The sequence below is a fragment of the Ahaetulla prasina genome, chromosome 5 (assembly GCF_028640845.1).
Source record: "Ahaetulla prasina isolate Xishuangbanna chromosome 5, ASM2864084v1, whole genome shotgun sequence".
Classification (NCBI taxonomy): Eukaryota; Metazoa; Chordata; class Lepidosauria; order Squamata; family Colubridae; genus Ahaetulla; species Ahaetulla prasina.
In genome coordinates this window covers 1,173,902-1,451,557 of record NC_080543.1, presented here as the reverse complement: position 1 = coordinate 1,451,557, position 277,656 = coordinate 1,173,902, and the positions used below count along the sequence as shown (strand labels likewise).

At 48.1% G+C, this 277,656-nt stretch overlaps 23 protein-coding genes, 2 non-coding genes and 7 pseudogenes across 37 annotated transcripts; 13 read left to right on the top strand and 19 right to left on the bottom strand.

Moving 5' to 3' along the window:
- Positions 1–13,810: 13,810 nt before the first annotated feature.
- Positions 13,811–22,598, bottom strand: CNGA4 (cyclic nucleotide gated channel subunit alpha 4). The gene is made up of 5 exons (XM_058185042.1): positions 22,531–22,598; positions 19,348–19,461; positions 18,823–18,929; positions 15,785–16,780; positions 13,811–14,211 (listed from the first exon to the last, which is right to left on the bottom strand). The coding sequence occupies exons 1-5, from the start codon at positions 22,596–22,598 to the stop codon at positions 13,811–13,813; spliced, it is 1,686 nt and encodes a 561-aa protein (XP_058041025.1).
- A 2,341-nt stretch (positions 22,599–24,939) lies between these two features.
- On the top strand, positions 24,940–46,758 carry FHIP1B (FHF complex subunit HOOK interacting protein 1B). 5 transcript variants are annotated; one of them, XM_058186101.1, is made up of 13 exons: positions 24,940–25,000; positions 25,161–25,208; positions 39,112–39,394; positions 39,585–40,196; positions 42,055–42,213; positions 42,752–42,838; positions 43,101–43,268; positions 43,630–43,709; positions 44,074–44,243; positions 44,362–45,279; positions 45,673–45,851; positions 45,941–46,103; positions 46,322–46,758. In XM_058186101.1, exons 3-13 carry the CDS (start codon positions 39,254–39,256, stop codon positions 46,615–46,617), a joined length of 2,973 nt encoding a protein of 990 aa, XP_058042084.1. In that variant the 5' UTR covers positions 24,940–25,000; positions 25,161–25,208; positions 39,112–39,253; the 3' UTR covers positions 46,618–46,758. The 5 variants fall into 5 exon arrangements, with proteins under 5 accessions (XP_058042084.1, XP_058042086.1, XP_058042087.1 ...); XM_058186103.1 differs by lacking the exon at positions 25,161–25,208 and having other exon boundaries at positions 24,948–25,000; XM_058186104.1 differs by lacking the exon at positions 25,161–25,208 and having other exon boundaries at positions 24,987–25,115.
- A 298-nt stretch (positions 46,759–47,056) lies between these two features.
- On the bottom strand, positions 47,057–61,000 carry C5H11orf42 (chromosome 5 C11orf42 homolog). Its single transcript, XM_058185270.1, has 5 exons — positions 60,868–61,000; positions 60,022–60,178; positions 58,388–58,625; positions 48,748–49,453; positions 47,057–47,712 (listed from the first exon to the last, which is right to left on the bottom strand). The coding sequence occupies exons 3-5, from the start codon at positions 58,562–58,564 to the stop codon at positions 47,579–47,581; spliced, it is 1,017 nt and encodes a 338-aa protein (XP_058041253.1). The 5' UTR covers positions 58,565–58,625; positions 60,022–60,178; positions 60,868–61,000; the 3' UTR covers positions 47,057–47,578.
- LOC131199465 (ankyrin repeat domain-containing protein 50-like) lies at positions 54,207–58,388 on the bottom strand (annotated as a pseudogene).
- A 242-nt stretch (positions 61,001–61,242) lies between the features above and the next one.
- On the top strand, positions 61,243–102,760 carry LOC131199467 (uncharacterized). The gene is made up of 2 exons (XM_058185261.1): positions 61,243–62,080; positions 101,745–102,760. The coding sequence occupies exons 1-2, from the start codon at positions 61,249–61,251 to the stop codon at positions 102,758–102,760; spliced, it is 1,848 nt and encodes a 615-aa protein (XP_058041244.1). The 5' UTR covers positions 61,243–61,248.
- Positions 61,941–66,498, bottom strand: LOC131199496 (leukocyte cysteine proteinase inhibitor 1-like). The gene is made up of 3 exons (XM_058185320.1): positions 65,178–66,498; positions 64,187–64,288; positions 61,941–63,423 (listed from the first exon to the last, which is right to left on the bottom strand). The coding sequence occupies exons 1-3, from the start codon at positions 65,241–65,243 to the stop codon at positions 63,289–63,291; spliced, it is 303 nt and encodes a 100-aa protein (XP_058041303.1). The 5' UTR covers positions 65,244–66,498; the 3' UTR covers positions 61,941–63,288.
- On the top strand, positions 61,972–108,018 carry LOC131199346 (olfactory receptor 52K1-like; annotated as a pseudogene).
- Positions 83,691–84,632, bottom strand: LOC131199323 (olfactory receptor 52E4-like). Its single transcript, XM_058184996.1, is given in 3 exon segments — positions 83,691–84,100; positions 84,103–84,245; positions 84,247–84,632. Coding segments are annotated over 3 exon segments (939 nt in total).
- Positions 93,955–95,048, bottom strand: LOC131200228 (olfactory receptor 52P1-like). The gene has a single exon (XM_058186772.1). The coding sequence runs from the start codon at positions 94,906–94,908 to the stop codon at positions 93,955–93,957; it is 954 nt and encodes a 317-aa protein (XP_058042755.1). The 5' UTR covers positions 94,909–95,048.
- Positions 108,019–108,055: 37 nt separating the features above from the next.
- LOC131199498 (olfactory receptor 52P1-like) lies at positions 108,056–109,540 on the top strand (annotated as a pseudogene).
- Positions 109,541–114,095: 4,555 nt separating this feature from the next.
- On the bottom strand, positions 114,096–116,050 carry LOC131199343 (olfactory receptor 52L1-like; annotated as a pseudogene).
- A 3,986-nt stretch (positions 116,051–120,036) lies between these two features.
- LOC131199342 (olfactory receptor 51L1-like) lies at positions 120,037–122,940 on the top strand. Its single transcript, XM_058185019.1, has 4 exons — positions 120,037–120,073; positions 120,149–120,598; positions 121,382–121,525; positions 122,867–122,940. Exons 1-4 carry the CDS (start codon positions 120,037–120,039, stop codon positions 122,938–122,940), a joined length of 705 nt encoding a protein of 234 aa, XP_058041002.1.
- A 1,314-nt stretch (positions 122,941–124,254) lies between these two features.
- Positions 124,255–127,835, bottom strand: LOC131199481 (olfactory receptor 52B2-like). Its single transcript, XM_058185285.1, has 2 exons — positions 127,816–127,835; positions 124,255–125,297 (listed from the first exon to the last, which is right to left on the bottom strand). Exons 1-2 carry the CDS (start codon positions 127,833–127,835, stop codon positions 124,382–124,384), a joined length of 936 nt encoding a protein of 311 aa, XP_058041268.1. The 3' UTR covers positions 124,255–124,381.
- Positions 127,836–129,728: 1,893 nt separating this feature from the next.
- On the bottom strand, positions 129,729–135,878 carry CDCA8 (cell division cycle associated 8). Of its 3 annotated transcripts, none has more exons than XM_058185286.1 (10): positions 135,137–135,878; positions 134,931–135,059; positions 134,803–134,843; positions 134,614–134,689; positions 133,459–133,583; positions 132,298–132,377; positions 131,504–131,599; positions 131,269–131,395; positions 130,908–130,994; positions 129,729–130,232 (listed from the first exon to the last, which is right to left on the bottom strand). In XM_058185286.1, exons 1-10 carry the CDS (start codon positions 135,234–135,236, stop codon positions 130,188–130,190), a joined length of 906 nt encoding a protein of 301 aa, XP_058041269.1. In that variant the 5' UTR covers positions 135,237–135,878; the 3' UTR covers positions 129,729–130,187. The 3 variants fall into 3 exon arrangements, with proteins under 3 accessions (XP_058041269.1, XP_058041271.1, XP_058041270.1); XM_058185288.1 differs by having other exon boundaries at positions 131,504–131,602; positions 135,137–135,565; XM_058185287.1 differs by lacking the exon at positions 134,614–134,689 and having other exon boundaries at positions 131,504–131,602; positions 134,799–134,843.
- A 4,723-nt stretch (positions 135,879–140,601) lies between these two features.
- LOC131199495 (hemoglobin subunit beta-1) lies at positions 140,602–141,773 on the top strand. The gene is made up of 3 exons (XM_058185319.1): positions 140,602–140,759; positions 140,848–141,070; positions 141,543–141,773. Exons 1-3 carry the CDS (start codon positions 140,668–140,670, stop codon positions 141,669–141,671), a joined length of 444 nt encoding a protein of 147 aa, XP_058041302.1. The 5' UTR covers positions 140,602–140,667; the 3' UTR covers positions 141,672–141,773.
- Positions 141,774–151,482: 9,709 nt separating this feature from the next.
- On the top strand, positions 151,483–152,602 carry LOC131199494 (hemoglobin subunit beta-2). The gene is made up of 3 exons (XM_058185318.1): positions 151,483–151,641; positions 151,751–151,973; positions 152,378–152,602. The coding sequence occupies exons 1-3, from the start codon at positions 151,550–151,552 to the stop codon at positions 152,504–152,506; spliced, it is 444 nt and encodes a 147-aa protein (XP_058041301.1). The 5' UTR covers positions 151,483–151,549; the 3' UTR covers positions 152,507–152,602.
- A 13,970-nt stretch (positions 152,603–166,572) lies between these two features.
- On the bottom strand, positions 166,573–172,265 carry LOC131199341 (olfactory receptor 51E1-like; annotated as a pseudogene).
- A 1,344-nt stretch (positions 172,266–173,609) lies between these two features.
- On the top strand, positions 173,610–174,531 carry LOC131199480 (olfactory receptor 51G1-like). Its single transcript, XM_058185284.1, is given in 3 exon segments — positions 173,610–173,829; positions 173,832–173,927; positions 173,930–174,531. Coding segments are annotated over 3 exon segments (918 nt in total).
- An 8,361-nt stretch (positions 174,532–182,892) lies between these two features.
- LOC131199468 (ubiquilin-1-like) lies at positions 182,893–184,686 on the bottom strand. Its single transcript, XM_058185262.1, has one exon. The coding sequence runs from the start codon at positions 184,684–184,686 to the stop codon at positions 182,893–182,895; it is 1,794 nt and encodes a 597-aa protein (XP_058041245.1).
- Positions 184,687–187,146: 2,460 nt separating this feature from the next.
- Positions 187,147–188,610, bottom strand: LOC131199340 (ubiquilin-1-like). The gene is made up of 2 exons (XM_058185018.1): positions 188,566–188,610; positions 187,147–188,403 (listed from the first exon to the last, which is right to left on the bottom strand). The coding sequence occupies exons 1-2, from the start codon at positions 188,608–188,610 to the stop codon at positions 187,147–187,149; spliced, it is 1,302 nt and encodes a 433-aa protein (XP_058041001.1).
- Positions 188,611–188,991: 381 nt separating this feature from the next.
- On the bottom strand, positions 188,992–190,328 carry LOC131199339 (ubiquilin-2-like; annotated as a pseudogene).
- Positions 190,329–193,442: 3,114 nt separating this feature from the next.
- LOC131199469 (ubiquilin-1-like) lies at positions 193,443–196,779 on the bottom strand. The gene has a single exon (XM_058185263.1). The coding sequence runs from the start codon at positions 195,011–195,013 to the stop codon at positions 193,505–193,507; it is 1,509 nt and encodes a 502-aa protein (XP_058041246.1). The 5' UTR covers positions 195,014–196,779; the 3' UTR covers positions 193,443–193,504.
- Positions 196,780–196,928: 149 nt separating this feature from the next.
- On the bottom strand, positions 196,929–200,764 carry LOC131199484 (olfactory receptor 52B2-like). 2 transcript variants are annotated; one of them, XM_058185290.1, is made up of 2 exons: positions 200,659–200,764; positions 196,929–198,932 (listed from the first exon to the last, which is right to left on the bottom strand). In XM_058185290.1, exon 2 carries the CDS (start codon positions 198,896–198,898, stop codon positions 197,945–197,947), a length of 954 nt encoding a protein of 317 aa, XP_058041273.1. In that variant the 5' UTR covers positions 198,899–198,932; positions 200,659–200,764; the 3' UTR covers positions 196,929–197,944. The 2 variants fall into 2 exon arrangements, with proteins under 2 accessions (XP_058041273.1, XP_058041272.1); XM_058185289.1 differs by lacking the exon at positions 200,659–200,764 and adding an exon at positions 199,548–199,664 and having other exon boundaries at positions 196,929–198,738.
- A 2,103-nt stretch (positions 200,765–202,867) lies between these two features.
- Positions 202,868–206,104, top strand: LOC131199479 (olfactory receptor 52P1-like). Its single transcript, XM_058185283.1, is given in 3 exon segments — positions 202,868–205,140; positions 205,143–205,462; positions 205,464–206,104. Coding segments are annotated over 3 exon segments (948 nt in total). The 5' UTR covers positions 202,868–204,660; the 3' UTR covers positions 205,612–206,104.
- Positions 206,105–207,161: 1,057 nt separating this feature from the next.
- LOC131199338 (olfactory receptor 51B6-like) lies at positions 207,162–209,296 on the top strand. Its single transcript, XM_058185017.1, has one exon. The coding sequence runs from the start codon at positions 208,346–208,348 to the stop codon at positions 209,294–209,296; it is 951 nt and encodes a 316-aa protein (XP_058041000.1). The 5' UTR covers positions 207,162–208,345.
- A 4,744-nt stretch (positions 209,297–214,040) lies between these two features.
- On the bottom strand, positions 214,041–221,329 carry LOC131199470 (small ribosomal subunit protein uS17). 2 transcript variants are annotated; one of them, XM_058185264.1, is made up of 5 exons: positions 220,415–221,329; positions 217,533–217,619; positions 217,362–217,437; positions 216,537–216,666; positions 214,041–214,211 (listed from the first exon to the last, which is right to left on the bottom strand). In XM_058185264.1, exons 1-5 carry the CDS (start codon positions 221,327–221,329, stop codon positions 214,088–214,090), a joined length of 1,332 nt encoding a protein of 443 aa, XP_058041247.1. In that variant the 3' UTR covers positions 214,041–214,087. The 2 variants fall into 2 exon arrangements, with proteins under 2 accessions (XP_058041247.1, XP_058041248.1); XM_058185265.1 differs by lacking the exon at positions 220,415–221,329 and adding an exon at positions 217,769–217,912 and having other exon boundaries at positions 217,533–217,664.
- Positions 216,043–216,137, bottom strand: LOC131200314 (small nucleolar RNA SNORD35). Its single transcript, XR_009155581.1, has one exon. It is a non-coding gene; the product is annotated as a small nucleolar RNA SNORD35 (small nucleolar RNA).
- LOC131200315 (small nucleolar RNA SNORD35) lies at positions 216,770–216,856 on the bottom strand. The gene has a single exon (XR_009155582.1). It is a non-coding gene; the product is annotated as a small nucleolar RNA SNORD35 (small nucleolar RNA).
- A 13,615-nt stretch (positions 221,330–234,944) lies between the features above and the next one.
- LOC131199477 (olfactory receptor 51H1-like) lies at positions 234,945–239,149 on the top strand. Of its 5 annotated transcripts, XM_058185277.1 has the most exons (4): positions 234,967–235,083; positions 235,948–236,175; positions 237,029–237,202; positions 237,377–239,149. In XM_058185277.1, the coding sequence occupies exon 4, from the start codon at positions 237,417–237,419 to the stop codon at positions 238,389–238,391; it is 975 nt and encodes a 324-aa protein (XP_058041260.1). In that variant the 5' UTR covers positions 234,967–235,083; positions 235,948–236,175; positions 237,029–237,202; positions 237,377–237,416; the 3' UTR covers positions 238,392–239,149. The 5 variants fall into 5 exon arrangements, with proteins under 5 accessions (XP_058041261.1, XP_058041260.1, XP_058041263.1 ...); XM_058185278.1 differs by having other exon boundaries at positions 234,945–235,058; positions 236,089–236,175; positions 237,029–239,149; XM_058185280.1 differs by lacking the exon at positions 235,948–236,175 and having other exon boundaries at positions 234,984–235,058; positions 237,029–239,149.
- A 4,336-nt stretch (positions 239,150–243,485) lies between these two features.
- On the top strand, positions 243,486–248,706 carry LOC131199474 (olfactory receptor 51E2-like). The gene is made up of 2 exons (XM_058185271.1): positions 243,486–243,931; positions 246,295–248,706. Exons 1-2 carry the CDS (start codon positions 243,919–243,921, stop codon positions 247,290–247,292), a joined length of 1,011 nt encoding a protein of 336 aa, XP_058041254.1. The 5' UTR covers positions 243,486–243,918; the 3' UTR covers positions 247,293–248,706.
- Positions 248,707–252,561: 3,855 nt separating this feature from the next.
- On the top strand, positions 252,562–256,294 carry LOC131199483 (olfactory receptor 52D1-like; annotated as a pseudogene).
- Positions 256,295–257,078: 784 nt separating this feature from the next.
- On the bottom strand, positions 257,079–271,162 carry LOC131199337 (olfactory receptor 52K1-like). Its single transcript, XM_058185016.1, has 4 exons — positions 271,030–271,162; positions 270,850–270,919; positions 258,263–259,296; positions 257,079–257,245 (listed from the first exon to the last, which is right to left on the bottom strand). Exons 1-4 carry the CDS (start codon positions 271,160–271,162, stop codon positions 257,079–257,081), a joined length of 1,404 nt encoding a protein of 467 aa, XP_058040999.1.
- Between the last annotated feature and the right edge of the window lie 6,494 nt (positions 271,163–277,656).

Genomic DNA, 277,656 nt, shown 5'->3' with positions numbered 1-277,656 from the left:
AAACAAAAGGGGTGTGTGTGTGTGTGTGTCTGTGTGTGTGTGTGCTTGGAGTCCACCAGGATTGTGGGTCCTTCCATGACTGCCAGTGCCGTCACTGGATGGAATGGGTGAGGGTCTTCTCAAAGGGACTGAAAGGGAGTCAGGCATTGGGTGTTCCTGCCAGTTTTATTTTATAGGGAAATGAGCCTCCGGTCTCCCCAACATCTGATCACCCCCTCCCTCTCCCTCTCAGCACAATCTTTGCTTGCCCAACCCCCATTCTGGTGTGGGCACTCAGCCAAACCTGCTGGGTTCCTCTGGAAGGCTGGAGCCCGTTTCCCCTTGGCCCCGCAGGTGGGCACCCCAGGGGTCTCTACCAAAGAAACACAAACTCTCAGCTCCTCAAGAGAGACAGGTTGAGTGATCAACTCCAGAGAAAGTCTAAAGCTGCTTTGGCTGCAAGAACTGAATTTGGGAAATTAGGTCATGCTGTTCCTCCCGCTGCCCCTCCTCTTTCAAATTCAGTGAATTACGGGGGTGGGGTGGAGGGGTGCGGGGGGGGGGTGTTTCCATCAGAGCCACTTCTGAATGTTGTCTGCATGTTCTGGACATTAAGCAATATTTCCCCCTGGTTGCCTTGGCAACGGCGCTTGCATATCGCCACGCAGGTCATGGTCTGACTCTCTAAACAAACAGACAATGGAGAGAGCGGCTGAGGGGCTTCATCTGCGGAAGCCTCGACTCCCAGAAGCCGTCAGCCGAAGGAGCTTTTAGCCTAACCATTCAATTGGACTGCAGGCGGCCAATGCTGTCTCTGGCCAAAATCAGGATTGACATTTGTGTTTGTTTATACAGTTTAGAGGCTGCCTGGCTCCAGAGGGTGACGGCTGACGAGCACTTTTAAAAAAAGCAAGGAACGATACAGCAGAAAAACAAGCCAGGTGCCTCCTGATGAAAAGCCATCCCTGTCCAGCAGGACGCATCTGGGTGTGGCTCCTGCTCTGCCTCTGGTCTCCCTCAGTTCATTGGAGGCTCCATAAATTCCCGGACCTGGGAGCTCACAAACCTGGGGGATTTGCTATAGCTCAGAGGCCATGAACCTGAAACTGCACTTTTCAGGTGTCTCCTCCAAGCCACAGCCCTGCCACACGGTTGGCAACCCAGGCAATTTGCCGAATGCAAAGTCAAAGCGAGGGAGCAGCCTCGGAGAAGACACAGAAGGAGGTCGCTGCTTTCCTCCCTCTGGCAGGACTAAGAAAGGGGCTGATTTTGATGGCCAAATATGGCTCCAGGTTCTTGCCTCAATTTATTGGATCCCAGTTAAAATACTGGGACTTGTGCAGAGAACAGGAACAAAAATGATTAGGGGGCTGGAGACTAAAACATACGAAGAACAGTTATGGGGATTGGGGATGTCTGGTTTAGTGAAAAGAAGGACTAAGGGAGACAGGAAATCAGTGTTCCAATATTTGAGGGACTTCTACAAAAATGAGGGGTCAAACTATTTTCCAAAGCACCAGAAGGCAGGACAAGAAGCAACAGATGGAAACTAACCAAGGAGAGAAGCAACACAGAACTAAGAAGAAACTTCCTAACAGTGAGAACCAGTGGAACAGAAGTTGCCTCCAAAAGTTGTAAATGCTCCAACACTGGAGGCTTTTAAGAAGAGATTGGACAGCCAATTTTCTGGAAAGGTCTAGGTTCTTCTTACTTTTTTTTTTCCGGGCAAATTTTTTATTTTCCATAATAATTCCCACAATTTGACCAGTGTACAATACAATCACTTATCCAACAATCGATCCTATACTCAAATTATGCTCAATCAGGCCTGCTCGATCGCCACTCCCTCCCTTAATCCTTTCTACCCTTCTCATCCTTCTTCTACTTTCCCCACCATCCTTCTCCTCGCTTTCCTACTTCCCCTCCTCTTTCCCACTTCTCACTACCATCCTTTCTAACCCTCTATCTTCTCCTCCTTCTCCTCCTCCTATCCTTTCTTCTCCCTCCCTTCTTTCCTACCTACCTACCTGCATACCTACTTTCTTCCTTCTTTACTCCTCTTTCCTTACCCTTTCCCTTCGGGAGTGGTTACCGAGCAGTCCCGACTTTACACCATTCCAATTTGTTTAATTCTACCATTATTCCTGTACAATGGCAATCAATCAATTTATAATCTTCCCCTTCCCCGCCCCCCATTTCCCCTCTCCTCCCCCCCCACGAGACTTCCCAGAACAGAATACAGGGTATTGTAACTAACAAACATAATCTAAAATATAACATAAAACATATTCCATTTGGACTTCCATTGGCGCCACCTTCTTCGCTGAGTTCCTAATTAAGGGGCTCCGTACTGAACATCGTAAAAGCCAGGAAAAGCCGGCTTTAATCTCTTTCCCTGGATGAAACACTGGTGTGGTGGTAGATCTCCCCAGGGGCTTTGTTTTTTATTAAACAGAGCCCTGAGGGTCGAGTCCCATAAATCATCCTGCCATAAGCTCCGACTTCAGTGCGCTCCTGCAAAAGCAGGAAAAGAAGAAAGTGTCCATCTCTGCTAATTGTCTTATCTTTATGGATCTCTATAAGCAGACGGAATGAGCACAAGTGAACAACTATTGGATTGCAAGTATTTTTGATTTCCTGACTTCTACCCTTTTAAAAAGAGAAACTTTTTTTTCTTTGTTTCAACTGACTCTTTAAGATGGCGCCTGAAAGGGAGTGAAAGTAAAGAATGGAATTTTAAACAGCCTGTGTAACTAAGAAGATAAGAAACGTTATGTGTGGATTCTAATGAAGTGAAGTGAGCTCTCCTATACTTAAAGGGGAAAAGAGAAGTTTCTAGACTTATATTTTGTGACTCTTAAAAACTGAAATGGCTACTAAACCACCTAAGACTGGGGGTAGAAGGGGTTCTGAACCAGCTTTAGAAGATTTGATTAAAGAGCAAGGGAAAGTGTTTGAAGAAAGGTTTAAGGAGATTATGGATAATAATGAGAAAATAAGAGAAGAAATAAAAGAGAATAATAAAAAAATAAGAGAAGATATTTTGATGGCTTTTCAAGGTTTGGCAAAAAGACTGGAGGGGGTGGAGGAGGAGGTGCAAGAAATTGCTCAGTCAAATCAGCAAATAGAAAATAGAATGGGGGGAATGCAAATCAAATTGGACAAAAATGAAGATCAAGTGGTGGTGATGCAGTATAGAATGATGGAAGGAGCTCTGAGAATTAGGGGCTTGAATGAGGAGAAAGGGGAAGATTTAAAAAAAAATTTATCAGAAGCTCTGGCTGAACTTATTGAACTTGATCCACAAGAGGTTGCTTATCAAATTGACAAAATTTATAGAGTTAATTCCTGGATTGCTAGGCAGAAGAAACTTCCTAGAGACATTGTGGTTTATTTTTTGAAAAGAACAGTGAGGAATCAAATTTTGCAAGTTGCTTTTCAGAAAAACTTGAAAATAGGAGAACAGGAGCTGAAGGTTTTGAAAGAGATTCCTCCCAAGATGTTAAGGGATAGAAAGGACTTGACATTTTTTACACAAGAACTTAAGAAATACCAGATTCAATTTAGATGGGAGGTTCCAGTTGGTTTGACAGTGTATTATCAAGAAAGGAGATATCGTATTGATACAGTGCTTAAGGCCAAAGATTTTCTTTCTACCATGCTGAAACTTGAAGTAGAAATAATAGAAAAAAGAATTCAAGAGACTCAAATGGGTGTGGAAGCTGAGGTGATTCCAGTGATGTTACCATCTGAGGAACAACCACAAGAACAAAGACTGACGAGGGGAGCCCTTAAGCGTAAAGAAAAGGAGCAACAAACTCAAAGTAAAGTTCAGGATTCTGCTACAGAAGCGGTGGGAGGAGCACGGCCGAAGATACGGGAGGACGATCTTCAGCTGATCGCTCAAAAGCTTCAGCAGGCCAGTAATGGCAAATAAAATCTTGACCTGGAATGTCAATGGTTTGAATTCAGCTCAGAAGAGAAGAAAAATATTTCATTATTTGAAACAATTTAAAAATGATGTGATTTGCTTACAAGAAACGCATATTAAACTATCAGATCAAAAGTACTTAATAAACAAAGTTAGGTAAACATTTTGTTGCTTCAGCTTTGGAGAAAAAACATGGCATAGTGGTTTATTTGAGAAAAGATATACCAGCCAAGTTAATAGAGGCAGATATTCACGGAAGATATATTGCTATTGAACTTACAATAGAAACAAAAAGGACCCTCTTGTTTGGTATATATGCACCCAATCAGCAACAAGAAAAATTTTATAGAATGTTGTATGATAAGTTGATTCTATGGGATTATAAATCGTGTATTATATTGGGAGATTGGAATGGAGTAATAGATACACGAAAGGACAAGAGAATTTTTTCTAAGAAGATACCTGCACATGCAAAGCTGCCTAAATCCTTTTTTGACATGATAGAAGATTTCAAGTTGAGAGATGTATGGAGACTGCGGAATTTGGAGGAAAGAGACTATACTTTTTTCTCTGATAGGCATCAATCCTTCTCACGTATTGATTTTATTTTAATTTCTAATGATTTGCTTTTTAGGGTGAAGAAAACTAAGATATTTCCAAGATGTTTGTCTGATCATAGTCCTGTTTGGATGGAATTGCAATATGCAAAAGAAGGTAGAAGAACTTGGAGATTAAATGAAAATTTGTTTAGATATCAGGATAATGTAATTCAATGTAAAAAGCAGATGAAAGAATTTTTTGATTATAATTTGAATAACGAAACATCGATAGAAATGATTTGGGACGCTAGTAAAGCTTTTATGAGAGGTGTATTAATATATATTAATAATAGACAGAGAAATAAGCAACAAAGACAGCGTAGGTATCTAGAAGAGGAAATTTACAAGAAACAACAATTATTAATACATAACCCGCATGATCAAAAACTTAAAGATGCAATAAAGTTATTACAGAATCAATTTAATATGATAATGGCTGATCAGGTGGCAACAAATATACAATATGCCAAACATAATACTTTTTGTAATGCAAATAGACCTGGTAGGTGGTTAGCATACACCTTAAGGAAAAGACAAAAACAACGTACTATAGAAAAAATAGAATATAAAGGCAAAGAGAGATATCAACAGGATAAAATTAAAAAAGCTTTTTTAGAATATTATACAAATTTATATCTTAAAGATAATATATTGAACAGGGATATTGATAATTATTTGAAGGAATATAAGGTTAAAAATTTAACTTTAGAACAAACGGATGAACTGAATCGGCCTATAACCTCTGAAGAAATTATTTTGGTAATTAAACAATTAAAAATGGGGAAAACTCCTGGTACGGATGGGCTCACAGTTAGTTATTATAGGAATTTACAGGATGAGATGTTAGGTCCACTTAAGGAATTATTTAATCAGATACAATTAGGAGGGGGAATTCCCCCCTCATGGAGAACCTCTTTTATTTCATTGATACCAAAAGAGGAACAGGATTGTTCTAAACCTGGGAACTATAGGCCAATCTCACTTTTAAATAATGATTATAAGATTTTTGTTAAAATAATAGCTAATAGATTAATGTTGATTTTGCAGCGAAGAATTCATAATGATCAGTCTGGATTTATAAAAGTGAGACAGATGAGGAATAATGTTAGGCAGATTGTTAATTTACTGGAGTATTTAGAAAAGAAAATTTTTATTCCAGCAGCATTTATCTTTCTCGATGCAGAGAAAGCTTTTGATCGATTGCATTGGGATTTTTTATTTAAATTAATAGAAAAGATGCAATTTGGAGATGGTTTTACAAGAATAATTAGGGCAATTTATGGAGAGCAAACAGCACAGATTATAATCAATGGTAGTTTAACAGAACCTTTTAAGATTGCGAAAGGAACAAGGCAGGGATGTCCTTTATCACCATTATTGTTTATTTTAACTCTAGAACCATTATTGGATAAAATACGAGAAGTAAAGGAGATAGAGGGAATTAGAGTTAGGCAACATGAATATAAGCTAAGAGCTTTTGCAGATGACCTGGTGATTACTTTAACAAACCCTATAAATTCTAGTAAATCTTTGTTGGAAATAATTGATCAATATGGGAAGGTTTCAGGGTTTAAGGTAAATCAGAAAAGACAAAAGTGAAAATAAGAAAAATGGCCAGACAACAGAAAGAAAAACTAGAGGAAATAACAGGATTTGAAATTGTAAAGAAGGTTAAATACTTAGGGGTTTATATTACATCGTCAAATGTGAAATTGTATAAGAATAACTATGAGGTTTTATGGCAAAAAGTTCAGAAGGAGTTGATTGTTTGGGAAAAATTGCAATTATCTTTGCTGGGGAGAATTGCTGCTATTAAAATGAATGTTTTACCTAGATTTTTATTCCTCTTTCAGATGATACCAATAATTAAGAAAGATAAGAATCTTGAGGAATGGCAGAAGGGAATTAACAAATTTATATGGGAAGGTAAAAAAGCTAGGGTTAAAATGAAAATAATTCAAGATTCTCGAGAAAGGGGAGGTTTAAAAATGCCTAATTTTAAATTATATTATGAAGCAGCTGCTCTCTCTGCAATAAGTGATTGGTTTAATTTAACAGAGGACAGAATTTTGAATATAGAAGGTTATGATTTGCTATATGGATGGCATGCATATTTAATTTATGACAAAAAAGTGGATAAGGCCTTTAAAAATCATGTGCTAAGAACTGCTCTTCTGCGTGTTTGGAAAAAATACTCTTATAAACTAAATTATAAGGTTCCTATATGGGCAAGTCCTAGACATACAATAGAGAATATAAATATAGAACAGAATCAGGAAATGATTACATATAAAGATCTTTTGTATACTGAAAGAGGTAATTTGCAATTAAAATCTCTGCACGTATTAAAAGAGGAAGGGAAAAATTATACTTGGTTTCAATATGAGCAACTACGTGCTAGATGGAAGGAAGATCAGAAAATTGGTATAGAGCAGAACGAGGGAAATTTGGTAAAGCAAATTAGAAATCAGTCTCAGGAGCATATAAAGAGATTGTATAATGTGTTACTTGAAATAGATTCTGAAAGGGACTTGGTAAAGGACTGTATGATAAAGTGGGCACAAAATTTTCAGGAGCCAATATTATTGGAAACTTGGGAAAAAATTTGGGTTAGAAATGTTAAATTCACGCAGGCACAGAATTTGAGGGAAAATTTTTATAAAATGTTTTATAGATGGCATTTAGATCCTAAAAAATTATCGTGTATGTATCCAGATATGCAAGCAAAATGTTGGAGATGTAATTTATTTATTTATTTATTTATTTATTTAATCGTATTTATATACCGCCCTATCTCCCGAAGGACTCAGGGCGGTTTACAGGCACTTAAAAAACACATGAACACATAAATACAATATAAAAACAATTAAAAAACTTATTCTAAAGCCCCAAAAATTAAAATATAAAATAAAACCCAATTTAAAACCCATAAATTTAAAATCTAGCTCAGTCCTGCGCAATTAAATAAGTGTGTTTTAAGCCCGCGGCGGAAGGTCCGAAGGTCCGCAAGCTGACGAAGTCCGGGGGGTAGTTCGTTCCAGAGGGTGGGAGCCCCCACAGAGAAGGCCCTTCCCCTGGGCGTCGCCAGACGACATTGCCTCGCTGACGGCACCCTGAGGAGTCCCTCTCTATGAGAGCGCACAGGTCGGTGAGAGGTATTCGGTAGCAGTAGGCGGTCCCGTAAATAACCCGGCCCTATGCCATGGAGTAATTGTGATGACGCTACATATTTTCACATTTGGTGGACTTGTAAGGATATAAAGGCCTTTTGGATAAAAATTTGGTGGATCTTACAAAATGTTTTGAAAAAGAAGATAAAGTTCCTGCCGCAATTTTTTTTTGGGGGAATTATTACGGATTGTACAGTAATTGAGACTAAATTGATTTTAAATCTAATAACAGCAGCAAGATTACTAATAGGACAATACTGGAAGAAAAAAGAAGTACCTACAATAGAAGAATGGATATTGAAGGTTGCCAATTTGGCTGAGATGGCGAAGATATCAGCCTTTTTGAAAGACAATACGCAAGAAAGATACTTAAAGGAATGGAAAAAATGGATTGACTATATTCAACGTAGATATCAGACTAAGAGTTATCAGACTGTTTTTGAATGATTATGATGTATTATTTTGATTGTTTTGGGGAAGTTAGGAATTGATGATTGTAGGGTATAATTAAGTTGGGATGAAATTTTTAGCGTATGTTTGTTTTATTTTAACTATACCTTGTGTTCGTTCCAGGAAGTCGGGGCGCGGGGGAGGGGGTTGTGGAGGGAGGGGGAGAAGAGGGGAAGGGGGGGGGAAATTTTGTAAAACTTTTTGAATTAAAAAAAAAACATATTCCATTTCACACCATCACACTATCAATTCCCTTCTTTCTTAAACTCTAATACATAGCAATTCCTAACTTCACTCAAAAACTAATTGATATTTTTTAATCTGATACTTATTTTGAATATAATCAATCCACTTTCTCCATTCCAAAATATATTTTTCTTGTGTACAGTCTTTCAAGTAGGCAGAAATTTTTGCCATTTCTGCTAAATTTGATACTTTACTAATCCATTCTCCAATTGTAGGTAAGTCTTCTTTCTTCCAATATTGTGCAATCAATAGTCTTGCAGCAGTTATTAAATTCAAAATCAGTTTTGTCTCTATAACAGTGCAATCTGGAATTATTCCTAATAAAAAGAACTGTGGAACAAACTTGATCTTCTTTTTCAAAATGTTCTGCATAATCCACCATATTTTAATCCAAAAAGCTTTAACTTTTTTGCAAGTCCACCATATATGATAATAGGTAGCATCCTCACAATCACATCTCCAACATTTTGCTTTCACATTTGGATACATACATGACAGTTTTTTAGGATCTAAATGTCATCTATAAAACATTTTATAAAAATTTTCTCTTAAATTTTGTGCTTGCATAAATTTAACATTCCTCACCCAAATTTTCCCCCATGTTTCTAACATTATAGGTTGTTGAAAATTTTGTGCCCATTTTACCATACAATCTTTAACCAACTCCATTTCTGAATCAATTTCAACCAATACATTATATAATCTCTTTATATGCTGTTGACCTTGATCTTTTATTTGTTTTACCAAGTTATCATCACTTTGCCTTATACCAATTTTCTGATCTATTTTCCATCTAGATTGCAATTGCCAATCCTGGAACCATGTATAATTTCTCCCTTCATCCCTCAATTTCTCCCTAGATTTTAACTGTAATTCCCCTTTTTCCATAGTCAAAAGCTCTTTGTAAGTGATAACCTCCATTTTTTGTAATATATTTATATTCTCTATCATATGTCTGGGGATAGTCCATATTGGTATCTTTCCATCTAACTGATATTGATATTTTTTCCAAACCCTCAACAAAGCACTTCTGACCATATTATTTTTAAATATCTTATCAATTTTCTTGTCATATATTACATATGCATGCCATCCATATAACCATAACCTTCTATATTCAAAATCCTTTCCTCTGTTAAATTAATCCAATCAGAAATTAAAGCTAAAGCAACTGCATCATAGTACAATTTCAAGTTGGGCATTTTTAAACCCCCTCTTTCCCTAACGTCTTGCATTATTTTTAACTTTATTCTCGGTTTTTTACCCTTCCATACAAAATTACTAATCCTTTTTTGCCATTCTTGTAAATTTGCATCTTTCTTCAATATTGGAATCATTTGAAACAAAAATAAAAATCTAGGCAAAACATTCATTTTTGTAGCTGCCACTCTTCCCAACAATGATAATTGTAACTTCTTCCAATTCTCCATTTCTTTAATTACTTTTCCCCACAATACCTCATAATTATTTTTATATAACTTTACATTCAATGCTGTAATATATACTCCTAGGTATTTAACCTTTTTAACTACTTCATATCCAGTTATTCTTTCTAGTTCTTCCCTCTGATGTGTATTCATATTTTTAATTATCATTTTTGTCTTCTGTTGATTCACTTTAAGCCCAGATACCTTACTATACTGATCAATTGTCTCCTTTAGATATACAGCTGAATGTATTGGTTGAGATAAAGAAACAACCAGATCATCTGCAAACGCTCTTAATTTATAATCTTGATTTTTAATTCTAATTCCTTTTATTCGATCTAAACCACGTATATTACTCAATAATATTTCTAAAGTTAGAATGAATAATAATGGTGACAAGGGACATCCTTGTCTAGTCCCTTTCTCAATCTTGAAAGATTCTGTTAATCCACCATTTACTATTATTTGAGCTGTTTGCTTTTGATATATAGCCTTAATTGCTTGAATAAAATAATCCCCAAATTGCATTTTTTCTATTACTTTAAACAAAAACTGCCAATCCAATCTATCAAAAGCTTTTTCTGCATCCAAAAAGAAGAATGCTGCTGAGACCTGGCTATTTCTTTCCAAATATTCAAGTAAATTTACAATTTGTCTCATATTATATCTCATCTGTCTCCCCTTAATAAATCCTGTTTGATCATTATGAATTAATTGAGTCATCAGTGGCATCAATCTATTCGCTAATATCTTAGCAAATATCTTATAATCAGTATTTAAAAGCGATATTGGCCTATAATTTTCTGGTTTAACATCATCTCGATCTTCTTTAGGTATTAATGAAATAAAAGCTGTCCTCCATGAGGGAGGAGCTTCTCCTCCCCTTTGTATTCTGTTAAATAACTCCTTAAGTGGTACAATCATCTCAGCTCAGCTACATAAACCAGCTACAGGTACTGGAACAGACTTGTAAGTGGATCACAAGCTTCCTAACAAACAGGAAGCAGCAGGTGAAGCTAAGCAAGATCACATCAAATACCTGTACAATTAGCACAGGGGCCCCCCAAGGCTGTGTGCTCTCCCCACTTCTCTTCTCTCTGTATACCAATGACTGCATCTCCAATGATCCATTTGTTAAGCTACTGAAGTTCGCAGATGACACAACAGTGATTGGTCTCATTCGAGACAATGACGAATCCGCATATAGACGAGAGGTCGAACGACTAGCCTTGTGGTGCAACCAAAACAATCTGGAACTGAACACACTCAAAACCGTAGAAATGGTGGTAGATTTTAGGAAAAACCCTTCCATACTTCCACCTCTCACAATACTTGACAACACAGTATCAACAGTAGAAACCTTCAAATTTCTGGGTTCTATCATATCACAAGATCTCAAATGGACAGCTAACATCAAATACATCATTAAAAAAGGACAACAAAGAATGTTCTTTCTGCGCCAACTCAGTAAGCTCAAACTGCCCAAGGAGCTGCTGATCCAGTTCTACAGAGGAATTATTGAGTCTGTCATTTGCACCTCTATAACTGTCTGGTTCGGTTCTGCAACGCAACAAGAAAAACACAGACTTCAGAGGATAATTAGAACTGCAGAAAAAATAATTGCTACCAACTTGCCTTCCATTGAGGACCTGTATACTGCACGAATCAAGAAGAGAGCCGTGAAAATATTTGCAGATCCCTCGCATCCTGGACATAAACTGTTTCAACTCCTACCCTCAAAACGACGCTATAGAGCACTGCACACCAGAACAACTAGACACAAGAACAGTTTTTTCCCGAAGGCCATCACTCTGCTAAACAAATAATTCCCTCAACACTGTCAGACTATTTACTGAATCTGCACTACTATTAATCGTTTCATAGTTCCCATCACCAATCTCTTTCCACTTATGACTGTATGACTATAACTTGTTGCTGGCAATCCTTATGATTTATATTGATATATTGATCATCAATTGTGTTGTAAATGTTGTACCTTGATGAACGTATCTTTTCTTTTATGTACACTGAGAGCATATGCACCAAGACAAATTCCTTGTGTGTCCAATCACACTTGGCCAATAAAAAAAAATTCTATTCTATTCTATTCTATTTTGTAAATTTTTATAATAAGTAGTTGTCAAACCATCTGTACCTGGTGCTTTATTCGCTTTAAGCTGCTTAATTGCAAACACTATTTCCTCTGAAGAAATTAATTGATTCAACTCTTCCCTTTGATCTACTGTAATTTCTAAGATACCGTGGTCCTGTAAATATCTATTTATATCTTTATCATTAATCACATCTCTAGAATATAACTTAGTATAATATTCTAAAATATTCTAAAAAAACTAGGTTCTTCTTGAGCAGGGGGCTGGACTAGAAGACCTCCAAGGTCCCTTCCAACTCTATTATTCTATGTTCTATGACTTGAAGACCATTTAATTCATGATTTATTTGGAACCTTCCAAGAGAAAAAGAATTCCTTTTTATAAGAATTCCCTGTTATAACAGACAGAACCTGGAATATAGTTTGCATTTTTTTTTATAGTTTGGGCAACAAAAAAACTTCAAGGTAAAAGTTGATTGTATTAGGAAGAGTCATTTGTCCAGTTATATTATGAAAAACTAGACATCTAATAATATGAAAACATTAGAACTGACAAGAACGTTGTATTCTGAATAAAAGTAAAAGCACCACTTCCAAAGAAAAAAACACCGGAATAGGTAATTGGTAAAGATACATTCAACCCTGACTACTCTTTAGAAGGCCAGATCCTGAAGAGGCAACTCAAAATACTTTGGCCACCTAATGCGAAGGAAGGACTCACTGGAGAAGAGCCTAATGCTGGGAAAGATTGAGGGCAAAAGAAAAAGGGGACGACAGAGAAGGAGGTGGCTGGATGGAGTCACTGAAGCAGTCAGCGTGAGATTAAATGGAGTCCAGAGGATGGTAGAGGACAGGAAGGCCTGGAGGAATGTTGTCCATGGGGTTGTGATGGATCAGACACGACTTCCCGACCAACAACAACAAAAAAGATACATTTACAGTGCTTTGTTTGTTGAAGCTTGGAGACAGAAGAAAACAAAAGTATTTTATTTACTATGTACCAAACACTTTGGCCAAAGAAAAGGCTTTTTTACATTCTTCTTGAAAGTTAAAGCAAATTACTAGCTAAACACATGAAAAGGAAAGAGAAATAAGGCCAATTAAAGTATCAGAAAGCCGCCTGTCTTGGCCACGCCATCCACTCCAGCTCATCCCACCCTCACCTGCCCAGGGCTGCTGAGGTGCAGGGCCCGCAGGGGGCTCTCTGGACTCCTGACCTCCATCTTGCTTTGTCCCGAGCCCCCACAGGGGGGAGCAGGGAAAGTGACTAGGGCCCAGAAGGGCTGGAGACCTGGGGTGTGTGTGTGTGTGTGTATGTGTGAATATTTGAGGGCTGTCCTAGAGCGAATGGGAGGAATTCTTTGCAGTTGGCCCAGAAGACAAACAAATAATGACAGCTGATCACAGTCAGGGTGGTGGACAAGGCTGGCCCTGGGGTTGGTGGCCTCCCCTTTGAAGAGAAGCTGTCTATCGGGAATGTCACCTTCTAGCTGACCTCCAAGGCCCCTTGCAAGCCTTACATTACATGAGTCCACCAAATCCCTGAGGCTGCAGGCACCTTCATTGGCTGCCCCTCTTCAAAACCCCATACAGGAATCCTGGGGGTGACTCTGTCTCCCCCCCCCCTCAGGAAAACAGGGAGGGAGGGAGGGAGGGAGGGACGGAGGGAGGCAAGCAGGCAGGAGGGATGTGTTTGTTGGGTCAGGATCCCCGCCAGCAACATGCCCTGTACCCATGGAACATTGCTCTGGGTTCCTTTTCCAGCTAGCCTCTCTTCCTGCCCCCTGCATCTGAAGTGGAAGACCCCAGATCCAGAAGGGCTCTTCCCTAAAAACAGCTCATCCCCTGGCAGAAGCTGCAGCCCCAAGGCCAACTGGTGAAGGGGTGCAGGAGGACACCTAAGCCTCGGTCCCCTCCTCTGCACCATCCCCCTTCCCCTCCCCTTCCCCCCAAATCTGCACCTGCCACTCCAGGCGCTCCAGTCGCAAGGCGATCTTGAAGGCGCCAGACTCCAGCCCTGCCAGGACACGGGCCAATTTCGTCTGCAGGGCGTCCAGCCCCTCCTCCAGGGCCACCGTCCGTCGCTCCTCCTCCTCCTGCTTGGCGATCTCAGCTGCCTCAGCATTGACGTCCAGCTTGTTCATCTTGAGCAGGATCTCCCGGCCCTTGGCCTCCATCACTGCCTTGGCATTGGGGAACTCAGCCAGCACCTCCTTGAGGTCCTCCTTGGAGAGGCAGAAGAGGTCTGAGTAGCCAATGCTTTTGATGTTGGCCGTACGGCGGTTCCCGGACTGGTTCCCTGAGGGGCAGGGAAGCAGGAAGAGTCAGGAGAGGCTCCTGCACGTGCTAAGACTGTAGCCGATTGTACTGCATATACCTGAGCAACCTGGTGTATGCAGTAAAATGAAGTGAGCCACGTGATATCTTTACACTGGGGAAACAAAACAACCACTTCATAAACGCATGGCACAACATAGGAGAACAAACCCGTCAGGACAAGATTCAGCAGTCCATTTGCATTTAAGAGACAAAGGCCAGTCTTTTGAAGACAGCAAAGTCCACATTTTAGATAAAGAGGTTTGACAGAAGGGTCAAAGAGGCCATCTATGTCAACAGTGAATCGACAGAGGGGGAGGGATACAACATCATTTATCTTGATACAGATAAACCTCCAGGTGGCCTCAACGACTCTCTGAAAGAATGTGAATGACCAGCTGTCTGCTAGGAATGTAAATCCTTCCATTCCCAACCATCCAGTCAGAGTTGAAAGAAGCTTCTTGGATGAGAAGTGAAACCCTCTGGTGGCTCAACAGACTAATGCAGTCTGTTATTAACACAGCTGCTTGCAATTACTGCAAGTTCTAGTCCCACCAGGCCCAAGGTTGACTCAGCCTTCCATCCTTTATAAGGTAGGTAAAATGAGGACCCAGATGGTTGGGGGCAATAAGTTGACTTTGTATATAATATACAAATGGATGAGACTATTGCTTAACACAATGTAAGCCGCCCTGAGTCTTCGGAGAAGGGCGGGATATAAATTCAAATTTAAAAAAAAAATCTTCAAAAAACAAAAAACAAAAAAACACCAAGCAAGTCCATTTGCCTCTTGAAAAAAACATCTTTGGGACAACCAGGACCTGGGATGACTGAGAATCTCTACAGACACAGGAAGACTAGGACTAGAGTTTTAGAGAGGCAGTGGTAATTGAATCTTGCAGGCCTCTCTGTGCTTTACTTCCCCTTCCTTTTATGCCTGTGATGGACCACAGTAATGCAGGATGGTTTCCAGGCAGGAGGGGGGCATTTCAGGGAGGGAGGGGGGCAGGCAAGAGACAGCACAGTCTGGAGCTGGATGTGTGAAGAGGAAAGATTTAGGGCAGCCTAGGATTGCCCAAGATAAGAAACCGTTAAGAGTGAGAGTAGTAAGGATTGAGTCTGGCAAGATTCTGTCTACATGCAAATAATGGACCGAACTTTGGCTGGATTGTTTTACATCATTCTTGGACTAAGCCTGACAATACCCAATCAATCGGGGAGGGGTCTTTCTGAGTCACTTCCAAATGTTATCTTGTCTCCCAAAACTTAAGGAAAGTTTCAGCCCCCTTTGCTTATGCGATGGCTCTTACAAACTTCCCTCCAGGTCATCTCCCTGATTCTCAACTGTATGTCCTCAGTAGGCGCCTCCCCATCTGGTCAGTGAAAAGCAGCACTTGGAACCCCTGAACTGTTGAAGAACCCGAACAAAGAGATGCAACAGGTATGACGTTCAACCCCAAAAGGAGGGGACCCTCACAGTTCTCAACTGGGGGGTCTGCTCCTTTGCAGCTCAGGTGGTACCTTTGGGGGGATCCCTCCCCTTCCCCTCCCCTCACCTTTGATGCTGATGATGCTGATCTCTCCAAAGTACAGCCCTTCCCCCAGCACCGCATACTGGGTCACGCCATCATCCGCCACCACGGCCAGCTGCCCTTCGCGGATAAAGTACATCTCCCGGCCGATGTCCCCCTTCCGGCACACATACTCCCCGGGGCTGTAGACTTGTGGCTTCAGCTTGAGCACCAGCTCTTCCAGCAGGCTCTGCTCGCAATTCTGGAAGATCTGGACCTTGCGAAGAGTGGGCAGGTGGACACTGATGGCCACCTCAGCTCGCAGGCGCTCGGGCAGGTGCTGGAGGATCTGTAGCTCGTTGGTCATCTTCTTATTCATCTGCAGGTGTTGCTGCCAGTCGATCACCCGGTGTTGCAGCTGCCGGCTGATCTGCTGGGAGTGCAGGTAGTCCTTCACCAAGTCGTAGTTGGGGTAGAAGGACTTGTCGGCGTGGTTCATGTTGGAGATGACGGACGTCATGCTCCCCATGATGGTGGCAAAGCCCATGACGGCCAGGAGGAAGTCGATGGCCATGAAGAGGAACTCCTCCTCTCGCTGGGGCATGGGGGTGTCGCCCACCGTGGTCAGGATGAGGGTGGAGAAGTAGAAGCTGTAGAGGTACTGGCGAAGGAGCTGGTCGAAGCCAGGCAGGCTGCTATTGGGGTAGACCCACTCGTCTGTGCCGAAGCCGATGAAATTGGAGAGCGCAAAGTAGACGCAGCTGTTCCAGTGGATGGTGACGAAGACATAGAGCATCAACTTGGAGATGCGGAAGGAGTTGGGGTGCGCTGTACGGGTCTCGATGCGGTCAAAGGCCTCAAACAAGCGGGGGCTCCGCAGAAAGCGGTTGGCTCGGACTGCCGGACTGCCCAGCTCCACGTACAGGTAGAGGAGGTCAGTGGGCAGCACGGAAAGGAAGTCCCACAGGAAGGCCGAGGAGCACCGGTACCTTCGGGAGATCTGGGCACGGTCTTGAATCAGGGACCCTTCTTCCAGGAAGCCTGGCAGAGAAACGGGGGGCATCAGCAGGGATGGGGAATAGGAGAGGTGCTTGGCAAAAGGCAGGAGGAGCCACTCTGCTGCCCCACTTAAATGGCTCCCCTCCACAGTCATGGCTGCTACCTGTGAGCAGGTCCCTCAGAAGAAAGTCCCTGAGCAAACTGTTGTTGCCAGCAGCCTCTGGCAAGATTGCTTGGAGAAGCCCCCAGCTAGCTCCTCGGGGCATCAGTGTGTGCCTAGATAGGAGAAATGATCAGCTGTCTGAGGAAGGGAGAGTGACTGCCTGCCTTGATCCAGCTGGACTGAAGGACTCTCCCCAACCCAATCTAGTCTTTGGAGCGGGGAGGATTCTGGAGAAGGTGGTGGGGCTTCAGCTAAAGGAAGAGCTGGAGCTCTTGTGTGAAGTCACGGGACAGGAGCTGCCTTGGTCCCCGGCTAACTGCTCCCCAGCACATTGGGGGTGCATCACTCCTGGCCCTTTGTAGTAGGGCAGAACCACGTGATCATCTTGGTTGGCCACAAGCCCAGGTAGGATGATGTTCTCCTCCTTCCATAGTGGGCAGTGCCAGCCTGGACCCTCCCGCTGGGGTTCTGTGATTGAAGCTCGGCCTTGGCTGGTAGGGCAGCTGAGGGCCTTTGGGAAGTGTTCTGAGTTCAGTGCACAGCAACTACCACTGGATCATCCTGCAGGGCTTGGTGGCTGGTTCATGGTGAGGTCTCCTCTGGTAACCAGCCTAGACCCTTTGAACTCTGTCTCCCATCAGACCCAGGAAGCGCACCTCCTCTGCTGTGGCTCCTGTCCTTGGGAACATCACCCCACCAGAGATCCCATTGGTTCTCCCACTGGGGAAGTCCTTGAAGACCTAGACAGGGCTGATGGGTGGGGCTATTTTGTATGTTTTCTGGACATGCAGCCTTCTTGCTTCCTTTTTTTTTAACTGGCCTTGTATTTCTGGCCTGTTAAAGACCGCCCTCTGCTGGCAACAACAAATGATCATTTGCAAAGCAGCTGGAATCTAAGAAGCTTTTTTGGGGTGGGGTGGGGGGGATGACCTGAATGTTTATATAAGTGTGTGTTTGATATTCCTTTTATATGCAAATCTCCCAGAATCCTGAGGACTGTCAGCCTGGGCAGCCAAAAGGGTTCAGCGCTCCTGTGCAGGACAAAGAGGCTGTAATGCGTCACTCCAGGCAAAAATCTGAGCTGGGTGGTTTTCTTGCAGATGTTTCATTACCCAACTAGGTAACACCATCAGCGCGTTGATGTCGTTGCCTAGTTTGTATAATGAAATGTCTGCCAGGAAACCTCCCCAGGTCAGAGAGCACCAAGGACCCCTCATTTCAACCCTGAGCTGCAAATATTCTCCTGCATCGGTTTCCAGACTCTGCGCCCCACTCTTCCTCTTAGAGATCAGGAAGTCTAGGGTGCATTGCTTCTCTCCCACCCCAGAGAAAAGTGGGGTGGGAGGAGAGTGCTATTCCAGAGTCCCTTTGGGTTGGATCACATACATTAGTAAGCAAACCCATGGACCACACACACCCCGAATGCAGATTCCGCCTCCCTCCAAAGCCAGGGTCTCTTCCCAGAGGGATCACCCTGTGCCACACTCCTCAGCCTGGCATCCCAGAACTGAGTCACAACCCAGCACTTCAGATCTGCGATCCCGAAGTTCAGCCGGCTCAGGAGCCCTGGATTCCCCCCAGCCCTGGGCTGAGCTTTGGGGGTTGCAACCCCTGGCAACTCTATCCTGAGTATGTTCAGAGTTGCCAAACCTAGCTGCAAGGTTTTGGGGAAGGGGGCGGAGGAGGCACAGCCCACTTGGTGGGGAGATCAGTGACAACAAGAGGCAACCCTCCATGGGGGAGCAGGAAGGTCATCCCACCCCCTCCTCAGGCCCTCCACTTGGCCGTGGGGCAGCAGCATGTGATGGAGCCCTCCAAATTCTCTTCCCTCCAGATGGGCTCCCTACTCCTCCCCAACTTCTTCAAGGCCCGCAACTGGGCAGCTCTGGCCTCCTGGGGAATGTCATTCTTCCCCACTAACCTGTATGGAAATGCACCACAATGTCCAACAGGTAGAGCAGGTCGCAGAGGTAGTCCAAGGCCAGCCAGAGCAGCAGGTATCTCTGCTGCAATTCAGGGAAGCAGAACCTGGGAAGGACAGGAGACGCATGAAGGCCTCTGCACCCCCCCCCCACCACCACTCCAGCTCTGCCCCAACCCAAGGTAGGGAACTGGGCAGTGGCCACGCCCTCTCCATTCCGCAACCACCCCCACCCCCTGAGCCCCCACAAGGGCCCGTCCCCTGCTCTGCCTCCTTGGGCTGCCCCATACAAGGGTCCCCCTGCTCCGGACCAGCCACCCCTTCCTTTCTCCTCCCCTGGAAGGGTTTTTGACCTCTAATTTTTCTGACTGCTCCTGGCTTGGCTGATAAAAATGCCCACCTTTCATGGGGAGGAATTGAGTTGGGGTTTTCTTGGCCCTCTGCTGATTTTAGACGCGGTTCAGGAGCTCCTTTGCGCACGGCAGCTTGTGGCAGAGAGACCCCCTGCCCCATCCAGCGCCCTACCTGCAGATGAGGATGACCCAGTTGTAAAGGATGGGGGGCACCATCAGGATCAGCCAGTAGTAATATTTGTCTCCAGAGGGGTCCAGGATGCGAGTCCCACTGCCTAAGTCCTTGCTGCGGGGGGGCGGGGGGTGGCAGGGTGGAGGAGAGAAAGCAGAGAGCGAGAGAGTCTTTGCCAGTGCAACTCAAGGGGCTCGTAATCAGCCTCATGGCATGGGTCCAGGTTACTCGAGGGACCATCTCACCCCACTGGGATTGGCCCAGCCCACTCCTGATGGTGGAAGAGGCATTACGATGGATCCTGTCAGCCCAATTATTTATTTATTTATTTGTTTATTTGTTTATTTATTTATTTATTTTCTATACCGCCCTTCTCCCGAAGGACTCAGGGCGGTTTACAGCCAACATAAAACAGATTCATTAATAAATTAAAAATAATTTTAATAATCTAATTCAATTAGGCCAAATCCCGTTAAAACTATTAATAAAACGATAATAAAACCCAAGTTAAAAGCTATATTACAATTAGGCCAGCCCTGCGCGGTAAAACAGAAAGGTCTTGAGCTCTCGTCGGAAGGTCCGGAGGTCGGGGAGCAAACCCCAGAGGTAGCTCATTCCAGAGGGTAGGTGCCCCCACAGAGAAGGCTCTCCCCCTGGGGGTCGCCAGCCGACATTGTTTGGCTGACGGCATCCTGAGGAGACCCTCCCTATGGGAGCACACAGGGCGATGGGAGGCTATAGGTAGCAGCAGGCGGTCCTGTAGATATCCCGGTCCTATGCCATGGAGCGCCTTAAAGGTGGTAACCAACACCTTGAATTGCACCCGGAAGACCACCAGCAACCAGTGCAGCTTGCGCAGGAGAGGTGTTATATGGGAGCCATGAGTAGCTCCCTCTATTACCCGCGCAGCCGCATTCTGGATCAGTTGGAGCCTCCGGGTGCTCTTCAAGGGGAGCCCCATGTAGAGAGCGTTACAGTAGTCCAGGCAGGAAGTGACGAGGGCGTGAGTGACCGTGCATAAGGAATCCCGGTCTATGAAGGGACGCAACTGGCGAATCAGGCAGACCTGATAAAAGGCTCCCCTGGTGACGGCCGTCATATGTTCTTCTAACGACAGCCGAGCATCCAGGAGAACACCCAAGTTGCGGACCCTTTTCATAGGGGCCAATGACTCGCCTCCAACAGTCAGCGATGGAACCAGCTGACTGTACCGGGATGCTGGCATCCACAGCCACTCAGTCTTGGAGGGATTGAGTCGGAGCCTGCTGGTGGGGTCCAGGAGGAGGGGGGTCCTTCTCTCTTGTTGCCCTCTGTAACATCTTGCCCCCACTTGATGCGAGGTTGGCGAGGTTGGCCACAACCCTCCTATCTTTTCAGTAGGGCTTCAAGACGTGGCTGTGCCAATTGGCTTGGACACCCAGTGGGGGAACCGCGCAATGGAGGTGGTGGATCCAGTAACAGAAGATCCCACCTCCCCCAATCTGCCCCCCCACCTGCCCTCCTCTTGTGTCTTTGGTTTTAATGTTTGATCTTAAAATTCTGTTTTAACAGATGTACCTGTAAACCGCCCAGAATTATCTTATGGTAAGTTGAGCAGCCAATAAATTGTATAAATAAATAAATAAAAATAAAACTCTTAGGATCCACAATGGAAGAAGCATGGCTGGCAAAGGTCTCTGGTGGGAACCACTTCAGCAGGGGGCATCACAGACAGACATCCCCAAAGGGCAGTTATGACTCACATGCCCACACACACCCGGGATGTGGCCCTTGCTGCCGCCACAGCCTTTCCTTCCTTGCTTGCATCCCAGGCTCCTTTTTATGCCAGGCTCTTGTAAGGTTATGTTGCTGCCATCAGACCCAGGGGTGGGTTCCACTTACCTTTACTACCGATTCGCAACGGGATCGCAACGGGATCACACGCGTGTGCTTCGCTCGCGCTCATATGCGCAGATAGTCTATGACGACATCCGGCTAGGTGGGCGGAGCCTCCCTCCGGTTTTACTACCGGTTCGCAAGAACCGGATTGAACCAGGGACAACCCACCACTGATCAGACCCCACATCGAACCAGAGGCCGCCTTAACAGTGCCCAATTTAAAGAACCCTTCCTGCTGGTGGCCCACTCTGGTGATCCCGAGGCCCTGGGACCATCCCAGGCACGCCAGTCCCTTCCTCTGCTGGCCGGGTACCGTCTGAGGGCCCCTCTGCATCCTGCTCTTTTCAGATTGGTTCACTCTCTCCATCCCTGGCAGATGGGGGTGGGTGGGTGGGTGTCGGGTCCAGCCATCTCCACTCGGAGCCCCTGGCCTGCTTGGGGATGCTTTCCTACGAGCTGGGGTTTTGGTAGGAGGGGAGGAAACAAGGCTGGGGAAGCCCCCTTTCCTCACCTTTAACACATGCCATAAATTGGTTCAGCACCAACTGCTCATCCGGCACTGGGGTGAGGGAGGCATTGCCACGGGGCAGCAGATCTGATCAGCACAGGTCCTTTTCTGCCTGTGGGCAGCTGAGCCTCCAGAGACCACCCCTGAGGCTGGGGGAGGGGCTTGGCCAGTGTCAGGGGTGAGTAAAAAGGAGGTGCCCAGAAACTTCTGGGGGATATCATATTTTAAAGGGGGGAACACTGTGGCATTGCTCTGTGTGCCAGACTGCCCAGAGGTGTTGCAGGAGAAGGTCAGGACACCTTGCCATCTTCCGCAGAGGAAAGGCCTTGAGAAGACTGGCAGGATCTGAACTCCTCTTCCCGGGGAGTAACAGATGCCAGTCTTCATGCCACCCACACCCCAAAATGACGCAAGTTGCCCAATCTGCAGGTCAGGCAATAATTGACCGCCAATCCGAAGCAAAAACAGTCGGATGAAAACCTGCCACGGGGAGTAGGTAGAATGGTCGGCCTCGCCCTGACTCGGTGCCACAGATGTTGTGGGAATGCCACCATTCACGAAAGTGTCGGGCTCCCTCCGGGGACGGCAGCAGCCGCCGGTGGTTGCCCGCTCTAGGCACGCAGGTCGGAGGGTCTCAGTTGCGCCGCTGCAATTGAGTTGGCGCGCCTTTCCTGGGGAAGCCCACGGTCCCGCCAGAGACCCTGACTCGCCCTCAGCCCCTTCCGCGCGCCCTGCTCCCAGGTGTACGGCCAACACTGGCGGAGTACCCGCGCCCCATCCTCCCGCGCCCCGTTTACCGCGGGGCCTTGGGGTCGGCGGTCTCGGCCTTAGCCCCCCTCCGGGCTCGCTGAACCATCCCGTTCATGGCGCGATGCGGGCGTCTTCTGCGCCAGCGCCCCCACCCCCCAGTCCCTCGCGCACCAGGCAGCCCGTGGCAACGCGGCTCCCCCGGGTCCCCGCCGGCAGGTGCGACTCTAAACGGCCCAATCAGGGACGTGGAGGCGCCGGGATCCGGGGAGACCTGGAACGCGCAGGCCGGAGTAGGAGACCAAAGGGGCAGCCTTCCGCGGGGAGCCAGTGGCCTCCACCTTTCCCCCTGCTGGCTGTTGGGACCGAGCACGCCCGGCGCCCTGCAGCCCGAGCCGGGTTCCGCGCAATGGACCCCGCGGGCGATCCCTGCTCCATCCTAAGGGTTGTTCCTCGAGTTCAGTCATGCCATGGGTTGGCGCTTCGCACATGCGGACGCACAATCGGGCAGACGAAACCTGTTTTTGTATTCTCAGCAAGATCAGGGAACTGCGGCTACTACTCACAGAGTGAGATGGGCTGAGTACATACATATATACATACATAAATTATACATGTATGCACAGTCAGACATCCGGACTTGAACCCTCAGCCTGTATGCTGCCCCCCCCTTTCATCTGGGATCCAGTGGAGAGTCCTGGAATGAAGAGGTGGGGGTAGGGGTGGGCCCTCAGGGGGACCCCTTCCCATGTCCTTGAAGAAGCTCAAGGATGGTGTGACAGAGAAGTTGTGTTGTCTTTTCCGCAGCACATAGTAAAGCTGCCCTCTCCAACCAACAACCACATTGTGTGATGGGGGTTTTCTGCAACCTTTTCTCTACCAAATGCCACCCCCCCCCAATATAAATTTAGCAGAAGAGGGGAAGGGTGTGAATCCTCTTCCGGATCTGTTGTAAGAACAGAGAGGCTGCCCCCCCCCAACCCCCTCAGTGGTGCCTGTCAGGCCCCAGCCTCGACTTCAGCCCTGCCTTGACCAGGTGAAAGATCAAGGGGCACTTTGGACCTTTGGCTGCTTCCTGGGAGTTCTTGCTTTGCTGATCAGGATCAGACGGAGCCCCTTTTCTTAGGGCAGCCCCCTCTCCCCTGGGTCTTCCCTCAAGCCTTTTGCTGTGTCCAATCTGCCTCCAGTCTCCCAGGGAGCAGCCCCTCCCCCTTGCCTCTCCCTCCACAAAGGTCTTCAGACCACCCACCTTTTCTGGGTGATAGCTAGGAAGACCGTGGCCATTCCTGGACACATGGATGGGGGTGTCTGCCTTTGAACGTTTACCTAGAGTTGCCCCCTTCTCCTCTCCCCTGCATCAGGGCCCAGGGCCTGTCCCATGGATTCTACCTCAGGGCCTGGAGGTTGGGGAGGGGGTTCCTTTTTTATCTCTCTTCAGGAAGGCTGTAGATGTATCCCATGTGGCAGCTGCTTTTCGGGGTGTGTGTGTGTGTGTTGGTTCCATGGGGCTGTAACAAGAAATGGAAACAAGGAAGACTCAAGAAATCTCTTGATGAGGGTGCAAGAAGGTAGCCCCCAAAATTCCCCCTTAAGCAAAGCTGGAAGTCAACAGGCCAAAAGAGCAGTGCAGACTACATCTGTTTTTTGAGGGAGGTGGGGCTTCTTTTTGCCTGAGCAAAGCAGCTTTCCCAGATGCCAGTACAAGCCCCCCCTATTGACCATGGACATCTTGGCCCAGGTATGGGGGGGGCGCTTGCATCAGAAAGGCCTGAGGCTACTGCCATTTGGTCATCTTGGGGGAGGGTGGAGAAGTGGGTGTGATTCAGCCTTGAGGGCCACTTCCTTAGAGCACAGGATGTGATGCCATCTGCCGGGTGTGGGGGGTGCTGGTTCCACAGCCTTAGGAGGGAACTTCTGCAGAAAAAGGTTGCACAGTCAGGGCAACTGCTCGGCAACACATGGGTTGGCAAAGCACCAGGCCAACCGCTGTCTGTTGAGCTGGCAGGTGATCCCTGGGATCGACACCCACCCCTCGCGTGGAACCCCGTAACACACGCAGTTAAGAACGTCCCCCCAAGGCTGTGCAGATTCAGCTCCCTTGCCTTGCTTAAGAAAGCTGGGTTCCCTCGAGCGTCGTATCAGAGGGGGCTCTGCCACTCTCCAGAGCAACTGACTGCAGTAACTGGTGGAGCCCCCCCGCCCCCCACAACGAGGCACACAATCCACGCGGCACCCAAAGGCGGCCACAAAACCAGGCAACGGGGCTTCCCCGCTCGAAGGAGAGGCCGAGCGCTGCCTTCGGGTCCCGTAAAACCACCGCCTGGCCGGCTGAGTCGCGGAGGGGCGGCCGGCACTGTCCCGGGGCGCGTGCAGAGAGAGCCTCCGGCGCTGTGGGGGCGGGACCTGCAGGTGGGGGCGGACCGAGGTGGAGACTGCGGCGGGAGGGCTCCTCCCGGCGGGCGGGGCTTGGCCGGGCGGCGGCGCGGGGAAAATGGCGGCGGCGGCGGCGGCGGCAGCCAGGTAAGGCCGCCCAGTGCGGCCGGGGAGGGGCTTGGGGACCCCGGCCGCCCCTCTCCCCTCCCTCTCCGGGCTGGGCCTGCGAGCAGCGAGCCCGGCCAGCCTCCGCGCGGGCGAGGTGGGTTGCAAGCGGGAGACCAGCTGACCGGCCTCTCTCCCCCAGTTGCAGCGCGTGCGGGACAGGAGCTCCGTCGGGCGCCCCCCCGGATGGGTAAGCGGGCCCTGGGCCGGGGGCGCTGCTGCTCCTGGGGGAGCCCGCCGAGGGTCCCGGGGGGGCGGCGGGGCTGCAAACCGGGGTGGCACGGCTTCGCACATCCCGTTGCGCCGGGCTGGGCTGGAGGGGCCCGCCGTGTGTAAGCTGGCTTGCTGCGGCGATGGCAGCTCCCTCCGTCCTGCCGCAAAGGGGCAGCCCGGTCCTTTTGGGGGTCGCCTGCGGCTTGCTCGCCGCCCGATCGTGGCTGGACGGGGAGGCCGAGGGAAGACTGGACGGGCCGCCGGGACACAGAGGCTGCCTACGACCGAGAAAGGGGTCTTATCGGCGGCTGGGGGCGGCGGTGCGGGGCAGTCCGCGTTGGGGTCGGAGTTGCGAGGAAGGCGGCTGCTGCGGGTGCAGAGTGGGTCCCCGGGGGAGCGGGAGCCTCTGCATCCCGGCTCGGTTTTGGGTTGTCGGGCTTCCGCGATGGTCCCTTCTGGGCGAGGGTCTCCTGACCCCGCGGGTCCCTGCCGCTCTCGCTTCGGGGGACGGCTGACGCTGACCCGAAGGGCTGTGGTGGGCTCGGGCGCTCGGCAGGGCGGCATCTCTCTGCCAATGGGGCTCCCGAGGGGCTGCCGGCTCCGGTGGCGCTGAAGCTGCGCTCCTCGGGCTGCGATCAGGCGCCCGCTGCCAGGCAACTGCCGCTGCCCGGGTATCGCCCCTCTTGGGTGAGCCTATCTGGCCGCAGAGCCTTCCGCAGTCAGCCGGGCATCGTCTGGCCGGGCCGTCCTCCTCCCCTCAGAGGGAGCTTTCCGCCTGGGGAGGCCTCTGGTAGGCTGCCCTGCTTCTGCAAGGGGGGGGGGGAGAGGGTCCGGCCAGCGCTTGGGCTGCTGTGGCCAGCCTGCCTGGACATCCCCTGACTGGCCTCTCAGGTGAGAGGGGGAGACCTCCTCTACCTCCTTCCATGGGTGGCTGTGCTTGGGGAGGGGCTCAGGAGAGTTATGCCTTGCCCTCTTTTGGGAGGGGGTGGGGAAGCTGGAGAAAGCCTCTCCTGGAGGCCAAAAAGCAGCCAAGTGGGTTGGGGGTCTTCTCCAAATCAGAGGGTCAGAAACAGGATTGGGGAGGCAGCGTGGAGGCGGGGGTGGGGGTGGCGGCTGAGGTTGTGGTGGAAAACCCCCAGAGCGAAGGCCACCATCCCCGGACTGAAAGCTTCCTTTGAAGCAGTGCTCTCTTCCCCGCTTTTCCTGGGGGGATTGTCTGCTCCTGCCCCCACAGCCCCTCCAATACTGCCTCTGTTCCCCCGGCTGTTGCTTCTTCCAAGGTCAGCCGGCCCCTCCGGCAAGCGCCTTGCAAAAGCAGCTAAATTTAGCCCAGAGGCTGTGAAAATGCAGCTCCTCCTTGGCTCAGCCGGTGGGTGGATCCAGGACCGGAGTTGCTGTGCCCCCCCCCCCCCCGGGAAGAGGCTGGAGGTCAAGTTGCTCTCCCTGTCCTCCTTGGGGGCCCCTCCAGGCTGTGCGGAGGGCGCAGGCAGGACCCTGCTGAGGAGCCGAAGGGTGGCTGTCATTCCCTGCCCCTCCCACCCAAGCCCTCCTGGGACCTGTGGCTGCCCGCTCTGCTCTGCCCATCTGGTGCAAAGGGAGCCCAGGAGAGGAAGGAGGTGCCTGGAAGCCCCTGTCTGAGTGAAGCAGTGTGTGTGTGTGTGTGTGTGCCCAAGAAGTCCCTAGTTGCAGTCCAGTGAAGGACTTGCTCCACGACTGGGCTTCTCTCTTGCCCCCCCCCCCAACTTGTGGGGTTCCTCTTTCTTGGAGTCCTTGTATCACTAGGCGACCTGTGGATCACTTACCCTCTGAGTGGGGCCTTGGTAGACCTTCCCCTCTGCTCTCCTTCTGGCAAAGTCTATTTCTGGTTGAGGAGAAAGTTCTTTTTTTTTGTTGTAAAAAGTTTTTTTTATTTTTTATACAAATATACAATACATAGTCAATCGTTCAGTGTATCGTCTGAGTACATCTTTTGTGTTTTCTTTTTGCTCCTCCAATATTTATCATATCTTAACATTATCATTTATCTGTTAAATATTTCTCACACATTTCTTACATATTAATACATTTATATATATCTCTTCTCTAATAGAATTGCCCCCATACCTTAAAACATTCCATTTCCTCTTTTTTCTTTAATTGCCAAAGTTAATCTGTTCATTTCTGCACATTCCAATATTTTCCTAATTACTTCTCCCTCTGTAGGGATTTTCTCTGTTTTCCATTTTTGTGCAAAACTATCTTCGCTGCAGTTATAACATGTATAATCATATATATATATTTGTTTTCTGAGGTTTTCGCGGGTGTTTGTATGTAGGTCTTTGGTTATTCGGGTTTTCTCCCGTTTCTCCCGACAATTCCAATTTTACGCGGGAGAAAACCCGAATAACCAAAGACCTACATATATGTATGTATGTATGTATGTATGTATATATATATATATATATATATTTGTTTTCTGAGGTTTTCACGGGTGTTTGTATATAGGTCTTTGGTTGTTGGGTTTTCTCCGTGTAAAATTGGAAGTGTCTTGGCGACGTTTCGTGAAGTCTCATTCGTCATCTTCAGGCTTCAACCGTGCTTCTGGGAGCAATGTGTGATGCAGCTGTTTCTTCCTTTTAACTGCTAGTGGGGTTTGAACTGATTGGGTGGGAGCTTGGCTGTGCTCTGATTGGATGGGGGTTTTCTGTGCTCTGATTGGCTGGGGTGTGTCCTGTGTTGGTGGGGGCTTGGTTGTGCTCAGTCTAATCTGTGCTGCAGGGGATTTGAGCTGGTGAGCTGCACTGCTGCTGTTTGGCCGTGTTCGTGGTGGTGCTACATCTTCGTAGTGGGTGTCAGTCTGCTGCATGTATGGATTGGAGGGGTTTGAAGTGGCTAATGTTGCAGCTGCGGTCTGGCTTCTGGTCCTTGGTCGTGCTTCCTGATCAGTGTGGGTTTGGGTGTGCTTTCTGGGTGGATGTGTGGTGGTGACATCCTGTGTGGACCTCGTGAGTGTGGGTCTGGTGTCATTCCTCGTGTTAGGGACACGTTTGTCAATAAGGCAGGTTTCCAAATGGCTGGTAGGCGGGAGGTATCATCTCGTTTGTTCATGCTGTGTGGGCGTTTTCTATCTCGATGGCTTCTCTGATTATTCTGTTGTTAAAGTGTTCAGTTTTGGCGATAGTTCTGGTCTTTTAAAGTCAATATCGTGTCCTGTGACTTTAAAGTGTTGGACCAGGGAAGAAGTTAGTTCCTCTTTTTGAATGAGTTCTTGTGTTCTTCAATCGTGCACTTATTCTTCTGTTGGTTTGTCCAATGTATGTGGTGGGGCAGGCGGTGCATGGGATTTCATATACTCCTTGATTTTCTAACTCAATTTTGTCTTTGGGGTTTCTTAGGATGGTGGATATTTTTGGTTTGTGCAGAATGCTGTCTTGATGTTATGTTTGTGGAGGATCTTGCTGATTCTGTCTGTGGTGCCTTTTATATATGGGAGGAGGGCTGTGCCATTTTCTTGCTCTCTGTCTTGGGTTTTAGTGGGGGTTCTTTTGGATTAGTTTGGTAATCTTATTTCTCTGGAATCCATTGGATGTTAGTACGTTTGTGAGAGTGTGTAGTTCGGTTTTAGGTGTTGTTCGTCAGCTAAGCATTTTGTTCTAGAGATGAGTGTCTTGGCTACGGAGTTGATCTGTGCTGGGTGGTGGTGTGAGAGTGCATGCAGATAGCGGTTTGTGTGTGTTTTCTTCTGGTAGATGGTGTGTCCTAGGGAGCCATAGGGTTTCTTGTAGACTAAGACATCTAGGAAGGAAGTTGGTTGTTAACTTCTGTTTCCATGGTGAACTGTATTTTGGGGTGTAGGCTATTGAGGTGTGTGAGGAAGTTTTCAAGTTTTCTTTCCCGTGTGGCCAGATTATGAAGGTGTCGTCTACGTATCTGAGCCAGAGTTTGGGTTTGTGATCAGATTTTCTAGTGCTTGGGTTTCAAAGTGTTCCATGTAGAGGTTGGCAATGACAGGTGAGAGGGTGATCCCATGGGTGCGCCTTCTATTTGTTTGTATTTTGTCCGTTATAGATGAAGTATGTGTTGGATAGGCAGTGGTTGGTCAGATCTAGTATGTGCTTGGGGGTTATATTTGTTTTGGATAGCTGTCAAGGCTTCTTTGATTGGCACTTGGGTGAAGAGGATATGACATCAAAGCTCACGAGTAGGTCGCTGGGCTGTAAGTTTTGTTTCTTTATGATCTCTATGAACTGGAATGAGTTTTTACGTGTGAGCGATGGATTCTGCATAGGGCTGTAGTTGTTTGGCGAAATTTGGCTAGGTTTTGTAGAGGTGAGCCTATGGAGCTGACTATGGGTCTGAGTGGGGGTTCCTTCTTTGTGTATCTTGGGAGGCCGTGAGCTTAGGGCATCTGGATGATTTCTCTCTGGGAATGATTCTTTGTTGGATTTCTTCGCTGATGGGGAGGCTTTTATTTTGGATCTAGTGGTTTTCTAGGTAGGTGGTGGGGTCTGTTTTGGGGCTTGTATGCAGGGTCTTGGAGTAGGTTGGTTAATTTGGTTTGGTAGTCAGATGTGTTCATAACCACCGTGGCGTTGCCCTTGTCTGCTGGTAGGATTATTATGCTGGTATCTTTTTCAGGTTAAGTAGTGCTGTCTGTTCCTCTTTGGGTAAGTTGCTTTTGGGTGGCTTGCTGCTGCAGGATGTTGGTGATTTCGAGTCTGATTTTGTTAGCGTCATCGGGGTTGATTTTGGTCAGGCTGGTTTCAACTCCGCATATAATGGTCTCAGTGGGGATGTATTTTGGGAGTGACTGCAAAGTTGAATCCTTTGGAAGGACATCGGTTTCAGCTTTGGTGAGGATCCTATCTGAGATGTTACAAACAAACAGTGCATAACATCTCAGATGGGATCCTCCAAGCTTCAATCCAAAAGCAACTTACCCAAAGAGGAACAGACAGCACTACTTAACCTGAAAAAGATACCAGCATAATAATCCTACCAGCAGACAAGGGCAACGCCACGGTGGTTATGAACACATCTGACTACCAAACCAAATTAACCAACCTACTCCAAGACCCTGCATACAAGCCCCTAAAACAGACCCCACCACCTACCTAGAAAACCACTAGATCCAAAATAAAAGCCTCCCCATCAGCGAAGAAATCCAACAAAGAATCATTCCCAGAGAGAAATCATCCAGATGCCCTAAGCTCTACGGCCTCCCAAGATACACAAAGAAGGAACCCCACTCAGACCCATAGTCAGCTCCATAGGCTCACCTCTACAAAACCTAGCCAAATTTCTCGCCAAACAACTACAGCCCTATGCAGAATCCATCGCTCACACGAAAAACTCATTCCAGTTCATAGAGATCATAAAGAAACAAAACTTACAGCCCAGCGACCTACTCGTGAGCTTTGATGTCATATCCTCTTCACCCAAGTGCCAATCAAAGAAGCCTTGACAGCTATCCAAAACAAATATAACCCCCAAGCACATCCTAGATCTGACCAACCACTGCCTATCCAACACATACTTCATCTATAACGGACAAAATACAAACAAATAGAAGGCGCACCCATGGGATCACCCTCTCACCTGTCATTGCCAACCTCTACATGGAACACTTTGAAACCCAAGCACTAGAAAAATCTGATCACAAACCCAAACTCTGGCTCAGATAATGACTACACCTTCATAATCTGGCCACACGGGAAAGAAAACATTGAAAACTTCCTCACACACCTCAATAGCCTACACCCCAAAATACAGTTCACCATGGAAACAGAAGTTAACAACCAACTTCCCTTCCTAGATGTCTTAGTCTACAAGAAACCCAATGGCTCCCTAGGACACACCATCTACCAGAAGAAAACACACACAAACCGCTATCTGCATGCACTCTCACACCACCACCCAGCACAGATCAACTCCCTAGCCAAGACACCCATCTCTAGAACAAAATGCTTAACTAACGAACAACACCTAAAACCGAACTACACACTCTCACAAACGTACTAACATCCAATGGATTCCAGAGAAATAAGATTACGAACCCCCCACTAAAACCCAAGACAGAGAGCAAGAAAATGGCACAGCCCTCCTCCCATATATAAAAGGCACCACAGACAGAATCAGCAAGATCCTCCACAAACATAACATCAAGACAGCATTCTGCACAAACCAAAAAATATCCACCATCCTAAGAAACCCCAAAGACAAAATTGAGTTAGAAAATCAAGGAGTATATGAAATCCCATGCACCGCCTGCCCCACCACATACATTGGACAAACCAACAGAAGAATAAGTGCACGATTGAAGAACACAAGAACTCATTCAAAAAGAGGAACTAACTTCCCTGGCCCAACACTTTAAAGTCACAGGACACGATATTGACTTTAAAAAGACCAGAACTATCGCCAAAACTGAACACTTTAACAACAGAATAATCAGAGAAGCCATCGAGATAGAAAAACGCCCACACAGCATGAACAAACGAGATGATACCTCCGCCTACCAGCCATTTGAAACCTGCCCTTATTGACAAACGTGTCCCTAACACGAGGAATGACACCAGACCCACACTCACGAGGTCCACACAGGATGTCACCACCACACATCCTCCCAGAAAGCACACCCAAACCCACACTGATCAGGAAGCACGACCAAGGACCAGAAGCCAGACCGCAGCTGCAACATTAGCCACTTCAAACCCTCCAATCCATACATGCAGCAGACTGACACCCACTACGAAGATGTAGCACGACCACGAACACGGCCAAACAGCAGCAGTGCAGCTCACCAGCTCAAATCCCCTGCAGCACAGATTAGACTGAGCACAACCAAGCCCCCACCAACACAGGACACACCCCAGCCAATCAGAGCACAGAAAACCCCATCCAATCAGAGCACAGCCAAGCTCCCACCCAATCAGTTCAAACCCCACTAGCAGTTAAAAGGAAGAAACAGCTGCGATCACACATTGCTCCCAGAAGCACGGTTGAAGCCTGAAGATGACGAATGAGACTTCGTCGAAACGTCGCCAAGACACTTCCAATTTTACACGGGAGAAAACCCGAACAACCAAAGACCTATATATATATATATATATATATTTATATTTATATTTACTAAATTTCTCTGTAAGATACCCAATAGGAACAGTTCAGATTTTAAATCCATATGTTGTTGTATCATTTCTTCTAACCATGTTTTAATTTTAATCCAATAATTTCTCGCTTCTGGGCACGTCCACCACATATGATAATACAATCCTGGTGTCTGGTGGCATTTCCAACATTTAGCTGATTTATCTTTAAACATTTTTGCCAACTTTTCAGGAGGCATGTGCCATCTATAAAACATTTTATATTGGTTCTTGAGGAGAAGGTTTTTGAGTGGGGAGGCTCCTCCTGCAGAAGGGGTGCAGCTCTGAGTTTTCTCAGCCCCAACTTCTCCGCAGGCTGTGGGGCAGGAGCTGCTCCACTCCTAGGGACACCTACACGATTGGCACCACTTGGGCTGCTGGTTTGCAGGGAGGAAGTGTGGGGACAGATGGCCTCTAGGCTGTCCCCTCCCCCCCTAAATATGGGGAAGTGGGATCCCCTCTGCCTGTGCCTTCAGTTGGGACCCTTCATGCTGCTTCTACGACTCACACACAGATAGGGCTCCTCTGAGCACTTTGACTGGCAGCTTCTGCCAAGGGCATTCTACTTGGAGGGAGGGCAGCGGTTGCTGGAGGGGCAGATCAGCCCCCTGCTGAATGATAAGGGGTGATGCTCTTGTAGGAAGCTGCTCCTCTTCCTACCCCACAATCCTCAGCTTCTGCCTGGGGGAACCTGGGGTGACTTGCACCAAAGGGGGAACCCACAATTTTGGGAGAAGAGCTGCAACTGGCAGGAAGTATCCTACATGTGCAGTAGGGAGGGGGCTATCCTGGGGAGAGGGACAGCTGGACTGGGCCTGCTTACCTTCTGCTGGATCTTGGGGGAAGGAGAGCCCATTTGGCCGTGGGGGTAGTGGTCTGCTGCCAGTGTTTGCCTGGAGGAGAGCTTGTTCCCCCCCCCCGGGATTCTCTCTGCCCCCCCTTGCCCAGCCTTACGCATCTGGGTCAAGGGAGACAAGATGATGCCATCTTTTGTGTGTGTGCGCGCGCATGTTGCTACAGCCTCCAGGTGGGTCTGCCAGTAAGTCAGTGGGCCCTGGTGGGCAGCACCTACTGGCAGAAGCCCTGTCCCTGGGATCAGCCCGAGAGGGGTGGGGCTGTCCTGGAGAACAGCTGCCAACCAAGCTGACCTGGGGGATAGATTGTGTGTGTGTGTGCATCTTTTGTGCCCCAGAATTTGGCTGCTTCCAACAGATGAATTAATCTGGGGAAGTAACAGGAAGCCCACAAACACAAACTTGGCATAGTTCTGGCTGCCACATCCTGATGGGTGCCAGACTCTTCCAGCAAAATCCCATTTGAGAGACAGGAGTCATCTGGTGGGGGGCACACTTCCCTCACCCAAATCCCCAAGGAGGGATATTGGGGTGCTTTTAAGCACTCCTTCCTTTCCCCACTTTGCTTTGCATGGGGAAGGCTCCTGGCCTTGACGGTATCTTGGAGATCATCTAATCTGACCCCCATCAAACAGCACCCAAAAATGATGCTCATCCAGGCTCAGTTCAGGTGCTGACAGGGCAAGGCAGGCCAGCTCCCTCGTGTGAAATGGGCTTCCTTGAGCCTCCTGCTGAGGCTCCTTGGTCATTCGGCAGTCCTTTTGGAAGAGCAACCGGGCCTCCCCCTCTGCCCCGGGGCCTCCAGCTGACCTCTCACCTCTTCCTCCGTGGCCCTTATTGTCCTTCCTCCCTCCCTGAGGGGACCTCAGATTGCCAGGGTCCCTCCCCACATCTGGGACCCCCTTACAATTCTAGGTGGGGTCTGAGCTGCAGAAGAGAGAAAGGAACAAGGCTGCTCTTGGTGCGTTGTCGGATTGTATTGGCTTTGTTTGCAGCTGCATCACGTGGTTGGCTTAGCTCAGCTGGAAGTCACCAAAATGCCCAAGTCCTTTCCAGAGGAGCAGCTGCTGGTCCTGTATCCCTGCTTCCTGGAAACATAATTCACAACCCTGCTCCTTCCCACATAAACCCTGGGTTTTGTTGAGAATCGTCCAGCTCCTTTATCAATACGTTGAACAGCTCAGACACCGGAGGCGTCCTTCAAAGTCCAAGCGATTGGCTGAGAGCTTGGCATTCTGGAAAAGCAGCCACCATTTATTGGCTTGTTTCAGATTTCCTTTTTCTCTGGGGCACCACAAGGCACCTTGTGTAGCGTTTCCTCTTCCGGTGCCCCCCTACACAACAGCCCTGTGGAGTAGACTGGGCAGAGGGAGAGTGATCAGATCAATGTCACCCTGAACCCCGACTGCCAGGATCTGCTTCCTTAGCCAGGTCAAGGGATGGGTGCATTGAGTGAATTCCAGCCTCCAAACTAGTTTAGCTTCAACCCTGTGGGGTATTTCTTTGGCAACCCCCCTCCCCCTTTGCTCTGATGCCTGGGATCAAGGAAGGTATAGGGAGCCCCTGTGAAGATTGGCCTCCCCAGACATCATTATAAACCCGCCCTCCCCCCATGGGAAGAACTGCAGCCCTCACCCCCATCTGTGGTGGTGCAGACTCAGGTGTGGTTTTTCCTTGCCTTGCAATGGTGGGGGTGGGGTGGGGAGAACCAAAAGAGAGCAGCTGGAAGGGTAGAGAAGGGGGATGGCTGGGTCAGCCTTGGGAGGGGGGGTCTTTCTGCTGATTCTAGCTGGTCTCTGGAGCAGCTCCAAAGAAGGCATGAGCTGTGGTGGCCTTTAGTCTTTTCTGCCACCCAGGACAGCTGGCCCAGACAGGGCACTTTCTCACCAGCAGGAATGTGGGAATCACTTTGCATGGGGAGCAGGGGGAAACCCTCATTTAAGGGGGTGGGTGGGAAGGTGCCCGCCAAGACCACAAGCGAGGCCTCTGAGGACTCAGAGATGCCCATTTTGGAATGGACGGCTTTTAGGTGGCAGGGAACCCAGCCTCCATACTGTTTAACAATCACCTCATGTGCAGGTGAACATCACTAACTACCCTTCCTAGAAGCACAACCGAGGCAGCGGTGATGGGGCCAAGTGAAAAGAAGTGGGCACCACCAGGTACATTTTCCCATCCATTGAAACAAGGCTTCGGTTCAAAGCCCCAGTGTTGACTTGCCTTTCTGGCTGGGTGCTGATGTCGAGCAGGGCCGTCCTCCCTCCTCTCTGCCTGGGTTGGGCCCCCCTCTTGCCTGCCCTTGGCAAGAGCTCCCCGCCTGGATGGTTTGGACCGAGGCTCGGCTGGTGGTCTTCAATGGCTGGTGTTGGAAGGCCTTGTGCTTGTCTGGAGTTAAACAGAGATTGGCTTCTTTTGGGCTTTCCTTGGACCGGGCACTGTGGCTGGCTCAGCTGCAGTTTGCTGGGGCATCTCTGCAAGGCCAGAAAGCAGGTGCCCCTCCTGCTCTCTGGGTCCTGGCTAAGGACTTTCAGCACCTTCATGTCCAGTCAGATGGGGGGGGGGCTTTAAGGGAGGCCATTCTCCTGCCTCGATCTGCACTTGCCTCCTCGGGGCTCCTGGTAGTGCCCGCCTGGCTCCAGGAAGGGACAAAGTCCAAAGAGACGGCCAAGCAGCTGCTTCCGCCTTCTTGTCCTGGCAGCGGGTGAGTGTGCGTAGGGGACGCCTGCCCCATGTTGGGGATGGGGAGGTCTTAGTAAGGGTTCCAGTCGGCCACTTCTACAAGCCCCTGCTGGGGAGGGATGGAGTCTGTCCCGGGGTGGGAAAGCCGGTGACCCTGGAAGGAGGTTGGGGTGGGGGCAGGTCTGGCAGGAGGGCTGGGCATGTTGTGGCACCTTAAGGCAGAGCCCAGCTGTCGGGTGCTGGGGAGTCTCTCACGGGCTGGTGGCCCTGGGGTGTTGCTGCTGCCCCCACTCGGCAGATCTTGGCCCAGCCCCTGTTTCTCGTGGCCTGGGAAATTCTGGGATGGCTTTGTCCCTCAGTGCCCCACGGAGTGGAGGAGTGCCTCTCCCTGGCTCTCCAGGTGGCCTTGGCCAAGTGGCTGCTGTGGGCGAGCTCTGGGCCTTCCTGGGCCGCCCTACCCTTGCCCAGTGGAGAGGGTGCTTAGCTCCCACTGGCTATTGGATGTCTTGCTATGAGCAACCCCCCACCCCCCTTTCCTTCAGCCCTCAGATTGCAGTAGAAACTGACTTTGGTGTTAATGTCAGGGAAGGCTTGTGAATCCAGAGGGCTCGCCAGACCTCCCTCCCTCCCGTTGTGGTGGGGTGTGGTTTGGATCCGGCTCCTTGGGATAAAGGAGGGAGGTTTTCAAAACGGGGTTCTTTTAAGGTGTGGGGGGGTCTTTGGTGTTCTCAGCTTGAGCTTAGTTGAACTTCATATTCGTGGCTGTTTTGGTGCATGTGAGAAGCTTTCATGATCCATAGACCCAAGGTCAAGGGGCCCTTTCACGGATGTTCTGCGTGGGGGGTGGACACCTCTGCTTAAGGATTACCGTAAATGCTGGAACATGACTCCCACGAACAGTGTTTGCATCCCACTTCCATTTCAAGCTTGTGTTTCTACAGGTTTCCTTGAATGTTGCACCCTGCGTAAAAATACATCAGTGAGACTTAGTTATAATATCTACTTAGATGCTTTGCAACAGGACCTTTTTTTGAAAGTCACACTCCTGGGTCAGTTGAAATCATGCAGCTTTCTGGGCCTTACCTGGAGTTGAGAGGGGCAGCTGGTTGGTCTCGGCTCAAAGGGCATCTCCCTGCCAGCATCCTCGTGCCAATTGTTCCCCTCGCCCGATTGCTGAAGCCGGGATCCTGAGCTGCCCCCTATGCCTGGGCAGGCCAAGGAATTGAGATGTAAACAGGATCGGGGCCTGCAAGACGGGGGTCAGCTTCTCCCATAACTGGCACACTTGGACCGGGGCTGGCTGGTTGCAACGGGAGGACCTTTCGAGGGGGCCTTGCGGCAAGCCCATCCCTGGGGTGGGTGAGGGGAACTCAGGGAATCCCAAGCCGAGTGGAAGGTCCCAGCCTAAACGCCCTGTTTTGATGCCCCCTGCCTCTCCTCTTTTGGCACACTTGAAGGTGGCCCACGTGCTGCCTCAGCTTGAGCATCTAAGTAACATCATCAGTGGTTTATTAGAAGCCAAGTGAAACACAGGAGTGCAAATTTTTCCCCACTTAGACTCTTCCCATCACTGTTCCCCCACCATCCAATCAATTTCAAAGAAGATCCGTTGGAAACAGCCGCCCTGACTGGCTTGCATCCGCATTCCTCCCATCCCGGATTGGCCTTCAAATGCTGGAGTGGCCTTCAAATGCCATGTGGGGCAGGCAGCTCCACTTTCTAAACTTTCACTTTCCCCCCCCCCCAAGTGCTCCCCCTCCTCCTCCTCCCCCAAGGCAGACTGGTACGATTACAGAGTGCAGGGGTGAGGTTGCAGTTCTGACCCAGATCTGCAAGCGGATGCTGCATTTTTGCCATCCTTCTCGGCCCGTTGAGTGTGCCCCTGCCCTGCCTGTTCCTTGGCCTAGGCTGGTGGATGTGGGTCATGCCTCATGGCACCCTCTCGGTGGCACAACTCTGAAGGCTGTCCTGGTTTTTGGTGGTGGCAGAGCCAACCAGTTCCTCTTGCCGCATTAGCAGCTGGTGGTGCCTTTCTGTCCTGGGATGCACAGCCAGGCCTTCTCCCCATGCTCTCTGGCTTCCCACAACCTTGTGGGGAGAAGAGCTGAACTGGAGTCATGGCCATCCTGCTCACTTCCCCGCTGCAGCAGCTCAGGGCCGATGGGGCTAACCCCACATTGATCCTCTGCTGGCGATGGCTGCTGGTCCTTACCAACGGGCCATGCTAGACTTCAAAGGAGCCGAGACCATCTTCCTGGCAGGTCCAGCTGGCAGTTGATGAAGCAGCCGAGATCTCTGCCAGAGCAGTCACGGAGCTGCTGTTGGCTGGCAGATCAGGCGGTCCTCTTGGCTTAGGAAGCCCAGCTCTCCCTGAGCTTGGGGGCCTTCTGGCTCCTGGACATGGGGAGATCGGTCCCTCAACCTCTTTGTGTACGGGCTCCATTTCAGGTGTTGGGAGCAAATCACTCCTGCTTCTCTGGGGTGGTTTTTTGGGCATCGAGGGCATCTGCCTTGTCAGTAGGGACCAGCCTGTGGTGTGCCCTGAATGAGGAAAGGAGCCCTTCCAGCTGGTCTGAGAGGCCATTTCAAAGCTTGGCACTAACTGTCAATAAACTCTAGCACTGCCCGTTGGCAGAATGATGTTTAGGAAGTGGTTTCTGAGCCTCAGTTCAGCTTGTGATAACAGAACATGCAGAAGCATTGAATGGCAAAGACCCGGCATCTCCTCTTTGCTTATCACTGTGAACTTGGCAGCTGTGGTTCCTGTTCTGGGGCTACGATGCTGGATGCCCTGCTCCTTACGAACAGGCAGCCTTGGCAGTCCAAATGGCTTGGGGGGGATGGTGAGCATCTTGGGAGAGCCCTCTTCTGCCTGAGAAACTGGGCTTCCCCAGGGAGGAGAGTTGTAGCCTAGGAAGGCTGCTGTGACCATCTGTTCCCTCCCCCCACCCCGTGCAAGGGTCTCTTCTACTCTTCTGAAGGGTTAGGGTCAGCAAAGGCTTTGCAGGGCTTCCGTCCACTCTTGGGGTTGGAAGCAGCTGGTGCCCACCTGCAAAGGCGCCCAAATCATTTGCCTGCCAGCTGTATCTGCCCCCTTCCTTGCCTGGTGGGTCTGCTTTCTGGAGTTCTGATTCTCCAGCCCTGGAGGGCCTTCTGCACGAACAATTGGGGGTCCCCCTCTGCCCACTCACAGCCCGCTTTCTGTCTCTCGTGTTTGCAGCTTGGCACAGCGTTTGTAGCGACATGGATGCCCCAGCCAGGAGACTGGCGGCTTGCCCTCACCTGCTCTGCCTCACGTGAGGCCACCTTTGACCTGCCTGCAGCCCCCCACCCTGCTGTTCCGGTCTGGGAGGCCTCTCTCCATGGAGAAGATGAGCTGGCTGAGCAAACTGAACCCCCGAGCGGCAGCTGGGCCAAGGGCGAGCCGCGGCGCCAGCCTACAGGGCCCCGTGATGGCGGACCCCGAAACCTGCCTGATGGTCTTCAAGAACCACTGGGCTCAGGTGAGTGACTCAGGTGAGTGGCCCAGGTGAGTGTCTTTGGGTAGCCAGGGGCAGCGCGAAGGGGCAGTGGAGCACGGGACCTCAGCCAGTGTGTGTGCGGAGCAGACCGGATGAGTGTGCAAGAGATCCTCCTCAAGTCAGGGGACACAGCAGGAGAGGGAACAGCCTGACACCTTTCCTCTCCTGGTAGGTCCTGAGGATCCTGGAGAAGCGCGGGCCCCATGTGGCCCCAGGGGCCGCGGATGACCTGAGTGCTGTGCGCAACAACACCTACCAGATGGTGACCCTACTGGCAGAGGAGCGCCCACGTGCCGAGCCGGCGATGGGGCCCATCCTGGAGTTTGCGGTCTCGGAGAACGTCCTGGAGCACCTGCTGGGCTGGCACCTGCAGTGGGAGGTGCCCGAGGAGCGCAAGGTGGAGCTGCTGAAGCTGTTTGAGATGCTGATCAGCCAGGCCCACCAGCCATTGCTGCACCAGAAGGGCGTGGTGGCCCCCCTGCTGCGGCTGCTGGCCCTGTGCGCTGAGCCGGCCTCGCCCCTGCTGGAGACCAATCTGGTGCTGCTGCTGAACCAGCTATGTGTCTCTGTGGCCCGGGACCCCCCGCTGCTGGAGCTCTTCTTCCACAGCCCCTCCGAGCAGGGACCCCCCCACCTGCTGCTCTTCTCCCTCCTCATCCCCTACATCCACCACGAGGGGGTCGTGGGCCAGCAGGCGCGGGACGCACTGCTCCTGCTCATGGCTGTGTCATCCGGCAGCCGGACCGTCGCACGCTATATCACGGAACACTCCTACTTCTGCCCGGTAAGGCCACAGAAATCACCTTCGGCGTATTCTTTCCCTGCCAGCCCAGGGGAGGCGTCAACGCCTGTCGCTCTGCTGATTTGGTTGGCACTCAGCTGCCTTTCGGACCCTTTCTCGGCCCTTGCAAAGTAGCCTACAGCTTTCATTCCAAATTCAATGACCGCCTTGTGGCGGTGTTTAAATTATTATTTTTAACAGCTGTCCTAAAGTGGTTATGTTAATCCCATTATTTTTTCAGGCTTCTGCATTATTTTGAGTTGAGGTTTCGGTTATATTTGTACCTTGTTGTATTGAGTGGTGAGCCAGTTTTAGCAGCGAATGTGGGCACCCAGAATTGCAGGCTTTGGAGGGAGGAGAAGAGACTTGAAATGTCAGGCCAGAAATAGCAAAGACGCTGCTCGTTGTCTCTGGGCCGTGCTTCCTCCATGGGCTCATTTGGCAGACCCTCGTCTATGCCAGGAGTGGCAGGGTCGGTCAGCAGGCTTGGCGTGCCGACTCTGCACTTGCCTGGCTGTGCCCATCTGTCAGATGCTGCTCAGACTGTGGAGGTGCTTCCCGTAAGGGGGCCCAGAGGCTCCAGTAGTCAGCCCACACAGGCATTGGGGGGGGGCATTGACTGTCTGTTTGTCACCCCCAACTGGGGAAGGCCGTCTGCCTCCTCCCCTCTTCCAGATGAGGCTTGGCATGCTCTGCAGGGCCTTGGGCAGCTTCTTGTCCCTAGGCAGGCACCAGGACACGGGAACGCTTGAGCCGGGGTAGGGGGGCAGCTCTCATCAGCATCCTGGATGGAACAAGAGAGACTCTTTGTTGCCTGGGAAGTTTTAGGAATTGGAAGTCCAGGCGTCTTCCTCAGGTGACCAAGGGTGAGAAACATGCACGGGGCGGGGGGGAGATGTTCTGTCTCCCCATCCACCAGAGGGGCACATCAGGTAGGCAGGCAGGCAGGCAGCTGGTCCCACTCTGTCCGTCATCACACAGCCATGCGGACACTTTTTGCAGCGTTCTTCCCTGTGAAATGAAATGAAAGATCTGCTATAGTTTTAAAAGCCTGACCTGATTATGCCTCCCCCCCCCCGCATTATGACAGCATGGCTTAGGACCGGGATACCTACGGGACCGTCTACTGCCATCCTCTATCTCCCAGCGACCGGTGCGTTCTCACAGAGGGGGACTCCTTAGGGTGCTGTCAGCCAAGCATTGTCGACTGGCGGCCCCCAGGGGGAGGGCCTTCTCTGTGGGGGCTCCGACCCTGTGGAACAAACTTCCCCCTGGACTTCGACAAATACCTGACCTCAGGACCTTTCGCCGCGAACTTAAAACTTATTTATTCCGCCTTGCTGGACTGGCTTGAATTTTTAGAATTTTAACTTTTTTTTTATTTTTATTTTTTTTTATTTGCATTTATATCCCACCCTTCTCCGAAGACTCAGGGCGGCTTACACTATGTCAAGCAATAGTCTTCATCCATTTGTATATTATATACAAAGTCAACTTATTGCCCCCAACCATCTGGGTCCTCATTTTACCTACCTTATAAAGGATGGAAGGCTGAGTCAACCTTGGGCCTGGTGGGACTTGAACCTGCAGTAATTGCAAGCAGCTGTGTTAATAACAGACTGTCTTACCAGTCTGAGCCACCAGAGGCCCTTGATTTTACGGGTTTCAAATTTTTGTGATATTGTATTTTAAATTTTAAATTTGGCCAATTCAATATGTTTTTTAAGGGTTGTTCTTATTATTGTATGTGTTGTTTTTTGTATTTTATTCTGGCTGTGCACCGCCCTGAGTCCTTCGGGAGAAGGGCGGTATACAAATTAAAATATTATTATTATTATTATTATCTTCAATCCCCACCCAGGTTCTGGCTACAGGACTGAGCGCCCTCTACTCCTCACTACCCCGCAAACTTGAAGTCCGTGGGGATGACTGGCACTTCCTGCGCCGGGAGGACTGGATCGGGGTCCCGTCGCTGGTCCTCTTCATGAACTCCTTGGAGTTTTGCAATGCGGTCATCCAGGTAAGGCTGCTGTCCAGCAGGAGAGCTGGGGTGGGGGGAGGGGAGAGAAGGACATCCAAAAGCCACCTCAAACCCTGAGCAGATCTCGCCTAGAAGGTCTCGCCTGGAGAGCTGAGCAGAGTCCTGCGGTTCAGCTCTTGCGGAATCTGGAGGAATGTGGGAGCAGTAACACCCCCCCCAAGAGCAGCTCAGAGGGGTGCGGGGTGGGGTCTCTTGCTGTCCATGTGCAAACACGGCTAGGCACCGCCTCTGCCGGCGTGGCCTTCACTCATGTTGGTCGCTGTGGATCCTGCCCCTCCCACGTTTTACATAGGGCCCCTGTCCAGCTTCCTTGCTTCCCTCCCCCCGCAGGTAGGACATCAAGCCCTTCTTCCTATGAGTCCCCCTCCCTGATGTATTTGGGGGGGGGTGAGCTTGTGGGAGAGGCAACTGCCCTTCCTGAGGTATTTTGTGGGTCTTCCCCAGCAGCTCTGACTTGCTTCTCCTTCTCTTGGTGGTCCTGGGCACCCTTTCTGACTCCTGCCCCTTTTCCTTGTAGGTGGCCCACCCACTGGTCCAGAAGCAGCTGGTGGATTATATCCACAATGGATTCCTGGTGCCAGTTATGGGCCCGGCTTTGCACAAGGTGAGGATGAGGCTTCTCTCCCTTTCGAAAGAGGGCGGATGCCCCCTGGACAAACTGCCTCGCATGGGCTTTGATTCCTGGCAGCAGGAGGGCAGGGCACCTGGTGCTTTGTCTACGGGATGTGATGAGGCACCCAGAGATTCTGCCACAGAGGAGCCATCGTAGGGTGGTGGTGCTAGTGCCCGAGTGGAGATGGGCCTTGGGTCCTCCAGCTGCAGGCTTCAGGGGGGCGGTGCCTTTGCTGAGATCCCTCTGTCCACAGACGTCCATCGAAGAGATGATCGCCAGCACAGCCTACCTGGACCTCTTCCTGCGCAGCATCAGTGAGACGGCCCTACTAAAGACCTTCCTGTGCTTCCTGCTGCTCCACCACCATGACAGCAGCACCATCCTGGACACGCTGGTGGCACGGATCGCCAGTAATTCCCGGGTGAGGCGACCAACCTGGCATGGGCACTGGTAGTGGGGGGGGCATGCAGCTTCCACACGATGGAGGCTGGGAGGAACACAGGAAGGCTGAAAACAGACATTCCTCACCCCCAAGTCAGTCTCCAGAAGAGAGAGACCCCCTTCACCTCCCCAACACCCCTCGAGGAGCAGCAGCTCAGCTTACCAGAATGGCTTCATAGCTCAGGGTTGCAAGAAGGCCTGCAGTGACCAGGGTGGTGGTGGGAGCCTGGGGCCTTTACCTAGTTCAGTGTGTGTGTGTGTGGGGGGGGGGGAGAGGACCTCGGAAGGGAGGGCTGCTTCCTCTCTTCCTCTAATTCTGCCCCTTCCCCTTGTTCCCCCAGCTCTGCATGGTCTCCCTCAGCCTCTTCCGGACGCTGATCGGCCTGCACTGTGAGGATGTCCTGCTGCAGCTGGTGCTGAGGTACTGGGGGCTCCTTGCAGGGGAGAATCCCCCTTCGGGGGACACCTCCCCACCCCCGCCATGAAAGGGCTGCTTTACCCAGTAGGCAAGACCTGTTGCCCACCAAGGGTGGGGCAGAGAGGTCTTCTTTGTGTGGAAGGGGAAGTGAATGGCTTCCGGTCTTTTGCGGGGTCGGGGGTGGGGGTGGGGGGGTGGCGGGGGTGGGGGTGGGGGTGGGGGCGAAAAATTGCTCCCCTTAGGACAGTTGCCCAGGCACCCCTTCCTTTGCTTGGAATCTCTGGAAGAGGAGCTCCCCCTGGTGGGCCTCTAAGCATCCTGCAGGTTCTTAACCTACCAGCTGCTGTCCGCCCCCCCTCCCCCCCAGGTACCTGATCCCCTGCAGCCACGTCATGCTAAGCCAGAAGAGAGCGGTCAAGGAGCTGGACCTGTATGGCAAGGCTGCTGCCAAGTTCCTCTCGCTGATCCCTCGCTGTTGCTGCCCAGAGAGCCTGCCCATCCCTGAACAGGAGGAGGAACGGGCAGCCTGGTCCAAGGGTGAGGCTGGGCTGTGTCCGGAGGAGGCCGGGGGGTGGGTGGGGAGAGCCTCCCCAAAAGGGCTCCCTCCTGGACCAGCTTTGGGACCTTGGTTGACCCTCCTCCTCCATGTCCCCAGGCCAAGGCAGCCCCAGCGTGGACTCTTCCTCCGTGGTGACCGTCCCCAGGCCCTCCACGCCGTCTCGCATCTCCTTTTTCACCCGCCAGTCCAGCTTCAGCATGGAGGCCCCCAGTGCCACCCCCCACTCTCCAGGGACGCCTGTGGGTAGCCCTGGTCACCGTCCTGGCAGGTGGGAGGAGGTCTCGGAGCTGGAAGGGAACTACCTGGAATACCTACGGGATGCGCGGCTCAACATCGACCTCTGCGTCCGTGCCTGTCGCGTCTGGTCAGCCCCCTATGATGGGGAGGAGCCCAATGCTGTCAGCTTAGCTCTGCCTCCGGGTGCCTCCTCGGCAGCCAACGCATGCGTCCATCCCAGGGGGCCCCTGCCAGACCCTGCACCTGCCTCCCCTCGGACTAAAAAGCGGGGGGCAAGTTTAGAAGGGGCCCCTGATGGTTTGCCACCCAGCAATGCCCCACCTGCGGACACCAAAGATAAGCTCTCTCTGCTTAATGGGGCCCACATGGACGCCGGCATCAAGAAGGGCCGCTGGTGCCCCCCGGAGGGCCCCTTGAAGAATGGGTCAGTCCCGTCCCCCAATCTTTGGGAAGGTGCCTCCTGCCTGGACTTGCTTGCAGAGGAGGGGCTGAGCCAGGCCCCTCTGGAGAACGGGGGGCCGCTGACGGTTGAGGAGTTCCACCGGGAACTGTGTCAGCTGCAGGATGAGATGGCCAATGGGGGCCGAACTGAGGAAGACCCTGGCTTGGACTCCCCATCCGGACCTGAACCACTTTCCCGGGAGGAAGAGGAAGCCTACCACCGCTTTTCCTCCTGCCCTGAGGGCTTGGCCCCCGTCCTATCTGCTGACCCCCTGTCCCAGATCATCATCAGCCCCCCCCGGGCCTTGGGGCAGCCTCCTAGCCAGCCATTCACCGGTGAGTTTCTTTCCCCAGGACCCCCCAGGTGCGGTTTTTCTTACCCGCCTTGTAGTGTCCGTTGGCATCCCAGGAAAGACTCTTGCAAACCTTTGGGAAGTTCGTTTCTTCAATGGCCCTTGTAATGGAAGCTGCTGCCTGATTATTTGGCCAGGGAGCATGAAGTCTTCTGGGTTGCCATCAATGGGCAGCTTTATGGTAGTTCCAGGCCCGTGTGGGACAGCAAAGGGGAAGGGTCCTTCCCATCTCAGGCTGGCCCTCGGGTCCGGTATAGGCCAGCCAAGAGGCAGGATGAGTCCCCTTCCTACCCCTGGGCCTTCCTGTGCAGCAGCCCAGGGCCTGGGATGGGCCCATGTCTCAGTCCACCCACCTGACAGCCACCCATGTCTACAGGCCCCTTTCTGGCCATCCTGCTGGCCAAGCTGGAGAACATGCTACAGAACTCACTCTACGTCAACTTCCTGCTGACGGGGCTGCTGGCTCAGCTCGCCTGCTACCCGCAGCCCCTCCTGAGGTCCTTCCTGCTCAACACCAACATGGTCTTCCAGCCCAGCGTCAAGTCCCTCCTCCAGGTAGCCCTGCAGCCTGTGGGGAGGGGTGCCACCTGGCCCTCCCTGCGGAAGGTGGCTGAGGGCCTGGCTTCTTCTCCCCCCTCCTGCAGGTCCTGGGCTCTGTGAAGAACAAAATCGAGGGCTTCGCGGCCAGCCAAGAGGACTTCCCCTCGCTGCTCTTCAAGGCCAGGAAATACCTGATTGCCCGGGCCAGGCCGGACACCCCCGACGCCACCAACCCCCCGCCCCCTTTGCGCCGCCCCGAGGCCCTCGGTGAGCAACACTGGGCATGGCCGGGGATCTGCCCATGGGAACTCGGCAAGGGGGAGAAAGGGCACCTGGGGCTCGTTGGGTGTGGCTAGGGGGGGCTCCCCTGGGACAGCTGTCGTTGCTTGCTGGGGGGAGTCGGGGCCGGGGGCCTTGGGGAAGCTCAGCCTTTGTCCACTGGCCATAAGGCTGCCGGTCTTGACTCATGCTCACTCTCCCGCCAGTGAAGAGCCGGAAGCCCACCATCGGGGAGCTGATCATGCGCCACACCAACAGTCCCACACGGGCCCGCCAGGCCGCCCAGCTGGCCCTGCAGCACGTGCGTGAAGGCCAGGTGCTGCAGGCGCTCTCGGGCAGCTCCCTCTTCCGCGGCTCTGCTGAGAAGCAGAGCGAAGCGCTACGGGTGAAGAACGCTGTCTACTGCGCGGTCATCTTCAGCGAGTTCCTCAAGGAGCTGGCGGCCATTGCCCAGGCCCACGCTGTCACCTCGCCCTTCCTGCTGGAGCCCCCCACGGAGTGACGCCCTCACCACCTCTCCTGCCCAGTTGGGGTGGGACACCCACAGGGAGACCCCTCCCTTTTTAAAACTCCATACCAGGAAATGGACCTTTTTAATTTATTGGGAATGAATGTTTTTTTCTGGAAAATAATTGTTTGTTGATTATATATATATATATATATATATATATATAGGTCTTTGGTTGTTCGAGTTTTCTCCCGTGTAAAATTGGAAGTGTCTTGGCGACGTTTCGACGAAGTCTCATTCGTCATCTTCAGGCTTCAGCTTCGTGCTTCTGGGAGCAAGAATTTTGCTCCCAGAAGCCGCAAGCCTGAAGATGACGAATGAGACTGTCAAACGTCGCCAAGACACTTGCAATTTTACATGGGAGAAAACCCGAACAACCAAAGACCTATATACAAACACCCGTGAAAACCTCAGAAAACAAATATATATATATATATATATATATATATATATATATTTATATATATATAAAGAAGCTGCCTCTTCCCTCTGCGGTGTGTCTGAGGAGGGGCCGCCCCTGGCCCATTCAGATGTGGGCCTTGGGTGAGGAGGTCTCCATGGCCAGCACTCTCTCCGGCCCTTCTCCCTGTCTCTGCCTCCAGACCTCTGGGAGGGGCATCTTAAGCCAAGGCAGGGACCCTCTTGCTCCTTTGGGGGGACTCTTCATTTCCTAGTGGGGTGCACCTCAAGTTCCCCAACAAGGCTTTGGGCAGCCGTGCTGTGGAAGGCCCCTCCACTGCAATGCAGGTTGCCAAGGATCCATGATGGGACCCATCACAGGGCTGGGTTTCCTTGTCCTCTGGGAGCTGGAGAGGCCCCGCTGTCCCCCCTTGAAGAAAAAAACCCCTGCCTGTCTGGAGAACAGCCCCCTCCCCCCCACAGCCAGGCCAGAGTCTGGGCATTGCTACATGCGAAAAAAGGCAATTTATTGCTGGGGGGGGGGCTGCCATCCTGGTCACTCTTCCGTGTCGCTCTCGGCGGCCGCGATGCTCTGCAGGAGGGGCAGGGACATGCAGTGCCTCTCGGGATCAGCCAGGCTGCTGCAGGAGAACCCCATTTTGGGCCGTCGCTGCTTGAAGGGCCATTTCCCTGTGGGGACACAGAACAAGGAGGAGGGTCATGGAAGGAGTCCCCCAGGGAAAAACCGCCCTGAGTTTCCCCCCTCCTGAGAATCCCAAATCCTCCTCCAATCTGAATCTGGAGGTTATTTTCCCAAGCTTCCCCCTCCTCATCTCTCCTCTTTGTCCTCCCCTCTGCAAACCTAACACTGCCTTCTAGCACTGATAATATTCCCTAGTTGGGTCATGAAATATTTGCAAGAAAACAAGATCACCTACAATCCACAATCCTCCTCCTCTTCTACTACTAGTACTTGTACTACTACCACTACTACATGCAGTGGGGTAGGGATGGGCGTCTCTCCAGGGCAGGAAGGGAGTGAGCAAGGAGGTCTTGCTCTCTGGCCATGCTAGAAGAGGCCCTTTGGGCTCCAGAGAGACCACACAGTGGAGGGAAGGGGAGGTGTGGCCCTTTGCCCGGCACCCCAGAGGAGGAGAGCCAGCCGTGAAAGCTGGCTGAAGCCCTCCTAGCTTCTAAGAAAAAACAGGACCTCCTGGGTTTAGTTTTCTGGGGAACTGGGGGGAGGAAAGCCCAGTGACTCCATCCCTGCTTTGGGGGAGGAGGCAATGTCCCCCGGTTTATTTATTTTATTTATTTATTTTGTCAATCACATATAAGGTAATAGGTAAAAGTATACACATAATTTGGATACATGAAGAGTAAATAAAAAAAGGAATCTTAGGACAGGGACGATAGGCACACAAGTGCACTTATGCACGCCCCTTACAGACCTCTTAGGAATGGGGTGAGGTCAACAGTAGACAGTTTAAGCTTAAAGTTTTGGGGGTTTGGAGAAGAAACTACAGAGTCAGGTAGTGCATTCCAGGCATTGACCACTCTATTACTGAAGTCATATTTTCTGCAATCGAGTTTGGAACGGTTTACCTTGAGTTTGTATCTGTTATTTGCTTGTGTATTGTTGTGGTTGAAGCTGAAGTAGTCATTGACAGGTAGGACACTGTGGTAGATAATTTTATGTACTATGCTTAGGTCAAGTTTCCTCACCTGTCATTGTCCGCAGAGGCCTGCCCAAGGCCCTCCATCGCTTGCGCAGGGCCATGCTCTCTCTGGGCAGGGGGGCCTCCAGAGTCCTGGCTGGGGGAGAGGCCTCCAGCATGGCCATCCTCACCCAGGCTGCCCTGGCGGGCAAGCTGTGACCCATAGGTTTCTGGGAGCCCAGCACGCCTTTATGGCTGAGGGCGAACTTGAGGCAGGAGAAGGCCACAGGGAGGGGCTGCTCCTGGACGAAGTGCCGGTACTCAGCCTCCTGGGTGACAGCCAGTGAGAGGCTGCCAGCATAGAAGACCTCATGCACCACGTAGAGGCTGCTCTGGGAGCGCAGCCAGGGCAGGTCGGGGCGCAGGGCTACTGTCCCAGGACGCAGGGCCAAAAAGGCCACCTTCTTATGGACACCGACCATGCAAAGGCGGATGTGGCGCAGGGCACCGTCCACCAGCCGTGTCTCCTCGTAGCGGGACTCGCCCCTCACTCGGGCGCTGTACTCGCGGGTGCAGTGGGTCAGCTCCCTTGGGGCAGGCCCACCAGGCAGCAGGCTTTCCAGAGGCCCGATGGGCACCAGGCAGCTCTGCCTGCGCAGGAGGGTCTGCCCCAGCTGTGCCTTCTTGATCAGCACCGTCAGGAGGTCATAGGAGGCGGCGTCTTCCAGGAAAGGCACCGGCACCACGGTGGGCCCGAAGCGCTCCTCGATGACCTGCAGGGAGACAGAGGGGGAGGGCGTCACAGGGAGAGTGGCCCTCCCTGCCTTTGGGGAACAGAAGTGTTGCTCCACCTCTTCTGTGTGCACGCTGGAAGAGAAGGTCAAGGTACAGGCCCTGGACCCAGATGGGGAGGGAGGGGGCCAAAAAGGTTAGGGGTGTGAGGGGCAGTGGGTGGGTGGGGCAAGGGAAAGATGCCACCGCTCAGTCCGTTTCAAGAGAATATGTAATCTCTGGAGCCCAAACCATCTGGGGGAGCTGGTGGATTCCCTCCCCTATTTTTCAGCAGGAAAAGGGGTGCTGGGATTCTGCCTCTTCCTCTCCAGCTTGTGGCCTGTCTTCTGCGGAGTTGATGAACCTCACAGGCTGGCCAAGTGGGTTTTCCAACAGATGTTTGGGCTGTTGAGATCTCCCATGATTTCCCAAAAGCTGTATCATCTGCTCCAGCCGGGCGGCACTTTCCAGATCTCAACCACCTCCAGAAAGAGCCCTCTGGATTTTCCTCTCTTGCATCCTTATCCTGGTGCTCTTGCTTGGACCCATGTACCAAGAGGTTGACATACATGCTGGCCTTTCTGTGCCCTTGTATAGAAAGTTTGGCATCCCTGGGACACGCAACTGGACTCTTCTCGTCCTGTATTTACATGTCTGTCTCTGGGAGCCTCCAGCCCTGTCCCACCCCTCAAAACGCAGCCCCAGACTTGGTCTCCTGCTATTCTCCAGGCTCCCTTCTCCCTCCGCTACAGGATTCGGCTTAGGGCCTTCCTGGTTCCCACCATGCGCAACCCTTCCTTGCCAGTGCTGGGTCACATCCTTTGTATACCCCCCCACCGTATTTCCAGTCCTCCTCCTCCTGCCAGTCCTTCATTGCCCCTCACAGGGTCTCCAAGGCATGTTCCTTCCTGAGAGGATCAGCAGCAAAGGGTCTCTGTTGTGTTCAAAGGCCACTAGGAAGGCTCACATCTCACCTGATAGACCAGCGTTTCTCACCCTTGGAGATGTGTGGACTTCAATTCCCCGAGTTCTATAGGCAGCAGGAATTCTGGGAGTCAAAGTCCCCTCTTTTTCAATTGACAGAGCTTAACAAACACCTTGATAGGCTTTCTGGGTGATGTGCTGCCAGGAGACTCCAGTCCCGTCCCCCAAGCTCTCCTCCCTGCCTGCTTAGTGCCTGTGCAGAATCCTGATTTTGTCTTCAGAATGGAAAATGGCACATCGGCTGCAGGAGCGAAGAGTGGTTCCCTCCCTCGTCGCCACCTTCTTGGTAGCAGCAGCCGCCACGGGTGCACCTTGGAGCCCTGCCAAATCCCTCTGGTTTGCTCTTCCAGTTCAGTTGCTCATGCTACTTGTGGAGAGTCCATTTGCCAGTAAGTGACCTCTGTGTGTGCGTGCACTCGTGCGTGTGTCAACATCTCTTACCCAATCTGGCTTTAATGGTGCAAACACATCTACCCACTTTTCTTGGCAACAATTCCAGGCTGGAGGCGGCTTCCAATTATCTTATTCCAGGCATGATTTGGAGTTTTCCCTCTTGGGTGGATCATCATTCCTCACCACTGCAGAATCCACTCAGGTTTAAGGTTGAACTGCTGGCTGGGCTTGAAAGTCATCCGCTCTTGATCTGGGACCCCACTGATGATCAGGCAGGAGCAGCAGCCAGAAGATTAGCTTGAACAAAATTAGTTTGGCCTGGAGAAATGATCTTTCTGCAGGATCCAATCTGGGTCGGTCACCAGGACCAGAGGTTTAGTCTTCTGATCTTTCGGACTCTTGCTGGAGCCCATCCTTAACTTCTCTCCCTGAACTTCTCTCTAGCAGAGGATGTGCTTTGGGCTGTTCTATGCATTTATGTGGTACCTCGTTGTGTGTGGCTTTTTAGATGTTGATTGAAAAGCTACACACAAAAGACACCATATAAATACCATACACAGAATAGCCGAAAGCACACCATCTGCTAGAGAGAAGTTCCCTGGGGATGGGTTCCATCATGAGTCTGAAAGCTCGGAAGATTAAAACTCTGGTCCTGGTGACTGACCCGGATTGGATCCTGCAACATTATCCTGGGACATGTAGGTTCAATTTCATGAATTTGTGAATGATCTCTTCCTCCCAGGATCTCATTCATCTGGCTGCCATCGTTTCAGATTGCAAGTGCACCTCACTCACTCTCTCCCCCTCCCTCTTTCGAATTGATGGATTTTGGAGAGATGTCCATCAATCAAGAGAACCGTTAGCTCATCTATGACCAAATGGGCCCAGGTGCCCAGGGCTCCCCCTGGCGAGGGCTGCCCCTGGAACTGTCACTTGCAGCTGCTGAGTCCCTACCCATCCAGGCCAAGGGGATGCAGGGGTCCTGCTCTGCCCCAGCTGCTGCTGCCCCTGACCCACATCCCATAGCCCTCCAGGGCAATGCCTTTCCCAGTGCCAGCTCTGCTCTCTCACCTTGTCCCGGATCAGTTCCCAGTTGGCATCTGCCTCGCTGATCTTGAGATTCGGGGTCCCTCCGCTGTCCATCTTGCCTGCTGCGGGGCTGGCCCATAAGGGACCTGGGGTGTTTATGGGGGGGTGGGCCATAAGGGAAGCCAGGAGAGACAGGGGGGAGCCAGTTGGGGAGCTCCGGAGGAGGGTTTTCCCCCAGGGTCCTGGAGGCAGGAGCACCAGGGCAGCAGCACAGAAGCCCACCTGGCCTGTGAAGTCACAAAGAGTGCTCTGCTTGCATCATCTGGGTGGGAGGGGGAGGAGGAGGAAGAGGAAGCAGCGCCCTTCCTCTGCCCTGGGGTGTTTGTGTCTGTGGCCATAAAGTCTGGGAAATGATGCAGGGAGAGCCAGCCCTGCAAGGTAGGACAAATGAGAAAACCGACTCCCAAAGACCGGGTGAAACTCTATTGATTGACATCGGCTTCAGTAACAGAATTTCGAATGCCTGACTGCATTGGCCCTTCTGTGCCTCTTCGGTGGGGGGTGGGCAGGTTTCCTTGCAGCAGCCATACTTGACCATAAACAAGCAATATTTAACAACCTCCAGGAGGCAGCCGGTCAGATTCTATTGTAAGAACTGCAATGCCAAGGAATCCCAAGAGTGAATCACCCAAGGAATCCCTTTCAGTTCATCTCAGCTGGGAGTTCTGATCCCCTCCCTAAATCCCAGCAAATTCAGGGAAAAGGAGTGGCTTCCCCAGCCCCCCCCTCCCTTTCCCCTCCCCTCCCCCCTCTCTGTATGTGTGTGGCTATGAAAGAAAGAGAGAGCCGCAATCTGCTCAGCAAGCCTCCAAGATCCCTGTGGATGGTTCTCTTTAAGATGGGGAATCCTGAGGGATCCCCTCTTCCCAATGGCTGGGAAGAAACTTTTGGGAGCAGCCCCTTCTATAGGTATGGAGGTGCCAACCACGAGGCTCTAAATGTGACATCCAGAGCCAACAGAGCACCATTACAAGTGGCATCTCCGGGAATTGAGCCTTGCTTGACCAGCTGCCGCCCCAGAATGGTCTTCAAGGGCAGCCCCACCTAGAGTGCATTGCGCTAGTGTAGATCAGAGATAAGTAAGGCAGTGGTGCGTTTGGCCTGGTCAGGTTGACCAGTTGAATTGTGGCCATGCATACCCAGCGGAGCTGCCTATCCTCTCCTCAGGCAGGGCTGCATTCCCTTAGGCATCCTTCCTTAGCACACTAGGGGCCGCTCTGTGTGCTGGGATCAGCTGGCGCAGCTGCTGTAGGACTTGTGGGAGCTCAGCCTGCCCCACAGCTCCAGCAGGCTGCAAGGGGGGCATAAGGCGCACTGCTGCCACTCTTCTCTTTTCCGGTTGCACCTGCTGGCAGTCCTCAAAGCGTCTGTCGGCAGCCTCGGAGCCCCACTGCTGACAGGTCTGGCTCTGGAAACGGCTGTCCTGCTTGCCCCCAGATGGCCTGGGCTCCCCCGGGCCCTCAGTAGCACCAGCCTGGGAGGCTTTGGCTGAAGGAAGGGCTCCCCACCCTCTGTGTGCTGGCATTCAGCCCAGGGCCCAGAGGGAGGGAGGGAGGGAGGGAGGGACCTGGAGAGTAAGGCACACCCTTACTCTTCCCTTGAGGATGGTCTTTGTTTTGCACACACCTGTCGTTCATGGTTATCCTTGGTCACCTATGGAGATTCTCCATCGTGCATATCTGACCCAAAGGCACTTTTTCCAGAGGTGATTTTCTTTGTTTTTCCTGGAAGACATTTCGCTTCTCATTCAAGAAGCTTCTCCGGTTCAGTTCTTCTGAAGCAGCTTCTTGGATGAGAGGCGAAAACATCTCCCAGGAAAATTGCCTCTGGAAAAAGCACCTTTGGGATACTCCCGTTTGATTGCTCAGAGCCAGCGAGGGCAGAAACAGGCCAAGAACTGGTCACATTCAGCCTGCAATCACCAAAATCGCCCTCCGTCCACTCAAGCATGCATCCCAAGGGGCTGAAGTGGTTTAGGGGGTCCCAGGCAAAAGTGGGGTGGGGGAAAGGGACTCCCCCGGGCGGACTCTGTCCCACTGTGTAAACAGCTGCCAAGCTTCTAGACAGGAACACCAGTCGGCTGAACCTTTATTGAGGTCAGCTCATCTCTGGGCAGTAAAATGGCCCCTGCTGCTCCCCCGCCTCAGCCAAGCAGAGGGAGAAGGTCTCATTGGGATCAGCAGGCGGGGTGACCAAGAGCGCCCAAGGGCAGGGTCCTCCCTGGCAGTGCTGTTGCCAGGCTCTTCCGAAGTCACTCGGGCGCTGCTCTCCTGAAAGGAAAAGTGCAATTAGCATCCAGCCCAAGGAGGGGGCAGGTGGGACTCCACCCCGAGAGCAGCGGATGCTGTGGGGATGTCCTGGTTCTCTTTTGGGCTGCCAGCCCCGAAGGCTCTACTGCTGCCACAGAACCGGGCCTGGGCATGGACATAGGCAAGTTTGAGCACCCAGCATTTTCTTCCCCTTGGGGCACCCCATAATTTCCACCCAGCAGAGCCCCAAGTAGCCAACTCGGCTGTGGTGGGAGCTGCTTCCCCACATCTGGAGATTGCTTGGGCAGAAAGCATCAGCAGAAGCTTCACTCCCCCATCCGTTTCGGATCACTGCCCAACCCCTTGCAGGTAGTCAAGTTTAAGGGTCTCGGGAACAGAGAGCCCAGGGACACAGGTCTCTAGTTGGCTTGCTTTCCACCTGCTGGAGAAGGAATGCATCAGGGCCCTTCCTTCCTCCCTCCCTCCCTCCCTCCCTTCCTTCCCAGCAGATGTTCAAAGACACCCCAGGCCAAAGTCAGCAGTTCAATTCACATAAGGCCACAAATTAGTGTAAAAGGTCTGGGTGGTTTACGATCCAGCACATTGTGCGAACAAGGCCTTACAGGTCATCTTAACCCATAAGGGTGATTCTTTTGTGCATAGAGGTTGTGCGCATGCGGGCACTTTGTGGTGTGCCAGTTTTATGCTTAGCCTATGTGCAGAAAGCCAGAAAGCCCCCCTTCCTGGGGGAGGCTCTCAGCTGCCCAGAGGAAAATGACCCCCACATGGCCATGGAGCAGGTGATGCCTCTGAAACCACTTCTGTCCCCCCCCCTTACTGGATGGGGCCACCCTTTCCAAGCAGGTCTTGGGGTGGTCACTGGAGATCCTAAAGTGGACCTCCCTCAATATTCCAAGCCTTGAGTACCAAAGCACTCTGCGCTGAGGACTGCACCTCTTGCCAACCAGCCACACCAGCCTTGCCCTGGTGCCTGCAGAGACTGTCTCCCTCCCCAGATCAAAGGGGAGTTTCCTGCTTGTAGCTACAAGCAGCTACAAGTGGGGCCCTCGAATTGCAGCTTGATGGCTGCCTTCCGGTGCAGGTGGGGCGCCAGCATGTCAATGGGATCAGCCCACCCCCAGGTTCCTTGCTAGGCTTGTCCTGAGCTGGAAATGGCGGAAGGGCCACGGGGCTGGGACCGATGGGGTGGGGAATACTGCGGCATCTGCTGTGCCCCAGAGAGTGAGTCCAATGGAACTATTTGGGGGGCAGCAGCAAGGGAGTGAAAAATGGACATTGTGGCTGAAGAGCCACGGGAGGCCTGTGCATCATTGGTGGAGCCCAGCCAGGCTGCAGGAGACTTGCCTCCCCTGCCTTGGGGGACAAGGCTGCTGGGCGAGCTGCTAGAAGAGCCCAGCTGGGGAGAGGTCGGCCATGGCCAGGCCCCATAACCTTCCATTAGCCTCAGCACGGCCTGCTGGCCCTGCTTGGCTGCCAGCCACCTTGGGGAGCGGCTTGCCTTGTCCCGGACATCGGGGCTGGCCCCGTGCTCCAGCAAAACCCTCACCACATCAGCCCAGCCTTCCTGTGCAGCCACGCCGAGCAGTGGCCCCTTGGCTACAACTGTGCTTGGGTGCGCCCCACTCTCCAGCCACAGGTGTGTGATGCTCCCATGGCCCTGCCAGGCAGTCAGATGCAAGGCTCAGCGGCATTCCTTGTCGAGGGCATCCATACCTGCTCCGTAGCTCAGCAGCAGCTGGGTGGCCTCAACCTGCCCCTGCCAGCAGGTGACATGCAATGCAGTGAGGCCCTGGGTATCCCGCCCCTCCAGCCTGGCCCCATGCTCCAGTAACAATTTGGGCATCTCCACACAGCCCTCCAGCATCAGAAGGTACAGCATGGGCTGACCCTCAGACTCAGACCAGTTCACCTCTGCCCCCTTGCGCAGAAGCAGTTTAGCGATGCTGTGGTGTCCAGCCAGCACAGCCAGAGACAAGACCGAGAGCCTATCGTAACCTCGGTGGTCGATGGGAGAGCGGTGCTCGAGCAGGAGCTGCACAGCATCTGTGTGTCCTTCCTTGGCTGCCAGCATCAGTGGGACATGGCCATCCTGGTTTGGTTCGCCTACGTGGGCTCCAGCCTCATAAAGGGCTGCACATGTCCTGTGGTGGCCCTGCCAAGCTGCCAAGTGCAATGGGGCCCGGCCCAGGCCATCTGGGTGATTTTTATCCAAGCCCCGCTTTAGCAGAGACTGGACAACGGCTTGGCTGTTTTGTCCAGCTGCAACACCCAGAGCAGTCTGGCCTTCACTGTCTAGGATGTCAACGGCTGCCCCCAAAAGCATCAAAGTCTCTACTGCTGTCCAATGGCCATGGAGGAAGCAGCCAAGAGTGGGGTGCAGTCTCTGGAATCAGCCTGGTCCAATTCGTCCCCTGCTTCCAGCAAGAGCTCTACGACATCCACCTGGCCTTCATAGGCAGCTACCAGCAAGGGAGTCACATTGTCCCGGTCGGCATGTCCTGGAGAAGCACCGTGATCTAAGAAAAGCTCTACAACCTTGGCATAGCCATGGCTCACTGGAATGCACAAAGAGGCCACAGAAAGGGCCGTCTGCCCATCCATATCAGCGTGGTCAACACAAGCCCCATGGCTCAGCAATACAGCCACAATCCTCTGTGGCCCATGTAGGCAGCAGCAATCAGTGGTGTGCGCCCCTCAGAGTCAGCCCGGTTGACATCTGCTCCATGCTCCAACAGAGTGGCCACAATGTCCTCGTGGCCACCCCAGGCAGCGGCCCTCAGTGCCGTTCTCCCCTCAGTATCAGCGCAAACCACACTGGCGCCAGCTTGCAGCAGGACAACAGCTTCGCCCCAGGAAACTGCACGCAGTGCCATCCAACCTTTGTGATCTACACAATCAACCTTGGCACCATGGGCCAGCAGGCAAAGCAGGGCCTTTGTGTGTCCTTGGCGAGCAGCCACGGTCACGGGGGTCTGTCCATGGTGATCAGAGGCCTCTGGCAGCACACCTTGAGACAAGAGCAGCCCCACTACTTCATGGTTGCCGCTGTGGGTGGCACTTGCTAGCCACGTGCGCCCATCCATTTATTTTTATTTATTTTATTTATTTATTTGATTTTTATACCGCCCTTCTCCCGAAGGACTCAGGGCGGTGTACAGGCAAAAGTAAAAAAAAACAGACAATACAATATACAATTTAAAATGCAAGTTAAAAAACTTATTATAATTAGCCTAAAAACTTTAAAATATATAGAAAACTAAAACCCCATTTAAAATTAGTAATAAGAAATTTAAAATCGATAAAACTTAAGCCAGCCCCACGCGAATGAAAAGATGTGTCTTCAGTTCGCGGCGAAAGGTCCGAAGGTCAGGTATTTGGCGTAAACCCGGGGGAAGCTCGTTCCAGAGTGTGGGAGCCCTCACAGAGAAGGACCTTCCCCTGGGGGCCGCCAGCCGACATTGCTTGGCGGACGGCACCCTGAGAAGTCCCTCTCTGTGAGAGCGTACGGGTCGGTGGGAGGCATGCGGTAACAGCAGGCGGTTCCGTAAGTCCTGCTGGTTAACATTGGTGCCATTTTCTAGCCTCCTTTCCCTGGAGTGCCGGATTCTGTGGGCCGAGTTCAGGAGTGGCGCCAGTGGTCAAAGAGAGCAGGCAGGTGGCCGGGTGGGAATTCAGTGGCCTGCTTCAGAGCCCCAAGCCCCACGGAGCCGGCACGGGAGGCATGCAGGCCCGGGTGGAAGGCGGCCTTTTCTGAGGCATCCCCCTCCCCTCTTTGGATCACCCTGTAGTGGGGGGAAGGTCCTCTGCCTTTGCACAAACTGGGCGGGCATTTTTTACAGAGGATTGGTGTGGGGGGATGTACAGCCCTCCGGGATGAAGAGCAGGGCAAGAGAAGGCTCCGAGGTTCGGTTGGAGAGTCAGGCCAGATGGCGGAGGGAAACTCAAAGCATTGGGGGCTTCAGACAGGCAGAATGTGCTTCAGAATGTGCAGCTCCTGACTCTAACAGTGAGTGACGTCAAATTGGCCACGCCTACCAAGTCAAATGACCACCAAGCCACGCCCATAGAACTGGTAGCCAAAATTGTTAAGATTTCACCACTGCCTCCGTGGAAAGCTGTGCCTGGAAGGTGGACCAGGACAGCTGCAGCAGCTCTGTGGCAAGAGCCTCTCCACTCCCCCACCCCAAGGACCCTGCTCACCAGGAAAGAGGCGCAGCAACCTCTGGCTGTGAGAGCGGACGCTGCAGACCAGGAGCAGCCAGGGTGGAAGCAGCCGCAGGTGGCTTCCCAGAAGTTGGGTAGTGGACTTGCTGGGCCCTGCAGTGGGGCCCCTTTCCTCCTCTTCCTGGCAGTCTCTCTTGGCCGCATCCAACGCATCTACCACGATCAGCAGAGGCTTTGTGGGGGGTGGCAGGTCCAACAGGGCAGCAGCACCGTTCTGGGGAAGAAGGGAAACCATTGACAAGAGGGGAAGGGGAGCCCCCAGAGTTCTGCAACTGGGGCCAATAGGCCTAGGCCAGGCACCCCTCGCAGCTGCAGGTTGGATTATATTTTGTCTATAAATTTAAAGCTATCTGATGAAAGGAAACACCATTTGGACAGTCAACAAAGACAAGCAGCTTAAAAGCAGCATGTAGATCGAAAGGCAATTTAAAGCAAAGAAAGTAACTGGATAAAAGTTAAAGCATCCATAATTTATTGTGAGCACTGACTGATGTGCTTCAATCTGCCTTCTGACAAAGCCCTGCCAACAGGCCCCCTGTAGAACTGGGGGGCCAGAGTGGGGCCCCTGCATCAGGCCCCACAGGGCAAGCTAGTTCTGCAGCCCCTGGCAGCTTTCTTAAAGGGGCGGGCAGCCTCCATTGCTGGGGCCACAGACCCAGCCTGCCTCTTCCAGCATCCAACCCCTGCTTTGGCCACTGGCCCACGGGCCCCTTTTACGAACAGGTTTCCCACACGTGGGCAGAGTGCCTGGCGGACGCTGCTCTAAGCAGGCAGGAAAAGCACATTCGGCCCAGGAATGCGGGTGGAAACGGACGCAGGAAATGATGATGCGCCTGCATCATCGCTGCTCATCCAGGAAACCTAGCACCCGCATTGATCAGGCTGGGGTCTTTCAATGCTGGCAGCACAATCCCTCCTCCCAGCCAAAGTTTTAAGCCAAGCTATCCCACGCTGGTGGTGTTTCTGTTTCTAGGGATCGCCAATGGCACTGGCTGGCCTTGCTGTGTCAGGATCAAGGGTGAAATGCTCCCGGTTCGGACCAGCTCGCCCGATCCAATAGCGATGGCGGCGGGTGGTTTGGATGACCGGTAGCAAAAATCCCTGGCTCCACCTCTTGCCTCTGCTGAGCTGCACCATCAGCAGAGGGGTTTTTTTTTTAACTTTTAAAAGCAGTTTTTCTTCAGCCAAAAACATGCCTTTAAAAGTAAAAAACAAAAGTCTTTGAGGATCCTGCGGCTCAGTTGAGATTGGTAGAGCCTTTAAACTCTTTTTTTTAACAACCTCTTCGGCCAAGAGGTTGGGAAAAAAACGGCTTTAAAAGGCTCCTCTGGCGATCCCAGATGAGTTCCTCATCACCAGAACCTTTAAAAACATGTTTTCTACAAGCCCTTCAGCCGAAGAGCTTGTTAAAACAATTATTTTAAGAGGTTCTGGGCTGCTATGAGGGAACTTCAACTGAGTTCTTCAGTGGAGCCTTTTAAAATCTTTTTTTCCTCTGGCGATCCCAGATGAGTTGCCTGATCATCACAGGCTTTTAAAATCATTTTTTAACAACCCCCACTTACAAGAGCCCCCCCCCCATGCCCACCCAATGCCCCCTCCTCACTTACCTATAATTATTTCTCCTTTCGGGCCGTTTTACTTTACATGCTTTTCTTCAGCTACTGTAATCAGTTGCATCAGCTAGCGACTGACTCTGCCTGCTTTGCCGGAACTCTGGGAGTTGGTCCACAAACCTTAAAGTTACTAAGGTTGGAGACCCCTGATCTAAAAAATAAATAAAATAAAATAATAAAATAAAATATTTGTGCAGCTTTCTGAGATTTGGTGTGTTTTTGTAGTGTTTCACTCAAAAATGAAACACTACACAAACACACAAAATCTCACAAAGCTGTATATGGCATTTTGTGTGTGTGTGTGTGTGTGAGTTGTGTGTGTGGAAAGTGTGAAAGTTGGTTTTTGGTACCTCTTATTGTTTTCGATACTTTGTTTAGTATTTTTATTATTTATTGTTATTGGCCACACCCACCCAGTCATCTTACCACCAAGCCACGCCCACCAATTAAGCCACGCCCACAGAATCGGTAGGGAAAATTTTTAGATTTCACCCCTGGTCAGGATGAGCCCCGTTCCCTGAAACTGTCCACACACACCCCCCCCCCACCCCCAGCCATCCCCACAATTCCCAGACTGCAAGTAGGGCAATCCAGGAAGCGTCTGAAATCCAAGGCAGCCAAACTGTCTGGATGGCCGCATGTGCTTACAAAGCACCCCATCAAATGGGGGGTGGGGGGGATGGGACACCTATCCTCCGCCCCAATATGCCCGAGAAGGCCGGCAGGGACCTGGCGGGGAGCGGGCTGCATCTCCGCTCTCGGGGAGGGGCAGCGCAGGGACTTCGGGGCTGGCGAAGGCGACAAGCCTGTCCTGGGGCAGGGAAGCCGAGGGCCGCTTACCTGCTGAAGACCTCGTCCGGATCTTTCCACGCGGCCGCTTCCAGCTGCTCCGGGGCGCCAGCCCGACGGAGGCTCTGGCGAAAGGCGGCCAACAACGGGCAGCGTTCGACCTGCCGTATCAGCCGCAGCAGGAAGCCGCGCGGGGTGGAGGTGGCGTCGGCGTCTGGGAGAAGTGCCACGCCAAGGGGGCGTCGCCCAGCCCCACCCGCAAGCAGGGCGCGGAGGTGGGCCATAGCGCCTCGGTGCACAGCGCCGTCTTGCCGCTGCCGGGGCTGCCAGTGACCAGAACCCCCCCCCCCTTCTAAGCTCAGTGCCAGCCGGCCCAGCGCCCACTCGCGCCCGTAGAAGGGCTTGCCCCGCAGGTGGCTCCCGGAGGGCTCCATGCGGGCAGAAGAACCTCACCTGCGGCGAGCGGGGCTCCGCGCGACCCCCGGAGAAGCAACCCCGACCCCGACCCGCCTCCCCACGGCGCCAATCCGCGGCCCCCGGGCGCCCCTCGCCCGGCCGACCCGGCGCGGCTCAGGGAGGCGGCCAGGTGGGGCTCGCGGGGGGCGCGCCGAGCGAGCGACAGCGGATGCTGATTCATCCGCCCAGCCCCCGAGCTGGCCAGCTTCCCGGCGGGCCAGTAACCCCCTCCTGCCTGAAGGCCGCGCGATCCTCGCCCTGCGGGAGTCTTCGGGAGTGCAGCGACCGGGAGCCGGGCTTGCCCTGGGGCGGCGGCGGCGGCGGCCAGCGCATGGAGCCCGGCGTTGCTGGCCTCTCGCATGCCCAGAGCGCCGCGCCGCCCCGCCCCACGCCGCCAGCCAGGCGGGCGCGGACGGGAAGCCGGCGGGCGGCGGGCGGCGGGCAGGAAGCCGGCGGGCGGGAGAAGCAGCGCAGCCCGGGCATCTTCGGAAGGCGGCGCAGGAGCCCAGCGGCCGGCGAACTGCACGCCCAGCTCCGGGTCAGGATTGCCCCATCGCCGGGAGGCCGAAGGGCACGCGTCAGGGAGGCCGGCGTCCGGAGCTCGGGGCGGGGAGGGGGGGGCAACGCCTGGTGCCGACCCTGTCACACCTGCGCGGCGGCGGCGCGGCGTTCCCGGCTCAGCTCAGGCTGCGGCCGGACTTGGGTCCCTGCGGCGCTCCGGATCGCTGGCCGCCGAAAGAGACGCGGCCGCTCAGGCCGGAGGGTCTCCAAAGGGGAGCAAGGCGGCCTGATCGCGGCAGGACTTCAGGTAGTACCGCCCCCCAACCCCCGTGCTTCTGGGCATTTGCTAGGGTTCCTGGGTGTGGTTGTGGCCATGGGTCCCCTCTCGGCTCCGGGGAGAACCCCCCCATGATCAGAGGGTCATTTGTGGGTCAGTAGAGCAACTCTAAAGAGGTGGATCCCCTCTGTTGAATCTCTCCCATGTGGAACAAAGCTATCGCTGACTGCAGCCCCCACCCCAGCCTCCCTCCCATTCCTCTTGGCAAGTTTTAGTTCTTAATCAGCAGCTGGTTGCTTTTATGCATGCATTCATGGTTCCTGAAAGTAACTTGTAAGCCACAATTTCCCCCTTTCCCAGTATCTAACATTCATTTTGTCTGCCTTGTCCCAATAGAGCAGGGTTAGACGTCCCACAAGCCTAAAGACAGCTTTTTAAATCTGGATGTAGCAGACTGAAGTCTTTGGGGTAGCTTGTCTCGGCCCTGAGACAACCTTCCTTCCTCCTGCAGAGAAGAGGCCCTGCACCCACCTGAGAGGCTGCTGCCCCTCTTGGGTCTCTGGAGCGTCTGCTTTAGGGAAAGGCCATGGGGAGGGTCTCTGGGTTGCTGACCTGCCCATACCCAGCCCCCCCCCCCCCGCCTCCCCCCTCCCGGTTTTTCAGGGCTTGGAGAATCTGTGCTGAATCAGCAGAAGAGTTTCTAACTACAGGTAGTCTTCGACTTATAACCACAATTGAGCCCAATACTTCTATTGTTGAGATGGTTGTTAAGCAAATTTTCCCCCATTTTAAGACTTTTCCTGCCACCGTCGTTAAGTGAATCACTGCAGCTGTTATGCTAGTAACATGGTTGTTAAGTGAATCTGGCTTCCCCATTGACTTTGTTTGATAGGGGGTCGCGAAAGGGGATCATGTGACCCAAGAACACTGCAACCGTCATAAATACGAGTTGGTTGCCAAGCGTCTGAATTTTGATCATGTGACCATGGGGATCTTGCAACGGTCATAAGTGTGAAAAAATGATCCTAAGCCCCTTTTTTTCAGTGCCGTTGTAACTTTGAATGGTCGCTAATGAACTGTCATAAACAGAGGACTCCAATTCCAGCCAGCTCAGTTTGTACCAAAAGTGCATGAGCATTTTTGGGCAAATGTGTTTATTCTGGTCAGAAGCTTCCATGGCTCAGTGAACGCCTCGCTTCTCCCACGGCTTCCCTCCAAGCGGAGACGGACGGCTGTGCCTAGAAGTAGGTGATGGGGTCATCCTTGGTCTTGTCCACCTGGAAGCTGGAGAGTTCAACCTGTCCGCCTTGAACTGGCAGGGCCTGGAAGATCCTCAGGTGGACGTAATCCTTCTCTTTGTCACCGCATCGCATCTGTGGGGGGTGGGGGAGCAGCAGGACATGGACCTCAGGCGCATCGCCCCTTCAATCTGGGTGGGCTTCATCAGGACAAGGACAAGGGCCCAACAGGCAGTGTGACGGAGTAACTACAGCTACTTCTTGGGAGGGTTCCAGGAGCGAATTCTGGGTCAGACTAAGCAGCCACAGATCAGGCCTTCTTCTCCGGCCTGATTCCTCCAAAGGGTGAAGATCCCTCCCATCCTTTCCAATGCTGCCGAAGACCCCACTGGCTCCTGAGGTTCAGACAGGCCTTTCCCAGCCCAGCTGGCAGGGTTGGGTCAGAGATCTAATAGCCGATGTGGCTAAAATCCAAAGCAGAAGACCTTCCTCCTTGCAACTCTTCTAGCATTAAAGAACCTTTCCAAGCCAGAAGCTTTTGCAAAGAGGGGCTGCTGAGGGGAGAGAATGGCTTGGAGGAAGGTCATCGGCTCCAGCAGGTCCAGGAGGCCCTCAAGGAAAGACCAGAAGAGCCCAAGGCTGCTGCTATCCGAGTTGGCGCTGAAACCCCCCCCCAATGACTCAGTGGGGTGCGTTGGCAGAAGAGGTTAAAGAAAACAAGCAGACATTGGAGGGAAGCAAGGTGGGCAGGTGCAGGTGCCACATCAACAACTGGGGTGGTATCTTTTGAGGGCAGCCTTTGTGAAGCGGAGAGAAAAACCTCACAGATGGCCGGTAAGGGGCTGATTCCCCCCCTCCCCGCTTGGGATTGGGTGCATCCTGTGGTTCAGCCACTGACCTTGATAAAGTAATTCTTGCCAGCGACCACCTGGGCACAGTACAAAATGGCCTCGTAGGTGGCAAACCTCTTGTTCGTCGCATCCTCCAGCTTGTCTTTCACCTGGTGGCAGAAGGGACCCGGTCAAGGCAATGAGGCAGCAAGAGGGGCCCTTTGGGGGGATGCCAGGAGGGGCCGTGCCACCTCACAGCTTCTTCTTCTTTTTTTTTTTAGTAAAAAAGTTTTATTTCCATTTTCCAACAGCCTATTCAATATACAGTCTCTTATTCAACATTAGTCATTAACTTTCATTTGTTACTTATTCGGACCTGCCCAGCTACCACTTCCTTCCTTAACAAACCTTTCCTCCTCCCTTCTCTACTTTCTTCTACTTTCTTCATCCTTCCTCTCCTTCGCTTTTCTACTTCCTCTCCTCCTTCCCCACTCTTCTCTTCCACCCTTTCTAACCCTCTCTCTTTCCCCTTTCTTCTTCCTCTCCTTTCCCCCTCTTCTACCTCTCTCTTTCCTACCTATTTTCTTCCTTCACTCTCTCCTCTCCTTTCCATTCCTTCTGAAATGGCAGCTGAGCAGCCCGATTTCATTTCAAATTATTTCTATTTCTTAATTACATATCTTCAGTCATTCCTTTACATTGATCCTTCATCTCCCCCTCTCCCCTTCCTCCCTCCCCTCCCACCCCGAGACTTCCCAGAACAAAGTACAGGGTATAAGATTAACAATCATAAATTAAAATACAACATAAGTCATAATCCATAGTCACTCCTCTCTCTAAGACCTTAACTCCCCTTCCAGAAACCAAAAAGTACATTCTTCTTCCAGTCCATTATATATCAGTCCATTCCACTCACAGCTTCTTGCTGGCCTGGCCAGACGATGGGGACTTGAGGGGTGCTTTGGGGCTCCTCGATCAGGCTTCTGGGGCATCTCCTGGCAAAGCAGGGAAGGGAACCTGACGAAGTCCTTGGGATGAGTTATTGACTGGATGACCTACCTGGTTAGCAATGCCTTGGATTTCAGCAGTGGCTGGTTCCGGAGGAGAAAGTCCCCCAATATTCATGGTGCTCAAGTTCTTGGAGAAGCAGCTGGCAGACTGGGTGGGTATCCGACTGAGGAGCCTCTGGGGGCAGCCCAGACCTTGGGCAGTCTTTTATGGCTAGTCCAGGGAGCTGCCTGCTGCTGTCATGTGAGGCCATCCATGCATCTGGCCAGAGCAGTTCCATCCGTGGCCCTGCCCTCCTGGGTGACGGAAGGAGGAGAACCAGCCCAAGTCTGTCAGGACCCTTTCGCAATGGGGACGGGTGGGGCTGGGTGCTAGAGAGTGAGTCGGTGCCTGCCAGAGCAGAGGTTGACAGGAAAGCAGCTGATCTCTGGTGAAGTTGGGCTCCTGGAACCCCACCTGGCTCCTGTTCCATTTGCCATGGCCAAACCCTCCCTCCTGGTTCATCCTCAACTGGAGCAAAAATGTGGCTTCTCCCGCATCTCTCTCTGCTCCAGGCCTCCGTCTCCACCCCCACCCCCGTGGCAGCTGGTAGAGGCCTTTGGTGGCATCTTGCACCTCTCTGAGCTTAGATGTTTTCTTGCAGACATTTCATGACCCAACTAGGGAACACCATCAATGCTAGAAGGGAGGAGGCTTGCAGAGTGAAGGAGAAGGAGAAAAGGAGGAAGAGGAGAGGAGGAGGAGGACTGTGGGGTCCTTGGTTGTTTCTGAGTTTGATTGTTTTCTTGCAGATGTTTTATAACCCAACAAGGTAACATCATCAGTGCTAGAAAAGAGGGATTTGCTCTCATTTTATAAACAAGTGTGGGTGGGAATGGTTTTGGGGGTTCCTTGAGTAAGCTGTTGTTTACCGTTAGCTTGTTTGTCTGAGCTGGTAATTCCTTGATTGGTGTGTTGTTGGCTTATTGATTGTTGTTCTACTACTAATCTTGGTATTAAAAAGAGGGTGGTCTTCACAATTTTTCCTTTTGGGAATTATAACGGATTGTACAGGGATTGAGACTAAATTGATTTTGAATTTAATAACAGCAGCAAGACTGTTGATTGGACAATACTGGAAGAAAGAAGAGGTACCTACAATAGAAGAATGGATACTGAAAGTCATTAATTTGGCTGAGATGGCTAAAATCTCAGCTTTTTTAAAAGACAATACGCAGGAAAGATATTTAATTGAATGGAAAAAATGGATTGATTATCTACAAAACAGATATCAGATTAAGAAATATCAGATTGCCTTTGAATAATTAGAAAGTTATTTTATGTAATGGGGAGGGGGTTGGGAGATGAAAAGCTTTGGATGTGGTTATTTGGATTGGAAGGGAAAATTTTATTCTATGTTTGGTTTATGTATAACAATACCTTGTGATTGACCGGGAAGCCTGGGGGAAGGGTTTTGGGAGGGAGGGGGAAAAAAGGGGGAAAATGTTTTTGTTTTTTAAAACTCTTTCAATAAAAAATAAAAAAAAAGAGGGTGGTCTTTTTGCTTCCTTTTTTTTTTTTTTTGCTTTTTGATTGTCTCTTTTGAATGACCTGTAGCTGTTGTATATCTCTATGTGCCTGTTGATAGTAGATGTGTCTGAATGCCAGGCTTCGAGGAATTCTCTAGCTTGGTCTAGGATGCTCACAGTTTCCCAGTTGAAGCTATGTTCAGTCTGTCCATATGACCAAAACACCTCCTTACCAGCAATCAACAATATTGGCCTTAAGCACTGGATTAATGTCCAAACCGCTGACAGGTCAGTGCCTGGAGGATGAAAGAGGTTGGGTTTGTGCCGGGTCATTGAATTTTTTCATGGAAGACCGATGACTTATGTAGCGTGCTCTACACGGTTCCAAATCTTCCTGGATGTTCCAATGGCAGAAACTGAGATAAGGAGGGAGAGAAGAAGCTGAAAATGAGGGAAAGAGAGTTGAGAGGGACAAAATTAAGGAACTTCTTTCCTTTGTGTTTCTGTTTTTGGGTTTTGTAATATTTTGTAAATATTACTTTCACTTGTATATGTCATTAGATCATTTTGGTTTATTGGCAAAAGCGCATAAGTCTGCAGAATAAGCTCCCTCATGTATTGAAGTGCTGGCAGTGGATATGTCTGGATCAGGGGTGAAATGTAAATTTTTTTACTACCAGTTCTGTGGGCGTGGCTTGGTGGCGGGGGTAATGTGACTGGGTGGGCGTGGCCAACTGGTTTTTTTGAAACTTTTAAAAGCATTTTTAAAAAATGCTTGGAAAGGGTTCTGACGATCCCAGGTGAGTTGCCTGATCACCAGAACCCTTTAAAAGCTTTTTTTTACAGCCTCTTCAGCCGAAGAGCTTATAGAAAAGGTTCTGACAATTCCGGCTGAGCCGCGCGATCATCAGAGGCTTTTTTAAAAAGAAAAAAGCCAAAGAAAAAATGTTTTTAAAAGTAAAAAAAATAAAGCCTCTGATGATCGCGCGGCTCAGCTGGGCATGCAGGGAGGGGAAGGGGGGAAGGGATTTTTGGTACTGGTTCTCTGAACCACCCGCTGCCATCGCTACCGGATCGGGTGATCCAGTCCAAACCGGGAACATTTCACCCCTGGTGTGGATCTCTGCCTTTCCTGCCCCCCAAGTGCTCAGCCTGTGTTCAGAGAGCAGGGGTGTGTGTCCTCCTGAGGGCCCCTAGTTCTGAGCTGAATGGGTGGGTGATTCAAGGCAGCTTCTGCAGCAACAGCTGTCTGAGTCTTCATGGCTGATGCAAACCTAACTGCTGTCTTTGACGAAGTGACTAAATTAGTGGATCAGCAAAATTCTGTCGACATAGCAAACTTAGACTTCAGTGAAGCATTTGACAAAGTAGACCACAACTTCTTACTTTTTGGTAAGCTAGAAAAATGTGGGAAGACATCACCACCACCAGACGAGTTCATAACTGGCTTATGAACCATGTGTAGTCCTCAGTGAAGCGACATCTATATGGATGGAAATCAGGGGCACTTCAAGGGTCTGTTTTGGGCCCAGTGGTCTTCAACATCTTCATAAATGATTTAGATGAGGGAATGGGAGGCGAATTCATCAAATTTGCAGATGCCACCAAGCTGGTAGGAATAGTCAACATTCCAGAAGACAGGCTTAAGATACAGAAGGATCTTGACAGACTTGAACACTGGGCCTTATCCAACAAAATACAATTCAGTGGTGAAATGATGTCAATGTTCCAGAAAACCCTTCCTGCAGAAAAGACTCCAAAGCCAACATCTTTCAAAGTTCTTTTACTAGCATGGGAAAAGTGGCACAGTTGGATGAAAACCGAAACGGGGGATTCTGGTTCCTCCCTCAATAATACAAACCCCAAAATCTCCACCGTCATGACCGCTCTGCCGGTCACATGCTCCAATCCTCAACCGTCCCATGTCGAAGCATCACTCCAGCCACTCCTCCTCCAGATGCAAACCCAGCCTGACCTTGACTGCCAGGAAGAATGTTGTTTTGTCTAATCATCCCTTGTACTACCACCCTCCTCCCCTCTTTTCCCCCAGAGGAGAAAGTGGCAGCGTGTGGAAGCCTTCGGCCTAGTATGGCTTCCAAAGCTGACATAAAGTTTTACACCTAGGCAAGAAAAACGAAATGTATATGTGTAGAGTAGGTGGTACCTGGCTCAATAGTTTCCTGACTTCCAGTGGGCCCAGAAGGCCCGTTTTTTGCCCTCCCCAGGCTCCAGAGGCTTTCTTGGAGCCTGGGGAGAGCGAAAACGCCTCCCCCCCCCCGAGGCTCTCTGGTGGCCAAAAATGCCCTCCCAGAGTCTCTGCGCAAGCCCGGTACTTACCTGGCATCCAGAACAGGCCACGTGGAGACTCCTGGGAAGAGAGAGGTAGCTGAAAATGAGCTGGCTGGCACGCGCATGCGCGCTGCAGCTGAGCTAGGGCAATGGCTCACGTGCCCACAGATACGGCTCTGCAAGCCACCTGTGGCACGCCTCCCATAGGGTTGCCATCACAAGTATAGGCTCTTATGTACCGCTCCATAGTGCTTTACAGCACTCTTTGAGTGGTTTGCAAATGTCAGCCTGTTGCCCCCAACAACCTGGGTTCTCATTTGATCCAGGATGGAAGGATGGAAGGTTGAGTTAACCTTGAGCTGTTCAGGATCAAACTCCTGGCAATGGAAAGAGTTAGCCTGCAATATTGCATTTTAACCAGTGCACTACCATGCAACCATAGCTCCACAACTTCTGGAGGCAAACCAACTGGCTTGCCTCTACAGTAGAAGTTGTGGAGGTTTCATCACTGGAGGTTTTCAAGAAAAGACTGGACAGCCATTTGTCTGGAATGATATAGGGTCTCCTGCTTAAGGAGAGGACTGGTTTAGAAGGCCTCCAAGGTCTCTTCCAAATCTCTTATTCTGTTATGGCTGGGGTCCTGCAACTTCTCTGCAGCGATGGGTTTCCTCTTCATTTAGTCTTTTATTTCTATGAAGGGGGGGATTCACCATTTTACTTTCCTCCATTGCTGTGTTATATGGACTGCTGCCCGCCACAGCGTCCTTCTGCCTTTCTCTAGCAGTGCTGCTACTAAGAGGCTGGGGGCCTCTTTCTGCCGACGGCTCCTCCAGCTTTTCCCTTTTCCTCCTTCAGCCTGACTGGCAACCTGGGGCGGCAGGAGGATGGGGCAGACTCAGAAAAGAGCCCTCCTGCACACCTGTCACAGCGGGCCAAGTCTGCCAGTTGTAGCACCCACCGAACACCAGCCTGCCCCAGCCATGTGGGAACTGGGGCAAAGGGGGAGGATGGTCCAGCATGGCCCAGCCCTGGAGCCAAGGAAGCAACTGCGAAGGAAGAAGCAGGAGGAGGGCAGGTGGAGACACCTAGCATGCTGCAACCAAGAGGTGGCTCCCCACTCGAGAGTTTTTCCACAGGCCTCGAGACAAGGGGAGAGTTAGACCTTTTAATTCAGAAGTGTGAACACAATGCAGGTGGCATCCCTGAAGCTTGGGCTGCTCAGACCATCCCAGACACGTGTCAAAGCTTGCTTTGAAAAACTGCAGTGATGGCGCCTCGTAACTCCAGGAGGCAGGAGGTCCCACTGCTTGGTAGCTCTCACAGGATGTCCCTCCTTACTCCATATTTGGTTTCTTCTTCATAAATGTTCAACCATACTTCCTGTGGGAGCCCTACAGAGTAAATTTTCTTGCCTTCAGCATTGCTGGTTGGGGAATTCTGGAAGTTGCCAAGGTTGGACATCCCTGCTTTAGGTTCATCACCCACAATTCTTTTAACCATTCCTCCTGGGACTGAGTCTCCAAGCCCTCTGCCATCTTTGTCACGTCTTCCTGTACTGTGTACTCGGTACCTTTTTTCTACGGTGGTGAATAGAATTGGACACAGTAGTTCAGATGTGGCCTGAGCTAGTGCAGCATAGAGTGGACCTATCATTCTCTGTGAGTTCGGTACCATGTTGATGCAGCCCAGTCTATGGTCTATCAAGACACCCAGATCCTTTGTGCCAGTACTACTTTTTAAAAATAGTAATTAAAAAAAGTAGTGCTGGCAAGAAGGATCTGGGTCTTCTTTGAGACTTCTTGGGACCCAGAAATGGACTCCAGGATCAGCCAGGCCAGCTAAGCACAGGGGCAGCTGCATACTAGAGTGCTCCAACACAACATCTGCATACCTGCAGAGCTGTGTTCTCTCCTAGGCAATGGGAGTCCTGGATTCTGCACCAAAGGCATGTTAAATGCCTGGAAAAATCTTACAGGAACACGCTCTGCTCCATCCTCGACATCTTTTGGCAAGACCGTGCCAACAGTCTGGAGGTCTTGGATCACGTGGAGTCCACTGTCTGGTTATCAGAGGGCAGATAAGGTGGCGGGGGAGCTTATCAGAATGGACACAATTCCGCCTTGCCAGTTGCTCCATAGTGCAATGGAGTCTGGGAAGAGCTCAAGGTTGGGAAAGAAACCCTCGCTGCTGTGACCTTCAGCCAAGTGAGCCAGAAGATGTGGCTGCTGACAGAAGCTGCTGGTGAGCCCTATGGATTCCCCCCCCCCCCAGTGTCAGCAGAGGGAGCCCATTGCAGATTTTGGCTGGCAGGATCCAGGAGATGAGCCTTGTGTGCCGTGGCTCCCACCCTCCTGACGATTCATAAGAGCTGGTTCTGCCAGATGCCTTGGGGACCTAATTACCTAGAGATGGCTGGCTGATTAAAACCAAATCCCCACCACCACCACTCCTGTGTGTCCGGCTCCTTCCTTTGCCATCTTGTGTTAATGCTTTCATGTGTCTATGATTTTATCCGCTGTGTTCAATGATAGCTTTCATGTTTTTTGAAATGTTTTTGCGTTTTTATGCTGTAAGCTGCCCAGAATAGTTGGATAAGAGATGGGCGGGAAATAAATTTCCTGAATAAATAAATAAATAAATAAGCCTCCGTGGCTTTGAGGACAGTCTCCTCCAAAAACAAAGAAAACCGTGAATGGTGAGGCAGATTCGGTGCTCTGGGCAAAGCCACTTCCGTGTCTATTGATGGACTGTCCGGCAGCGCCTCTTCTTTGGACCCAGCTACTTATTTTTTTAAAATTAATTAATTAATTTAATTTGTCAAGCATGTATGAGAAAGCAAGTATAAGTATGAACAGGAATGGAGTGAGGTCCACGGTAGACAGTTTAAGGTTAAAGTTTTGTGGGTTTGAGGATGTAACAACAAAGTCAGTGTCGTGTCCCACTCCTCCGCTGACGGCCGGGTCAGGGAAATCCGAATCAGGCTTGCCTCTGCAGCTCTGCCCAAAGTCCTAGCAAAGTCCTCAGAGCAGGCAGGAGACCAGTAAGTGACTTCAGCAAGATAAGTTCGACTTTTGCCTGACTCAGAGACTGCCAGAAAGCAGATCCTTTATATAGGCCATGGGGTGTGGCTCCATGACTCAGCACTCATTAAGGCCTGCCCCTCCCTTCCTTCTGTTGCCTCCGCCTATCCAGTCTTCTGATGCGAGGGTCACTCCAATCAGCAGCTGTTGGAAATAAACCCTCCTCAGGCTCACCTGCTGTGGAGGAGGGGGAGGGGTCTAGCTGCTCCGTTTGCCTGGGCATGGAGTCAGGGCTGGGGCAGGGAGGTGCTCTTTCTTCTGCAGTTTGTGTGGGCATGGAGCCAGGACTTGGGCCGGGAGGCATACATTCCTCAGTGTTCGGGAGCAGGTAAGAAGGCCCCGGCTGCTCTGAGGGCGGGCAAGACACAACAGTCAGGTAATGAGTTCCAGGCGTTGACCACTCTGTTGCTGAAGTTGTATTTTCTCTAATCGAGTTTGGAGCGGTTTACTTTGAATTTGCATCTATTGTTTGTCTGTGTATTGTTGAGGTTGAAGCTGAAGTAGTCATTGACAGGCAGGACGTTGTAGCAGACAATTTTGTGTATTAAGCTTAGGTCAGACTGTGGGCGGCATAGTTCTAGGTTATCCAGGTCCAGAATTTCAAGCCTGGTGGCATGAAGTATTTTGTTGTGTGCAGAGGAGTGGAGGACTCTTCTCGTGAAATACCTCTGGACTCGCTCAATTGTATTAATGTCCGATATACAGTGTGGATTCCAGGCAGACGAGCTGTATCCGAGAACTGGTCTAGCAAAGGTTTTGTATAGGTTTTCTGGTTTGCAGTACAATGTTATCCGAGAAGAAGCTTTGCAAAATTAGGTTAACAACTCTTAATGCCTTTTTGGCAATGCTGTTACAGTGGCTCTGGGTCTTAGATCTTTTGAAATGAGTACTCCTAAGTCCTCGATAGAGTGAGGGTCATCTATGAGGTCGTATCCACCCAGTTTGTCTTTAGTGTTCTGATTTTGTTGCCAATGAGTAAGAGCATTTGCTGGTTGAGATTTGAAGTTGCCAATTGTTCAACCGTTCTGACACATAGTCAGAATGTCATACTTCCCTTTTCCTAGATCTCCTCCTAGTTCTGCTGTCCTTGGCATGGGATCTGCCATGAACTGTGAGGAGGTGAGGGATGAAGGGGTGAATGCTTTGGGAAATTAAGGGGCTGAACCTGGAGCCGCACACCAAACCACGCTTGGACTGACCGCTAGGAAAACATCCTGCCTGAACCTGACTGATTACACTGGGGGGAGCAATGAGAGGCAGTTAAGGGATGGGGAAGTATAACTTGGGATTTTGGTGCACCTCTTAGGAGTGAAGCACAAGCAGGCATAAAGTTTATGATAAAAATTAGCAATGATTTAATTTCCTCAGATCCACACAAAATATAACTTCTCCATCTGGTTTTGGGACCAAGATAATGGGCAGTGCCCTCAGTATAAGTTGGCTGTGTCCTTATTCAGCCAGCCGCCATTGCCTGCAGCTCTTGGTTTATTGCAGGTGACTCAGCACAAGACTAGGAAAGCCTCAGTGGTGAAGGGGGAAATTCTAGAATATTCTCCAGATGCTGCAGGTCCTGCTGCTGGAGAGGAGACCACCCGGTTAATATGGGGTGGAGTGGAGGCCCAACCAGCCTGTCAAGCCCAGAGACCCCAGCCCGGGATGTGGGGAGGGAAGGGTGGGGAGGGAAGGGAAGGGTGGGGAGGGAGCCCTGAGTGGCCTGTGAGAAATGCTGGGGAGGCCAAGGGGACAGACAGTTTTGGACCGAGGGAGATTCAGGTGCTGGACAGGGGAATCTTGAGAAGTCCAGTCTTCGTTTGGGAGAAAACATCCAGGTATTCCAGGTTGAGTGGTTGGGAGAAGGAGAGAAGAAGATGGAACAAAGCAGAAAGTGAAGGAAAGAGACGTGAGAGGGAGAAATTGAAGTAGAACTGAGAAGGAGCATGAAGATTTCTCAAACTATTTGCTTCTGTACATTTGAGGCTTTTGTAAATAATACTTTCACTTGTATATATCATTAGATCACACACTTCATTGGCAAAAGTATCTTAGTTCCCAGCATAAGGACCCCCATTTGTGCTGGCGGTATGTGTGTGTCAGGATCAGCCCCACACCGAAGGATGGGACTGACCTGTCTATGGAGCTTCTCACTCCTCCAAGTTCTGGTTGTCCCAACGGAGCCTTTTCAAAAGGCAACGGGACTTTCTTTGTTTTTTCCTTGAAAATGTTTCAGTTCTCATCCAATAACTTCTTGAGAACCAATGAAGCTTCTTGGATCAGGAGTGAAACTTTTTCAAGAGGAAAAAAAAAGGAAAGTCCAGTTGCCTTTGGGAAGGCCTTCTCCTTTCCCCCTTGACCATCTCCTGGGGTGCTGCTTAGCAGATACAGAGGGGACTTGGCCCAGGATCTTGGGGTTTCCTGCAAAGCAAGAAGAGTCCCCTCATCATGTTGCTGCAAAATTTGGGCTGGCCGGAAGAGAGAGCTAAAAACAAGCCAGGAATCCCACCCAGAAGTCCTCCGGATCATTTGCTGGCCATGGACTTCCATCTAGCAACCTTTCTTTGGCCAAGGGCCCTGATCCTGCTGGGGTTGCGATTGATGCCCTGGGACGCTGAGGAAAGACACCCCTGTGCTGTCTCACGGGAGTGTCAGAAGAATAATTGGGGGTTCCAACTCGAGCCCAGGTTGTTCAAGAACCAATCAAAATGAAGTCCAGACTGCTGTGAGGAAAGGGGCGTGATTCATCCCCCAAAGCAAAGAGGTTTCCCTACGAGAAAGCGATGTGCAAAAGGGCTGTTTGGTGTGTGTGTGTGTGTCCTTGGTATGGTTCTTGGGTGATGCTTGAGAGGGGTGGGTATGTGTACGTGTTGATCTGGAGAAGAGATTGATTAAATCAAGTGAGGTAGATTGGATCTCTGTTTGAACTGTGAGTGTTATAATTATGTTTACATTGTGTTAACTGAGCTTTGTCTGTTTGCTTGTGTGGGTTCACAATTCACAGTGTTTAATTCTTGTTTGCTGTAAGTTTAAAGGATTTCAGAGGCTGTTAATCAGTAACTTTTTGGGGGACATGGGTTAGTCAGCCTGATTTCCTATACAATGTTTCTAACAGTTATATACATTTGTAAGTTCTTCCCATGGAGGAGGACAAACATGTTAGGGCTGTCCAGGCTCGGGCATCCAGGAGCGTCTCCTGCCAACGTCGGGCCTTTTGGAGCCAAAGAGAATCCTTTGGTGCCACCTGAGGCTGGCACAGGAGCCTCTGGGACTCCCCAAGGGGCTGGATGGAGCAGGGAAATGAAGCAAAGAAATCTTCCTTTCAGACAGCTTTTGGCAGAAAAAGATAAAACCTCTGGCCAAGGATTGGGTTCAGGCTTTTGGCTTCTTTTCTGTGTTTATTTATTTCCCGCCACTGGTTTTGGATTAGCAGCTGTGTGTCTAAGCCAGAGATTCATCTCCTGGCCTCTGTTAACAGGAACTCTCCATTCGTGGTGAAACAGCGCCATCTGCTGCTCTGTCTACAGAACTTCATTTTCCCTACTTTTCTAAACTCCCCCCCACCTTTTTTTAATTCAGCTGGACCCCAGGATGTGGGCCCTATTTTCAATACTAAATGTTGGGATTCTCATATTTAAAATGGGAAAAAATGTTTTTGTTCCTTTTTAAAAATAATGCTCAGGGGGTTTTTTTGAATCACGTGTCAGTGAGATGGCTAGTGAATGAATTTAGTACAGGTAGTCTTTGCCTTACAACAGTTCATTTAGTGACAATTCCAAGTTACAATGGCGCTGAAAAAAGGGACTTATGACCGTTTTTCAGACTTGCGACCGTTGCAGCATCCCCATGGTGAGATGCTTGGCAGCTGATTCATATTTATGATGATTGTGTCAGAATCGTGCAATCCCCTTTTGTGATCTTGTGACAAGCAGAGTCAATGGAGAAGCCAGATTGACTTAATAACCCTGCTGTTCATTTAATAACTGCAGTAGTTCACTTAACAACTGTGGCAAGAAAGGTCATAAAACGGGGCAAAACTCACTTAACAAATGTCTCACTTAAGAACAGAAATGTTGGGCTCAATTGTGATTGTAAGTCAAGGACTAGCTGTAATAGCAATAGCACTTAGATTTATATTCCACCTCATAGTGCTTTATATCCCTCTCTGAGAGGTTTACAACTGTCTATCTAGACCCGTTCCAGTCCGGCTTTCGGCCCGGATACAGCACGGAGACGGCTTTGGTCGCGTTGGTTGATGATCTCTGGTGGGCCAGGGATAGGGGTTATTCCTCTGCCTTGGTCCTATTAAACCTCTCAGCGGCTTTTGATACCATCGACCATGGTATCCTGCTGCACCGGTTGGAGGGATTGGGAGTGGGAGGCACCGTTTATTGGTGGTTCTCCTCCTATCTCTCTGATCGGTCGCAGACGGTGTTGGCAGGGGGGCAGAGATCGACCCCGAGGCACCTCACTTGTGGGGTGCCGCAGGGGTCGATTCTCTTGCCTCTCCTGTTCAACATCTATATGAAGCCGCTGGGTGAGATCATCAGTGGTTTTGGGGTGAGGTACCAACTGTACGCTGATGATACTCAGCTGTACTTTTCCACCCCGGGCCACCCCAATGAAGCTATCGAAATGCTGTCCCGGTGTTTGGAAGCCGTACGGGTCTGGATGGGGAGAAACAGGCTCAAGCTCAATCCCTCCAAGACGGAGTGGCTGTGGATGCCGGCATCCCGATTCAGTCAGCTGCAGCCGCGGCTGACTGTTGGGGGCGAGTCATTGGCCCCAATGGAAAGGGTGCGCAACTTGGGCGTTCTCCTGGATGGACGGCTGTCTTTTGAAGACCATTTGACGGCCGTCTCCAGGAGGGCTTTTTACCAGGTTCGCCTGGTCCGCCAGTTGCGCCCCTTCCTAGACCGGGATGCCCTATGCACGGTCACTCATGCTCTCGTGACATCTCGCTTGGATTACTGCAGTGCTCTCTACATGGGGCTCCCCTTGAAGAGCATCCGGAGGCTTAGTTCAGAATGCAGCTGCGCGGGTGATAGAGGGAGCCCCTCGTGGCTCCCATGTGACACCACTCCTGCGCAGGCTGCACTGGCTACCTGTGGCCTTTCGGGTGCGCTTCAAGGTATTGGTTACTATCTTTAAAGCACTCCATGGCATAGGGCTGGGTTACTTACGGGAAAGTCTACTGCCACCGATTGCCTCCCACCGACCCGCTCTCACAGAGAGGGACTCCTTAGGGTGCCGTCCGCCAGGCAGTGCTGACTGGCAATACCCAGGGGAAGGGCCTTTTCTGTGGGGGCTCCCACCCTCTGGAATGAACTTCCCCCAGGACTCTGCCAACTTCCTGACCTTCGAACCTTTCGCCGCGAGCTTAAGACACACCTATTTATCTATGCAGGACTGGCCTAGAATTTTAATTTTAAATTTTGCTTTTAAATGGGGTTTTTATTATCTTAATCATAATTTTAAATCTGGCCTAATTCAATAAGTTTTTTAAATACTGCTTTTATTTTGTATTTATTCTTGTGTTTTTATCAGGCTGTAAACCGCCCTGAGTCCTTCGGGAGATAGGGCGGTATAAAAATTTGATTAAATAAATAAATAAATAAATACAATGTTGAGGCCTTATTTGCCTTTTGCCCCCAACAATTGGGATCTTCGTTCGACCGACCTTGGAAGGACAGAAGGCTGAGTCAACCTGTAGCCGGTTAGGATCAAACTGCTAGCAGCTGGCAGAGTTTGCCTGCAATGCTGCACTCTAACCACTGTGTCATTTATTACATAAATAAATACATACTTGTGCTTCACTTATGTTAATAAGGTAAAGAAATTACTGTAAAAAGGGAGGATGGAGAACAACTTGTGACCTTGTGGCATTAACTTTTGTTTAATGCAGCATAAAACCCACCCATGGACATTATGGGGGTGGGATCACACAGACTTTGAGAGGGAGCTGTCTGTATCCTTCCTTCTGCAGAACAAAGCTTGTTTTGCAATCACCTTGATGTGTTCAGTTTGGATAAAGGGCATGGACCCTGTGTTGAGCTGGGACAAGAGTCCATAAAAGTCCTTCATCCTGAAGATTGATTTGGGTCTATTATATTGTTTCTCCTTTCCCTCCCTCCCTCCCTCCCTCTCTCTCTCCCTGTCTCCCTTCCTCTTTCTCTCTTTCTCTCCCCTCTTTCTCCCCCCTCTTCTACAGCAATACTGATAGAAGAGAATATTTGTAGCTCAGGGTTGAACTGTGGGGTCCTTGATGCTCTCTGAGCTTGGTGGTTTTCTTGCAGACATTTCTTGACCCAACTAGGGAACATCATCAGTGCTAAAAAGTTTGCTCTTCTTTCCATACTAGTGGCTTCCCCTGCTAATGTTGTTGGGAATGTGGTTGGTGCTTCCTGGTTTTGCTGTTAGCTTATTTGTCTGAACTGGTAGTTTTGGCTAAACGCTAGAGAATCCTGGCAGTCAAACAAATCAGCCAGATGAAATCAGGCACATAGCGATAGCAACATCTACAAACCATTAAAAAAACAACAATGAAAAAAGCCCAAAAGGAAGCAAAAAGACCAAAACACCTCATCAGCAATCAATACCCAGGTGAGCAGAGGGTAACACCAAGACTAACATTACACCAACTATCAATAAGTAAACAATACTGGAATCAATTCAGACAAATAATCAAACAGTAAACATCAGCCTCTTCAAGGAACTCTCAAGAACACCCGCAGCAACACTGACAGGGCAAGTCACTAGTATATAAAAAAGGGCAAACCCCACTCCCTTCTGGCCCTGAGGATGTTACCTCATTGGGTCATGAAATACCTGCAAGGAAACCACCCAGCTCAGAGAGCACCAAGTATCTACACCAGTATTCCACTGTTGATAAACTAAGTGTTTGATGAGACAGATACCATGTTGAGCAAGACAGCAACAATCAGCCATGGCCACAAAACCAACACAAGCAGACCTTGGTCAGATTCCTGAGTCCAGAGTCCCTTTTTGCAAGAGATTTAGCAGCTTGCTAACTGGAGGATACAGTTCTTGCACAATCATTGAACTGAACCCTTACTAACAGGGAGAAGTCAAGAATGGGAGGGGGCTCCTTGCAGCTGGAAGGAACCTTCAGCCCCCATTGCGAAGTCTGTGCCTGGAACTTGCATGAGGAGGACCTGCTCTTGCTCTAGGTGAGCTCCACTCTCACCTTTCAACGGGACCTCCCTCGATCCCAGATCTAAAACTGTAGGCTTCCTCTTAGGGCAGGAGCTGTGGAGCCCATCCCAAGAACTACATAAAACAATCCAGCCAAAGTTCAATTTTTTATTTGCTTCTGCCCAATCAACGGAATCTTGCCAGACTAAACCCTTGCTAATCCCAAATCACTGGATATATCCTAGGAGATTCTAGGTAGAGGCTATTTTGACTCTCTTCCTCTGTCTCCAATCCAGCTCTGAGCTATTCTGCCTCTTGTGTGCCCCCCACCCCTCCCTAGCATTTGCTTCCTTGGAAACTGCTGCTTCACTGTAGTCCATCACACCAGCTCCCCCTTCTCAGGCATCATTCACCACAGTTACTCTTGCTTCATATTTACTGCAAATATTTTCTGTTTTGAATTGGCTTGAGTTCTGCTACTATTTTGCCCGTGTGGACTCTTTGGGCAGCTGAGTTTCCTTAAGCAGCCAGGGCCAGAGTCTTACATCCCTGTGTTCAATTCCCTCAGTTAATGTCTGTGACAAAGCCATAGCAGATTAGTGGGTGTCACTCCCTCTGGAGGGAACCACCCGAAGCTTCGGCCTCACTTCCCATCCACTAGTTGAAGGCAACTCTTCTACACGATGACTTCTAAATGATGGAGAAGTCATTTCACGGAATGTCTCCCAACGGGACGCCCTTGAGAAAGAATTCGGAGCACCCGTGTCCGTATCTCCTTGGTCCTCACTCCATAGATGACCGGGTTGAGCATCGGGGGCAGAATGACATAAAGGTTGGTATTGAGGATGTGGGCAAAATAAAATAAAATAATTAAACTTTCTTTCCTAAAGGATTGAAGAAAAACACATTCGGTGAATATGATCCAATGTGTGGTTCTAAAGGTTCTCAATCTTTAAAAAGACAAAGGAAAAAAAGTAAAATCTAAAATGATTAAGAAGGTGGGGTTTGAGCAAATTTTGATTTCCAGAAGGCTACGTTGAGGGCTATGAACCCTGCAACTCCCAGCTGTTTGCAAGCTGACAGCAAAAAATGTTGGTTTCTGCCATCTACTCACAGAAAACAGTTGTGCAGAGTTTATATGGGCAATCTGAAGATATCTCCTTTCTCCAGAGAGATTTTGGCAGCCCAGATCCAGCATCCAGCTGCTGTTTTCAGCTATAATGTCTCCCACAGTCTGTGGGAATGTCAATTTTCCATTTATTCACTGGACTGGAAATATTTTGGTGGGGCCCAACTACAGTTGCTTCACTGACCCTTCCTCCTGTTCTGATCTGAGAGGAACAAGACCCATCTGGATTTGACATAAGCCTTTGAATGGAGCCAGAAAAGAGTAAACGGTGCAGCAACAGATGGGATCGCAAAAAGAAAATAATAAAATTCAGTTAAAAAAAAAATCCTTAACCACATGCCCTTGCTTCTTGTGAGCGATAAGAAAGACCTTTTCTGTGTAAAATGAGGCTAATTGAAATATTCTTCCCAGATACTCCAAATATTCCTGTCAAGGCTACAGAAGGAATGGCCCAGGAGTCGCCCAGGATGCTGAGATGGGTGACATACAAATTTTATAATAAATAAATAAATAAATAAAAAAAACACTCAGGAAGGCTTCTTGGACTCTGTGAACAAAGGCCCCTTTTTCTTAAATGTTGTTGGCGATACTCTAAAATCAATGCTTCTCTGTCCCTTAAAAATCCGCTTTATGAAATGATACTATGAAATCCAACTTTATTTGAATTGGTTGATGAACCTTTTCTTCTTCAATAAAGACAAGATCTTTGATTAAATGTTATAATTTATGTACTTTAATACATAAGGAGCCCCGGTGGCCCAGTGGTTAGAGTGCAACATTGCAGGCTGACTCTGACTCTGCCCACAGCCTGGAATTCGATCCTGACTGGATCAAGGTTGACTCAGCTTTCCAGCTTCCCCAGGCCAGTAAAATGAGGACCCAGGTTGTTGGGGGCAAGAGGCTGATTCTGTAAACCGCTTAGAGATGGTTGTCAAGCACTGTGAAGCGGTATCTAAGTCTAGGTGCTCTTGCTCTTAATGCTCCACTGCTACGGGTTAAGGCTGTAGTCAACTGGTGTTCAGCAATCTCTGATATAAGGTATGTCTATGTGTGTGTGTGTATGTGTGTGAGTGTGTGTGTGCGTATGTGTGTGTTGGACTGATTCCCTTTGTTATGATTGTGGTGCTGATATGCAAACTATTAAGCATATTGTGCAAGCCTGCCTAGAAGATCTGCATGAAGCAATGCCAGAGGTGATCCCTGGGCAGCTGGACTGGACATCCAGTTGTGGAGCCACTGCCGTCCCCCTTGAGATGTTTCGTATATCATTACATGCATTGTATGTGTTTGCTTCTCTCCTCTCATGTGCTCACCATATATTACACATAGTGGTGGGATTCAAGTAATTTAACAACCGGTTCTCTGCCCTAATGATTTCTTCCAACAACCAGTTTGCTAAACTGCTCAGAAAGTTAACAACCGGTTCTCCCGAAGTGGTGCGAACTGGCTGAATCCCACCACTGATTACACACACATATATATATATGTACGTATGTATATATGTACTATATAAATAAATACACACTATGTACGAACATATATGTTACATTATATATATAATTTATAAAATGTTTTGGCTGCCCTTCTTATCATAGGGTAACTCTGGGCAGCTTATGGTTTTATATATACAGTTAAAAACATAAAGAGACATTAAAGCCATATATATATATGGCTTTAATGTTTCTTTATGTTTTTAACTGTATATATAAAACCATAAGCTGCCCAGAGATATATATATATATCTCCCAGAAGCACGAAGCTGAAGCCTGAAGATGACGAATGAGACTTCGTCGAAACGTCGCCAAGACACTTCCAATTTTACACGGGAGAAAACCCGAACAACCAAAGACATATATATATATATATATATATATTTATATATATATATATATATATATATATATATATATATATATATATATATATATATATATATATATGTTTTCTGAGGTTTTCACGGTGTTTGTATATAGGTCTTTGGTTGTTGGGTTTTCTCCTGTGTAAAATTGAAATGTCTTGGCGACGTTTCGAAGTCTCATTCGTCATCTTCAGGCTTCGGCTTCGTGCTTCTGGGAGCAATGTGTGATCGCAGCTGTTTCTTCCTTTTAACTGCTAGTGGGGTTTGAACTGATTGGGTGGGAGCTTGGCTGTGCTCTGATTGGATGGGGGTTTTCTGTGCTCTGATTGGCTGGGGTGTGTCCTGTGTTGGTGGGGGCTTGGTTGTGCTCAGTCTAGTCTGTGCTGCAGGGGGATTTGAGCTGGTGAGCTGCATAGCTGTTGTTTGGCTTTGTGGTCGTGCTACATCTTCATAGTGGGTGTCAGTCTGCTGCATGAATGGATTGGAGGGGTTTGAAATGGCTAATGTTGCAGCTGCGGTCTGGCTTCTGGTCCTTGGTCGTGCTTCATGATCAGTGTGGGTTTGGGTCTGCTTTCTGGGTGGATGTGCGGTGGTGACATCCTGTGTGGACCTTGTGAGTGTGGGTCTGGTGTCATTCCTCGTGTTAGGGACTCGTTTGTCAATAAGGGCGGGTTTCCAAATGGCACCATGCACCGCCTGCCCCACCCATGGGGTTTCCCATGCACCGCCTGCCCCACCACATACATTGGACAAACCAACAGAAGAATAAGTGCACGCATTGAAGAACACAAGAACTCATTCAAAAAAGAGGAACCAACTTCTTCCCTGGTCCAACACTTTAAAGTCACAGGACATGATATTGACTTTAAAAAGACCAGAACTATCGCCAAAACTGAACACTTTAACAACAGAATAATCAGAGAAGCCATTGAGATAGAAAAACGCCCACACAGCATGAACAAACGAGATGACACCTCCCGCCTACCAGCCATTTGGAAACCCGCCCTTATTGACAAACGAGTCCCTAACACGAGGAATGACACCAGACCCACACTCACAAGGTCCACACAGGATGTCACCACCGCACATCCACCCAGAAAGCAGACCCAAACCCACACTGATCATGAAGCACGACCAAGGACCAGAAGCCAGACCGCAGCTGCAACATTAGCCATTTCAAACCCCTCCAATCCATTCATGCAGCAGACTGACACCCACTATGAAGATGTAGCACGACCACAAAGCCAAACAACAGCTATGCAGCTCACCAGCTCAAATCCCCCTGCAGCACAGACTAGACTGAGCACAACCAAGCTCCCACCAACACAGGACACACCCCCAGCCAATCAGAGCACAGAAAAAACCCCATCCAATCAGAGCACAGCCAAGCTCCCACCCAATCAGTTCAAACCCCCACAAGCAGTTAAAAGGAAGAAACAGCTGCGATCACACATTGCTCCCAGAAGCACGAAGCTGAAGCCTGAAGATGACGAATGATATATATATGGTTTTAATGTCTCTTTATATTTTTATATATCTATGTTCCCAAACCCATCAGGGAGTGTGGGTCCAGAGTCCCCTTCCCGAGCTGAACAAGCGCAGGATTCTTTTCCGGATCTCCCTTGTCCTCATGCCGTAGATGACCGGGTTGAGCATGGGGGGTAGAATGACATAGAGGTTGGCGATGAGGATGTGGCCAAAGAGGGGGATGTTGTGTCCAAAGCAGTGGGTGAGGAAGGAGAAGAAGGCTGGTGTGTAGAAGACAAAAATCACGGCGATGTGGGAGCTGCAGGTGCCCAAGGATTTGCGTCGGGCCTCCCTGGAAGGCAGGTGGAAAACAGCCCTCAGGATCAGCACATAGGACCCAAAGATCAGAACTAAGTCCAGCATAAGGAAGGCGATGGTGAACAAGCCATAAATGCTGTTCACCCGGATGTCTGTGCAGGCCAGCTTGGCAATGCCCATGTGTGGGCGATGATGAGGTGGGGCTTGCAGAAGGGCAGACGCAGAGTCATCAGCGTGATGGGAATCACCAGAAGGGTTGGTCGCGACACCACCCCAGCACACATCCAGGCCACCCGCTCCTTGGTCAGGATGACGGTGTACCTCACAGACGGCCACGAATCGGTCAAAGGCCATGGCCAGGAGCACCACAGATTCCATCCCCGTGAAGGTGTGGATGAAGAACATCTGGACCAGGCAGGCGTCAAACGTGATCTCCCCCAGGCCAAACCAGAAGATGGCCAGCATCTTGGGCAGGGTGGAGGTGGAGAGGCCCAGGTCGATGAAGGAGAGCAGGCAGAGGAAGTAGAACATGGGCTGGTGGAGGCTGGCCTCGGTCTTCCCAACGGAGAGGACAGTGAAGTTCCCCAGAGGAGCGATCGCATACCCAACACACACAGGGATGGAGAGCCAGGGGTGCAGAGCTTCCAGTCCTGGCACGCCAAGCAAGGTGCAGGAGGGAGAATAGAAGTGGGAGGCATTCGAGGCCGGCATCATCCCAGGGAAAAGCACCTTGTACTTGCCGATAAGGAAGAGAGGCCAGCATGTTCCAGCCCTGGACTTTAGGCCCCGATGGGGATGAGAGGCAGCTGTGGAAAGCAGGAGCTACCGGCCCCCTGTGAAAAGGACCCTGGAAGCCACAGGAAATAATAATTAGGGAAAGGCAGAAGAACGTCTGCACCTCTGGAGGCCCAGAAGGGAAGCCTGTGTATCTCTTCAAAGAGTGGAGAGACATATTTTGGGAGGGTGGAAAAAAAGGCTCTAAGATTAGCAATAGCATTTAGACTTATATACAATGGTTCACAGCCCTCTCTAAGTGGTTTACCTGTTCACTCTAGAATCAGTCTATTGCCCCCAACAATCTGGGTCCTCATTTCACTGACCTCAGAAGGATGGGAGGCTGAGTTAAACCTGAGCCAGTCAAGACTGAACTCCTGGCTGTGGGCAGAGTCAGCTTGCAATGCTGTGTCACCGCAGAATCCCTGAAAGACGCTCTCCTTAGTCTATGTTGCAGACTTTTCACTGAATCCAAATTACAGAATAAAAAAAAAAAAACAGAGTTGGAAGGGACTTTGGAGGTCTTCTAACCCTCTGTTCAACCAGGAGTTCCAATATTTCAGAAAATTGACTGTCTAATCTCTTCTTAAAAGCCTCCAGTGATAGAGCACCCACAACTTCTGGTGGCAAGCTGTTCCACTGGTTCATTGTTCTCACTGTCAGGAGCTTTCTCCTTAGTTCTAGGTTGCTTCTCTCCATGATTGGTTTCCATCCATTGCTTCTTGTCCTGCCGTCTGGTGCTTTGGAGAATAGGTGGACCCCCTCTTCTTTGTGGCAACCCCTCAAATATTGGAAGACTGCTATAATATCACTTTCTGTAAGCAACAAAGTTACAGTCATACAGTCATAAGTGGGAGGAGATGGGTGATGGGAACAATGAGAAGATTAATAGTAGTGCAGATTTAGTGAATAGTTCGACAGTGTCGAGGGAATTATTTGTTTAGCAGAGGGATGGTGTTCAGGAAGACGTAAAGCAGAAGAAGGACAGCATTTCCATCACTCAGCAACTGCCCCGGCCTGGCCCTTAAGACACAGATGCACCTAAGGTGGTGGTGGGGAGTCACGTCTCCTGCCTTCAGGAATGACACCTTTAACCATGGCACCAAAGTGGCTCTCACAGGGCAGATATTGCTCGGTTTTTATCACTTATATATCTTTCGTTTGCTCTGGGCGCTCAAGATCACACCAAGTGATCAGCAGCAACTTTAACTGAACTTTAAATTTTAAATCTTATTTATTGTTTTGATGCTTAATATTGCATTTTAATTGAATGTTAGCCAACTAGAGCAGCACATAAGTTTAAAAATAAACAAATAAACTTGTCCTCCTATCATGCAGCAACTGACCCTGCCCTTGCCAGACACCCTCCTGCCCTCTCCAGCCCTCGCCCTGCCCTCTCACCTGGAAAGAGTCCCTGCCAGGTGGGCTCAGCCATGGAAAGGGGAAGCTGGCCTGCCAGAGGGGAGCTTCTGCCCGCAGCTGCATCCAGGGAGACCAGGACAGCTGCTCCCTCTTGTCTGCGCCACCTGGCGGCACAAGGAGCAGCTTTTATGGCCTGGCGCCCCCTGGAGTTCCCCTCGGGGATCTCAGGGCTGCTGAGTTGCACAGAAGATCGCGCACTCGCCTCCCTGGAGGCCTTGGGTCTTCCCTCCAGGACACACAGAGGCCAAAGGAAAAACTTAGGGTGGGTGTGAATTAATGTCTGGATGCTGTAAGGTGAAAAAAGACATCCAGTTGCCATGACTCGACCTCCATACAGGCATTCACACATGCAAGAAAAAAAATCCATCATCTATTCAATTTGTCTGGCCTAGTGAGGAAGGCATAAGGCCGGTTTGATAGCAGTCATCTAATATTTGAGGAGCTGTGGCAGACAGGATGGCATTAAGCTATTCCCCAAAGCATCTGAGGGCAGGACAAGGAATAACACAAGGGAGATCCAACCTGGAATTAAGGAGGAATTTTTTTTTATTATTTCTTTTTGTCACAACAGTATACACAAACAATTGTCATAGATAAAACAACATATTTTGAAGAATATATATATATATATATATATATATATATATATATATATATATATATATATATATATGTATGTAAAAAAATATGCATCAACTATATCAATTTGATATAATGAAGGGAACAATAGGACAGGAACGGTAGGCACTTTTGTGCTCTTATGCACGCCCCTTATAGCCCTCTTAGGAATGGGGTGAGGTCAATAGTAGACAGTTTTTGGTTGAAGATTTTGGGATTTTGAGTAGAGACTATGGAGTCAGGTAATGAGTTCCAAGCATTAACAACTCTGTTACAGAAGTCATATTTTCTGCAATCAAGTTTGAAGCGGTTGACATTTAGCTTGAATCTATTTTTTGCTCTTGTAATATTGCGATTGAAGCTGAAGTAGTCTTTTATAGGAAGGATATTGCAATAGATGATTTTGTGTGTTAAACACAGGTCATGTCGAAGTCGACGGAGTTGTAAGTTTTCTAATCCCAGGATTTCAAGTCTGTTGGTATAAGGTATTTTGTTGTTTTCGGAGGAGTGAAGAACTCTTCTAGTAAAATATTTCTGGACTCTTTCTATTGTATTTATGTCAGAGATGTGGTATGGGTTCCAGACGGATGAGCTGTATTCAAGAATAGGTCTGGCAAATGTTTTGTATGCTCTAGTTAGTAGTGTAGAGTTTTTAGAAAAGAAGCTGCGTAAAATTACACACTGTAAGCCGCCCTGAGTCTTCGGAGAAGGGCGGGATATAAATGTAAATAAATAAATAAAAAAATTAGGTTTACAACTCTTAGGGCTTTTTTCGTTATGTAGTTGCAGTGAGCTTTGGCACTAAGGTCATTTGATATGAGAACTCCAAGATCTTTGACAGGGTGGGGGTCATCTGTAAGGTAATGTCCATCAAGTTTGTACTTGATGTTAGGGTTCTTTTTTCCAATATGTAAGACTGAGCATTTGCTGGTTGAGATTTGGAGTTGCCAAGTTTTAGACCAATCGGAAATTAAGTCGAGGTCTTCTTGAAGGGTAGAAGTATTATTAGTGGTATTAAATAGTTTGACATTGTCAGCAAAGAGAACACAATAACTTGAGATGAAGTCGCAGAGATCATTTATGTATAGTATGAAGAGTGTTGGTCCAAGAACACTACCTTGGGGAACGCCACTTTTGACAGGAACAGGATTTGATAAAGCGTTACCAATTTTGACCACTTGTTGTCTGTTTGACAGGAAGGCATTTATCCAATTGTGAAGAGGTCCCGAAATGCCGTAGGATTTTAGTTTGAGGAGTAGTTTATCATGTACTACTGAATCAAAAGCTTTGCAGAAGTCTATGTAGATTGCATCTATTGCTTTTCCTTGATCAAGGTTGGTAGTCCATATGTTTTTGCAGTGGAGAAACATATGGACTACAAACCTTGATCAAGGAAAAGAAAATTTCTTTTCCTGCCGCAATTTTTCTTGTTGGGAATTATTACGGATTGTACAGTAATTGAGACTAAATTGATTTTAAATCTAATAACTGCAGCAAGATTACTAATAGGACAATATTGGAAGAAAAAAGAAGTACCAACAATACAAGAATGGATATTGAAAGTTGCCAATTTGGCTGAGATGGCGAAGATATCAGCCTTTTTGAAAGACAATACGCAAGAAAGATACTTAAAGGAATGGAAAAAATGGATTGACTATATTCAACGTAGATATCAGACTAAGAGTTATCAGACTGTTTTTGAATGATTATGATGTATTATGTTTGATTGCTTTGGGGGGAAGTTAGGAATTGATGATTGTAGGGGTATAATTAAGTTGGGACGAAAATTTTTTAGCATATGTTTGTTTTACTTTTAACTATACCTTGTGCTTGTTCCGGGAAGTCGGGGGAGGGGTTGCGAAGGGAGGGAGGAGGGGGGGAAAGGGGGGGAAAAAAATTTTGTAAAACTTTTTGAATAAAAAAAAAAAAAAAAGGAAAAGAAAATTTCTTGACACTGAGAACCATTCATCAGTGGAATGGCTTCTCTCCAGAAAGTCTGGATGGTCCACCACTGGAAAGTTTCAAGACAAGTTTGGACAGCCATTTGACCAGAATGGTATAAGTATAAGGCCTTCTCCTTGAGCAAGTCTTGTCCACTTTGCTTATTCTGTTACTGTTAGTGTAACTATTCCCTTTCAGGGCAAGATAGGTGGTGCAGAAAGGAAAGAACAAAGACTAAGCCAAGAATGAAAGGCAGCAGATGAGGAGGAAATACAATTAAAGCAAAAATCCATTCCTTCCAGCTTTTGTAGTGCCGCATTGCTTTCCCACCTGTTTCTTTCAACTGCAGCCAGTCAAGAGTTTCTTGGGCTTCCCTTCCTCTGCCCACACCCACACCCACACAGACCTATGTATACAAAGGGGGTTGATCAACACTGAATAAGTCCATTGAGGAGGCTGGATCATAGAGAGATGACAGGGAGGGAGGGAGGGAGGGAGAGAGAGATCCTCTCTCTATGACTAAATAAGGGAATATAAAAACAAATAGACAAAAAAGAAAAGAAGTGATTTCCAGTCTTCTTTACAGCAGTTGCAAACAATTGTATCCTCGTTCTTTCCTCATTAAATTGACATAGTAATTCTCTTCTTTCCATATTCAACTGTTTTCAGTTAGAATACTGCATCCAGTTTTGGCCACCATATTATAAAAAGATATTGAGACTCTAGTTTCTAGAGTGCAGAGAAGAGCAACAAAGAAGATTAGGGGACTGGAGGATAAAACTTATAAAGAACAGCTGCTGGAATTGCGCATGTTTAGTTTAATGAAAAGAAGGACCGGGGCGACATGACAGCTGTCTTTTAATATTTGAGGGGTTGTCACAGAGAAGAGGGAGTCAAGCTATTCTCCAAAGCACCTGAAGGCAGAATAAGAAGCAATGGGTGGAAACTAATCCAGGAGAGAAGCAACCTGGAATTAAGGGGAAATGTCCTGACATTGAGAACAATTAATCAGTGGAACAACTTGACTCCAGACATTGTGAATGCTCCAACACTGGAAGTTTTAAAGAAAAGATTGGACACCCATTTGTCTGAAATGGTGTAGGGTTTCTTGCCTAAGCAAGGGGTTGAACTTGAAGACCTTGACAGACTAGAACATTGGGTGCTATCTAACAAAATGAAATTCAACAGTGAAAAAAGTAAGGTTCTACATTTAGGCCAAAAAAACCCCAAAATGCACAGGTATCGTATATGTGGTACCTTGCTCAATAGTAGTAACTGTGAGAAGGATCTTGAAGTCCTAGTGGACAACCCTTTAGATATGAGCCAACCGTGTGCAGCAGCTGCCAAAAAAGCCAACACAGTTCTGCATAACTGCATAAACAGAGGGATAGAATCAAGATCACGTGAAGTGTTAATACCACTTTATAAGGCCTTCTCCTTGAGCAAGTCTTGTCCACTTTGCTTATTCTGTTACTGTTAGTGTAACTATTCCCTTTCAGGGCAAGATAGGTGGTGCAGAAAGGAAAGAACAAAGACTAAGCCAAGAATGAAAGGCAGCAGATGAGGAGGAAATACAATTAAAGCAAAAATCCATTCCTTCCAGCTTTTGTAGTGCCGCATTGCTTTCCCACCTGTTTCTTTCAACTGCAGCCAGTCAAGAGTTTCTTGGGCTTCCTTCCTCTGCCCACACCCACACCCACACCCACACCCACACCCACACCCACACCCACACCCACACCCACACCCACACCCACACCCACACCCACACCCACACCCACACAGACCTATGTATACAAAGGGGTTGATCAACACTGAATAAGTCCATTGAGGAGGCTGGATCATAGAGATGACAGGGAGGAGGAGGGGAGGAGAGAGATCCTCTCTATGACTAAATAAGGGAATATAAAACAAATAGACAAAAAGAAAAAGAAGTGATTTCCAGTCTTCTTTACAGCAGTTGCAAACAATTGTATCCTCGTTCTTTCCTCATTAAATTGACATAGTAATTCTCTTCTTTCCATATTCAACTGTTTTCAGTTAGAATACTGCATCCAGTTTTGGCCACCATATTATAAAAAGATATTGAGACTCTAGTTTCTAGAGTGCAGAGAAGAGCAACAAAGAAGATTAGGGACTGGAGGATAAAACTTATAAAGAACAGCTGCTGGAATTGCGCATGTTTAGTTTAATGAAAAGAAGGACCGGGGCGACATGACAGCTGTCTTTTAATATTTGAGGGGTTGTCACAGAGAAGAGGGAGTCAAGCTATTCTCCAAAGCACCTGAAGGCAGAATAAGAAGCAATGGGTGGAAACTAATCCAGGAGAGAAGCAACCTGGAATTAAGGGGAAATGTCCTGACATTGAGAACAATTAATCAGTGGAACAACTTGACTCCAGACATTGTGAATGCTCCAACACTGGAAGTTTTAAAGAAAAGATTGGACACCCATTTGTCTGAAATGGTGTAGGGTTGGACTAGAAAACCTCCAAGGTCTCTTCCAACTCGTTGTTGTTGTTGTTGTTATTATTATTATTATTATTATTACCTCCAAGGTCCCTTCCAACTCTGTTATTCTATGCTATCAAAAAGCACTTCCATGTCGTTTATTTATTTATTTATTTTTAAAGTTTTATTTCCATTTTCCAACAACCTATTCAATGTACAGTCTCTTATTCAACATTAGTCATTAACTTTCATTTGTTACTTATTCGGACCTGCCCAGCACAACCTTTCCTCCTCCCTTCTCTACTTTCTTCTACTTTCTTCATCCTTCTTCTCCTTCACTTTTCTACTTCCTCTCGTCCTTCCCCACTCTTCTTTTCCACCCTTTCTAACCCTCTCTCTTTCCCCTTTCTTCTTCCTCTCTCTTTCCTACCTACTTTCTTCCTTCACTCTCTCTACTCATCTCTCCCTTTCCAACCTTCATGTCATTTACATGTAGCTATTCTTGCTTCTTTCCACAAGTATTCATAAAAGAATATTTGTAGCTCAGGGTTGACGCGAGGGTTCCTTGGTGCTCTCTGAGTTTGCTTGTTTTCTTGCAGACGTTTCATGTCCCAAACTAGGGAACATCATCAAAGCTAGTGACCCCTCACAACTATTCACTCTTTGCACTGCTATATTTGCAGTTATTTGTATATCTAATAATTCTACTTCTATTCATTTTTCCACCTTTGGAACACAAGGCACTGGTGAAGGCTTCTCTGTGGGAGGAACTGGTTCAGTGCTGAAATCCAATTTTTTTTACTACCGGTTTTGTGGGTGTGGTTGGTGGGTTTGGTGGGCGTGGCTTGGTGGGTGTCGCAGGGGAAGGATACTGCAAAATCTCCATTCCCTCCCAGTCTGGGGCCAGCCAGAGGTGGCATTTGCCGTTTCTCTGAACTGCTCAAAATTTCTGCTACCGGTTCTCCAGAACCTGTCTGAACCTGCTGGATTTCACTCCTGAGCTGGTTCCAGCTGCTTTGAAAGAGGTGGCTGTCCATCTTCCCCTTAAGGGACTGCTGTGGAATTGGCTTAAAAGAAGAGGCAGCGCCAGAATGACTGGTGGTAAATCATTTTGGATTGAAGACAAATGCAAGTGACAAGGTTAAAAAACAACAACAAAAGCTTTATTCGTACAGAAGGATCAACCTGCAAATGGAAGGATGAGGGAAGGGGTCAAGAGGAAGGGTAAACCAGGAAACCTTAGTTGCCTGGAATTAATGGGATAAAAGACAGAAGGAGAGAGAGAGAGAAGTGAGAAATTGAAAGAAGTAAAGACACAAAGGGCTGGAAGGTAATAATAAAACTGGTCGTGGTACAAATAAAAGCAGAAGGGGAAGGAGAGTTACAGTAAAGGGTCTTTGCGTAAACTCCATTCTGCTTTAAATTTCTTTCGTTTAGTAGTTCTTATTTGTTTTTTATGCTCAGGTAACCATGAATAGTATGAGGGGGGTCCGATGATGGAGGGGCATCTTTTACTGACCAATCCAAGAGGGATTCCAAGACAGGCCCCTCTGCTCGGTGGGCAAAGAGTCTCTCCCCAGCGAGGGGTCCACAAACCCCGGTCTGTAACCCACCAGGAACTGGCCACACAAGCAAGCTAAGCTCCAGCTGTGCATGCGTGGGATCCAGGCAGTGCCCTAAACCACGGGGGTCCCCGGTCCATGGAACAAACCACCCTCCGTGGCATCGGTCTCTGGCACCCAAAAGGTTGGGGGCCGCTGCCCTAGATCACCCTGAGTTGCTCTCCCCAACTGATAGGCTAGCCGTGGAAGGGCCACAAACACAGCAGGTGACAGCAAAGGGTGACAGCTGTGGAGAACTGCAGCCATTCTTCCCCTTGCAACATCTTATGGCTTTCTCCAGGAGGGGGAAGAAAAGAGGGGAGATGGGCTCCATCTTATATGGACCCCTGGCCTTCAGACTGACAGGCACCTTCATCTGGAGATGGGTTGCAAGGGAAGAGTTGTGAGAAGCTTGTTAGTTGTGGTCTCACTCGTTGGTTAGAATATCTGGTGGACCCCAAGACGAGAACCTCTGAAACTCTTGTTAGGGGTCCCAGATGTCTGTCAGGGGCCACCAGAACCACTTGCGAACCCCTGGCCAAAGGAGATATTTATGGCTGATCATCTATATTACAAGGAATGGTGCAGTAAGAGGCCAAATTAAGTCAGAGTTGTCAACACGAACAGTGTGACAACATGCAGTGGTGGGATTCAGCCAGTTCGCACCACTTCGGGAGAACCGGTTGTTAACTTTCTGAGCAGTTTGGCAAACTGGTTGTTGGAAGAATTCATTAGGGCAGAGAACCGGTTGTTAAATTACTTGAATCCCATCACTGTATACATGTAAATTTATTTAACAATTGCATGTACAGCAGACAAGATAGTCAGGCAAACAGGAGCATCATGAGGTAAATCACTGACAGCACATAGAGCACACACAGAAGAAAAAGGTGGGGGGAAAAGGGAAACACCCCCTTTACACCCACAGCAACCAGTCATAGCACAGATTGCCTCACGCAGGAACCGGCACTCTCCAGCCAATCAACTACGGCCATCTATTCTGGCACATTTCCCTCTTCCAGCTACAAAATGTAAATATCCTAACAAAGAATATTGCCAGGCTTCCTTTGAGAGACAGCAGAAAGACCCAACAGATATTTTTTCCTCCAAACTGACCCTAAACTGCAACTTCCTTTCCTTCGGTTGGGGATTGCAACAGGTGCAGATCTTCTCTGGGAAGAGACACTTTTAGTCCAACACTGCAACAGTGCTTGGGAAGGTCATGAGACATCACAAAGAAAAGAGTCCCAGCACCCTGTCCCGGATCTTCTTGGTCCGTAGGCCGTAGATGATGGGGTTCAGCGCAGGTGGAACTATGAGGTACACATTGGCAATGAGGATGTGGACAGAATGGGGGACGTTGTGGCCAAAGCGGAGGGTGAGGAAGGAGAAGACAGCTGTTGTGTAGAAGATGAGTATGACACAGATGTGGGAGCTGCAGGTGCCCAGGGCCTTGAAGCTGGCTTCTTTGGAGGGCAAGTGGCAGACTGTGTGCAGGATCAGGCCATAGGAGAGGCTGATGAAGCAGACATCGAAGCCTCCAATCAGGAAAGCTAAGGTGAGGCTGTAGCCCCCACTGGCTGCTGTATCCGCACAAGCCAGCTTCAGCAGAGCCATGAACTCGCAGTAGCTGTGGACAATGACTTTGGACTTGCAGAAGGGCAGCCGCCCCACCAGGAACGGGTGTGGGAGGAACAGCACCAGACCCCTCACCACCACAGCCAGCCCCACCTTAGCCAGGAGGGTGTTGGTGAGGACAGTCGCGTGGTGCAGGGGGTTACAAATAGCCATGTAGCGGTCGAGGGCCATGGCCAGGAAGAAGCCAGACTCCATGGCAGTGAAGGAGTGGATGAAGAACATCTGGGCCAGGCAGGCGTGGAAGCTGATGTCCTTCCTGCCAAACCAGAGGATGGCGAGCAGCTTGGGCAGGGTGGAGGAGGAAAGCACCAGGTCCGTGAGGGAGAGCATGCCCAGGAAGAGGTACATGAGCTCATGGAGGCTGGGCTCCATCTTGATCACCAGCAGGAGGCCAACGTTGCCCAGCAGAGCCACCAGGTACATGGAGCCGAAAGGGATGGAGAGCCAGCTGTGCAGGGACTCCAGCCCTGGGATGCCCAGGAGGGTGAAGGCATCGTGGAGTGTGGCCGTGGCATTCATGGAGGCACCAGAAAGGATGTGCTGCATGTCTCACCTTCATCTGCAGAGCCTCGTCAGTCAAAGTGGCCCTTAGGCAGAAGGAAAGGAGATTACATCAGGGAATGGAACATGGAAGATAGCCGTGACTGTGGACATAGCAACCTCTCTGTGATCTTGTAGCCAATCTGTGGGGTTAAAAATAGGTTAGAGAATGAGATGGAGATGGAAATATGAAGATGGAGAGATGGAGACAGAGAGATGGACACAATGGAGATGGTGTTGGAGAGATGGAGATATGCAGATGGAGATGGAGTTGATGGAGAGACAGAGACAGAGACAAGCTATGATAGAAAGTGAAGGAGATAATTGAAAGTAGAGTCATCCAGTCTCCCAAGATCTGAGCCATTCAGCCCAGAGACTGACCTGGGGGTCCACTTCAGACACACTGCTCGCTGATGCTTTTCCTGCAAGGAGAGTGCAGGAGTCAACAGCCAGGCAGGTTATGACCGGTCCTTCCCCACCACTTCAGTGGCCTTGGGAGAGTTTCTGTCCCTCCTGCAGATCCCCGGGCCCTTTGCACAAGCAGCCCCAGAGAGCCAAAGGATTGCCTTCTCCCTCCCCTGCCTCCCTCTGAATCCAGGTACCAAGCCGATTCAGGTGCTCTGGGTATTTCTGGCTGGTGGGACCTCTTCGCTCTACCCCCGGGTGCCTGGGCTTTTATTCCCTGGTTTTCTCTTCTCATGAGTGCTCATTAACAGAAAGGCTACAGGATAATCCCTGATCATCTTGCTGAACATTGTCTTGATGCCCCGACATCATTCATCGGAGTCAGGGATCTCCAAACATGGCAATTTTAAGACTTGTGGACTTCAACTTCCAGAAGCTGAGGAATTCTGGGAGTTGGTCCACAAGTCTTAAAGTTGCCAAGTTTGGAGACACCTGATCCCGATGAATGTTCCCAGAAAGTCCAACGATTCCATTTCATATCTCTCTCTAGTATGATATGCCTAAGCAGAAGAGGACAAATTCATGACAGATGCTTCCAAAATGAGGGGCAATACTTTCAGACCCTGCAGGCACCAACGTAGTGATCATCAATGGTTGTCAGAACATCATCAATGGTTGAGCTCCCTCTGGGGCCTCCTTTACTGACATCATGGGGTCATTGCCTGCATCTCACCAAGCTTAAAGGGGTGGGGAAACACACCCGGCCAAGGGCCCTTTGAGTCAGAAGAACAAGGTTCAAAGGACCCCGTACTTGGTCTGAGGGAAAAACAGCTTCCTGGATTTCCCTCTTCAGCATGATGGGAGAGAGAAAATGTAAAGGTGTGGGTTTTTTTTTAGAATATAACCTGGACTGCTTTGCAGCTTTCAGATTAGTTGATACTGGAGAAGAAGGCAGTCTCTTGAATGGATCTCACTTTGTCTACAAAATTCAGGTTTCTTCAAAGCAGTTGCCTTGCAAAATATCTATCTATCTATCTATCTATCTATCTATCTATCTATCTATCTATCTATCTATCTATCTATCTATCTATCTATCTATCTATCTATCAGTTACCTGGTGAGTTTACCTCCGTTCTTCAACAAAATAAAAATTAAACATAGATTCTTTAAATAAGAATTTAAAGAATTGGAAATAAATGGCAAAAAGCTAAATAAGATTTTGATCTAAGAAAATTATAAACAAATTAAGGATTCAGACAAATTTGAAATATTGACTTTTACTACAAGATTTTGAAATAACTGTAAAAATAAATAGCTTCTTGTGAGCTATCTTGGCTCGTAACAAAAATAAATGATTTTATTATTTTAGAAACTGGACATTAGTGGGGACTAAGTATTTTAAGGAGTACGGGGGAGGGGAATACAGTCCTGTATTGATGTCAGTTAATTAGGCCTTACAAGTGACACAAAATATTGGAAATAATAAAGAAGATCTTTGAAGAATGGAGTCAGAAATTCAGAACAGAACAACATAAGAGTTGGCAGGGACCTTGGAGGTCTTCTAGTCCAACCCATGCTTAAGCAGGAGACTCTCTTCTATTCTGGATAAATGACTGCCCAATCTTTTCTTGAAAACCTCCAGCAATGGAGCATCCACACCTTCTAAATACAAGCCATTACATCAATTAATTGTTCTCAGTCAGGAAATTTCTTCTTGGTTCTAGATTGGTTCTCTCTTTCATGAGTTTCAATCTATTGCTTCTTGTCCAGCCTTTGAGTGCTTTGGAGAATAGATTGACACACACACACCACTTCTTCGGGGCAGCCCCTCAAATATTGGAAGACTGATATCATGTCTCTCCTAGTCCTTCTTTTCGTTAAACTAGACATACACAATTCCTACAACCGTTCTTCATATGTTTCAGCCTTCAGCCCCTAATCATCTTTGTTGCTCTTCTCTGCAATTTTTCCAAAGCCTCAACATCTTTTTTGTATTGTGGTGACCACAACTGGATGCAGTATTCCAGATTTGCAGCTACAATATTAACAGTGTCATTTATAATATCTAAGTCTTGGAGAGACTATGTCCAAAAGATGTTAATGAAGGAATGACAAATGTAGAGAAAATCTTGTCTGATAAGACAAAGTACTACCTCAAATCCTGTCATTTCCTCTAGTTTTTGTTTCTGTTGTATAGACATATTTTTAATTATCACTTTTGTTTTATTCTGATTTATTTTAAATCCTGATACCTTTCCATATTTATCAATTACTTCCAACAAAAATCTACTTGAATTTATAGGATTCGTTAACGTAACCACTACATCATCTGCAAAAGCTCTAACTTTATACTCATATTGTCTAATCTTAATTCCCTCTATTTTCATTAATTCTCGTATTTTATCTAATAATGGTTCCAGAGTCAAAACAAACAATAATGGTGATAAGGGACATCCCTGTCTCGTTCCTTTCGCAATCTTAATAACTTCTGTCAAACTACCATTTACTATAATCTGTGCTGTTTGCTCTCCATAAATCGCTTTAATTATTCTAATAAAACAGTCTCCAAATTGCATTTTCTCTATTAATTTAAATAAAAAATCCCAATGCAATCGATCAAAGGCTTTCTCTGCATCCAAAAATAAGTGCTGCTGAAGTATTCTTCTTTTCCAAATATTCCAATATATTAATAATCTGTCTAACATTATTCCTCATCTGCCTCCCTTTTATAAAACCAGATTGATCAATATGAATTCTTTGTTGTAAAACTAACATTAATCTATTTGCTATTATTTTTACAAAAATCTTATAATCATTATTTAAAAGTGAAATCGGCCTGTAGTTACCAGGTTTAGAGCAGTCTTGCTCCTCTTTGGTATCAGTGAAATAAAAGATGTTTTCCATGACGGGGTATTCCCACTCCTAATTGTATCTGATTAAATAATTCTTTAAGTGGGCCTAATATTTCATAGCCTCTTTAAGTTTGTGATCTTGTGGGTTTTGAATTAATAACTGTTGCTTCCTTTGAATTTCTTCTTGGTTCTAGATTGGTTCTCTCTTTCATGAGTTTCAATCTATTGCTTCTTGTCCAGCCTTTGAGTGCTTTGGAGAATAGATTGACACACACACCCCACTTCTTCGGGGCAGCCCCTCAAATATTGGAAGACTGATATCATGTCTCTCCTAGTCCTTCTTTTCGTTAAACTAGACATACACAATTCCTACAACCGTTCTTCATATGTTTCAGCCTTCAGCCCCTAATCATCTTTGTTGCTCTTCTCTGCAATTTTTCCAAAGCCTCAACATCTTTTTTGTATTGTGGTGACCACAACTGGATGCAGTATTCCATATTTGCAGCTACAATATTAACAGTGTCATTTATAATATCTAAGTCTTGGAGAGACTATGTCCAAAAGATGTTAATGAAGGAATGACAAATGTAGAGAAAATCTTGTCTGATAAGACAAAGTACAGAAATCCTGTCATTTCCTCTAGTTTTGTTTCTGTTGTATAGACATATTTTTAATTATCACTTTTGTTTTATTCTGATTTATTTTAAATCCTGATACCTTTCCATATTTATCAATTACTCCATTCCAGTCTCCAACTTGAGGTCTGGAGGAAAGCAACTCAAGCAGTTTTGTGGCTCCAGCCCCACACCCGGGCCTGGCCCCCTGCCAGAGAGTGACTCAGAGAGTGAGGGGGAAGGGCCGTCAGGGCTCCCTTCTGCAGGGCTGGCTTCCCTGGCTCAGCTCCAGGAGCCAGAGGCAGGCCAGGTGGAAGAGGTGACGAGGCCTCCGTCTCCTATATCTCCCCCCGCCCAGGAAACGCTTCCAGACCCAGCTGAGGACAATCAGTCCTGGTTAGATCCCAGGTTTCGTAGACAAGAGAGGCGGGAACAACAGAAGCAGGGGTGGGGCAGGCCTAGAAAGTGCTGAGTCATGGAGCCACACCTACAGGGTATAAAAGCAGGAGAGGCTGATTAAATAATTCTTTAAGTGGGCCTAATATTTCATCCTGTGTTTTTTATAATAAGTTGCTGTAAGACCATCTGTACCAGGGTTTTCCCATTTTAATTGTTTAATTGCCTCCACTATTTCTCCAGTAGCTATCGGCGATTCAACTCCTCCCTCTGTTCTAATGTTAGAATATTAACCTTATAATCTTTCAAATAATCATAAATGTCCCTATTCAATATTTTGTCTTTTGCATATAGTGCAGTATAAAATTCTGAGAATGCCTTTTAATTTTATCCTGTTGGTATATCTCTTTACCTTTATATTCTATTTTTTGTATGACACGTGCTTTCTGTTTCTTCCTTAAATTATATGCCAACCATCTCCCAGGTTTATTTGCATTACAAAAGGTATTATGTTTAGCATATTGTATATTCGTTGCCACCTGGTCTGCCATTAACATATTAAATTGACTCTGTAATATTTTTATAGCCTCTTTAAGTTTATGATCTTGTGGGTTTTGAATTAATAACTGTTGCTTCCTTTGAATTTCTTCTTCCAAATACCTACACTGCCTTTGTTTTATTATTCCTTTGCCTATTGTCCAAATAAATCAATATCCTCTAATAAACGCTTTGCTCGCCTCCCACACAGTTCCTATAGGTGTCCCTTTGTACATATTAAAATCAAAAAATTCTTTTAACTGTTTCTTACAATAAGTTACATTATCCTCATATCTAAACAGATTTTCATTCAACCTCCATGTTCTACCACCTTTTTTCCCTTGTAATAATTCCATCCATACTGGGCTATGGTCAGTTAAACACCTCGGAAATATCTTCGTTTTCTTCACCCTAGAAAGCAAGTCATTAGAAATTAAAATAAATCAATACGTGAAAAGATTGATGCCTATCAGAAAAAAAAGTAAAATCTCTCTCATCTGGATTCCGTAACCTCCATATATCTCTAAACTCAAAGTCTTCCATCATTTCAAAAAAGGATTTTGGTAATTTTGCATGTATAGGTATCTTCTTGGAGGAGGTTCTCTTATCCCTTCTTGTATCAATTACTCCATTCCAGTCTCCAACTTGAGGTCTGGAGGAAAGCAACTCAAGCAGTTTTGTGGCTCCAGCCCCCCCACCCCCCCAGGGCCTGGCCCCCTGCCAGAGAGTGACTCAGAGAGTGAGGGGGAAGGGCCGTCAGGGCTCCCTTCTGCAGGGCCGGCTTCCCTGGCTCAGCTCCAGGAGCCAGAGGCAGGCCAGGTGAAAGAGGTGACGAGGCCTCCGTCTCCTATATCTCCCCCCGCCCAGGAAACGCTTCCAGACCCAGCTGAGGACAATCAGTCCTGGTTAGATCCCAGGTTTCGTAGACGGGAACAACAGAAGCAGGGGTGGGGCAGGCCTAGAAAGTGCTGAGTCATGCAGCCACACCCTACAGGGTATAAAAGCAGGAGAGGCTGCTTTACTGCTTTGTGACAAACAAATCCAATTGCCTTGAGAGAACTTGAGCTGAAGTGCTGTTTATTCCTGACTTCCTGGTTGACACACCAGCATCAAGAAAGATAACAGAAAAACCTTGGCAGACGCTCTCTGGGTTGCTGCCAGAGCTGATAGCTGCCGTGGATTCAAATGCCGGCTAATTGAGTCATTTCTCGTGCCTCCTGGACTGCGGTGGGGGGACAGAACAAGGGGTCAAGGAACACCCTGTGTGTTGTAATCCTTGCTCACGGGAAAAGGGGTGCTCTATTCCCCTCATTAGTTTGGCTGCCCATTCTGGCATCTTTTTCACCTCCATTGATTTCTTCTGAAGGGTGATGTCATCTCAGGTATGTATTCCAGGTGCCACCTCAGCATGTCAGTTCCACCTGTGGTCCCTTTCTTGATTATTCCTTCCAGGCAGGGGTGAAATGCTCCCAGTCCGGACTGGATCTCCCGATCCAGCTGTGTCTTCTGGTTTCCTTCACCTTTAATCTTCCATTTAATTAACAATTGTTAACAATTAACGAGGGGAACAGCTTCTTCCGCGCAGGACTGGCATAGAATTAGTATTTGTATTTGTAATTTTAAATGGGGTTTTATGGTTTATGTATTTTAATTTAGGGGCCAAATTTAATAAGTTTTTTAGCATTGTTTTTATTTGTACTATATCTATGGATTGTTGATTTTATCTGGCTGTGCACCGCCCTGAGTCCTTCGGGAGAAGGGCGGTATAAAAATTTAATAATAATAATAATAATAATAATAATAATAATAATAATAATAATAATAATAATAATAATTATTATTATTATTATTATTATTATTATTATTATTATTCTCTCCAGAAATTGTAGGGGCTCCATCACTGGAAGCTTTTAAGAAGAGAATGGACAGCCATTTGTCCAAAATGGTCTGGGGTTTCCTGCTTGAGCAGGGGGTTGGGTGGGCTAGAAGACCTCCAAGGTTCCTTCCAATTGTGTTATTCTGTCATTCTTATTTGCAGCTCCTCGTAATCCTGACCACCAGCCCATCGGTTCCTCCAAGGAGGGCCAAACTGCCAGGCTGGGCATGGAGTCCCCTCCCTCCAACCGTTCCACCTTCAGTCCCATTGCTTCCTCCTCCTTCCTCCTCCTGGGCATCCCTGGGCTGGAAACCCTGCATGCCTGGCTGGCACTGCCCTTCGGCTCCTTGTACTTGGTGGCCCTGCTGGGCAACTGCACCATTCTTCTGCTCATCAAGACAGACCCGAGGCTCCACCACCCCATGTACCTCTTTCTCTGCATGCTGTCCGTCAATGACCTGGTGCTGTCCACCTCAGCGTTGCCCAAGATGCCGGCCATCTTCTGGTTTGATGCCAGAAGCATTGGCTTTAGCAGCTGCCTGGTCCAGATGTTTGTCATTCATTCCTTCACCGCCATGGAATCCGGCTTCTTCCTGGCTATGGCCTACGATCGCTACGTGGCCATTTGCAAACCCCTGAGGCGCTCCGCCATCCTCTCAGGCCCCAGAATTGCCTCCATCGGCAGCGCAGTCCTGGCCAGGAGGCTGGTGCTCTTCTCTCCCCACCCCTTCCTGGTGTGGAAGCTGCCCTTCATCACCCACAGCCACTGTGAGTTCATGGCAGTGGTAAAGCTGGCTTGTGCAGACCCTGCAGTCACGAAGGCCTACAACCTGATGGTGGCATCTCTGATTGGAGACATTGATGTCCTCTTCATTGGGCTGTCCTACGGCCTGATCCTGCACACAGTCTGCCAGCTGCCCTCCAAAGAAGCTGGCCTCAAGGCCTTGGGCACCTGCGGGTCCCACGTCTGCGTCATCCTGGTTTTCTACAGCACAGCTGTTTTCACCTTCCTCACCCATCGCTTCAGCCACGGGAGCATCCCACCTCAGGTGCACATCCCTGTGGCCAACGTTTACCTGCTGATACCACCAACCTTGAACCCCATTATCTATGGGGTGAGAACTAAGCAGATCCCTGAGCGAGTGCTGAGGGGGCTCCGTTGGAAGAGGGACTTATAAGGCCTCTGTGAGCTCTCCTTATCAGCCCCCCAGATGACCCACCTTGTGTCATACTAAGGGAATATTTTATCTATTGCCATTCTAGGGAGGGTTTACAAAAAGGACTCATAAGCTTTGAGACATGCTTGGAGGAAAGTACAGTGGCAATGCAGAAGACCATTGTTTTTTCGAGGAGTTTAGAGACAAATTTTGATTTCTCGTTCATATTGAGAAAAGTCTAGACGTTTAGAGCTCTCCTGATCTAGCCTGCTTGAGTTCTTTTGCTCTTGTTTACTGAAGAAAGAAGAAAAGGGAAAGAAAACTTCATGTAGCTTCCAAGCTGTGGACGTCTCAGACTTTCGATTCCCATGCTGGAATCATGGGCTAAGCAGCCAAGGTCAGGTCTTGTAATCTCCTGATCATTGCAGGGTCATGAAGTCCTGGTGCCAGGTTTTGATAACAACCATGGTTGGTATTGTTGGGAGCTTCTGCATGGAGCCTAGTGCTAGGTACTGTGGGACCTGCCCCCTCACTGGGGTATCTCTGCTGTCGTTGTGAGGGAACTCCTGGCAGCTCGCTTGATTTGCATACTTTTTATGTTATGCTTGCCTGAGCTAATAATAATCCCTTCAAATCCCTTTATTTACTGATGTAGTTATTGTCTCTGGATCCAAAGGAACCAACTGCCTGGGCACCAGATCACTGCACTGACACTTGGCAAACACACAACTGTACATGCAAATGTCTCGTGGAGCCATCCTAAGTCTCGACTACCCAAACATCCATGGTTGTCCCAAAGGTGCTTTTTCAAAAGGCAGCTGGACTGTCTTTGTTTTTCTTTGAAGAAGTTTCACTTCATATTCAAGAAGCTTCTTCGGAATGAAAGAAGCTTCTTGGATGAGAAGCAAAACATTTTCAAGGGAAAAAACCCAAGAAAATCCAGCCACCTTTTAAAAAAGCACCTTTGGGACAACCGTGACCCGGACGACTGAGAATCCCCAGAGACACAAAGGAGAAGAGCACTTAAATTGGCCTTGGTATTACAGAATGAATCCAAATACTTGCGAGAAGGACGATGCCCGCAGAGGGAAGACGGTACGATGGGCTACAGTGGAGCTGCGGTTTCCCAGGAAGGAGGGAGGGAGCACATGGTGGTGGTGGGTCCACAGGAGGGAGGCACAGGAAGCAGCACAATCCAGAGACGGATCAGAGTGAAAGTCCTAAAGGTTTAGTCTGTCTATTGTGTGTAAAGAAATAAAGAACTGAATTTTATTTATTATTTATTTTATTTATTTATTTATTTATTTTATTAAATTTTTATACCGCCCTTCTCCCGAAGGACTCAGGGCGGTGTACAGCCAAAATAAAAACAAAATATATACCATTTAAAACAACATTTAAAAAGAGCAAATTTTAAAGGCTGATTATTAAAATTTAGATTTAAAAATTTAAAAATATTAAGAATACCCAATTTAAAATTCAACCCAAATTATGCCAGTCCCGCTTTAATAAATAGATATGTTTTGAGCTCACGACGGAAGGTCCGAAGATCAGGCACTTGACGCAGGCCAGGGGGAAGTTCGTTCCAGAGCGTCACTGCCCCCACAGAGAAGGCCCTACTCCTGGGGGCCGCCAGCCGACACTGTTTGGCGGACGGCACCCTGAGGAGACCCTCTCTGTGAGGCAAAGGGTAACAGCAGGCGGTCTCGTAAGTACCCGGGTCCTAAGCCATGGAGCGCTTTAAAGATAGTTACCAAAATCTTGAAGCGCACCCGAAAGACCACAGGAAGCCAGTGCAAGCTACGGAGCAGCGATGTCACGTGGGAGCCACGAGTGGCTCCCGTTACTACTCGCGCAGCCGCATTCTGGACTAACTGCAGCTGGATTGTTCACTGGATTGTTTCATTGTTCCTGGGCTGGCCCTGACCATACTTTAACACTGGATGTATTGAAGGATATTTGGGACCCAGGGACCCAGAAGTTAGTTTTAAGAGTATCTGCCCTTATAGATACATGGTGTTTGGAAAACATTATGGGAGAGGAGCACATTTCATTGGATAGGATTTGAAAATAGAAATTATTGGAAGGAGAGGCTGCACTAGATGCACAAACGATGAGCCGAGAGGAAAAGCTGAGTTAAAGCAGGCTAGGTTTGGTGTCGATTGGCTTGCTTGGTCAGGCTAGGTTTGGTGTCGATTGGCTTGCTTGGTCAGATGTGGGTTAACTGTAGAAGAAATGCAAGATGGGGGCGGGGCCAAAGGATGGGGTCATGGGTGGAACGCGGGAACCTTTAAAACGGAGGTGGTGTGCCCTGCACAAAAGCGCTGACCATATCTCACTTTGAAAGTTGATGACTGTTGGAACCTGACGGAGGGACTGATAAAGATCTCTACAAGTAGGAACCCAGTTGCCTGGAGCTTATTTCAAAGCGCCACTCCGGAACCTGACAGTCAGTGAGAGAGCGGCAATGTCCTTGGTGAAGCCGTGCTACCCCTGGGGCGATAAAAGAGCAACCTCCAAGTCCTTGACCTTCTATTGAAGCAACTCTCTGATGATGGGCATGTATGATTTTTCGATCTTTTTGCTCCTGGTCCTATTTCTAGACTCCAGGCTTGAGAAGATGGACCAAACCCTCACTCTTCTGCCATCCCCTCACTTCACAGGGTGGAGCTTCCAAGTTCTCCACCATCTTGGACACTCTTCCTGGTTCCTTGGCATCCTTCTTGTCAGCAGGAATCCAGCCACACACTGGATTTGTTGGTTAGACTTGTGAAGACTGTTTCCATGACTGGAAATCCCTCAGGCAAGGGAGAAGAGCTGCTTGTGCAAAGGACGCTGGGATCCACAAGAGAGGCAGAAGTCCCCAAGGCCACCCAAGTGATGAGGAAGGACCACTCATAAATTGCCTGGCTCATAAACTCCTGGATCCTCTTTGCAGGAAAAGCATCAGCCAGCAAGGTCAGTCTCCAGGCGGAACAGCTCAGATCTTGCTAAGTGGGAGAGAAACGGAAGGGGGGACCAGCAGTGACTGTGAGTGGGGCAAGGGTCTGGGGTCCTCACATGCAAGTCCTTCAATTAAAGGGCTCCATTGTTTCTTGGTATGGTAGTTTGAAAGTGTAAATATTTCTTGGCCATTTATCCCTAGTTTTCCAGGCCACAGATCTCAAAATCAACAAGGGAAAGGAAATACAATAAAAAGAGATCAATAGAACAAAACGAAGACCTCTCCCCACAGTTCTCAGGCTCTAGTAGATGCTGAGTCAGAAGCCATGTTGGACCAGCCTGACTCTGTCTGGGGCTATTCCCTAATGTGAAGGACCTGCTGCTCAGATGGTCCCCTCCTGTCCAGGGCTCCATGTAAGGTGGAGCTCAGGAAACGTCTCCTTGACAGATCCTCATATCTGCGGAAGGGAAAGCTGTTCTGCCCAAATATCAACATTTTTCTGCAATTCCAAAACCCACCAGTGTGAGGCAGAGACATCTTCGGGCACACAACTGGGCCCCAGTATTTCATGTCAGTTTCCCCTCCTTCCCAGCCCGCCGTCTGCAAGCTGGGACCCTCCTTAGAAGTACAGAATTTAGAGGCACCAGGTCAGTCCACAGTGAGAACACTCATGTTGTTATGAGAGCTAGGCTTCCTTTTAGTGAAGGTCATGCTATTGTTTGTCTTTCAAAAACGTATGTACCATTTCAGGGGATCTATAGCCCGTAACCTTGTAGGCTTTGGGGATCTTCAGCGTTCCTTTGGTGAGGAGCCCAGATCACTCTGGGTTCCTTACTTGAGCAGGCATTTTCTGTACCACCCACAGGATCAAAATGATAAATGCAGCTCAAACTCTATTGTCTTTGGTTCTTGGCAATTAGATGGGCACTTCCAAGTACTGTTTTTTGCAAAAATATGATGGATATTGTTTGCCATAGCCGCCTTCTGGGGTTTTGTAGACAAATAATTCTCAAAACGGCCTTATAGGTGCATAAATTTTCACCCAACAGATATTAGAGCCATCCCACCAGATAAGATGGGTTGACTCCACTATTGTCTCTGGGTTTCTCTCTATCTCTATCTTTCTTTCTTTCCTTTTTTTCTATATCATGTCAGTCTATTGACCTATCTATATCTGTATCAGCTATTCATCTAACTATGTCTATCATTATCTATCTTTTAACCTCTGCAATGTCACAGAGAGGTTGCTATGTCCACAGTCATTTTTTAATTATTTATTTATTATTTAGATTTTTATACCGCCCTTCTCCCGAAGGACTCAGGGCGATGTACAGCCAGATTAAAACAGTGCAATATACATGTCATGGCCATCCTCCATGTTCCACTCCCATGTTCCACTCCCTGATGTAATCTCCTTTCCTTCTGCCTAAGGGCCACTTTGACTGACGAGGCTCTGCAGATGAAGGTGAGACATGCAGCACATCCTTTCTGGTGCCTCCATGAATGCCACAGCCACACTCCACGATGCCTTCACCCTCCTGGGCATCCCAGGGCTGGAGTCCCTGCACAGCTGGCTCTCCATCCCTTTCGGCTCCATGTACCTGGTGGCTCTGCTGGGCAACGTTGGCCTCCTGCTGGTGATCAAGATGGAGCCCAGCCTCCATGAGCCCATGTACCTCTTCCTGGGCATGCTCTCCCTCACGGACCTGGTGCTCTCCTCCTCCACCCTGCCCAAGCTGCTCGCCATCCTCTGGTTTGGCAGGAAGGACATCAGCTTCCACGCCTGCCTGGCCCAGATGTTCTTCATCCACTCCTTCACTGCCATGGAGTCTGGCTTCTTCCTGGCCATGGCCCTCGACCGCTACATGGCTGTAACCCCCACGCGACTGTCCTCACCAACACCCTCCTGGCTAAGGTGGGGCTGACTGTGGTGGTGAGGGGTCTGGTGCTGTTCCTCCCACACCCGTTCCTGCAAGTCCAAGGTCATTGTCCACAGCTACTGCAAGTTCATGGCTCTGCTGAAGCTGGCTTGTGCGGATACAGCAGCCAGTGGGGGCTACAGCCTCACCTTAGCTTTCCTGATTGGAGGCTTCGATGTCTGCTTCATCAGCCTCTCCTATGGCCTGATCCTGCACACAGTCTGCCACTTATTTATTATTTATTTATTTATTTGTTCACACTTTTATACCGCCCTTCTCCCGAAGGACTCAGGGCGATGTACAGCCAGATTAAAACAGTGCAATATACATGTCATGGCCATCCTCCATGTTCCACTCCCATGTTCCACTCCCTGATGTAATCTCCTTTCCTTCTGCCTAAGGGCCACTTTGACTGACGAGGCTCTGCAGATGAAGGTGAGACATGCAGCACATCCTTTCTGGTGCCTCCATGAATGCCACAGCCACACTCCACGATGCCTTCACCCTCCTGGGCATCCCAGGGCTGGAGTCCCTGCACAGCTGGCTCTCCATCCCTTTCGGCTCCATGTACCTGGTGGCTCTGCTGGGCAACGTTGGCCTCCTGCTGGTGATCAAGATGGAGCCCAGCCTCCATGAGCCCATGTACCTCTTCCTGGGCATGCTCTCCCTCACGGACCTGGTGCTCTCCTCCTCCACCCTGCCCAAGCTGCTCACCATCCTCTGGTTTGGCAGGAAGGACATCAGCTTCCACGCCTGCCTGGCCCAGATGTTCTTCATCCACTCCTTCACTGCCATGGAGTCTGGCTTCTTCCTGGCCATGGCCCTCGACCGCTACATGGCTATTTGTAACCCCCACGCGACTGTCCTCACCAACACCCTCCTGGCTAAGGTGGGGCTGACTGTGGTGGTGAGGGGTCTGGTGCTGTTCCTCCCACACCCGTTCCTGCAAGTCCAAGGTCATTGTCCACAGCTACTGCAAGTTCATGGCTCTGCTGAAGCTGGCTTGTGCGGATACAGCAGCCAGTGGGGGCTACAGCCTCACCTTAGCTTTCCTGATTGGAGGCTTCGATGTCTGCTTCATCAGCCTCTCCTATGGCCTGATCCTGCACACAGTCTGCCACTTATTTATTATTTATTTATTTATTTGTTCACACTTTTATACCGCCCTATCTCCCTAGGGACTCAGGGCGGTTTACAGCCATATAAAACATATATATATATGTACAGAATAAAACATTAATTTAAAAAACTTATTACAAAGGCCGAATATTTAAAATAGAGATATAAATAATAAAACCCCATTAAAACCAGATTTAAAATTTAAATATTTAAAAATTTAAAAATTCTAGTCCAGTCCTGCGCAAATAAATAGATGTGTCTTAAGCTCGCGGCGGAAGGCTCAAAGGTCATGAAGTTGGCGAAGTCCTGGGGGAAGTTCGTTCCAGAGGGTGGGAGCCCCCACAGAAAAGGCCCTTCCCCTGGGTGTCGCCAGTCGGCACTGCCTGGCTGACGGCACCCTGAGGAGTCCCTCTCTGTGAGAGCGCACGGGTCGGTGAGAGGCATTCGGTGGCAGCAGACGGTCCCGTAAGTAGCCCGGCCCTATGCCATGGAGCGCTTTGAAGATCATTACCAAAACCTTGAAGCGCACCCGGAAGGCCACAGGCAGCCAGTGCAGTCTGCACAGGAGACTTGCCCTCCAAAGAAGCCGGCTTCAAGGCCCTGGGCACCTGCAGCTCCCACATCTGTGTCATACTCATCTTCTACACAACAGCTGTCTTCTCCTTCCTCACCCTCCGCTTTGGCCACAACGTCCCCCATTCTGTCCACATCCTCATTGCCAATGTGTACCTCATAGTTCCACCTGCGCTGAACCCCATCATCTACGGCCTACGGACCAAGAAGATTCGGGACAGGGTGCTGGGACTCTTTTCTTTGTGATGTCTCATGACCTTCCCAAGCACTGTTGCAGTGTTGGACTAAAAGTGTCTCTTCCCAGAGAAGATCTATGACCCAGCACAGTTTTGGAGGTTTTCATCTTGAAGTCCTCCAAGATCCTAACTAACCAGTGAGGCCACAATGAATGAGCACTTTAAGCAGGAACAGATCAGCTAGCTTCCACAAAGAACCCTCTCCATTTTTTCAACACCAAAATTTGGACCTGGATGGAGAAATGTCTCTGGAGGAGAAATGTCCCCTCTGGATGGTCCTCCCTGAGTCAGAACTGAATCCAAAGCCAATGTCTCTTACATAGAACTCTTCCCTTGCAACCCATCTCTAGAGGAAGGTGCCTGTTGGTCCTGAAGCCCAGGGGTTCATGTAATACAGAGAGCCACCTCCCCTCTTTTCTTCCCCCTCCTGGAGAAAGGCACAAACTGATGCAAGGGGAAGAATGGCTGCAACTTTCCCATTGTGGTCACCTATTGTGTTTGTGGCCCTTCCACAGGCAGACTATCAGCTGGGGAGAGCCGCTCAGGGTGAGCCAGGCCTGTCAGTCCTGAAGCCCAGGGACCGTGTTGTCCACAAGCTGTGCACCTACCTGGCCATCCTTATAGCAGAGCAAGTGAGTGTGAGCACAAGAGAGAGGGAAATGCTTCAACTGCTGTTGTAATTAATACAGCTTTCTGAATGATCACAGAGTCTCTTTGTGCTGCGTATTTCCTTGAAAATTATTATTATTATTATTATTATTTATTCGATTTCTATACCGCCCTTCTCCCGAAGGACTCAGTGTACAGCCAAAAGTAAAAACAGACAATACAATATACAATTAAAATACAAATTAAAAAACTTATTTTATAATTGGCCTAAAAAAACTTTAAATATATAAAACTAAAACCCCTTAAAATTAATAATAGAAAATTTAAAATCAATAAAATTTAAGCCTTTCTCAATGATGAGGCGCTCCAGGGTGTCTTCCGCTGTCTGGTGCGCCTGAGAGGGCTGGCACTGCCCATGGGTTGAAGATGGGTCCAGAAAGCCGGGAGAGAGAGGGTGGGGAATGGATGGGTGGGGAAGGAAGGACAAAGGAGTTTGTTTGGTCAGTGCTAAAGGATCCATTGAGGAGGTTGACCACAGAGAGAGGACAGGAATGAGGAGTGAAGTTCCAGTTGGAAAACAGTAAGTGATCGAGTAACCGAAAATTCAATTCAATTCAATTCAAACCTTTATTGTCAGAGTACAACATGTGTACAATGAGATTGGCTGAGACTCCCTTCGTGCAGGCCCCCCCCCCCGCAACCCAATACAACTCACAGTAAAAGACAAAAAGAAAATTCCTGAAAGACAAAAAGAAAAGCAAACAAGCAAAGAAATTCTCTCCCTCCCAGCTTAGGCTCCCCATGGGAGAAGAAGCAGGAAGTACTGGAGATAACAGAGCCCGCCTAGCCCCTCTCAACTGGCTTTGGAATGGAATTGATCTTGGTCCATTCATCGACTCAGGCACGGCCAGGAGTCCAACATTCAACCTCTAGTTGGTCTCCTAGTGAGGTCAGAGGAGCCTGGAGGACCTGTTCACAATGAAAGACCCTGCCCATTGCAAGAGACAGGCTCTGTCTGCTCAGATTACCAGCAGGCTACAGTTTACAAGGCAGGTGTCAAGCATGAAGATAAGCAGGCAAAAGCCATTTTAGATAAACAGGCACCAAGCACCTTCTTATCTCTCCTGTGCTATGTGCAGGCCCTGCCAGGTTGCTCTGCTGTGCCTGTGATGCTGCTCAACCCTATCTAAGCAAACACAAACTTCCCTAATTTTTCCACTGAAGGAAACTTTGGGAAGAGGCTCTGCTTCGTGTGCCTAAGCAGAAGGCTGCCTTGGTAGGGTTCTAGGGCGATTTGCCCCTGAGCAGCATGACAGGCGTCTTCCATCTGACAGCAGGATATTTAAGGGGCGTGCATAAGAGCACAAACGTGCCTACCGTTCCTGTCCTATTGTTTCCTTTCGTTATATCCAATTAATATAGTTATTACATACTCGTACTCATATACATGCTTATATATTGTATAATTATTTCATGCTTATGCTTATATATACTGTGTGACAAAATAAATAAATAAATAAATAAATAAATAAATAAATAAATAAATAAATAAATAAATAAATAAATATTTGTAACTCAGGGATGAAATGTGCAGTCCTTGGTGCTCTCTGAGCTAGGTGGTTTCCTTGTGGACATTTCATGACCCAACTGGGGAACGAGGATTGTGCAAAGCCCACTCCATTCTAGCACTGATGATGTTACCAAGTTGGGTCATGAAAGGTCTGCAAGAAAACAACCAAGCTCAGAGAGCACCAAGGGACCTTTTCCTCCTCCTCCACCCACTCTCCTCCTCTTCCTCCTCCAAACCTCACTATGCCACAAAGGATTATGTAAGGTAACTGGACAATCGTTGACCCATTAGGTCTCTATTTTCAAGGGTATTTCTTTACCTAAGCAGAGAGTCCTAAGGCACCCTACACATGAGGGACTGGGCATGTAGGGTGCCTCTCCTTCCCATCAACACTGACTGGAGCTGACTGCTGAGGAAGGAGGTGAACCAATAGGGCTCCCAGTTCTAACCACCATCACCCGGTCCAGAAGGACATTGTGGCTGATGTATTGAAAGCCGCTGAAAGATCAAGGAACACAAGGATGGGGCATTGCCCAGCCCTGGCTCTGCCAAAGGTCATCAGCAAGTGTGGTGAATGCTGTCTGCCCCCTGGCCTAAAGCCAGACTGAAACCGGTCCAGATAATCCACTGGATCTGATGCAGAGCTGCTATGGCGCCTACAGCTCTGGTGATGACGCGTGTCTGCCACCAGGTCCAGTTTTCGCTCCTTCTCTTGTTCCCCAGGCTACAAATTCACCTTTCTTCCCTGGTGGAAAAGGCCGAGCACCCGCTGGCGGATCTGCTGAGTCTTTTTTTTTTTTTAATTGAAAAAGTTTTTAAAAAACCAAAGACATTTTGCCTTTCCCCCCCTCTCCAAAAACCCTTCCCCTCCCCCCCGGCTTCCGGGTCAATCCTGAGTATTGTTATACATAAACCAAGCATAGAATAAAATTTTCCCTTCCAATCCAATTAACCTCATCCAAAGCTTTTCATCTCCCAACCCCCTCCCCATTAAATAAAATAACTTTCTAATTATTCAAAGGCAATCTGATATTTGAATCTGATGTTTTTTAAGTTCTTATGTAAAAAAAACAAATTCCTTCCTATCTCTTAACATCTTGGAAGGAATCTCTTTCAACACCTTCAGCTCCTGTTCTCCAATTTTTAAAGTTGTCTGATATGAAACTTGCAAAATCTGATTTCTCATAGTCCTTTTCATAAAATAAACCACAATGTCCCGAGGAAGCTTTCTCTGTCTTGCGATCCAGGAATTAACTCTATATATTTTATCAATTTGGTAAGCTACCTCTTGGGGTTCCACTTCAATAAATTCAGCCAATGCTTCTGATATAATTTTTCTTAAGTCTTCTCCTCGCTGTTCTTGCATACCACAAATTCTCCATAAGTTTATATTGTAATATCACAACCTGATCTTCATTTTGATCCACTTTTTCTGAACACCTTGCATTTATCTTCTAAATGCTTATTTGACTGAGAGATCTGTTGCATTTCCTCTTCCAATCCCTCAATTTTTTACTCAGTCCTTGAACTGCCATGAGAATATCTTCTCTTGAGAAGTATAGGGTAGGGGATGACCAATATTGCCCCTCGGGCAGCAGTTGCCAATCCCATCTTGGCAACCGCTGTGTTGCTGAGGATGGTTGCGTAGTGCAGTGGGCAGCAGATGGCCACATAGCGGTCGAAGGCCATGACCAACAAGATGTCAGAATCCATTATGGAGAGGGTGTGGAGCAAGTACATCTGAAGCAGGCAGGTGCTGAAGCCGGTGAATAGCGGTGAAGGGCCGGTGAATAGCGCAGGCTGGTAAAGCCTGTTATTAAGAACACAAAGCCTGCAATTACTGCAGGTTCGAGCCCGGCCCAAGGTTGACTCAGCCTTCCATCCTTTATAAGGTAGGTAAAATGAGGACCCAGATTGTTGGGGGGGCAATAAGTTGACTTTGTAAAATAATATAAAATAAAATAAAATAAATATTTGTAACTCAGGGTTGAAATGTGCGGTCCTTGGTGCTCTCTGGGCTTGGTGGTTTCCTTGTGGGCATTTCATGACCCAACTGGGGGACGAGGGTTGTGCAAAGCCCACTCCATTCTAGCACTGATGATGTTACCAAGTTGGGTCATGAAAGGTCTGCAAGAAAACACCAAGCTCAGAGAGCACCAAGGGACCTTTTCCTCCTCCAAACCTCACTATGCCACAAAGGATTATGTAAGGTAACTGGACAATCGTTGACCCATTAGGTCTCTATTTTCAAGGGTATTTCTTTACCTAAGGCACCCTACACATGAGGGACTGGGCATGTAGGGTGCCTCTCCTTCCCATCAACACTGTCTGGAGCTGACTGCTGAGGAAGGAGGTGAACCAATAGGGCTCCCAGTTCTAACCACCATCACCGGTCCAGATAATCCACTGGATCTGATGCAGAGCTGCTATGGGGCCTACAGCTCTGGTGACGACGCGTGTCTGCCACCAGGTCCAGTTTTCGCTCCTTCTCTTGTTCCCCAGCCTACAAATTCATCTTTCTTCCCCGGTGGAAAAGGCCGAGCACCCGCTGGCGGATCTGCTGAGTCTTTTTTTTTAAAAAACAAATTCCTTCCTATCTCTTAACATCTTGGAAGGAATCTCTTTCAACACCTTCAGCTCCTGTTCTCCAATTTTTTACTCAGTCCTTGAACTGCCATGAGAATATCTTCTCTTATTTTTGCATTAAAATTCTCCATCATCTCTTTTGCCTATCTTCAGAAAGTTTTAATTGTTCTTTCAATATATCCTCAAGACTTGGTTCAGATCCCTTCTTCCAGAAGGCTTTAAAGGTTTAGCTGCCATTCTGTCTTCAAAAGAATCAGGAATTTAAACTTAACAACTTTCCTTTACTCCATTCAGTATAAAACTCCGTTTGTAACAATCCACAAATAACGCTACTTTGTTGTACTAAAAATTTTACTTTCACTTTCAGACGCCATTTTAAAAGTCAATTAATCAGAGACAAAGAAAGGTTTCAGGTTTCAAAAAGGGAGTCGGTACTTGCCGTGTTGATTCTACATCAAAGATCGAACGCTTGTGAAATTCCCGTCTGCTTAGAAAATCAATCAATTTAATAAGTCCTTTTGAGCAGAAGCGACTCTCCTACTCCTTTTTCCTGAAAAAAAACAGGAGCGCGTTTGAAGTTGGAGGTAGTGGAATTCGGTGGGATCATAAATCCAGGAAAATTCGCTCTTAAGAGCAAATCCCCTGTCTATATCTACCACTTTTCCACAGCTCTGCATAACCCTCTTTTGCCCAAAGGGTATGCTAAGGTCAGTGAACAGTGATTTATACTGTTTCACTGACTTTTACAATCTTCTAACGCGGAGTGCCCTGTTAGAGCATCCAGCAGGAGCGGTGACGTCACTGGAGCCGCCTCGGATCTGCTGAGTCTTCATCCCGTACACCAGTGGGTTCAGCATGGGGGGCAGCAGGACGTACAGGCTGGCCAGGATGATGTGGATGCAAGCAGGACGTGTTTGCCAATCCGGTGGGTGAGGAAAGTGAAGAGGCCAGGCACATAAAATGTCAAGATGATGCAGGTGTGAGCAGCACAGGTGCCCAGGGCTTTGGCCCAGGGCATCTCGTGATGACAGCTTGAAGACGGCCTGCAGGATCATAGCGTAGGATGCGGCAATGAGCCCCAGGTCCAGCCCCACCACGAAGAGTGCCACAGAAATGCCGTAGGTCCGGTTGATAAATGTATTGGCACATGTGACCAGCTTGACCACAGCCATGTGTTCACCGTAGGCATGTGGGATGACCCTGTGGAAGCAGTAGGGCAACCTCTTGAGAAGTATAGGGTAGGGGATGACCAATATTGCCCCTCGGGCAGCAGTTGCCAATCCCATCTTGGCAACCGCTGTGTTGCTGAGGATGGTTGCGTAGTGCAGTGGGCGGCAGATGGCCACATAGCGGTCGAAGGCCATGGCCAACAAGATGTCAGAATCCATTATGGAGAGGGTGTGGAGCAAGTACATCTGAAGGAGGCAGGTGCTGAAGCCAATCTCCCTTGAGCCAGTCCACATGATGCCCAGCATCTTGGGCAGAATGGTGGTGCTGAGGAGCAGGTCATTCACGGCCAGCATGCCAAGGAAGAAGAAGATGGGCTTGTGAAGATCAAGCTCCATCTTGATGATCAAGACCACAACGATGTTCCCCACCAAAGTCACCATGTAGACGAGGCAGAGCGGGATGCCACTCCAGAAGTAAAAAGCTTCCAGGCCAGGAATGCACACCATTATGAAGGAGACCTGGCCCAGGACTTCTGTTCCATTCTCCACCATCATCATGGCAGGTGTCCCACCCTGCATGCTCCAAGCTGCCTCTGGGCTGAAGGCATGGAAAAGACCTCTGATGGTTACAAAGTTCTGGGCTTCCTGAGGTGCCACCTGGGACCCACCCACCCACTCAGCCCTTTGGCTGAAATCTGCCCCCCCTCACCCATCTGTCAGTTCTTGTATCCTAACGATCCTTGCCCAGGTGGCTTCCTCAAATGCTCTTCCCATTCTTCCCTGCTGCTCCTGGAACAAGGGAAGTGCCAGGCCTGCCATCTTCAGCATTTCTCGCTTCAGTGGCATCCTACCACAAAATGCAGGGGAGGAAGGAAGAGGATGGGAAAGAGGGAACTGGCAGGGGAAGGAAGGGAGGGAATGACAGGGTGACAGGAAACAGAGATGTCAATCAGGAATGAACCAGCTGATCAAGGACCGTGAGATAGGAATGCGAAACTCCACCAAAGAGGCACCAAACCCCAAAACCATTCCCATCTAAAGCGAATACTGATGGACTGGTCAAGTGGGGAGGAGCCCCACTTGACGGACACTTGACGGACACTGATGGACTGGTCAAGTGGGGAGGAGCCCCACTTGACGGACACTTGACGGACACTGATGGACTGGTCAAGTGGGGAGGAGCCCAGGGATGTGGGGGAAATGCAGATTTTCCATGGGAATATTCATATCCAGCTTTGCTTATGCTGTAACTGCTTGAACTTAGTACAAGTGAACCTTTCACTTCAAAGAAGTGAAAGAGGAGGGGAAGTAGGAAAGCGAGGAGAAGGTGGTGGGGGAAGTTTAAGAAGGATGAGAAGGGAAGAAAGGATTAAAGGGGGGAGTGGCAGTCGAGCAGCCCTGACTGAGTATAATTTGAGTATAGGACTGATTGTTGGATAAGTGATTGTATTGTACACTGGTCAAATTGTGGGAATTATTATGGAAAAATAAAAAAATTTTGCAAAAAAAAAAAAAAAAAGAACTTAGTACAAGTGAACCTTTCACTTCAACAATGGAATCGAGGGTCTTTCTTCCCTAAGTGCCCAAGTTGGGACAAGCCTGGCAGGAAGACCCACAGATGAAGAGCACACCCAGAAGTATATCTTCCCTGATCCCTTGGAGATCAGACTCCTTGGAGCCTTGTAGGTCCAAAGGAAGAACTTGAAGGACCTCTCAAAGTCAAATGCCCACCCAGGAGGGAAACAAGTTTGGCAGTAGCTGCCTGAAGTTTGTTCTACTGCTCTCTGACAACCTTCCACTCTCAGATGTGGGCAGATAAGCTGCCCCTAGCTTGTGAAGCTCTAACCTCTCCCTTCCGTCCCTCCCTCCCTCTTAGCAAGGTTTTCCAGCATGAGGAACCAGTTCTCCCCTACAAGATGGAATCCCAGTAGGCTGGACACACATAGTCAATGGAAGGTCCTTACTGTCGAAAGGGAGGGAGCCCTGCAGTGGGTACCTGAGTTTTTGAGCCCCTACCCTTCAACATTTTCTTACATGAGGGAATAGAAGGGATGTGTACAAAATTAGCAGATGACACAAAGGTTTTTTAGGAGATTGCTGCCACCCCAAGATACAGGCTCAAGGTTCACAAGGGCCTCTGGTGGCTCAGACTGGTAAGTCAGTCTGTTATTAACAGCAGCTGCTTGCAATTACTGCAGGTTCAAGTCCCACCAGGCCCAAGGTTGACTCAGCCTTCCATCCTTTATAAGGTAGGTAAAATGAGGACCCAGATTGTTGGGGGCAATAAGTTGACTTTGTACATAATATACAAATGGATGAAGACTATTGCTTGACATAGTGTAAGCCGCCCTGAGTCTTCGGAGAAGGGCGGGATATAAATGCAAAAAAAATAAAAAAAATTTTTTGATGGACATGAACATACTGTTCAGTGCTATCATAATGCTGTTCAGTGATTAGAAATGTAACTTGCTGCCATTCAGCAGGAAAACCCAGAAGCAGAGCTACAGGATGGGTGGTGCCTGGCTTAGTGTCAGCTTCAGTTGTCCTTATGCGAAGGATTTGGGAATTGGTCTGATCTTGGTAGACCAAAGGCTAAACATGGCCCGGCATTAGGTGAAAGGAAAAACCCTAGTTTCTTTTGGAATATTTAGGAACATTTGGGCAAGGGAAAAAAAGCACAAGTATAGAATAGATGGTACCTGGCTCAACAGTAGTAACTGTGAGAGGGATCTTGGAGTCCTAGTGGATAATCACTTGAATATGAGCCAGCCATGTGTGGCAGCTGCCAAAAAGGCCAACGCAGTTCTGGGATGCATTAACAGAGGGGTAGAATCTAGAACACGTGAATTATTATTATTGCTTTATACTACATCAGTAAGACCACACTTGGAATACTACATCAGTTCTGGTGGCCACAATGTAAAAAAAAAAGATGTTGAGACTCTAGAAAAGAGTGCAGAGAAGAGCAATAAAGACAGTTAGGGGACTGGAGGCTAAAACATACAAAGAAAAATTGCAGGAATTGGGTATGTCTAGCCTAGTGAAAAGAAGAACCGAGGGTGGGGGGACATGTCTTCCAGCATTTGAGGGGCTGCCTGAAAGAAGAGGCAGTCAACCTGCTCTCCAAAGCTCCTGGAGGCAGGACAAGAAGCAACGGATGGAAACTAATTGAGGAGAGAAGCAAACAAGAAGTAAGGAGAAATTTCCTAATGGTGAGAACAATTAACCAGGGAAACAGCTTGCCTCCAGGAGTTGTAGGTTCTTCATCACTGGAGGTTTTTAAGAAGAGATTGGGCCCTTTGCCTGAAATGGTACAGGGCCTATCCGCTTGAGCAGGGGGTTGGACTAGAAGACCTCCAAGCTCCCTTCCAACTCAGTTATTATATTGTTTTGTTATTCTGAATAGGGTTGTTCAGCCAACTGCGATTCCATCTGCCAATGAGACCATCTGTCCACCATGTTCTGGTTCATCAAGAAGGAGGCCGTGGTCTACTTGGTCACATGCCTTATGAAGTCCAAGTACATCTCATCCACAGCATTCCCTTGGTCCACTAATTTAATCACCCTGTCAAAAAAAAGCAGTGAAAATGGACTTGCACGACCTTTTTTAAAACAAATCGTGCTGGCTTTGTTAACTGCACTGTTTTGATTTTCTTTGCTCAGTACTGGGGGGTTTCTTAAAGATTTCAGTCAATGGCCCTGCCAGTTCTTGAACAGTTTGTGGGGGGGGGAAGCCCCCCTGACCCAGGACCCCTGAATTCATTTGACCATTCCTTACCTGGTTTAATCTGTGTTTCTCTAGCAATGTATGATCTTCTGCGTGTCACAGCTTCCTGTCTCCCAGGGCTCTGCACAGAAGGGTTTGGAGGAGACCTTGTCTTTTCACCTATCCATTGGTGGAGTTGGCATGGATGTCTTTGGAAAGGAGAAGGACTTCTGGGCAAGCAAGGGAGATGGCTTCAGAGATTTCTCTGTTTTTTGCCGTGGAGTGTTGGCCACAAGTCTCCCAGTCCAGCTCAAAGATCTCTCAGGGCAACTGAGCTGCCCATCATGCTGTCCTTGCCAGGGGAACCTGCAGCTTCAGGATCACCCAGAGCATTTGGCCAAAGGCCTCAATCTTCAGGGAGACACTGGCACTCCCTGCTGGCACCGAAGTCTCTCTCAAGGATTGATGGTCTCCCTCCTTTGCTTCCTCCCTCTAGGTTGCTTCAAAAAGCAGAAGATAAATCATTCCAGTGCAGAGCCCAGGAGGCAGGTGGGGATGATCCTTCTGGCATAGGGATGTCCCGGGGGCTCTGCCAGGTGTGGGGGGGGGGAGCGGGCGGTTCCTGCATCCGCCCGACGGAAGCCTCTTGGGCCGCTCGACTGGCAAGACCAGAAGGAGGACGCAGCTGCTTGGCCCTGACTCTCTCCCTGGCAGCGTCTCAATTGCCGTGGGCCCATTGACCCCACCGGGGGCTTCTCTGGCTGACCTCCTTCTTGGCTGCTTCCCCATCACAGAAGAGCCAGAGTTCCTCCCAGGAGTTATCAGGCTTTCTGCCCCTTGAAGCGACTTGGTTCACAGAACGTAAGATGCCTGTGAAAGCAGCCAAAGAAAAGAGCCTGAAGGGTTCGTCGAAAGGGGTGGGGGAGCCCTCTCGGACAGCCAGGGGCCCTTCCTCCAAAGGGGGACGGGAGGCATGAGCTTTCGATGGCTTGGTGGCCATCCAGAACCCTCTGAGATACACAAGTGTTTTGACCAATGGGACGGTGATTAAGATTGGGGAGGGAGGCGCCATCCGATCCGTTTGCCTTGTCCTGCCAGGTCCCATCCTTATGAGTCTTCAGGAAATTGGAAGCATAAATGTGCTTTCCTACTCCATGTGTTTGCACCCGGATCTCCTGAAGTTAGTTCATTCAGATAGAAGGAACAGCAGCGTCTATGGTCTGATACTTATGCTCTCATCCACAGGGGTGGATTCAGTCCTGCTGGTCCTCTCCTACTTCTTGATCCTCAAGACCTTCCTGGGAGTTGCCTCCAAGGAGGAAGGCTTCTGGGAGCTCAGCACCTGCGTCTCTCACCTCTGTGCAGTCTGTAGCTTCTACGTCCCCATGGTTGGGCTCAGCATGATCCATCGGTTTGGGAGGCAGGCAGGTGCCCCCCCATCGCCTTCACCCTCATTGCCAATGCTTTTTTGTTAGTGCCCCCTGTGAGCAACCCCATTGTGTACAGTGTGAAGACCAAACAAATCCGTATTCGGATCCTGAAGAGGGAGAGAGAACAGTGAGAACTTCAAGGTCATCACAACTAATGGCCATTTCTAGCTTGTAGTTCTTCTCCTCTCCCTGGAGACATGCGTGGAATTCAGTAAGAAACGGGATTCCAGAGTTTGTAGTGGAGCCACAGAAGATCCATCAGAAGGAGGACAAGCGGCTTCAGGAAAGGCTCAGACTTGCAAGAGGAGGAAAGTTGTTTTTTGTTTTTTTTTAAAAAACCTTTCGTTTCAGATCATGGATGAAGTCTGGCTCTGAAGTTGTCCCACCCCAATTCAATTTTTTAGACAGAATCCTTTTCTGCTTCTTCTGAGGTTGAAAGGGATGGCGCTTAAGTTCCATTTAAGCAGAATCTGGATGCAATGGGACAACTTGCCACAGGTCAAATTGCAGCAGGACAATTCAAAAATTCTATTTAATTATTTAATTTTTGTCATTCCTATCTCATTTTGTCTCTCCTTTGGCATCCCTGCTTTAATGATTCTATTCCACGATTTCTTCAATATTAGAATAACTCTTGTCCCACAGTGAGTTGTCCTGTGGTGTTGCCTCCAAGGAGGAAGGCTTTCGGGCGCTCAGCACCTGCATCTCCCACCTCTGTGCGGTCTGCAGCTTCTACGTCCCCATGCTTGGGCTCAGCATGATCCATCGGTTTGGGAGGCAGGCAGACGCCCCCCCATCACCTTCATCCTCATTGCCAATGCTTTTTTATTAGTGCCCCCTGTGACCAGCCCCATTGTGTACAGTGTGAAGACCAAACAAATCCGCATTTGGATCCTGAAGAAGTTTCAGAGGGAGAGAGAACTTGGTGGGAGTCTGGACTGCAAACTTTGTGATCTATGGTCTTACATAGACTTTCTTTGAGCATTGCTATGATTCAGAGCAACGTTGTAATTCTAAATTTTATTTATTTATTTATTTATTTGATTTGTATATTTAAATTTAAGGTGTAAGGGGTATTGGCTGCATCAGAAACTCCTTTATTGTGTCAGAAAGAGAACAGGGTGCTATTTAAGGAAGGCTCTGATCTGCAGTAGAAAGAGCAAACATTGGAAATCCAAATAGGTTTGTCCATGCAACCCTGGCCTGACATTTCAGAGGAATGGAGAAAGGGTGGTCCCTGTTCCTTCTGCTGTGAAAAGAATAATTTTCAGAGGGTCTGTAACTGGTCCTCCTAGCCATGAATCAGATTCCCGGCTCCTTCAGTGTTGAGGAAGGATTCTAAACCTCAAATTAAAAAATTGCTTACATGCTTTGCATTGTTATCTTGTTGTTTATAAAAGAGAGCTTTATTCTCTGAATTGTTCAGGAGGCCTTCCCAGGTCCTCTGCTGCTTTTTGGATGGAAATGAAGCACGAAATACAAGGAGGTATAAGAGCTACCCTTTGATAAGATGGGCAGCCAATAAATTTGATTAAATAAATGAATAACAAAGAAAGAAAGGAAAGAAAAGAAGAGAGAGAGAGAGAAAGAAAGAAAGAAAGAAAGAAAGAAAGAAAGAAAGAAAGAAAGAAAGAAAGAAAGAAAGAAAGAAAGAAAGAAAGAAAGATGCATGCACTCTTCTGCCTGTTTGGGCCTTCTGGTCTCTCAGTGAGCCCTGCATGTCTCTTACTCAGGGGTGGGTCCATGAAAAGACACTTCACTTTCAGGACCTGATCCCTCTGTCCTGACATGGTCAAAGTTATAAATCCTGATCTAAGACCCAGTTCAGTCTAGTGGTTAAGGCACCAGGCTACAAAATAGAAGGCTCTGAGTTTAAGTTCCACCTTAGCCATGACTTCGGGCCAATCACTTTCAGTCCAACCCACCTCACAGGATTGTTATTATTGGGGGGAAATTGGGAGAAGGAAAGTGTGTTAGATACGTTTGCTGTCTTAAATTATTTGTAAAAGGTGAGATACAAAATAATTAATAATAATGAGTCGGCATACAGCTCTTCTGCAGTAAAGTTAGCTTGTCACAGTCCAACCCCAGCGGATACTTATGCTGTGTGCTTCAGTTAAAATTCAGTCATAAAGCTCCTAGCCAATACTTATAACATACGTTTTAAAATTATCAAATAGAGTTCACATACATTGCTGTCTCTCTGGAACTCCTTGCTGTTTTACTCACTTTTTTCCCCTAAGCTAAAAATCTCCCTGATCCACAGAATCAGAAGCTCTGGTGCAGGACAGGAGACAAAGCTTGTTCGGTCAAAGTGGCCACCCACCTTTCTTGGTCTGATTTCTCCCACTGCAGGACCACAACTCCAAGCTCAGAGCTTGCAACCAGGCAAGGCCAGGGATCTGGGATGGGGGAAGGGCTTTCTATGGAATGGGTGGGTGGGTTGGGGACACATCAGATTTGCCTTCTCTTGGTTCCTACGCCGAGTTTCAGTTACAAGGGTTCATGCAGAGTAGCTGTTATTATAATCAGGCATCTTTTATGGGACTAAAGAAGAACAGTTCCTATTTAGTACTATTCTTTATTTACAATACCTATAAACCACCCCAATCGTACTTGACTTTTAGTGGGGTACAATGGAGCAGAACACATCAATTGCACAAAACGCAGCATGATAACATAGCAATAAATAATAAGAGGGAAAGCCATCATCCAGTGAAGGGCTGAAGCAGCTCAGTCATCAGGATTTTGCAAAATCCAGGGAGATTAGAGGCCAAATTAAAATTTGTAAGACTAAAGTTTATGGAAGGCATGAAATGAAGCTGACATTAAAAACAGTTAATCTTTTACAGTACCACTTTTGACAAGTTGAGTAATTTTTTTTCATTTTGTGCAACGACAAATGCAAATTATGACTGAAGCAGTTCTGCTTTCTCCCTGCTGTTTGTCACCTTCTTGCCATTTTCTCCCATTAGTGGACCAATTGTTTCCTTCACTTATTCTTCTTTTTTACATGTTGAAAGAAAGTTCTTTTATTATTATTTTCACGTTTGTTGCAAGTCTTATTTCATTCTGAGTCTTAGCTTTTTTTAGCACCTCCACCAGGAGAGAAAGAGAAAGGGGGGGGGGAGATAGAGGGAGAAGGGATGGGAATGGAAGGGATGACCTTGAGGGATGGGAAGAGAGGCTGCCTAGAATATAATCAAACCAGAGAGAAAGGAGGCCCCAGTGGCTTAATATTGGAGGAAGAATCTTCCCTAATTGATCGAATGGTTAAAATGGAGATGGGAAATCTGTACCTTTCTGAAGGTACAACACACCTTGCATAGTGTCACTATGCCATAAAGTAGAATTAGCTCATCTAGTTGCGTCTCCTGTCTGGTTTACCTGGTAAACCAGGTAACTCCATTGGTCCTCAGAAGAGCATTTATAGAGGCCATATAGAATACCTCCAAAGCTTAATTTTCAAAGTGAAAATTGAAAACATTTTGGAATGTGGTACTCAGAATATTGAAAAGAAAGTAAAGGAAAAAAACCTCATCATTTTAATAGGAAACAAAAAATGTCACCTGTTTGGCAGAAAAGTAGCACGCTCTTTATCAACCTTAACTCAGACCAAAAGAAAGGAGGAGGAGGACAATAAAAATGCTTTTGATAGGATGGAGTGGAGTCCAACCGTTTTCTCACGGTGCAAAACTCCATCCAAGCAACAGAAATGAGGGTTGGTGAAGTTGGCTCCTCCGCCCCCACCTCGTTTGTGGGTGCAGTGGGGACCCCTGCCTCACTTGCCGAAGGCCCTGCTGAGCCTCTTCCAGATCAGCTGGGTTTTTACGGCATAGACCACGGGGTTGAGCATTGGTGGCAGCAGTTGGTAGAGATTGGCCAGGAGGATGAGGACAGCCTGGGGGATGCCATGGCCGAACCGGTGGGCAAAGAAGGAGAAGAAGGCTGGGGTGTAAAACATCAGGATGACGCAGACGTGAGAGCCGCAGGTCCCCAGGGCCTTCAGGCGGGTGTCTTTGGAAGGAAACCTGAAGACAGCTCTGAGGATCAGGAGGTAAGAAGCAGCAATGAGGAAAACGTCTAAGCCGGGAGACAGAAGGGTTGTCACAAAGCCGTACCAAATGTTGACAGCGATATTGGCACAGGCCATGCGGGCAATGCCCATGTGCTCGCAGTAGGAGTGGGGCATCACCCTTTTCCCACAGTAAGGCAGCCTCTTGAGGAGGAAGATGGTCGGGAACATCACACAGAAACTCCTGACCAGAGCCACCAAGCCGGTCTTGGCCACCATGGAGGGAGACAGGATGGAGGTGTATTGCAGTGGCCAGCAGATGGCAACGTAGCGATCAAAAGCCATGGCCAGCAGGATGGTGGACTCTGCAATGAAGCTGATGTGGGTGAAGAACATCTGGGCAAGGCAGCCATCAAAGGAGATTTCCTTGGAGTAGGACCAGAGGACGCTCAAGGTTTTGGGCACAGTGGAGGACGACAAGGTCAAGTCGGCCACTGCCAGCATGGCCAAGAAGAGGTACATGGGCTCGTGGAGGCTGTGCTCCATTCGGATGAGGAAGAGCAGGGAGAGGTTTCCCAGAAGCGCAAAGAGGTACATCAGGCAGAAGGCCACCGCCATCCAGCTGTGGTATTCCTCCAGGCCAGGGATGCCGACCAGGATGAAGGAAGCAGGAGGGAGGTTGCTCTGGTTGCTGGGCTGTTGGGGTTCCTGAAGCATGTTGACTCATTGCACCCAAGTCCAGGGTCCAATCCTCTGGTGGAGGACTCTACCGAAGGAGGGAGAAAGAAGGTGGAGAGGTGTAGTTACACCCGCAGGGGCCATAGCTTTAACTCAGAGGGAAGCAGCCACTTCATTAGTAAAAATTACCTTGCTAGAATTTCTAAGATATGATGCTGTGATGAGTGACGAGGCAATATTTTGAGAAGTACGTCAAAGAAGCTAATGAAGAAACATTATTGAAACACTCTTAATGAAGAAAGAGGACAAGAAACAGTGGAGGGAAACTAATCTAGGAAAGAAGCAACTGGAACTAAGGAGAAACTTCCTCACAGTGAGGACAATTAGCCAGTGGAACAACAGCCCCTTGCCTCAAATTGTAGGGTCTCCTGACTGAGCAGGGGGTTGGACTAGAAGACCTCCAAGACTCTTCCAGCTCTACTCTATTCCAAGAATTTGGACCAGAAAGAAACCCAATACAGTGTATTGGATTCTTTTCTTCCCTCTGGAAACTCTTGTTTGTAAATACAGAGAAATTGCCTGCTAGCTGACTTTGGAAAACCCGACCTAGAACTGCCACAGAGAAAAAGGACTCCACATATCCTCTGAAGCACCTGAAGGCAGGACAAGAAGCAACGGATGGAAACTAAGCAAGGAGAGAAGCAACCTAGAATTAAGGAGGAATTTCCTGACAATGAAAACAATTAACCAATGGAACAGCTTGCCTCCAAAAATTGTGGGTTCTCTATCACTGCAGGTTTCCAAGAAGAGACTGGACAATCATTTCTCTGGAATGGTATTGAGTCTCCTGCTTGAGCAGGGGGGTTGGTCTAGAAGACCTCCAAGGTCCCTTCCAACCCTGTGATTCTGAGAGTTCAGGAGGAAAACACAGCCAAGCTCTTGGTTGTGTCTTGGTTGAATGGATTGGTTTATAATTGATTCCATGACTTTACAGGTGAAGATGGTATGAGATTGGTCTGTAATTTTCTACTAGTCTAGGGTCTCCCTTTTTAAAGATAGGCATGACCGTGGATAATGATCATAGATCGGGCAAGGAGCTGGCTCTGAAAGATACCTCATGGATTGTGCATAGAGGCTCAGCTATGGCGGTGACAAGCTTTTTTAAGAAGTAGGCACATAATCGATCAGGGCCAAGAGACAGAGGTGGCTTTAGGTTACGTAGTGCCATTTCAACGTTATCTACTGTAAAATCAATATGTAGTAAATCGTTACAATTAGTTATGGTACGACTAGGAAATATGGGGCAGCAGCCATTGCTGTCGACAAAGACTGAACTGAAGAACATATTGAAGAGGTTGGCCTTAACATTCCCCCCCGTTAGGCTGATGACGTAAAATTACTTAACACCACTGACAATGCTGCTGCCCTACAAAGCAACCTTGACCATGTGTCAGAATGGTTGTGCTTTTGGCAACTCCAAATCTCAATTAACAAATGTTCTGTCTTACACATTGGCAATAAAAATCAGAAAACCAAATACAAGTTGGGTGGCAACAACCTCGTAGACGACCCTCATTCTGTCAAGGATCTAAGAGTACTGATCTCAAACGATCTAAGCCCCAGAGCCCACTGTAACAGCATTGCCAAAAAGGCATTAAGAATTGTTAACCTAATTTTGCGAAGCTTCTTCTCCAGTAACATTGTATTACTAATTAGGGCATAGAAAACCTTTGCCAGACCTATTCTCGAATATAGCTTGTCTGCCTGGAATCCACACTGTATATCGGACATTAATACGATTGAGCGGGTTCAGAGGTATTTCACGAGAAGAGTCCTCCTCTCCTCTCCTCTATTCACAATAGAATCCCTTATGCCACCAAGCTTGAAATTTTGGGCTTGGACAATCTGGAACTGTGCTGCCTGCGGTCTGATCTAAGCATAGTACACGGGCAAACAATCGATACAAACTCAAGGTAAACTGCTGCAAACTTGATAGCAGAAAATACGACTTCAGCAACAGTGGTCAACGCCTAGAATGTTCTACCTGACTCTGTTGTTATATCCTCAAACCCTCACAGCTTCAACCTTAAACTGTCTACCGTGGATCTCCCCCTATTCCTAAGAGGTCCGAAAAGGGGGAATGCATAAGCGCACCAGCATGCCTACCCTCCCTGTCCTACTGTCCCCATTTATTTGCATTCAGTTCCCTCGTTCACGTCCATGTTCATATTCGTATCTGCTATATGAATCTGTAGATATTATCTTATACATAATTGACAAACTAATAAATAAATAATGCTTAACAGCCCTTCCTTTTTTTTTTGAAAAGCAACTTTTTGCCATTATCAATACAGTAGTCTATTTTGGCTAAATTATGCTGTTAAGTATAGCATAATTAGCATATAATTAATTTTGCATAATGATAACTTTATTATTTAATAATTAAGATTATTTACATGACTAGACTTGGTGAGGCCATAAAAACACAGGCATTTTCCCGCATCAGACATGGATTATCTCACTCAGTAAGATTCTCACTCATCTAGATTCCAGGTGGGAAATGATACCTCGAAGAAATGTCATGTCCCAAATTCCAACCATGGTTGGTTGCCCCAATTCTTGCAAAACATTCTTTTATTGCTATCTCCAATAAACCAATATTTCCATGTTACCATCTCCTTTGTGCATTTGGCAGTCCCAAAGAAAAACAGCCTTCGGTTTACAGCAGGGATCTCCAAACTTGACAAAGGCTATGCTGGTTGGAGATTTCTGGGAGTCTGGAAGTCCACAAGTCTTAAAGTTGCTAAGGTTGGACCCCCCTGGTTTACAGAATCCGTCCTTAGGCCGGTGCCCAAAGTGGGCAATAGGCTGGCTAGAAGGGACTCACCAGCAGAGGGAGATGGAAGCAGCTCTTGAATGGAGTTGAGGAGCTTCTTCAGGTGAGGAGAAAGGACTCAACCGTGCAAGGAAAAAGATGATTTATCCAGCTTTCATGGGGACTCCAAGGACCCACTTTTCTCATCTTCAGGCAGAAATTGGCAAGAGGACAAGCTCCCTCTGCCCCAAATGGTGGAGAAACTGAGCACACCTCAATTCCCAGGTGGCTGTTTTCAACTTCACGTCCGCTGGTGGTTTTTTCCAAGGAAAGAAGAGTCCCCTGTGGCCAGTTAGAGGATGCTTGAATGGCCCCCTAGGAGGGGTTCCAAGAGGGCAGCTGCTTCCTATGGGTGGAATAACCCCCCCTCCCACTAGCTGCCCCTCTGACTAACTCTGCTGGGGGAGAGGACTTGGTGTGTTTCACCAGGGTGACCTTGGGGAGAAAATGTGTGGCCACCAGACTTCTTGTGGATCAGAGAGGGGTCAATCTTGGGCTGGGCCAAAAGGAAAAAGAAAACTCAGTTCCCCAGGAAATCTGCTCGCTTATTTATTTATTTTTATTTTTTGTATTTTTTGAACTATCAGGTGGCCTCAGACCCAGAACACCAATCGTTCTCTTGCTGAGCCCGAGAAGTGGAATCCAATGTCAAAGGTTGTTGTGCACCACAATTGGTCTGGATGACCACTTTATGATTAAATGGTATTTGGTTGCCCTCCTCACTAAAAGCAACTCGGGACAATGAAGGCACCATACGTGTGAAACACATGCAGGGACTCTTCCCATGCAAAGGTTGTGAGTACGCAGCTGCACTCGTGTCCTCCGATGCAACTGCATACGCCTCAGTACTTTTGTGCTCATCACGTGTGCTTTGTAACATTCATCTTTTAAAATTTTAATTTATAGCCCAGTTTTATTATTTTTATAGATTAAGACAGTAAATATTTAATATTTCTTTTTCTTCTTCCCACAATTCTGTGAGGTGGTTGGGAGGAGACACCCAGCCAGCTTCCAGGCCTAAACAGAACTCCCTGCCTGTCTCCTGGGGATTCGCCCCAAGTGCATCAGCAGCAAAATCGCCTTCAGGCCACCAGAGAACATACCCTCCTCATCTGCTCAGTCTCCGTAGAGACCGTTTCTAGCTGCTTGATAAGAGCTTCGCTGAACCTGTTCTGGGGTCTCCAGGTCTGCCTTTCAGCACCAGGAGCCAGAAAGGGCCCAAGCAAAGCAGAATAAGGCCCTGATCGGGAAGCCCTAACTCTGCAGTTCCTTCCTTTCAGGTGCCTCATCCTGTGGACTCCAAGACTTTGTCCCTAGTCCAGCTGGCCACTATGGTTCCCTGCAGTCGTCTCTTCTCCAGGCAGCACCAGGGCCTCTTCCGGGCTCCCCATGTGGACCCTCTGCAGACGGACGAGCGTCTCTCAGCATTGACTGGAGCCAACCAAACCTCCATTTTTGGAAGGAAAGAGGACAACCGGCAGCAGGGGATGGGACCAGGGGAGGTGTGAGAGCCCCCCCCCCCAGGCTCAGAATGATCCCAAGAAGCCACACAATGACCTTGAAGATGACAACAAACTTTATTGTAAAATACAAAAATAATACCTAAATGGTGTCCCATTTCCACCCCATGGAAAATAAATAGAAAGCCACACAAGGGCTGGGAAAGGAAAGACCCCCCTGGAGAGAGAGAAAACAGCCGGCATTCATCCAGCTGTGAAGGGCCCAGGTCCTGCTCTTACGCCTGCCACCCTCCCCCACCCACCCACGGGGGTAACTGAGAGAAGCAGGAAGTGACCTGGGGCCCTCCCTGCCTCAGACAAAATGTAAGCCCTTTCAAACAGAGGGCCTCCCCAAAGAGAGCAACACAAGGGGGGTTCTGCAGGACACACAGAGTAGGCGGAGATCCTCAGAGGTCCAGCTCCTGCCCCCTGCAGCCTTTGGAGGACATCCTTGAGCCACATCTTCCCTTCCCTTTCCCAGGCCAGGACTGAAGCGACAGCCAGCTGATCGAAAGCCTCTTTACTTATGGCTGCCCAGCCTGCTACACAAGTACTCAAGTTGACTCTGGAAGGAGAGGAGCCAGGGCAGGGGGTCAGAGGGTCCTCCTTGCAGGAAATGCCCCGCATGGGTCCCTAGAGTGGCCAGCTGCAACTGCCCAGCTGAAAGTTGCCATCCCAACTCCTCCTGGAAGGAGCCGGGATGGAGAAGGGCCCATCCTGCTCAAGATGGAAAGCCGCAAAGGGTGGGGGGGGAGGAATGGGGATGCAGCCTCAGCCCTCTCAGGAGGAGGCATCTCAGCAACGGCCCCCTCCCCTCCAATTCTTCCTCCACCCAGCAAAGCTGTCCCCAATCTGCCAACCCGCAGAGGCCACAGAGCCACAACAGCCTCTTCTGGCACTCGAGGCCCAGCCTCTGCACCGCAACAGATTTCTTCCCAGCTTCTCTGGGTGCCATGAAATGGAGTCGGTCCCCAGCCCCCCTGCGCTGGCGGCCTTGGCTTCTGTGTTTTATTCCTGCTGTTATTTTATGTTTTTGCCTCTGCTCACCCCCAGAGCGGCTTATGCAAGAGGGGCGGCTGTCTGAAGTCAGTGAGCGAATCCCCATAAAGGGGTCCCTGGGAATCAAGAGGCCAACCCTCCCTCCGGGGAGACCCCAGGCATTTGGGAAGGCTCCAAGGAACCCGGAAAGGGGTAGGCCGCTGGGCCTCCAGGAATAACAGAGAAAAACAGCCAAGCCTACCGACAGCTTCTTCACGCTGCACAGGGCTTGTGCGCTCAGCCCCTTCAGGTCCCTCTCCGAGAGCTCGCTGGCCCTGATCCGGAAGTTCTGGGCAGAAAACAAAAGGACTTTACTCTGGAGCAGCTTTTCTGGATAGGCGGAACAAGCTCTCCTAACCCCACCAATTTCCCCCAATTCATGCAGGAGCCACAAGGACCCCCAGACCATGCCGAGGTGGAGCTGGGATGCCTGTGTGAGAAACAGAAGCCCCTCAAGTGCCCCACCCTCCATCCCGGGGAGAGGAGAGAGGTCTGCCCCTCTGGGCAAAGGTGTCTTCCACACTCCTCCCCACCCACCCACCCACGTGCCTGAAGGTCCTCACCTCTCCTCCGCCCAGGGGCACCATGAGGGAGACTTCGCTCCTGTCTGCCAGGGGGCTGCCGTTCATAGAGATGCTGAAGACCCGCTCGTGGGCAGCAGGGGCCCGCAGGCCGGGTGTCCTGAAAACGCTGGGGGCAGAAGCAGGCAAGATCAGGAGGCCAGCCCTCCCCAGAGCTTCTGGCACCCAGCCCCGCACTGGAGGCAGCCCTAGAGACCTGCCTGGCAGAAGGGCTCACCTGGAGTCAAACTTGCCAGCAGGTGTGAACAGAGGTGTGGCAGCTTTTGTGGGGTTCCCTTGGCTGGCTGGAGTGATGGGGTTCACTTTGCTGAGCCTGCTAAAACACAGCAGAAGCAGCAGCCGTGTCAGTGCTGCCAGAGCTCTAGACTGGAATTCTTGGCTTGAAAGGACCTTGAGGGCATCAAGTCCACCCCCTTGCTCAACACACTTATTCCAATTATACCCCCTCAGGAGACAAGATAGGGAAGACAAGCCCCCCCGCCTCACTAGACCGCTAGTCTCATTTAAGAGAGGGCTTCTATAACTCAAATTGCAAATGTTGTCCTGCCCTCTAGAAGAAATTACAACATCTTAGCGCTGGGAGGCACCTCGGGGGTCCTCTATTCCGATTCCGCTCTGCCCATCCCAGAGGAATTCCTGCCCAGACTTTTCTTGGAAACCTCCAGGGACAGAGGAGCCACAACTGGCTCTTCCCTTGCTTCATCTTCACCCCATTCCTCCCACTCATGCAGCCCAGGGAGTGCGCTGGCTTTTTGGGCACCTCTGCGGCCTTCCAATACCCCCAGATCTTCCTGCCAAGGACCTTCTTCTGCCTGGCATCTTTTAAGGAGCTTCAAGAGAGCCTCAAGGTCTCTCGGAAGGACAACCCATCGGGCACCCTTCACCTCCGTTCCCAGGGCTTAGTTCAACCCCGTTTCAATCTCCGATAGAAGAGAATATTTGTAGCTCTGGGTTGTACTGTGGAGTCCTTGCTGGTCTGAGCTGGGTTGTTCACGGCTTCCCGCCCATTACCTTTTTCGGAAATTCTTGGCTCGGGATGAAGGGGGCCGGGCCCTCTTGGAATTTGGAGGCCTTTTGGTTGAGGTTTGAACCTGGAACACAAGAGGGAGGTATGACTCTGCCTGCCCCTTGCTGTGTGGCCAGGGGATTCACCAAGAGCTTGCAAGCCCCAACCTCTTTCAAGGTCGTAGCTCACTCATCCATCCATCCATTTCATTCAGAATAGAGCTAGAAGGGACCGAGGAGGTCTTCTAGTCCAACCCCCTGCTCAAGTCGGAGACCCTATATCATTTCAGACAAACGGTTGTTCAGTCTCTTCACCCACAACTTCTAGCGGCAAGGTGTTCCACTGGTTAATTGTCCTCACTAATTGTTAGGAACTTTCTCCTTAATTCCAGTTTTTTTCTCTCCTTGACTGATTTCCCACTTTCTTGTCCTGCCTTCTGGTACTTTGGAGAAGAGGGGTACTCCTCTTCTTTGTGGCATCCTCTCAAATACTGGAAGACTGCTACCATGCCACCCCTAGTCCTTCTTTTCTCTAGATTAGCTATACCCAAATCTGCAACCATTCATTTTACAACTTTAATACCTAAAGGTAAATGTAAAGGTTCCCCTTGCACATACGTGCTAGTCATTGCCGACTCTAGGAGGCGCTGCTCATCTCTGTTTCAAAGCCGAAGAGCCAGCGCTGTCCGAAGACGTCTCCGTGGTCATGTGGCCGGCATGACTCAACGCCAAAGGCACACGGAACGCTGTTACCTTCCCACCAAGGTAGTCCCTATTTTTTCTACTTGCATTTTTACATGCTTTCGAAACTGCTAGGTTGGCAGAAGCTGGGACAAGTAACGGGAGCTCAACCCGTTACACGGCAGCACTAGGGATTCGAACCGCTGAGCTGCCGACCTTTTGATCAACAAGCTCAACGTCCTAGCCCATGAGCCACCGTGTGTGTCCCCAAACCTATTAACATCTATTACCTATTAACATCCTATTCTTCCCTGGGAGTGTAGGGGACTTGGTAGAGAAAGATCCGTTCTCAGGCAGAATCTTTCGAGCCCGCCCCACCTCCCCCGGCTGCCTGCTTTCTTAAGGTAGAAACAGCACTCAAGCGGCAGGGATCTAGAGGGAGCCTTTGGCCAAGAAGGAGGTCCCCGGAAGGACAGAGAGGTTTACCTTCTCCGGCTTCTGGGGTGCCACCTCTGGATCCACAGCCGCCTGGTTCTCCTGCCTGGATTTCTTGCCTGCGGGCAGCAGAGACGCCTCCATCTCTTCATTGATGGTCTCGATGGCCTGCTTGGCTGTGGGGGGAAGACGCATTCTTGGAGAAAGGAAGGAAGGGGAGCAAGATGCAGGCAGGCAACTTTGAAATGCTTAGTTCCCAGCAGGCATGGTGATGTAACATTTCTCTTTATTAAGGCAATGCAAGTAGTCCTTGACTTGCTTCATTTAGTGACCATTTGAAGTTCGATGGCACTGAAAAAATGGGACTTGGGACCATTGCAGTATCCCTATGGTCCCATAATCCAAATTTCAGTGCTTGGCAACCGGTTCATATTTATGACGGTCAGTGTCCTGGGGCCACGCGATCCCCTTTTTGGAACCTTCTGGCCATCAAAACCAAGGTGGACCATGCTGCCAATTTAACAACTGCAATGATTCCCTTAACAACTGTGTCAAGAAAAGCCGTAAAATGGGACAAAGTTCACTTGACAGCTGTCCCAGCAACAGAAATGTTGGGCTCAGTTGTGGTCGTAAGTCGAGGACTAACTAACTTTTTCTCGAAGGGTGGGGAAATAATTTGAAGCTCGTTAATTATGACTATTGATGCTTATATCACCTATCAAATGTATGACTGTATCAGAAGACATGCATATGTATGTATACACAGGCACATACATACACACGTGTATATACACATATGTATCAGAAGAAAGACCTGGCGGCAGATGGACCAAGGCAGTCATAGAATGGATCCCTCTTGATAAGAGAGGCCTAAAACAAGATGGACATCAGCAGGTATCGCTGGCCCAACAACCACAAGGGACGCTCAGGACTGCCTGGGTTGGAACCATGCAGGAGGGGCCTTCCTCCTGCAGTGGACAGACAGTGGCTGGGATGATGATGCATGGCTGCACCACCCTCTCCCCGTTTCCTGAAATGTATAAATGTCAGTGCATCGTTTTATCTGGGAGAGCCCCTCCCTCCTCTCCGATTGAATAAACACTGCAGGTGAGCCTGGCTTCGCGGTTTCGGGATCCCGCGCTCGATTCCACAGCTGGGCGCCGTGAGAGCATCAGGCGGGCTCTCTTCCCCTGCCCCACCCCTGACCTTTCTTAGCGGTCCGGAAGGGCGTCCGGATGGCCCTGGAGGCCAGCAGGGTAATCTCCGAGATGTCCACCTCGCTCTGCAGGGGAGACAAGGAGCCCGGGCAGATCTCAGAAGGGGGGGGCGGTAGGCGGCCTCACTCACCACCCCCCAGCCTAGCCCAGCCCTCCCTCCCCTCGGCTACTCACTGACCGAGGCCACCCGCTCCATGGCCTTGTCGCTGCTTCCGAGGGCTGCAAGGGGGAGGAAAGAAGGGGGGGGATTAGCGAGCGAGCGGGCGGGGGTTGTGCAAGGCGGGCCTGGGGGGTGTCGAGACCTACCCAGGAAGGCCGGCCATTTCATCTTGCGCAGCGGAAGCGGCAGCCGCAGCACCTCCATGTTGCTCAGCTTCTCCGCGTTCTTCTTCAGGCTCTCGCCCGCCACCTGCCCCTGCGCCAGCCGGGCTCGCACTGCAAAAGGCGCTCCGGTCACAGCCCGGCCCCGGCCCCCCTCCGCTCCGCTCCCTTCTTCCCTCCCTCCGCCTCACCCTCGCGGTCGAAGTCCTTCAGGAAGGCGTTCAGCCGCTTGTCCAGCGCCGAGGCCTTCGGGGCGCCCCGGGCCGTCGGCCTCTTCTTGCCGGGCGCCATGGCGGGAGTGGAGCCGGAGGGAGGAAGGCGGCGGCGGCGGCGGTTCAAACTTGGCGCGCGCCCCGCCGGGCCAATCGGGATGAGGCGCGCTCCGCCACTCCCGGCCTGCCCCGCGCGAGAGGGGCGTGGCCGAGAGCCGGCTCCGCCCTTCGCCCCGCCCAGCGGCGCTTTGCACGTGGCTCCCCGCCCGCCTCTGGAGCCCGCGGGGGTCGTCCAGGCACTTGGGGGGCTCTCGGGGGGGGGGCTCAGGCTCCCCAGGCGAGAAAAGGGGGCCACGCCGAGATCGGCGGGCTGGATTGGCTCCGGCTCTTCCCCGGGCTTGCAGTCAAGGAGTCAGAAGAGCGGCGGGGCTGGGGAGGGGGCCAGAATGAGCGGAGCGCTGGAACGACCCCCAGAGCTGCAGAATGAATGGAACCGTAGGGCCGGAGGGACCCTGGAGGTCTTCTAGTCTCGCCCAGGGCCCCTGAATTCAAGCCGCTCTGCTGGGACAGTTTCGAATCGGCTCCTCTGGGTGATTCGTGTCCTGCCCGCCCAAAGCCGCCCTGCAAAGCTCCCGAGGAGTCCCCCGTGGGACCGAGCGGGCAGCCTGGCTTGCTGGCTCCAGGCAGAGCAGAATGGGCTGCCCCACTTTCCTGATTCCCCCCTTCCCCCCCCCTCCACGTCTGGGCAGAGCGGCAGAACCCCCGGGTTGGCCCTCTGCTGTCGGCTTCCCATCCCTGCCCCTCTGGGGGCAAGGCTCTCCTGGGGAAGGGCTCCCTGGGCTTGGACATCTCCCTCTGCTCCTCCCCCCTCCCATGGGCCTTGCCTTCTCTGGAGCTTGTCAGGCGCTTGCAGACCTGGGCATGGTGCTGAAGTGGGCGATGCCCTTATCAGAACCTGGCAGCCTCTTCCTCCTTGTTCCCTCTGATCTTCTCCAACACAAGATCCCTTTGCATCCCTTGAGGCGTTCTAGGTCCTCTCCCCTTGCCAGTAACCATAAGCCTACATTTCCATCTCAGAACAGAGGTAGTCCTCAAGTTACAACCACAACTGAGCCCTAAATTTATATTGCTAAGTGAAACATTTGTCTAGAGAAAAGAAGGACCACAGTTAGCATCCTGCCACATGGTAGCAGTCTTCCAGTATTTATGGGGCTGCCACAAAGAGTGGGGTCAAATTACTCTCCAAAGCACCTGAAGGCAGGACAAGAAGCAAGGGATGGAAATTGTAACCAAGCAGAGAAGCAACCTGGAATTGAGGAGAAACTTCCTAACAGTGAGGACAATTAACCAGTGGAACAGCTTGCCATCAGGAGTTGCAGGTTCTTCATCACTGGGGGGTTTTAAGAAGAGACTGGACAGACATTTCTCTGAAATGGTATAGAATCTCCTGCTTGTGCAGGGGGCTGGACTAGAAGACCTCCAAGGTCTCTTCCAGCTCTATTCTGATTCTAAAATGAGTTTTGCTCCATTGAATGACTTCTTGTCACAGTGACTCAATAGTCCACATTGAGTTTGCTGGCCAGAAGGTCGCAAAAAGTGAACATGTGGCCCCAGAACACTGACCATCATAAATGTGCCAAGCCAAGCATCTAAATTTTGACTGTGACCAAAGGGATATTGCAACGGTCATAAGTGTGACATGTGCATCCTTCTGACAAGCGAAGTCAGTGGGGGAAGCCATATTCACTTAACAACCATGTTACTCACTTTGCTATGTTTCACATAGCAAGAGAAATTTTGGGCTCAATTGTGGTTGTAAGTCGAGGACTACTAAGAAGGAAGTAAAATGGAAAAGTGTGTAAGCAGAAGAGAAGTAGAATATTAGAACAACAAAGTGAACAACAACGAACATAAACGGGAATAATTACATCAATTTAACATGCTCAAATATCTGCTCTTTCCGGCTTTGCACAAGTCACTGGAATATGAATTACAATCCGTGGCTCCTTAGTTAAGTCTGAAAGGGCTTCAGGATGGCTCAGCTGAAGGAAAATGTAGATATCAGGGCTAAAAAATGATCCACAGGGTCACCACCACCATCAGCATCATCATTATTGGAACATTTTTTATACTGTAGTGGTGTAAAAGGGACATATCACATTATATTGTGATACATTGGTATCCATACGTGTTGAGGAAAGATTGTTAGCACCCTAAATAGTTTAAACCATTCAGGATACAAAAAAAGATTATCCATCTTAGTTAATAAAAAGTAGGGTTATTTAGTTTTTTCAGCCAAAATAGAATGCAATACAACTTATAATAGTTCATTTAGTGACTGTTGGACTGTTGGCACTGAAGGAAGTGACTTATGACAATTTTTCACAGAATTGCAGAATCTCAACAGTCACGTGATCAAAATTGAGATGCTTGGCACCTGATTCATGTTACTAACTTAAAAAATGCAGTGGTTCATTTAACAAAGGTGGTAAGAAAAGTCATAAAACGGGGCAAAATTCACATGTCTCACTTAACAACATAAATTTTGGGTTCAATTATGATCGTAACTTGAGGACTACGTCTATAAATAACTGCTGCATATTTCATTAAAGTATTTGTTGTACAGCACGATAAAGCTGTCAGTCTTAAACTGATTACTCGGTATTAAAATCTCCACAGCATATTAAAAAAGAAAAGAGAAGTTAAAGCAAATTTGACTGCAATTAAAGTATCAATAGATGATAAAAGGAGGAAAAAAGAAAAAAAACTATTCAGTTTCTGACTTACTTCCTTTTTGTGCTTTTACTCATTCAGTTTTTATAAGCATTTGTACCCCTTAGAAGTCAACCATTCAAGCTTAAATTTGATTAAACTTCCGTTGTGAATATATCATATGATACATCATATCAAAAAGATCATGCCAGACTAATCTCATTGCATTTTTTGACAAAATGACAAAATGAGTAGACCAGAGGAATGCTGTCGATATAATTTACTTGGACTTCAGTAAAGCATTTGATAAAATAGACCATAACCTACTACTAGATAAAGTAGAAAAACGTGGGTTAGACAGCACCACCACCAGATGGATTCGTAACTGGCTGACCAACCGAACTCAACGTGTAGTCCTCAACGGAACTACATCCACATGGAGGGAAGTATGCAGTGGAGTACCCCAAGGCTCTGTTTTAGGCCCAGTACTCTTCAACATCTTCATCAATGACTTAGACGAGGGGATAGATGGGAAACTCATCAAATTTGCAGATGACACCAAGCTGGCAGGAATAGCCAACACTCCAGAAGATAGGCTCAAGATACAGAAAGATCTTGACAGACTTGAACATTGGGCGCTATCTAACAAAATGAAATTCAACAGTGAAAAAAGTGAGGTTCTACATTTAGGCCAAAAAAACAAAATGCACAGGTACCGGATATGTGGTACTTTGCTCAATAGTAGTAACTCTGAGAGGGATCTTGGAGTCCTAGTGGACAACCATTTAGATATGAGCCAGCAGTATGCAGCAGCTGCCAAAAAAGCCAACACAGTTCTGGGCTGCATAAACAGAGGGATAGAATCAAGATCATGTAAAGTGTTAATACCACTTTATAATGCCTTGGTAAGGCCACACTTGGAATATTGCATTCAGGCCACACTTGGAATATTGCATTCAGTTTTGGTTGCCGCGATGTAAAAAAGATGTTGAGACTCTAGAAAGAGTGCAGAGGAGAGCAACAAAGATGATGAGGGGACTGGAGGCTAAAACATATGAAGAACGGTTGCAAGAACTCGGTATGCCTAGTTTAATGAAAAGAAGGACTAGGGGAGACATGATAGCAGTGTTCCAATATCTCAGGGGTTGCCACAAAGAAGAGGGAATCAAACTAGTCTCCAAAGCACCTGAGGGTAGAACAAGAAGCAATGGGTGGAAATTAATCAAGGAGAGAAGAAACTTAGAACTAAGGAGAAATTTCCTGACAGTTGGAACAATTAATCAATGGAACAACTTGCCTGCAGAAGTTGTGAATGCTCCAACACTGGAAATTTTTAAGAAAATGTTGGATAACCATTTGTCTGAAATAGTGTAGGGTTTCCTGCCTGGGCAGGGGGTTGGACTAGAAGACCTCCCAGGTCCCTTCCAACTCTGTTATTATGTTTTGTTATCTAATCCCCAGCACTGAGCAAAACTCAAGCCCCCCCTCGCACCCCCTTCAAATCCAGTGCTTTGTAGCGACGGCTGCATAGACAATCCTAGACATTGTCCAAGATGCAATGAAGGGATTGACCTATTCTTAAAGGACAAGAAAACTAGAACTAAGGAGGAATTTCCTGACAGTGAGAACAATCAAGCGGAGGAACCTCCAGAAGTAGTGGGTGCTCCATCACTGGAGGTTTTCAAGAAGAGACTGGACAGGCACTTGTCAGAAATGGTCTAGAGTCTCCTGCTTGAGCTGAGGGTTGGACTAGACCTCCGAGGCCCCTTGTTATTCTGTTATGCCTCCCTACTTGCCACCCCCTTAGAATTGGGTCTCATGGCTTTTGCTTCCTGACTCTGGTCCAAGAGCCAGAGGAGACCAGCTGCCCGTCTGATGATGACCAGAAACGGGCTGGGCAGCTGGAGCACATCTGGAGCCAAAGGCTGAGGTGGTCAGGAGGATCCTGGAGATGAAGACCGCCCCCCTCACTGGCTGGCTACTACACTGCCTCTGATAGGAGCACCATCTTGGATAGCTTCCCTTCCCTTAGTTTCCCTTACTGATGCAAAATCTTTTTCTTCAGTGGTGTTTTTTCTATTTGGGCCTAAAAGACGATTTCACTCACCATAAACCCCCTTTCAGGCAGAAGGCTGGGTTGAGAGGGGCACCCTAAGGGCCACCCTGGACAGGACCTCCCCACCCCTAGTGGCTCCCTGGTATGGACCCCAAACTTTCACCCCATCCCACTCTGGCTCCAACCCCCTTCTTGGGACAGGGAAGCACAGGAGGAAGGAGCAGGAACCTTTTCTGCTGTGGGGAAAGGGCCCAGAGGTGGCCTTGTCACTGGAATGGCACCCGATTTAAGGGGGCGGCTTTGGAGGGGGGGGGCGCTTTCCCACTAGCCCTGCAGAGTCGACCAACCGCCAAGTTGCAGGTGAGTTTTCTGGAAACCGCCGCCCCCCAGGCCTGCTGGGGACTCCCAATGCCCTCACGGTGGCCGGGCTAGCCCCGCTCAACCAGCCCCAAGGAAGCCCCGAGCCCTGGCCGGCCTGGCCCCGCGGATCCTGGCCAAAAGAGGAGAGCCCGGCCTAAGCCGGGCGCCGCCATGCCCCCGGCAGCTATCTTGGGCTCCGGCTGGCCCGGTAGGGCCACACCCGGCAGGCTCCCCCCGCCTCCCCGGGCGGCCCAGATCTATCCGCCCCCCCCGGGCTCCTTTCCCGGCAGGCAGGGTATAAAAGGCCGTCCCGGAGCCGGTTCCGCAGCGTTGGCTGCTTCCCTTCCTTCAGCCCCGAGAACAGCACCCACAGCCGCCCGTCATGGTGCACTGGACCGCCGAGGAGAAGAGCGCCATCACCACCGTCTGGAGCAAGGTGGACGTGCCCACCATCGGCGGTGAATCCCTCTGCAGGTGAGCCCCGCGGAGGGAAGGGGGCGGGAGGGCGGGGAGCACTGACCGCCTGCCTGCCGGGCGCTGACCGTCCCCTCGCCCGCTCCAGGCTGCTGATCGTCTACCCCTGGACCCAGCGCTTCTTCCCCAACTTCGGCAACTTAAGCAACGCGGCGGCCATCCAGAGCAATGCGCAAGTCAAGGCCCACGGCAAGAAGGTCTTCACCGCCTTCGGGGACGCCGTCAAGAACCCCGAGGGCGTCAAGGAGACCTTCGCCAAGCTGAGCGAGCTGCACTGCGACAAGCTGCACGTGGACCCCGTCAACTTCAAGGTGGGGCGGCCCCTCCCGGCAGGGGTTCCCTGGGGGCGGGAGGGGTACAGGGCCCCGCTCCCTCGTAGCACTGATGAGGTTCCCTAGTTGGGTCATAAAACGCCTGCAAGAAAACCACCCAGCTCAGAGAACACCACGGCCCCCTCCAGTCCTTCCTCCTCCTCCTGAGAGTCCGGATTCCTTCTAGACCCACCCAAGTCCCCCCCCCGCCTTTCCAGGGGTCACTTGGGATTCGTAACCGGTTGCAAAGACGGAGGTCGCGGCCGAGGAAAGGGGCTCCTCGGAGCAGGAGGAGACTTCGGATACTCAGCGGGCAACGGCGGCTTTCTTCTGCAACCTCCCCACCCCACCCGGTTCATTCCTTCCTCGCGCTCTCTTTGCTTGGGGGGGGGGGACTGCGTCTGGCCGGGCCCAGAGCCCCCAGCCAGCCCGCCCGCCCAGGTAATGACATGAGCGCCTCTTTCTCTTGCAGCTGCTGGGCCAAATCCTGATCACAGTGCTGGCGGCCCACTTCGGGAAGGAATTCACCCCGCACGTCCAGGCCGCTTTCCAGAAGCTGGTGTCGGTGGTGGCCCACGGCTTGGCCCACCGGTACCACTAGGCCTCCTCCGCAGCGGCTGCGCCCGCCCTTCGTCCCCCCGACGGGGCCACTCCAGCCCCCCTGACCTGCTCAGACAATAAAAGTCACCGTTTGCAGACTGAACTGACTCTGTCCGTAGCTTTTGGGCGCAGGGGGGCGGGGGCAAAAAGCCGAGGGGCGGTGGGCGGTGGGGAGAGAAGCGGCCGGGATCTCCTCCTTGCTGGGGCGGCGAGAGTAGGGCCCCAGAGAAGGAAACCGGGTGGGAGGGGGTCCTCCTCGGAATGGAAGCGACCGGAGCGGGGGGGGGCGGCTGCGTGTGTGTCTTAGAGGTTTCATTCCACCTGAGTCAGGAAAAGCTTCGCTCCATCTCTTTCTAAGTAACTGAGGTTGCCGAGCCTCTGCCGCACACGAAGCCGTCGGGGAAGGGTGCAGCAGGGAAGACCCGCCACAGCGGCGCTCGGCTGCAGCGTCCGGCTTCTCCTCGTGCCTCCGTGGCCCCCTCCCGGCCTCGGTGCAGCGGCTGAGCTTCTCCCTGCCCGGCCTGCTGCCTGAGCTTCTGAGTTGGGGAGGGGGCGCTTCCCGACCCCGAGGCCTCCGGCTGCCTCCCTTCTGAGCGAGAGGGCTCAGTGGGGCCGCTGGAAAGGGAGAGTTTCGGCCCCACCGCTCAGATCAGGAGCATCCGGGAAGGGAATCTGAGCAAGGACACCTCCCCCAGCTGCGGGGTGAGGGGGGCTCCTCTTCCTGGACAGGCCGGCTGGGGGTCAGTTGCACCTGCTTGGATATATAAGGAAAAGCCAGTCCAAGGGAAGAGCTGAACCACAATGGGCCGGTTCCTTTGGAGGCTTTTGTGAGGAAACAGGGAGGTTTCGTTGGTTGGGTTGCACTTTGCAGAGGGCTGGACTAGATGACCTTTGTGGTCATTTCCACTCCACCCTCCCATGATCCTATGGCTCTGGGAGGAATGGGTTGTGGGGATTATAAACACGGAGGAATTGCCCCCCACCCACCCTGATCATCCAAGACAGTGACCGGCCCCTGGGAGTGAGTTCAGAAGATGGGGCAGAGCCTGGAAACCAACCATGGGAAGATGCTGAAAGGATCCGGCCAGTTTGGTCGGCAGAGGAGGTGGGGGATAGGGACAGCAGCCTTCAAAGGGCTTTGGAAAACCCCACAGAAGACAGAGGGGGCTTGTTCTCCATGGGCCCAGAAAGCAGGGACAGAACCAGTGGGCGAGAAAGGCAGGGAAGGAGATTTGGGCTGGAGATCAGAAGTCACTTTAGCCCAATCCCGCTGTCTCAGCCCAGCCCACCTCACAGGGTTGTTATGAGAAAATAGGAGGGAAGGAGGAGTATTGTGTGTATTTGCTGTCTTGAGTTAATTATAAAAATAATAAACGTGGGATATAAAAAGAAACTTCCTGACTGAGGAAGCCGTCAGCCTGCAGTCCGAGCAACCACACAATGCAGTGAGTTGGAAGTTTCCTAGCAGGTCCTGCATGGTCATCAGCCAGAGATGTTTTAGTGTGGGGCATCCCAAACTTTCCTTCATTAACCAAACCACTTATAACAGAATCATAGACTCTGAAGGGACCTTGGAAGTCTTCTTGTCCAACCCCCTGCTTAAGCCCTTCCACAGGTTAATTGTTCTCTCAGGAAATTTCTCCTTAATACTGATTGGTGTTCTTGATAAGTTTCCATCAGAAATTTATAAGTTTCTTTAAAAAGTTTTATTTTTATCAGAAAGTCCTTTTTACCCATGAAACATAAACACCTTAAGTTCATTTAAATATCTCTTTTGTGATTGGTTATGACTTTGCGTGTGGTAAATTACTCGTGTTTTGGAAGCCCTAATGCAGTGGATTCTGCACTAAGAAGGGTTGGATTAAATAATCTCTAGGGTTAATTCCACGTTCACGATTTTACATGGAATATGGAACATGAATGTGCTTCAGCTGGTGAACAGGATTCAGAAAACAGGTGGTGTCTCAGATTCTGCTGTAGGATTTCTTAAGCACACACACACACCCCGCTGTCATTTTTGAAGCAGCAAAGAAGGGCAGAATGCAGGATTTTCATTTTCAGGATAATACAATCGAAGATGGGACAAAGTCCCCCCCCCAACCCTAACTCATCAGAGACCATTTTCTAGGCTCAGCCAACACATCAACAGATTCAGCTCAAACAGGCTAAGTCCGCCCAAGATTGTAAGACATAAAACCAAACCAAGATACTTCACACCAACATGAACCCAACATAGCCAGTGATGGCCTAATTGGGTCATGAAAAATCTGCAAGAAAACCACACAGCTCAGACAGCACCCAGGACCCCACACTCCTCCCCCCTCCCCCCTGCAAACCCAGTTCCCTTCTAGCACTGATGATGTTCCCTAGTTGGGTCATGAAACACCTGCAAGAAAACTGCCCAGGTCAGAGAGCCCCAAGGACCCAACAGTTCAACCCTGAGCTCCATGTATTCTTTTCTACGATAGCCAGTCTCGCCCTTCCCCACTGCCCCATGGGAAAGGGATGCTTGACTGGGCAGGCTTTTGGTCGCCCCTGGGCCCTTGGCAACAGGGTCTGTCATTGGCAGCTCTCTGCCCAGCCTCCAGCCTGCCAGCTGCCCCCTTTATCGCCACCAAGGAGCTCTTCTGCCCAGGCCTATCAGAGGCAGCAGGCCTGACTCAGCTGTGACTCAGCAAAAGAGGAGCCTGGGCACATCTGCTGAGTCATCCCCCCTCCCTGACGCTCTGAGCTGAACCAGCCTTTGCCTCTTTCCCTCTGTGAGGAGAGAAGCCCCGTTGGGGTGAATCCTTGGCTTCCCCAAAGGGCCCATCTGCCAGACACACAACCCTCTGCCCGCCCTCTGCCCAGGGAACGTTGGGGAGCCGGTCACTCCTCCTGCCCATCCGTTGGAGCAAGGAGGAGACTGCTGGCTGCTGCTCGTCCCCCAAAGGATGGGGAAGTTGGGCCACCCTTCCTCCACCCTTGCACCATTGGCCAAGGGTCTCCCCCCACCCCCTATGCTCCCTCTCCTAGCCAGAGTTCCTGCGGAAGACTCCCTGGCTGAAAATCAGGGTGCTGACGGCTAGTCCAGCCTTTCCAGAGGGTCCCCAGTGAGGAGAGGGTGCTTGCAGAAGACCCCAAAGAAAATTCCAGAAGAGGGAAAGGGGGGAAATGCTGGCCTTGTGAGGTAGACCAGACTCTCCCCAACCCCTTTACAGTGGAAGGAACTAGGGAGGGTCCCTTCTTAGTCGCTTTGCCCATCCCAAATTCCTGCTGTGGGCTCAGCTGCCTTTTATCTGAGGTCTTTCCCCCAGATGGTTACAGGAGGTCCCTCCGGGTGGGCTTGGCAGGGTTCATCAGAAGGAGCCCTCTCCAAGAAGCCTGCTTGTCCTTTGAGCCCTCCCTTGCGGCCCTGGGCCTGGAGGGGCTGGTCCCCAAGAGGACTGGACAGAGCAGCAAACTCCCCCCACTGTGGAGAGGCTTTTCAAAGCAGACGTGGCTAGGAGGCTCCAACTGACCAGAGGGGTTTGGGTGGGGAGAAGGTTCCCTGGTATGAAAAGGGCCATTTCATTCATCTGGAACTGAATCTACACATTGGTAGTTCAGAGGGAGACGTTTCCAGGAGAAAATTTTAATTGGGCAATTCCTCATGTTTTATATGACTCCCCAGTTGATAATCCTGAGGGCTTCCTCCTTTGTAGGACACAAATTGTGAAAACCCCAAGGGCCACCAGCCCCAAGGCTTCAAGTGGCGAGAGGCCAGCCTCCTGGAAGGGGTGACTAACTCTGGCAGCTGCTGGAAAGCTAAGAGAATCCAGGCCTGGTTAATGATGGAAAAGAGACACCTTGGAGATTCCAGGCTGTGGGTTGGGCAAGACTTCTAAGAAGAAGCTAGCCACTGTCATATCATCACCCCAAAGGTCCATGGGGCTTTATTTTCAAAAGGGGCTGGAGAACCCTCGGCTCCCAGGCCTCCTTATCGTGATGGAGTTTGCTCCCCATGGAATCCCAGCCAGTTTCCTCACATGTGGAGAAGCAAAAAGATACTGGGCAAAAACTCGTATGTGGCTGGAGAAGATGACACAAAAACATATTGATTTAAAACCGGAATTGTTCCTGTTGGGGATTTTACTGGGAATTTATAGTAAAGAAACTGTATATTTAATTATTCATGTAATAACCACAGCTAGAATTGTATTTTCACAAAACTGGAAAAGCGAAGAGACCCCTATAGATGAAAAAGCGATTAAGAAAATATTAGAATGTGCAGAAATGAACAGATTTAACACTTGCAATTCCAGAAAAGAAAGAATCAGATTATTATAATATATGGGAGTTATTTTATCAATGGTTAGAGAATAAATATGAAAGCAATGTATTGTAAAAATAGATAAGTAAAGAGAAGTGTTAGGTTTATGTTATTTTATCAGTATTATTATTGTTTATAACAGTCTCATTTGAGACAATGATGAATCCGCATACAGACAGGAGGTTGAACAACTAGCCGCCTGGTGCGACCGGAACAATCTGGAACTGAACACACTCAAAACTGTAGAAATGGTGGTAGACTTTAGGAGAAACCCTTCCATACTCCCACCTCTTGCAATACTAGACAACACAGTATCAACAGTAGAGACCGTCACATTTCTAGGTTTTACCTTATCGTAAGATCTAAAATGGACAGCTAACATCAAAAACATCATCAAAAAAGCACAACAAAGACTGTTCTTTCTGCGCCAACTCAGTAAGCTCAAACTGCCCAAGGAGCTGCTGATTCAGTTCTACAGAGGAATGATTGAGTCTGTCATTTGCACCTCTATAACTGTCTGGTTCGGTTCTGCAACCCAACAAGAAAAACACAGACTTCAGAGAATAATTAGAACTGCAGAAAAAACAATGGCTACCAACCTGCCTTCCATTGAGGACCTGTATACTGCACGAATCAAAAAGAGGGCTGTAAAAATATTTACAGACCCCTTGCATCCTGGACATAAACTGTTTCAACCCCTACCCTCAAAACGATGCTATAGAGCACCGCACATCAGAACAACTAGACACACAAGGACAGTTTTTCCCCAAACGCCATCACTCTACTAAACAAATAATTCCCTCAACACTGTCAAACTATTTACTATATCTGCACTACTGTTAATCTTCTCATTGTTCCCATCACCCATCTCCTTCCACTTATGACTGTATGACTGTAACTTTGTTGCTTGTATCCTTACCATTTATATTGATATTGTTTTCTGATTGCTTATTTGTACCCTATGATTGTCATTAAGTGTTGTGTCTTAGAATTCTTGATGAATGCATCTTTTCTTTATGTACACCGAGAGCATATGCACCAAGACAAATTCCTTGTGTCACACTTGGCCAATAAAAAATTCTATTCTATTCTATTCTATTCTATTCTATTCTATTCTATTCTATTCTATTCTATTCTATTCTAATATAAGAATGAATGTAAGAAATGAATATGGTGATAAGTTTAATTGCTAAGACACAAAGAATTTTATACTCAGATGTCACACTGTTTATTGTAAGATAGAATGTTTGTATTAAAAGAAAATTTTTAAAAAATTAAAAAAGGAATTCCAGCCAGTTGCTGGAGGACCAGGGTGGTTCTGCTTCCCAGCTTCCCAGGAGGCACCTACCTACCTGCCTCCACCCAACCCATCCTTGGGGCCCTGCAGAGCCCAGGCAACCCCAGAGGTGACCCATGCTTTTGCAGATTTCCTGGATTCTCCTGGGGCCATTATTAATTATTGTTTGTTTAGTGTATGGGGAGCCTGTAACAGAAAGAAACAAATATATACATGCAATCCATGTAGTTATATATGAAACTTCTCTGGGGGTACAGCAGTGGCCTCCTACCTGGATGTTCAATTCAGCTCTCTAGGCCTCTGGCATTGCTTCGTGCAGATCTTCCAGGAAACTAGGGAACGCAGACTGTGGGCAACCTTGCACAATGTGTTTAATAGCTGGCGTATCAGCATCACAATCGCAACAAGGGGAATCTTTCCATCCCCATTGACAAAGGACAGGGATTTTCTTCCAGTATCACACCAAATTCTCTTCAATTTCGGGCAGACACTGCGAGGCAGGTCAAAACCTCCCAGGCTTAGGAAAGCCAGACCTGCAGGTTCCCTGGACAGGCACATGCCAATGAATTGATGCCCAAGGAAGAGAAGGGCCTTGGGAGATGCCTTGCACTCCTTTGCCAAAGGGCCTTGGTGCCCCCAGCTTGGAGGGCTCAGAGAGTAGAAAGAAGACTGGGAGAGGGGGGCCTGGCCTGGCTGCCTCCTTGGAGCCCCTGGGGTCCCCTGCTCATTCAAAACGCCTATTTTCAAAATGGGCCCCTACATAGAATCAAAATCAGAGAAGACTCTGCTATTCAATCTGGCAGGACTAGCCTAAATATTATTTTAATTTGATTTTAGTTTAATTTAGTTTTAATTGAATTTTAAACTGTATTAATCTATTTATAATTTTATATTTTAGGGTTTTATATCGGTCTTTCGACCGTTTTTAGTTTTAAATTGGCCGGTTAAATATTTCATTTTAAATGTATTTTAAATTTATTGTGTACCTATGTGTTTTAATATGGTTGTACACCGCCCTGAGTCCTTCGGGAGAAGGGCGGTCTAGAAATCTAATAAATAAATAAATAAATAATAAGTATTAGTGCTGCTTTATAAAGCTTTAGTAAGGCCACACCTGGAATACTGCATGCAGTTTCAGTCACTGCATTACAAAAACATGTTGAGACTTTGGAAAAAGACAGAAAAGAGCAACTAAGATGATTAAAGGCCTGGAGAAGAAAACATATGAAGAACAATTCCAGGATTTGGGTATGGTTACTATCGAGAAAAAGAACCAGGACTGATGTGATAGCAGTATTCCAGTATTTGAGGGATTGCCACAAAGAAGAGGGGGTCCGCCCATTTTCCAAAGCACCAGAAGGCAGGACAACAGGTGGAAACTAATCAAGGAGACAAGCAACCTGGAATTAGGAGAAACTTCCTAATAGTGAGGACAATTAACCAGTGGAAGAGCTTGCCACCAGAAGTTGTGGGTGCTTCATCACTGGAGATTTTTAAGACTGGACAGCCATCTGTCTGAAATGCGATAGCGTAGAAGACTAGAAGGTCCCTTGCAGCTCTGTTCTGATTCTGGACCCTTCTCCTCAATATGAGCTTCTGTTATCACTTTCCCCAGCGAGGGGGGGGGAGCTATTTTCCAGGGGCCCGGCCGGCTGCTTCAGCTGGGCCCGAGAGATAGACCAGGTCAAACACAGCAGTCCTCAGACTGCCCCCACCCCCACCCCTGGCACACCCAAGGCCTGCTGGTGGGAGAGATAGCTCTGCCCCACCTCTGAAGCCGAGGAGAGGTTGATGGCTAGCAGGACAGGGAAGGGACCCCAGGCAGATTGAAGCCAGATTCAGGGGTGGGGAACAGAGGTAGAATTGGGGGTGGGGGCTGGCTTGCGGTCAGCCAGCGAGGTAAACTTGGTGGAATCAATCCCATAGAAGGTCCTCCTGCCCCTGCCCCAGATTCCTCACTGCTTAGAGACAGGAATCCCTCTTCTAAGGCAGACCAGGGAAGGCCGCTTTGAGTTCTGACTGGGACCCACAGAATAGGTGGGGAAGCCGCTCAAGGCCCTTTCTGGAGGGTCCAAACTAACGCATGGCTGTGAGATGATGGCTTTCCCCAATCCCTGGGTCACCCTGACCTGCTCCCCATCTCCTCTTCCTCCAAGAGTTCAACAGGATGCGCAATGCACATACTACCCACAACAACCACCCTGTGGAGTAGGCTGGGCTCAGCCGAAGGGCTAGTCCCTTGCCCTCCCTCTGGGGGAGCTGCAGGGGCTGCCCCGGACTGGCTTTGCTGCTCTCTTGAGCATTTGGACTCCTCTGCCTGGGGAGGGCCGGGGCTTCAGGAGCAGGAGCCACACATCATAAGATTCCTCACAAATATTCATAGATGGTCATCCACTTACAACCACAATTGAGCCCATTTACGTCGCTAAGCAAGACAATTGTTAAGTCAGTTTTGCCCCATTTTACGACTTTTCTTGCCACAGCTGTTAAGTGAATCTGGCTTCCCCATGGACTTTTGTTTCAGAAGGTTGCAAAAGCGCATCACATGACTCTGGGACACACTGCGACCGTCATAAATATGTGTCAGTTGCCAAGCATGACCCTGGGGATGCTGCAATGGTTGCAAGTGTGAAAAATGATCATGTCATTTTTTCAGTGGTGTAACAGGTCACTAAGAGAACTGTTGTAAGTCGAGGACTACCTGTATATCCGTTCAGACACACAGGGAAACTGTTTGCTGCCCATCTCAGCAAAGCCTTCTCCAGCTGGGCCCCCTCCCATTTCTCAAAAGGGGAATTGGGGAAGGGTTTCTCTGCCGCTGACGGGGGTGGGAAGGTGCTTGCTCGCTGCTGCCTGTCCAGTCCACCTCCCGGAGGGTCACTGGGGGCTCCCCATGTGTCAGAAGGAAGCCAGAGGCGCCACTGCTTCCCCACAGGTCCAAGGAGTTCTGGAGAAGCTGGGGTGTGGGGTGGGAGAAGCTGCGCAGCCCGAAAAGGGGTCCTCGAAGCTCCTTAAGGAGCCCAAGTGGTGTCTGGGGGCGGGTGTGTGTGTGTGTGTGTACAGAAAGCAGCCTAGAGGCAGTTCCAGGCCTACACCAGGCAATCCCGCAGAGTATCTCCTCCTCTGTCCCAACAAACGGACCGCGTGGGGGGGGGAATTTGCCCCTCGGGTCTCACTCATCCTAGATGCCCTCCCAGTCAGCCCACTAAATAGCAGCCAGGTCAGTGTCCTATAGTGGAGAAGAGTTCCATCGATTCCTTCGCCCCCCCTCTCCCTCTCCACCGCCCTCCCTGCTCTAGCAAAAGTTAAAGAATCCCCTCTAGAAAAGTTTGGTGGGGCAGCTAAGAATGCTCCCTGTCCCCCCCCCTCCCCGCTAAAAGTGGGGGGAGGGTCTCCATCAGTGTTTCTCAAGGGCTTCAGACTTCAACCCATCGGCCTTTGTAGCCTAGCCCCCCTCCCCGCCCCTCCACTGAGGGAAAGACAGCGCTCCGCCAACCTCCGGGTCCCGTTCCCGAAAGCGCCGGCCTCTCTCTGCCGGCCTGGCGGCGGGACGGTTCCAGGCTGCGGTCTCGGCCGGGAGGGCTCCATAGTCAGGAAAAGTCCCCCACCGCACCTCCCCTCCACCAGGCCAGCAGCCTCCCCGGACGCTCTCCGAGGAGCGGACCTGGGCGGCCGGCGGCGAAGCGGCAGCTCGCTCCTCAGCCAATTGAACGGGGTCGGGGCTGCGGGGCTGCCTGCAACTGGGCTTAGACCCGGCCTTGGAGTTGGCCCCGCCGACGGAGCCGGCCCGGGAAAAGCGCAGCAGCATCCAGTCGCGCCCCGGACACGAGCCCACCCGCTAAACTGCGCCCGCGGTCCGAACGGAGACAGAACAAGCCCTGAGCTCGAAGGGGGGGGGCATGAAGGCTCCGTCCTCTTTGGTGGTAGCTGCCCCCCCACGGCTCTGAACGTGGCCGAGAAGCGCCCCCCACCCCCACCCGCCGAGCTGCCCCTCCAGGAGACGGGAGCGCCGGCCGGCCAGTCAGCTCGCTCGGCCGGAGCGCCGCTGCGCCCAGGAAGCTGGAGGGCGGCGGGGAAGAGCGGCCTTCTGTGCGCCCCCTCCCAAGCAGAGAGAGACGGAGGGAGATAACGGGCTGCGGGCAGGAGAGGCGCCGGGTCCGGGCGAGGCCCGATCCGGGTAGGCGGGGCTGCCGGGCGCAAGGTATAAAAGTTGCCCCCCGCGGTCCGGCCTCAGCTCCCTCCGCCCTTCTCGCGAACAGCCTCTCGAGCGCTCCCTCCTCCAGCAGCCAGCATGGTGCACTGGTCGGCCGAAGAGAAGCAGCTGATCACCTGCCTTTGGAGCAAGGTGGACATAGGCGAAGTCGGCGGTGCCACCCTCGGGAAGTAAGAGCTCCTGGCCGGGCCGGGGGGCGGAGGGCGGGCCCCGCGGGGACCCCCGTCCCCATCTCCTCCTCCTCCTCCTCCTCCCCTTCCTCTCCCTCTCTCCTGGCAGACTGCTGGTGGTGTATCCCTGGACCCAGCGGTTCTTCGCCCACTTCGGGAACCTCTCTGGCCCCAGCGCCATCTGCGGCAACCCCCTGGTCAAGGCCCACGGCAAGAAGGTGCTGACCTCCTTCGCAGAGGCCATCAAGCACCTGGACAGCGTCAAGGAGACCTTCGCCAAGCTGAGCGAGCTGCACTGCGACAAGCTGCACGTGGACCCCGAGAACTTCAGGGTGAGGTGGACCCCCTCCCTCCCTCCCGGGCCGGGCAAGGGCCCCTGTTGGGCACCTCAAGACTGGGCGGGCAGCCTGAGAGCTCTGAAATGATGGCAATGAGTCCTTTTTTGAGCAGGAATGAGCAAAAGTCCCCTTTCTTCCCAGGAGAGGCACAGGTGTCCAGACACAGGACTGACCTGGGTCAGATGGACAATTGACCCTCTTTCCTGGCCTTTTGGGGAGCCCAGGAGGAAAAGAGGGAACATCTCAGTGTTTCTTTTCTTCTTTCTGTGCTTGGTGGGCAAACTCCTTTCTAGTGTGCTCCACTTGGGGGAGGTGGGATGTTGGGGGGGGGGGGGCAGAGATGCCAGCAAAGGCTCCTCTTGCAGCAGCCTTCAGTATCCCCCTCCCTTCTCTTCCAGCTTCTGGGCAACATCCTCCTTATTGTCCTGGCCGGCCACTATGGGAAAGAGTTCACTCCCTGCTGCCACGCCGCCTATCAGAAGTTGACCAATGTGGTGGCCCACGCCTTGGCCCGCCGGTACCACTAGACCTCCCGGTGGCATAGCAGCTGCCTGCCCCCCCTCGCCACATCTGGAGCCCCTCCTCGCCCACTGATGATGCAATAAAAGTCCTCTTCAAAACAAGCAGAGTGGCACATTTTTATGGTCCTGGGAGGGAGAATGAGGGGTTTGGGGAAGTCCTGTGGGTCGCCCCAAAACCCCACCCGTCACCCTAATGAAGCACAGTAGAGGGGCGGAGGGAAAGGAATAGGATTTGTTTGGGGGGAAGTCGGGCCTGCAGAAAAACAGGTCCCGCCATTTGCCAAGTCTCTTGAGTCTCTCACCGCTCTGCTGTTGCTGGGGAACCATCCTTTCTTTGCTAGGGGAGGGGGGGGCTGTCTCTAGAGCCCCCCCCCACTTTTGATCTCAGGCTTTGTTGATAAGGAAATAGGACTTCTCTTTGGCCCAGAAACTGGGGCTGCTGGGGGAAGGCTTATTCAGAAGCCAATAAGCTTTCACACAGAAACCTAACTGGGTCCCTTAATTAACTTTTGCAAAGTGGGTGGTGTGAGCGCACAATACATTGACACAACTTGATAAGTTCTCATTGCCCCCCCCCACCTCCCAGTATTCACCAAATTTAGCTCATGCGTGCCTGGGTGACCTTCAGGAAAAGCTCTGAATATGCTGGCATGAGAGCTAATGGAGAGGCTGGGGAGAGGGGCGGGGAGGGGGGGATCATGCTTGTTAGCCAGCCTGCACTGCCCCATGTCCAGCGGGGAACTGAGCTGGTTACCACTCCAGACAGGGGCACTGTTCAAAGCCCATCAACTCCTTTCTCAAGCCTTCTTAGGGGAAGGGGGATCCACAAGCTCCCCACCTCCAGAGGTCTCCCCATGGCTAGACCAAGGTGCAGCAGTCTTGCATTTATTTATTTATTAAATGCAACTCAACCCTGGGGGAGGGGGCTCCCAAACAACAATGCAGCAATAGCAACAATAACAATCCTATAAACAACAACAATCACATAAATGCCACACAGAAAACTTGGTGCCCCCAAACTCCACAGGGCCAGAGAACAACTTTTTAGGGCCCCACCCTCACCCTTCCCCAAGACTTGTGGGAAGAGCAAGGTCTGGGGGGGGTGTCTGTTGCGTCTTAAGGGCCGGGTGAGCGTTCCAAGGAGGCCCCCATATCTGCCCAGATCCACCAGAGCGCAGCCTTTGAGGGAAGGCCTGGAGAGCGCCTGGAAGTTGATGCCAGTTATTTATTTATTTATTTATTTTTATTTTGTCAATCATATATAAGATAACAAGTAAAAGTATAAACATAATTTGGATACATGAAAAGAGTAAGTAAAAAGGAATATTAGGACAGGGATGGTAGGCACGCAGGTGCACTTATGCATTTATGCAGGATGAGCATCCAAAGAGCAAAGAGAGGCGGGGTGGGGGGTAGGGACCCCCCTACTTCAGAGGTCATCCTTCCTAGGACCTTCCCCAGCTGGCTTTTCCCCAAGGGGGGCAGAGAAGAAGCTAGAGGGACTCTCCTTCCTCCTCACCCTAAACTAAGACATACAAAGAACAGTTGCAGGAATTGGGAATGTCACATTGAATGAAGAGAAGGATTAGGGGTGACATGATAGCAGTGTTGCAATATTGGAGGGGCTGCCACAAAGAAGAAGGGGGTCAACCAGCAAGGTGAAATCCAGCAGGTTCTGACAGGTTCTGGAGAACCAGCAGTGGAAATTTTGAGTAGTTTGGAGAACTGACAAATGCCACTTCTGGCTGGCCCCAGAGTGGGGTGGGAATGGAGATTTTGCAGTATCCTTCCCCCAGGAGTGGGGAGGAAATGGGGATTTTCTAGTATCCTTCCCCTGCCACGCCCATCAAGCCACGCCCACAGAACCGGTAGTAAAAAAAATTGGATTTCACCACTGGGTCAACCTATTCTTCAAAGCCCCTGAAGGCAGGATAAGAAGCAACGAATGGAGACTAATCAAGAAGCGGACCAATCTAGAATTAAGGAGGAATTTCCTGGCCCTTAGAACAATGACCCAGTGGAAAAGCTTGCCTTCAGAAGTTGTGGGTGCTCCATCAGTGGAGATTGGACAGCCATTTGTCTGAAATAGTCCGGGATTCCCTGTCTGAGCAGGAGGTTGGACTAGAAGACCTCCAAGGTCCCTTCCAACTCTGTTATTCTTCTTGGGCCAGAGACCTGTGCCTCCCTCCACCATGCTCAAACCCAGAGTAGCTGGGCACCAGCAGAGCTCCTCTGTTGCTTCTGCTCCCCCTTGTTCATCAGAGGGGCAAGGCCCAACGATCCTTTCCCGCTGGGGGCTGTTCAACCTCTGTGGTGGGAAGGAGCTGCCTGGCTACTCCTGTCCCCACTGCACAAACCCAGGAAACTCACCATTCTAGGCTAGATGGGGAAGCTGGGAAACCCCAGCAGGAGGGAGTCAAGAGTCAAGATTCCTCCTTGACGTACAATTTCTTTGCAATAGTGGTGAATATCTGTAGCTCAGGTGTAGGACGAACCTTCTTCCTCACACAATTTCTTGCTGGTTTCCAAAGGGGAGCTGTGGATGAAGCTGGGTCAGTTAAGAAGAGATTTGTGGTCTGTGCTGACTCTCTTTGAGATGAACTTGGATGGATCTAGGAGATTCTTATCCAATTAGATAAAGACCCCCTAGAACAGAGGTCTCAAAACTTGACACAGCACAGCTGGCTGGGGGTTTCTGGGAATTGAAGTCCACAAGTCTTAAAGTTGCCAAAATTGAAGATCTCTGCTCTATAGCAGAAGTCTCCAACCTTGGCAACTTGAAGCCAGCTTTGCTGGCTGAGGAATTCTGGGAGTTGGAGTCCACAAGTCTTCAAGTTGCCAAGGTTGGAGACCCTGCTCTAGGGTGCCAGAACATTTAATAATTATCTTAAAAGGGAGATTAATAAAATGTTGAAACCAGAAATCATAGAGTGTGTGAAGTTCTCCTGCTATTAGCTCATTAAGCCAATGGTGATATATGATTTTGTGCTGATGTGAGGCTGATAAATCAAATAGCCAAGTTTGATAGCTATTTATGCCTCATATAGATGATTTGCTAGATCAGCTAAGAGGAGCTAAATTCATGCCAACGTTAGATTTCGCAAAAAATCACTGGTAAATCCCTCTGGAGACAGAATCAAGCGAGAAAACAGATTTTGTAACACTGCAAGGTTCATTTCCAATCACCAAAACGCCATTCGGTCTGCGTGGAGCTTCTGTCACCTTCCAAACATTAACAGGCCAAATCTTACCTGGCCGAGGAAAGTGGGACGAGGTTTACCTGGATGACATCATTGTCTATTTAGAGCATTTGGGAACAACGGCAACAAGTCTCAAAAAACCCTGGTCTTTCAGGCAGTCCAACAAAATGTCCCCTGGGCTTTTGTAATGCAATGCGGAAATGACCTCGCATAACGAGGGGAAGAGATGCTGCCCAGGAAACGGTGGGAGAAGAGAGGCAGGAGCCTCCAGTGGCTTAACAGCCAGAGGAAGAAATGTAGAAAAGATCAGGAGTGAAAAGCAGCACCAGGACGTTTGTGCCTTCAGACATCCAGAATTCTGCTCATGTAGACTTAGAATAGAATAGAATAGAATAGAGTAGAGTAGAACAGATAGCATAGAATGGCATAGAATGGCATAGAATATAATAGAAAATATGGAATGGAATGGAATGGAATAGAATAGAATAGAATAGAATAGAATAGAATAGAATAGAATAGAATAGAATAGAATAGAATAGAATAGAATAGAATAGAATAGAATAGAATAGAATAGAATAGAATCTTTATTGGCCAAGTGTGATTGGACACACAAGGAATTTGTCTTGGTGCAAAGGTGTACATAAAAGAAAAGATACCTTCATCGAGGTACAACATTTACAACACAAATGATGGTCATAGGGTACAAAATTAACACTTAATGATACAACACTTAATAATAATCATAGGGTACAAATAAGCAATCAGGAACAATCATCAATATAAATCATAAGGATTACCAGCAACAAGGTTACAGTCATAAGAGGAAAGAGATTGGTGATGGGAACGATGAGAAGATTAATAGTAGTGCAGATTTAGTAAATAGTTTGACAGTGTTGAGGGAATTATTTGTTTAGCAGAGTGATGGCCTTCGGGGAAAAACTATTCTTGTGTCTAGTTGTTCTGGTGTGCAGTGCTCTATAGTGTCATTTTGAGGGTAGGAGTTGAAACAGTTTATGTCCTGGATGTGAGGGATCTGTAAATATTTTCACGGCCCTCTTCTTGATTCGTGCAGTATACAGGTCCTCAGTGGAAGGCAGGTTGGTAGCAATTATTTTTTCTACAGTTCTAATTATCCTCCGAAGTCTGTGTCTTTCTTGTTGGGTTGCAGAACCAAGCCAGACAGTTATAGAGGTGCAAATCTCTCAAAGACTCAATAATTCCTCTGTAGAACTGGATCAGCAGCTCCTTGGGCAGTTTGAGCTTTCTGAGTTGGCGCAGAAAGAACATTCTTTGTTGTCCTTTTTTGATGATGTTTTTGATGTTAGCTGTCCATTTTAGATCTTGCGATATGATAGAACCTAGAAAATCCAGTTGTGGTTCCTGTCTGGTTTGCCTGGAAGAGCGGAGAGCTATAAAAAAATTAAATATTTAGGTATCCTGATAGGAAATGGAGAGATGAGATTTGGTAGAAAGAAAATATTGGCTCTGAAAGAAGTCAAGGCTCCCAAAGCAAAGAAGGAAGCGCTTTATTTAATTCAGAGTTAGGAGAATGGAGACCATCCAGTGGGGTATTTAGCCAAGAAGCCATGACCAGCAGAAGCCAAGCGACTCTGAAAAGGAAGCCTTGAAATGGGCCCTAGATGCCCTCACATTAGATGACTGTGGCTGAGAATTCCCGGTTGAGATAGACCATCAGTCATCAGTCTGGACAATGGGCACGACAGACAAGGATCCTCAAATTCTATGCTGGTTCCTATCGTTACAACCCAACAAGTTTGTTATCCTGCACAGAGCAATGACACAAAACATCCTTGCAGATTTTCAATTCCATCAGGGACAAAAAAGACACACACACAAATACACAATGAGCTGCTGGTGAAGATGGTGCGAATAAGAATGCCAATACAGAGAGTCCTCGACATGACCATAATTGAACCCAGACTTACACTAGTAAGTTATGTCAGTCATTAAGTGGGTCACCACGTGATTGACCCAAGCTTACAATATGTTTTCTGGGTAGTGGTTAAATGATGCAGCAGCCATAACATAAACACCGTGATTGTTAAGCAAACCCATTCTTCATGGTGTTTTTTTTACCAAACCTGGAAGCAAACACTGGTTTCCAGCAAACACACACACACACACACACACAAACACACACTGTGAATTGTGGCCAGAAGGCTATGGAGTGCTGCAAATGGCCTAGAAGGTGTAAGAGCTACACTCACAGATAGTGATATTGACCCAGAACATGGAGATTAAACTGGGCAACCAGTGACTGGTTATGTCCGCCTTTCCTAGAGATCCTGTCTTCACCAGGTTCTTTAATGCCTTCCAGGATGGCAGAGCTTGTAACGCACAGGAAAAGTTCCTTAAAATTCAGGCAGATATTCAGAGACACACCTGCCATGAAAGCAGCTCCTGCTGAACTGTCTAACACAGCCAAACATCAGGAAATGTTTTATGACATTTTGTGTTATGTCATAAGATACATTATGATCATCTTTATGTCTACAATATTTTATAAAATTTGCCAAATTTCAATCCCACAGGAATCACGGCTCCTGGATTGTAGATGCATTCTTTAAATTAGCCCATTTAGGGTAGGTTGTCTCCAGAAGTTTTGCCCTCTGATCAGGGGTGAAATCCAGTAGGTTCTGACAGGTTCTGGAGAACCAGTAGCGGAAATTTTTAGCAGTTCAGAGAACTGGCAAATGCTACCTCTGGCTGGCCCCAGAGTGGGGAGGGAATGGAGATTTTGCAGTATCCTTCCCCTGGCACGCCCACCAAGCCACACCACGCCCACCAAGCCACGCCCACAGAACTGGTAGTAAAAAAATTTGGATTTCACCACTGCCTTTGATGCACCATTTTGCCCAGTAGAAGTTCACACAAACGCAAGAGAGCTTTAGTGCCAGATTGATAAGATTGAAATAGGTGTAAACTTATTAGTAATAGGGAGACCGTAGAACAAATAGGAACAAAAATGCGTATAGTTAAGGCTATGGTTTTCCCAGTTGCAATGTATGGCTGTGAAGGTTGAACCATAAGAAAGGCTGAGCGCCAAAGAATTGAGGCCTTTGAACTCTGGTGCTAGAGAAGACTCCTGCAAGTCCCTTGGATTGCAAGGCGAACAAACAAGTCAGTTCTAGAGGAGATCAACCCTGACTACTCTTTAAAAGGCCAGATCCTGAAGATGAAACTGAAATACTTTGGCCACCTAAAGAAAGAAGGTCTCGCTTTCCAAGAATTCACACGATATATTTTATCAATTTGATAAGCTACATCTGCTGGGCGAGCTGCTAATATCTCAGCAAATACTTCAGAAAAAAATTCCCTTAAATTCTCTTCTTTATTCTCTTTCAGACCACGGATTCTTAGAGCAAATTCCATATTTCTATATTGTATCAAAACTATTTCATCATCTGTTTTTTCCATTTTACTTTGAAATTCAACCATTTTATTTTCTAATTTTGAATTATGTTGCTTAATTTCTTCCATTTCCTCTTCTAATAAAATCACATTTGTTGCCAAACTTTGTACTGCAATTACAAATCCTTCCTTAACTTCTTTATTTCCCACTTGAATTTCTGATATCTGCTCTTTCATTTCAGACATCTCATCAGTTATTACTTTAAATTTTTCTTGCATAAAGTCTTTTAAGTTCTCTTGTACCGCCTCTAAATTCAATGTTCTAGTCTCTGCTGTATGAGCTGGAGAGGCACCAGCTGATGAAATTCCAGAGCCCTTTGTTACAGTAGACTTTAATTGTTTGGCTGCCATCTTCTATAAAATTATTTATTTATTTATTTCCAACTTAATATTCACTTTAAATCTTCTTAACCTCTGAAAAACACAGTCTTTTAAAGCAAAATTTAAAAATCTCCCCTAGATTCTATCAACAGGCAGCAGGCAGCAAAGAGTTAAAGAGTTAAAGTAGCAAATAACAATACCAGCAACAGACAGCAAGCTAAAAGTATCACTTTCGCTTTCCACTCGTTAACTTGTTAACAATTCGCCTCCATTTTCTTGCTGTTTTCAAACTTGTTACAAAGTATCGGGGAATTGGCTTGGCTACTTGCATAAAGTTCTCCCACTTTCGTTCTGTCTGGTATAATCCTTTATTGTCCAAAATAAATCTCAGTGTTTGGTCGTGGTGATTGGGTCCGCCAAAGCAGAAAAATCCTGGGATCTGGAGCACTTCGGGTTGCTGGAGGGAACTTAACCCTTCAAACCCCTTTTTTCTCAGGGCTTTAGGGAAATTCAACCTCTGCCCTCAGCTCACCATCTCTTCTTCTCCCGAAAAGAGGGTTTTTCGAACCGCTGGACAGCAGATTTAAACTGTCCTAGCGATTCCACATAATCCAGAGGTTGGTGATCGTAAAGATCACCGCCATCACCTACGGTGCCAAACAGGAAGTTGCCAAGGGATGTTGTTATTTATTTTACAAATAGAACAGTGAGAAATCAGATTTTGCAAGCCTCATATAAGGGGGAGAAGATTCAGATTGCTGGTCAAGATATTTTAATATTAAAGGAAATTCCACCAAAAATGTTAAGGGCTAGGAAGGAATTTGCCTTCCTGGTGAATGAACTTAAAAAACGTCAGATTGAATATAGATGGGATATTCCAACTGGTATAATAGTATATTATGTAGGGAAAGTACATCGTCTCAATACAGTTGGAAAAGCAAGAGAATTTTATGTTGAGGCATTAAAAGTTGGAAGTCCTCCTCCATTGGAAGCTAGAAGAAGGGAGACTGAAGTGAAGGAAAGAGAAGTGAAGCAGGTACAAGAACAGATTGTGATGGAAGAAGATTTATTACAAGTGTTGGAAATACCTACGATGGGGTCAGACTCAAAAGAACAAAGGCTGACAAGAGCTGCTGCTAAACGCAAGGAACAAGAGATGAAGGCACAACAACAACTGGCAACTACTACAACGGAAATAGTGGGAGGAGCAAGGCCTAAAGCAAAATGTGATCTGCGGCTAGTGTTCCAAAAGTTTCCTTTGGCCGATAATGGCAATTAAACTATTATCTTGGAATGTTAATGGTTTGAATTCACCGCAGAAGAGAAGGAAAGTATTTCACTATTTGAAACAATTTAAAAATGACATTACCTGTTTACAAGAAACACATATTAGATCTTTAGACCAGAAATATTTGATAAATTCAAAACTGGGAGTACATTTTGTTGCCTCCTCTTTGGAGAAAAAAAATGGTTTAGTTATATATATAAAAAGAAGGATATATCAGCAAAATTAATTGAGGTGGATAAGAAGGAAGATACATTGCTATTGAACTTTTGTTGGAGGGAAAGAAGACATTATTAATAGGAGTTTATGCTCCGAATCAACAACAAGAAAACTTTTTCAAGTTTTTAAATAAAAGAATAGTATTTTGGGATTATAAATAATATATATTAATGGGTGATTGGAATGGTGTGTTGGATACTCAAAAAGACAAAAAAAGTTTAAGGAAGATATCAAGCCGGCGAAATTACCAAAGGCTTTTTTTGAAATGATGGAGGACTTGGAATTAAGAGATATTTGGAGAGAACATAATACAGAAGAGAGGGATTTTACCTTCTTTTCTGACAGGCATCAATCATTTTCGAGGATTGATTTTATTTTGATTTCTAATGATTTGTACTCTAGAGTGAAGAAGACGAAGATTTGTTCAAGAACTCTATCTGATCATAGTCCGGTTTGGATTGAATTTGATCGGGAAAAGGAGGCTAGGAGATCTTTACAGAAAGATCTTGACAGACTTGAACATTGGGCGCTATCTAACAAAATGAAATTCAACAGTGAAAAAAGTAAGGTTCTACATTTAGGCCAAAAAAACAAAATGCACCAGTACCGTATATGTGGTACCTTGCTCAATAGTAGTACCTGTGAGAGGGATCTTGGAGTCCTAGTGGATAACCATTTAGATATGAGCCAGCAGTGTGCAGCAGCTGTTAAAAAAGCCAACACAGTTCTGGGCTGCATAAACAGAGGGATAGAATCAAGATCACGTGAAGTGTTAGTGCCACTTTATAATGCCTTGGTAAGGCCACACTTGGAATATTGCATCCAGTTTTGGTCGCCACGATGTAAAAAAGATGTTGAGACTCTAGAAAGAGTGCAGAGGAGAGCAACAAAGATGATTAGGGGACTGGAGGATAAAACATATGAAGAACGGTTGCAGGAACTGGGTATGTCTAGTTTAACAAAAAGAAGGACTAGGGGAGACATGATAGCTGTGTTCCAATATCTTAGGGGCTGCCACAAAGAAGAGGGAGTCAGGCTGTTCACCAAAGCACCTGAGGGTAGAACAAGAAGCAATGGGTGGAAACTAGTCAAAGAAAGAAGCAACTTAGAACTAAGGAGAAATTTCCTGACAGTTAGAACAATTAATAAGTGGAACGACTTGCCTTCAGAAGTTGTGAATGCTCCAACACTGGAAATTTTTAAGAAAATGTTGGATAACCATCTGACTGAGATGGTGTAGGGTTTCCTGCCTGGGCAGGGGGTTGGACTAGAAGGCCTCCAAGGTCCCTTCCAACTCTGATGTTATGTTATGTTATGAGATCATGGAGGTTGAATGAGAATTTGTTTAAATATGAACAAAATGTAAATGAATGTAAAAAGCAAATGAAAGAATTTTTTATTATGAATATGAAAAAAGAAACATCTATAGAGATGATTTGGGACACTAGTAAGGCGTATATGAGAGGAAATCTTATACAAATGAATATTAAATATAAAAATAAATTGCAGAAAAAGAAAAAGGAATTGGAAGAGGAAATTAAAAAGAAAGAACAGTTATTGATAAATAGCCCAGGAAATAGTAAAATAAAAGAATCAATAAATATATTAAGAGGTCAGTTTAACTTGTTGATGGCAGATCAAGTAGCAATTAGTTTACAATATGTAAAACATAATACGTTTAATAATGCCAATAAGCCAGGAAGATGGCTTGCCTATTTAATAAGGAAAAAACAGAAATCACGAACGATTGATAAAATAGAATACAGGGGTAAGGAAATTTATCAAAAGAACGATTAAAAAAGCATTTTTAGAGTATTATAGTAAGTTATATACTAGGGATATGATTGATGATACAGAGATAGAAAGATATTTACAACAACAAAATATTTGTGAGCTTACAGAAAATCAAAGAGAAGAACTGAATCAATTAATTACTTCAGAGGAAATTTTGTTAGCAATTAAGCAAATTAAAATCGGTAAAGCACCAGGTACAGATGGTTTAACAGCTGTTTATTATAAAAATTTACAAAATGAGATGGTTGAACCACTTAAAGAGTTATTTAATAAAATTCAAATGGGAGGAGATGTCTCTTCATGGAGGACAGCCTTTATTTCGTTAATACCGAAGGAAGATCGAGATGGTATTAAAGCAGAGAATTATAGGCCTATATCACTTTTAAATACTGATTATAAGATATTTGCTAAGATACTTGCTAATAGATTAATGCCAGTGATGAATCAAATAATTCATAATGATCAGTCAGGATTATTAAGGGTAGGCAGATGAGATATAATGTGAGGCAAATTGTGAATTTACTTGAATATTTGGAACGAAACAACCAAGTCTCAGTGGCGTGTGTTTTTTTGGATGCTGAAAAAGCTTTTGATAGACTGGATTGGCAGTTTTTATTTAAAGTAATAGAAAAAATGCAATTTGGGGACTATTTTATCCATGCAATTAAAGCAATATATCAGAAGCAAACAGCACAAATAATAGTAAATGGTGGGTTAACAGAAACTTTTAAAATTGGGAAAGGGACGAGACAGGGATGTCCCCTGTCTCCATTACTTTTTATTTTAACTTTAGAAATTCTTCTGAATAAAATACGTGGTTCCAATCGAATAAAGGGAATTAGAGTTAAACATCAAGATTACAGATTAAGAGCTTTTGCAGATGACTTGGTTGTTACTGTATCTCAACCAATATACTCAGCTACTGGTTTAAAAGATATAATTGGTCAGTATGGCAAAGTATCTGGATTTAAGGTGAATCAGCAAAAGACAAAGATGATAATTAAAAATATGAATATACAACAAAAAGAAGAGTTAGAAAGAACTACAGGTTTTGAAATCGTTAAAAAGGTTAAATATTTAGGAATATATATTACAGCTTCAAATGTCAAATTATACAAAAATAATTATGAGGTATTGTGGCAGAAGGTATGGAAAGAAATGGAGAGTTGGAAGAAGTTACAACTATCCCTGTTGGGAAGAATAGCAGCTATAAAAATGAATGTTTTGCCCAGGTTTCTATTTTTGTTTCAAATGATACCGGTGCTTAAGAATGACACCAAATTACAGGAATGGCAAAAGGGGGTTAATAACTTTGTATGGATGGGCAAAAAGCCAAGAATAAAATTAAAAATAATGCAGGATATAAGGGAAAGGGGGGGTCTTAAAATGCCTAATTTAAAATTGTATTATGAAGCAGTTGTCTTATCATTAATTACTGATTGGATTAATTTGACTGAGGAAAGAGTTTTGAATATAGAAGGTTATGGTTTGTTATATGGGTGGCATGCTTATTTATTATATGATAAGAAAGTAGATAAAATATTTAAAAATAATATAATTAGAAATGCATTATTGAGGGTTTGGAGGAAATATCAATATAAATTAGATGGAAAGATTCCAATATGGGCAATCCCAAGACACATGATAGAAAATATAAATATATATCAAAAGATGGAGGTAGTTACCTATAAAGAACTTCTTTGTATGGAAAAGGGGGAATTACAATTAAAATCCAGAGAAAAGATGGGGGAAGAAGGGAAAAATTATACATGGTTCCAATATGGACAATTACAAGCTAGATGGAAACTAGATCAAAAAATAGGTGTTAAGCAAACTGAGGATAATTTGTTAAAACAAATGAGAGATCAAGGCCAACAGCATATTAAGAGGTTGTATAGTGTATTAGTAGAAATAGACTCAGAGACTGAACTGGTTAAGGATTGTATGATTAAGTGGGCAAAAAATTTTCAGCAACCGATAATGTTGGAAACTTGGGAAAGAATTTGGGTGAGGAATGTGAAACTTACACAAGCGCAAAATATGAGAGAAAATTTTTATAAGATGTTTTATAGATGGCATTTAGACCCCAAAAAGTTGTCATGTATGTATTCTAATGTACAGGCTAAATGTTGGAGATGCGATTGTGAAGATGCCACTTATTACCATATATGGTGGACTTGTAAAAAAGTTAAAGCATTTTGGATTAAAGTATGGTGGATCATGCAGAATATTTTGAAAAAGAAGATTAAGTTTACTCTGCAGTTCTTTCTACTAGGAATAATTATGGATTGTACAGCTATAGAGACTAAATTGATCTTGAACTTGCATAGTAGTGAATAGTAGTGAATCTGCACTACTATTAATCGTTTCATAGTTCCCATCACCAATCTCTTTCCACTTATGACTGTATAACTATAACTTGTTGCTGGCAATCCTTATGATTTATATTGATATATTGATCATCAATTGTGTTGTAAATGTTGTACCTTGATGAACGTATCTTTTCTTTTATGTACACTGAGAGCATATGCACCAAGACAAATTCCTTGTGTGTCCAATCACACTTGGCCAATAAAAAATTATATTCTATTCTATTCTAAACTTAATAACAGCCGCAAGACTTTTGATTGCTCAATATTGGAAGAAAGAAGAATTACCTACAATTGAAGAATGGACACTCAAAGTATCAAATCTGGCAGAAATGGCTAAAATCTCTGCTTATTTGAAAGACTATACACAAGAAAAATATATTTTAGAATGGAAAATATGGATTGATTATATTCAAAATAAGTATCAGATAAAAAAATATCAAATAGCATATGAGTAAATTTAGGAAATATTTTGTACTAGATATATTTCTGAAGGAGAGGGGAATTGAGAGTGTGATTAAGTGTGGAGTGACTAGAGATTATAATTTAGGAATTATTTTGGATTATGATTGTTAGTTTTGATACCCTGCATTTTGTTCTGGGAAGTCGGGGTGGGGGTGGGGGTAAGGGGAGGGAACTGGGGGGTTGAGGTAGAGATGGAGTGATGGTTAATGTACAGGGATTATTGAAGAATTAATGTAGGGTCGGGTCTGCCCAGTTACCATTTTAGAACGGTGGGGAGGGAGAAAAGAGAGAGTAGGAGGTAGGAAAGAGGAGAAGAGGAAGGAAGAGGGGTAGAAGAGGGAGAAGGAGTGTAGGGTGGAGGGAGGAGAGGATGTAGATAAGAGAAGGAGAGGAAGGTTTGGAAAGAAGGTAGAAGAAGGTAGAAGAGGGAAGAGAGTTAAAAAGTGGGGTGGTGACTGGGCAAGCCCGACTAATTGTATATAATTGTACATTGGTTGAATTATTTGATATGATTGTAAAAATAAAACTTTTTTATAAAAAAAAAAAAAGAAAGAAAGAAAGAAGGACTCACTGGAGAAGAGCCTAATGCTGGGAAAGATTGAGGGCAAAAGAAGAAGAGGACGACAGAGAACGAGGTGGCTGGATGGAGTCACTGAAGCAGTAGGCATGAGTTTAAATGGGCTCCAGAGGATGGTAGAGGACAGGAAGGCCTGGAGGAACGTTGTCCATGGGGTTGCGATGGGTCGGACACGACTTCGCAACTAACAACAACAACAAGAACAAATAGGAAGAAAAAGAGAAGCAAGTACAGAATTAGCATTAATTTAGAAATAAGGACTAGGAACTACATTTTCTACAATTAGAGTTTTTAATTAATTAAACAATTAAACAGTCTAAGTTTGTGACCAGATTCAGAAAATCCCTAAAAATCACAAAAACGCCTTCGTGGCACCCAGGCCGACCAAAGGCAGAAACATCTTGCATTAATTATGGCTGTGAAGAATCCTGGACAGTCCTTCTTAGGACCATTCTGTGGAGTGAGCAGGTGACTCGGTGAGATCGGATCTCCTTGGTCTTCACTCCATACACGAGGGGTGTTGAGCACCGGAGGCATCAGAAAGTGGCAGTTGGCCAGGACAACAGGGCTGTTGGAGCCATGGATCCCCTGAAACCTGTGGGACATGGACAACCCAATGAAGGGGACATAGAAGAGGAAGACAGCAGAGAGGTGGGAGAAACAGGTACCCAGGGTCTTCAGGTGAGCCTCCTGGGATAGGCTGAGGGCCATTTTCAGGATGAAGATGTAGGAAAGGGACATAAGGAGTGAATCCAGTCCAATGGCCAAAATGATGACCACCAGCCCATAGATAATATTGTGTTTGCACAGGCCAGCTTCATGACATCCCCATGAAGGTAGTAAGGATGAGAGAGGACATTTGATCTGCAAAAGGGCAGCCTCTTAATGAAAATGGACAAGGGGGACATCAAGGCTGCCCCACGGATTGCTGCCCCCAGGCCTATCTTAGATATCCTGGGCCCAGTGAGGATGGAAGATGGCAATATAGCGGTCAAAACCCATGGCCAACAAGATGGATGACTCCATTCCCGATCAGCTGTGGATACAGAACATCTGGAGCAGGAGGTGTCAAAGGTGATGCTGGTGGAGTTGAACCCAGTGATGGCCATCATCTTGGGCACTGTCAAGAGGGAGAGCAGGATGTCATTGGCTGCCAGCATGCACAGGAAGAGATACATGGGTTGGTGAACATGACTTCACTCAATGCTGACGATGTAGATTATGGCGCTGTTCCCAAGGAGAGCCAGAGTGAGCAGGAAGCCCAGGCGAAGAGCCAGCCAGAAGTGAAACTCTTCTGAACCAGGGAAACCAACCAAGATAAAGACTGAAGCAGGATGGCTGCCTTGATGGAGAGACAACATGCTTCGTGGACCCCTCTCGGTCAAGCTGAAGGCAGGACAAGAAGCAACAGATGGAAACTTATCAAGGAGAGACCCAACCTAGAACTGAGAAGAGATTTCCTGACTGTGAAAGTGATTAATCAGTGGAACCTCCAGAAGTTGTGGGTGCTCCATCACTGGAGGCTTCTAAGAAGAGACCGGACAGCCACTTGCCTGGACTAGTCTAGGGTATCCTGCTTGAGCAGGGGGCTGGACTAGAAGACCTCCAAGATCCCCTCCAACTCGGTTAATCTAGCTGCCAGCTTTCTGTGAAGCCACCCCTTCCACAATGCCTGGCTTCTGCACTTGGACTCTCGTGCCGCTCAGCCTCGGGGACTCCTGTCTTGGCGTTTAGTTTTCCTTTTTCAGAAATCCCTCTGGGTGAAAGATTAATTGGGCACCTGCCCATGGGAGCACCAGAATCCATGCAGTCTGGGGTGCCTCATTGGGACTGGCTCTTAGGAGTCAAAGCTGCGTCATTCTGGGCAGGTGCTGGTGGGCCCCATTCCTTCCACCCTCATGCCTGGAAAGAGCGGAGAGTCACCTGCTTCAGGTGTGAAAGAAGGAGCTCTCCTGGGAAGGTGGAGCAGAGCACAGCTTCTTCCCAGATGATCCTCTTAGCAGATTATCTATTGCCAGCCGCCCCTTGTGCCACAGGCTGGGCTGTGGGGGGGAGGGGCTCGCATAGTCTTGCACCCTCCAGACTTGCCCAGATCAGTCATCATTGTGAAAAATTTAAAATTTTGTTATTCAAAAAGTTTTTATTGGTCAAAAAAGGTTTATACAAATACATATCAGGTATGGTAAATTTTCATTTTTCTTATCCAAGATAAGAATTTTACTCAAATTTTTTAACACATACAACAGCCATATGGCAAGCAGGTGACACGAAGTAGCTAAATTTACAAATCTTAGATACGCAATAAAGAAGGGTCAAGAATAAACAGAATATCGTACAAAAGAGAATAAGGAAAACCAACACAATACCAAATATCTTTATCACTTCCTAGTTTTGGATCTCAGAACTCTGGGTTCAGCCTGACCCAACTCCAGGGCCGCAACAGCGGCAGCCGCCTCCGCCCCATGGTCTATAACCTCCCCTTCTTCAATTCCTGGGTCATCTGATTCCAGGAGGGCTTTGTGTTCCTCCACGTAGGCCGTAGCCTCCGCAATTGTACTAATTTTTTTCGTAATGCCCTCCCGGAAAATCATCAATCCCTCTGGCATCAGCCATCTGAAGCCCACTCCCTTCTGGTACAATTTGCTTGACAAAAAGTAATATTTCTTTCTCATTTCACGTACCTGTCTGGGAATCTGCCTCAGAATGGCTATCTCCCTGCCCCTGTAAATCAGTGCCCCACTCCTATGTTTTCTAAGAATTTCATCTCTCGTCTCTCTTCTCACAAATTTGACATGAACCTCTCTGGGAACTGCATGCGTGCGTGTATATTGTGAGTTAACTCTATAAACTCGATCGACATCCCAATTCATGAAATCAACACCTCTCCCAAGAAATTCTCCCAACAATTTAGTCACAACATCTCTCAAATCTTCTTGGTCCACTTCTTCCAAATTTTGAAACCTAAGGAAATAAGACATTTTATCCATCTGTAGTCCAAGCACAGCATTGCCTGTCGTCTCCTCTCTTTTCTGCACTGCCCGCATCTCACCCTCCAGACCTTCCACTTTCTGCTTGTTTTCTGCTGAGACTTGTTGAGTATCCTTTAAATCCTTTTGGATAGTCACAATTTCTACTCTTATTTCCGTTTGGCCTCTTTGCAAATCATCCAATTTCTTGTCCATATTAGATAACTTTTCCAGAATTCTCTCCATCTCTCCAGCAGTTGGTCTCTGACCTTTTGCCATTTGAAAAAAAAAATACAAAATCCTCAGGCAAGCACAGTATCCTTGTAATTTCCTCCGGATCCACCAGGGGGCACTCACAGGAGCAACGAGTCCAGAGTACAGTTAGTCAACCAGGAAGCCGAAGGGAAGTGATGTCATCAAGATTCTCATAGTGAAGGCGGAAGCTGGACTCCACCACTGTTCCCCAGAGGGGGGGGGGGCCTCAAACCCTCCCTCCTAAATTTCTCCATCACCTCTTCTCTCCAGAGCTCCACAAAACCGGTAATCTTCTTATTTTAAGTTCTCCTCTCTCCAAAATGGCTCGTGCTCCTTCCCACCGCAGGGGAGAACAACCCCCCCGCACTCCGGGGCACTCCACTCGCGTTACCGATATCCCTTCCTTCTCCATTCCTCAATTCTTCTCCGTTCCCTGTTCACCACCAGGCTGCTGCAGTTATAAATCCAAAGCCCCGGTGTCACCGGGCACAGCGGCCCAGGCGACGACCAAAGTAATGGCCGTGGCCCGTGGCCTCCGAACCCCGCCGAGCCTAGGACGCGCCAGCATCGGTCCCCACAGTCCTGTATGTCGGCTGGGAGACCCCTGGCGAGCCGTCCGTGCGGCAGGTGTCCTTTTCGGAACACCTGGCCCCTGAGGGCCTCGGCGGCGGCCGGATTCGGGCACTGGAGGCAGGAGAAGCCTCCAGACGACCGTTGCCGCTGGACACCGGAAGTCGTCTCCCAAAATTTAAAATTTTCATGTATTCTTTATACATTTTTAAACACTCCACCAAAAATTTTCTTTCAGGTCCATCCAGCCTTAACTTTCCATAATCCACATTCTAGTCTCCCCTTTTCCTGTTTTCCAAAATTTAAAGCTTTTCTTTTTATTTCTTCTTAAACTTACATGGAGCTTCTTTCATTCAGGGTAGAAGGAGATGCTCCCATGTAATAAAACTTGTCATGGGGAAGGTTCTTAAACTCTAGAAAATCAATAATAAGCAATTTACTAAGCAGTTTATAAGCCATTAGCCTTTCCTAAGGCCCTAAAAACCTGGCTACATTCCATGGGCTAATTGTTCTTCCTGTTAGGAAGTTTCTCCTTAATTCATATTTGTGGGGCTGCCACAAACAGGATGGGGTCAACCTGTTCTCCAAAGCACCAGAAAGCAGGACAAGAAACAATGGATGGAAACTGATCAAAGAGAGAAGCAACCTAGAATTAAGGAGAAACTTCCTGACAGTGAGAACAACTTGCCTTCATAAGTTGTGGGTGCTTCATCACTGGAGGTTTTTAAGACTGGACAGCCACTTGTCTGAAATGATAGAGAATCTCCTGCTTGAGCAGGGGGTTGGACTAGAAGACCTCTAAGGTCCCTTCCAGCTTTAGCCTCCAGCCCCCTGATCATCTTTGTTGCTCTTCTCTGCACTCTTGATAGAATCTCAACATCTTATTTTTATTGTGGTGACCTAAACTGGACGCAGTATTCCAAGTGTGGTCTTACACAGTATAAAATGGTACGAATACATCACATGACCTTGACACTATCTTTCTGTTGATGCAGCTAGGATTGTATTGACTTTTTTGGTAGCTGCAGCACAGTTCTGGCTCTTATTTAAATGATTGTCCACTAGGACTCCAAGATCCCTCTCAGAATTACTGCTCTTGATTTAGGTACCACCTATTTTGTATCTGTGTATTTGGTTTTTCTTGCCTAAGTGTAAAACCTTACTTTTCTCACCAATAAATCACATTTTGTTGGATAGGGCCCAGTGTTCCAGTCTGTCAAGGTATTTCTGAAACCTGAGCCTATCTTCTCAAATATTAACCATTTCCCCCCACCCAGCTTAGTATCTTCTGCAAATTTGGTGAGTTCCCCTTCTGTCTTTTCATCTAAGTCATGTATGGAGAAGTTGAAAAGTACTGGGCCCACTTACTTCCCTCCCTGTAGCTGTAGTTCCATTGAGGACTATATACTGAGTATGGTTGGCCAGTCAGCTGTGAATCCATCTGGTCATTATGTCATTTAACCCACCTTTTTCTAGCTTACCAAGAAGTAGCTTGTGGTCTATTTTGTCAAATGCCTTGCTGATGTCCAAGTATACTATGTTCACTGCATTTCTCTCATCCACTAGTTTATTGAAGTGGGCAATAAGGTTTGTCTGGCATGATCTGTAAAAATACGTGCAAAGAAAGAATTAGGCAGTTCCCCTTTCTCCCTACTGCCCATCACTTCCTTGCCATTTTCTCCCATTAGTGGACTGATCATTACCTTGACTTGCCTTGACCTGACGTTGATCTCCCCCCCCCCCCTCTTCCTTCCACCATTGCCTGCAAAGGAAAACTGTCCATGGAAATTCTCAATCATCCAGGTCATGGTTGTCTCAAAGGTGGTTTTTTTCAAAAGGCAACTGGGCTTTCTCGGGTTTTTCCCCCCTTTGAAAACATTTTGTTCTTCATCCAAAGAGCTTCTTCAGTTTATATCTTGTGCAAAGGAAGACTCCTGTTCCCCTGTGTAGGAGCACCTTCCAGATAAGGACAACCTGAGGCTGGCCAGATTCTTGGTCCCAGATGAGTTGTGCTGGCAGATCTCCTGACATCAACTCCCGAAAGTCGGGATGTACCCAGCAGTCCCAGCTGTTGGCTCTGGGCAACTCAGGGGCAGGTTCTGGGCTGGGGGAGGCCTCTCCTGAGGAAGTTTGTCTCCTCTAAAGGGATCCAGGCTTCTATGCTTCTGAGCAAGGCTGTTTGGGGTGTGGGGAGGTTTTTGGGGACAAGAAGTGGCAATGACAGCTAGAAGTAACTCTGCAGAATACATGTGAGAGGTGAGGTTGCAGGGAAGATGGGTCTCGTAGAAGTCACTCTCTTCATAGGACTCCATGAGCTGTTTCTCCCTTTTCTTCGGCTGGCTCCGAATTCATGGCTCAGTCAGCCTGGCTGTCTCAAATACCTGTGACAGGAAGGCGAAGAAGGAGATTGAGGGCTTCTCCTACCTAGTTTGCATGGGGATGAATTGGTCACTGAAGAAACAGCCTCAAAACTTCATCATGGTAGGGAAGCTCTCTCTCTGTGCGTGTGTGTGTGTGTGTGTGTGTGTGTTTATATACAAGTGATTTGTGCTGTCAGTGTTGGTGGGAATGTTGTTTTCTCCTTGGTGGTTCCTTGATTAGTCTGTTGTTTACTCAATTGGTAGTTCCATGAATGGGGTATAATTTGCTGCTTGGTGTTCATCTCTGCTTATCTGGGTATTGACTGCTGGCTAAATGGCAGTTTGCTCTTTTTGTTTCCTTTTTGGCTTTTTGATTTTGGTGCGTAGATGTCATTTATCTCTAGGTGCCTGTTGATGGCTGGTGTGTCTGAGTGGCAGGTCTACAGGAATTCTCTGGCCCTTTTGGACTTGGCTTGGACTAGGATGTCGTGCAATTAAGGAGTTTTTATTGTGTCTTCTGAATGCTGGTTAATAATGGTGATTGGTGGCAGAAATTCTGAGCCATTTTTAAATTTTATTTTAGTTTCAACCTGGAGCAAGTGTCTCCCCCTCTCCTTTGGGCTGGTTTCAACTTCCCCTGATGAGAAAGCAGGGCTGTTTTTCACTCTGTCTCGTGCAGCAACAACACCATGAATTTCTAGGTGGGGTAGTGGTGGGTCTTGAGCCTGGAATGAGGAGCAGCTGCCATATTTGCTGCTGCACCAGCTGGGGCTTGAACCAGGCACCCTGAGGTCCCCTCCAAGCCCAGGTCCAGCTTCCATTTGTGGCTGGGGGTGGGGAGACGCAGATGGGACCCTACAAAAATTGTTCTGCTTAGGGATACCCCAGGAATTGGTTGCCCCTTTTCCAGGTGTCCTTGGTTCCTTTTAATGCCCACCTGATTTGACCGAGCCAGACTCAAGAGCGTGGACTCTCAGCCCGGAGTTTCCTTTACAGCTCCCCAGAAGGGGTAGGGAGGCTGTTTATTCTATACAAAAAAAGCATGTTATGAAAGTGAGGTACAGGAAGTTTCAGTATGAGCCCGAAAGCTTGGAAGAATAAACTTTTGGTTCCAGTGACTGACTCAGATTGGACCCTGCATCTGATGCTCAAGCAAGGTCCATCACCGATAATTGTAGCAGGTCATGTTGCCTTGCCTTTCCTCCCGGGCAGAACCAAACCACCAGCAACACAGACTCCATGCTCATTGTTAATTTTCATGTACTTGCAGGTGCTGGAGGGGGGAGAAAGACACTCATGGCCCCCCTCAGAAACTGGAGTGCCACCTCTCCTACCTTCTTCCTGGTCGGCATCCGAGGGCTGGAGGCCAGCAGCCCCTGGATCTCCCTCCCTTTCTGCTTCCTCTATGCCATTGCCATCTTGGGAAACAGTGCTGTTCTCCTTGCGATTGTGAAGAACCACAACTTACACAAACCCATGTACCTTTTCCTCTCCATGCTGGCGGTGAGCGAGCTGGGGTGTCCCTCTCCACCCTCCCCACCGTGCTGGGCATCTTCCTCTTCGGTGTCCGGGAGATTGGCCTTGACGCTTGCCTCAGCCAGATATTCTTCATCCACTGCTGCTCTGGGCCATGGCCCTTGACCGCTTCATCGCCATCTACAACCCGCTGCAGTATGCCACCCTCCTGACCGCCAACCGGATCGCCCTGATAGGCTCGGGCATTGCAGTGAAAAGCATCGTCTTGCTTGTCCCACTGCCTCTTCTCATGAGGAAGCTGCCCTTCTGTGGGGCCAATGTGCTGGCTCACCCCTACTGCCTGCCCCCCAGCCTGATCCGGCTCCCGTGTGTGGACACAACCCTCAACAGCCTTCATGGTCTCTTTGTCTCACTCTGCAGTTTTGGCCTGGATTCCCTCTTTATCATCTTGTCCTATGCCCTGATCCTTAAGACTGTCCTGCGCATCAGCTTGAGAGAAGGTCGCCTGAAGGCCTTCAATACCTGCGTCTCCCACATCTCTGCAGTAGTGGTTTACTACACCCCAATGAGTGGTCTCTCCATGGTGTATAGATTTGGCCGGCAAGCGTCCCCTCTGGTGCACTCCCTCCTGGCCCACATCTACCTCCTGGTTCCTCCGCTACTGAACCCCATCATCTACAGCATCAAAACAAAAGAAATACTCAAGGCTTTGGGCAAACTCTTTTCACCAAAGACCACCTAAGAGGGAGGAGCAGGAAGGAGGCTCAGCGTTGTTTGGCTGCTGTGTTGTAGCCTCTCTCTCTACCTGAATGCCAGAACAGAAGGTGAGCTTGAAGAGAGGTCTGCGGTGGTCCAGAAGGGACAATTAGTTGAGTTAGCCTCCTGAACTCTGGAACTCCGAGGCAAAAGGGATGAAAGGCAATTCTGCAGAATGTAAATTATGTGGACGCTTCCTCACAGGAGAGACAGGGTCAGGATTAGGCAAGGAAGCCCTGAGTGGAAGAACTGGGGACTTATGGGCAGGGTGGGGGAGTGTGAGAATTGGAAATAGGAAGATATCATTGGTTAGAAAACAGATATAGATAAATAAATTAATAGTTTAAGTAAGAGAATGCTCTAGTAAGAGTATTGTATTATGGGAGTGATGTTGAAATATATTAAGAAAAAATGAAGATGGGAGGAATAACAAGAAGAAAAAGAAGTCACCGAAGAAACACCGAGATGACAGGCGGAATGAATGATGTATTATGTCTATAAAATTTTAAAAAATTATATATAAAAAACAAAGAGCTGGACAAAGGAGAAAGAAGGATGTGAAAGAAATCAGGACATAAAAAACCTCATGTGACAAGCTTCCTGCAATAAGCAACATCTTTTGCAAAACAAATATTTATGATCCTATATTACTGACTGGTATAAAAGACCAGGTCCACACGTGAAGGTCCAATTAAAGTGGTTTATTGCTAAAATGCCTCTGCACAGGAATCTTCGCAACTCAGGTCAGAGACCAGTTTGGAGTTAGAAAAGGGTCAACGAAACTCAAGGGAAGTTGGACTTAGTTCACTTGTGGTTACGTAGGGATTCTGGGCTGATACCTCTTACGATTCTGCCCCAGGTTCTGCCAGCCCTTCTCCTACAATGATCTGTTTGTAAAACATGTGGGGGAAATCAGAATAACAGAGTTGGAAGGAATTTTGAGGTCTTCTAGTCCACCCCTCCCCCTTAAGCAGGGAAACCCTGGACCATTTCAGACAAATCATTGTCTTGTCTCTTCTTAAAAGCCTTCAGTTTGGACCACGCACAACTTCTGAAGGGAAGCTGTTCCATTGGTTGTTTTCACTGTCAGGGAATTCCTCCTTAATTCTAGGTTGGATCTCATCTTGAATAGTTTCCATCTGTTGTTTCTTGTCTTGCCTTCAGGTGTTGACCCCCTCTCCTCTGTGATAGCCCCTAAATATTAGAAAACTGCTATCATGTCACCCTTAGTCCTTCTTTTCACTAGATTAGATTAACCCAATTCCTGAAACCATTCTTCATATATTTTAGCCTTCAGCCCCCTAATCGTCTTTGTTGCTCTTCTCTGCACTTTTTCCAGAGTTTTAACATCTTTTCTATAATATGGTGATCAAAACTGGGTGCAGTATTCTAGGTGTGGTCTTACTAAGGATTTATAAAGCGGTACTAATTTTTCATGTGATTTTGATTCTATGTGTCTGTTTATACAACCAAGAATTGTATTAGTTGTTGTTTTTCTGCTGTTGTTGCAAACTGCTAGCTCATCTTTAAGTGACCATCCACTAGGACTCCAAGCTCCCTCTCACAGTTATTGTTTTTGAGCCAGGTTTTGCCTAATCTGTACTTGTATTTTGGTTTTTTTCTGCCTAAATGTAAAATCTTGCTTTTCTCCACATTACATTTCATTTCATTGGATAAGGACCATTGCTCAAGTCTGTCAAGATCTTTTTGGATCCTGAACTTGTCTTCTGGGGTGTTGGGTATTCCTGCCAGCTTAGTATCATCTGCAGATTTGATGAGTTCCCCTTCTATTCCCTCATCTAAGTCATTGATGAAGATAGTGAAGAGTACTGGGCCTAAGACAGAGCCTTGGGGTGCCCCACTGCTTACTTCCCTCCATGTAGACATAGTACTGTTAAGGACTACTTATTGAGTACATTTTGTCAGCCAGTTACAAATCCATCTGGTGGTGATTCTGTCTATCCCAAATTTTTCTAGCTTACCAAGAAGTAAGTTGTGGTCTACTTTGTCAATGCCTCGCTGAAATCCAAGTATACTATGCTCACTGCATTTCGCTGGTCCACAAAGAATGTTCTTTATTGTCCCCAGACTTGAAAAAAGAGAGGCCATGACTTGGTTGGCTGAAAGGCTTCTGTCTTTACCAAAGACCCCTGAGCTCAGAAAGAGAGTGGAACTAGGGTAGGCTGGAGCCAGGTGGAGTCTCTGTGGATGTTTCAAGGTTTTCTTCTGTCTCCACCAGCTCTTGAGAACTCGGTCCTTTCTTTAGGTTTGCGTTAGGCTGGCCAGGTAGCACCTGCAGATCCTGAGATTGAACTATTGGAGCCTCTGAGACTGGAGACTCTGTGGCTGGGGGTTCTTCATCTTGCAAGAAAGAGAAGGCCGTCTCTGGGCTGGCATTTGGTGCCTCAGGTGAGCCCTCAGTCTGGCTGCTTTCTAAACTAAAGTCCACTTGGGTCCCCTTTGATATCTTCTCTAGATGGAGGTTTCCCTCTTCCACAGCACCTCTCTGCAAGTTGACCCTGCCCATCTCCTGAGGCCTGGTCTGCAGCTGCCGAGGAACCCAGGGGTCTGGCAGAGGTGTTCTGTTCTCTATTCTGGGGGGAAGAACGGCCTGATTTGAAGCTGGACCCTGTGTGGCAAAAGGATTTTCGTGCTGTTGTTCCATTGCACTCCATATGGGCTCTTCAATCTCCTTATACATGCGTTTCAAGATGTTATAGCCTCCTGGGAAACTTTCAATGTTGCTCAGGATCTGGTCACAACGTCTGTCCATTTCCTTCTTGACTTCTGGCTTTTGGATGTACCTGATTATTTCTCCCACGATCTTCGGATTGCTCAGCAGGTGGCCAATGCTTGCGTTTTCTTTAGCAAGTTGGATTAAGGAAGGGCTGGTTTCGATAGTGTGCCTCAGCATCCTTTCCTCGAGTTCATCCTGGACCTCTGGACTGGAGAGGACCTGGCGGATATCCACAAACAACTGGCGGAAGGATTGCAGATCATCCAGCATGTCCGCTTCAAGGCTGATGTCTGGCGTGATGGTGTCCGCCAGTCGGGGAAGCTTCTTATAGGAGACCATCATCTTAGTTAAGCCACTGAGGCTCAACAACCTGCCAAACTGTGGCGTCTCTTGAGCAAATGTTTTCAGCTTTGGGTTCTCTGACAAGAACTGGGCCATCTCCTTTGTGTTGGTGAGGATGTTCTGAACAAAAGGTTTCTCCAGAACCTCGGCAACCACCCTGTCACTAAACTCCTCCTCTTTCTCGTCTCTTGACTGCATCACTCTCAGACTGACTAGGCTGGAGACTCCCAGGATGAAGGCAACTGTGAGAGGGTTGCACTCCTTGGAGAGCAAACTCTGAACGGTGGCGCTCTGCACCACCTGGAACATGAGTTCTGGATGATGCTGGAAGTGCTGAGGCAACTCACTAAAAGTGTCTAGCAGAGTCAGCAGGTCTCTCCTGATGCTTCTCAGCAATGGTTGCAAGTTAATCCCCCCAGAAGACTCAGGGGCACCAGCAGCTGGGTCAGGGGTACTACAGCTTGGTGCAACTGAGTCTGTTTGCAGGGCATGGTTGGGTCTGAGTTCTGGCCTTTTCACCACCACATGCACTGTGTCCCCATTGTGGATGCCATGCTGAAGAAAAGTTTCCTGGTCTTTCAATATTTCCCCCGCAAATATCAGCAGCATCTGCTCCTTGCTGACCAAGAAATGGCGTCCAGCCTCACTCTTGAGCTCCGCAACGGTGCTCTTCTCATCTACCAGGCAGTCCTGTGTTCCCCCTGAGCTTTTCAAAGTCACCCTTATGAGTTTGGGTTCACTGGTGCTCTCCACGGGGCTGGCATTGGGGTCATTGCTCATGGCTGGGGTGCCACCACCGGTCCATTCCTAGCAAAAGGGCAGGTAAGGCCAGGGGGTCCTGGGGAGGCTCCCAGGTGCTTTGCCCTGCCTTCTGAGAGCCCCAAGCCCCTTCAGCAGGCATGCCTTCCCCTGGCCTCGCTCCCAACCCAGTCACCAGCTCTTTTCTTTCCCCCAGGAATGTTCACCCTGCTCCCCCAAATCCACTGTGGCATCATGGCCATGACATCACAGTCCTGAAATGACAGCTGTGCCTGGGGGTCTCCCAGATGGCCTTGCTTCACGCACAGAGCCTTTCAAAGCATCCTCTGCCCCCAGGGCCTTGAAGGGCAGCAACCCCAGACGCTCCTGAGGCTCATTTGGGGAAGTGACAGAGAAGAGGATCCCGGAGGGTAACAAAGGAAGTGCCCCAACATTTGGGTACTTCCCCCATGTTCTCATTGTGCTCTGCTCGGTTTCAGGATCCATTTGCTTCCGTCCTGGCCCTGCTCAATTCTCACAGCAGAGATTTAAGCCAAGGGTTTCTTGGCAACATTAAGACTTGTGGACTTCAATTTCCAGAAGTCCCTAACCAGCATGGCCACAAGTCCACAAGTCTTAAAGTTGCCAAGTTTGGAGACTCCTGATTTAGTTCATGATGAGGGTTTTTCTCAGCCCACTTGTTGCAATCCTGGCACTGCTTGGACAACCATTTAGGGTCTTCTGCTTGAACAGCGGGCTAGACTAGAAGGCCTCCAAGGTCCTTCCAAGGGTGGAGAGGGAATGACTGGTCATGAAGCTGGCTTCTGTACCTAAGAGTGGACTAGAACTAGTTCTTTTTATTTATTTATTTAATTTATTTTTATTTGTCACAACAGTATATATAAGCATAAGCATGAAATAACTATACGATATATAAGCATATATATAATCATAAGTATGTAATAACCATACGAAATTGAATACAATCAAAGGGAACATTAGGACAGGAACGGTAGGCACGCTGGTGCTCTTATGCACGCCCCTTACAGACCTCTTAGGAATGGGGTGAGGTCAATAGTAGACAGTTTTTGGTTGAAGCTTTGGGGATTTTGGGAAGAGACCACAGAGTCTGGTCGTGCATTCCAGGCATTAACAATTCTGTTACTGAAGTCATATTTATCACTCCTAGTTGATTAAAACCAGCAGACCACGGAAGGAGACCAGCTGAAAATGGAAGGAAAGGCAAAGTAGCCCGCTGTGTGAAAGCTATCATGCTCTAGCCAGGAGGGTCTCTTCAGACAGAACAAGATGATGACAGTGGGATCCTTGCTTATTTCAGCTGGGGAAATCCAGTGAGAATCCAACTCCCGCAACCTCCCAAGAATGAAGAGGGAGAGGAAGTCAACTTCGTTTTAGCCTCTGTCTTTACAATCAGAGGAAATGGTGATTTCAGTAGCCCAGATTGGAAACAAACAAGGCAGGGGAGGGTGCAGATCTGTAAGAATGTGGCCAAAGATCTCCTGATTAATGTCCCCAGAACCCAGGATGAAATACATCCTAGAATATTGATGATACTACTGTAGTAGGAGAGCTGTCAAGTCCTCTCTCAATTGTCTCTGAAGAGTCTTGAAGAATTGGGGAGATGCCAGAGGACTGGCGAAGAGCTACTCTGGTCCCCCTTCTAAAGAAGGAGGGTCTCCTGCCTGAGCAGGGGGTTGGACTAGAAGACCTCCAAGGTCCCTTCCAACTCTGTTATTCGGTTATTCTGAAAGGAAAAAGAGGGTTGTGGAAATTGCCAACTTGTGAGCCTTCTATCATGACCCAGCTCAGGATTCAGATTCTGAATTATTTGTTTATTTAGATAATACAAGATAAAATAAAGTATCAAATTAAGATAAACCATCATAATATAGCACCATAGTCTCAATGGGATGGATGTTATGGTTTGATATCTAAGGAAGCTAACCTTCTCATTGCTTCTGGTGTGGCTGCTGTGAGATCGTCCCAGGTGCCTCATTTCCTTGCAGACGTTTAATGACCCAAACTAGGTAACATCATCAGTGCTAGTGAGGATGATATCAGTACTGATGATGTCCCCTAGTTGGGTCATGAAACATCTGCAAGAAAACAACTAAGCTCAAAGAGCACTAAGGATCAATCCCTCCTCCTCCTCCTCCCTTCTAGCACTGATGATGATGAAATGTCTACAAGGAAGCCACCAAGCTCAGAGGGGGCCAAAGACCCCAGAATTCAACCTTGAGCTACAAATATTCTCCTTTACTGCTACTTTCATAGTTCTCGTAACATATTGAACTCTCACTTCCATGTGATGAAGGGAGCAGGAACAAGCTCTGATGCCTGGCATTTATTTACCACTGGCTCTCTGGCACTATTTTCCCATCTTAAAGTTTTATTTATTTCTTGGTCTGTTTATTTGTTCAATTGCTATATCTGTTCCTCTCAGTCAATGACTCTCTGTAATTTACAATTCACACACACACACACACAAATATTAAATAGATTTTAAAACAATAAAAATGCTAAAGACATCCGGATATGTATCTTGTACATAGGAGCAAGATACCAGTTAGCAGTGCAGCCAAAATTTGTACTATCCATTTCTTATTTTATTAAGCATTTTACCAACATGGGCATAAATTCATCTACTTCTTTCAGTTTCTAACTCTTTAAATATATCTTGTGATTGCTGAATTTTCCTTATTAAATGCAACTACTTTGGGTTTTGATACATTAATATTCAGATGCATGTTCCTAATTGTATCCTACTATTCAGTCTAAGAGGCAACCTCCAGTCTTGCTATTTTCCAGCTTCCTAACACCACAGCAATCTCCCTTTGAATTCCACCTGTAACGTTTGTTTCAATCCCACTATTTGACATACCACAATCATTCCCATATAAATCCCCAGGACCCCCTTTCCCTCACTTCAGCTTCTTCCCAACTGAGCTCATCACTTTTATTTTCAATTCTCTTTGCTCGCTTTTCAGTTTCATCCATTTGAGCCATGGTGGCACAGTGGTTGGAGCGCAGCATTGCAGGCTGATTCTGCCCACTGCCAGGAGTTCGATCCTCACTGGCTCAAGGTGGATTCAACCTTCTGTCCTTCCAAGGTTGGTAAAATGAGGACCCAGATTGCTGGGGGCAAGAGGCTGATTTTGTAAACTGCTTAGAGAGGGGGCTGGAAAGCACTACGAAGAGGTATAGATCAAACTCCTGGCAGTGGGCAGAGTCAGCCTGCAACACTGCATTTGAACCACTGTGCCACCATGGCTCCTAACCGCTGAGGAAGTCAAGCATTTCCTTGCAAGCCAATTGAAAAGATTAGGGGAAAAGTGGTTTGCCTGAGACCTTAAGAGGGGAATCCATTCTTTAGAACCTACAGTTTTCTACTCCTCCCCCCAGATGGGCAAGTGATGATGCTTAAAGACAAATGCTTTGGGCAAGAAACTGATAAAAGGTTGGAGCTGAGCCCACATCTCAAAATGTTGTTTGCCCTCACGGAATACCAAAAACACACTGCTCCCAGAAACGCATCCACACAGGCTCACCTAAGCAACACCAAAACATACTTTCTGTCTTTTTCTTTTAACAACCCTATAATCCCTTGCACTGGGGTGAAGGTGGAGCGACTGAACAGAGCTCGAGTGTTTACTGGCCAGATGCCCTTCCTGATGCCTATGTGGAGTCCACAGCAGACAATTACTCATTGTGTCCAGAGACAGAAATATCTGCTGCTACTTAGGATCAAACTCACAGTCACCTGATCATGAGGTGAGAGCTCCACCTCTAAGCCATGCACAGTTCATCAGCACAAAGACACAAAACACCTACAAAATTCCAGTAGAACCTCAAGCAAAATACAAGCCATAGCAAACAAGCAAAATATAAACCATGGTAATCAGAATGCTACCAGAGAGAGGGGGGAGGGGAAGAGAGACAGAGGGAGGGGGAGAGAGATAGAAAGAGATGGAGAGGGAGGGAGGGAGAGAGAGACACCCACAGAGAGACAGAAAGCGAGACAGAGTGGGAGGGAGAGAGAGAGACAGAGAGAGAAGAAGGAGGGAGAGAGAGAGACAGGGAGGGAGGGAGGGAGGGAGGAAGTGGGAGAGAGAGAGAGAGAGAAGGAGAGATTTGTTGCTGCACCCTGATTATCTTTTGCATTGTTTGTCTCTGTGGCTGGAGATGCTACTGAAACAAAAGCCAGGGGCTGCCTCTACCTGGCAGTCCTGGAAGAGAGAGAACCATGGCAGCTGGAGGCCATCCGTTGGCTTTGCAGCAAGCAGATTCCAACCTTAAAATGCTGCTTTTCAAACATTCAAAACCTGGAGAGGCCAGGAGGCGGCAATGGGCTCTGCCAGTAAAGCTCTGCCTGTCCCCGCCATGCCAGCAGAGCCATGCTCACTGCCCAGAGTTTCAGCCAGAGGAAAGGAGCACCAAAGGCAGTTTATATCCACCATGCTGACTTTAGTGTGTCAGATGACCCTACAAGAGGCAAAGGTAAATCTGTAGCTAGGATGCACGAGAGTTTGTTAGCTTTTCAATTGCCAAACTGATATCTCCTTCTGTGTCCATTAGAGCCTGAAGGTTCAGTTCCTGGTTGGGGAAGCCCATCGCTCTGAGCTGCTCCAACTGGACCTGGTAAAGGGCCTCTGGAGCTTGCTGTTCCATGTCTTCCTCCTCCTCCTCCTCCTCCTCCTTTTCTTCATCATCTGCTTTGGAGGCGTTGCTCTCCAGCTCCAAGCTTTCTTCAATGGAGATGAAGCTCTCTGCTTCTGAAGACGGGCTGTCCCCCTCCTCCGAGTCTTCCATGCTTTCTAGGTCAACATCGGGGTCTGTCAGAGCTTGCAGGAAATCGGGGACTTCCCTGGTGAGAATCAGCAGGCTCATTTGCAACTGGAGGAGAGCCTGGACCGCTCGGGGGTTGGTCAGCAGCAGGGCAGAGGCTGACTTGGCCACTTTGGACGGGAGCTGCTGGGGCCACTCCTGAGGCGGAGGCCCCTCATTCCTCATCGGGGAGTTGCAGTGACTGAGGAACGTCTGAGCGGGGCCGTTAGGCTTCGTGAGGGCGTTGGAGATGTTCTGCATGAATTCCAGGTTGTCTGTGAGCTGATGAACCATGTTTTGGATGCTTTCTGTCTTGCTAGGTCCTTGCCGGACTCCGGGGCCCAACGCTAGCAGGATGTAACCTTGCTCAGCGCCGTTACCAGCATTGCTGATGTCACCATTACATATGTTGTCACCACCACTGCTATTCGGTTGGGGTGCCCAGGGGTTCGGCAGGGGTTCCCTGTTCTCTGTCCGGGAGAGGGGGCTGATCCCCCCAGGGGAAGGTTTGGTGTCTGAGAGAGGAAATGAACTGCCCTGGAACTGGGCCTGCACCGCGTTCAGCATTGGTACCTCAATGTCGTTGTACAGCTGTTGCAAGGCGCTGTAACCCCCCGGGGTGCTCTCCAGGTTGCTCAGGGCTCGGTCGTGGTTCCTGATGATCTCATCCATGACAGCTGGGCTGGTGGCCACATCAATCATTTCCCGCAGGAATTCAGAGTTGTTGAGGATGTGGTTGATCTCAGGGTTCTGTTCGGCCAGCTGCTGCATCTGAGGCACAGACATGATCATCTGCCTGACTTGTTCGGTGTCCCCAAAAAGGTTCTGCACAAAGGGGTGCTGCATCACTTCAATGATGAGCTCCTGTCGGGTCACATCCTGCTCCTGGGCTTCGCTGACAAAGTCAGAAACGTCTTGGGCATTTAAGTCCAGCACGTTCATGCCGGTGACTCCAATGAGGAAGCCCAGGAGAAGCGGGTTGCTGTTCAAGGCAGAGGCATCCAGGTTCAGCGTGACCATCTGGAGCAGAAGGTTCTCCATGGTCTGGGCCACAATTTCGTGGCAGGAGGCCATCAGGTCTTCAGGCTGGTTGCTCCAATCCGATAGGTCCAGACTGTGTTCTGAGGAAATCTCTCGAGTGACTGGCATTGGCGGGAAGGCTGTGGGCGCAGCTGGATTGTCCCCTGGGTTGCCTGAGGGCTTCCTCTGGGACTTGATGAAGAGATGGACTTTGGACCCATCCCCAATCTTGCGCTGCACAAGTGTATCCTGGTCATTGAGAATCTCACCAGCAAAGATGAGGGACAGCTGCTCAGGGGGTGTCTTGAAGCGGTCAGCGATCAGCTTCTTGAACTCTTGGACGCGGGTGCTGTCGGCCACCTCAAATTGCTCCTTGCGCTTGAGGGTCTTGACAGTGACTCTGATGACCCGGCTTCTGTGGTTCGCAGTGGCCCCGGGTGCTCTTTTGCTCTCAGACATGGCCGCTCAGAGGCTGCGGCCACGGTCTGGATGGTGATGAAGGCCCTTGTGAAGAGAGCAGAGACTGAGGGAGAAAGAGGAGGGAAGCAGGAAGTCTCTTTCCAGTGAGGCAGCGGTGCTTGTGAGGAGGTGGGAAGGGGCCAGTGGTCTCCTGCCCCCTTGTGTCTCAGCACCAGCCAAGGCCAGAGCACACATACCAGCGAGATGTTGCCCTTCTCTTCAGTGGCTCACAACCTGGCAAGTTCCTTCATTTTCCTTTTCTCTCCTCTGCTGCTGCCTTGGGCATGTCTTCTCCCTGAACTTGGCTGGACTGTGATCTCACTGCTGACCTCACAGAGATCTGTGACAGTTGGTGGATCACATCTCCAGGGGTTTTGTCCTCATGAAGTTTGGCCATCACCTTCCACCTATGTAGGGTTGAGTCCAGTCCCTGTTTCTTGGGCACTTTGCTACTCTGGTCTTGTACCACACATCCCCGATATCACAGATACACAGATGACTTTGGGAAGGACCTTGCCTGTCTTTCCAATCACTTATAACCAACAAAGGAGACTATTTCTAGCAGGGTTGAAGTGAGGGCTCCTTGGTGCTCTCAGAGCTTGGTTGTTTTTTTGCAGAGATGTCATTATTTTATTTTATTTATTTATTTATTTATTTATTAAATTTTTATACCGCCCTTCTCCCAAAGGACTCAGGGTGGTGTACAGCCAAAGATAAAACACAATACATAAACAATTAAAACCAACAATTAAAACCTAGCAGATTACAAAAAGGCTGATAATTAAAAATTTAAATTTAAAATTATAAATTTTTTTTAAAAACCCAGAACAATAAAAACCCCAATTTAAAATTAAAACTATTATGCCAGTCCCGCTTGAATAAATAAATGTGTTTTTAGCTCACGACGGAAGGTCCGAAGATCAGGCACTTGACGTAGGCCAGGGGGAAGTTCATTCCAGAGCGTCGATGCTCCAACAGAGAAGGTCCTACTCCTGGGGGCCGCCAGCCGACACTGTTTGGCAGACGGCACCCTGAGGAGACCTTCTCTGTGAGAGCGTACGGGTCGGTGGGAGGCATAGGGTAACAGCAGGCGGTCTCGTAAATTACCCAAACTAGGAAACATCATCAGGGCTGCTAATGCTGTCTTGCAGGCATTTCATGACCCAATTAGGTAACATCTTCAGTGCTAGAAGGGAGTGAGGTTTGCTCTCTGTTTGCGCTCTGCTATCTAGCACTGGTGATGTTCCCTAGTTCAGTCATGAAGCATCTGCAAGAAAACCACCAAGCCCAGACAGCACCAAGGACCCCGCAATTCAACCCTGAGCTCTAAATATTCTCTTCTAATGACACATTTATTTTATTGATGATAAATGTTATTGATGATGCCTACCCTGAACTGCCTTCCTTGGCATTTCCACCTTGCTCTTTGGGGCAAAAGAGAATACGCCCACTCCCTCCTCAGTGTGATCTTTGAATATCTCCCCTTGGTCTCTTCTGCAGGCCAAACATCTGCAGACCTTCTTCCAGCTGCTGTATCTCCTGGAACAGACTTGGGGGAGGGAGGAGTGTTAATGGCCTGGGGCTTCACCATAGGGACAAAGCAACTGGTCCCTGCCAAACTCTCCAAGACAGCATGAAGAATATTTCCCCTTCAAGAGTGATTGATTGATTGATTGATTGATTGATTTGCTCATGCCATGGGATGCCAACCAACTTGCGTTGCTCCTGCAGTTTTTCTTCCAGAACGGAATCATTTGGGGCCTCCTAGAAAATTATCATTGCAGATTCCTCCCCACATTCTGCTCTGAAGTTCCTCTGTGGCCTCAAGGGAGGAACCCGTCTGCTTCTCTTCTCGCCCCCCACCGCTCCACGCTGGAGGAGGAGGAGGAGGAGGATCTCTCAACAAAGTTCTGCCAATCCAGACCTGGTGCCACCCCCTCAATTCCTGAGCCTTTCAGAGTATAGTATAGATTTCAGCCCGCAAACCCAGCCTGAGTGTCCCCACTACATTCTCCTGGGGCAGCCAATGCTGACCTTGGGAATGGAATGCAACCACCCCCCCCAGCTGTGAAGAGGCATGGGGCATCCTCTTCTCAAAGTGGCCAGCAATGGCCAATGAGTCATTCAGGCCGGAGCTACTGAGTAGCCTTTTAGTGTAAGACTCTGACCTGGTGGGAATGAGCAGGCAGGAAGGCTGCTTGTCTTTCAGTTTTGGTTTATAACATGGAGTGGATGTTGAAGAACATGTGACAGGAATGTCACCCCCAGCGCAGAGGAGATCTCCTGGTTTCCCTCTGACTTCCTGGAACTGCTTCTTTTGGTTCCCAGCAGGCCAGCTGTGTGGCAATGGTGCCTCTCCAACTTGCACCCTGGGCTGCCAATCTGACCTTGGAGTTGGCGCAGCCCCTTCCTTCCTGGGAGAAGATGTGAGGCCCACCCAAGAGAGGAGATGTAATGCCCCTACTCCAAAGCAGCCGGTTCTTCTTCCACGGGAGAGACGGTGGCCATGGCTCCCGTCGCAGATGTGTGCCCCAGCCCCTTCAAGCGCAGCACGAACCAGGGGATGAGCACCGGGGCTTCCTCCATCAGCATCTGCAGGCCCTGCTCCATCTGCACCCAGGCCTGGATGGCCTTGGGGTTGGACAGGGCTGCCACCATCTCTGGCCTCTGCATCTGCCGATAGAAGTTTTGCAGCTGCTGCTGGATGTGGTCCTGGCAGGCGGCCTGCATCCCTTCGGAGGCCAGCAGCGCGTTCTGCAAGAGGGAGAGCATCACACGCTGGGTGTAGGCGTTGCAGAGGTTTACAATCAGGGCCTGGATCCCCCCTACATTACCCAGTCCTGCCCCAGGGTTGGGCCCAAGGCTGGGCAGGGAAGACCCAAGGGGACCAGGAAGGCTGCTGAAGAGGCCACTCTCGTCGTTGCTCGAGTTGTTGGTGCAAAACCTCCCGTAGCTGTTGGAGATGGGGAAAGAGTCGGAGCACTGGGACCCTCCCCCCTCTCCACCCCTGGCCTTGTGTTCTGGACAAGGGTCTTTGGCCAGGGTGACATAAGGGTTCGGGGTGGCAAGGGGGTCCTGCCCTGCATGTAGCCCTGGCTCCTGAGCCTCACTGTTGAGTTGCCTCAAGGGATTGTCTCCACCGGGAGTGTTACTCTGAACACTCATCAGGAGTGGCTCTGGATTCTTCAGGTCCTGCTCCACGTCCGGGTTTTTTGCGAGGTCCATAATTTCTCTCATCTTGTCCAAGATCACCCGCATGATGCCCATGTTGTTCAGGATATGGCAGATGGCAGGGAACTGCTGAGCCAGCTGCTGGATCTCTGGGTTGGCCAAGATCAGCTGCCGTACCTTCTGAACAACCATCTCTGAGGTTGGCATCTGGTGCCACTCAGGGGGCACCCAAGAACCCTGGGAGATTGGGTTCAAAGCGGGCAGGGTCAGGCTGGTGCCGGTTGATGCCAGGGCGCAGTTTGAGGTCCTGGGTATGTAGAACGACTGAGTAGAGTCTTCTGGGTCCCTCTTTAGGGATCGGATGACCAGGTGGACAGTCATCCCATCACTGATCCCGCACTGCCGGAGGGTGCGTTGGTCCTTCAAGATCCTCCCGAAGAAGACCAGCACCAACTGGCGTGTCTCACACTTGAAGTGCTTGAAGTTCCTCTGTGGCCTCAAGGGAGGAACCCGTCTGCTTCTCTTCTCGCCCCCCACCGCTCCACGCTGGAGGAGGAGGAGGAGGAGGATCTCTCAACAAAGTTCTGCCAATCCAGACCTGGTGCCACCCCCTCAATTCCTGAGCCTTTCAGAGTATAGTATAGATTTCAGCCCGCAAACCCAGCCTGAGTGTCCCCACTACATTCTCCTGGGGCAGCCAATGCTGACCTTGGGAATGGAATGCAACCACCCCCCCCAGCTGTGAAGAGGCATGGGGCATCCTCTTCTCAAAGTGGCCAGCAATGGCCAATGAGTCATTCAGGCCGGAGCTACTGAGTAGCCTTTTAGTGTAAGACTCTGACCTGGTGGGAATGAGCAGGCAGGAAGGCTGCTTGTCTTTCAGTTTTGGTTTATAACATGGAGTGGATGTTGAAGAACATGTGACAGGAATGTCACCCCCAGCGCAGAGGAGATCTCCTGGTTTCCCTCTGACTTCCTGGAACTGCTTCTTTTGGTTCCCAGCAGGCCAGCTGTGTGGCAATGGTGCCTCTCCAACTTGCACCCTGGGCTGCCAATCTGACCTTGGAGTTGGCGCAGCCCCTTCCTTCCTGGGAGAAGATGTGAGGCCCACCCAAGAGAGGAGATGTAATGCCCCTACTCCAAAGCAGCCGGTTCTTCTTCCACGGGAGAGACGGTGGCCATGGCTCCCGTCGCAGATGTGTGCCCCAGCCCCTTCAAGCGCAGCACAACCAGGGATGAGCACCGGGCTTCCTCCATCAGCATCTGCAGGCCCTGCTCCATCTGCACCCAGGCCTGGATGGCCTTGGGGTTGGACAGGGCTGCCACCATCTCTGGCCTCTGCATCTGCCGATAGAAGTTTGCAGCTGCTGCTGGATGTGGTCCTGGCAGGCGGCCTGCATCCCTTCGAGGCCAGCAGCGTTCTGCAAGAGGAGAGCATCACACGCTGGGTGTAGGCGTTGCAGAGGTTTACAATCAGGGCCTGGATCCCCTACATTACCCAGTCCTGCCCCAGGGTTGGGCCCAAGGCTGGGGCAGGGAAGACCCAAGGGGACCAGGAAGGCTGCTGAAGAGGCCACTCTCGTCGTTGCTCGAGTTGTTGGTGCAAAACCTCCCGTAGCTGTTGGAGATGGGGAAAGAGTCGGAGCACTGGGACCCTCCCCCCTCTCCACCCCTGGCCTTGTGTTCTGGACAAGGGTCTTTGGCCAGGGTGACATAAGGGTTCGGGGTGGCAAGGGGGTCCTGCCCTGCATGTAGCCCTGGCTCCTGAGCCTCACTGTTGAGTTGCCTCAAGGGATTGTCTCCACCGGGAGTGTTACTCTGAACACTCATCAGGAGTGGCTCTGGATTCTTCAGGTCCTGCTCCACGTCCGGGTTTTTTGCGAGGTCCATAATTTCTCTCATCTTGTCCAAGATCACCCGCATGATGCCCATGTTGTTCAGGATATGGCAGATGGCAGGGAACTGCTGAGCCAGCTGCTGGATCTCTGGGTTGGCCAAGATCAGCTGCCGTACCTTCTGAACAACCATCTCTGAGGTTGGCATCTGGTGCCACTCAGGGGGCACCCAAGAACCCTGGGAGATTGGGTTCAAAGCGGGCAGGGTCAGGCTGGTGCCGGTTGATGCCAGGGCGCAGTTTGAGGTCCTGGGTATGTAGAACGACTGAGTAGAGTCTTCTGGGTCCCTCTTTAGGGATCGGATGACCAGGTGGACAGTCATCCCATCACTGATCCCGCACTGCCGGAGGGTGCGTTGGTCCTTCAAGATCCTCCCGAAGAAGACCAGCACCAACTGGCGTGTCTCACACTTGAAGTGCTTCGAAAGTTCCTCTTTGAACTGCCGGATAGTCATTTCCCGAGGCAGCGCAAACTGGGCGCTGCCCTTGGGAGATTTCGCAGTGACACAGATGAAGTTGGGGTTGGAGGCCAGGCTGGGGCAGCCATGGGGGCCGCCTTCTTGGTGCCTGTCCATGGTCTCCATGGTGCATGAAGGAGGAAGGGGAGGAGAAGGGGCCTGCATAGGAGAAACACGCCAGGGATCTCTCGCCTTGCTGAACAAAAGGAATTTGTTGGTGTCAAGTCTCCAAGATGGATGGTCTTTCTCTGATGGGAGGAGAACCGGCACCCTGAAAGCACAGCATGGGTGGATGTCAGAGCCCCTCCCAGGCCTCCGTTTCTCCCCTCCTCTTACTTTCCTTCCTTCCTTCCTTCTTGCTGAGCCAAGGAGCTGCTCCCTCCATTATCCCAGCCAGGTGGGGGCATCACTGTGACATCACCCAGTGTCACCCCCATGGCCAAGCTGGTCAAAAGAGCCCCCAGGAGCCAGTCTGGGGCTCTGAGCTCCCTTGAGGAGCACCCGGAGACTCCAGGTAGTTCAGAATGCGGCTGCGCGGGTGATAGAGGGAGCCCCTCATGGCTCCCATGTAACACCTCTCCTGCGCAGACTGCACTGGCTACCTGTGGTTTTCCGGGTGCGCTTCAAGGTTTTGGTAATGATCTTTAAAGCGCTCCATGGCATAGGGCCAGGTTACTTACGGGACCGTCTGCTGCCACCGAATGCCTCCCACCAACCCGTGCGCTCCCACAGGGAGGGACTCCTCAGGGTGCCATCAGCTAGGCAGTGCCGACTGGCGACGCCCAGGGGAAGGGCCTTTTCTGTGGGGGCTCCCACCCTCTGGAACGAGCTTCCCCCAGGACTTCGTCAACTTCCTGACCTTCGGACCTTCCACCGCGAGCTTAAGACACATCTATTTATTTGCGCAGGACTGGACTAGATTCTTAAATTTTAATTGTTTAAATTTTAGATTTGGTTTTAACTTGGGGTTTTATTATTTATCTCTATTTTAAATATTCGGCCTATTTAATAAGTTTTTTAGATTGTTTTACTGTGTATATTTATGTTGTTTTTACATGGCTGTACACCGCCCTGAGTCCCTTGGGAGATAGGGCGGTATAAAAATATGAATAAATAAATAAATAAATAAATAAATGAGCTGACTTGCAAGGCCAAGCCCTCTTGCCCTCAGGCAGGGCACCTCACCTTCTTCTGCTCTGCAAGGATCCGCTTCTTGGGTTGGAGGGTGCAGGAAATGGGGGGGGGATTCTCAAGGTTGAGGAGAGTATCCTTTATCTCTCCAGAACCTAGAATACAACTGGTTACCCAGATCTACCATCCCATAATAGGCTGGATGATAGGTTTCCCAGAGGGAAGATGCTTAGAAGGCAGCATTGCAGGCTGATTCTGCCCACAGTCAGGAGTTCAATCCTGACTGGCTCCAGGTTGACTCAGCCTTCCATCCTTCCAAGGTGGATAAAATGAAGATCCAGATGGTTGGGGGCAAGAGGCTGACTCTATAAACCGCTTAGAGAGGGATGGAAAGCCCTGTGAAGTGGCATATAAGTCTAAGTGTCATTGCTATGGCTATTTGGGTTGTCCTGCCTTCTTCCAGCCTCTTCTAAGCATGCCACCAGAATTATGTGTGGTGTTCCACAGGCACCGGAGATTGGCATACCACACTATCGGCAGTTTAGTTTTCATTCCCTTTTCTAGTAGTTCCTGCAAGTAATCTGAATCATGATCATTCTATAGCCTCTCAGAATCACTTGGTTGAGTTGGACAGCTATAGAAATGGAATGAATGAATGAATGAATGAATGAATGAATGAATGAATGAATGAATGAATGAATGAATGATTAAATAAACAAATGGTGCTTAACTGCTCTTTGATACATACAGTACTTTGCTAAGCCCAAGTAGGTCAACCATGTTATGACTTATGACTCTCTCACATCATGCTGGATATTAAATCTTAAATCTAGTTTGTTATTATGTGAGCTTAGCCACCAGCTTTACACAACCTCAAGACTGCTGTGTCCAGCTATCTAAAAGGAAGAGAGGGGGATTTTTATCTCCGAACTTGGAAAGAGCTCCCTTGGATGGACTCGTTCAGCTGTGGGAAGCAGAAGGACTTGGCCCACCCAGGGGTCCTCAGAGGCTTTGCCAAACGGGGTCTGCACAAATCCTTCGGTTTCATCCCTCCACAGTCAAACAGGAGAGGCAGAATGAAATAAAGTGGCAAAGGAACTCCCCCCGTTGGCAGTGGTCCACCTCCATTCATGCCACTGTGGGCTTTTACATGGATGATGGATGCTTGCTTCTGCAACTCTGAGTGTCAGTGTGTTTGGAACACACTATTGACCAGATGGCTCCAGCTGGTCAATAGCGTGTTCCAACATCTGGCCTGCTAGATGCTGTTGCCAGCCTCAAGCAGATGTTGTCCTCTGGCTCTTTTTCCTCCGGGGTCTCCCAACTCTGAGTGTCAAGCCAAGCAGCCCCTGGGCCAAATGGCCATGGAGGCCCTCAACAGGATTGGGATGTCTACCGTGACAATGGTCTCCTGTGGGTCGGCTGCAGTTATTATCCTCCACCACATCTGTGGCCACTACGTCGAGGCTGTTCCTCACCAGGAGGAAATCAAAGGCCTTTGGACAGGAGAAATGGTGCTCTGAGCGTCCATCACCAAACCAATGGCCACCAGTGCGAACCATTGCAGGGTCTATGGAGATTCTCAGTCATCTAGGTCACGGTTGTCCCAAAGGGGCTTTTCCAAAAGGCAACTGGACTTTCTTGGGTTTGGTTTTGGTTGTTGTTGTTTTTTGCTTGAAAACATTTTGCTTCTCAATCAAGAAGCATCTTCAGAACCGAAGAAACTTCTTGGATGAGAAGTGAAACATTTTTAAGGAAAACAATCCAGAAAGTCCAGGTGCCTTTTGGAAAAGCCCACTTGGGATAGCTCTTGCAGTGGTTTCCAGTGGCTCATTGCAAGAGATGGGAGCATGGAAGAAGATGAGGTGGTTGCATCCCCCATGGAAGGTTGCCAGCCCAGCCCCCGATTCCTCCTCTTAGAAAAAAGGGCCAAACTCCCTGAATGTGGTTAGAGGTTTTGAGCCCTTTGCCAAGAAGTGAATTCAACCTTAAGGACTAGAGGCCCAGGGCAGGGCCCAAGCACAGGCAAAAGGAGACATGGTGAAAGATTTAAAGCTTTTAATCAGAAACCATGAAATCCATTCCTTTATGAAGCTCTAGCATCCGCCCAGAAGCTGCCCCCAAAGGGCCCCATCCACTCTGCCAAGGGCTCAGCCCCGACACTTCAGAGCTTGTATGTCTGCTGCTTCGAAGGGGGTTGTTGCACCGAGCAGCCCCGCAGGCGGACACCGAGTGGGGGGCTGCAGAAGAAGTCATCCGCCGCCAGGCTCTGCCAGATCTCGGGAGCAGAGAAGTCCTCCTCATCCCCTGGGCCAGATGGGGGCACAATATCACAGAGAGAAGTGATGGAATACGACCTCCGGGCAGGATGCTCTGATCGGCTGCAACTCTCTGCCACCGGTTCATCGGTCGCCAAGGCCTGCAGCCTCTGCTGAATTTCCATCAGCCCCCGGATCTCTTTAGGGCTCCAGCTTGCCAGAAGGACATCTGTGTTTTGAATCTGCTGCAAGAGGGCCAGAATCTGCTCCCGGGAGTTTCTGGATCCGGCCATGGACCTCTGGGCAGCTTTGCCCACCACCTCTGAGCTGAGACCCTGGCCGGTGGGGTTTCTGGAAGGGCTGCTCGCCATGCTCTGCATGAGGTGCTTGATGATCTGGTGGAACAGGGTCTTCACCGCTGCTGAGGCCAGCTGGCCTGTCTCCCCTCGCAAGTTGCCACTTTCCCCTCTGTTGTGGTCGTTGCCAGCAGCCGTGCCAACGTTCTGGCCACTAGACCGTGGGGGCCACAGTTTGGGGGAAGGCAGCTGCTGCCTGACCCGCCCAGACTTCTCACTCTGGTCAAAGGTGGGCTGGTGGCCTCCCAGGGCTCCTGACCAGACGGTGGGGGCCGATCTCTTAGGGAGGGCCTTCTGCAGCAGACCCTGCACCTTGGTCAGCACATCCTGCAAGGCCGTGTTGCCGTCTCCACTGGGGACACTCCCAGGACAAGGCTGAGCCTGGGGTGGGGATTTGATGATTTCCCGCACAGCAGCCGGGTTCCTGGCCAGCTCCAACAACAACCTCATGCCTTCAGGAGAGCTGAAGACGTGGCTGATCTCGGGGGCCCTCTGGATCACCTGCCGTATCTGAGGGCTCTTGGTGGCCAGCTTCTTCATCAGGTCGGGGCTCGAAAGTTTGCTCTGTATAAAGGGGTTCTCTAGAAGCTGCATCATCAGGTCAGGGTTGGACATCAGCTGGTTCTGGAATTCTGTGAAATTGGCCGTGTTCAGGCCCAGACTGGCCGTCAGCTCCCGCAAGCCATCACTTGCGAAAGTGCCATTCATGGGGGCTTTGGGGTCTGGACCCAGGTCAGCTGGAAGGGTGGGCATTTGCTGGGATGGATACACTTGTTGGGATCGGACAACGACGTAGACGGCAGCATTACTGTCCAGGTGGATCCCATGCTGGGCGAGGGACTTGTGGTCTTTTAAGATCCTTCCAGTGTAGACCAGCACAATTTGGGAAGGAGAAGAGGACAAGTGCCGGGCTACATGCTCCTTAAATTCCCTCACCAGCATGTCCTTGTGGACCAAAAACTCTTCCTTCTGCCAGGGCGTCTTCACAATTATCCGGACAACTTGTGGCTCTTTGGTGGATCTGAAATCAACTCCTGGAATGATCTGGCTTTCAACCATAATGCCCCCAAGTTTTGCTTCTCTCTTCTGGGAAAAGAATGAAGGCCAAGCGGGTAGCAAGCAGGACCGAGAGATCTCCCTTGGCTGTGGCCGGTCAGAGTCAGAGCGCGCTGCTCATCCCAGCCCAAAGTGCCCCTGCCCGGCTTCCTCACTCTGCCCACATGCAAGCTATGGGTCTCTTCTTCTACCTGCACCTCCACCCGCCCACAGATGCACCACGCCAACCTTCTGATGTGGAATCTGTTGTCTGTGATGTCATTGTTGAGGCCACTGGCTGGACCTCTCCCTGGTCTTCTAGGCTGTCCATGGGGCAGTTCTGTGAGCAGGGACCTCTCCCAGGGCCAAGCTATGCAAGCCACAGGTGGCATCCCAGCACAAAGTTCCTTGCCTCAGAAGACAACTCAACAATTGTACGTCCTGCAGCTTCTTCCCACAACTGGCGCTGGGCAGGAAATGGAGTGGAACGGTCACAAGCTCAATGCAGTACATGACTACAGAAGTTTCCCCTCAAAACCGTCAGCAGTCCGGCCCCTCTCCCTTCACTAAAGAGCCCCGTCAGTTCACCCCCCCTTAACAATGTCCTCAGGCAGGAGCACCTTGCTGAAGTTGGAATGACAACTGATGGCGGGGCAGCCAAACCCCTCAGCTCTCTCCAGCATGGTTCCTTCTAAGCTTTTTAAAGCCTTTGTACAGCCACACCTGGAATACTGCATCCCGTTTTGGTCACATCACACAAAGGACATTGAGGCTTTGGGGAAAAGTGCAGAGAACAGCAACTAGGATGATCAAAGGCCTGGAGACTAAAGCATATGAGGAATGGTTGCAGGAATTGGGTATGGCCAATCTAGAGAAAAGAAGGACTGAGCGGACATGATAGCAGACTTCCAGTATTTGAGGGGTTGCCACAAAGAAGAGAAGGGGGGGTCAACTTCCAAAGCGCCGGAGGGCAGGACAAGAAACAATGGATGGAAACTGATCAAGGAGAGAAGCAACCTAGAACTAAGGAGAAACTTCCCCACAGTGAGGACAATTAACCAGTGGAACAACTTGCCTCCAGAAGTTGTGGCTGCTCCAACACCAGAGGTTTTTAAGAAGAGACTGGACAGCCATTTGTCTCAAATTGTACAGGGTCTCCTATTTGAGCAGAAGACCTCCAAGGTCCCTGATTGATCTAGATGTGCTGGAGTCCAACACCCTCCCCCACTATCTCTGGTCAACAGGACCTCCAACCAGAAACAAGCTGATCCAGAACGTTCTCGCTTCCTGGGCTAAAAGTTCTTTTTCCCTTGTGGCTGAAAGGAGCCCAGTTGTCCTTCTTTCCTGGTCCTGGGTGTTGCTGACAAGACATACGCCTGGAAGCTGCCTGGCAAATGGGATTTAAATTCTCCCAGCGGCCCCACAGGGACTTCCTCGGGTTCCGTGCCTCTGCTGTGGGCTTTACTCTGGCCAGAGGCCTTTTTGCCAGGTATGGCAGTGCCCAGTTGTGCGATCTAGGCCACATGTTGCCAAGGGTTAGGGTTAGGGTTACATCCCCCAGCCCAGGGCTCAGCCAACTGTTGGCAAGGCTTCTGGCACAGGAAGCAGCTAGCACCCCCTGACCCGGCCTCAGCAGGCAGGTGCCATAGAACGTAGAATCCTAGGGCTGGAAGGGACCCTGGAGGTCTTCTTGTCCAACCCCCTGCTCAGTCAGGGACCCAGTCAAATGGTTGTCCAGTCTATTTTTGAAAAATTGCAGTGTTGAAGCACCCACAACCCCGGGAGGGAAGCTGTTCCGTTGATTAATTGTTCTCACTATCAGAAAATTCCTCCTTAAATTCAAGACTGGATCCCTTTTTAATGATTTTCCACCTGTTGCTTTTTGTCCTGCCCTCAGGTGCTCTGGAGAATAAGTCGATCCCCTCTTCTCTGTGACAGGAGGTGACTTGCAAGCTCCCCATGGACGAGGTTTGGGCAGCATCTCTCCCCAGGAGAGAGTCCGGCTTTCTCAGCTCTTTCCCAGCCTCTCCAGCAAAACGGAGCCCTGAACTAGCATTTTAATTTTACAAATGTGTTACTGAATGTCCATCTGAAGCAGGACAAAGGGACACAGGGACGTGAGCCAGTTGGGCACAGACATCGGCCTGGGGCAAAACAAGGGAGTCTCTGGGATTCTCATGGTGGGCCCCAATTCACCTAGTTCCCCCTTGTGGTTTGGGGGTGTGTGTGTCCCCTTGGCTGCCTTGAGCGGGTTTTTGTGCTCACATCAGTCCAGCAGCCCCCACTTTCATGCATGGCATTGCAAGACAAAACCTCTGTTGGCTAAGCAACCTAGGGCAGGAGCCCATCACCAGAGTTTAGGATATGCACAGCCCCCTCCCCAAATGCTTTTGAGAAAAGACCACCCAATGGGGGAGGGGAGAGGCAAAAAGGCCCAGCCCATCCAACTCCTTTCCAGGGACAACTTCAAGGAGAAGAACAGACGGGGTACCCATCTACTCTCATCACCCCCACCCCCAGCAGCCAAAGGAGCACCAGTTGTGGAAGAGTCAGCCAGAAGAGCCCTGGATTGTCCAGCGCTCTGCGTCTCAAGGAGGCCAACCAGAGAGATCCGAAGAGCCCACAAGTGGCACAAGAGAAGGGCAACTGACCGCTCTGCTGCCCAGCCCAGCAGCTGCCTGCAGTACTGCTTCTGACTCCAGGGAAGAGGCTCCAGGCTAGGGAAGAACAGGCAAGGAGGGGCCAGCTTTAATAGCTCTGTAGCCACATTGATCGAGGAAGAAGGCGTCTGTTCCCCCTCCCCCCCCCCGGGGGATAAGAGACAGAAGAGTAACCACCTCACAATAACTCTTGCTTCCTCTGACCTGAGAGTCCATCTCCTTCCCTTAAGAAGGAGGCAGCTCTCATCCTGTAGCAACCTTCAACCCAAGTCCTCCATCGGAGTTTGTTCGAGGCTTAGAAGCAGGTCCTCCCCATCTGTGAGAGCACATGGATGACCCTCTCCCGGATTGGCTTCGTTCGGACTCCGTAGACAATGGGGTTGAGCATGGGCGGCACAATCACGTAGAGGTCGGCCAACAAGATATGGATCCAGCTAGGGATGTTGTGGCCAAAGCGATGGGTGAGGAAGGAGAAGAAGGCTGGCATGTAGAACATGAGGATGACCGAGATGTGGGAGCCACAGGTGCGGAGAGTTTTGCGCCGGGCTTCTTTGCAGGGCAGCTGGAAGACAGCCCGGAGAATCAAGGCGTAAGAGGCGGCGATCAGCACCACGTCAACGCCAGAGGACAGGAGGGTAGTTGTGAAGCCGTACCAGATGTTGACGGTGATGTCCCCGCAAGCCAGGCGGGCGATGCCCATGTGCTCACAATAGGTGTGTGGCATTGTGCTGTGGCCACAGTAGGGCAGCCTCTTGAGGAGGAAGATGGGGGGGAACATGATTGCCAGCCCTCTGACGATGGCGGCGATGGCCACCTTCCCTATTGCGGAAGGCGTGAGAATGGTCATGTAGCGGAGTGGGTCACAAACAGCGACGTAACGGTCAAAGGCCATGGCCAAGAGAATGGTGGACTCCGCAATGAAGCTGAAGTGGGTGAAGAACATCTGAGCAATGCAGGCATCAAATGAAATCTTCCTGGACCCGAACCAGAAGATGGCCAGCATCTCCGGCACCGTGGAGGTGGACAGCATGAGGTCAGCTACTGCCAGCATGGCCAGGAAGAGGTACATGGGCTGGTGGAGGCTGCGCTCTGTGGCGATGAGAAAGAGGAGAAAGGCATTCCCCGTCAGGGCCACCACGTACATCAGGCAGAAGGGGACAGAGATCCAGACGTGAGATGCCTCCATGCCCGGGATTCCCGTCAGGACAAAGGTTATGGGGTCAAAGCTGCTGTCGTTAAGGGCAGCCATGCGGGGGCAACTTTGTCCAGTGGGATCCTGGTTCCTGGACAGGGAAGACAAAGCGAGAATCCGACCATCAGCCCTCTTGGCAAACCATCCCACAGAGTGAGGGGTCCTTGGTGCTCTTGGGGCTTGCTTGTTTTCATGACCATAAGGACAGCACTGATGGTGTGATAAGAAAACAAGCCAGCTTAGGCACCACCAAGGACCCCTCATTTCAACCCTGAACTACAAATATTCTGCTTTATTGGCATCGCAAGAAATTCTGAGCAAGAGGACCCCCAGCCAGGTCTGGTGAGAAGGACAGGAGAAGGAGGAGGAAAGGGAGGATGGGTGACCTCCTCTCATAGTCTGGAGCAGAAGTGTCTGCAAGTTCTCCACCTCTTCAGTTTTGTGTTTTAGCCTGGGTTCTCCCTTCAGCAACTTCTCCGATTCCGTTTCTCAGGCTGTGGAACGGAGCTCTGCTCCTGGAAGGGCCCAATCCAGACCCTGTCCTGGACCCCCACTGGTGGGCGCATCAACCTCCTTTGGCTCAGGATCGCAGCTGACCTCTTAGAGGCTCGGTGGACTCCTCAAGGAGACATCTCACCCACCTCTCTCCCTCCCTCCCTCCCTCCCCACCCAGCCTCAGTCCCCCTATTGCACTGCTTTCTCCTACCTGTGCACAGTTCCTGCTCCACCCTTCCTAGCTGGCTCCCCCACCTTCAGCGCACACCGGAGGACCCTGCTTGCTGGCCTGGGCTCCCACTGGGGCTGCCTTTCCCAAGCACCTGGGTGCCACCTTCCCTCTTGCTCCTTCACGGCAGCAACTGGCTGTCCGGTTGAATCTCTCCGCTTTGGCTGTGGCTTTCTTGCACCCTGTAGTCAGGACATGGTAGAAATGGCTGTTGTGGCTGTTGTTTCTCTAAAAATGTATGTCCTGGCCCTCCTGCTTTCTGCACTTTGCAAGGAGCTAAGCCAGACCCCACCTCAACCTGCTAAGAAGCAGCTCTTATCGGGCAATGTGCCCAGTGAGGGAAGCCCATCCTTCCCGCTGGAAGGCAGAAAGGCTGAGCCGGTAGGAATTTCACCCTGCAAGATTCAGAAATGATTAACCAGGTCGTTAGGGGGTCGCCCCAGGCTGTTCCAGACCCATTTGGGAAACGCGTCCAGGGAAACACACACCCTCCCGCCCCCGCCCCCCGAATTAAGAGGCACTGCCAAAGTAAATTCACTACATCTTTCTCCCCCTCCCCTCCCGCTTTAAGATACGTCCTTGGCTTAGTTGAGCTGCAGATTGTGGGAATGCAGCCTTAGGGCCTTCCCTGACCAGGGTAAGGGTGACCGAGAGCCAAAGGCTGACCACCCGCCGCCTGCAACGTCTCCCCGCTGCTGGAGACCAACTCGGGATGTCAGCCGACTCTGGATCCCCGCCGGAGGACAGAGGGTCCTTCAACAGCAGCCAAAAGCCCCTTTCCGTGCTCCTTTCCTTTCGCTTCCCTCCAAGCCCGCTGCCCACTCCTTCTTGGCCAGATTCCCGTCCGAGGCAGCTAACAAGCCGTCCGCCGGAAGGATCGCCTCCCCCAACCCTCCGGCCAAGCTCAAGACCCAAGTCCAGGGCCATCCCGTCTGCTCAAAGCTCCGCCGCCTGGGGGTCTCAGATGGGCCGAGGCTGCGATGCCGGAGAGCCACCGCCCCTCGGGCGTGGCCGGGAGAACTGCCTGCCCGATACCGGGCGCCCAGTCGGCGGACAGGTGAGGCGGGCGGGGTCCCCGGCTGGGTCGGCTCACCGGTGGCTTCGAGGCGCCTCCGTGCCGCGTTCGCGCTCGGGGCAGTTCCTCAGGAAGGCTCCAGCCACCTCGGGAGGGGAGCCGCTATTATTGCCCGCTGCCTCCCCGCCTGGGAACCCAGACCGCATCCGCCCAGAGTCCCCAGGGACCGTTAACCATTAACCAGGGCTGCGCTGCTTCCCGACTGCATGGCTAAGTTTTATTATATGCTAAAATATTGGCTCCACTTGGTGTCTGCAGAGCAGCTGACAAGAGGTTAAAAAGGAAGAAAAGCTAAGCCCCAAAGAGCTTTTGGCAGAAAGATGGACCTCTGAAGATGCTGAAGGGAATGGAAATAAGGGGAAGAGCTTGGAGGCCCTTGTGGCAAAGACCCTGGTAAATGGGTAGAAGAGGTCAAAAGCAGAACCAATACACATGCATCCATCACAAAGCATTCTGTTGAGTCTTACCTGGAAAAGACTAAGAAACTGGGCTCACAGAGCACACTAAACTCTAAGCACAGGTTAACATTACACAACTCAACAGTGTTGCTTGATGGTGAGATTGGTAGCATATCAAAAAATCAATTAATAAAATAACCTGAGATGTTCTGATCAATAAACCATAACAGTGGGATCCTTAGTGCTCTCTGAACTTGGTGGTTTTCCTGCAAACATTTTATTACCCAAACTCTCAGCAGCACTGATGATGTTTTCTAGTTGGGTCATGAAACGCCTGCAAGAAAACCACCCAGCTCAGAGAGCACCCTCAGAGGGAGAGGGAGAAGGTGAGACAGACCCCTCAGTTCAACCCTGAGCTGCAAATATTCACTTCTATAAGGTGGAGGCTGCTGTCTGCACCAAATTGATTGGCAAAGATGAGAAGCTGAGGCATCAAGCGGGATGCCGAGGATGAGGATGAAGATGATGAAATTTATTTTCCACCCATCTCATATCTGACTCTGAGTGACCGATGAAGATAGAAGTCTCACAGATGCTCCATGTTTCAATCCAAGCATCTTTAATGGGGCCTGGAAGACCATCTGGAGGGGTTGGATGTAACAGAGGGCATTCTGAACTCTGTCGACTCCAGAAGTCAAGAGAGGCATGATCAAGACTTCCAGATGTTGAGCATGATAACTTCATAAGCAACCCTGGGGACAGCCCTATGGTCACAGATGGGGAGAAACGAGGTCACAGAAGGGCCCCTGGAGAAGGAGAGTCCTTAGACGTCCTGTTCTAATGATTGTGATGGCTTTTTGCTTTGCTTTCCATGAAGGTTTCACAGTGCAGCAACTGAAGGCCACGGCTGCTTCAGCTACAAAACCAAAACAGAAGCTTTGGCCATTTGAGAAGCACCCAAGATGTTCTCTTATTTGATGGAACCATGCTGGAAATTAAACTCACTCAAACTGCAAGATGGATGGCAAATAAATTTGATAATAATAATACAGGCACCTACCACATAATACCCCAGGCTTAACATCTGTCAATGAAAAGAACCAAAAAACCCCAAAGTCTGGATAGTGGATGTGGCAATACCTGGAGAGAGCAGAAGAGAAAAGAAAGAACCGGAGAAGATAACAGAATACAAAGACCTGCAAATAGAGATAGAACGACTGTGTCAAAGGCAAGCAAGGGTAGAACCAATCATGATAGGTGCCTTGAAAAAGGCTCTGGGGGAAAAAAACTTTTCTTTTGGGCTTAATGGATAAAAAACTTGAAAAAAATCTGGAACTTTGAAATTGCATATGCTGACAGCAGCAGAAATACTCCATGCACAAGAATGGAAGGCTACTCTGATTGCCACAATGGATGAAGGGCTGCAAAAATTGATGGAGTTAGCAGAGATGGCTAAACTGGCTACTTGGATTAAAGAAAAGAACATAATGACTTTTGTGTCTACTTGGAAACCGCTTCTGGACTTTGGGTGGAAAAAAACCGAAACTTTGATTTTGGGTTTTGCTAATTAGATGGGTTTGTTGTTATAGAAAGTTATCTTATGATTTATGATGATTGTATTTTATGATTATGATAATGATTTATCACTTGCTGCTTGTATGTATACTGAGAGTTTTTGCACCGGAGACAAATTCCTTGTGTGTCCAATCACACTTCGCCAATAAAAAAATCTATTCTATTCTATTTCTAGTCTAGTCTAGTCTAGTCTTATTCCATTCCACTCGGTTTCTGAAACCTGAGATCGTAACCCAGAGAGGGAGATGGTTTCCTTGTCCCGACCAAGATTATGTTTTCTCTTCCACTATTTCCTTTCCTTTAAAATTGAATGGAGCCAAAGGAACACTAGTTTGCCAGTGTTTTGCAACCACACTTCCAGGGACTAACAGAAAAAGTCTGGATTCACCTGGTGCCTGAGGAGATGGCTTCCAGTCTACCCAAGTGCCCAGCTGCTCCCTCCATACCAGTCTGCAGAGGCTCCTGCCCCCACTGGGCCGACTTCAGGGCTGCTAATACTGCAGGGAGAGCTCTTCCATTTCTCCCAGAGGAGAAATGGACTTAAAAAAGCAACAAGGAACCAGGAAAGGGCAGAGCTTGAATTCCAGGCAAGGATTTCGCTTGGTCTGTTCAAGACAACAAATAATTATTTCTCATGGAAGGAGCAACACTTGTGCTACGCGACAGGGACCTGGAGGATGCATGACACCCCACTCTAAAGGATCCCACAAAGCTGTCTCTGCCTGGTGAGTGTTCAAGCCCAAGAGATGCAGAAATTCAAGCATCCTGTTTGCTAGCATAGTTGGGTTCCTGGTTCAGTTCCTAAATTGGTAGCCAACATTTGTCTGCTTTTTCAGGGGACTGGAGGCTAAAAGATATGAGAAGGATTGCAGGAATTGAGTATGTCTGGTTTAATGAAAAGAAGAACTAGGGGAGACACGATAGCAGGCTTCCAATAGTTGAGGGGCTGCCATAGAGAAGAGCGGGATGATCTCTTCTCCAAAGCACCTGAAGGCAGCAGAAGAAGCAACGGATGGAAACTAATCAAGGAGAGAAGCAACCTGGAATTGAGGAGAAAGTGACAACAATCAACCAGTGGAACAGCTTCAGATGTTGTAGCTGTTCCATCACTGGAGGGTTTTAAGAAGATATTGGACAACCATTTGTCTGGAATGGCATAGGGCTTCCTGCTTGAGCAGGGGTTGGACTAGGAGACCTCCAAGGTCCCTGCCAATTCCATTATTCTATTATTTACTTGTAAAGTTGCCCCTTTAATCCCCACCCCTCCCAAAGCACATTGCTGCCACTGTGCGACCAGAGCTGCCCACTTCTTTTGAAGCTCTTCCAAGCTTCTGCTGGAGAGGATTTTTTTTTTTTTACAGGACCAGCAGTCCATAGTTTAGCCTAGAACAAGACTTGCATAGTATCCTCAGAGACTGAGACTGAGAAGGTTTCCTGCAGAAGGGTCCTTGGTGCTCTCTGGGCATGGTTGTTTTCTTGGAGGCGTTGGTTGTTTTCAGTGATAGATTACAACTGATGATATTAGCTAGTGTGGGTAATGAAAGCTCTTCAAGTAAACAACTAAGCTCAGAGAGCATCAAGGACCTCATTGTTCTCCTTCTTCTTCTCCTTCTTTTTCTCCTTCTCCTCCACTCTGCAAATCCCACATCTTTCTAACACTGGACAATGTTGCCTAGTTTGATAATGAAACATCTGCAAAAAAAACAACCAAGCTCAGAGACCCCACTCTCATTCCAATCCTGAACTACAAAGATTCTTGGTTTCCTGCAGCTCTGAGCTTCCTCATCTAACAGCTCACTTTCACAACTAAAAGCCACCCACAACCAGGCACCACGTAAATACCACACATAGCTCAGTGCGTACATCCTGGAGGGAGAGAAGTTCCCCAAGGATGGGCTCCAATGCAAGTCTGAAAGCTTGGAGGACTAAACCTCTGGTCCCAATGACCAACTTCATCATCTGTCTCTTTCTCTGTTCTGATGGACAGGTGCTATGATCTTCCGTGAAGTTGGTGGCCGAAGTGATTGGTGCATCTTGCATGAACTAAATGATGGGCAATCTGACATACTCCTGGTCCTTTATCTTCGTGTTACAAGGCATCCCAGGGCTGGAGGCATGCCACCTGTGGTTCTCAGTGGCAGTTTGCACTGGCTATGTGATCATTATTGCTGGGAATTCTATCATTTTACTGGTCATAGTATCAGAACCAGCCCTCCACAGGCCAATGGACTACTTCCTCTGCATGCTGTCCACTATTGACTTAGCAGCCACTACGTCTACATTGCCCAAGATGCTTTCCATCTTCTGGTTCCAGGCCAGGAAGATCCAGTTTAATACCTGTTTGACCCAGATGTTCTTCATCCATGCTTTGTGTATGATGGAGTCAGCGGTGCTGTTGGCCATGGCCGTAGATCGTTACGTGGCCATCTGCTTCCCTCTCAGATACAGTTCTTTCTTCACTGCCAAGATGGAGGTATCAGCTGTTGTCAGGGGGGCCCTGCTGATGTGCCCATGTCCTTTCCTGATCAAAAGGCTGTGTCCTTCTGTCAGACAAATGTTATCCACCATACCTACTGTGAGCACATGGCTGTGGTGAAGTTGGCTTGTGGAGACATCAGGATCAACAGTGTTTATAGGCTAAGTGTGGCCTTGATTGTCATTGGGGGGGACCTTCTAGGCATTGGCCTCTCTTACTTCTTCATTGTCCGTGCAGTGCTACGCCTTTCCTCCAGTGAGGCCGGGTTTAAGGCCTTCGGCACTTGTGGTTCCCTCCTCTGTGTCATCACAATATCACACAGCCCAGCACTCATCTCATTTTTCACCTACCGCTTTGGCCACGACGTGGCTCCGTGTTCATATCCTGCTGGCCAACCTTTACCTTCTGGTTCCTCCTATGCTGAATCCCATTGTATACGGAGTGAGAAGCAAGGAAATTCGGGAACAGGTCATTAAAGTGTTCCTCCCAAAAAAGGTCATTGTCCAATCCAGATCTGTCTGAATCGGGCCCCCAAATCTCCTTCTCCCTCTTCTCATCTTAACTGCTCAGTTGGGGATCCAGTGTTTGTAGACTGCCCTGGTGCCTCAGTTATAAAGTGGACTTGTGGCTCTTATCTAGAGGTTCACTAAAGCATGCAGGTAATAGTTGGCGAAACTGCTTTGATTGCCAAGGATGCCAAAATGTATAATCACCAGATTTAGAACTTCATCTTGTCCATTCGCCTTGATTGCTTATGCCAGAAATAAGATCCTGGGAGAAAAAGATGAATAGATGCAGATGGGCAGAGTGGCTACATGCCTTTGTGCTCAAATCCTGCTTGTCATGAGCTTGTGAGAGGCTCACTCAGAAGGAACCAGGCAGATCCAATACACCAAAACCAAGGAAGCCTCTGGACCAGGTCTGGGTCCTCAGAATTGCCCGAACAACAACCAGTGATAAGAAAGTTAACTGCCATTCAGTAAGTCACAATTGACCCAGCAATTCTCCTTGGAAAGCTGAGGGGACCTGAAAAGGAATAGAGATTGGTTGTTGAAGACCCCAATCCATGGACATCACTGTCATCTACGGAAGATGCTCCTCTCCTCCCCAATTCTTGGACAATCCCTGGGCCGGGGTGTGGCAGGGCAAGGGAACATGCCTCTGTATGCAAATACACATGGATGATGCTGAAGAAATTGGGAGTAATAAAGCTTGTGTAGGTTGACAGAGACTTTTATGTGTGCTTTGTGTTTCCTGTAAACCTCATCACTGCTTACAATCCTGAATTTTTCTGTCTCCAATGAAAGCTAGTAACCCTAAAGGAAGGAAGGACAGACTAAAAGAGTGCATGCAAACCTTTTCTTTGGAGGTGGGAGTTCCACCATTTTACTGAAAGAGCTGACTATTTTAAGTTGGGTATCATCTACACCTTATTGGCACCTAATTGAAAACTGGGCGTTGTCCTATTATTCTCCAGAATCCAGAAACCTCTGGATTCATTTTGCCCAGTGCAATTTGAACCAACATTTATTTATTTAGCACATGGCAATGATACATTAGCCAGGAGAGACTACAGGGTTAATACACAGTCGTTGTTTGGCTGCCTCGTAATCCATCCGGTTCCTGTTTCTGCTCTATCCACTGGGCACCACAGGGGATGAACTAGCATTCAGAATGGCAGCCTCATCTGGGGCTTCCCCCCCTGCCAACTTGGGGAAGGTTCAGCACCAACTGGATTCACTGTACTGCATGAAACACTATTATTTTCCCACCAAAGTGGCACTTATTTATCTATGTGCTGCTAGGTTGGCTGAAGCTGAGGCAAGTACTGGGGGCTCATCCCATCACGTGGTGCTGGGACTTGAACCCCTGGAGCACAGATGTCCTCTGGTATGTTCAAGCCACCCCACCACCCCACCTCATTTGAATCAATAATCAAATCTTCATCTGTGATTTTTTGTTTTGTTTTGTGGAGTTTGCTGCTTCCCTCCCCACAGAAAAATCAGGCCCAGCAATCAAAATCAAAACAGTATAGCAATTCACCTTTCTGGGCTCTAAAATGACTGTTGGGCTCTAGAATGAGTTTGACTGCATCCCTGAGATCAGAAGACGAAGAGGACATCATAAATAAAAGAATAACTCAGATGACTAGAAGATCATCTCCATATCATATTTCCGCCCCCCTCCCCTCACACACACACACACACACACACACACACTAAAGCACAGGGACTCAATCCCAGCCCACCCTTCCTATGCCAAGGCAAGGGGAATAACTAAGTTTTAATTGTTTATAGACAGTCCGTAAGATGGGCACAGGGTAGCCCTCTGGGGGAAGGTCATCCCAAGGGCAGGGGACGTACAGGAAAATGGCAGGACTTCTTCCACCTTTAAGCCACTTCACAATCGTTCAAAGTTACAACTGACACCCCAAAACTATATATGACCAAGGAAGGTAGGAAGGAGGGAGGGAGGGAGGGAGGTGCTCCAGCAACAGCTTAGTGAGGCCAACAGTAGATAGTCTGGATGATATAGCAGTCCATTGTATGTTCCCATTATGGGACTGCAGCATTCTTTCCTGACACTTCCTTCACCTGGGAGACTGCACAAGGCGCCTGAGCTGAGGTTCAGGGCTGGGAAATGTTTGTGGTAACCCAGAGAGCCAAGACACAGCTCTCAGTCTCCATGGATTCCCTTCTACTCTTGGCTGAAGAATCCCAGATGCCTCACCTCAACCACCATCTCCCCTTATAAGGACTTTTGCAACTCAGGTTACAACCATCACTAAGAATAAATCTTGTCCAAAGAAGAAGAGGGAAAACATTGAATTGTCCCTTCTAGTCTCTCACGCAGCACCTCTTGATTGCCTGGTTTGGAGAAGAGACGAGGGTCTCTTGAAGAAAACTTGCCTTGATGCACTGAAATAGACAACTTCCCAGTTAAAAATAAGGAAGAGGTGATGCTTCTGGGTCAACCTCCTGGCCCAAGGAGGAATCGGGGGAGATCATCCGCATGATATTCAAGAGCTGCAGAGTCCATTTGGTTCTTCTGTGAAGGAGAATCTCAAGAAGGTTGTGTGATAATTCAGCCTTTTAGAGAGAGGCTGATTTCCTTCCATCCTGAAGGGTGACCGCAGAGGCACGAAGCTTTCAAGGGCAGGTAGGTGAGGGAAGGCAAAGCTTAGACCACGGAGGCACAGAGAAGGAAAGGCATTAGATCAGTGGAGGGCAGCCGCAGGCGCACGCTGTGACTCGCCATGGCATCAGCTACCGTCACCAATGTCAGCACGGTAGTGTTTGCCCTGGATGGCTTTCCTGGTCTGGAGACAGCTTACGGCTGGATTGGCATCCCCATCTTCTGTGTCTACTTGGTTGCCGTGCTGGGCAACTGCTCCATTCTCTACATTATCTGGACAGAGCCAAGCCTGCATCGGCCCATGTATCAGTTCTTGGCCATGCTGGCTGCCACCGACTTGGGCCTCTGTGTCATCACCATGCCCACCGTGCTGGGAGTCCTCTGGTTCCGCCTGAGGCAGATTGGCAGCCAGGCCTGCATTGCTCAAGCCTTCTTCCTCCACTCCTTTTCCCTCATGGAGTCAGCTGTGCTCTTTGCCATGGCGATGGACCGCTTTGTGGCTATCAGGTACCCTCTGAGGTACTCTGAGCTGCTGACCACCACCAGAGTCATGCAATTTGGGCTTGCCCTCTTTCTGAGGAGCACCCTTTCCTTACTGCCCGCCTTTTGTTTCCTTGCAAAGTTCCCCTACTGCGAAGATCCTACGTTGTCCCACTCCTATTGTCTGCACCAGGATCTGATTCGCTGGGCTTGCAGTGACACCACTTTCAACAACCTCTATGTCCTGGTCCTGATCTTCCTCAGCATGGGCTCAGATCTCCTCTTCATTCTCCTGTCTTACAGCCTGATCCTGAAGGCAGTCCTGGGCATGGTGTCCAGTGGCCGCAGCCCCCTCAAGGCCCTGAGCACCTGTGTCTCCCACCTCTGTGCTGTCCTGGTCTTCTGTGTTCCTGCGCTTGGACTGTCCATCATACACCGGTTTGGGCAGCATGCGCCTCCCTTTGTCTACGTCCTCATGGGTAACGTCTACATCCTGTTTCCACCATTGATGAATCCCATAATTTATAGCATGAAAACCAAGGAGATCTCTGGACGGCTCCTCCAAATGCTCAGAAACCTCTGGATGCTGTAGCCAAAGGGAAGACAGGGGGACTTAATCTCTGCACAGAAGGACAATGTCAGTCACCCTCGTTGTCTTTGTCTCCTGCAGGCCAGTTCTTCCCTTGTTAGATGGCCAAGCAATAACTAGAAGGACCCTGCCTCACCAACCTCCCAAGGGTTTTAGTACCACCATCTTTCAATAGGTTTTGCACAAGAACAGTGAGATATTCTAGGATCTTCATTTTTAAATATATTCCACAGCTTGAGACAATTGACAAAATCAGAGGCCTTTTAACCCCCTCTTTTTTGTGGCAGCCCCTCAAATATTGGAATACTGCTGGGGAGACATGATAGCAGTTTTCCAGAGCACTTGAGGGCAGAATAAGAAGTAACGGATGGAAACTAATCAAGGAGAGAAGCAACTTAGAACTGAGAAATTTCCTGACAGTGAGAACAATTAATCAATGGAGCATCTTGCCCTCAGAAGTTGTGGGTGCTCCATTACTGGAGGTTTTAAGAAGAGATTGGGCAAGCATTTGTCTGAAATGGTATAGGATCTCCTGCTTCAGCAAGGAGATAAGATATTGATATCTTTTTGATAATTTTTCCTTTCTCAGTTATCTTACCTACCTCTGCCATCATGTTTCATGTTCTTCAGCATTTTCAATACAATAGAATTTTTTTTATTGGCCAAGTGTGATTGGACACACAATTTGTCTTGGTGCATATGCTCTCAGTGTACATAAAAGAAAAGATACCTGCATCAAGGTACAACATTTACAACACAAATGTCAATATATCAATATCAATATCAATATAAATCATAAGGATTGCCAGCAACAAAGTTACAGTCATACAGTCGTAAGTGGAAAGAGATTGGTGATGGGAACGATGAGAAGATTAATAGTAGTGCAGATTTAATAAATAGTTTGACAGTGTTGAGGGAATTATTTGTTTAACAGAGTGATGGCCTTCGGGAAAAAACTGTTCTTGTGTCTAGTTATTCTGGTGTGCAGTGCTCTATAGCGTCGTTTTGAGGGTAGGAATTGAAACAGTTTATGTCCTGGATGTGAGGGATCTGTAAATATTTTCACGGCCCTCTTCTTGATTCGTGCAGTATACAGGTCCTCAATGGAAGGCAGGTTGGTAGCCATGGTTTTTTCTGCAGTTCTAATTATCCTCTGAAGTCTGTGTCGTTCTTGTTGGGTTGCAGAACTGAACCAGATAGTTATAGAGGTGCAGATGACAGACTCAATAATTCCTTTTCAAAAACCATCTTGAACATCTCTTTTCTAATGTCAGGCTCTAACCTGACATTAGTTAGCGTGTGAAATCAACAACATTGAACGATAATATGCACACTCTATCAACTCTCCTCTTTTTGGTATTGTAATGTAGATTGGCGCCGCGTCAATTCTGTGTCATTCTCCAGATGTGCCTCCATGCTTTGGTTGAAACCTGCAGAGATTATTCTTTTGTTGCTTGCCATTTTTCCATAAATCCACCATCCATTCCCCGATGGGGAGGACATCGATGTTGAAAAGACTGCAATGTACTAAAGTTTGCAATCAATTTCTCTGAACTGAATATAATCTTTTTCTAGATATTGAAGTCTGTCAGTTATAATGTAAGATTGTAAAGAGTGCCCTATGCACATGTATTTCAGGAAATAAAGTTTTGCTGTTGAGCATTCTGGCTGCTAAATGAAAAAAAAATTATATTTATTCTGTTGAGCTTTGCAGCGAAAACTGGTATTTTGCAACTGGACAGTGGAAAAAATTTGGCCTTCACATTAAGGAAAATCTAGGCTGTCAGGCTCTGATTTCTTGTTTTGTGAAGTTCGCTGCTCCCCTCCCCCAGAAAAATCAGGGCCAGTAATCAAACTTTCACACCTGTCACTCAGGTGAGGTGTTAGAAGAACAAGGGTACATATGGCACAAATTTTCATGAGTGCAAAAGTGAAATGGCTAGGCAAGGTAATTCTCTACCACCACCCTGGTACGCGTTGGCACTACAGCACAAAAAAACCCCTCGCTTCTTGTATTCCTGAGTCTTCCGAGAAGGGCGGTATAAAAATGTGAATAAATAAATAAATAAATAAATTTGCATATACCAGAGGTCTCCAAACTTGGCAACTTTAAAACCATGCTGGCCTGGGATTTGAAGTCCACAAGGCTTAAAGTTGCTGAGTTTGGAGATCCCTGACCTATATACGTATAGTTCGCAGGAAGCCGGTGGCATTCAATTGTGTTTCATGCAAACTGGCCCTTCAGAGTTGCTCTGGTATCATCGCCCAATTTGCTCAAAGCTTCCCATCCTCTGTGATATCCCTCCATCCTCCAAAAATGGAATTCTTGGTTGAAGAGTAAAAGTTAGGTAGGCTTCATAATATAAATGAAGGCAAGGTCCCCTTTCTTACTTTCAAATTTTATTTGCAATTGTATTTACTTTTTATCCTTGCTAAGCAGAATTCAATACAATTAGCCAGGTAAGAATAGCCCTGCTTGATCCTGCAAGTATTTCACACACTGGCAAGCAAGAGACAGAAGCGGGTCCTTTTCTCTTAATCTAATCCCCTGGTCATCCCACCAGGCAACTTTCTACCAGCTTCCCACAACCAGTGGAACGGAAGGTGCCTTCAGCAGTTATGGGTGTCCCAACACTGGAGGCTTTTAAGAAGAGATTGGACAGCCATTTGTCTGAAATGGTGTAGCACAGTGGTTCTCAACCTTTATAGTGCTGCAACCCCTTTAATACAATTCCCCATGATGTGGCGACCCCTTTAATACAATTCCCCATGATGTGGCGACCCCAACCGTAAAAGCTTTGCCATCTCTAGCATTCTGGTTGGCTGTGACTTTTTTCTTTCCATCTATATAGGAATTATTGAGTCTCTCATCTGCACCTCTATAACTGTCTGGTTTGGTTCTGCAACCCAACAAGAAAGACACAGACTTCAGAGGATAATTAGAACTGCAGAAAAAACCTGCCTTCCATCGAGGACCTGTATACTGCACGAGTCAAAAAGAGGGCTCTGAAAATATTTATAGACTCCTCACATCCTGGACATAAACTGTTTCAACTCCTACCCTCAAAACACTATAGAGCACTACACACCAGAACAACAAGAAAACTTTTTCCCCCCAAACACCATCACTCTGCTAAACAAATTCCTTCAACACTGTCGAACTATTTACTAAATCTGCACTACTATTAATCTTCTCATTGTTCCCACCGCCCATCTCCTTCCACTTATGACTGCAGGACTGTAACCTTGTTGCTGGTATCCTTAAGATTTATATTGACTGTTTCCCTATGACTATGATTAAGATTCTTGACGAACGTATCTTTTCTTTTATGTACACTGAGAGCATATCACACTTGGTCAATAAAGAATTCAATTCAATTCAATTCTAGTGTTCCCTCATCACTACTTTAGATCCTGAACTCTTGAATCTCCACTGAAAGGGGGTGATTCTAAATGGGGTAATGTAACCGGTTACCCATTTTCTGAATGTCTTCAACAATGGCAGAGCTTCCAATGTCTTCGCTGGAAAAGATCTTACAAATTCAAGGAGTTATTCAGTCTGGTGTCTGCCTTGAAAATTGCTCACATTGAACTCTATAGCAGCCAAACATCAGGAGGGGACTACAAAGTAATGTTTTATGGCATTTTGCATGACATGATTTGCTAAATTTCAATTCCACACAAGTCATGCATTCCAGACATTCTGTAACTTATACCAAACATTTCAAAAATGCAAAAGGCCTGAAAACAGGCAACCTACAGAACGTGGAGAGTAACCACAGACCTCAAGCCCAGTCAACCCATCAAATGGCCCCAGTCAGCATTAAGGGAGTTTGTACCTGTAGAAAGGGCTGGAGAGCCTGGCCATTCCCAGGCTTGTTCAACCCTCCCCAGAAAAAGTCTTTTTTTTTTTTACTGAAATTTTTTTAAAAAAACAAACATTTTTTCCCCTTTCCCCCCCCTCAAAACCCCCTTCTCCCCTCCCTTCACCCCATTCCCCCTCTTCCCGGGTCAGTCACAAGGTATTATTACACATAAGCCAAACATAGACTAAAATTTTCCCTTCTAACCCAATTAGCCTCATCCGAGTCTTTTCATTTCCTAACCTCCCCCATAACATTCTAAGATAATACATCCTTATTATTCAAAGGCAATCTGATATCTATTTTGTAAATAATCAATCCATTTTTTCCATTCAATTAAGTATCTTTCCTGTGTATTGTCTTTCAAAAAGGCTGAGAAAAAGTCTTGTCCCATTTAGGCCTCAAGACCTCCTTCCCAGAAAGCTCTCCAGCTTGTCCCATTTCTATTTGCGTGCTGCAAATCCTTTCCTTGATTGTTTCCCAATGGGTGGAAACTAATCAAGGAGAGGACCAACCTAGAACCAGGGAGAAAATTTCCTAACAGTGGGAACAAATGAGCAGTGGAATGGCTTCTCTCCAGAAGTTCAAGAGATTGTATAGCCTTTTATCTAGAACGGTAGAGGGTCTCCTGCTTGTGCAGGGGGTTGGACTAGAAGCCTTCCAAGGTCCCTTCTAACTCTGTTAATGTTATTTTTAGCCCTTCCACTCCTTCTTTCCAAGGCCCTCATCACTTCCCTTGAACAGAAAGCAAAGGAGGGGCACAGGACCCATTGCTGCCTTTTCCCCTGAGGCCACCAAATCAGGTCTGCCAAGGTCTTTCTGCACCCATTTCCTAGCTGTTCCCAAGGTTGAGGAACGCGCCTGCCATTAACAAAAGGAGAGCATTCAAATCACCCCAGCTTTATTGATACAAAGAAAGTACAAATAGTCTTTAAAACTTCTGGAACTGTTTTTTGGTGCCAGCAGCCTTGGTCACCTTGAGGACGTTGAACCGGACGGTTTTGCTGAGGGGGCGACACTCTCCTACCGTCACAATATCCCCAATCTGCACATCCCTGGGAGGGGGAGAAGAAGAGCGAGCTTTAGATTCGCCAACAAGATATGGAAGCAAGCTTGTAAGCAGCTGAGGCTCAAGCTGCCTAATCTGAAAGTAGCTGCCTGCACATCAAATGCAGCTCATGGTCCTAAAGAGGCTGAGCTGGAAGGTGGAGTTAAAAGTGTCATCAGTTTAGATTCATTGCATTGTCACAAAAGAACTAAGTTCCACCTCCCTTGAATTCTGTTGACTCTTGATATTATCCATTCAATCGTGTCCGACTCTTGGTGATTCTCTGCATCTGCTGATCTTGCACTGCTTCTTTGAGTTGTTCTATGTAGGTGTCGGCAACCTGCGGCTCCGAAGCCGCATGCGGCTCTTTGGGCCCTCTGCTGTGGTTCCCTGGCCCTGCCTGGCCCCGCCCGTCACCCTTCCCTCTTGCCTGGCCTGAGAAGGTATGGGCGGGGGCTGATTCTCCGGCACCTCACTCTTGTGGAGCTTCTTCCAGCCTTTGTTGGTGCTGGGTGTGCCTCGGTCACTTGAGGAGATGTGCAACTTGCTCTCCGTTCCGAGACACTGGCATGATCCCACCGCTAAAGCTGGCCTTGCTAACACAAGGGCTGGTGGGGTGGGAACGGGTTCCAGGAGGATGGGACATCGGAAAGGGGGTCAGGCCTGCAGCACCCAGCCACGGCTTTAAGAGGTTCAGGGCAGCGAGAAAAGGGAGCTGGCCCCGCCAAATCTCACATGCCCACCCCGGGGGTCAGGCTTAGAGAAAGCCCTCCCCAAAGATGCTCATGCATCAGCCGATCTCCTTCCCTCTCTCTGTGTATCTCTCTCACGATCTCTGTCTCTGCGTTTCTCTCCCGCTCTCTCTGGCCAAGCTTAGCAAGTGGACACCAGCAAGCTCTTTTTTGGGCGCTTCGCTACTTCTATTTCTTCTTTTTGGAAGTCTGGGCTGGCTTCCCTTCAAGCAACCCTCCTCCTCGTCTTCCCCCTCCTTCTCATCTCGTGACCCCCCTGGCTGGCTGTGGTGGGGCTGGGAGGGTGCGCATGTGCTGGGAGACCCTCAAGCAAGTGCCAAAGTGCAGCAAAGGTGCACGCGAGGCTGCTGGCTGCTTGCTTAAGAAGGGTTTTAACAGGATGCAAAAGGATGTGGCTTCTCTCCTGCACTAAGGCTCCGGCCATCGCCTTGCCCCCCGCCCCGCCCCCGCGAGAAGGGGGTCATCGGAGCGAAGCGGCTCCTGTACCTGCCTTCGCGCCACATTTGCACATAAGACAGCCTTTGCTTCCTGCCGCTTTGGGCTGGAGCTTGTGTCCTCCACACTCAGCCAAAGAGCTGGGGGGGATTGAACACGGCCAGGCGATGACCAGAGCCTTAGTGCAGGAGAGAAGCTGCGTCCTTTTGCGTCCTGGTAAAACCCTCCTTAAGCGAGTGGCCAGTTGCCGCGAGACACAAGCACACACAGATACCTAAGGGAGGAGAGAGATACAGTGTAATAGAGAGAGAGGAGAATAGGAGAGGGAGATAAAGAGGGAGAAAGAGATGGGGGAGAGGGAAAGAGAGATGAGAGGGGGAGGGAGAAAGAGATTGAAGAGGGAGGGAGGGAGGGAGGGAGAGAGACCTGTTTCCCATAGAAAACAGCACCACAAAACCTGGGTAGGTGTGGCTGGGAGAGGGTCATGTGACTCAGTGGGAGTGATATCGAGTTGGCCACACCCACCCAGGTTTTGTGGCTCCCAGTGTTTTGTCTTCTGTGGGAAACGGGCCCAAATGGCTCTTTGAATGTTTAAAGTTGCAGACCCGTTCTATGCTCTGGCTGGTGTAAGCTTTGATGGTGTCCAGCAAGCTCTCTGGTTCAGTGAGTGCCAGATTGGCGTTTTCAGCAATGCCCCATTCACTCTGGGGCTCTGCAGACCATCGTGAGATTATACATCATCACCAAAAGGCTTGCTGTAGGCCAGGTGTCCACCCTGGGCAACTTTAAGACCTGTGAATTTCAACTCCCAGGATTCCCTACCAGCCATAGCTGGCTAGGGAATTCTGGGAAGAGAAGTCCACAAGCCTTAAAGCTGCAAAATGGGATGCCATAAAAATGCAGGCTGCCATTGCCCCAACTTCCACGGCAGGGGGCCACGCTGCCCGGGTTCCAGATTTCACAACGTATCTCAAAGCGTAACAATTTCTGTCTTTTTGCACGCAGGACCAAAAGGTGCCTACTACAACCCGACCTGGGAGAAGCTACCTTGGGCCCTTGTACAATGCCAAATGGAGACGTCTGCAAAGACCCCCACAAGGTCCCTGTTGCAAGCCCTCTGGGAGCCTCTTCCGGCATTTCCTCACCTGAAGCAGGGAGACAGGTGCACCGACATGTTCTTGTGTCGCTTCTCAAAGCGGTTGTATTTGCGGATGTAGTGCAGGTAATCCCTGCGGATGACGATGGTGCGCTGCATCTTCATCTTGGTGACCACCCCTGGGGGGGGGGGGGAAGAGAGAGATGAAAGTCCAGTGAAGGCCACCAGCCCCACAGAGGTCCATCCAGGGCTTCAGAGTGGATAGGAAGGGCCCCAAGGCTAGACAGGGCATCAGTCGTGCCAAAGGGCAGCGTCGACAGCACCCACTCAGGGGCTCCGTAGACCATCGTGAGAAAAGCATCCCTTGCCACAGCAACCTCGGGGGAGGGGGGGGGAGAGCCGAAGCACAGTCAGAGGTGCTATTCCCAAAGGGTAAATGGACATTCTTTTTCCCCTCTTTGAAAACGTTTCGCTTGTCATCCCAGAAGCTTCTTCAGTTCTGGCTGAAGGGTGGGCCATGGAAGGATTTATATTCTTTGCAGTCATCTGGCCGTTAGCTGTGATAAATGGTTGAGGCTGCTGGGGTGGGGGGCTCTGAATCACTCTCTGATTCAGGTGACCCTGAGGACACGGATAACCCCCCAAGCGACCTCAAGGGCTCTCAGAGACCCTCAGAAAGAGCTCTAAGGGCCAGGAATAAAAATCCTTCCATTGCGGGGGAAAAGCATCTTCGGGACCTGCATGAATAAGTCTCCAGACTCTCCTCCCCGCACCAAGAGAAGGAAAGAGGGGCAGAATCCGCGGGGGGGGGTGTCGGGGGTCTCCGCAGGGCGGCGTGTGGGGCCCCTCCCTCCACCTTCCCTCCCCCGCCTACCCGAGAGGATGCGGCCCCGGATGGAGACGTTGCCGGTGAAGGGACACTTCTTGTCGATGTAGGAGCCCTCGATGGCCTGGAGGGAGAGAGGAGACGGGTGTGAGCCCCGCGGCCCTCCCACCCCAGCCCCCCGCCGCCCCTCCCCCCCTCCCTCCCTCCGCCGGCGGGCACCTCCTTGGGGGTCTTGAAGCCCAGGCCGATGTTCTTGTAATAGCGGGGCAGCTTCTCCTTGCCGGCGTCGCCCAGCAGCACCCGCTTCTTGTTCTGGAAGATGGTGGGCTGCTTCTGGTAGGCCCGCTCCGTCTGCAGGGGAACCACAGCGCGCTCAGCCGGGAGCCACGACCGCCCCGCCGCCCAAAGCTCGGGCCTAGATCCCCGGCCCAAAGCCCGGCCCGCGGGGGACCCACCTGCGTGTCCGCCATCTTGGCCGCGCGGAACGAAAAGAGACCGCGCGCGCGGCACGCCGGGAGGTTTATCTTCGCTGGGGAAGTGACGCAATACACCTTGCCTCTTCCGCCGGCCGTTCGGGCCTCCGCTCGCGGCCATTGGCCTGGACACGGGAGGGGGCGTGTCTCCAAGATCGGGGCGGGCGTGCATGGAGAAAAGTAGAGCAGCCTTAGCTGGGAAGGGCGTGTGGACTTCAACCCCCAGCATTCCTCCGCCGTCTTTGCAGGGAGAGGGGCCCAGAACGGTTGCCCCGGGTGGGCGGGGAGAAAGTATCGGGAGGGAGAAGAAGGGGAGACGCCGGGGTGAGAGACGCAAGTCCTTGAAGGCCTTGGCTTGCAGCCCCCGAAGCAGTAGCCGTAGTCCGGTCAATATAAGGCCGAGTAAGAGGAAGAAGAGGCGGCCCTCCCATTGGTCGCCTCCTCGTGGCCGGAAAGGGGGCAAGATGGCGGCTCTCCTGAGGCCAATGAGGGAAGGCCGCTTGCGGCGCTGAGGAGCTTCCCTCAGGCTGAGGCCGGGCCGCCTCTCTCAAGGCCCGGCCCGGGAGTGTAACCATCGCCCCGCCAGCCCGGCTGAAGAGCCGCTCCGACGGCCTTTTGGGCGGTCGGAGCGTCTCCTCAGAACGGCTCAGTGTCCTTGGATCCGCCCCGGGGATGGAGGCCTCTCCTCCGGCGCCAGACCAGCCGGGCTCTTTGGACCCAGCGCCCAGTGCGGGCCTCGCGGGGCCCCTTAGCGGCCTCCGCAACAGCTGCGTTGACAACCACCATACATTTCCTAAGAGGGGGCTGCCTCAAGCACGTTGGGCTCGTGGGTGTCGTTTTCAAAACACACCAGTTGGGGGTTGGTGGAAGACTTTTGTGGGCTTCAACCCCCGTAATTCCCTGGGCGTTCCCATGCTGGCTGGGGGTTGAAGTCCAGAGGTCGTGGACCCCAAAGCTGCTTTCTCAGGAGGCAACTGGACTTCCTTGTTGTTGTTTTTTTGAAGACATTTTGCTTCTCATCCAAAAAAATTTGACAAACTTATATAAAATGTTTTATAGATGGCATTTTTCCACTGGCAAGTCTAGCAAAGATGTTTAAAAAGATGTCCGCCAAATGCTGGAAATATAATCAGATACCTAGCATGTATTCTCACACGTGGACAATACTAGACAAAAATACATACATGGTTATTAGAAAAAATGTTAAAGCTGCATATAGATTATAAGACAGAAATATTTTTGTTAGGTATAATACTAGGAAATTATGATAAGGGGGAATTTGTATTTAATACATGTTTTGATAGCAGCAAGGATTGTATATGCATAGTACTGGAAAAAAAGGAAATTGAGAGAAGATGTAATTTAAAAAATATTAGATTGTGCAGAAATGGACAGATTTGACACTAAAGATAAAAGAAAAAAGGTACAGAATATTTCCAAAAATGGGACTTATTTTGCAAATGGTTGGATAATAAAGGTAGAAATTAGGATTGGGGAAAGTATTACTATGTAAGCAAATTGACCCATACAATACATTGTTCCCAAAGCAGTTATGTATGTTAAATGAAAATGTATAAACTGTTAAATTAAAAAAAAAGTTGACAAGGTTGGACAGCCCTGCCTTACAGTGTTATTTATTTCTTAAATTTAAATACCGTGAATTGAAAACGCACTTGTTTATCCAAGCAGGACTGGCTTAATTTTTAAACTTTTTGAATTTTAATAATTTTAATTGGGGTATTTTTATGAATTTACGGGTCAAATTTGACGGTTTTAAATTTTCGGCCATTTATAGAATATGTTATTTTAACTTTTGTCTTAATTTGTATATTGTACTGTTTTTATTCTGGCTGTACACCGCCCTGAGTCCTTCGGGAGAAGGGCGGTATAAAAATCTAAATAATTAATAAATAAATAAATAAATAAATAAAAATAAAACTTTGTTGCTGGTATCCTTATGATTTACCGTATATACTCGAATATAAGCCGATCCGAGTATAAGCCGAGGTCCCCAATTTTACCCCAAAAAACGGGTAAACTGGGGACTCGAGTATAAGCCGAGGGAGGGAAATGAGGCAGCTACCGGTCAGGGAAAGCCTCCCTCCCTCAGCCGAGAAGGCTGGCGGCTCCCCCGCCCCGCCCTCTCACTGCACCGGCAGGGCTTCCCCGCGCTAATGCAAAAGCCCGCCAAGTTTGCACCATCCGGTATAATGTGAAAAAAAGAAAAAAGAAAAAAAACTCGAGTATAAGCCGTATATACTCGAGTATAAGCCGAGGGGACGTTTTTCAGCACAAAAAACGTGCTGAAAAACTCGGCTTATACTCGAGTATATACGGTATATTGATATTGATTGTTTCCTGATTGCTTATTTGTACCCTATGACTATCATTAAGTGTTGTAAGTGTTGTACCTTGATGAAAGTATCTTTTCTTTTATGTACACTGAGAGCATATGCATCAAGTCAAATTCCTTGAGTGTCCAATCACACTTGGTCAATAAAATTCTATTCTATTGTATTCTATTCTATTCACGCCCATCTCAAGAAGTGACTCTTGTGTAAAAAGTTGCGTAGAAAGTCCTCGTGAAGTCCTTCATGAAAGGCCCTTCCTCCTAAGGACAATGGTGACCACTTGGTCTCTGATCTCCTTGGTCTTCACTCCGTAGACAATGGGGTTCAGCATGGGAGGAAAGAGGAGGTAGAAGTTGGCCAGGAGAATGTGCACATGAGGTAACACATGATGGCCAAATCTGTGTGTCAGGATGGTGAAGAGAGCTGGTGTGTAAGACACCAGGATGACCACCACGTGAGCTGCACAGGTGCTGAAGGCTTTGTAGCGGGCATCTCGTGAGGGCAGGGCCAGGACTGCCCTAGTAATCATGCAGTAGGAAAAAGTGATAAACAGCAGATCAGCCCCAACCACCAGCAGTGCCACCAGAAGCCCGTAGACCACATTGGCCAGGATACTTGAGCAAGCCAGTTTCACCACCGCCATATGCTCACAATAGGTGTGAGCGATGATGTTTGTCTTGCAGTATGAAAGGCGTGCCGCTAAGATGGCGATTGGGGTGATGAAGACGGTGCCTCTCAGGACCACCGCGATGCCAATCTTGGTCAGCAGGGGGGTGGTTAGGATGGAATCATATCTCAGGGGGTTGCAGATGGCCACAAAACGGTCAAAGGCCATGGCCACCAACACGCTGGACTCCATGACTGAGAAGGCGTGGATGAAGAACATCTGGGCCAGGCAGGCCGTGGAACTGATTTCTCCAGCTCGGAACCAGACGATGCAAAGCATCTTGGGCAGGGTGGAGGTGGACAGGACCAGGTCTATGGTGGCCAGCATGCAGAGGAAGAGGTACATGGGCTTGTGGAGTCTCTGCTCAGTGGTGATCACGTACAACATGGTGCTATTCCCCAGAAGTGTCACGATGTACATGGAGGGGAGCGGGATGGAGATCCAGTGGTAAAAGGCTTCCAGGCCTGGAATCCCCAGCAGGATGAAGGAGGAGGGAGTCCCATGGCTCCTGTTAAGCGCAAACATTGCTCCTGGGAGGCATGGCGCACACTGGATCCACAGACAGCTTCGTCATCTGCTGCAGGGAGAGAGAACCACAAAGCAGGAGTGAGGTGAACTTTGCTGCACCCAACTGCCACATCAGAATATCGAACCATAGTTGGAAGTGACCTTGGAGGGCTTCTAGTCCAAGGCAGGAGACCCTGCACCATCCCAGACAAATGGTTGTAATTCTACTTTTGAAAACCTCCAGTGTTGGAGCAACCACAACTTCTGGAGGCAAGTTGTTTTACTTGTCCCACTGGTGCTTCTTCCAAGAGGCAATTGGGCTTTCTTGGGTTTTTTTTCTTTGAAAAAGTTTCTTCAGTTCTGGTTCTCAGCCAAGCCTCTCTTGGACGAGAAGCAAAACATTTTCAAAGAAAAAAAAACTCAGTAAAGTCCAGTTGCCTTTGGAGTATAGGTTGATCTCTTCCCTCTTATCTGTGACACACACACCTGATCCTTGGTTAGACTAGACATTCCCAGTTCCTGCAGCTGTTCATCATCCATTTTTGCCTCTAGACCTCTAGTCATCGTTGTTGCTCTTCTCTGCTGGTTATCTTTGAAGGTTTAATCTCCACATGAATCCCTTTCAGGTGGACTTCACAGCAAACTCAGCCGGCCTTTTCATGGATTATATGCCTTATAATGGGTGGAGGATATTTCAGAACCACCACCACCCTCCACAACCCCACGATCTAAAGAAGCTGCATCTTTGATTACGGAAGGAGACGTTTCCCCACCCAGTATTTTAAATTCTTCCTCATCAGGTGATCCCAAATGCTAGGTGGGGGGGTGGAGATGTGCTTTCATGGTTCCCGAGTGGAAACACACAAAGCCTTAGGCTCACAAGGCTCTTCATAAAGTGTTGGGGCCCACTGGCAACGTAGAGAAGCCCCATGGCAGGCCTGGGTAATGGCAGAAAGTCATTGACGGAGGCCGATGCTTGGGGGCCAAAACTCTGCTGTATGCCCGCTGCATTGCTTTCTGGACAACAGTAATATGCAAGCAACAGCTCCAGTCTTTACAGATTCTTTAAACATAGTTCTTGACTTACAACAGTTCATTTAGTGACTCTTCAAAGTTACCACAGCACTGAAAAAAGTGACTTATGATAGTTTTTCACATTTACAGCATCCATGTGGTCACGTGATCAAATTTCAAACATTTGGCAACTGACTCATATTTATGACGGTCGCAGTGTCCTGGGGTCACGTGGTCCCCTTTTTCAACCTTCTGACAAGCAAAATCAACGGAGAAGCCAGATTCACGGAGTGACTAACTTAACAACTGCAGTGATTCACAACAACTGTGGCAACTGAGATCGCAAAATGGGGCAAAATTCCCTTCACAAATACCTTATCTAACAACAGAAACTTTGGGCTCAGTTATGGTCATAAACTGAGGACTGCCTGTATTTAATACCCATGGAAAGCCACAGGAAAAAAAAATCGAAACGATGGCAGGCAATAGCTAATTCTTCCAAGGGCCGACTGGAACTGGTTTAAAGCTGGCAACTTGAGGGCATTTAGAGGTGTCAGTTCAAGGGGGAAAAGGTAGTCGGAAAAGCCAGCCTTGGAGGGGGGGCTCCAGGGGGAGGAAGGCGACAGATTCACACCAGCTTCTCTGTTTCTTTGAACTAAGCAGCCATCCCACTGAAGCCTGGCCAGTCTGTAGCTCTGCTTCACCCGGCACTCTGGTGGTCGCAAGAGCGAGACGCTGGCTATGATGGCACTCTGTGAAACCAAACTGGAACACACCCAGACCCCGCCTCACTCACCCTAGTTCGTGGGCAGCCGGTCAGAGCAGCCAGCCCTGCCACAAGCAGTGGACGGAAGGTTGAGCTGCTCCTTTGAGCTCCTCCTCTCAAGGCTTGAGGGCAAGAAGCCGAGAAGGGAGCCTTGATTTATCTGTGTTGCCCGTCGGTGCTGGGCCATGCTCGGAGAGCTCCTTGGAGGTTCCTCTCTGGATCGATCTCTGAGCCACCGTTTTCTCTCTCCTTCCCTTGGGCACCAGACTGTCCAGGGAGGAGGGATGGGCTTCTGTTCTCTGGGCTGCTGTGAGCCCCCTCCCTCCCTGGCCTGGCCTGGGATGGGCCACCTGCAGCCCAGGGCCTTTGGGGTGCTCGGGGCTCTGTGGTGTGGCTCTGGCACTCCCTCTGACCCACAGAGCAGAGCTTCAGGCTGTTGCAAAGTAGGAATTGTGTTAAAGCTCCAATGGGCAGATCCCACTGAAAACAGAAGGACCCTCACACACACTAAAAGAGTGCCCATCCCAACAGAATACGGAGGAGGAGGAGGAGGAACCTTGAAGGTCTTCTCAGAATAACAGAGTTGGAAGGGACCTTGGAGGTCTTCTAGTCCAACCCCCTGCTTTAGTCCATATGTTTTTACAATGCAGTAGTTGTAGATTACAGGATAATTTTTTTCTGTCTCTAGGTGGAGGGTAATAGGTTGGTTAATGATCAATTCCATGACTTTGCAGGTGACACAACATAAAGAGATTGGTCTGTAATTTTCAACTAGGCTGGGCTCTCCCTTTTTGAAGATAGGGATGACTCTTAAAAATATCACCGGCTATGGCAAACCTCCTTCCCAGGCTGAAGGTAATCAACAACTGGCAGATGACCTGAATGAGTTTTACTGCAGGTTTGAAAGGAAACTACAGCCACCTATCTCCACAACCCCCATCTCAGACACACCAACAACAGCCAAGCCTCCTACAACTGACCCCATTTCATTGGGTTCACAACCCCTAGTGATCACAGAAAAGGAAGTGCAGGACCTATTTCACAGACAAAAGCCAGGAAAAGCTCCAGGCCTAGACAAGGTTTTAATTGGGTTTTTATTATTTATTCTAAATTTTTAATTTCGGCCAATTGAATAAGTTTTTTAATTGTATTTTAATTGTGTTTATATTGTAATATTATTGTGTATTTTATTTGGCTGTGAACCGCCCTGAGTCCTTCGGGAGAAGGGCGGTATAGAAATTTAAATAATAAATAAATAAATAAATAAATAAAAGATAACTCCTTCTTGCTTAAAAGTCTGTGCTGACCAATTGGCCCCCATCTTCACCCATATTTTCAATAAATCACTAGAGATGTGCTATGTTCCTTCTTGCTTCAAACGCTCTACCATCATCCCAGTGCCGAAGAAGCCCACCATCAAGGAACTGAATGACTACAGACCAGTTGCTCTAACATCTGTAGTCATGAAAACCTTTGAAAGGCTAGTGCTTTCCTACCTGAAAACCATCACGAATCCGCTCTTAGACCCCTTGCAATTTGCATACCGAGCAAATAGATCAACAGATGATGCTGTTAATATGGCTCTGCACTACATCCTACAACATCTTGAGTCTCCAAAGACCTATGCAAGGGTCCTTTTTGTAGACTTTAGTTCAGCATTCAATACCATCATTCCAGACATTCTTCTAACTAAGCTAAACCAGCTACAGGTACCGGAACAGACTTGTAAGTGGATCACAAGCTTCCTAACAAACAGGAAGCAGCAGGTGAAGCTAAGCAAGATCACATCAAATACCTGTACAATTAGCACAGGGGCCCCCAAGGCTGTGTGCTCTCCCACTTCTCTCTCTGTATACCAATGACTGCATCTCCAATGATCCATCTGTTAAGCTACTGAAGTTCGCAGATGACACAACAGTGATTGGTCTCATTCGAGACAATGACGAATCCGCATATAGACGAGAGGTCGAACGACTAGCCTTGTGGTGCAACCAAAACAATCTGGAACTGAACACACTCAAAACCGTAGAAATGGTGGTAGACTTTAGGAAAACCCTTCCATACTTCCACCTCTCACAATACTTGACAACACAGTATCAACAGTAGAAACCTTCAAATTTCTGGGTTCTATCATATCGCAAGATCTCAAATGGACAGCTAACATCAAAAACATCATTAAAAAAGGACAACAAAGAATGTTCTTTCTGCGCCAACTCAGTAAGCTCAAACTGCCCAAGGAGCTGCTGATCCAGTTCTACAGAGGAATTATTGAGTCTGTCATTTGCACCTCTATAACTGTCTGGTTCGGTTCTGCAACCCAACAAGAAAACACAGACTTCAGAGGATAATTAGAACTGCAGAAAAATAATTGCTACCAACTTGCCTTCCATTGAGGACCTGTATACTGCACGAATCAAGAAGAGGGCCGTGAAAATATTTGCAGATCCCTCGCATCCTGGACATAAACTGTTTCAACTCCTACCTCAAAACGACGCTATAGAGCACTGCACACCAGAACAACTAGACACAAGAACAGTTATTTCCTCAAGGCCATCACTCTGCTAAACAAATAATTCCCTCAACACTGTCAGACTATTTACTGAATCTGCACTACTATTAATCGTTTCATAGTTCCCATCACCAATTTCTTTCCACTTATGACTGTATGACTATAACTTGTTGCTGGCAATCCTTATGATTTATATTGATATATTGATCATCAATTGTGTTGTAAATGTTGTACCTTGATGAACGTATCTTTTCTTTTATGTACACTGAGAGCATATGCACCAAGACAAATTCCTTGTGTGTCCAATCACACTTGGCCAATAAAATTCTATTCTATTCTATTCTATTCTATTCTATTCTATTCTATTCTATTCTATTCTATTCTATTCTATTCTATTCTATTCCATGGCTTGTGAAGATAGGGATGACCGTGGTCCGTTCTGAGGCTGATCGGACACTAGTGAGGTCTTTTACTAAGACCTACCTAGTGGCAATGAGGGAGGCGAAACGCGGGAGTAGTAACGGGAGCCGCTCGTGGCTCCCACGTAACACCACTGCTCCGTAGTCTGCACTGGCTTCCTGTGGTCTTTCGGATGTGCTTCAAGATTTTGGTTACCACCTTTAAAGCGCTCCATGGCTTAGGACCCGGGTACTTACGAGACCGCCTGCTGTTACCGTATGCCTCCCACCGACCCGTACGCTCTCATAGAGAGGGTCTCCTCAGGGTGCCGTCCGCCAAACAGTGTCGGCTGGCGGCCCCCAGGGGTAGGGCCTTCTCTGTGGGAGCATCGACGCTCTGGAATGAACTCCCCCCTGGCCTACGTCAAGTGCCTGATCTTCGGACCTTCCGTCGTGAGCTAAAAACATACTTATTTATTCAAGCGGGACTGGCATAATAATTTGATTTTAAATTGGGGTTTTATTAATATTTTATTAATATTCTTAAATATTTTAAATTTAATTTTAATCATTAGCCGTTTTGTAATTTTGCTATGTCTTAATTTGTTTTTAATTGTATATATTTTGTATTTTATCTCCGGCTGTACACCGCCCTGAGTCCTTCGGGAGAAGGGCGGTATAAAAATTCAATAAATAATAATAATAATAATAATAATAATAATAATAATAATAATAATAATAATAATAATAATTGGTAGGGCAAGGAGCTGGTCCTGAAAGATTTTTCAAAAATTACGCTTAGAGGTTTTGCAATTGCAGTGGAAAGTTTTTTTAAGAAGTATGCACATAGTCCATCAGGTCCAATAGATAGAGATGGCTTTAGATTGCGTTGTGCCTTTTCAACATTGTCTTCTGTAAAATCGATATGTATAAGATCACCGTAATCGTTGTAATTTTCTGTATTATGACTGGGAAATATTGGGAGTGTGTTGTTGCTGTTTACAAAGACTGAACTGAAGAATGTGTTAAAGAGATTGGCTTTAACGGTTTCGTCAATACAGTCTTCGTTGTTTGGTCCTTTTAGGGGTGAGATAGAGCTCGAGTCTTTAAGTTTGTTGTTTACAAAATTATAGAAGGCATGGGTGGATTTTGTGCGTAGAAGGTTTTCCTCTTGCTTGATGTGATAATTGGTGCATTCAGTCTTTGTTGGCATAAGTTTTTATAGCGGTTTTTGAAGTTAGCTATGTAGTTAGTTTTGTTTTTTTGCCAGAGACTTTTTTCTGGATTGTAATTTCCTTATTGTTATTGATGGTTTATTTTTTCTGGTTTTGGGGGATATTAATGGTACTTAAAGTTTAATGATTCTTTTGACTTCGCGCAAGAAAATGTTGTAATGATTGTCAGCAGTATTACAGCCAGTGAATAGAATTTGCTAATCAAGAGATGAGAGTTCATTGCTTATGAGACTGTAGTTGGTTTTTAAAAGTTATAACTGGGAATCCCATCGTTATGATTTTGGCCTGCTTCCCATACTCCTGTCTTGGATCTTTGTCTCTATCTGCATCTACATTTTTACTATTTAGTCTGAGTACTCCTCCCATCTCTATCATCTTATGCTGCCAAGCCTCCAGAGTATCTGCCCAAACCCCTATCTCTCTTTCAAAGGTATCTTCCCATTCCATTTTTAGATCTCTTAAAATACTTTTTCCCTGATTTATCTCATTAGTTGTTATAATCCTTATTGTCTTCTTCTTATCTTCTTATTTTGTTTGCTGATTTGTCTGTTCTGTCTTTTCCTCCATTCTTTCCGTTGTCTCCTTCCTTTCCTGGACATCTTGATCTTTATTCATTGTCCCTTGTAAAATATTTTCTATTTTCCCATCTATGCTTTGCATTAAATAGTTTAAAATAGAATTTTTTTTATTGGCCAAGTGTGATTGGACACACAAGAAATTTGTCTTGGTGCATATGCTCTTAGTGTACATAAAAAAAAGATATGATCATCAATAATTCTAAGGTACAACACTTAATAGTCATAGGGTACAAATAAGCAATCAGGAAACAATATCAATATCAATCGTAAGGATACAAGCAACAAATCAAATCAAAACAATAAAGTTACAGTCATACAGTCATAAGTGGAAGGAGATGGTTGATGGGAACGATGAGAAGATTAATACTGCAGATTTAGTAAATAGTTTGACAGTGTTGAGGGAATTAGTTATTTAGCAGAGTGATGGCGTTTGGGAAAAAACTGTTCTTGTGTCTAGTTGTTCTGGTATGCAGTGCTCTATAGTGTCGTTTTGAGGGTAGGAGTTGAAACAGTTTATGTCCAGGATGTGAGGAGTCTATAAATATTTTCACAACCCTCTTTTTGACTCGTGCAGTATAGAGTGCAGTATTCACAACCCGATGGAATGCAGGTTTTTTCTGCAGTTCTAATTATCCTCTGAAGTCTGTGTCTGTCTTGCTGGGTTGCAGAACCAAACCAGACAGTTATAGAGGTGCAGATGAGAGACTCAATAATTCCTATATAGATGGAAAGAAAAAAGTCACAGCCAACCAGAATGCTAGAGATGGCAAAGCTTAGAAATGGGCTGGCTGGCTGGCAGGCAACACTTCCCATGTGTCGGCAGAGGCAGCAGGGGCAGGCTGGCAGGGCATCTGAGGTGGTGGTGCCCCAAAGCTAGTGTCAAAGAAAGGGCCTGGCCAGGACTTTGCCAGGTCCTTGGCAGCTTTGCCAGCCGGCTCCCTCTCCAATCAGGAGACATGCAGAAGAAAGCATCCACCAGCCTCTGCTCAGTTACCTGGCATTGTTCATGGCATCGATTGATTGGCATCGACTTCAGTGGGCAGCAAATAAGAGCCCAGAAATTATAGCAGCACTGAACGAAAGAACATCACGGCCTGTATTCAAGGTCAGGGACCCTGCAGCAGCCCGCTCCCCAGCCATGAGGTCACCATCCAGGCACTTGGCAATCTATCCAATCTATCCGTCCTTGCAAGTGACTGCAGGAGAACACTGCAGCTGCCCCTACTCACTAATCATTTGTGGGAGAATTCATATATTTATATAGTGGTTAGCCATATTATATAGGAATCATAGGTTGACTAATCCAGGTCTCCACAAGTTACTGATTAACAGGAGGGAGGGAGAAGCAAAGGTCTCTGTGAAGGAGGATTTGCTGTCCTCTGCTTCCCATTCGGTTTGGGATTTGTGGCATCCCCACTCAGACTGGAAGTGGAAACTGATCAAGGAGAGATGCAACTTAGAACTAAGGAGAAATTTCCTGACAGTTGGAACAATCAATAACTTGCCTGCAGAAGTTGTGAATGCTCCAACACTGGAAATTTTTAAGAAAATGTTGGATAACCATTTGTCTGAAATGGTGTAGGGTTTCCTGCCTGGGCAGGGGGTTGGACTAGAAGACCTCCAAGGTCCCTTCCAACTCTGTTATTATTATTATTATATTACTGCCCTGACGGGGTGGACAGTGGGCCGGAGTTGCAAGAGGGAGGGGTTCTTTCCCAGCGAGCAAAAAAGCTTGGAATCTCTGGTGTGCAGCAAGAGAGAGAAGACAGACCCTCCCTAGCAGTTCACATGGTATGCCTAGTAGCTTTGAAGATAAGTGCTTTAGTCTGGCAAGATTCCGTCTCTAGGAGAGCAACAATAAAGAAACTGCTCAGAAGTAACTTCTTGTGTTGCTCTTTTTTATATATATATATAAAAAAAATTATTTCCATTTTCCAACATCGTATTTATGTACAAACTGTTTTTTTTTGTTTTTGTTTTTTTATTTGAATTTATATCCCGCCCTTCTCCGAAGACTCAGGGCGGCTTACACAGTGTTAAGCAATAGTCTTCATCCATTTGTATATTATATACAAAATCAACTTTTATTGCCCCCAACAATCTGGGTCCTCATGTTACCTACCTTATAAAGGATGGAAGGCTGAGTCAACCTTGGGCCTTGAACTTGAACTTGGACTTGGACTTGAACTTGCAGTAATTCAGCTGTGTTAATAACAGACAGACTTAGTCTGCTGAGCCACCAGAGGCCCTGTTATCCATCATTAATCATTAATTTTTATTTATTGCTGATTTTGGCCTGCCCGACTGCCACTTCCTTTCCTCACAACCTCCCTCTACCCTCTATTACTTTCCTCTCCTTCATCTCATTCACTTTACTACTTCCTCTCCTCCTTCTCCACTCCTCCCTTCTTCCACCCTTTCTAACCTTCTTATTCTCCTCCTCCTTCTCAACTCTTTCCTACCTACTTTCTTCCCTCCTTCTACTCCTCTCTTGCTTTCTTTCTGAAATGGCAGTTGGGCAGCCCCAATATCATTTCAAATTTTAATTTCATATTTTCAATCATTACTGTACATTAATAACCAATCCATGTATCATTTTTCCCCCCTTTCCCCCGCTCCCCCCTCCTCCCCTTCCCCACCCCCAGACTTCTCAGAGCAAATACCGGGTATCATGACCAACAATCACAAGCTAAAGTATACAAAATATACATAAACTCCCACCCCTCTCTAAAACTTTAAATCCCCTCACAATAAAAATAAAGAGATAAGAAAGTATAAGAAAAAAGAAAAAAGAAAAGGAACAATACCAATACAATCTTCCCTTCACATATTACTTCTTCTTACAGTCCATTTTTAAAATTAGTCCATCTTCTCAAATTCAAATTTTCTCCACTTGTATATTCCTTCAAATTTCATAAGTCCATTTTTTAAATTACAATCCATCTTCTCGAGCTCAAATTTTCATCACATATATTTCTTCAATTGTCATAACATTTAATGTCTGTTCTTCTTTTTTTATTTTTTTTATTTGCATTTATAGCCCGCCCTTCTCCGAAGACTCAGGGCGGCTTACACTATGTCAAGCAATAGTCTTCATCCATTTGTATACTATATACAAAGTCAACTTATTGCTCCCCAACAATCTGGGTCCTCATTTTACCTACCTTATAAAGGATGGAAGGCTGAGTCAACCTTGGGCCTGGTGGGACTTGAACCTGCAATATTGCAGGCAGTTGCTGTTAATAACAGGCTGCATTAGCCTGTTGAGCCACCAGAGGCCCGTACAATCCATTTTTAAAATTAGTCCCTCTTCTCAAATTCAAATTTTCTCCACTTGTATATTCCTTCAAATTTCATAAATCCATTTCTTAAATTACAATCCATCTTCTCGAGCTCAAATTTTCATCACTTATATATTTCTTCATAACATTTAATGTCCGATCTTCCAATATTACTCCATCAGTTAAATATCATTACGAATAAAGTCTCAGATACAATATTTCCAACTTCATAACTTTTACTGTCTATAAACGTATCAATTAAAACGAATAATCATTTAAGTTACATCCACAATATAACAGTAAACAATTAAAATCATTACATCCACATTATCTAAATTCATCAATTTTACTTTCCATCCTTCACAATTAAATAATATCATCCCATAGGTTTATACCTTACAAATAACAAATAACAAAAATCCTATAATTTATATCCTAAACAAATCAATTCTAGAAATTAACCATAATCATCATATTCACATCTTAAACATTCCTCCCCTCTCCTATTCTATTTTCCATCATCTCCAAACCAGTTAACTTAGCATCTAACAACAAAGGATTCCCACTCTTTAAAACATTAATATAGAAATGTCTTGCTTTCATAACTGTACTAAGAAAATACTTTCTACCTCTAAAATTCACTGACAAATTCATTGAAACTTCCCATCTAAAATATATCTGATGTTTCTTAAACTCATCCACTAAAAAAGCAAATTCTCTTCTCTTTCTTAACATTTTAGGAGGAATTTCCTTCATCATTTTTATATCTTGTCCCAATATTTGAAATTTATTTTTATAACCACATCCCTCGGTAATCTATTTTGTCTTGCCCACCAAGAATTAAGGTAATAAATTCTTTCAATATTAATCTCAAAGTCTTCTGGCTCCACGCCATTTATCTGAGCAAAGGCTTGCGTAAAAATCTCTTTTAAATTTTCCTTCCTACTTTCCCTCAACCCTCTCATCCTTATAGCATATTCCATTAATCTATATTGTAATATTACTCTTCCTTCATCTGCCCTATCTACCTTTGCCTATATATCTTCCATCTTATTATCTAAGTTCCAATTGTTTTGATTCTTTTGAATTTCCTCTATTTTCCTTTGCAACTCTAAATTAAGTTTATTAACTTCTGCCAAACTATCCTCCATCTGAATACAAGACCTTAATATTTGCGAAATTGCATCCTTTACCATTTTCATTTTCCTCTTCTGCTCTTCCACCACTTCCTTAAAATCCAACATCTCTTTCTCTATTTCATCAAATTTTTGATGTATTTCTGAAAAACGAGTCTTCAGAAATGCCTGTAAAAAATTTCTTAATTCCTCTTTGATTTCTTCTTTTAATTTTCGTATCTGAACTGAAGAAATTTCAAAGTTTTTACTGGCTTTTGGTACTATTTGTTTAAAAGCCATTTTTTAAAATATATAACCTACCCAGTAACAGAGGACAAAAAGGGGTTAAAAAGGAAAGATTCAAAAAACTTTTCTTCTAAATCACTATAATCCCAAAGAAGAAGAAATAATATAATTCATAAAATTCTCATTTCTTCCATTTAGTCAGTATCTTCTTGTATATCTCCTGGTTCCACACTAGCTGTTAATAAGCATTTCCTTAACTTTCATTTCCAATACACAAATCACCATTTGCTTGCATTCCACAAAACGCCTTTGCATTCTTCTCTCCTATCTTCGAAACAAATGTATCCTTCTATTAGGGGCTTGCAGTTTTCTTACAAACAAATGCTAGAACTCCAGTTTCTGCTCTGTCACAAATCAATTTCTGCGACGGAGATTGGAAGCTACATTTTTTCCTGCCAAAAGGCAGATGCCCTCCGAGTCTGGAGCTTCTTTCAGGCTTTGGAAGGAGCACTCCCCTCAAGCCTCCAGAAACTTTTCTGGGGCTTCTCCCGGTGGCTCAACTTCAGCCTGAATGCTCATCTCTCCCTCTTTGCCCGAGGGGGAGGTTTACAAGCTGCCAGACAGCTGATTTACGGTATCGTGGCAGCTCTACAGACTACAGGGTTAGCAGTCTAAAAAAGACTGCCATCAACGAAAGGGAGCCAAACCGGAAGCCCCTTCTTGTGTTGTTCTTGTTTCTTTGGGATTCTGACGCCTGGACTCTTTTGGAGTCTCCTGCAAACTATATTTTCCCTGGATCTGTTTGTGCTGACATGCAAATAGCCTTCTGATGGTGGCCTCTGCTGCTCCCTCCTGGCTAACAGTTTCATGGATGGGTTAACCAACCTGGAATTGCTCCCCGTCAGTCCCCTGAAGGCCCCAACTCATCTGCTCTCCAGGTCTCTTAAGGCCCCATTTCCAGCCTTGCTCTGCTTTGGGGCCAAAGGGAGGAGGAGGAGGTGTGTCAAGGAGAAGAGGCTCTGCTGGCCAGTCTGGGGGCCTCATCAGGATCCTCTGATCTCTTCCCCCACCTACCCCCAAAAACCCCTCCTCTCCATCTTTGTTGCCAGGGCAGATCTAGGATGCTTCCCCTCCTCGCTGAGAAGCCCTTCTTGAGGGCCAGTCCCTGCTGTTGCCAGCAGGGGGTGCCAGAGGCCCTCTGGTTGTGGCTGCTGCTTTCCTGCCCTCCCAGCAGAATAATCAAAGCAAGAGATATGATGGATTCTCCAAGGTAATCTCATTGTGCAATCCCAACGTTTGTTTGCGTATTGCGATCAAATCGTTAAATTTCAGCATGCCTTTGGACCTAGCTAATTGCAGGTAGCTATTATGGAAAGTATTTAGCGAAATAATTTCCTTTTGTGACATTTATATTTATTTATTTATTTATTTATTTATTTATTTATTTATTTATTTATTTATTTATTTATTTATTTCGATTTTTATACCGTCCTTCTCCCGAAGGACTCAGGGTGGTGTACAGCCAAGTAAAAATACTATATAAACATTAAAAGAAATTAAAAAACATATTATAATGTGGCCGAAATATTAAAACAATTTAAAATCTTAAAATATAAATAACCCCCATAAAATTTCAATCCAGTCCTGCTTGAATAAATAGGTGCGTTTTCAGCTCACGGCGAAAAGTCCGAAGATCAGGCACTTGACATAAACCAGGGGGAAGTTCATTCCAAAGTGTAGGAGCTCCAACAGAGAAGGCCCTTCCCTGCGTCTATCCGATGGTTTTCATTGGCTTTGTGTTTTGTAGTTCCCTAGCTAGAGTATTTTTATTAATTGAATACATATACACTAAAATGAATTGTTCAGACATTGTGGTCGGAAAACATCATGCAAGTCCAGTGCTGAGCAGTCCACCCCTGCCAGAATCCCAGGTGACCTGAAGCCTTTCAGCCTTTTCTGCAGGGATTAACAGATTCCCCAATCGTACCAACAATGAGTATATGACTTATGATGTAAGTACATTTTTCACACTTGCGACCCCTGTGGAATCTCCATGGTCACCTGATCAAAATTCAAATGTTTGGCAACTGACTCATATTTATGACGGTTGCAGTGTCCTGGCTGATCCCCTTTTGCAACCTTCTGACAAGCAAAGTCAACGGGGGAAGCTAGTTTCACTTAACAACCATGTGACTAATTTAACAGCTGCAGTGTTAACAGAGATGGCAAGAAAAGCCGTAAAATGGGGCAAAACTCACTTAACAACTGTCTCGCTTAGCAACAGAAATTTTGGGCTCAGTTGTGGTCCTAAGTCAAGGTATTGGAAACCACCAGGAACAGTACAGGTGCAGTTCAGGTAGAGAAGTAAATAAGCAATATTTCTGCTGAATCCTTGCTGGGCTGAACCCCATTTAGGCAGGAAAGGGTTAATCTAGGAAGTGAGTCTGCAGGACTTTTATCAGGGGAGGAAAACACTTTGGGTCCGGGGAGAGTTTCCTTCAAGAAGGAACCAGTTTATAAGCATGTGGCCGGCAGACCTGGGGTCCACGTCTCCTGACCCTTTTGGAGTGGAGGGAGACGGGAGGGTCTCGCCCCTTCGGCAAAGGTCGGTGGACTCACTTTCAGTGGCTGTGAGTTTATTTGCTTGTTTGTTCGTTAATTTTACTTGCCACCTATCTCACCATGGGGCCATTGTAGGCAGCTTATAGTGATAAGAGGGAAGAAAAATGAAAGGAGTGGAAACAGAGCAGAAATAAAACAATAGAACAATAAAATAAACAATGACAAAGGAACCCAATGAGAATAATACATCCCTAAGTTCTTTCAGGGCCTGCTCCGTTAGCATATAGGATCTTTTTCTGCTGAGCTTATGGGGTGCAAAGTGCTAGGTAGGATGCAGAGGGATCAGGCCCTGCATTCAGTTTGAGAGTTAGGTTTTAGAAGTTTTTTTAAAGGTTTTAATGTCTGGTTTTCCCCCAGTAGCGGGAGTTATTGGCACGTATGATCTCAACCTCGTGGACTGAGGCTGCATTAAATGCAGCCAACAAACAAATAGCAATTTGCAGATGACCCAGCATTCAGACAGGTCTCTAATTAGAGGAGGCAGGATGAGAAGGGAAAAACTGAAAATGTGTAGACCAGGCAAGGTTGTGGGCAGAAATGGGTAAGATGGAAATTAACAGGGAAATGTCAAGTTGTATTCATTTATGATAGCTAGGTAGGTAGGGAGAGGGAGAGAGAGAGAGAGAGAGAGAATCTGCCCCTCATAACGTAATTCTGGATGGCAACCCAAAAAAACCAATAGAACCAATTCTAAAAACCTAATCAAGCCCCCCCCCCAGGCATTTCTTTAACAAAATAAAGCCAGCACTCAGATTCTGGATCCACTAACATCCCAGCCCAACACCTGGATGGGGCGATTAGATCTTCAAGACAGCCTGGAAGGCCAAGAGGTTCAGGACTGTCTGGAGTTCAGAGGTGACATTGTTCCACAGGTGCCACAAAAGAGAAGAGCCACTTACTAGGTCCTGCTAGATGCCTTTGCTTCACTGAAAGAACCCGGGACATGCCCACCCTTCCTACAGATCCGGTCGTGCGGGCAGAAACCACAAGTCGCCTGACTCCTTGTTTTGCAGGGTTTTAAAAGTGACAAACTGTACACGGGATTACATGGTGGACCAGATGAAGCTTCTAAATGTCTATGGAGATTCTCCATCATCCAGGTGATAGTTGTCCCGAGTGTGTTTTTTTCCAAAAGGCAATTGGACTTGTTTTCTTTTGCTTTGCTTTGCTTTGCTTTGCTTTGTTTTTTGTTTTGTTTTGTTTTAAGATGTTTCCCTTCTCATCCAAGAAGCTTCTTCAGTTCTGATTGGATGGTGGGGAATGGAACATGCTCCATTCCTCACCATTCAGGCAGAACTGAAGAAGCTTCCTGGATGAGAAGGGAAATGTCTTCAAGGTAAAAATAAAGAAATCCCCGCCTTTGGGACTTCCAAATGCTCTTAATGGGCAGCCTTGTGTAGCTCCTGGGGCTTTGCATTTGGATAGGAAAAATGGAAGTGCAAGTCTAGGAGAGGAGGGAAGGTCCCAGTCTGGGCACTGGTCCATGTGGAGGAGATCTGTGTTTAGCCAAAGTTAAACATAACCCAGCCGTATGACGCAGCTACTAAAAAGTCTGATGCTGTCTTAGCAGGACATAAAGTTCAGACCATAGGCAGCAACTGTCGCTCTCTCCCCCGTGTGGGTCAGATCGTCCTTGCAGTCTTGTTTCACTGCCCTTTTTGAACGGTGGTGCCCAGGACAATGGCAGGTCAGGTTTAGAGCCAGGCCAGCAAGCCAGAAGAGAAGAATTAATCAGTGGAACGGTTTTCCTGCAGAAGTTGTGGGTGCTCCGCCACTGGAGGTTTTCAGGAAGAGATTGGGCTACTGATAGGGTCTCCTGCTCAGCAGGGGGTTGGACTAGATGACCTCCAAGGTCCCTTCCCATCTTGTTGTTCTATGTTCTGAGATAAATGAGGGTCTGGAAACCAAGTGCTCTAAGGAGCAACTAATGGATCTGGTATGTTTTGTCTACAGCGCAGAGCTGAGGAGATATGTGATGGGAACCCCCGGATACCTGACTGATTCCTAGCCACAAGAGGAAACCTTTCAACTCAAAGCCACCAGGAGTCCTAAAACCTTGAGGTCTCGAGGTGGCTCAGGGTGCCAAGAACTGAGAAAAAGAACAGGACTGCATTTTAGAACGAGAAGGTGACCAGGGAGGAGGGAAGCTGAACAAATTACCAGGCTGAGCTCCATTCTTTAAATTAGGTCGTAACCTCTCATAACCTGGCCTGTCTGAATAAACGGAAACATTCGCCTACTTTGAATGACTGTGGATGTTTTCCAGAGAACATAGCAGCATTTTCTTTATTCCCCTCTAAGGCTTCCCAGCGTGGCTGCATCAGATATTCCTGCAGGAAGCATGTCAGATGCCACAATGTCCAATAACAGCAGCCTGAACCTGCCCACCTTTCTCCTGACCGGCATTCCTGGGCTGGAGGAGAAGAACGCTTGGATGGCCTTCCTCCTCTTTCTGCTCTGTGTCTCCGCCCTGCTTGGAAACAGCCTCCTTCTCTTTGTCATCAAGACCGACCGAAGCCTCCACGAGCCCATGTACATCTTTCTTTCCATCCTGGCCTGCTCAGATCTGGGACTTTCCACGTCCACCTTCCCAACTATGCTGAGCGTTTACTGGTTTGACTCCAAGGACATCAGACTTAATGCTTGCATCACCCAAATGTTCTTCATCCATGCCTTTCAAGTGTTGGAGTCTGGCATTCTGGTGGCAATGGCCTTGGACCGCCTGGTGGCCATCCGTGAGCCACTGAGATACCGAACGCTCCTCCCAAACACCATCGTGGCAAAAATAGGAGTAGCTGCTGCGGTTAGGTGTATCTCTGTCTGCTTCCCGGTTCCCTTTCTGATTAAACGTCTACGCTTCTGCAGATCCAGGAGACTTTCTCAGACCTACTGTCTCCATCCTGACGTGATGAAGCTGGCCTGTGCGGACATTAAAGTCAATATCCTGTATGGGTTGATTCTTCTGATTTTGACGTTGGGGTTTGATGTGGCCATCATCCTCACCTCCTACGTCATGATTTTAAAGGCGGTTCTTGCCATTGCATCCCGCCAAGGACGTCTCAAGGCTCTCAACACTTGTGCCTCCCACATTTGTGCCATCCTCATTTTTTACGTCCCCATGATCGGCGTCAGTCTGCTCCATCGGTATGGGAAGCACCTGTCCCCCCTGGTCCACAGGCTGATGGCCAACATCTACACTGTGGTCCCTCCGCTCCTGAATCCTGTCGTGTACGGCATGAAGACCCAGCAGATTCGTCAGAGAATGTACAATGTATTCCAAAGAAGCAACACAGGATTTTATGGTAGGAAATTCTGAAAGTAAGGAAAAAGGACTGGATTGTGCTGAATCTAAAAAATTATGGAAGAACAGAATGCCAAATAAAGTGTTTATGGAAAAGGCTATGGAAACTCATCTGTTGTGACCACCATTTCTTTCCTACATGAGAGTCTGATGGAGAAACGACCCCACAATGTTGGGGAAGAAGCTTGGCGTTCTCTCCCCTCCCCTCCCCCCGCGTCTCAGCTTTTGGGGAACCAAACTAGCCTTGAATCTATTTCCCTGATTCGCTGTGGGATTTGATTTGGTCTTGCAGCCCATTTAAAGTCAACTTGATGTTTTGGTCGCCACGATATAAAAAAGCTGTTGAGACTCTAGAAAGAGTGCAGAGAAGAGCAACAAAGATGGTTAGGGGACTGGAGGCCAAAGCATATAAAAAATGGTTGCTGTCAGCAGCGAGTTTATTGGTCGCGCAATATTGGAAGAAAGAAGATTTGCCTACAATTGAAGAATGGACACTTAAAGTATCGAACTTAGCAGAAATGGCAAAAATTTCAGCGTATTTGAAAGACTGTTCATAAGAAAGATATATATTGGAATGGAGAAGTTGGATTGTTTATATTCAAAACAAATATCAGACTAAAAAGTATCAAATAGCATATGAGTGATTGCAGGAAATGCACTGTATTAGTGCATTAGAAAGGGGACTTAAGGTTGCAGAGGGGAGAGGAGAAGTTATGGGTGATGGTTTATTGTCGTGTTTTAGCTTATGATTGTTAGATGTAATACCCTGTACTTTGCTCTGGGAAGTCTTGGGGGTGGGGGAAGGGCCGAGAGGAGGGGAGGGAGGGAGGGAGGAGGGAGGGAGGGAGGGAGGAATAATTGTTGGGAAAAAAATTTTTTGTAAAACTTTTTCAATTAAAAAAAATAGTTGCTGGAATTGGGTATGTCTATATTTTAGCCTGACAAAGAGAAGGATCGTGACAGCTGTCTTCCAGTATTTGAGGGGTTGCCCCAAAGAAGGGGGGGGGGTTCAACCTATTCTCCAAAGCACCAGAAGGCAGAAGAAGAAGCAAGGATGGAAACCAATCAAGGAGAGAAGCAACCTGGAATTAAGGAGAAACTTCCTGACAGTGAGGACAGTTAACCAGTGGAACAGCTGGCCTCCTGAATCCATGGGTACTCCATCACTGGAGTTTTTCAAAAAGAAAACCTGAATGTCTGGAATGGTAGAGGGTTTCCTGTCTGAGCAGTAGGTTGGGCTAAAGTCCCTTCCAACGCTGTTGTTCTGTTTATTATAACGTGATGAAAAATAGCTGGACTTCCTTAACTGCAGAGATGGTGAACTCTGGGCTTGGAAGGGGCTCTGTAGGGCAGCCTTCCCTTTTGGGGGGGAGGGGGGATTAAAGGCAGGGGAGCCCTCTACTTGGGGGTGGAGGAGATCTTACACTCCATCCCTCCAGAGAGCAGCTGCCCCTCCTCAGTGGGACCACCAGGGATCTCCCTCTGCAGGTTCTCTCCCCAGTTCCCTTCTGCTCCTCTTTGCTCCAAGACTCCCCCATCCAGGGGGGCTGAGCTGCAACCCACCCCCAGCCTCTCTCCCTGAACCTGCTTTCCAGTTCCCAAGAAAGCCCCAAATGCAGCAAAGCTGGGCCAACTGGAGCCCAGCCCCCCTTCCTGTTCACATTATTTTCCTTTATTTATAGAAAACCCCCTGCTCTTCCTTTCTCCCTTACATGGGCTTCAGGCGATCCACCCTTGGCTTTAAAAATAGCAGCAGCCGCAGCAGCAGCAGCAGGTCGGCCTTTGCTGACTGCAGGACTAGCGCTCTCTGGAGCTGCCCAGGGCCCATCCAGGGGCAGGGAGGGAGGGAGGGAGGGAGGGAAGGGGCCATGCAGGATGGCTTCTAACGCTGGACATTAGCACCATGCCTTGAGCGGCCGAGGGCAGCTGTCAGGGGGGTCCCAAGAGCGGGGTGAAGGAGTCAAGATAGCAACCAAAAACTTCCCCCCTTCCACAGACACCCGGCAGTGTCAGTTGGCAGGGAAGGACAGTCCAATGACGGGGGTCTGTCTGGAGCACCCTACTTGGGGTGGAAATGCTGAGTTCTGCATTCACTGGCAGGGCTGAGAGGTCGAAGGGGACCCCTCCCCCCCGCCCTCCTCTCCCTCCTCTCTATCCCACTATTTCCAAGGAAATTCAGGCATTTCTGGGTCACAAACAAAATTACTCCATTGCGAGTTTTCCCTGGGAACATCCCTCCTTCTAGCCAGCCAGCCTGGCATCCAACCAAGGGACAGGAGCCAACAACCGCCATGGCAATGGGACAGCCTGGACAGGGAAGTCTCCACAGGGGGAAGAAGAAGCCAGAGGAATGTCTGTATCTCCAGAGGGGCTGATGAGGTCTCGTGGCCATCCTAGGGGCAACTGCACCACGTACACACACGCAGTTTTTTCACTCCTGGCTTCCATGCCCTTCTCCATCGTCTCTGGGTGCCAGGTGGGAGATGCTGCCAGGGCCTCCCTACTTGGTGTCCCAAAGATGCTTTTCAAAAGACCGCTGGACTTTCTTGGGTTTTGCCCATGAAAACCGCTTGCTTCTCATCCAAGAAACTTCCTCAGTTCTGACTGATGAAAGTCCAGTGGCCTTTTGGAAAAGCACCTTTGGGACAACCATGACCTGGACAACTGAGAATCTCAGGGCTGGGGAATTGGGTTCCAACCTAGAAGTAAGGAGAAATTTCCAGCTAGAACAATTAATCAGTGGAAAGGCTTCTCTTCAGAAGTTGTGGGTTCTTTATCACTGGAGGTTTTTAAGAAGAGACTGGACAGCCAATTGTCTGGAATGGAATAGGGTCTCCTGCTTGAGCAAGGGGTTGGACTAGAAGACCTCCAAGGGCCCTTCCCTATCCCCAGGACTGACTAGCCTCTTCTCCACTGAGCCTCCCAGTTGGAAGAGGCTGAACAAAGCGACCCACCCCCACCCCCAGCTGCCATTCACTTGTGGGGCTGATCAAATGGAAGGGAAAGACCAGGCCAGCCAGCTGCACTGTCCTTCCTGGATCCTCTGCTCCTCGTGTGGCTTTCCATCAGCTCCCTCCCCTCTGTGGAAAAATGGGAGAAGGAGAAGACGACCTTCGGATTCCTACACAGGTTTGCTCAAGGCAGGAGAAATGGGCAGAAGAAGACCTTGAGGTGTCCTGACCTTCCAGAACTCAAGGGTGGGGGAGGATGCTATGTCAGCTGCAAAGGATGGGGGCCACTCCTGAAGATACAGCACAGAAGGTTTACAAGCCAAGACACAAGAATCTGGCCAATTAATGTTCAATATTAAATTGGCACCAGATAAGGGTCAACGAAATTCAAGAGGGATTGGACTTGGATCATTTGTGACAACATAAGGACTCTAAGCTGATGGCCTGTTTAACTCCACCCCACACCCCACACCCCAGCTCTGCCTGTTGTCCTCCTGCATTCTGCTGCCGATAGGTAGGTCATCCTGAGGGCTACCGGTTCAAGGGACAGAGCTGGTCCTCCCCTGCATCTGGCAGCCCTGGGGCTGAGGAGTGGAGGTTGGCAGCCAGGTGACAACTGCCAGACCCCAGGCAGTTTCCGAGCATTTCTTCCAAGAAAATGGGGGGGGGGGTGTCAACTTCCAATAAATCTAACTCAAATGTCTAAGTTAAATAAACAGTGGGGGATTAGCTAGATCAGGAAGCTACAAAATCTGCTTTCCCAGAAATGGGAATGCCCCCCCCCAGAGGTCCTCTAAGGGCTGCATGGGCCTGGGCCAAATTGGGATTGTCCCCCAACCCTTATTCCCCATCCTCCCCCCATTCCTCTCCCTACTCCAGGAGGAAGCAACGGGATGACCCAGAGGGCCCCTTCTTGCTCTAGGGAGGAACTTTTGCCACTTGTGGACGCACCCCAGTGGCTGACCCGGCTTTCCTTCTAGTGATTTGAGGACACTTAGAAATAGCCCCTGAATTCCCACAGCAGGAGAGTTCAAGCATTAGCTGTGAACCTTCCTTGTTAAATAACCTTCAGCTGGCAACTTTTCCAGCCTCCAGCCATGTCTCCAGAGGAGGTTTTTGGAATTTCTATCCTTGTGCAGAAAAACAAAGGCAGTAAAATTAAGGGGGGAAAGGCCTGCATCACACGAACATACAACTAAATTCAAGGACTGGAAGAGACCTCGGAGCTCCCTTCAATTCCAATCAGCCCCACAAGTTAATGGCAGCTGGGGATGACGGTCTGTGGGCTCAGCCACCCAGGGGGCCCACACCCTCTTCCAACTGGGAGGCTCAGCAGAGAAGAGTCCTCAGGGAGTGGGGAGGAAAACAGAACAGAATAACAGAGTTGGAAGGGACCTTGGAGATCTTCTAGCCCAACCCCCTGCTCAAGCCAGGAGACCCCTAGACCACTGCAGACAAATGGCTGTCCAGTTTTGTCTCAAAAACCTCCATTGATGGAGCTCCTGGACTTCAGGATACAAGAAATTCTAAACAGTAATATGACTGGTTACAAATTTCTTAGCTCGTGTATAAGTCATGTTGTTCAGCTTGGAAAAGCAGGTCTGCAAATCGTTTTGTTCAGGTGTTCTTGGCATGACCGATACCACCTAAGCCTCTGCTTACATCACAGCAAAGCTAAAGATCACCTTGCTTTACTTTTCCAGCCAGGGGTCTTCTTGCAACCAGCATCGGGGTTCTTCTCTAACTGCAACTTGCACAGCTGAGTATGTTTTCTTTGCAACGTCCCTTTTTAGCATCCCCAATCAAGGTCGCAGATCTTGCTTTGTTCCTAGCAAAGCCTCTTGGCTCTTCCTTCTCCAATCTCTGTGCTGGTGGTTGTGAAAGGGAGGGAGAGAGGGAGGGGGAGAGAGGGAGGGGGAGAGAGAGAGAGAGAGAGAGGGTATACATTGCAAAAAGAGAGTTGTAGTTTGGAGAAATGGAGCTTGGGGTCCCAGGCCTTCGGATGGTTCAGCTGCACCAGGCCAACAAGGTTCCTGGTGAGGCCACTGCTGAGCCCTGGAGGGCCATCATTTCCCTCAAGACGGCCTCTGGACTGAAGCCCTCAAGTGGCAGTTCCCCGTGGAAAAATCCCAGAGAAATCCCCTTCCTGGGCTTGGGAAACGGTAGCTCGTGTTTCTGAGAGGTTTGCTCCTCTTGAGGCGGACTGAGAATCCCAGATCAGATCCCTGCTTCTCCTTTGCTGGGCCCTGCCCTTCTGGGTGGGACCTTCCCAGCAGTGACAAATCGGTCCCGAGGGGGGGCTGAGCCTGAGAAGGCTCCATCCAGGCATCCTTGCCTGGTTCACAGCTGGCAGAAAGCCCCCTCGGCTTCTCCAGAGACGCAAAGTGCCTCTTGCAGGGGAGCTGGGAAGGGTCGTCCTCAGGGAGAAGAGCTGAGTGGGGTCAGGATGGGGGTCTTCCCAGGGGAGCCGAGGGGCTTGTGAAGCTGGACTTGGAGGCTCAGAGGGCCTTCATGGAGGATGTGTGTTAAAGGCACCAAGGAAGGAAGGAAGGACACACGGGAGGGACGGTGCACAAGGAGAGACGGGGGAAATGATCTCGCAAGGTAAGCTGCACATATTTAACAAAAGTTTCAGTTCTGCATGTTTGCTGGAGTGGTATCTGTGTGTGTGTGTGTGTGTGTGTGTGTGTGTGTGTGTGTGTGTGTGAGAGAGAGAGAGAGAGAGAGAGAGAGAGAGAGAGAGGAAAGATTGATTTTACAGAATAACAAGAGTTGGAAGGGACCTTGGAGGCCTTCTAATCCAACCCCCTGCTCAGGCAGGAGACCCTGCACCATTTCAACAAATGGCTGGCCAATCTCTTCTTGAAAGCCTCCAGTGATGGTGCACCCACAACTTCTGGAAGGCAACTTCCGTTCTTCTGGTTAATTGTCCTCACTGGTAGGAAATTTCTCCTTAGTTCTCAGAGGTTGCTTCTCTCCTGGGTTAGTCGCCATCCACTGCTTCTTGTCCAGCCTTCAGGGGCTTTGGAGAATTAGGTGGACCCCCCTCTTTTTGGGAGAGGCCCTCAAATACTGCTATTTATTTATTTATTTATTTATTTCGATTTTTATATCGCCCTTCTCCCGGAGGACTCAGGGCGGTGTACAGCCAAGTAAAAATTCAATATATAAACATTAAAAAGAAGTTAAAAAGAAATATTATAATGTCACCCCTAATCCTTTTCATTAAACTAGACATACCCGATTCCAGCAACCATTCTTTATATGATTAGTCCCTTAATCATCTTTGTTGCTTTAATTCAAAGTTGTGCAGGAAGGACCAGCTGTGGCCTTCATCCCTGCTTTTAAAACAGTTTTAAAATGAGTGGCCTCCCCAAATTCAGGTGCCTCCAGATGTCTTTGGCTCCATCTCCTGAGATCATCAACCAGATCCTGCACTGGAATCCCTGGAAGGGTTGTCCCGGGGGGGGGGGGCACAGACTTCGGGAAGGTCACTGTAACCTTGGACCCCGTCTGGAATGGAGGTGGAGCTGGGGGGGGCTGTCTGGGACTCGCTGGCTGACTTGGGCAGCCCCAAAAACTTTGGTCACTAACATGGGCCTTTGTTGCCTGTTCTTAAGAAATGCGGAAGCCCCACTGAGGCCTGTTAGCCCAGCACAGGGCTGGAGGCTAAGAAGGGCCCCCTTGGCTCCTCCGAAGCCCCTTCAGCCCCGGCTGTGGGACTTTGTTTCGGGGACGGTGTAAGGTGTGATCACAAAGCTGCTTTTTAAATTTCATGTGATTCTGCATTTAATGAAATCACAGAGTAGGAAGGAACCTTAGAGGCCATCTAGTTCAACCCCCTACTCAGGCAGGAGACCCTAGACCAGGCTCTTCTTGAAAACCTCCCGTGATGGAGCTCCCACAACTCTGCAGACAAGTCATTTTACCGGTTAATCGTCCTCCCTGTCAGGAAATCCCTCCTTAGTTCCAGGTTGCTTCTCTCCTTGATGAGTTGCCATCCGTTGCTTCTTCTCCTGCCTTCAGGGGCTTTGAAGAATAGGTGGCCCCCCCCCCTTCTTTTTGGGGTCAGTCCCTCAGTTATTGGAAGGCTGCCATCATTCTGCAGCTGCATTTCCTTTTGCTGCACGTTTGCCTCCATCGCTGCTTGCTTGCAACTCCCTTCCCTGCCGCTGTTTGACAACGGAAGGCAAACTGAGGCTGGAACCGCACAACTCTCCGTGTCGGTGGGGGAGGGGCTGATGTGGCTCTTCCCACACCCACCTCATCGGCATACTGAGAATTCCTAAATCCCTCCGTTCCTCAGAGAGTTCCAGGCAGGGCACCCAGTTCTTCCTTCCTTCCCCACTTTTTCTTGCAACGACAACCCTGCGGGGAAGGTTGTGCTGCGAGAGGATGACCCCGAGAGTTTCCGTGGCTGAGGGAGAAACCAAACGGGGGTCTCTTTAACCCTCCATCCAGCCCCTCCACCACCACCACAACACTTAGAATACAGGTAGTCCTCCACTTACAACAGTTCATTTAAGGACTGTTCCAACGGCAGTGAAAAAAGTGCGATCATTTTTCACGCTTATGACCATTGCAGCATCCCCACGGTCACAAGATCAAAATTCAGAGGCTTGGCAATCGACTCACATCTATGACGGTCGCAATGTCCAAGGCTCACGTGATCCCCCTTTGTGACCTTCTGAGAAGGGAAGTCCATGGGGAAGCAATGGTGGCTTAGCAATTCAAACCACGGCTTAGCTGATCAATAGATTACCCAGGCGTCTCTCTTGGCCCCGGGCAGGGCCTTGCCTCCCTCTTCCTGGCCCCCTTGCTGCTGATGTCCCTCAGCCCAAGAGCCACGGGGCCTGGGCCCCTCCACTGGGGTCCTCTGCAGGGATGGGCACTCTCTTTTGGGGGGAGTGAGAAGAAGCACCCTGTCTCCTTGAGGTTACCAACTCTGCCTTCTTTCCTTTCCGCAGACTTGAGCACCGGGCCTCCAGATGCCACCCCGGCAATGCCCTTCAGGAACCAAAGCCTGGGCAGCCCCTCCTCCTTCATCTTGAGGGGCTTGCCTGGCCTGGAAGCTGCCCACTTCTGGCTGGCATTCCCCCTGTGTGCCATGTACGTGGTGGCCCTGGTGGGCAACTCCATCGTGGTTCTGGTCATTAAAGCCGAGCCGGCCCTCCACACACCCATGTACTTCTTCCTGGGCATGCTGGCAGGGGTCGACTTGGCCCTGGCCTCCTGCACGATGCCCAGGGTCCTTTCTCTCTTTTGGTTGGATGCCAAGGAGATCGCCTACAGGACCTGCCTTCTCCAGATGTTCTTCATCCACTCCCTCTCGGGCATGGAGTCCACTATCCTCTTGGCCATGGCCGTGGATCGCTATGTGGCCATCTGCCGCCCGCTCCAGTACGCCACCATCCTCACCAACTCTGTGACGGCCAAAGTGGGCATTGTGGCTTTGGTGAGAGGAGTGGCCTTCTTCCTTCCTCTGCCCTTGCTCCTCAACCGCCTGTCCTTCTGCGGCCCCAGGGGCCTCCGGCATTCCTACTGCCTCCACCAGGATATGATGAACCTGGCGTGTGACAAACACAACCTGAACATGAACATCATCTACGGTCTAATCGCCATCAGCCTGGTGATGGGCCTGGACTTCCTGCTCATCCTTGTCTCCTACCTGTTGATCCTGAAGGCCGTCCTGGGGCTGAGCTCCTGGGAGCAGCGCCTCCGGGCCTCTGGCACCTGCCTGGCCCACCTCTGCATGGTCCTGGCTTTCTACGTGCCCTTGATTAGCCTCTCTGTCATCCACCGGTACAGGAAAGACGTGTCTCCTCTGCTCCAGGCCATCACAAGCAACATCTATCTCCTGGTTCCACCCGTGCTCAACCCCATTGTCTATGGGGCTAGGACTAAAGACATCCGGAAACGGGCCTTGAAGTACATGAGGCTCAGCAGGAACAGGGAGCCTCACTGAAGCCGGATGGGTGTAGAAAATCAAGCTGGAAGTTGCTTTCTTCATCCCAGGAGGTGGCAAAGGGAGACAGGCCGCATCTGAAGTCCATGGGGTCCCAAGTCAACTGCCTTCCTGTTGCGATGGCCAGCATCCTAATCTTTGACCTGCCTGCTGAGGCTGAAATTCCCCTGCCACCCTGACCCCAGGATGGACATTACAAACCCTTCTTCTGCACCTTTGCTGACCCATGGACTCCACAGGTTCTTCTAGGATGCCGGTATATCCCTCTCCACATTATCAGAGGAGGCCTCATCACGTTAGAAGAATCTCCCCAAGGGAGCAACGGATAATTCTCCAACCTCTCTATAAAACGAGCTTCTCATGGATGATGATGGAGATGGAGATGAAGAAGAAGTTCTTCAGAAGGTATCAAATCTGAGAGGTCCACTGCCCTCTGCTGAACCTTCTGTCTCTTGCTTGAGATCCATGCATCATGAAGGATTGAGATATGCTGGTCAAGAAAAGATGTTGGTCAAAAAGGGACCTTCATGAGGGACTGGCAGGGAGCAGCTTGGAAGAGTGACCCTCTGCCTCTTTTCTAAGGACATTTTCCTCCTAGACTGCATAATACCTTGAAGGCTGCAGGAATTCCAGAACTTCCTAAACTGAGGCTCTCCTTAACAAAGTGAAGGCCACACAGAAATGTTTTATGTTCACCTCCAAATAAACTTGCTCTTTACAGTTGGCCTCTGTTCAGCTCTGCCTTCCTGCAGTTAAACCCCACTCACATCGTTAGAAGGGAGTCTCCCCTGTCTAGCATAGTTAAGGACTGAGGTACCTCACAGCTCCCAGGAAGAACACATGGGTGTGTGTGTGTGTGCGTGTGTGTGTGTGTGTGATTAGAATGATTAACTAGTGGAACAACTTGCCTCCAGAAGTGGTGCGTGCTCCATCACTGGCGGGAATAGAATAGAATAGAATTGAATTGAATTGAATTGAATTGAATTGAATTCTTTATTGGCCAAGTGTGATTGGACACACAAGGAATTTGTCTTGGTACATATACTCTCAGTGTACATAAAAGAAAAGATACCTTCATCAAGAATCATAAGGTACACTTATTGATAGTCAATGGGTACAAAAAAGCATGAAACAATCAATATCAATATAAATCGTAAGGATACCAGCAACAAAGTTACAGTCATACAGTCATAAGTGGAAGGAGATGGGGGATGGGAACGATGAGAAGATTAATAGTAACTAGTCTGACAGTGTTGAGGGAATTATTTGTTTAGCAGAGTGATGGCCTTCGGGAAAAAACTGTTCTTGTGTCTAGTTGTTCTGGTGTTCAGTGCTCTATAGCGTCGTTTTGAGGGTAGGAGTTGAAACAGTTTATGTCCAGGATGCGAGGGATCTGCAAATATTTTCACGGCCCTCTTCTTGATTCGTGCAGTATACAGGTCCTCAATGGAAGGCAAGTTGGTAGCCATTGTTTTTTCTGCAGTTCTAATTATCCTCTGAAGTCTGTGTCTGTGTTGTTGGCTTGCAGAATCAAACCAGACAGTTATAGAGGTGCAGATGACAAACTCAATAATTTCCCTGTAGAACCTTATCAGCAGCTCCTTGGGCAGTTTGAGCTTTCTGAGTTGGCGCAGAAAGAAAATTTTTTGTTGTGCTTTTTTGATGACGTTTTTGATGTGAGCTATCCATTTTAGATCTTGCGATATGGTAGAACTTAGAAATGTGAAAGTCTCTACTGTTGATACTGTGTTGTCTAGTATTGTAAGAGGTGGAAGTTTGGGAGGGTTTCTCCTAAGTCTACCACCATTTCTATGGTTTTGGGTGTGTTCAGTTCCAGATTGTTCCAGTTGCACCACAAGGCTAGTTGTTCAACCTTCCATCTGTATGTGGATTCATCATTTTCTCGAATGAGACCGATCACTGTTGTGTCATCTGCGAACTTCAGTAGTTTAACAGATGGATCATTAGTGATGCAGTCAATCGTATACAGAGAGGAGAGAAGTGGGGAGAGCACACAGCCTTGGGGGGGCCCTGTACTAATTGTGCAGGTATCTGATATGATTCTGCTTAGCTTCACCTGCTGCTTCCTGTTTGTTAGGAAGCTTATGATCCACTTACAAGTCTGTTCCGGTACCTGTAGCTGGTTTAGCTTAATTAGAAGAGTGCCTGGAATGATGGTATTGAATGCTGAACTAAAGTCTACAAAGAGGACCCTTGCATAGGTCTTTACGTAAGAAGAGATTGAATAACCATTTATCTGAAATAGTATCAGATTTCCTGCCTAAGCAGATAGTTGAACTAGAAGACCTCCAAGGTCCCTTCCAATCTGGTGTTCTACCCCAATCCCACCCTTCAGGCCTTCCAGAGTGGAGGTCCCGGGGGTGATGTCATCATCTCACCTGGCCTCCATACAATCCAATTTCTCGAACAAGGGCCGCTTGTCTGCTTTCCAATTCTCATTTCTGAATATTTGGAAGTAAACAATGTAAAGAGGCTTATGACCCATTCATCCCTCCATCTGTCCATTAGTATAACCTGAACAAAATGGGACCAGTTTTTGTGGCAGGAAAAGCTGGCCAAAGGAAAAAACTGGGCTTTAGCTGGTTGGGGGCCACCAAGGTAAAGAATCCCCCCCCCCCGGCATTGGTCGGGCACAATGGAGGAGCAATTGAGCAGCAGCTGCATAGCCTGTTCTAAGCCTCTCTTCCCATCCATGCAATGCTGAGTGGGGCAGATGCAGCTTATTTGGACCTCTGCAACCCACACAAGACCCATAAGCACATGGAGGAAAGGGCTGGGGAGGCCTTTGGGGGGAAGGGTCTCCACATGTTCCCCCACAGGCCTACTTCCTTGTCTGCCTGCCAGCCTGACTGCGTATAGCCGGGATCTCCAAACTGGGCCAACTTTTAAGACTTGTAGACTTAAAGGGGATCTAGTTGGCTGGGGAATTCTGAAAGTTGAAGTTATATTACAATAGCTATACTATTGCTATAAACCAGAGGTCTATAGCAATGGTATAGCTGCCCATCTTAAAACCAACACTGGCAGGCTTACATCCAATAAAGCATAGAACACAGAATAATAGAGCTGGAAGGATCTTGGAGGTCTTCTAGTCCAACCCTCCAAGGCCTCTGGTGGGCAGTCATTCTTTGGAGATGGCCCGGCTCCACCGAGCCCCCCAGGGGAGAGCTCACAGAGGGGTCGCTCCACCCCCTGATGGTGCCCTGGCTCTAGAAAGCCAGAAGTGGGCTGGTCTTTGGAAGAGGGCAGTTTTTGGGGGAAGGCTCATTCAACCCCACCCCCAGAAGGCTTCCTCAACCAAAAGGTCTTCCCTTCTGAGAGAGACTTTAGGAAGGCATCCATGGATGGAAATCCTGAAGGGAAAAGCAAGAATAGAAAAGAATAACAGAGCGGGGAGTAACTTTGGGGGTCTTCTAGTTCAACCCCCTGTCCAAGCAGGAGACCCCAAACTCTTCCAGAAAACTGGCTGCCTAATCTCTTCTTAAAAGCCTCCAGTTCTAGTTGCCCCTCTCCTTGCTTAGTTTCCATCTGTTGCTTCTTCGCAATGGGTGAAGATCTGTGCATGATGCACCTAATACAGGGCAAAATTACACCGTCAAGGGATGCCCCAAGTTGGACTCCATCAGTAGAGAAAGGCAGTGGAGACCCACTGCTGGATGGGTGGGGAAAAGGCAGCACTCCTCTATTCCTATTGGCTTTGGCCCTCTTCCCATGTGGATCCTAGGTTCAGATGATCCGAGACAATCATGGTCTCAAGGGTTAAAATGAGCACATGGACTCCCCTTGCCAGCTGCTCTTGAAGGACCAGCCTTCATCTCACCCCAGGCCGTTGCTGAAGCCAGCTCAGCTCACCTATTGCTCAAGTGGGAAACCAGTAGGAAACGCTCTAGGACAGGGGTTCCCAACCTTTTCTATATCCCACACCCCTAGAACGCTTCTGATAGATTCTCGCATCCCTTGCAAAATAAATAATTATATGCACATACGTATACACTATACTTTTGAAACTTCTAAATCCAAGTTTTCGCACCCCTGGAATATCATCTCACACCCCCGGTTGGGAAGCCCTGGTCTAGGACAACTTGCTGCCGGACAAGACTTACACTAATATTGAAGAAGTGGCGGAATAGAATCATTCAAGAAAGGTTGCCAAAGAAGGGGCAGAATGACATGTGAACGACAAAAATTAAAATATATTTTTAATCATTTTAAATAATTAAATTGAATTGTTGAATTGTCCTGTGGCAAGTTGTCCCATTCCTGTAGGAAAATTGTGTTTCCTGTCTTCCTTCAACCCAAACCCTCCTAGTTGCTCAACTTCAGCTGGCAGCAGCCAAGCCAATGAAGGGATTGGGACGCCCCCTTTCCTCTCCCACCCCCTGAGGCTGACCAGGCCAGGGAAACCCCCCCCCTCCCCCAGCAAGGCTAAAACGACTTCTATTGAGATGCACTGCAGTAACTGAACTGCTGCTCTCCTCCTCCCACCCTCATTGCTCCGGGAATCAGGGAGGTCTCTTTTCTGAGCTACTTCCAGGCTGAGCTGCTTCTCTTGTGATAAAGAAAAGTGCTTCCTCTCCCTTTACCCAGAGCAGACACGGGAACTGAATACCAGGCCTGAGAGTAACGCTCTGTGCAAAAAAGCATCCAGGCTGCCATCCTGGTTTGTTTCTCTGTTTGTGGTCCCTGCCTTTTGCAACAACAGCAGCGAAGTAAAGAAAAGGGTTACTCTAAAGAGAGAATCCGTCCCAGAGGCACCAAACCATAAAGCAATTCTTCCACCCCCACCCGCCATTTCATTTATTTATTTGTAAAATTTATTAGCTAGCCACCTTACCACACAGTAACTCTGGGCAGCTTAACTAGATAAAAGATAAAATGGCACAAAACCTAATAATATAAATACAATGCTGTTAAGAATATCAAGCTAGCTAAATAGATGGGGAGGGAGGGGAGTACAATGAGAAGAGGGTAGATGGGTTCTGTTCTTAATCTATCAGCCACCCCCTGATATGTACTAGAGTTATATAAAGGGAAAAAATGTAATAAAAATTATTTTTTAAAAAATCTATCAGCCACCCCCACCATGAAAGGCCTCCGTTGGGGCCACAAGGGCTTCTAGCTCTTGCGGAAAGTAGGAGCTAACCTCACTTGGAGGGGGGGAACGGGATGGGCGGGGGGCAAGAGGTTTAGAGGGCGGGGGCAATTTTACTACAAGAAGCCGTGAGGCTCCAGTGGAGACGTTGTACACCTGGGCATTATGTGCAGCCAGATCTCCCCGGAGAGGCCTTGCCCGGCCAGTACAGGATGTCCATTCGGTCCCTTTTCTACTTGGTGGCACCTGAGCGTTATACCCCAGCAGATTCTGCGTCAGGTGTTGTGTTTCTTTGGAGGTTGTTGAGAGGCCCATCGCTGATCCAGTCACCCAGACCTTAGCAGTCTCGCAGTGTGTCTGTGTTGTGGCTTGGAATGGTTCAGTGGGCGTGTGTATATAGGTGTGCATGAGTGTGAAGTCTCAATGCTGTCTCTTTAAGCCCAGTAAAAAGTATGTGGATGAAGATAGTTTATTTATTTTTGAATGTTGTCTGCTGCCCAGCTCTCCACTAAATGTCTCTGGCTGGCTTGCAATACCATAAATAACAAATAAAACAATTGCAGGATTAGAACATTAAAGCATCCAACATTAAAAATTAAGACATAAAATCAATATTAAAATGGATAAAAGGAACCAATGCATACACAGGGTAGAGGTAAGTCACTTTTAAGTTTGAGGCTCTTGCTTGCCTCTGATTATAAACTAAACCGCTTGCTTAATGAAGGTGTACAGAGCCCCACCTTAAAATACATCGTGTGTAGATCTTTAGCAAACAATGTCAGATGAATCCAGTGGGTGCACACCTGACTGGGAAACCATAGTTAACCATAGTTAGACTAGCATTGGTGATGTTACCTAGTTTGGGTGATGAAACATCTGCAAGAAAATCACCAAGCTCAGAAATCACCAGGGACCCCTTATAGTTAATCTAGTTAACCATAGTTAACCAGGACAGTGAGAACAATCAACCCATGGAACAGAAGTTGCCTTCAGAAGTTGTGGGAGCTTCATCAATGGAAGTTTTCAAGAAGAGACTGAACTGCCATCTGTCAGAAATGGTGTCTGCTTGGACAAGGGGTTGGACTAGATGACCTACAAGGTCCTTTCCAACTCTGTTAGTATTCTCTTCTCTTCTCTTCTCTTCTATTATTCTGTTCTGTTCTGTTCTATTCTTCTCTTCACCCTGAAGTAATTCCATAACGTGCAGACTTCTGATCTTGGCAAGTCAACATGACGAAAAGGGATGAAATAATAGGATTGGAAGGGACCTTGGAGGTCTTCTAGTCCAACCCCCTGCCTGTGACAAGAGATCCTGTATCATTTCAGACTTTCTTTGGGCTTGATGGGATGGATACACATGATCACAGAAAGAATAACAGAATAACAAAACAGAAGAATAGCGTTGGAAGTGACCCTGGAGGTCCGTGAGTCCAACCTCCCACTCAAGAAAGAGACCCCAAACCATTTCAGCAAATGGCTATCAAATCTCTTCTTAAAAATCTTTTAAAAATATATGGAAGGCTCTGGAATAGGAATTGTGGATTGGCTGACTGAAACCTCACACAAGAGCATTCCATGGGACAAGGGGTGGTGGGACCACTGATAGCTCGTGACATGTCAATCCATCTATAGCCTCCGAGCTTTGCTCCGTTCCTCTTTCCTTTTCTTTGCAGTTCTTCTCTTGCACCCAGAGAATGCAACGTGGTCAGGATGGCTCTTTCCTCCTCCTGAAGGGAATAGCAAGGCCTGGGAGCGAGGGGAAACCCCTCTTCTAAAACTGGAGCCTCAGCTGGGTGCAGCAAGGAAATCCCCTCATTGTTCCTAAGGAGGAACTGAGTTACGGAAAGTATGTTGGGGGCTATTCTTAGGTTCGCCCCCACAAAGCACGGAATGGGATTACTCACGTTCTCCGTTTCTCTAAGGGGAACACCCAGTTCATCATCCAAAGGCAGGAAACTGACTCTCTAACCAGAAGGAGCACCAGAAGGTCCCATGACTTAGGAGGAGACCTTCTTATCCAAAGAAACTGCAGATCAGTTGATGGGGTGGGAAGTGAGACAACTTTTAGGTTCAGCAGATTGTATCAAAATATTTAAGAACTAAGAGGAGCCAGGCAGCTTGGAGAGACAGGCATCTGGTTCACTTAATGTGATTTGCTATGCCAGGAGCTACCAACCTCAGAGTCTATGCCCCTTCCACCTCCTTCCTCCTCTAGGACTGGAGAACGTCTCTTGGGCAATGCCACCCTGCTCTGGGTCATCTGGACAGAATCCAGCCTGCACCAGCCCATGTACCTCTCCATCCTGGCACTCACCAGCATGGCCATGCCCACCTGTATCCTGCCCAAGATGCTGCGCATCTTCTGGGCCAATGCCCAAGAGATCACTTTCGCTGCCTGCCTGGTGCAGATGTTCATGGTCCACGCTATCTCTGCTGTGGAATCTGGGACGCTCACCGCCATGGCCTATGACCGATATGTGGCCATCTGTGACCCACTCAGCTATACAACCCTGATGACCCCAAAGACAGTGGTCAAATCTGGAGCAGCCATTGTTATCCGGGCCTTTGTAATCGTCTTAGCCATTCCTTTACTTTTGCTGAGGTTGAGATTTTGTCACTCCCAAAATATTTCTCATACTTATTGTTAGCACATGGCTCTAGTAAAACTAGCATGTGGGAACACCACTCCCAACAACCTCTATGGGCTGATTGTGTCCCTCCTCGTTACTGGTGGAGACCTGACCTTCATCTTCGTCTCCTACGGACTGATCCTACGAACCGTGTTCCACCTGCCTTCCTTGGAGACTCGGCACAAAGCGCTGGGCACTTGTGGGGCCCACGTGGGAGTCATCTTCATTCTGCACACCCCTGGACTCTTCTCCTTTCTTTCTCACTGGTTTGGGCATAACATCCCCCACAGCGTCCACATCTTCCTGGTCAACTTCTACTTACTGGTCCCTTCCATGCTCAACCCCGTGGTTTATGGTGCCAAGACCAAGGAGATCCGTGTGTGGGTGCTGATGGCTATGGGCCTGCAAAGTAGGAAATTTTAGGCCCGAGGCAGAGTCCAAGCCAACTCATAGTAGTGCTGTGTGAAATTGACAATCTTTGTGTGTTTAGATCTTTCTGTTCAATGTGGATGCAAATAAATTCTTTCTCCCAAAACAGTTTGAAGGAATAGTTGTGGGTAGAAAGGTCATCTACTGTTCTATATTCAGACAACCTCTTAACAGGTAGTGGTTTGATTAGGCTGTTGTAGGAGATGACCAGGCTGACCCCGAGGGAAGGAAGGGTCAAGAGTGTCATAAGTTTGGAGACCTTTTGAGCCCACAAGTGACCCAGCCCACCGAGAATTCCACTGACTTTTATCTACTGCCTACTATTTGCTTTGACCGTTAGTAGTTCAGATTCTTGTAGAAAGTGCCACTATGCATTAAACTTATATTCATTTCTTCTTATAAAGAAAATTTATATAAAATGTTTTATAGATGGCAATTATCACCCGCTAGGTTAGCTAAAATGTTTAAAAATATGCCCAGCAAATGTTGGAAATGTAATCAAAAGACAGGCACATATGTGGTGGACTTGTGCTAAAACAAACACATTTGCGACAAAAATACATAGATGGCTAGAAAAGATGATAGGGAAACATGTAGATTTTAAACCTGAACTGTTTTTATTAGGGATGATATCAGAAAAATTTGATAGGAAAAGTATGTATTTAGTATTGCATGTTTTAACAGCAGCGAGGATTCTCTTCACACAATATTGGACAAATGAAGAAACACCCCAAGATAAAGAGATAATTAAGAAGATATTAGACTGTGCAGAAAGAAGACACAGAATATTATCAAACTTAGAACTTATTTTACCAGTGGTTGGAAAAAAGGGGTGGAGTGTAAGAAATTTGACTTGTTAAGCAAATTAAATATCCAGACAACACGATGTTTATTAGGCACTAAAGAATGTAATTGATAGAAAATTAATAAAAATTATTCTTAAAAAACTTGTATTCATTTGAACTGCCTGGTCTCCTGATTTCCTGCGCCTGACAGTCCTGGGCTCATCCCCGGAGCCTCTGTTCCTCACACAAATACTTTACCAGATAGCAAAATAGCTAATTCACTTCCTGAGATCCAGAAATGTCTTAAAGGTTCCGCGGTTCAACTTCACCATATGAACCATTTCCATGTGAAATCAACTGTTGTTATTCACGGCCTGCTTAGATGCTCTCCTTGACCTCCCTTGTTGACCGATCCCCTCTGAAGCCACCATGCAGCTCCTTCCCTGGCAGCAAGGGTAGCTTGACTCCGGAAACAAGGCATCACCATCTCTCCTCTAGGCTGGGAAAAGCCTCCCCAATCTCCCCTCTTCATGCTGATCCAACTCAGCCTGTGCTGCCCCTTCCTGTTGTGTGTGTCTATAGCCAATGTTTACTTCCTGGTCCCTCCCATGCTCAGTCCCATGCTGTATGGTGCCAAGACCCAGGAGAGCCACGTGCGGATGGTGATGATGGCTATGGGCTTGAGAAACAACAATTGTAGGCCAAGGCAGAGTTGACAGGGTAGGACAATTAATCAATGGAACAGGTTGCCCCCAGAAGTTGTGGGTGCTCCATCTCTGGAGGTTTTTAAGAAGAGATTGGACAACTCATCCCAGATCACACCACCAGACTATACATCCAAGAACCTCAGCCTGCCCTGTTGTATCAGAGTCCACAGTAAAGTGGATCTGAGCAAAGCTATCCATCGGATAGCCTGAATAATCTTCACAATACCCCAACAGATATTCTGGGAGACCTTCTTACCCCATAAGGAACAGGTCACCCTAAACAGGGCCAATGGGCAGCTGATGTCAGGAAACTGCCAGCTAGGCTGGAAGGAGGCGTCAAGTGAGGGCCTAGCTTGGAGTCTTTGCACAGCCCCAAGAAGCATGTTTGACTTCCCCCAAGATCCATGAATCCTTATCTGGTCATTTCCAGTGGAAGGCAAGAAGTCTGGGTAGATTCCTGCAGCTTAATGGTATGATCTATCTTTCTCAAGATCAGAATAAACGGGAGAGAGAATTGGACTCTTTGTTTGTGTAGGGCCAGACCTAGAACTCCTGCTTAGCAAGACCCAGCTAATAGCAACAGAGCCAGGGACTGCCTGAAGGTCCCTCCCCTCCCCTCCCATTTTCTTTCTGCCTCTTATTGGCCCTGGGGCCAATGTCAGAACTGCCACCTTCCTGCCAGCCTGCCTTGAACTCTGGGAGGAAGCTGGAAGGGAGGGCGAGGGCCTGGGTGGGGGGAGTGAAACTTAACTATGAGAGGACTTCTCTGTGAGAACCAACAAAGTCTTCAAGGTCATTTCCCTGGGAGAAGAATGCCAACATGTAGAGTGACTGTTTCCAAAACATCTCTTAAATTTGATGGGACTATGAGAGGCAAACAATGGGAAGGGGCCAAGGGATGAAAGTTAACTGGCAAAAGCCTGGCACAAACTCTCAGTTCTGGCTTTACATTACTGTAATTCACGTGACTTCTAGTAAACTATACCTTTCTCAACAAAGGGAGTGAAGGATCGTTTTTACTTAGAAGCCCAAGTTGAGGCAGATCTGAGAGCCAGGCTCAGAGGGGAAATGGATGAGGCAACCAAACAAGTCCCAGTAGAGGAAGCTTTGGCCAGTTGCAGTGATGGTGAGAGCAAGGCCTGGGATTCTCATAAGTCCTACAAGGTAGGGAAGATGGAGGCTGCCTACCAGATGCTCTGCCTTATGAATATGAAGATGTAGAGAAGATAGTATCCGGATTTATATCTTGCATATAGATACAAACATATAGCTTGTGAATAGGTAGTTCCTTCACAAGGTTGCCTTGTTGCTTTCTCTCGGATCTGCTTTGTCTTCACCCCATAGATAATGGGGTTCATCATTGGCGGGAAGAGCAGGTAGAAGTTAGTCAAGAGAATGTGGATGTAGGGGGGAACATGGTGGCCAAACCTCTGTATGACGGAGGAGAGCACCACAGGAACGTAGAAGACCAAGATGGCGCAGACATGAGACAGGCAGGTGCCAAAGGCTTTGAGCTGTTCCTCCTTGGTAGCCAAGCTCAAGACAGCTCGGAGGATCTTGGCATAGGAGAGCACGATGAAGCCCAAGTCAAAGCCAACAATCAGGAGAGCTACGAAGATCCCGTAGATATTATTGAAGCGGGTGTTGGAACAGGCCAGCCTCACCACGGCCATGTGCTCACAGTAGCAGTGGGCAATGATGAAGGAGTGGCCGTAGGACAGTCTCCGGAGCAGGAAGGGCAGGGGCAGCGTCAGGGCAACCGCTCTCATCAAAGCTACCAGCCCCGCTTTGGCCACCAGTGAATGAGTCAGGATGCTGTGGTACCTCAGGGGGTAACAAATGGCCATGTAGCGGTCAAAGGACATGGCCAAGAGCACTGCAGACTCCATGATGGAAAAGGAGTGGAGGAAAAACATCTGCACCAGGCAGCCAACCAACCCAATCTCCCCGGCGTTGAACCAGAAGATGCCCAGGGTTTTGGGCATGGTGGTGAGGGACAACACCAGATCAATGGAGGACAGCATGGAGAGAAAGAAGAACATGGGTTTGTGGAGACTCAGGTCTGTCTTGATCACATAGAGGAGGGTGCCGTTGCCCAGAAGGGAGATGACAAACATGGAGCAGAAGGGGATGGAGATCCAGGGGTGAGCTTGTTCCAGGCCAGGAATCCCAGACAGGAAGAAAACGAGGGGCTCCAGGAGGGTGTGGTTGCAAGCCGATCTATTGTAGAGCTGCTTCATTTCAAAATCTTCCTGGGGGGGGGTTCTTGCACAGACACCACATAGCTGATGGCGGAACAAGTTCTTGCTGGGGTTGGAGATCTCCTTCCCTCCTGAAATGCTGCCAGCAAAACAGAAAATTAACCCAACATTCATCTTCTTTGCTGTTCTTTCTCTAACTAACCAGCATCCTTCATGAACTTGTTCATAGGTTTGATCCACCAAACAGAAATTAGAAGAATTTGGTATTCAAGCATCCTGTTCTTGCACCCAAGTATTCTCCATGTAGAAAGTTAAAACTCCGGGACTTTTGGGAACACACACAAAAAAATCCTCCCCCCCCCCCAATCTCAAGCAAACAAACAACACATCCCTGCAAGTTTTTCCAGTTCTGGATCTTTTATTCTTTTCTGACTTAATCATTTGGCCAAGTGGTTGCAGAGCTAATAAGAACACAATCTCTGAATTTGAGAGAGAGACTTTTCCCTTTGCAAATGGGCTTCTCTGCCAACATGATCGCCAATGTCTGATGATGAACATGACACAAGAAGAAGAAGAAGCAGCAGCCGCCCATTGGGAAATATGAATCGCCCAGTAATTCAGGCAAAGCAAAACACATTTATGAGGGAGAAAGTTAAGCCTTTTTATTGGATACAGAAACAAATGGTACATACCTTTGGTATATGGGATGTGTCCGAAAGCAATAATCACACAATAAAGGGCACTGATTACATGTGTGGCTTGAACCATGGAAACAAGGGATTCTACATAACATTCCACAAGTGACCAATATATTTTAAGAGTATATTATATTATACTATTATATAATATATTTAATAGTATATTATATTATACTTCGTGAGACTCATGAGCAGTGAGGGGAAGCATTGGCAGCACAGAGTTTTCCCAGAGAAAGATCCAGATGCACAGTTCTGAGAGGAAGGAAGGAAGGAAGGAAGGAAGGAAGGAAGGAAGGAAGGAAGGAAGGAAGGAAGGAAGGGGAAGGGAAGGGAAGGGAAGGGAAGGGAAGAGAAGGAAGGAAGGAAGAAGGGAGAAGAGGTTCACAGTAGCCACAACATAGTCTCCCTCTCTCAGGATATATCTGGTAGGTTAGGAGTTTATACCTCAGTCTGGAAAGATTCTGTCTACTGATGGTGGGGGTGGCACAGTGGTTAGAGTGCATTATTGCAGGCTAATTCTTCTGACTGATGGCTGCCAGCAGTTTGGTAGTTTGAATCTCACCAGGCTCCAGGTTGACTCAGCCTTCCATCCTTCCGAGGTTGGTCAAAGGAGGACCCAGATGGTTGGGGACAAGAGGCTGACTCTGTAAAACTGCTTAAAGAGGGCTGGAAAGCCCTGTGAAGCGGCATATACCGTAAGTCTAAGTGCTCTTGCTCTTGCTCCCCATTCAGCCGAGTCCAACTGTTGGTGGTTCTCTGGGCCAAGTCTCTCCACATCTTCCAGTCTTGTTCTATGTTGTGGTTGGTGTCAGCTTTGATGGTGTCCAGGCACTGTGTTCTTTGGCAGCCTGGTTTCCTTTTACAGCTCATTTTTTCAAACATAATGAATTTTTCCAGCGATCTGTCTACTATGCATAAGCAAATAAAGGATTGGATTGATTGGATTTCTCTGTGTTGTCGCTCGGCTTCACAATTTGGCTCAACCTGACTCACAAACTTCAGGTCTCCATCAACTCAAAGCGTCTGGAAAACGTGCAGTGCAACCTCAGAGGCCCTGGTGGCTTAAGGCATTCTGGTTCTCCTTTCCTCTGGCCCCTCTACCTTGATTTTTAAACTGTCCGCTTCGAGATAGCCTTTCCTCCCCTTTGGGTAATGACTGGTTTTCCTTCAAAATAACAAGAAGAAACTGAGCGCCAGTCTGGTTTCATGGTGAAGGTAGGAGACAGGTAGGAGTTTGTTTCCCTACCTCCCCAGTGACTGGAGTTTCCTGGATGATGTGGGGCCGGTCACTGCCTCTCACCCACCTCCTGCACAGGGTGGTGGCTGTGGGGAAAGCTAGGAGGGAACGCTGCCTGAAGCTTCATCTGGAAGATGGACTATAAACACTTAGGCCAATAAAAATTCTATTCTATTCTATTCTATTAACCACTGGCCCTTTCACTGTGCCATCGTGAAGCATGGAATATATTTACAAAATGCATCCCCTCCCAGATGATGTACCTGCAGGTAATGCTCATCTGCTCTCTTTAACTGAACCCAAACTGAACCTGGACGGACAGCACCACTGGCAGCCCCAGGGCTAAGGCAGAAGAGGGCTTGGTCATCAGGATGCCACCACTGAGCCCAGCTCAAGAACTGAAGAAGTCTCTTTAGATAAAACCTTCCTCCCCGCCCCACCGCCCCCGCCCCCAGAACTCAGCCAGGCAGCAGCAGAGGCCGAAGAGTCCATCTCCTGCCACAGTGGAACTTCATTTGCTCCCCTGGAGCGACCAAGAGAACCAGGACTGCCAGCAGATCTCCCTGGGGCCTCCTGCCCCGGGTTCTGCCCACTCCTTGGCCCCTCCAGAGGAAATACCATCTGCCCAGCAGGAGCATGCAATGTTGATCAGGAGATGCTGCCTATGTGAAAACTTTCCCCAAGTTCCAACTTTGTCCTTGGCCATGGATAGACTTCGTAATAGCATCAAGGCTCGGTATCTCCAGGCTGTAAAGATAGGAAAATTACAGGGGCTTTTGAAACCTTTAAGGCAGAAGTGAAATGCTCCCGGTTTGGACCGGATTGCCCGATCCAGTAGCGATGGTGGCGGGTGGTTTGGAGAACCGGTAACAAAAATCCCTGCACCCCACCCCCCCATGCCCAGCTGAGCCGCACGATCATCAGAGGTGGTTTTTTTTTACTTTTAAAAGCATTTTAAAATGCTTTCGGCCAAAAAAGTGCTTTTAAAAGTAAAAAAAAAGCCTCTGATGATTGTGCGGCTCAGTTGGGATCATCAGAGCCTTTTATTTTATTTTATTTTTATAAAAAAGTTTTATTTTTACAATCATATCAAATAATTCATCCAATGTACAATTATATACAATTAGTCGGGCTTGCCCAGTCACCACCCCCCTTTTTAACTCTCTTCCCTCTTCTACCTTCTTCTGCCTTCTTTCCAAACCTTCCTCTCCTTCTCTTATCTACATCCTCTCCTCCCTCCACCCTCCACTCCTTCTCCCTCTTCTACCCCTCTTCCTTCCTCTTCTCCTCTTTCCTACCTCCTACTCTCTCTTTTCTCCCTCCCCACCGTTCTAAAATGGTAACTGGGCAGACCCGACCCTACATTAATTCTTCAATAATCCCTGTACATTAACCATCACTCCATCTCTACCCTCAACCCCCCAGTTCCCTCCCCTTACCCCCACCCCGACTTCCCAGAACAAAATGCAGGGTATCAAAACTAACAATCATAATCCAAAATAATTCCTAAATTATAATCTCTAGTCTCTCCACACTTAATCACACTCTCAATTCCCCTCTCCTTCAGAAATATATCTAATACAAAATATTTCCTAAATTTACTCATAGGCTATTTGATATTTTTTTATCTGATACTTATTTTGAATATAATCAATCCATATTTTCCATTCTAAAATATATTTTTCTTGTGTATATATTGATATTTCCTCCAGACCCTCAATAATGCATTTCTAATTATATTATTTTTAAATATTTTATCTACTTTCTTATCATATAATAAATAGGCATGCCACCCATATAACAAACCATAACCTTCTATATTCAAAACTCTTTCCTCAGTTAAATTAATCCAATCAGTAATTAATGATAAGACAACTGCTTCATAATACAATTTTAAATTAGGCATTTTAAGACCCCCCCTTTCCCAGGACTTCCGGGTGGCTCCACCTCTTCGCTGAGCCCCTAATTAAAGGGGCTCCGCACTGAACATCGTAAAAGCCAGGAAAAGCCGGCTTTAATCTTTTTCCCTGGATGAAAGGGGAAAGATAAGAGCAGCAGGAAATGTTGGTAGACCTCCCCAGAGGCTTTGTTTTAATTAAGCAGAGCCTTGAAGGGTCGACGGGTCCCATAAATATTCCTGCCCTCCGACTTCAGTGCGTGCCTGCAAAAGCAGGAAAAGAAGAAAGTGTCCATCTCTGCTAATTGTCTTATCTTTATGGATCTCTTTAAGCAGACGGAATGAGTGCCAGCGGACAATTATTGGATTGCAAGTATTTTTGATTTCCTGACTTCTACCTTTTAAAAAAGAGAAACTTTTTTTCCTTTGTTTTAATTGACTCTTAAAGATGGCGCCTGAACGGGAGTGAAAGTGACGAATGGAATTTCAAACAGTCTGTGCAACTAAGAAGATAAGAAATGTTATGTGGATTTTAATGAAGTGAACTGAGCTCTCCTATACTTAAAGGGGAAAAGAAGTTTCTAGACTTATATTTTGTGAATTTTAAAACTGAAATGGCTACTAAACCACCTAAGACTGGGGGCAGAAGGGTTCTGAACCAGCTTTAGAAGATCTGATTAAAGAGCAAGGAAAGTGTCTGAAGAAAGGTTTAAGGAGATTATGGATAATAATGAGAAAATAAGAGAAGAAATAAAGAGAATAATAAAAAATAAGAGAAGATATCTTGATGGCTTTTCAAGGTTTGGCAAAAGACTGGAGGTGGTGGAGGAGGAGGTGCAAGAAATTGTTCAGTCAAATCAACAAATAGAAAATAGAATGGGGGAATGCAAATCAAATTGGATAAAATGAAGATCAAGTGGTGGTGATGCAGTATAGAATGATGGAAGGAGCTCTGAGAATTAGGGTTTGAATGAGGAGAAAGGGAAGATTTAAAAAATTTATCAGAAGCTCTGGCTGAATTTATTGAACTTGATCCACAAGAGGTTGCTTATCAAATTGACAAAATTTATAGAGTTAATTCTTGGATTGCTAGGCAAAAGAAACTTCCTAGAGACATTGTGGTTTATTTTTTGAAAAGAACAGTGAGGAATCAAATTTTGCAAGTTGCTTTTCAGAAAAACTTGAAAATAGGGGAACAGGAGTTGAAGGTTTTGAAAGAGATTCCTCCCAAGATGTTAAGGGATAGAAAGGACTTTACATTTTTCACACAAGAACTTAAGAAATACCAGATTCAATTTAGATGGGAGGTTCCAGTTGGTTTGACAGTGTATTATCAAGGAAGGAGATATCGTATTGACACAGTGCTTAAGGCCAAAGATTTTCTTTCTACAGTGCTGAAATTTGAAATAGAAATAATAGAAAAAAGAATTCAAGAGACTCAAATGGGTGTGGAAGCTGAGGTGATTCCAGTGATGTTACCATCAGAGGAACAACCACAAGAACAAAGACTGACGAGGGGAGCCCTTAAGCGTAAAGAAAAGGAGCAACAAACTCAAAGTAAAGTTCAGGATTCTGCTACAGAAGCGGTGGAGGAGCACGGCCAAGATACGGAGGACGATCTTCAGTTGATTGCTCAAAGGCTTCAGCAGCCCAGTAATGGCAAATAAAATCTTGACTTGGAATGTCAATGGTTTGAACTCAGCTCAGAAGAGAAGAAAAATATTTCATTATTTGAAACAATTTTAAAATGATGTTATTTGCTTACAAGAAACGCATATTAAATTATCAGATCAAAAGTACCTAATAAACTCAAAGTTAGGTAAACATTTTGTTGCTTCAGCTTTGGAGAAAAAACATGGCATAGTGGTTTATTTGAGAAAAGATATACCAGCCAAGTTAATAGAGGCAGATATTCACGGAAGATATATTGCTATTGAACTTACAATAGAAACAAAAAGGACTCTCTTGCTTGGTATATATGCACCCAATCAGCAACAAGAAAAATTTTATAGAATGTTATATGATAAGTTGAATCTATGGGATTATAAATCGTGCATTATATTGGGAGATTGGAATGGAGTAATAGATACACGAAAGGACAAGAGAATTTCTTCCAAGAAGATACCTGCACATGCAAAGCTGCCTAAATCCTTTTTTGATATGATAGAAGATTTTGAGTTATGAGAAGTATGGAGACTGGAATTTGGAGGAAAGAGACTATACTTTTTCTCTGATAGGCATCAATCCTTCTCACGTATTGATTTTATTTTAATTTCTAATGATTTGATTTGTAGGGTGAGGAAAACTAAGATAATTCCAAGATGTTTGTCTGATCATAGTCCTGTTTGGATGGAATTGCAATATGGAAAAGAGGGTAGAAGAACTTGGAGATTAAATGAAAATTTGTTTAGATATCAGGATAATGTAAATCAATGTAAAAAGCAGATGAAAGAATTTTTTGATTATAATTTGAATAATGAAACATCGATAGAAATGGTTTGGGACTCCAGTAAAGCTTTTATGAGAGGTGTATTAATATATCTTAATAATAGACAGAGAAATAAGCAACAAAGACAGCGTAGGTATTTAGAAGAGGAAATTTATAAGAAACAACAATTATTAATACATAATCCACATGATCAAAAACTTAAAGATGCAATAAAGTTACTACAGAATCAATTTAATATGATAATGGCTGATCAGGTGGCAACAAATATACAATATGCCAAACATAATACTTTTGTAACGCAAATAGACCTGGTAGGTGGTTAGCATACACTTTAAGGAAAAGACAAAACAACATACTATAAAAAAATAGAATATAAAGGTAAAGAGAGATATCAACAGGATAAAATTAAAAAAGCTTTTTTAGAATATTATACAAATTTATATCTTAAAGATAATATATTGAATAGGGATATTGATAATTATTTGAAGGAATATAAGGTTAAAATTTAACTTTAGAACAAACGGATGAACTGAATCGGCCTATAACCTCGGAAGAAATTATTTTGGTAATTAAACAATTAAAAATGAGGAAAACTCCTGGTACGGATGGGCTCACAGTTAGTTATTATAGGAATTTACAGGATGAGATGTTAGGTCCACTTAAGGAATTATTTAATCAGATACAACTAGGAGAATTCCCCTCATGGAGAACCTCTTTTATTTCATTGATACCAAAGAGGAACAGGATTGTTCTAAACCTGGGAATTATAGGCCAATCTCACTTTTAAATAATGATTATAAGATTTTGTTAAAATAATAGCTAATAGATTAATGTTGATTCTGCAGCGAAGAATTCATAATGATCAATCTGGATTTATAAAAGGGAGACAGATGAGGAATAATGTTAGGCAGATTGTTAATTTACTGGAGTACTTAGAAAAGAAAATTTTATTCCAGCAGCATTTATTTTCTCGATGCAGAGAAAGCTTTTGATCGATTGCATTGGGATTTTTATTTAAATTAATAGAAAAGATGCAATTTGGAGATGGTTTTTAAGAATAATTAGGGCAATTTATGGAGAGCAAACAGCACAGATTATAATCAATGGTAGCTTAACAGAACCTTTTAAGATTGCGAAGGAACAAGACAGGGATGTCCTTTATCACCATTATTGTTTATTTTAACTCTAGAACCATTATTGGATAAAATACGAGAAGTAAAGGAGATAGAGGAATTAGAGTTAGACAATATGAATATAAGTTAAGAGCTTTTGCAGATGATTTGGTGATTACTTTAACAAACCCTATAAATTCTAGTAAATCTTTGTTGGAAATAATTGATCAATATGGAATGTCTCAGGGTTTAAGGTAAATCAGAAAAGACAAAAGTGATAATAAAAATATGGCCAGACAACAGAAAGAAAAACTAGAGGAAGTAACAGGATTTGAAATTGTAAAGAAGGTTAAGTACTTAGGGGTTTATATTACGTCGTCAAATGTGAAATTGTATAAGAATAACTATGAGGTTTTATGGCAAAAAGTTCAGAAGGAGTTGATTGTTTGGAAAAAATTGCAATTATCTTTGCTGGGGAGAATTGCTGCTATTAAAATGAATGTTTTACCTAGATTTTTATTCCTCTTTCAGATGATACCAATAATTAAGAAAGATAAGAATCTTGAGGAATGGCAGAAGGGAATTAACAAATTTATATGGGAAGGTAAAAAAGCTAGGGTTAAAATGAAAATAATTCAAGATTCTCGGAAAGGGAGGTTTAAAATGCCTAATTTTAAATTATATTATGAAGCAGCTGCTCTCTCTGCAATAAGTGATTGGTTTAATTTAACAGAGGACAGAATTTTGAATATAGAAGGTTATGATTTGTTATATGGATGGCATGCATATTTAATTTATAACAAAAAAGTGGATAAGGCCTTTAAAAATCATGTGCTAAGAAATGCCCTTCTGCGTGTTTGGAAAAAATACTCTTATAAACTAAATTATAAGGTTCCTATATGGGCATGTCCTAGACATACAGTAGAAAATATAAACATAGAACAGAAGCAGGAAATGATTACATATAAAGATCTTTTGTATACTGAAAGAGGTAATTTGCAGTTAAAATCTCTGCAAGTATTAAGAGGAAGGAAAAATTATACTTGGTTTCAATATGAGCAACTACGTGCTAGATGGAAGGAGATCAGAAAATTGGTATAGAGCAGAACGAGGAAATTTGGTAAAGCAAATTAGAAATCAGTCTCAGGAGCATATAAAGAGATTGTATAATGTGTTACTTGAAATAGATTCTGAAAGGGACTTGGTAAAGGACTGTATGATAAAGTGGGCACAAAATTTTCAGGAGCCAATATTATTGGAAACGTGGGAAAAATTTGGGTTAGAAATGTTAAATTCACGAGCACAGAATCTGAGGAAAATTTTTATAAAATGTTTTATAGATGGCATCTAGATCCTAAAAATTATCGTGTATGTATCCAGAAATGCAAGCAAAATGTTGGAGATGTAATTGTGATGACGCTACATATTTTCACATTTGGTGGACTTGTAAGGACATAAAGGCCTTTTGGATAAAAATTTGGTGGATTTTACAAAATGTTCTGAAAAAGAAGATAAAGTTCCTGCCGCAATTTTTCTTGTTGGGAATTATTACGGATTGTACAGTAATTGAGACTAAATTGATTTTAAATCTAATAACTGCAGCAAGATTACTAATAGGACAATATTGGAAGAAAAAAGAAGTACCAACAATAGAAGAATGGATATTGAAAGTTGCCAATTTGGCTGAGATGGCGAAGATATCAGCCTTTTGAAAGACATTAAAAGAAAGATACTTAAAGGAATGGAAAGAATGGATTGACTATATTCAACGTAGATATCAGACTAAGAGTTATCAGACTGTTTTTGAATGATTATGATGTATTATTTTTGATTGCTTTGGGGGGAAGTTAGGAATTGATGATTGTAGGGGTATAATTAAGTTGGGACGAAAATTTTTTAGCATATGTTTGTTTTATTTTTAACTATACCTTGTGCTCGTTCCGGGAAGTCGGGGGGGGGAGGGGGGTTGCGAAGGGAGGGGGGAGGAGGGGGGAAAGGGGGGGAAAAATTTTGTAAAACTTTTTGAATTAAAAAAAAAAAAGACCCCCCCTTTCCCTTGTGTCCTGCATTATTTTTAATTTTATTCTTGGTTTTTTGCCCATCCATACAAAGTTATTAACCCCCTTTTGCCATTCCTGTAATTTGATATCATTCTTTAGTACCGGTATCATTTGAAACAAAAATAGAAACCTGGGCAAAACATTCATTTTTATAGCCGCTATTCTTCCCAGCAAGGATAGTTGTAACTTCTTCCAATTCTCCATTTCTTTCCATACCTTCTGCCACAATACCTCATAATTATTTTTGTATAATTTGACATTTGAAGCTGTAATATATATTCCTAAATATTTAACCTTTTTAACGATTTCAAAACCCATAGTTCTTTCTAACTCTTCTTTTTGTTGTATATTCATATTTTTAGTTATCATCTTTGTCTTTTGCTGATTCACCTTAAATCCAGATACTTTGCCATACTGACCAATTATATCTTTTAAACCAGTAGCTGAGTATATTGGTTGAGATACAGTAACAACCAAGTCATCTGCAAAAGCTCTTAATCTGTAATCTTGATATTTAACTCTAATTCCCTTTATTCGATCAGAACCACGTATTTTAACTTTAGAAGAATTTCTAAAGTTAAAATAAAAAGTAATGGGGACAGGGGACATCCCTGTCTCGTCCCTTTCTCAATTTTAAAGGTTTCTGTTAACCCACCATTTACTATTATTTGTGCTGTTTGCTTCTGATATATTGCTTTAATTGCATGGATAAAATAATCCCCAAATTGCATTTTTTCTATTACTTTAAACAAAAACTGCCAATCCAATCTGTCAAAGGCTTTTTCAGCATCCAAAAAAAAGAGTGCCGCTGAGACTTGGTTGTTTCGTTCCAAATATTCAAGTAAATGTACAATTTGCCTCACATTATATCTCATCTGCCTACCCTTAATAAATCCTGACTGATCATTATGAATTATTTGATTCATCACTGGCATTAATCTATTAGCAAGTATCTCGGTTCTAGCATTTTTGACTGTTGCAGCATCCCCATGGACCAGTAGTGGGTTTCAAATCCAGGCACTACCGGTTCACTATTGGTAGTGCATGGGCACGCGCGCACACTTTGCCAGCACATGGCCCTTCTGTGCATGTGCAGATTGTTTTTTTAAAAATAATCTTTATTCAACCTTGTTTAGTTTTAAAATCATTTAAAATAGTTTTTGATGACGTCTGGGCGGAGCCTCCTACCGCCACCACTATGGTTCTCACCGTCCTCTTCTCTTTCCTTCCACCTTTGCAAGATTCTTGACTTCTCCAGGGAGTTGACTGACTGATGAAGCACCATCCAATGCACATGGACACCTAGTGACCACTGGGGTAGATTTTCTCTTGGATGATCTGCCTCCGGTCTGGTTCTTCAGGTCTTCCAACAATGAACCCATCACCACTGTAATCACATCCACCCACCTTGCCAGAGATAGTCTTCTCCTCTTTCTTCTCACCTTTCCCAGCATTCTCAACTTCTCCAGAGAGCTGGGTCTTCCCATGATGTGCCTCAGAGTATGATCATTTGAGGCTGGTCCTTTGTGGCTTGGGAGGTCATCTCATCTGAGCAAAATCAGACCACTTGGTGATTCTACTGGTTGTATTTTGCTTTTGGCTCCTTACAGTATGTATGTAATGCGTAAGTCGGTGGCAGTATTTCCCAACTTCAAGATAGGTGGACTTCAACTTCCAGAATTCCCTAACCAGCCATATGTTAAAGGTGTTAAGGTTGAGAAACATTGGTCTAGGGAGATTCTCCATCATCCAGGAGTTCACCCAAAGATTCTTTTCCAAGAGGCAACTGGACTTACTTGGTTTTTTTCTTTGAAAAAGTTTCACTTCTCATCCAAGGAGCTTCTTCAGTTCTGACTTTCTCTTGTCACAATTCAGCCAGAACTGAATAAGCTTCTTGGGTGAGAAGTGAAATGTTTTCAAAGAAAAAAAACCAAATAAGTCCAGTTGCCTTTTTGAAAAATAATCTTTGGGGCAGCAAGTGATCAGTCTAGATTATAGCTAAAGAGCCTTTCTACAGGAGACCACTCTACAAATGTGGTTGGTTCCTAACTCACCTGGCATCCTAGATAACAAACCTCATCACTCCCCCACCATCTCTCTCCCTCCCCCTCCCCAATCTTCAATCCCCTCCCTGCTTGAACCCTCACCTGGGCATCCCTCCCACCCACCATCTGTTCTATCTGCCTTTTGGGAGGAAAGGGGAGGCGGCTGAAGATGGCTTCCCAGCACCAGGCCTCACCTCCACCTGTGATGAGGTGAGTGCTGAGTCAGGAGGCTCCTCTTGGCCCTCCAGGCACCCAAGTCCTGCACTAAAGCCGAGGGCAGAAGAAGGCAACATGAGAGCCTGGATCCCTTTGGTGGGCACTCAGATATGAGCAGTCAGCAGAGTCTTCCAGGCATCCCAATGGAAGAGACTGACCCAGGCAGGCAGGAAGGGGAGGCAACCTCAACAAAACCGATCTCTTTCCAGCATCCACTTCCAAGTTCCTGGCCTGATTCTCTGCTGACCTGCCCATCCTTTTCGAATCCATCACCACATCAGGGCCCAGCATGGTGTTAACAGCCCTTGTGACCTCGGTCATCCACCAAACGCCCTACTGAGAGCCTTGAAACATCTTATGCCACAATTTTCTGGCTGCCTGAGAGACATGGAGACCCAAACGAGGAGTGGCAGAAATTAACTGAAGGAACATGATGCTAAATAATATACACAGCATGCCTCAGACCCCTACTCCCATTAGGTAAATAATGGGGTGGGGGGAGAGAGAGATTTCTCCTAACCCTTTGAAAAGGAGGCTGAATTTGATCCATGGGCTTCTGGGGTGGGATCCACTGAATGGCCAATCCTGGAAGCCACTGAGTGAGCCGACTTTAACCTGCTTCTTCTTGAGAAAGGGTCTTCTTCTCATGCTAAAACATGGACTTTCTGGAGGAAAAGTTGGATAAGAAATTCAGAGGCATTTGTACCAAACAAAATTGAGATCCTTGCTTTTCAATTCATGCATTCATAGCCCTGACCCACAACAGAAGGCCCTGTGAGCGAGGCCTTGTTACAATTCCCTGGTTTTTAATGTCTTGAGAGCTCCTGCCTTGAGAACAGCAGGCGATGGATGCCCTCTTCAATGCAGCGGCTCTAAGAGTCCAGAGCAGCTTCTTCTGAGACAGCCAGACTTCAGTTGGTTCCCCGACCTCCTTCTCCATTTGAGGCCTGGCCCTCTTGCAGCTTGTCCTCCCCAGCACCCCAAAACCATCGGCTTCAGGGCACAAGGAAGGCAGGCTGGGCAGCAAGAGTCAGCTGGCCCCTCCTTCAAAAGTTACCCCAGAAGGTCTCACCAAGGTATTTATGAAAACAGGACCTGGAATCACCCCTCAAAATTGAACACATACATACACACATTTTAATTATTTAAGAACAAGGTATTCATAGTGAAATTACACATTATTTTCAAATGATTCCCCAGTTACGTATTTATTATTTTGCTGGTGGGTGTCTCTCATATATTAACTACACATAAAAACTGGGCGGGGGGGGGGATCTGAAATTCTGAAAAGCTGCCTAAGCAATAGCTTGTTTAGTTTATACCTTAAGTCCAGAATTGTTTTATGACAGTAGAGTTCATAAATGGGGATGTAACAGAAAGATTATTGATTGATTCTTTCCTTTATATAAATTTGCTTGACTTGTGAGCAATTTGTGACATATTTTCTATTTTCCTGCTTTTTTGTTTTATTTCTTGTTAGCATGCCTAGCTGTATATTTTTTGTGATTTTTGACGTATTTCTTTTTTTGGGTTATTGTTTTTCTTGTTGATGTTGTTTAAATAGATCATAGCTGTCTGTTTTTTGTGTTAAAAACTTCATTCACATTGAGGTGTTGTTGTTTTTTTTCCAAAAAACCTGGGATGATGTGGTAACGCACCGGCATAGTCTATGTGCTGATCCAAGCAATTTTGGAGTTGACAGATGGAAATTTTGTTAATTTTCTAAGTGCCACCCAAGAGTTTTTGGTGTGGCACCCTGTGTGCTGATAACCACCAAGAGGGAGGAGATGGAGGGAGAGAGAGAGATGGACATATAGATATAATAGGGTATGGAGAGGTATACAAATGTTCTGCACTATTCACAAAGCCACATACATACACATCTATCCGTATGGTTTCTATTCTCTAAATCTGCTTATTTAAATCTGTAACATGATCTATTGCTGTGTCTTTATACATTCTCACTTGACTGACAGCTCTGGAGATGTGGAGGAGACACGTATATAACCGGGGGGCGAGGGCAGGGGGGCAGAGTGGGGCTTGGCAAGATCCTTGCTTTCAGCCTGGTAGCAACGAAAAGGAAAGCTGAGCTGCCTTTGTTCACGGAAACGACTCCCTCAAGTGGAGAGCCCGGCTGGCATCTCCCAGCTGGCGACTGCCCAGAAGAGCTGCCATCCTCCTAGGAGGAGCTGGGAGGGCAGCCATGGCCCCGGGTGGGGTGGACGTGGCTGCAGAGCCTGTCCGGAGCCTTCCAAGGGCTCCAAAGAGCCGAGGTGGGGAGTGGGAGACAGATGGCCGGCCCGTTTCCCCAAGAGAGCCCCTTGTACTTGTTGTTTGTCTCATTTGGGTGGATGCAGAAAACAAGGTCATTTCATATGTTCTCCTGGACTTCTGGACGGCCACCTTCAGGGACCGTCTTGGCAGCAGAGCTACCCCTCTGAGGCCAGCAGGTTCTCCTGCTCCCCCTGAAGTGGGACTCCAGGAGAGGCTGGGAGGTGCTTGGCTTCCTGCAACAGTTAATCGCTTGTCCCTCCGGAGGGCCTGCTGGACCGAGGTGGCCATCGCCAGAGAGTCGGGCAAGATAGCCAAGTAATGAAAGCCCTAGACATTTCCTCTCATTAGGCATTAGAGAAACTTTAGACACTTTTAATGGGTCTCCTGGGCTCCGAGTGCGAAAACAGCTGGTGTGGCTTAGCCAGATGATGGAAGAGCAGCTCCGAGTTCAAAGGAGACAGCAGTAATTGGGTCCCAAAGTGGCCAATCCCTCCCTCCCTCCCGCCTCCTCCGGCCAAGTTGAACGGGTGGGGGGGGGACCCAGAGACAACCACAAATGCCAACACACGTCACCTGGACTTTGTGGGTGTTGCTGCTTCCACACCCTCCGAAGGCTCCAGCTCGGCCCTGCCTGACTTAACCAGAGTCCATCCAAAGACACGAAGCTGGATTTGTGAATAAAGGTGTGATTTGTGTATAAATAAATGAATGCAACATTTTCCTGGAAGGGAGAACCTCACTCCTTACCAGTTTACTTCTGTAAGAGCTATGAGGCTGGATCAGGCACTCTGAAGACCAGACCAGGTTCAGCCTTATGGGTCCTCCGGGCCCACTGGATCCGTGTGTCAGTTCTGCCATCTTCAGCCTGGCGCCTTGCTGGCATCCTGCCATTGAGGGCTAGGAGGGAGGAGGGAGACACTGGAGTGGGGAGGAAGGAATAAATGGGCAATAAACATGTATGTGACGGGAACTGGGGAGGATGGGGAAAGACAACTTGAAGAAGAGCAGGAGAGCTTGGAACTGGTTTGTGCTAGCACCCAAGGCCACGGACCCTGAGAAAGAATGCGGGTTACCCCAAACACCTCAGCGTTCTCAAAACACCCAGGCAGACTTTTATTAGTTTATTATGGCTGAAGACGGACTTGTCGTGGAGGGAGGGCTGGGATGAGGGGAAACCTTATGCATCTTTTGAGCGTGGGAAATTCAGTTCTAGCCTGACTCTATTGCAACCAGCATATTTTAGTAAAAGAACCTACCACTTCAACTCACCCGTGGAGTCGAGGGTCTTTCTTTCCAAAGAGATCGAACTGGGGCAGGTCTGACAGAATGTCGGGAGCCCCCCTCCCCATCTCTTCCCAGCAACTGCTATATGGAGTTGCAGCTGGAAAAAAGCCTCAGTATAGCACCCACCACCCACCCACCCCCAAATTGGCTGCTATTCCCACAAATGCTGATCATCAATTCCACCCCTGACTTCTCCAGGCCACGTCTATTTAGGTACAGAAATACTGAACACCAATTTTTTCAAGCTGAATGAGAGGCTGGCATCACTGCTGCCTTGAAAGGGAATTTCATTTGGTGTTTTTTCTAATATTTCAACGGAAAGGAAGTTGCTGGAAATGGCTGAAAGATTATCTTTTTAAGCCACATCGTGACCTCTCGGGCTTGAGCATAGTGTGTTGTGTATATCCTACCATTGTGGTTTGTTCAATGAGCGACAACTAAACTGACAATGGTTTAGCAGAATAGAGAATTGCATTAGTGCTTAGGCTTAGATACCACTTCACAGGGCTTTCCAGCCCTCTCTAAGCAATTTACGGAGGCAGCATTTTGCCCCCAACAACCTGGGTCCTCCTTTTACCAGCCTCAGAAGGAAGGAAGGCTGAGTCAGTCTTGAGCCGGTGAGAATTGAACTGCTGGCTGTGGGCAGAATTAGCCTGCAATACTGCATTCTAACCACTGTGCCACTGGGGCTCAGAATACAGACTACCAGAGATAGAAGGGACCTTGGAGGTCTTCTAGCCGAACCTCCTGCTCAAGGAGGAGCAGGAGACCCGAGACTATTCCAGACGTATGACCTCAGCCAAGTAGTCATGCAAGCATGGTCCCTCTGGCTTGTGCACAAGAGCTCCCTCCTGCAAGGCCACAAAGAGAGGCAAGAGAAGAAGTAACAGATGGAAGCTTATCAAGGAGAGAAGCAACCTGGAATTAAGGAGAAACTTCCTGGCAATGAGAACAATTAACCACCGCTGGAAGGGCTTGCCTCCAGAAGTTATGGGTGCTCCAACAAGGGAGGCTTTTAAGAAGAGACTGGACAGACACCTGTCTGAAATTATCTAGGGTCTCTTGTTAGTGAAGGGGGTTGGACTAGAAGACCTCCAAGGTCCCTTCCAACTCTCTTATTCTGTTAAATGAGCACCCCAGCTATACCTCCACCCCCAGAGCTGCCCAGCTTCAGCCTCGGGCAATGATGGCAAACCTTATGATTTATATTGATATATTGACCATCAATTGTGTTGTAAATGTTGTACCTTGATGAACGTATCTTTTCTTTTATGTACACTGAGAGCATCGGCACCAAGACAAATTCCTTGTGTGTCCAATCACACTTGGACAATAAAAAATTCTATTCTATTCTATTTCAGCGCTGAGTGCCAAAAAGGGAGAGCGCGCATGTGCGCAAAGCACCAAGTATCAAAAAGGGAGCACTTTGCGTGCGTGCGTGCACTTTGGGCCACAACCAGGAAGGAACCACCTCGGGGGCATGCACATGATGGATAAGGTACTTCCAGTTTCTGGCGCACATCCACTGGCCGGCACATATGCTCATGCAGGAAAATGGAGGTACAATTAAGTATTGTACCTTATGATTCTTGATGAAGGTATCTTTTCTTTTATGTAGACTGAGAGCAGATGCACCAAGACAAATTCCTTGTGTGTCCAATCACACTCGGCCAATAAAAAATTCTATTCTATTATTCTATTCTATTCTATTCTATTCTATTCTATTCTATTCTATTCTATTCTATTCTATTCTAAGATTTATTATGAAGACTTGCAAGCCTTAATTTAAAAAAATGTGGGAGGGGGTAAATAGCTGATGGGAAACGGAGGCATTAAAGCCATGAAATTTAAAGCCAAAAAGGCTTTCCAGCTTCCACATTTTGCTCTGAAACCTGAGTAAATGAAGCCACACTGCCACCTCGTGGGCTTTGTTTGAATTGTTTCTTAACCATGGATAAATGGATCTGCCAGGTGAGATTTTCATGTGGTAAGGTCATTTTTCATACCTGTGTGATTTAGCTGCATGTACAGGTAGTCCTCGATTTACAACAGATCACTTAGTGACTGTTTGAATTACATCACTGAAAAAAGTGATTTATGACCATGTTTCACATTTATGACCATCGCAACAGCCACGTGATTTATATTCAGATGCTTGACAAGTAACTCACATTTATGACGGTTGCCGTGTCCCAGGGTCACGTGATCCCCTTTTGTGACAAGCAATAGGGAAGTCAGATTCAATTAACGGCTGCAGTGATTCAGTGAACAAGTCTAGCAGGAAAGGCCATAAAATGAGGCTAGACTCACTTAACAAATGTCTCATTTAGCAACATAAATTTTGGGCTCATTTGTGGTTTGTAAATTGAGGACTACCTGTCGAATATTTATACCTGAGCATTTTCAAACAGATATATTGGCTGTGTTCCTACAATACACATACACCTTATGTACTTCTCCACCCCAGGCCACCCCAATGAAGCTATCGAAGTGCTGTCCCGGTGTTTGGAGGCCCTGCGGGTCTGGATGGGGGAGAAACAGGCTCAAGCTCAACCCCTCCCAGACGGAGCAGCTGTGGATGCCGGCACCCCTGTACAGTCAGCTGAGTCCGCGGCTGGCTGTTGGGGGCGAGTCACTGGCCCCGATGGAGAGGGTGCACAACTTGGGTGTCCTCCTGGATGAACGGCTGTTCTTTGAAGATCACTTGACGGCCGTCTCCAGGAGAGCTTTTTACCAGGTCCGCCTGGTCCGCCAGTTGCACCCCTTTCTAGACCGGGATGCCCTATGCACGGTCACTCATGCTCTCGTGACCTCTCGCTTGGATTACTGCAATGCTCTCTACATGGGGCTCCCCTTGAAGAGCATCCGGAGGCTCCAGTTGGTCCAGAATGCGGCTGCGCGGGTGATAGAGGGAGCCCCTCGTGGCTCCCATGTGACACCACTCCTGCACAGGCTGCACTGGCTACCTGTGCTCTTTCGGGTGCGCTTCAAGGTATTGGTTACTACCTTTAAAGCGCTCCATGGCTTAGGGCCGGGTTACTTACGGGATTGCCTGCTGCCACCAAATACCTCTCACCGACCCGTGCGCTCTCAGAGAGGGACTCCTCAGGGTGCCGTCCGCCAAGCAATGTCGGCTGGCAGCCCCCAGGGGAAGGGCCTTCTCTGTGGGGGCTCCCACCCTCTGGAATGAACTTCCCCCAGGACTCCGTCAACTGCCTGACCTTCGG

Coding starts and splice junctions, on each gene's coding strand:
- LOC131199470 (XM_058185264.1), bottom strand. CDS start 221,329: ATGTTTGCGCTTAACAGGAGCCATGGGACTCCCTCCTCCTTCATCCTG. Junction 216,667..217,361: donor CCGGGGCCGCATCCTCTCGG/GTAGGCGGGGGA, acceptor CCCCCCCCCCAG/GGGTGGTCACCAAGATGAAG. Junction 214,212..216,536: donor CACCTGTCTCCCTGCTTCAG/GTGAGGAAATGC, acceptor TCCCCCTCCCAG/GGATGTGCAGATTGGGGATA.
- LOC131199338 (XM_058185017.1), top strand. CDS start 208,346: ATGGCATCAGCTACCGTCACCAATGTCAGCACGGTAGTGTTTGCCCTG.
- C5H11orf42 (XM_058185270.1), bottom strand. CDS start 58,564: ATGCGTTGGATGCGGCCAAGAGAGACTGCCAGGAAGAGGAGGAAAGGG. Junction 49,454..58,387: donor GTTGCTGCGCCTCTTTCCTG/GTGAGCAGGGTC, acceptor GTCTCCCTGCAG/GTCATCGAGGAGCGCTTCGG. Junction 47,713..48,747: donor GCCTCTGCGGACAATGACAG/GTGAGGAAACTT, acceptor GTGTCCCCACAG/GGAAATGGCCCTTCAAGCAG.
- LOC131199340 (XM_058185018.1), bottom strand. CDS start 188,610: ATGCCTCTTCACAGCTGGGGGGGGTGGTTGCATTCCATTCCCAAG. Junction 188,404..188,565: donor GGTTGCATTCCATTCCCAAG/GTCAGCATTGGC, acceptor CTCCTCCTCCAG/CGTGGAGCGGTGGGGGGCGA.
- LOC131199337 (XM_058185016.1), bottom strand. CDS start 271,162: ATGCTGGGCCCTGATGTGGTGATGGATTCGAAAAGGATGGGCAGGTCA. Junction 270,920..271,029: donor TCCCCTTCCTGCCTGCCTGG/GTCAGTCTCTTC, acceptor CCTCGGCTTTAG/TGCAGGACTTGGGTGCCTGG. Junction 257,246..258,262: donor GCAGATCCGAGAGAAAGCAA/CAAGGCAACCTT, acceptor TCAGCTGCCCAT/TGGCCCTGTTTAGGGTGACC.
- LOC131199496 (XM_058185320.1), bottom strand. CDS start 65,243: ATGAATATTGGGGGACTTTCTCCTCCGGAACCAGCCACTGCTGAAATC. Junction 64,289..65,177: donor TCCAAGGCATTGCTAACCAG/GTAGGTCATCCA, acceptor TTCTGCCACCAG/GTGAAAGACAAGCTGGAGGA. Junction 63,424..64,186: donor GCAAGAATTACTTTATCAAG/GTCAGTGGCTGA, acceptor CACCCCCCACAG/ATGCGATGCGGTGACAAAGA.
- FHIP1B (XM_058186101.1), top strand. CDS start 39,254: ATGGAGAAGATGAGCTGGCTGAGCAAACTGAACCCCCGAGCGGCAGCT. Junction 42,214..42,751: donor TTTGCAATGCGGTCATCCAG/GTAAGGCTGCTG, acceptor TTTTCCTTGTAG/GTGGCCCACCCACTGGTCCA. Junction 45,852..45,940: donor GCGTCAAGTCCCTCCTCCAG/GTAGCCCTGCAG, acceptor CCCCTCCTGCAG/GTCCTGGGCTCTGTGAAGAA.
- LOC131199484 (XM_058185290.1), bottom strand. CDS start 198,898: ATGGCTGCCCTTAACGACAGCAGCTTTGACCCCATAACCTTTGTCCTG.
- LOC131199477 (XM_058185278.1), top strand. CDS start 237,417: ATGTCAGATGCCACAATGTCCAATAACAGCAGCCTGAACCTGCCCACC.
- CDCA8 (XM_058185288.1), bottom strand. CDS start 135,236: ATGGCGCCCGGCAAGAAGAGGCCGACGGCCCGGGGCGCCCCGAAGGCC. Junction 133,584..134,613: donor CTTCCGGACCGCTAAGAAAG/GTCAGGGGTGGG, acceptor TTCCCCCCACAG/CCAAGCAGGCCATCGAGACC. Junction 131,603..132,297: donor GCCAAGAATTTCCGAAAAAG/GTAATGGGCGGG, acceptor GCTGTGTTTTAG/CAGGCTCAGCAAAGTGAACC.
- LOC131200228 (XM_058186772.1), bottom strand. CDS start 94,908: ATGCAGCACATCCTTTCTGGTGCCTCCATGAATGCCACGGCCACACTC.
- LOC131199495 (XM_058185319.1), top strand. CDS start 140,668: ATGGTGCACTGGACCGCCGAGGAGAAGAGCGCCATCACCACCGTCTGG. Junction 140,760..140,847: donor GGCGGTGAATCCCTCTGCAG/GTGAGCCCCGCG, acceptor CGCCCGCTCCAG/GCTGCTGATCGTCTACCCCT. Junction 141,071..141,542: donor TGGACCCCGTCAACTTCAAG/GTGGGGCGGCCC, acceptor TTTCTCTTGCAG/CTGCTGGGCCAAATCCTGAT.
- LOC131199342 (XM_058185019.1), top strand. CDS start 120,037: ATGCCTGTGAAAGCAGCCAAAGAAAAGAGCCTGAAGG. Junction 120,074..120,148: donor CAAAGAAAAGAGCCTGAAGG/GTTCGTCGAAAG, acceptor GGGAGGCATGAG/CTTTCGATGGCTTGGTGGCC. Junction 121,526..122,866: donor TCAGAGGGAGAGAGAACTTG/GTGGGAGTCTGG, acceptor CCTGATCCACAG/AATCAGAAGCTCTGGTGCAG.
- LOC131199494 (XM_058185318.1), top strand. CDS start 151,550: ATGGTGCACTGGTCGGCCGAAGAGAAGCAGCTGATCACCTGCCTTTGG. Junction 151,642..151,750: donor GGCGGTGCCACCCTCGGGAA/GTAAGAGCTCCT, acceptor CTCTCCTGGCAG/ACTGCTGGTGGTGTATCCCT. Junction 151,974..152,377: donor TGGACCCCGAGAACTTCAGG/GTGAGGTGGACC, acceptor CTTCTCTTCCAG/CTTCTGGGCAACATCCTCCT.
- LOC131199467 (XM_058185261.1), top strand. CDS start 61,249: ATGCGGGCAGAAGAACCTCACCTGCGGCGAGCGGGGCTCCGCGCGACC. Junction 62,081..101,744: donor TGATCGCGGCAGGACTTCAG/GTAGTACCGCCC, acceptor TCTTATTTGCAG/CTCCTCGTAATCCTGACCAC.
- LOC131199481 (XM_058185285.1), bottom strand. CDS start 127,835: ATGAGTGAGAATCTTACTGA. Junction 125,298..127,815: donor ATGAGTGAGAATCTTACTGA/GTGAGATAATCC, acceptor CAGCAACCAGAG/CAACCTCCCTCCTGCTTCCT.
- CNGA4 (XM_058185042.1), bottom strand. CDS start 22,598: ATGAACGGGATGGTTCAGCGAGCCCGGAGGGGGGCTAAGGCCGAGACC. Junction 19,462..22,530: donor GCCGACCCCAAGGCCCCGCG/GTAAACGGGGCG, acceptor GCCCCCCCGCAG/CAAGGACTTAGGCAGTGGGA. Junction 14,212..15,784: donor CAGCATCATCAGCATCAAAG/GTGAGGGGAGGG, acceptor CCTGCCCCTCAG/GGAACCAGTCCGGGAACCGC.
- LOC131199468 (XM_058185262.1), bottom strand. CDS start 184,686: ATGTCTGAGAGCAAAAGAGCACCCGGGGCCACTGCGAACCACAGAAGC.
- LOC131199469 (XM_058185263.1), bottom strand. CDS start 195,013: ATGGTTGAAAGCCAGATCATTCCAGGAGTTGATTTCAGATCCACCAAA.